Source organism: Pogona vitticeps, chromosome 2 (genome assembly GCF_051106095.1).
Source record: "Pogona vitticeps strain Pit_001003342236 chromosome 2, PviZW2.1, whole genome shotgun sequence".
Classification (NCBI taxonomy): domain Eukaryota; kingdom Metazoa; phylum Chordata; class Lepidosauria; order Squamata; family Agamidae; genus Pogona; species Pogona vitticeps.
This window is the reverse complement of record NC_135784.1, coordinates 200,059,473-200,278,198: the sequence shown is the minus strand read 5'-3', so window position 1 is coordinate 200,278,198 and position 218,726 is coordinate 200,059,473. Positions and strand designations below refer to the sequence as shown.

Genomic DNA, 218,726 nt, shown 5'->3' with positions numbered 1-218,726 from the left:
ACTTTGTTTGGGAATTCCTCCAAGTCTGCACAGATTTACATATATATATATATATATTTCAGTTTAGCAATTTAGGCATATATATATATATATACCTAAATTGCTAAACTGAAATATATACATATATGTAATCCTGTGCAGACTTGGAGGAATTCCCAAACAAAGTGCACTTTAATTTTGCATAAGGTTGTTGTTATACATAATTCACCTTAGACTGTGTCACTAAACATGCCTTGAGGGCAATCCTTTAAAGTTTAACTCATCAGAAGTAAGAGTTTAGTGAAACTAACTTTTGGTTGAGCATTTGTTTGTTTACAGCCCAAGGGCTTGTTTTAAATAAACATGTACAGGGTTTCACTGTTAAAACTAAATCTTAAATGTGTTTACTTGAAAGTAAATCTGAGTTATGTGCTGACTATCACAGCATGCCATGTTTTTCATGACTAGCGCAGACCTCTTGAAACAGTTGTGCTACATTTGGTTTAATTTGAAGAGGATCAGATCATCATTATATAAAGTATATAAGGCATATGCTGAGGATCTTTATGCAGTCTTATTCTGGCATGTTTATTCATTCAGAATGAAGTCTTTCTGAGTTGAGTGGTTGTCATTAAACATAATAATACTGTATATAAGATTACATTATTTATAGCCCAGTCCTACATATATATAATAATCATGTGCCGTCAAGTCAATTCTGACCTATGGCGACTCTTTTCAGGGTTTTCTAGGTAGAAAATACTCAGAAATATATAATCAGCAGAAAATTATACTTCATTTAGTGATGAGCACACATTTTCCCAGTCCCTCCAGTTCCACACACATACTCTTTGAAATTTAGCTTTATATGTTTGCTGGAGGTAAAACTCTATGGCTCCAACACAGATTCTTGGAATTGCAAAGGTTTATTGGGCAGTGGTATTGCTGTGGTGTTTACATTTACTTGATCTGTAGGTATCCAACAGAGAAAGCATATTCTGTCATGGAATAACAGTTTCTCACTAAATGGCAGTTTAAGAGAGTTTTCCTAAAAATGCTTTGGGTATCCCCCCCCCAAGTGTTTAATACTGTTTGTTTTAATATTGTAAGCTGCCTTGATCCTCTGGAGGAGAAAGGTGGGGTATACATATTTTAAATAAACACATAAATAATGGAAGTGAGCACTGTAAAAGATTCACTCATGACATTTCTGCTTAGTAGGGCTGCTGTGAAAAGCACAGGAGCCGAACTAGAGGAAGATGGCTACCCTTCATTTGCTAGAGCATTTTCCTATACGAGATTTGCACAGAGCTTGTCAGAGGCCAGAAGAATGACTCCTTAGCCACTTCCCCTCTATTCTGAAAAGGTGCTGGCTCAGCTATCTGCTATATTTCTCTGGAAAGGACTGACTAGTCACAAGATCTTTAGCAGCTGGATTTCCTAAGTCTTGCTAGGCTGCTACCATCATCTTCGTTAGCATTTGGCTTTCCTAGGAAGCCACTGTGAGAAGGAAGAACTAGTTAGCCAAGGCTACAAAGCTCATCCCCACCCTTGTGGCTTGCCTAAAATCCCACTCCACCAAAGGGCTTGGAGCTTGAGGGCAAGGAGGAGATTGTCTCCATTTGGTTTAGGAGCCTCCAGTTTGTTCTTTACATGTGTCTATGCCACTGCTTCTAGATAGCACAGAACAAACCCATTAGGCTCCCTTTCTTAAAATTTTCCTTGGAGCAAGTTCTTAGGAGTTTACAAGTTGCTTCTCTCTTCACAGAAACATGCAGCACAACTTATAAAATATTAGTAAACCACTGAAGGCAGCTATTTATTTATTTATTTATTTATTTATTTATTTATTTATTTATTTATTTGATTAGACAGTGTCTACTTGGGGCGGCTTACAAATATCATAAAAACATAGTGAACATTAAACAATTGAATCAGTAATATAGTGTATTCAAGATGGGGAATGATAGGAAATAATGATAGAATTCAAGAATTGACAGAAGGGAAGGCCTGCCTAAAGAGCCAAGTCTTTAAATGGCTCTTAAAAACACCCGGTGAGGGTGCCAGGCGGATCTCTGTTGGAAGGCTGTTGCATAGTCGAGGGGCCACTGCCGAGAAGACCCGGTTTCTTGTTCTTTCTTTCCGGACCTCTCTCGGCGTTAGGATCCTCAAACGTCCCTCCTGGCTGCGCCAAGTAGATCTAGGTGGGAGAAGGCAATCTGCCAAATATCGAGGTCCCAAACCCTTTAGGGCTTTATACGTTGTCATTAACACTTTGAAGTCAATGCGGAAATGAATGGGCAGCCAAAGCAAGGCAGCCAGAGTGGGAGAGATATGCTGGTATTTTCTCACCCCACTAAGGAGTCTGGCCACCGCATTCTGCACCATTTGGAGCTTCTGCATCAATCTCAAAGGTAGCCCCACGTAGAGCGCATTACAGTAGTCTAATCTTGAGATTACGAGGATGTGAGTGGTGAGGGGCCCCCCATCAAGGTAGGGTCGCAGCTGGGCGATCCACCACAGATGGAAATAGGCAGAGCGGGCCACGGATGCCACCTGGGTTTCCATGGTAAGCGCCACGTCCAGATGTATCCCCAAGCTGCAGACCCCACTCCATGCGGTGAGAGTCACCCCCCCAAAAGAGAGGAAGTTTCACAAACCACCAATGGAGGGGCCACCCACCCTCAAGATCTCCGTCTTGTCCGAGTTCAGCCTCAACCCATTCAGCTGCATCCATTGCATTATGGCCTCCAAACATCGCTGAACGGACAGAACGGCATCCACTGAAGTAGGTAAAAAGGAGATGTAGAGCTGGGTGTCATCAGCGTACTGATGGCAGGAAGCCCCACACCCCCTGATGACCCCACCCAGCAGCCTCATATAGATATTAAACAGCACTGGGGAGATGACTGACCCCTGTGGAACCCCACAATTGAGACTCTATGGGACCAAAACATTCTCCCCAAGCTGTACTCTCTGGGGATGGTCCTCCAAGAAGGATCGGAGCCAGGCAAGCGCAAGGCCACCGATTCCCAGCTCGGAGAGCCTCCCCAGGAGGATACTATGGTCGATGGTATCGAAGGTGGCTGAGATATCGAGGAGGACCAATGAGGACGTGTTGCCCCTGTCAGCCTCCCTCAACAGGTCGTCCAACAGTGTGACCAGTGCCATTTCTGTGCCGTGGCACGTCCTGAAGCCCGACTGAAACGGATCCATGGCATTGGTTTCATCCAAAAGAGCTTGAAGCTGATCAGCCACCACCCTCTCCACCACTTTGCTGGGGAAGGAAACATTGGCGACAGGCCTAAAATTGCCAGTATTGCCCACTGCCAAATTTAGTTTCTTCCTAATGGGCCTAATGAGTGTCTCCTTGAGGGCAAGAGGCACCTTGCTGTCCTGGAGAGACCCATTAATTATCGATGTGGCCCATTCCGTTATTGTGGGCCTGGCTGCTTTGATTAGCCAGGCTGGGGAAGGTTCAAGAGAGGAAGTGGTGGCCCGGCAGTGATCAAGCACTTTGTCCACCAAGTCTGGCGTCACAGGCTGAAAGAAGTCAAGCGTCACTGGGCAAGGCGGAGCGCTGGACATCTCTGCTCGATCCACTGTATTTAAAAAAGGAGAGAGATTCTGGCAGATGGTCTCCACTTTTGATTTTTAAAATGCTGTAAATTGGTCAGGTGAGGTATTAGTGAGATATTACCTAAAACTCCTTGTGGAGAAACGGAAACCAGAACTCAAATTAAGATATAATAAATAGGAGAGGAGGAGCAGCATTAGTGAGGAGAATACTAGTACTCTAGGTAAAAGCCTTCACCTGTTGATGAAATTGCGAAAGCTGCAAGAAGCTTCATGGATGCCCTTCTGCCTGGCTTGCAAAAGCCCCACATCAGGGCTTTGAGCAAGCTGATATGATGAAGGGAAAGAGAACTTTTCCATTCTAAAAGACAAAATGATATTGTCTATAATGCTGATACTTGTCAGTCTATTTATTACATGACTTCTGGTGCCAGTTTAGCACTCATGCATGTCCAGGTTGCAACTGAGACAGAATTTCCTGTTCTAATTATACTTTTGTAGCCCTTCTGCACCCTCTGCCATGCAAGATTTACTTCTCCCTGGAGCTGTCCCCTGAAATCACAAAGTATGAGGTTTCCCAGCAGCAATATATTCTTGTGAAGTATTTCTCTTATAATGTCAAGTAGTGGGGAAGTGTCTTTATGTTGAATGTGTAGTTATGATCCGTTAGCTTTACAGAAGACTGGCTCCTTGGAGAAATGTAAATTGCTAGATTTTTTTCTTTGTAAAGGCTGGAACGTTCACTTTTTCAGATTAAAACTCCTAAAATCCTAATCCGATTTTAGGAATCTGGGGGATTCTGCTGAGTAGTCTCCTAGGTAGCAGAACTTTTTCTGAGATCTGATTTGTTGATGTGGATGAATACATCTACCTCTATTATTAGATCCTCTTTGATGATATGTATATCAGAACACTCTTTTAAAATCCCATGTGAATAGACTGTCAGAGGGGAAGCATTTGGAATTAAATAGCAACTTGGTTCAAACATTTCCACTTGAAATAAACCAATCAAGAGGAGAAACAAGTGCAAATTATGCCTTAAACATTGCAGCAATTGGCAGAATGTGTTTCCAGCAGGGGTGTTATTTTAAATATAACCTGCTCTCATTTCTTTTAACGGTAGTATGATGTCAAATAAAGTGTGATCTCTTATGCCATGCCTTGTAAAGCAGTAACAATAAATCAGCAGCAAAATTTCACCAATGAGACTGGCAGCATATTTTCAACCTACATGACTGTCTGGATGAGAACTGTGCACACGTCTTTTCTCAAACTTGCCATTTGCCTTGGAAACAAAAACTGCTGCTAGCACTGGTAAAAGTTTGCTTCTCAGTGCAAATACTATCATGGTCCAAGTCCTGAACCAGCTTAAGGCTGTGATTTGATGCAGCTTCCCCCCCCCCCTCTAATTCCAGAGGCAATATGTACAGCAGGGGTTGGGTACCAGTGACCTTTCTGATATTGCCAGATGGCTGTTCCCAGTCAGCAGAGCCAATGGGGGATGAAGGGGGCTGGAAATTGCAACCTGACAACATCTGGAGGACCACATGCAGACTGTAAAAGAGGCTGCAAGAAAGGAGGACTGCCATAGGCCTTTGATATGTATTATTTTTTTTATTGATCCCTCTGGGAACAAAGATGGAATTTGAAGCAAGGTTTATTCTTTCCCCAATAAACATAACATGGGAATTTCAGGTCCAAATTCATCACAGATCAGAGAACCAAACACTACATGAGTAAAAGATTTTTCCCCTGCTGAATCCTACACCTTGTCAACATCTTCAGGAAGCCCACTCTGGCCTAAATCGAATGGTTAGTTCCAGACTGAGTAGGGCCAATAAATGAATGGAGTTGCTTAGGTCAACACTTATATAGGTCCAAAGCGGTGTCTTGCCCCCCACCCCACCCTGAGTACCAGCACCACAGTATTCAGGACTGCCTGTGGACTTCACAAGTGGTTGCTACAATACCGAAGTGTCCAGGGCTTGAAAAATTTTAGAATGCCTCACCAGTCAGTCAAAAATTTCACCAGTCAGCATGGCCGGACTATAGCCTTGCAATTTATGTTTAAACTTAAAATTAAACTAGGCACTTTCTACATAACAATGTGTACAAACCCAAAATAAATATACCCTCAGACTTGGGTTGCATTATTACCTGCATGCATGTGGGGTCATGAAGCTTGTATTTTGAATGCCTTTCTTTTGAATGTCTCCAGCAAAAATAAAACTGAAAGCAAAAGTGCCTGGCCTCTTAAGGAGCCAGGTGGTTCGGTTGAAATTGGGAGCAGAGAATCTCCATATTCTCCAGCATGGGACTACTCTACATTCTTCTGCAGATATCTATGTGCCGCTCAAACTCTCTCTTGCAAGAAGAGGGCTGTTTTTCCTTTTGCAATGGGAAGGGGGAAGGGAGGACTGCAGGATTAGAGAGAGAGATGGACTGAGGGTAAGGAGCCAAGGAGGGAGGGACGGAGGGAATTGTGGCTTGTCAAGCAGCATTTTTTCATTCATCACAGATGAGTGGACGAGTGGATTTTTCAAGCCCTGGAAGTGTCACTGCTTAGAAAAACATTTCTTCTAAGAACTCGTTGTGCAAACCCATTGTTGGTTGCTGCTATTCAACATCACAGATCTCTGATTCTTCCCCCTACCCCCATCGTTGTGCCTCAGTGGCTTGATGTACTGTACTTGGACAGGCCTCAACCTCAGGACCAAATAAGAAGCTACACCCATGATCTTCTGTCGGGTTTACTGTACCCTGAGCAGTAATGAAGCTTGCTGCTCTTACCACTTAGAGGCAGGCAGCTGCGTTGGAGCCCCCCAACCCATTGATGGTGGTCACGGGGTTTTTGGAGCCATGGCAATGCAGTTGCCACCAAAAACTACCAGCAATTGTGGCAGGTGTCCACTGGACAGGACAGTGCCACAACATGTGCACCCAAAATACACACACACACACAAGCACACAAGCAGAAAATAGAAGTTAGTGCAGTGATGCTGAATTTTAGTGGCACCATTCTTTGGTGCCATCAGTATCAGTGACAGGAAATGGTGGCAGCAATTGCTGCAAAAAACAGCTGGGCAAGTATATGTTTCCCTCCCCGATGTTCCATTTCAAAAACATACATAAGTATTCTATACTAAAAAGGAAACATTACATAATCACTAATTCAATTGTCAATATATTGTATGGTCTATTGATACCATGATCCATGGTAAAGAGACAAAGGGAAGCCACCTTGTCTTCACCTGCGATCTGCAATCCAGTCATCCTTTATTGTTATGTATTGTTAGAAATTCTGTCTGGCTTAATCTACAGATTTTTGGAGAACCCTGCAGGGCAACTGAGCCATACAACAAGCAGGACAATCCAGAGCTTCTGGAGGCTTGGCTAACAGCCTCCATTCCCCTGTGTACTGATCTAACATATATGCTTGCCGATTGATAGAATACTCCTCAGGATGTCTGTCCCCTGGGCACATGAGGCCACCACACACAAATACTTTGTTATTCCCAACTGAGCAAACCGCATGTGAGAGATCCAAGCTACAGTTATTTGGTAGGAGAGGCACAAGTTTGGTAGATGTGTTAATTTTAATCTTCCGCAGGTTTATTTCCAGGCTCTCTTTGTGGCTCTGTACACTCAAAATGTTTTCCCGAGGAAAAGACAGCAGGGGTTTGTGGTTGAACTGGATGGGAAGTGTGGTTAATTTCACCATGTTCCGGCTCTGAGTGTCAAAACAATCCAGGACACTGACCCGGGAGAAGCGCCCATTCACCAGGCATCTCCCAGTCACAATATAAATAATTTTGTCCCCCTTGGTGATCACGGCACTGGCATCCATAGGAATACTCATCTTCCCAGCAAGAACCCAGTTCTCTTTCCCTTCATCATACTTGAAGATACTTGAGACGTATTTCCTTGGAGCTGTGCTTCCTCCAACAGAATATACCGCTCCACCACAAGTCACCATGGTGTGGAATACCAGACCTACGGGTAGATCTGGAAGTTTGAGCCAGGAATTTGTGTCTATATCATACTTCCAGGCTGTCTTCAGGCCAGAGATCTGCTCTGTTATTCCTCCAGAGACGTAAATGTATTTTCCTAATGAAGTTGCACTGAGAGCAGCAGCTTTGTAAGGCATGTCGGTCAACTTCAGCCAGATGTTCTCTTCTAGGATATAAGCAAAGACCCCACTGTTGAACCTACCCTGTTCTTTCTGCCCTCCTAAAATAATCACAGAATCCACATATGCCCCTTTCCTTTGGTATGGCATCAGACTTTGAGGGTTCTCCTGCTTTCGGTCAATCAAAATACTTTCTATCTGGGACAGGAGAAATGCGTGGTCAGCAAAGAGCGACACTTCGCAGGAGGCGGCCAGCAATGCCTTGGTGGAGACGGCGCGCAAATTTATGTACGCAAAGTACTTCTTGAAGAACTTATCTCTTTCGGCCTTCTTGTATTTCACCCACTGAAGTAGAGCCAGGAGAACCTGGTCCTCGTTTTCAATGTGAAGATCTTCATCCTTAAGGAGCCTGGAGAAGATGTTAGAAGGGCAATTCATTAAGTCTGCTGTGCCCTTCGGGCCTACCCAGTAACTGAAGTTGTCCCGTATTCCATTATAGGCAGAATCTGTCACCTCTTTCAATTCATAGGGAGTGGCCAAGCATAAGTAGGAGAGGCAGTTGTCTCTCTTGAGGGACCTGAGGAGGAAGTCAGAGCAGTGCCTTCTGAGGGTCTGAGAATTGAAGTACTTTGCTCCCTTGAGCAGGTCCTCCACGTTCTCCTCTGAAATCAGAATCTTCCCCGTGTAGAAGTAGTTGAGCATCTCCTTCACCAAGGCAGCGCTGAGGAACTTGCCATCGATGCTGATGTAGAGCTCATCCTCCACTTTCATGTCATTGCTGGATATCAAGGTCCTTATATGGGAGGACACAGCTGCTAGGACATTGAGGTGGGCATAGAAGACATTCTGATCCACACTGAAGGTCACGTCACAAAACTCCCTGTTCTTCCTCTGCTTGTTGAGGGCCTGCATCATAAAGCTGTTGTGATGATTTTCTGTGAATTGCATCCTCATTTTTGGAACCAAACTGGTCTGGAATGACAGGAGATGGTATAAACCTAGAGAAGGTTTTGGCCAGGTGTGGAAAAGCCCACTCTGAGTAAAGGGAGGTGATGTCATCCAACGTAGTTGTTAGGTCACAATTACTTGTGACGTATCTTGAAAAGAATTCTTTCACATTATCATTCTTGTACCGAGGAAGAAAAACTATAGTAGCTACAGTACAAAAAGAAAGAAGTACTGTACCTTCAGCCAGAGGTAAGATAATGTATACTATCTAGAGGATGTTTGTACAGAAACAGTGTATGCTATTAAGGTAATGCTAGGATTTGGGAAGACTGTGGTTGTAGCAGTGTGTGCTTGTGATGATAATGCAGAAATATGTTCCAACTCTATTTTTAGGGTCTCCTAAGACTGCCAGGCAAACAGCATCCATCCCATTCTCTGATTTTGTGGCCAAAAGCTGAGTCTTAAGGGCATGCCCTTTGATGCCCTAGAGCAGCAATGGAGAACCTATGACACATGTGCCACAGTTGGCACGCAGAGCCCTCTCTGAGGGCACACAAGCCATAAGTCGCCAGATCGCTACTCCCCTCCCCCCTGCAGCCAAACCTGAGAAGGCGGCTGCAGCCGCTATGCTGGCACCCCGACACACGGATGCTGACGGCAGATCCGGAGTGGGGCCTCGAGGCACCTCTATGCCTGGGATTCCCCCTTCTGCCACCGCTGCCACTGCCGTCACTTCTGCTTCCGCCACCGCCCACTGGGTCTTTTGTCTTTTTGTTTTTCAATTTGGGCACTTGGGCCCAAAAAGTTTCACCGTCACTGCCCTGGAGTGTGCGCCCTTCAGATGCCATAAGGGCTAGATCCCTCAATAACAATTACAGAAATCTCTGTGTCACAGAGACACACTGATGAATATAAATGCCAGCAGTAGTGCTGCCATGGATCTGCTCCTCAGAGTTTGTTGGGAGGGATCTGGAGAAGGCTACGGTGGGAAGGAAAGGCATCACTAAACAGAAAAGGAATGCAGTTCCCCAAATGAAAGGTGGGGCAAAAGTACAGTACTTGGATATGTGGGAGAACTCTGTGTGAGCTGATGTATGACGTGATGAATGCTGATTACAGTTGACAGGTCACCAGTAACCCACTCTCAGAGATTTCATGTCCAAATCCTGTTCTTATGCTTTTACGTGCTGTCTAGTCTTCTCCATTTTATGGCAACCATATGAATTAGCGATCTCCAGAATGTCCTGTCTTCAACAGCCCTGCTCTGTTTTTGCAGTCTCAATCCTGGGGCTTCTTTCTTGTATTTAGTCTTCCTCTTTCTTTTTCTGTTGCCATCAACCTTTCCTGGCATTCCTGTCTTTTCTAGAGAATCCTGTCTTCTCATGATGGGCCTTCTTGATGGTCGCTCCTCCACTCTGGAACCAACTTCCCTGAGCTATCTGCCTGGCTCCTTCATGAGCAGTTTAAAAGCTTTTAAAGACATTTTTTCCTGACAGCTTTCTTCACTGTCCAGCTTTCACACCTGGACATAGAAATCAGGAATATAGGAGTGTGGGTGATCTTGGTTGTGGTCTCCAATCACACATCCTTACACTTGATTATCTTTCCTAATTCCTTCATTGCTGCCCTTCCAAGTCTCAGCCTTCTGATTTCTTGATTGGAGTCTTCATTTGGTTTGATAATTAAAACAAGGTATACAAAATCTTTAACAAATTCAGTTTCTTCACTATGAACATTAAAGTTGTGTAGTTCTTCTGTAGTTATGATTTTTTTTTTTGTCTTCTTCATGTTCAACCCCAGTTCTGCTTTGGCACTCTCTTTTTTCACTTCCAACAGAAGTGAAAGAAGACATCTGAGAGTGCTGATCCAGAGAGAGGCCTGGAGAGAGAAAATGAGGAACTGGGCCTTCTTGGTGGTCCTTCCTTCAATCTGGAACCAACTTCCCTGAGTGATCCTTCCCTAAGCTATCTTAAAAGCAGCTTGGCTGTTTCGACAGGCTTTTAATTCTGATCCACCAATGGAACCTAATGAAATTATTAGCCAGTAAGACTATAATATTGCCATTTTAAATGTTTAATTGTTTAAATGCTGTTGTATTTTGTTATGTTTCCATTCTGTTGCATTTGTTTTATATTAGTATCAATGTTTTGGTTATTGGGTAGGATTGATGTTTTGTTTACTGTGTTGTCTTGGTTGTAAACTGCCCTGAATGGCCTTTGATTTTGTGTGTGTGTGTGTGTGTAAACAAACAAACAGTTTCAAGTCATTGTTGCTTTCTGTCAGTAAAATGACATCATCTGTATATCTTTGGTTATTGATCTCTCCCTCCTCCTTCATCTGAATCTAATCCAGATTTCCATATAATATGTTCTGCATGTAGACTGAACAGGTAAAGGGAGAAAATGCACCATTGTCTGACTGCTTTGCTTATAGGAGACCATTCTACCTCTCCATATTCTGTCCTAACACTAGCTTCTTGATCAGAATACAGGTTAGGCATCAAGCAAATGCTGAGGCACATCCATTCCTTTCAGAACAGTTTCTCATGATCTACACAGCCAAAGCTTTTGCTGTAGTCTGTAAAGCACAGACTGGTCTCCTGAAAGTCTTTCATGTACCCCAGTAGCCAGTGGGTATTTGAAATACAGTGGAACCTCTACTTACGAACTTAATCCGTCCCAGAAGATGTTCGTTAGTTGAAACGTTCGTAAGTAGAAGCAACATTTTCCATAGGAATGCACTGAAAACCATTTAATCTGTTCCAGCTGTTTTTCATTCTTATCTAGAGGCACCATTCTTAAGTCAAAGCATTAGTTCTCATAGGAACTAATGCAAAGAAGGTTAATCCGTACTCTACCACTAGGGGGAGAATTTTTCTTCTTTTGTCCTAAGATGAACTTAGGTCAAAAAAAGGGCAGGAAAGGAGGAGGGGAGGGGACACCTTCTAAACAGAACACCTTTAAAAACTAGCACCTTGTTAAAGAAAACCAAGCACCTTTTAGCTTAAAAAAAGCTGAATTAAAAAGAACACCTTTAAAAAAGCCACAGAATCCAGCAAGCATTATTCCAGCATAGAACTCCTCATCACAAAAAGAGAGTCTAAACTGCATTTTACAGCCTACCTGCATCAACAGCCAGCACAGCCACTCACAGAATATTTTCTGATTTTAAGTGGGGGGGAAAGACTGTGGAGTCTAAACTGCATTTTACAGCCTGCCTGCATCAACAACCAGCAACCATAGCAAACAGATCCCCCCCCCAAAAAAAAGACTTTGAAGCCACACATTTTAAAACAACAGAGAGGTCACAGTACACTAACCCTTGGAGCCACAGAATGCAAAAATAAATAAATGTTACATTTTTAAATTACAGTCTAATTTCACATTTCATTTTAATTTAATATTACAGTCTACTTTTCACATTTTAAATTCATGCTGCAAGACCCATCAGGGCACAAAAACATAACCCCCCACAGCCCTAGCCCTCCACCAAGCTGCAAAAAGACCCTGTATAGTACAGTAAATACAGTGTACTCACCCAGAAAGTCAAAAATCCAAAAATCCAAAAAATTTTTTAAAGCCAAAAAATACAGTCCATACAGTACAGCACGATGCAGTACCAGGCAATACCAGGCAGTCTGAAGACTCTCTCCCTATTCACTCTCTAACCGCTTGGACGAGTGATGCTGCAGACAAATAGCCTCTTCGCTGGCCAACGGTCAACTGAAAGTTCAAATTTTGCACTTTCCCTGCCTCCTCCGTGGTTTTTTCATTCATATCTTGAAGATCCGTTCACAGGTAGAAGCAAAATGTTGCGAATGAAGCTGTTCGTAAGTTGGCTTGTTTGTAGGTAGGGATGTTTGTAAGTAGAGGTTCCACTGTATAATCTTGAGTGCTGTGAGACCGGGAACACCCTCAGAGGTGCTCAGAAGGGTGTACCGTCTGTGTCTTTAAGAGGAAACAACTAAGGATAACTGACAGACCTAATGAAAGATCATTTACAGGAACTGAATTTAGACACAGAAATGAGCGAGGGCGTTATTTTGGAGAGAGAAAAGGAGCAAGAGGAAACAGGAAAGGAGGAGGGGGGCAGTTGGTAGATTTAGGGGAAGAAGCATGTTGGATGGAGAAGGTGGAAGAAAAAGATCTAATGGATTTGATAGAGGAAGACCCCTGGACATGAGAATGAGTGGAATTTAAGGTGCTGAGAGACTATGCCGAGAGAGTAGAAAAGGCAGATATATAGAAAACCACCATATATGGGCAAGACAAAAGAGAGAGAGGGAAGAAATATAAAACTTGGATACAGAGAGAGATCCAATGGAGGGAATGCAACTGAGGTATGGAGAGAGCTGGGAAACCTGTGGGGTCAGTCCATTTCGCCCCAACCCAAGACCTACACCAGGCAGAAGAGTTTGGGAGCCACAGATGGGCTGGATATTTCATACACACACCCCTCAGTGAGGCCGAGAGTAATAGCACCAGATGATCTGGGCTGTGAATCTAGATGGTATGATCATGTTTAGAATTCTTCACCGCTCACTTTGAAGGGGAATCTGTTACTGTTTGAGGATGAGAAATTTGTCTCTGCAAAGGAAGAGGCTGATGTTGTTGTTGATAGAGACCATAAAAGTGTGTTACTAAATAAAGAAGTTTTATTGGAAAAAAACTGAAGCGTCAGAGTCATCTTCGCACCACGATGTTGCACAAGGAGGAAAGGGGGGGCTGACTGGGATCACAACTGCCTTTTCCTTTTCAGAATCCAGTTTGAATCCCAGGCATTTCTAATTCCATAAGGTAAAAGCCTTTGTTGAAATACCATCAGCATCACATCTACAAGTCATTCTCCTTCGTTTCTGGCCCCAGACCAAATTTTCCAAAAACATTTCATTCTGCTGTGTTTCCTGGTTTTACATTCTTCTCCCCATACAGTAATTAAAAGTATGTCCTGTTTTGGTGTCTAATTAATTTCCTCCTGGATGCTTGCATCAAAGCTTTCAATTTCATCTCCTTTAGCATCTGAAGTTGGACCATGGACTTAAACAATAGTTATGTTGACAGGCTTTCCATAGAATCTGGTTGATATTGTTTAAATCAGTGGTTCTTAACCTTGGGTTACTCAGGAGTTTTGGACTGCAACTCCCAGAAGCCTTCCCCACCAGCTGTCCTGACTGGGGTTTCTGGGAGTTGCAGTTCAAAAGCATCCGAGTAACAAAGGTTAAGAACCACTGGTTTAAATCATCAGATGTTGCATTATAGCACCTAACACCCTTGTGCTACATCTTGCCTCAGTATTAGAACCACTCCATTTTTTCTGAATTTGTCATTTCCAGAGTAAGACACTTTGTAGTTGTCCGATTGAAAATGTCCATTCTAGTCCACTTTAGCTCATTGCAGTGCAACGCTATGTTTCATTTCTTGCTTCTTAGTTTTAAGTTTGCCTTGATTCATATTTTTAATGTTCTGTGTTCTAGTTGTATCTGTTGAGCAGCATCGGATTTTCCTTTCAGTTCCTTTCTGTTCATATCAGCAACTAGACATCCTTTCGGCGTTAATCTATTACTGACAGCACTATTCATATTTTTCCTTTGCTTTTTCCCAGTAGTTGATTGAGTGCTTTCTGATCTTGATGTCCCTCCTTCCAGCACTATTTGTTTTATTTTGGACCATCTCATCATTGGGTTTTCAACATAAAGAAAGTTCAGCAGTGGTTTACCACTGCCACCTTCTGGGGAAGAGGAAAGGAGCCTAGGAGGAAGAAGAAAAAAACATTATTGCTGATGCTGTAATTTACCTCTTTTAATGACACACCAGAGATTGGAAAATTTAAATTTCTAGAGGGGAGGGGGAACTATAGATTCCAGAAGTTCCCAACCAGCCTTGTCAGTGACCATGCATATTAGGGGATTCTAGCCTCCAAAGATAACTTCTTACAGCTTTGTGATGTATTACTGGAACATTCTCATAGGAAGAGCATATTGTTGAATCTGTTGCTGTTGTTCTGTGCCCTCAGTCACTTCAGGTGTATGGTAACCATATAATGGTTTTTGAAGTCTGTGCTCAAAGAATGGCTTATCATAAAAACCTTTAGTACACATCCACGGCTAAGTGGGGATCTGAACTCAGGTCTCCTGAGTCCTAGTCTAAGCCTCTGTCCACTACACATCATATCGACTCTCTGAAAAGCAAGTTAAAAATGCTTAAACCATTCTAAATTGTTTTTATTAGTTATTATTTAAATACAAGTCTCTTTAAGAATACATGGCTGTCTTTCCTGCTGTATCCACAAAACAACTTTCTGAATTAGGTCATTTTTAGACAGTGGTTGAGCTCAAGGCCAGCTAGTGAGTTTTCATTATTAAGTGGATCTTAATCTTGTAGGTCAATGATGGTGGTAATTATGATGATTCTTAACTACGGTTGTTATCTTCCCAAACCGTAGTGATAAGTTTCAGACTGATCCTATGGATCAAGTAGAAAAAATGACCTCTACCTCTCTTTTTCTATACCATGCATAATAAACACATACCGGCCCAAATCCTGTTATGTAGCTATATCTGCATAGCTTGAAGTTGTGCAGGAACCTGCAAAATTCATACCAAGGCAGAAGTCATGTCCAGGAAGAACTTCTGCACCTAGCTGCACAAGTGAGTATTCAATGCAGACTCTCTTGGTGCAATTCCCTGCAAACCTCTGGAGGTATAAGTTTAAATTATGCAAAGTACAATGGGATTTCACCCTTAACATCCTCCTCCTGCTCTCTTTTGCTAAACTGACTGATTTGCGATGCTTTCACTGGAAGGACAGATCCTGAAGCTGAGGCTCCAATACTTTGGCCATCTCATGAGAAGAGAAGACTCCTTGGAAAAGACCTTGATGTTGGGAATGTGTGAAGGCAAGAGGAGAAGGGGAAGACAGAGGTCAAGATGGTTGGACAGTGTCATCGAAGCTACCAACATGAATTTGACCATACTCTGGGAGGCAACGGAAGACAGGAGGGCCTGGCGTGCTCTGGTCCATGGGGTCACAAAGAGTCAGACACGACTAAAAGACTAAACGACGACGAGACTTTTCTGGTGCAGAACTCTCCCAAGTCCCTAGTCTCTTTGGTTACATTTTCACATATGGAATATTATACGTAACTCAATCTGATCCACAATTTCTTAGAACATGCATGTTTTCCTATTCAGAATGGAACTGGGTCCTGGGAAAGTGTACATCGCATTGTAGCCCTAGTGCTTTCCTTCTTTCTCAATCAACTTGATTTCATTCTCCACATGCTGCATTAATTCATTGAGCTTCAGCTTTGATCTCTCTGGATTAAACTAAGGCCCCTTTGAGAATTAAATTGCAATTTATCATTTGGTCAACTTCTGTTACCTTTCTGCAACTCAGTCAGGTTATCCGGCACATAATATTTAATCTGAGTTGACAGAGCTGTTTGTTCATTGTTGTTCTTGATTCTGAAACCTGTTTTTACCCAGTATTTGCTCACCCCCCCAACTGGCAACACTACGTTTGTGCTGTTGACAGCTAAGGTTAATCAAATGTTTCACTTGAATGTATAAGGCAGTAAGTAGTTCAACAAAGTTGACTCATAAAAGACAGGTTGGAATTTCATATAATGACTAAAATCCTGTTGCTTAGCATATTAAATCACACTGGGCTAGGTTGACTAAATCATTGGGGATTTGGTGAGTCATCTCCTGCATACATTTCATTGATACAAGTAAGTGTACATACTCTACACTAAGCAACAGAATTACAGCCAATATAAATTACTTTCCTCGAATTCTGGGATAATTTTGAATTCAGGAATGAGGATCTTATGCTCTCAGTTGTTACTAGACAGCAACTCTTAGATAACTATGACAGGGATCATCCAGCTGGGGTATTTGTTCAGTCATGACTGGAAGCCTGTTGGGGTTTATGTAGGTTTTGTATAACATGCTGTGTCCAACTGGTGCTAGCTGGGGGTGCATCTCAGTTATGCAGCTAGGTGCATGACTAGGAATCTCATTAAATAGCTAGTTAGTGGTAGCAAGTTACACATACCTTATACAAACACCAATATAATTCTAGCAAAAATGTACCTCTTTACTCACTAGTTATCAGTATTTTTCTCACCATCCAGATGACACAAGATTTGTTACATTATAACCAGCTACAAAACTTGGGCCTTTTAATGTTCTATACCCTCTTTTCAGACTGATAAATTTTTTTGTTTGCAATTTTGGGGGATGGAGCTTAGTATTTAGTTTGGCACTTCTCTTCATAATTAGGTCCCTTTGCAATTAATTCCTTCCTTCCAAGTCCAGGGTGAGTGGTTCTTTTCACAGCAATACAGCCACATCATGTTTACCTCAAATGCAATTGTGGATGCAAGTGTCGCAACACACTGGCAATCCCATGTTCTTCAGGAACAAATGGGCTTGGCACATAAGCCCTGTCTGGGTGAGCCCATAGATAATAGAGAGAGCTGTAGTCCAAGAAAATTGTACAGTGATGATACTTTTTGATATTTCTGCTTTATACCATCTTTTAGGAACCTGTGCATTATGCTTTAGACAAGAGGCAAATCTTTTGAGCTGCAGCCAGGCACGTGTTGTTAGAGACAGAGACCCTCCATTTACTTGTCCAACATTGCTAGGTGTAACCTGATGCCTCTACACCTAAGAAATAGTGGGGTGGCAGACAAAGTCAGGGCAAAAATTCATCTGCAGGCAAGCAAACATTCACATACTGTATGCTCATAGACAAGCAGCATTCACTTGGACCCTGCTTCATTCACACTCATTCAGTCAACAATTCAGCTGCAGAGCACAAAAGCATATCCTGGTCTCAGAAAAGAAATTTTCCATGTGCTGCAACTTTCCTCTGTGCTGGATGGTCGGCTTCTTCATTCCCATTCATTCTTTCCTACACTTCCCTTTCTGCTCGCTGTCTCTCACACAAGCAATGAGGCTGCACGTTCAGGAGGGAAACAACAGGCTGGCTGGAGTGGGCTGGTAATATATGGGAGCCTGAGTCCCCCAGAGTGGGAACAGTGCCTTATTTGCTCTACTAGACCGGCCACTACTATGTGGCACCTTCAAGACAAATGACTCATATTTAGTGTAAGATTTAATGGACTTGCACTTAATGCACTTGGTCAGGTGCATCTCTGAAGAAACAGGCTGTTGTCCACTTGGTCTGTCAAAAATATACTAATAGGAACAATTAACAACGAGGAAATCCAGATGTAATAAAGTGAAGCAAAACAGTCGTAAAGTGGTTAAAATAATGGAGGGGTGAAAATCACAGAGGAAGCAAAGTAAAAGAAAAAGCACAAATAGAGAGATCTGGGGAATTCAGTAAAACTTAAAAACTTCAAGCTTGCAGTTATATTAGCTTACCTGAGGACCATGTAAGTTTGCCTTGGAAATTTAAATTGCACTATCTGCCTGTAATTCTCATAGACATCTTTTTAAATGACCATGAGGAATGGACTTTTTGGCCACTATCCTCAAAACACATTTTTATCAAAAAATAAAAGTTCACTGTCAATAGGAGTAAATGCGATTCGTGACTGAAGTGCACGTTATTATAAAGCAGAAGCCTATTTTGTAGTTTTGTTTGCCCTTCTTGAGTAAGCTGTCACTTCCTTTAAAAATAAAAAAATAATAAGGGGGGGGAAGAAACTCGACAGAAAAATGCCCGGCCACGCCATGCCACGTCGCTAAAAAAAATGAGGATATATATTTGGCAGCCGTACAGGAAGTCCTCTGCGAAAGTCCCCGTTGGGCGTCGGCCCAGACGATTTCACGAAAGCCGTGTCGCCGAGCAACCGGATTTTGCAAGGGCCTCAGGGCGCGAGGCCCGCCCCCTCCGTCCTTCCCTCCCTCTTTGGGCTTCTGCGCCAAGACTAGAGCACGAGCGTCACCCCTTGGCTTCTTCTGAAAGCGCGGGCAACCCCTCAATCGGGGGAAGGGCTCCGGACGGGTTCTCTGATTGGCTGAGGCGCGCCTGCCGCCCTGCTCGTCATCCCGGCAAACCTCGGCAGCGCGAGCGCGTGCGCGCGCACGAGAAAGGTTGGGATTTCGGTGCCCGGGAGGCGGCGGGTTTGGGGCCAGTCCGGGATCGCGGCTGTCGCTCGCGCCCACTTCCCCCCCACACACTTTTCTCCACCTGCGCCTTCCGGACGGTGTCCCCGCCATGCCGCTGCAGTTCGAGCTGTGCCCCGGCAGGCTCGTCGGCCGAGACCAGCCGTGCTTTATTATCGCCGAGATCGGGCAGAATCATCAGGGGGACCTCGAGATCGCCAAGCAGATGATCCGCGTGGCCAAGGTGGGGGACGGGGGGGGGACGGGGGAGGATGATGGGCGTATCTTGAAGGGCGCGGCCAGCGAGGTGTTTCCACAAATGGTCCGGGCGCTAGGGGAGGTGATCGCCTTCTGACGTTAGGTCGTCGTTTTCTTTCCGGTGGTGCAGTTCTGTGGATGGAGATTGCACGGTGGGAGGTGGGGGAAGGGAGTAAAAAAAAATGGAGACGAAAATGTGGGAAACTGAGGCTGCCCTGCTTTGGGCAGGTAATGAGAAGGCAGGATTCCCTGGAAAAGATTGGGAAAGGTGGCAGGCAGCAGGAAAAGAGGAAGACCAAACACGAGATGCATTGACTCCCCGGAGGAAGCCACAGGCTTGAGCCTGCAAGAGCTGAGCAGGGCAGCTAAGGACACGGAATTTTGTAGCGTTCTCTTTCATCGGGTCGCAGTGAGTCTGAGGTCTCCTGAGGGCACAGAACAACAAACAGGTGGGGTAATGTGTTACAGTGCAGCAGGCTATAGTTATTATTAATAAAGTATTAATATGTAGGGGGAGGATTTCTATGATATGTCATTTTTTTCTGCAACCAATGTTCAAGCTCATGGGTAGTTTTGAACATGTTTATGAGTGATCTGCTGAGAAGGGCCAGATTACCAATAAATTTGCTAATGGGTTTAAATGTCAGTTGCGGAGAAAATGTGAAATGCATAGAAATCCTCCCCCTATAATATTTAATGCTGGGGAACCAATGTGGTATAGTGCAGCAGTCCCCAACTGTTTAAACCCTGCGGACCGGTTGGGGAAGGCGAGGCACCTCCCTGCGCTCATGCGCATGCACGAAGGAGCAGGTGTTCTCTCTCACGGGGCGCACGCACTCGTGCGCATGCACAAAGTGGAGGGCGCTCATGCGGGCACGCTCATACGCAAAATGGGAGGGTGCTCATGTAGGTGAGCGTGCACTTGTGCGCATACACAAAGGTGCTCAGGGGCACTCGTGCTCATGCACTAAGGGGTGGGGAAGCGCTCGCATTGGCACAGGCACAAAGGGGCTGTGACGGGGGAGTGCGGGCAGGGGTGGGGGACCTCTGGTATAGTGGACCGGTTGGCAGGTAAGAATTCTGGGTTCAAATCTCCACTCAGCTGTGGAAACCCATTCTTTAAATATCTCACCATGAAAACCCTGTGAGAGTTGCCATAAGATGGGTGTAACCTGATGGCACAGAACAGCAACCCCCTTTTAGTGGTGATAATAATGATAAGCCTAAAATGTCAGTATATCGCATCCATGTACATCAGTAGTGTCATGCTGAATTCCAAGTTTGCCTGAATTTGGAAGCTGAGCAGTATTGGCCCTGATTAGTGGTTGGATAAAGGCCCACCAGGAAGAAAGGGACTGCAAAAAAGTTTTGCTTGAACACTTAAGAGTTGACAATCCATAGCCTGACTCAGTATAAGGTAACTTCCTACAGTTGACTCCAGTTGAATTAAGCGGTAGAATTTGGGTTTTAGCACTGGAATGATACTTCCGTGCTTTTTATATGGATCACATTTTCATCTTGTCCTATTCTAGGAAGCTCAGGAGAGACGGTGCGGTGCCCCTGTATTGTGATCAACAGCTCCGTGAGGCTGGTTTAGTGGGATAAATCAATCCTGTGCAACAATGGCGTGGAAATGTTGACAAATATGTCACTGGTCAACTTCCCCAGGGCTGTTCACTGCACCAGCTAGTCTTAAAAAGCAACTGACAGGAATGAGACCAGAACTCAAAATCTACTTGTTCTGAATTATTTGTTATTGTTATGTGCTATCAAGTTCCTCCCAAGTTCTGGTATTAAAAATTACCAGAATCATGGCCAATTCTTTTCTATAAAGTGGAGACTCTAATTCTAAGCTTACATTTTGGGGCATTATCTATTTATTTGTTGGATTTCTATACCGCCCAGTTAGTGAAAACCACTATTCTGGCTGGTGTACATAATAAAACAACAAATCCTCCCACCACCATTCCAATTACAGTTTATTAATAACAGTAAAAATAATCATCATCATAACAATAGAATGACCATATGGTGATGGCCAGTAGAAAAGAAAAGAATTGAAATGCAGAATGTTGCAGGTCGCTAAATCCCTACCTGTGGGATTATGCTCTTAAAAGCCATTTTAAAGAGTGTTGCCTTTACTGATATTCTAAAAACTCAAAGGGAGGAGGCCTGGTGCACCTCCAGTGGAAGTTTATTCCATAGGGATGGGGCCACCATCAAGAAGACCTGATTCCTTATTGACAGCCTTCTCACCACTCTTTTTGTGGCCACCCTCAGTAGTGAGACCTGTCCGGAGTGAGTGAAATGAGTAGTTGTTTTTTTGAGGAAACGTTCGGACAAGTATTGAAGTCCCAAACTGTTCAGGGCCATGTAGGTCAAAACCAGAACCTTTAATTGGGCATGGAAACTAGCAGGTGGTCCCACTAAGTCCCACTAAACTACAGTGGTGCATCGCTAGGCAGTCACCCCGCATGACCGTTTTTTCGCTAGACATTCGGTTTTTGCGATCGCTATAGCAATTCGCAAAATAGTGATTCCTATGGGGGAATTTGGCTGGACAATGTTTGGTCCCTGCTTCGTAAACCGATTTTCGCTAGATGACGATTTTGACAGCTCCCTCCGTGCTTGCAAACAGGTGTTTTCGGGACCTAAGCTTCGCAAGACAGCAATTTAAACAGCTGATCAGCTGTTCGCAAAGTGGCTTTCCTATGGCCTATCTTCTCTAGACAACGACGATTCTTCCCCATTGGAACGCATTAAACAGGTTTCAATGCATTCCAGTGGGGAAATGCTTTTCGCTAGACAATGATTTCGCTAAACAGTGATTTCAGTGGAACGGATTATCATCGTCTAGCGAGGCACCACTGTATTTGGGATTAATCTAGTGTGTGGCTGTAGGAGAGCTTTTCTATGCACAGTTTGACGCAAGTCAAACTATAATAAAATGCAGCTTGCTGTTTTTATGTGCTGTCCAGTTAGTGACCTCCCAGAAGTCCTGTCATTAAGGCAGGATCTTGCAAACTCTAGGCTTCAGTTCAGTTCAGTGTAATCCTTGCTAGGTTTGGGCTGCGAGTGCCACAGAACCAAACCACAGTGGATCCGGAGTAGTGTTTAGTTCTGTTTGAGTTGGAGGAAGGGAAGAAGGAGGGGACCTTCGTGGTTTCTCTGTCATCTGACAGCCCTCTGCCTTCTGAAAAGCTGCCCTAGAGTAGAATATGTGAAGATCACTCCTGTATACACTGCTTCTGGTGGGAGGCCTTTGTTGAGTCTCAGGGTCCTCTGTGAATAGAAGGAAAACCCTTCCATTCTGGAATGACCACTTTGGATCTTCTCTGCTATGTTTAGAATTTGGAGCAGCCCCTTCAGGTAGGGATGGTGTCCTTGTGGTGTTGGACTGCAATTCCCTTCCTCCTACTGGCTGTGTTGGCTAGGTGTGATGAAAGTACTGATGCAACAAAATTTGGAGTGGCCCCTGTTGCCCACTTTTGAACTGATGCATCATTTGGGCTGTTGGCCTACAAGAGCTATGAGTGTGCTCTCCTGTCCTTTCTTTCTTATACTGTGCTCCCTGCAATACTGATTATACATTCGACAATGCAGACATCAGTTCACAGAACTTAGGTAAAGGTAAAGGTTCCCCTTGACATTTTTAGTCCAGTCATGTCCGACTCTAGGAGGCAGTGCGCATCCCATTTTTCAAGCCATAGAGTCAGCGCTTCTGAAGACAGTTTCCGTTGTCACATGGCCAGCATGACTAGGGAGCACCGTTTTACCTTCCCACCGAGGTGGTACCTATTTATCTACTCGCATTTACATGCTTTCGAACTGCTAGGTTGGCGAGGAGCTGGGACAAAGCAATGGGAGCTCACTCCATCGCGAGGATTCTTACGACTGCTGGTCTTCTAACCAGCAGCACAGGCTTCTAGGGTTTAGCCCACAGCGCCACCACATCCCACCATGTTGCAGAACTTATTCTACAATAAATGGTTGGGTTGTGGGGTTTTTTGGGAGTATCGCTGGACTCTGTTATTTCTTCCCTGGTGTGGTAAACTTAAGCAGTGCATGCATGGACAAGAATCACTGTAATGTATTGGATAGATTATGGATTAGTACTCAGCAGAGCTGGATTCGAGTCCCTGCTTTGCCATGGAAATTCACGGGGAAGTGGGAGGGGGCTCAGTAAAACCTCTCAGGAAATACCTCACCCATCTTGAAAACACATAGAAAGATCACTCTAAGGCAAGTGTAACTGATGACGCATGAGGAGAAAACAGCATGCAGGGACAATGGGCCGTGTTACATAGACTTGTACAATTAATGTCTACGTTTGTCCTTCTAGGAATGTGGTGCAGATTGTGCCAAGTTCCAGAAAAGTGAACTAGAACACAAATTCAATAAGAAAGCTTTGGAGAGGCCCTACACGTCCAAGCACTCTTGGGGGAAAACCTATGGAGAGCACAAGCGCCACCTGGAGTTCAGTCATGACCAGTACCGAGAGCTGCAGCGATACGCAAAGGAGATTGGCATTTTCTTTACCGCCTCAGGCATGGATGAGGTTTGTTGAATGACCACTGTGGATCATCAGTGTTTGTTGCTTCTGCATGGCTATTTCTTGACACCCTCCCGCCCACCAACCTCAGGGTCTCTGCCCACTGAGGTAACACACCTCATGAATCTGATGGAGTTGACTGCGCTCCACAGGTGTTTATGGCAGATAAAATTGATATGTCTTTTAAGGTCCCAGCGATGAGATTCTCTTACTATGTCTGTATGGAGACTGAATAAAGGTAAATTAATTTTGATTGCTCCGAGGAGCTCGTAAACCAGATTAGCTGAAAAGTCCTGCATAGATAAAAAGGGCAGAACCCAATATTTTTTTCTGGTTTTATAATTGTTCAAGAGTTTGGTTAAAGACTTTGAAGGGTAGTGGGTTCATTGTAAGAATAAGGGAGCGGGGGCAGATGAAAAGCCGAGGGGAATGTAGATTAGTGTCAGGAACATAATTTGCTACTGTTTTTGAGTAAATTTGACTTCGTTTGTGGTAGGTGTAGGACATTTGGTGAGGTAAACAAATCCTGGAAAGGTTTTGGACAGCAGCAGTTCATTTCAGTTGTTAGAAACTATCACTGAGTAATTTGGAGGTAGGAGGGAAATTTAGTTAACATTTCCTTTTGGAAATCGGTATCCCTTCAAGCAGTCCTTGTAGTTAACATTTTTAAACTCATGGTTTCTAACATGAGGATCTGCATACATTGTTGGACTGGAACCTTCAGAATCCCTCAACAAAGGCTATGCTGGCTGGGGTACCTGGCAATTGAAGTCCAGTAACATCGAGGGAAAACATTTTGGAACCACTGGCTTAGACTGTTTCTGATGATACTGTTTTGTTTCTTTCAAAGCCAAGATGGCCACGTTTTCCAGAAAACGTAAAAAAAATTGGTGGGTGCAAGAATGAATCAGAGTAAACTTGAGGTCTGGTGGCAGGAACTTCTGTAAATTGAAGGTCAGAAGAGAGCTTATAAACTTTTATAAAAATGGGCTTGGTTTCTCTTTAGCTACCAAAACAGGACTCTTACAGCTGTGATTTGTATACTTCAAGGTTGGGCCACATGCAGGCAGCTTTCATGCTCCTGGGGCCTTAGTACACACCTCTGCCCCCCCCACCTCCAAAAAAACACATTTTTTTAAATCCAAGAAAAGGCAGATTGTGCCCCTCCGGCGTCTCTGGGCATGTGCAATTTGCCTTTTGATTTTCAGAAACAGGAGGTGAGTGGCTAGCCATGCTCTGAGGACAAAAATGGTTCCTAGACTTCAGACATGGCCCATCCCTGGGCTGCATTATTGGTGAAACCCTTGGAACGGAGGGTGTTGGTTCTGAACCAATTTGCTATTACCAGTTTGGCATTTGCTAATACTGGTAAACAGGCTCATGGAGGCTTGTCTCCATCTTGGTTGCTGTAGGTCACACTGTTCAGTGTGCTTCTGAAAGTACTGTGAACTTCACTTCCACCGGTATTTCTTGGGTATGATCATAGTTGCTCATTGTTCTACTGCTTATATGGAGGAACGGAGACCCTTTTATCCAGTTCAGGGTGGGAAGTTGTGGTTGGGTGGAATGTTCATTTGGGAGAAATTTTTTTTTTTTTGAAAAAAAACTCTCTCTTTTTATAGATGGCGGTAGAATTTCTGCATGAACTGGATGTTCCATTTTTTAAAGTAGGATCAGGAGACACTAACAATTTCCCATACTTGGAAAAAACAGCCAAAAAAGGTAACTTTCAGGAATAGTGGTAATAATTGTTGCGAGGCTTGCCTGCTTCTGCTTTTATAAGCACAGATACACCATTTAGTGACAGTGGGCAGATTTCACAAATGATTATGAAAGCAAGCCCCCCCCCACACACACACATCACAGGTTAGATCCAAAGTAGACGTGATGACATCAAGGCAGAGCTGCCACTGAAAATGGGGTTAGCTTCCTCCTCCTTCCAGAAGTTGAGTGCCTGCAACCTTGCTCCAGAATCTAACAGAAATATAGGGAGCTTATTGAAGGAGTTATGTGTGAGCCCATCTTGGTTGCTTATGTTGGATGCTCTCTACAGATTACTTTTAAGTAGCATCTGTGTCTTGCACTTGGGCATGTTTTGACACATTCATTTGGAAGAGGAAGGCACAGGCACTGATGATGATGATATCTTGGAGGTATTAAACTGGGTGACCTCTGGTGTCATGCAAGATTGAGGAACAGGACCTTGTCTCCTCTCTGTTAGCGTGGCATCTTAGCATTACTTTGCATGGGGTCCTGCCCCCCAAAAAACCTTCAAAGCGCGTTTGAGGGTATATAGGTGAGAATCTTGGCCTTTTTAATGAGTATTCTAAATTATTTAAAATGTAAGTTGCAACCAAACCAGATTACCACAGAATTTAAGGCTAGGGGGCAGCTGATTAATGATGGGTTTAGTTGTGAAAAGTAAAATACTTTTATTCACAGTAAAAAATCACAAAGACAGTAAGAGAAATTTCTAAATGGCATGGCTTTATTACAAGAGAACATTCTACAAATGCTAAACTGGGACTTAATTTGGTAGGAAATCCCAGCCCTTCCAGCGTGCGATCCCGAAACGTGCTCTGCACTTATCCTGTCTTTCTTTTCCTCTGTCAAAGGGGAATCTTAAAGGACTAAGAAGCAGAATATACAGATGTTTCCTAAATTATACATGACCTAGAGCAGAGCTGGGACATGTTGAGCCCACCCAGATGTTGTTGGTTTGCAACTTCCATCATACCTAGCCAACATGACTACTTATGAGAGATGGTGGGAATTTACATCTAGAGGATCCATCCCAGATGCAGACTTGTAAAACAGAATTTTTCCCGACATAGTGGATTGGATCATACAAAGGAAAAGCTGAAGAAATAATATGAGCTGGGTTGTTATGGTGCCGTAGGTGGAAAAAATTCTAGGAAGCAGCCCAGCAGTTAGTATAATACAGTTGTGTAAAACTGCAAATGTTAACAGAAATACTGTGAGTGCTGTTTCCTTGTAGGTCGCCCAATGGTGATTTCTAGCGGGATGCAGTCAATGAGCACAATGCGGCAAGTTTACCAACTGGTGAAGCCTCTCAACCCCAACTTCTGCTTTCTTCAGTGCACCAGCGCATACCCTCTTCAGCCTGAAGACGTCAACCTTCGTGTCATAACGGTCAGTCATCTGTGATGGGGGCTGGGTGAGGCCAAGGGAGTCCGGTGGTTATCCTGAAGGGGTTCTTTGCTTCTAATCTTGTACGGAAAATGACATATCATGGCTAGCTGGATCTCCTGTTCCACATGAGTCCTCAGTCCAGCCTGCCGAAGCCCATGGTTCCTGCCCCATTCACTCACCCCCACCCCTGGCTAGTTGGCTTTGGGGACCTTAACTCTGGAGGGGGTAGGAATCTGCCTTGTCTACCCAACAGAACCCTTTCTTGCCATGTTGTAACTGTGATGCAGGAGTCGGTGTCCTCCGAGTAAAGGGTGGCCATCTTTGTAATTCCTTTGATCTCTTCTGCCTTTCTAGGAATATCAGTCAGCTTTCCCAGATATTCCAATTGGCTATTCTGGTCATGAGACCGGAATAGCCATTTCTGTCGCAGCAGTTGCAATGGGAGCTAAAGTGCTGGAACGCCACATGACCCTGGACAAGACCTGGAAAGGAAGTGATCATCAGGCATCCCTGGAGCCCAAAGAGTTAGCAGAGCTGGTGAGAAGCATCCGGATGGTGGAGAAAGCCATGGGCTCCCCAGTCAAGCAGCTTTTGCCCTGTGAAGTGGCTTGCAATGAAAAGGTATCCTTGAGTACGGCAGGAACACTTAACTATGACATACATTATGTTTGTCTTTTAATTACCAGTGGCAGGAGCATCTGCAGCGTGCATCTTAGTAAGGTAGCTGGGTGACTGCCTTCTACCTTGTTTCTACCACTCTGAGTCATCTTCTTGTTCTCGGGGCTCCTAGTTTTAGTCAGTAATCATCCAAACTTTTTGGTAGCTTTTTCCAAGGAATGGTCTGGAGGGGAATAATACTGCTTGTTTGCTGAAGCTAAAGAGCTGTGAATCTAAGTGAGTGCCTGGGTGGGAGATCACGCGGGAATATCCTATGTGTAATATGCCATTGTGAGTTTTTTGGGAGAAGGGCAGGGTATGAATAAATTCAGGGCAATACAACACAAAGAGAAAAGACTTTGCTTTGGCCGTCCACCATTGCGACGACTTAACAATCCCACATAGCTCTCCGGACCCAGTTTGTCTATGGTCCGGTGGGAAAAGTAGATTTGTAATCTGATGACCCACAGTCCTGGTTTTCATTTGTGAACTTCAGTGTGGTTGTAACTGGAAAACCATCTGAAGCATCATTGGATCCCAAATCGCAACAGTGATATTTTTAATGCTGTTATCATTTGTCTTCTTGGAGGGTCACACGGGATGTCCCCACAACAACTTCTCCCCTCACCAGGCCTGCTAATGCAGAAAGATTAGTAAAAGATGCTCCGTAGTAATGTGACACCAGGGTAAACAGTGTTGCCAATACAAGGTAGGAGCAACCAAACATTGAGTGACTCAACATCCCCCCCAAATCCTATACATGAAACTTTTGTTTAAAATAAGGTCTTCTCCTCTGGAAAAATGAATGTTCTTCTGATGTTCAGAAGTGGTATTAGAATCAGAAGTATTCAGCGATGTTCAGCAGTAGTATGATTCCTAATAACTGTTCCTGGGATCAAATGCTGGAGGCAGGCTGTTGCCTTCAGGTCCTGCCAGTGGCCTTCTCAGGAGCATCTGGTTTGCCACTGCTGGAAACAGGATGCAAGACGACATTGTGATTTGGCCTTTCCAGCTCAGCTCTTCTGTCCTTGAAACACTTGCCATTGCTAAGGCTGTGCTACTCTGTGGGTTTGAGGCCCCGGGCCAGATAATCTAGCCCCGTTGCAGTTAATCCTGTGGCAGAACTTTTATAGAAGAGCTTCGTGGCGCAGTGGTTAAACTGCTGTACTGCAGCTAAAACTGTGCTTACAACCCGGGGTTCAGTCCCAGGTAGCCGCCGGCTCGAGGTTGACTCAGCCTTCCATCCTTCCGAGGTTGGTAAAATGAGTACGCAGCTTGCTGGGGGGGGGGGGGGGAGCAATGTGTAGCCTGCATAATTAACTTGTAAACTGCCCAGAGAGTGCTTGAAGCGCTATGGGGCGGTATATAAGCATGCTTTGCTTTTTGCTTTATAGCCCAAATACTAGAGGATACTCCACTGGTGCACACGGTAGGACCTCTGTGACACCTAGCCTTTTTTGCTTCTACATCTCCTGATCAGGGCAGGAAATGGCAGCACTGGAGAAGGGAGCTCAGAGTGCAACAGGCATGGGACTCCTCTGACGTTGTTGCACTGCATTTGCCATCAGACTAAGCCATCATGGCCAATAACAATGCATGGTGGATGTTGCCATGCAGAAGTATTGGGACAGGCACACCATTTTCTCACCTTTGGGCCTGGGAGCATTCCTGAGGCAGTGTCTCTCACGTTATGAGGTTGCTTGTGGCTTGCCTAGCACACAGTCACCATCCCCCATCCTTAACCTCTTTTGCTTTCTTGTCTTATAGCTGGGAAAGTCTGTAGTTGCCAAAGTCCGGATCCCTGAAGGCACGACTCTTACTCTGGACATGCTCGCAGTCAAGGTGGCAGAGCCCAAAGGATGCCATCCAGAAGACATCTTTGACCTGGTTGGCAAGAAGGTCAAGGTCAATATTGATGAAGATGAAACCATTGTTGAAGACGCCATTGAAAACCATGGGAAAAAAGTAAAATGCTGAAGGTGGCTCCTGTGGAAGGGATTCTCCCTGCAAAGCGTGGTGGCAATACTCTGAAATCCTAAAATGCTTTTACGTTCGATTTGGAGGAGGGAACCCAAGGAGATTTTTCTTTCTGGTAGGCAAATGGGCTAAGGCAGCGACTCTGGCTTTCTGAAGAAGGGGCTTTCATGGGAATAGGGCAGAGTAGAGTACTTCTAGAAGGTTCTTCAGATTTTTATTGCTGGAAATTTTAAGGCACAACACAATTAACCTTTCAGAGTGAGTATTTTTGAGAAGATAATGGGGGCTTTCAGAAAAGGGTAAGTGCTGTGAAGGCCTCCCAGTGGAGCGTTATGAGTTCCTGATGGTGCCACTCAGTTTGACTCCACTAACGTTGGCAATTCATGACAAGAGCGAGAGGCTGCTGTGTTAGCAAGGAACAGGTCAGGAGTGAGCTTTCATACCCTTATCGTCCTCTTTCGTCATCTTTATTACATTTTGGTGAGATGGGAAAGAGTAAAATGCATATGAGCTGTACCTCAAGCTATGAAGTGACCAGTTACCTGGTCACCTGTGGTGAATATGTAGTACCTCAGAGCCTGAACTTGAGACCTTGCTTTCAAAAAAGTGATTGAAATTATAGTTCTAAGACCTTGAAAAGTAGTTAGTTGCTTTTAATATTTGCAGTTTTTTTAGAAGGAACACTTCACTCCCATTTTGCTAGGAAGGAACTACGTCTAGTTACTTTTAAAGTACATTGAAGTGTTAAAAGCTGCTGACCTGCTGTACCAAATGCTTTCTCTACCTGTCCGTCCTATCATTTCTTCAGAAGCCACAACAAAAAATGAAACAGCAGCATGAGCTTGCATTCAAACCATGTGATTTTCTTCTGTCGTAATAGTGAGGCCATATTTTGGGAAATATGAAAAAAACATGAAAAGTCACTGTTACTCCCCCTCCCCAGAAGAGTGAAATTATTCCTTGTCAAGTTGCAATCAAAATGTAATGTAGTTATATTTTGTTGGGGAAAGGAATTAATTCTAGGCAATTGGTTACATCCCGACTGTGTTCTAACTACCTCCTATTTTTGCTGGCCAACATTTGAGATACAATTATAAAATGAAGGCGGTGTGAAATTTTGATCTGTACAAAGAGTAATGATAGCAAAGGAAGTGAATTTTGTAGGAGAAGGGTCTGTAGGAAAACACAAGTGAAAGCAAGTATCTGGTACTTGATAGGAGAGCCTTTGTAGTAGACACTGCCTTTCTTTCTACCTTAAGAGCTAGAAATCTGACTTTTAAGGCATCAGACAAGTTGCTGGCTCCAGCTAGAACAGACCTACTAAATCAGTAAGATTTACATATGTTTACTTATCATTCAGCATAACGGGCAGTGGTTCTGCGCTGGCTGTCACTAGAAATTGGATGTAGACCGAAGTCAACCAACATAACATCATTTATTTAGAAGGCAATCCTGCTATATTGAGCTTACGACTGGGTAAATATGCTTAAGGCTGGCATGTAGAAAGTCCAATTTCAGCCTACCTTTTTTAATCTATACAATTTGCTATGCAGCAAATCATGACCAACCAGATTTCCTGTGATGTACTGAGAAATGTTTCTGTGCTTTTCATGGTGCCTAGGTACTTCTGCCCCACCCTTGATGAGTTTGAGTGATTAATGCATTTACCTGTGCTTGAAACAGGGGTCAAGAGCTTGATTTCACTTGCGAGCCACTTCAGCACAGCGCTGTCACACAAATGGGGGTGCCAGAATCGTGCTCATTCAGCTCTCTCCTTCCTGGTCCTCTACAGAGTCTGTATACTGTGTTGTGTTTGCCTAAGTTTCTACCTGCGCTGCACATACAATGCACTCGTCCTGCGGTCCAGGAAGAGGTTTGGGTGGAGCCTTTGAGCCTTGGTCCCGGTGCCGGTAGTTTGCTTTGCAAATGTCCTCTCCCCGTGGTTTGAGTGTCGCAGGAGCTGAGAGGCAGTTCGCCCATATAGTCCTGATCCTTCTGTTGTGTGTTTTGGTAACTGACTTTGCAGGACTCCTTGAATCACAAATGTGCCATGCTGTTAATTGCTTGCCTTAAGAAAATTTCAGAAGAACGCTTAATGGATTTTTAAAAAAAAAAATAATAATTGAAAACACAATAAAAGTCTTGTCACAGTAACTTTTTCTTCTCCCTGTTCGTTTTAATGGGGATTGTTTCTGCTTCCAGATTTTCTTGAATTTGCAAGAGAGTGGAATAGACAGGCCTGACAAGGCGCCCTCTTGTCACCCCTTCAATTGGTGAAAAAGTATGCTGGTGTAGGAACTTGCCACTGTTGCCTGAAATAACATTGGTGACAAGGCTCTCTACTAAACAGGGCTTGCCGAGGACTGGCTCAGAAAGATGTCTACTCGGGACACAGCAACAGGAACCATTCCCTTAATGGCAATGGCTCCCAGCCTTGGCTAACCCAGGTGTTCTTGGATTGCAATTCCCAGAAGCCTTCACCACCAGCTTTGGGAACCACTGCCTTCTGGCTTGGTGGTCTCCCTTCATTTAGTTAAAGATGCAGGGCAGTGGGGTGAAGAAACAGCTGCCTTGCTCTAGAGACAGCAGAGAAGTACTAACAGGAATCTAAGGGTTGTATTTTGAGAGACTAGAACCCCTTCTGCTATTCATTAGTAAGATTAAAACAGCATGGCCGGGTACCGCATATAAAAGGAAGAAGGGAGAATAAGGGGAGGGGAAGGACCATGGCCCCTTTAGCTTGCTCCCTTTCTCCCCTACGTGTTCCTCAAACCATTTCAGACTCTTTACCTGCTTTGTTTTCCTGGGGAGGGACAGGCATTTCCCATGCTTTTTGTTTAGAAGTAGTTTAAATGGGTCTTTAATGTCTGTCCAGGTTTTGCAGTTGCTCCTGTGCTTCTCTCAGCTCATTGTGGATACACACACAAAAAAAGGCTGAATCGTTCTGAATCAATTGAAAGAGATTTTATTGCTTACGAAGCAAACTTTTTTTTCCAACACACACAGGGCAACTCGATCATGTTTGCCATTTATCTGTTATCGAGTTCCATTACAATCAGGTTTGGGACTCACAGAATCAGCATCGGCTAAACGTGCCCGCAGAGGGTCATCAAAGTTTTCTCCCTCTGTTTAGTACAAACAAGAAAAGAGATTAAGCAAGTGATACCAAAACATTTCAGCTTTTCTGGGCATCAAGTGCTGTTTCATTAATAATCACATGCCACTGAGTCGGTTCTGACTTAGGGTGACCCTTTGCAGGGTATTCAAGTAGAGAACATACAGAAGTAGCTTCTCATTCCCTCCTTCTGAGGGTGCCCTGGGACTGTGCCGCTTGCCCAAGACCACACAGACTGGCTTTGCTTATAGGAGCCACGGTGGAGAATTCAACTCCCAACCTCTGGTTCCACAGCCTGTTTCTCTCTAGAATAACCCTATCAGAGAGGTGGTCACTTGCACTGTAAAGGGGGGGGGGGAAGAGGTACAAACAGAGGAGAGACCTATGCCCTGAGGCCACGACAAGGTTTTGGAGATCTGAGCTGCTCCTGCTTCCTATCTCACAGGCCCATATCTAGAACCAGGACCCTGTGATGTTCCTTTGCAGCTGTAAGGAAAGCCAAAAGCTTTGGCCACATAATAAAAACATGTCAGAGCAGTAAAATTGCTTGGATTCTACATGTTATTTTTCAAAAATATATCTGCAGGTGTGCTGTGCTAAAAATGATCATTTTGCTCTAATTCTGCAAAAACAAAAAAGCCACCTGACAATACTGTAAATTAACCATCTAGCAAAGGAGGTCACGTTAGGACTGCTATCGTCATGAAAAATGATACAGGTACTGTAAGCATAAACAGCTGCATAGATTTTAATGCTGAACACAGGAAGGTCTGCATGACTTTATGGGGGTCAATGTTAGGGTTATGTGCACATCCCAGCCCCAATGCCCTTTCAGCCCTACATGCGTTCAGGCTGAATACCCAGTTAGGACCTATAGCCATTTATACCATGATATTCCTTGAGATCTTACCCGGCTTAGTGCAGAGAAGGATGGGAATTCTCCACTTGCAGCTATTATTTTTGGAGAACTCATTGTCTATAGCTAGAACCAGACCAAAGACTACATGTACGTTTTTAAAAAAATTGCACTAGCTCTTATTTTGCATGACATTTTTGCTTCTAATTGTTACAGAGGAAAGGGGGGAAGGCACTTTATAGAACAATCGGCGCCCCATCTCTTGATCCCAGAAATATCCCAATCTTAGGAATTTCATCTGACATAATGTGAATGTGTCAGCAACCTTTATGGCTATGAATGCTATAAACTTAATTGTTTAGAAAAATAAATAGGAAAGGTATGTTCCCCATAACAAAAATTTGTGCTTGTGTAAAACGGCAGCAAAGACAGTCACATACAAGTGTATTCCTGCATGATGAGTTGCCATTGAGGAAGTGATTAAGTACTACAAATCATCATCTCAAAAGTGATCATCATTTTTCTTGTCCAAATCTGAAGTGCCTCTTGGAATATCTGCGCAGCTTCAGCACCTTGATGACAATCAGAAGTCTGTTCTATCTTCTTGTGCAATCAGCCCTTATGTTATCCTATATATAGTTATTGTCCCTTCCCATAACCTCAGTGCTGGGTAAATTGGCTCAATGAAACTGGAGTGAAATGTGTGCAGGTGTGCCATCCCATCTGTGACGTTATAGAATGATAAGATCCCGGCTTCATAATCCAGGAAAACCCCTATGCGCTCGGGGTCTTCCTCTGTCTTAATCGGGATTCTCTCTCCGTTGTGAAAGGCCCAGTATTCAAACTCAAACCTTTTGATACACCACGACGCCTGGTTACATCCCAGCCGGCACAGCTCAGAGTCTCCTTTTCTCTTGAGAGAAGGGTAAGCAGCCCCGATCCACCATCCTTGCCCAGCCTGGAGCAAATCCACCTCCCAGTAATGGCTCCCAGCAAAGAAAGAATCTCGGCTCAAGACTTGCCAAAGCTTGTTGAATCTCTGTGGGTTGCAGGGGTAGAGCCTTCTCCTCCAGCAGCAACTTGCTGAAAGTTGATCCTCAGACAAGGTCAACCTAGGGTGCAAACTATCGATGTCCAGGGTGGGGGATCTTGCATCTGTAGGCAAACATTTGTAAACAAGGCATCACACGCAAAGCATTTCTGAAGCCCCACCAAGTAGCAGCAGCAACCGGGAGCTCGGAGAAATGAGACACAGGACTTCTGACAAAAAAACACCATACCCCAATATCTACTTCTCCACTTTCACCTACAGGGAAACTCTTTAAGTGGGATGTCACATCATCATGACACTGGGCTTTTTCTCCATCTATACCAGCAGCAGGCAGTGATCTGGAAGGAGGATGAGAAAGCTCATAGTGTGATGATGTCATTTCTAAAGACATTCACCATGAGGGGACAAAAGCAGGCAGATGAAGTCACATGGTGTCACATCCTCCTCTGTGCCATCTCAGGAGGCAGCAGGCTAGTGACAAAGCCCCCTGCAGTTTCACCTTTAGCAAGGTGTGTGCCTGGGAGAAAATAAGACGATGAATTGGTGTGAAAGAATCTGGGATGTAAATTCAGCTTTAGTGCTGGAAAAAAAAAATATGGGCTGAAGCATATGTGCTAAGCAGTACCTGATCTTCCTGAAATTCTGTGGTCCACCTTCTAGAGTGAGGGCAGATGGTCTCAGTGAGACCAAGGTCCACTTTCCAGATTTGCCAACAGCTGGAGGACCACCCATCCCATGAGTGTGTGTGTGTGTGTGTGTGTTGTGTTGTGTGTGTGTGTGTGTGTGTGTGTGTGTGTGTGTGTGTGTAAGAGGTAGAACCAAAACAGCTAATTTACACATTTTAACTTTTTTCCCCTCAAAGGAGTGTTTGTGTATTGCAAAGACTGCTACAATAGGCATGTGTTAACTATAAAATAGGTTCGCTTTAAAAAATGTCCCTTTTTAAAACAGAAAAAAGTCCCCTTGCACTCTCTAGTGCGTAATATGTTAAAAAGAATTACAATATTTTGGAGGGCTATGGTGCGCCCGAGAGGTGCTGGTAGACCTTCCAAACACCCCAAAATTATCCCCTTCCCTGCAGAAAGTACAAGGGATCTCTGCCTAAGCAACATGTTGTCCCAAATTTTAAATATTTTTCTTAAAGAGTGTAGTGGGGCTGGGGGGGCTCAGAACCACAAATACAGCTCTGGAGTGACTCTTCTGCAGCTGGCTGTGGTTTATCACATATTTTAGTGATAAAGTAGACTACGTGAATATTCGTTCTGGTCCATCCTTGTTCTAAAACATCAGATGCTGAGCCTTCAAAATTCTGGAACTTTTAACCATGTTCGAAAACTTAGAGAAAGGATAAAGCCATGTTGCATAGGGCATACATACACTTCAAGAAGAGTGACCGATCTCCATAGGAATTCACTTTCAACAAGGCACCTGGCTCCTTCTTCAAGGTGCTGTCAAGGCTACTGAAAATGTCTTGGCAAAAACAAAACAAAGAAGCTGCTTAGCCACTATTCTTTCTGCAAATGGAATTTTTAAAAGAAGAAAAAAAATTGTTGTTGTTGTTTTATACTTCTCTTATGTCCCGAAACCACAGCAGACCAAGTCTGAATTTTCTGTGGTGTGTTTTTTTTAACCCTCTTATATGCAAATTGCAGACATAATACAGAGAAAAATCCCTCCTCATTAGAGGCAGTGTTGGCAAGATTATTAGGAAGGCCCAGCCGCTGACAAGTTGTTTGACAGTTTTTTTAAAAAAGCCTTGGAAGTTGATAGGTTTGTTCTCTTTGGAGGTTTTAAACAGGGGTTGGAGGGTCACCTGGAAGGGATGATGCAAGAGCAAATTTCATGTTTGGGCAAGGAGCTGCGCTACATGGCCTTGGAGGAATCTCCCTGGGATGCTCCCTATGATTCATACCTGCAATCTGAACTTGCTCTCATTCACTAGGAAGCAAGATCAGCAGATAGACTCACTAAGGTGACTTCATATGAGACCAAAGAATACAAACTCGGTCCTTCCCCATTTATCACCTTCCTTGAGCCGAGCTTTCAGTGGCTTCTGCAGGATGGACTGAATCATCTCCGCGAAGCGCTTGAAGTGGTTTGTGATGTATTCAAATGACATGGGCACAGGAACCAATTTTTCTGCAGGGATCTTCTGCTGCATCATTTCCTTCTCTATTGCACCGTAGCCCTGGAGAGTGAGGAACAGATCTTTAGAGTTCTTGATGGTTAATGACTGCCATTTCCAAGCACCCAAGTGGGAGCACCCAAGTTAAAGCTACCTCATAGGAGTGGTTTACCCATGCACTTGTCCCATCATGTTTTTTGTTACACTAAGAGGTCTGCTTCAGACTCAAACTCAGAGGAGAGTCACCACCCCATTGATGGCAAGACCACAAAGCTCTATGTGACCAAATTACAGAAATTCATCCCCCGAATTTTTTTCCTGGTTGGGATGAGAGGCAATGTGTGATGCTGGGCCAAGAGAATGTGAAGAGTTACTGTAGACCCACTGGTCCATTTAGCTTAGCCTGGTCTACTCAACAACAAATGACAGCAGCTCTCTAGGGTTCAGATGTGGATCTTTCTTGTCCTACCTGGAGGAACTAGAGACTGAAGCCTGAAAGTATTCTGGAAGTCCCAGCCCACAAACCCATACTTGCAAAGACCTTCATTTCACACGTGTGGAGAAAGGCTGAGGGAAGGTCTTTACTAGGCCTTATTTCCTGCCTGAGTGCTTGCTAGGAGGACGCTGCTGCCACACTTCCAGGATGGTGGTGGTCTATGGAAATTGCCCTCTATAGAGCACAAAGATCAAGGAGGCTCCCATGCTCATTGGGTTGATAACCTTGATAAATCGCTTCCTGGGACATTCACTCCTCCTGCACTGCTATGAGATAGGAATTTTAAAAAAGGACACAGGCCTACCTTGAGCAAATGATGAGGGTCAGGCTGGAGTTGGATTTGTCTGACCTTTTCTGAGAAACTCTGAATGGCACTGATTTCTCCTTCACAGGCTTTGAGTTGCTCTTCAAAGGCCCTCAAGGTCTCTTCAGCCTTCTCATTGACATAGCTGTGGGTCAAGGTTTCCTCCTCCTCAAGCAGGAGCCGGAGCTCAGTGAACTTGCCCGTCATCCAGGCTTTACTTGCCAACGCATGCTCCTGTAGGTACAAAGAAGAAAAGACACCTTAGCATCATAGAAGGCCTGTAGAACCAGGCAAATGTTCCACATTTGGCTGGAAAATGCTGTTCTAGCAGTGCATGTGCCCCGTGGTCCCCTCTTTCAGGGAGGGGCCAAAGGCCTTTTTGGGGAGAGAACTGTAGCTACTGGAAGCCTCCCTGAATGGCAATTAATCTTTCAGTAACTTCCCACCACCATCTAATGCCCTCGGCGCTAAGAAGAAACCTGAAGCCACGTGACAGCAAGGGCATTCTGCCAAGATCTGTGCCGCAGATGGCAGGCTCTGGTTACTGAGCTGTTTACCTGCCGCTTTCTTGCCCTTTGGTCCCCAGAAAAAGGAGTGGCACACCTGGGCACTGACTGTTGTTTTCCAGCAACCTACTCTGCCAGAAGCAACAGCCATTTTTAGCAGCACCATTTACAGGGGATGGATTTTAAAACCAGGGTGGGGAGGGGAAGATTGAGTTGCCCCCCCAGAAATCCTCCCCAAATGTTTGAACACAAAACCACAGAGCATGTACTAGATGATGGGCAGCCCGCTTTTTACAAAGATGGGGGCGAAACCCACTATTTCAAACAGATTCAACAAAGTTGCTGTTTCCACCTTGGAAGGCTGCTTTAACTCAGTTTCTAACACTGCAACATCTGGTCACGATGATGTGTTCACTTTTCTGTTTTCTACCCCCAACCCCTCAGGCTCTGCAGTGGCCAGCTGAAGATGGGTCAACATCACTATCTTAGAACTGCAGAGCTAGAAGGGACCCTATAGATCATCAAGTCCAGCCCCTGCCAAGAAGGCATAGTGGGGAATTGAACTCTCAATCTCTGACTCTGTAGCCAGACGCCTAAACCATTGAGTTATCTAGCAGTTCCTGGAGGATTTGGATCACACCTAATGGCACATCACATCTCCAACTGACCTCAAACAACCTTATTTAGCCTGCACCAGCCTGCTCCAAAAGGGGCCATGTAGATAAGTCCTAACAGTAGAATTAGCCTAGTAGGCACTATACAGAACACATCACGTCTTGTCAGTTGTTCATTGTTTTGCAACGTATTTGGATATATATATTTTTATAAGGGATGCAGCACATTAGCGATGTCTGACAAAAAACATCTCAATTCCCCTGCCCCTCTGCCAAGGAGCAAAGGAAGTGTTAAATTTGCCAGTACCTTGAAGTGGCTTACTTATTAAACCCACTTCATTATGATATCAAAAATTCAAACCAGAAGGCAGAAGATTCACTTTTGGTCCATTCCCAGTGATCCCATGCTCTGGAAACAAACCAAACCAGAGCAACCTTACACACATCAAAAAAGCAGAAGCCCTGGCAGGGATTCAGAAAGGTGTGGGTAGGAACATTCTGGGAATGATTTGGTTCATTCCTGCACTTATGACATGTGCTCACTTGAAGAAGGAGCGAACCAATCCATCCCCAAAGTGGAACACACAGCGAGCTAAATGCTCATCTGATTGCGCTCTTAGTCCCAGCTAGAAAAGTATTGGACGAGACTTCTTTTTCACAAGTAACTGAATGAGTTCAATGGCCTATATCCCACCACTAGTCCCAAGTAGAATAGGCCCATTAAATCAATTGTTACACAATGACTGAATACCTATGTATTGAGTTAATGGGTCTATTTTACTTGAGACTACCATTCTGGCTAATTGATCTGCATAGTTCGGATTGATGCTGATTTAGCCCACAGAAATCAGAGAATTCAATGCATTTATTGAAGGCTGATAAACAAAAGATCTTAATTCATGCTGTCCATAAGATGAAAGGGCGGTTCATTAGTTCAACTGCTGCATTTCATGATTCACTGAAAAAACATGTACAAATCAAGCATCAGCTGAAGTGTTAACACTGGAGATGCTGACCAATGATAAGAGACATCCGTGCTACTATAACTTGTGAAGTCTACAAGACAGATAAACAGTAGTAAGTCCAAGACTGATCTTATCTGCCTCCTGGCTAATTTTACAAGAGGCTCCACATTCAGCTCTGGAAAGATGTATGAATACTGTATCACTATCACATACAAATCCAAGCAGGAAGGCGATGTTAGAAGTTAGAGTACTGTTTTCAAATCTGAATGTCTTGCAATCATTTTCCTTGCAGTTCATACTCCATTCATTCTGGCCAATAACGGTGGCCTCATCTGAGGCCATATAGCACTTTGCCTACCAAAGATAAACTTCTATAGCTCTCCTATGTTTGGTAACCCATCTCCCGAGCACCTGTTTGGTGCTGAGTATATCCAAACCTGTTCAGCACCAGGAGAGAGATCTCGAGTAACCAAACCATACTAAGAAGTTAGATCTAACCTTGAAAATGACCCCCAATCCATTTTTGAAGGCGGTCTCCATCCAAATTTATTTATTTAGGTCACCTACATACAACTGATCTGCCATGAGTGTCTGCTTTAATTGTTTTGGAATACGCTTTTTGGATGTGGGCTGCCCAACTACAATGATCCCCTTTGTCTTTTACCTTTAATGCAACCATTGCTTCTTCTATGTGCTGTGTGTTGTCCACCTCCTGTTGCATCCTTAATGCTAACTGTTTCAAGAATGTTGCCATCATTTCCTGTTCCAACAAAGAAAAGGACAGTGTTGATCTAGAAGACAAGCAAGATCCAAATTCTATAGTTTCCCAAGACTGGCTACATGGTTTTTAAAAAAGGCCATAGATAGAAAGAAAGAAAGAAAGAAAGAAAGAAAGAAAGAAAGAAAGAAAGAAAGAAAGAAAGAAAGAAAGAAAGAAAGAAAGAAAGAAAAATAAAAAATAAAAAATAAAAAATAAAAAATAAAAAATAAAAAAAATTCTCAGGTTGTATGCTGATCTGCACAACTCTGATATGATCTGAGATTTAAAACACCAAGTCATTTTCTTTTTTGGGGGAGGGGGATTTCTGAAGGAATTCTAGCCAAAAATTTAAACTGCCTCTTCTAGAAGGCTGATCCAAGAGAATGTACAAGCTTTCTACCTCCACAGAACCCTTCCATAGACTACTGCGAGCACATACCAATTTTATATTCTGCTATAGAATCGATTAGAGAGAGTAATTCTGATTGATGCTGGAAGCAGATTTAAAGATGTGTTCTGTATTTTCAAAGGAGGGATCTCATTTTGCTTTCCTGCTCCAGCATGTCTTTGTCATAAATTCCCTTATATTACTGTCATAATCTGAGGTTAATATTTATAGCTTTTATTTGCACAGGGCAGAGTTCTGTTGGAACCACTCCTGCGTAGACCTTCCTCCTTTACCACCTTAGGGTGTTGCGAGAACAGAGCAAATAATCCCTTTCCCTGATCCAGCTGTTATCTATTGGGAGTCCCATATGGGGACTGCATTGGGAAGCCACTGACCAACGGAAGAACAGGCAAGGAAGTGGGGTGGAGATGAGTTGGCAGATGTGGCATTTGCAAGGAGGGCGACTGATTGAAGTTGCCAAATGGCCAGGAAGAAGAGCATGCTCTTGTGTCCTTAAGGGCTACATCCTCACAGGGGAAAAGAAGAGAGAGAGAGATTATATCAGGAAGCATGCACGATTTGGGGGCAAAGACTGTGGATCTCGTGGCACGTCCTCAGATCCACAGGTTGACTGTGGTGGCATCGGCTTTCTTCAAAGTCCAACGCTTCCCAAACCGACGCCACATAGACGATCTGGGGATCTCTCCCGGCGCCAAAGGGCTCCCCCTGCCCTCCCTCTCTACCCCCCCCCCGCCCCCAGCCCCGGGGATGGACAGAGTGGCACGAAGGCGCCTCCCTCCCAGCCTACCCGTTTGCTGTGTGCCGCCGGGGCGACGAGGCTGACCGGGTGGCCCCGGTGGGCTCCCAGCACCGGGCAGAGGGCGCAGACGCAGAGGGCGCACGCCTCGCAGAAGAGCTCCGAAGGGCGCTCGGGGTGCTCCGCGCACCGGTGCTCCAGCTCCCGCAAGGCGCGCAGGTCCTCCGCCGCGTCTCCGGCGGGGCGCACGCAGTGGCCTCGGAAAGCGGCGCACCCGGCGCCCGGATCCCCCTCCTCCGCCCGGTGGGGCCTCGCGTGGACCTCGCAGAACGAGCTCAGGCAGGTGAAGCAGCTCCATCCCGCCGGCGCTCGGCACAGGTCGCAGGCGGCCCCGACGATGCCAACGGCCTCCAGCCCGCCGCCCTGCGCCATCAGCTCCGGGCACCAGGAGCAGCAGCGGGCACGGAGGGGCGGGAGTGGAGCCCGCCCTTCGCCTTCGCCTTCGCCGCCAGCCCGCTGAGAGCGACGCGGAACTGAAGGCGGGAGGGAGGCCGGCCGGCTGGTCGCACCGGGGCGCGGGGGGGAGGCAGAGGCTGCCAGGAGCTCCGGGGAGGCCACGAAAGGGCGAAGGCGCGGCTGGGCTGGGCTGCTCGGGCGGCAGCGGCGACCCAAACCTAGAACGCGTTGCAGAGCCTTACGGGAACCGGCCTGGGAAGTACTTTGAGGTCTGGTCTAAACTAGCACTCAACAAGAAGCAGAAGCACTGGTATCCAACCTTGGCCCTCCAGATGTTCTTGGACTACAATTCCCAGAAGCCTTCACCACCGCCTCTGCTGGCCAGGATTTCTGGGAGTTGAAGTCCAAGAACATCTGGAGGTCCAAGGTTGGGGACCACTGGAAAGTGGAGGATGGCCACACTTGGGCGCCCGTGAAAAGTCTCACTGGAAAAGACAACAGTGTCGAGAATGGCTGAAGGCAACAGGAAGAGAGGAAGACCAAGGAAGGGAGGGATTGTCTGAAGAAGTGGACTTGTCCACCAAAGCTCTCACGTTAAAATACAGCATTTAGTCTTTAAGGTGACACAACATTTTGTGTGTGTGTGTGTGTGTGTGTGTGTGTTTTTGTAAATTTATCTTTAGTTTTAGCCCCACATGAGAGAGGAAATGATGAAGCCACGTTTTAGGAGAGCCGGGCTGCTGACTGCTGTTCACTGTTAAGACGCTTTGGAGGTCTCTCATAGCATCTGCTTAGGTAGAATCCACAAGAGCATAGAAGGGCAGCAAAAAGTGCTTCTGAACAGAGGGCGAGGGCACCAAATGGTTTTTACAAGGCAAGGAATCCCAGTGCTTGGGAACATACAAACCATCAGCTGATGCCACTGTCTTTCTTCCAGGAGGGCCTCACAGTGGAGGCCAGCACTGATGGGATATCCCATTTGTGAGTGGTTTACTCCTCCACACAGCAGTGGATGCCTGCGTGAAGAAAACATGGCATGCCAGGATCAGAGGTAGTTTCTCTCCCCACGTTTGCTTCTTGTTTGGATGGAATGGAGGGAAGCAGTGGTTGGTTCTGGCCTTCTTGGTTCCAGGGAAACTTCCAGGATATACCATATGAGGGGGCTGCTCTTTGAATTGAGGGGAGAGAAAACACCACCCCCGACATCATAAGCAATACCATCTTGTTTATGACATGAGCTTTTCTGATACTTTCCACCAGATGCGTGGAAGAGTTAGCCAGAATTTCAGGCAAATATACAGTATTCCTGGATTGAGGTAAGGGGTGTAGAACTGTTGAGGTCAGAGGAAAATGGGATGTGTGAAGTAGTTATACAGTAGTTACTTTGTCCACACTGACCAGCCACCCAACTGCCCCCTGCGATATAAATATCTGTACACTTGGCAAGTTAATTAAAACATGCTGTGTGCTCTTTTAAAAGAAGTTAAAAAGATCCAATCTTCACTGGTGATAGAACATGAATTGTAATTCAGCAATCTCTTGCTGTAAACCCCTTTTGGCATTTCTTTGCTTCATTTACCATCACAGGCAGAAAGTCCTGGAAAGTTAAAGGGTTCACTTTTAAAAAAATTCTAACCTTTCTAGTATCAAATGTGTGCTCATTTATCTTTAGGTCTATCTGCCCTATGCAGAAAAGCACTGCTGAGATGACAGTAATAAACTCATGTCCCTCACATTAGGGGATCCATTTACTTGCTCTGTGCTGTTTATTCAATTTTCTTTCAGCAGAGCCCTTCTGCATTCTCTATAGGGCATTTTACAGATTCATTGGTTCAGATTCAGGAATGTATGTCTAATAAATTAAAGCCATTCCACAGGGCACAAGACTTGGGATGACAGCATTCTTAACAGCTACAGCAGCTTAATATGTTCTATCATATTAAAAAGTTCCTATGGGTAACAGATGCAATGTCGCGATGTATGGAAGAGAGCTGGACCATAAAGGCCACCTAGAGTGGTCTGGTAATCCAGATAGGTGGGGTATAAATCAAATAAATAAATAAATAAGGCGGCTGACCGCCGAAGAATTGATGCTTTTGAATTGTGGTGCTGGACGAGGCTCTTGAGAGTCCCCTGCAAAGAGAACAAACTTATCTATTTTGAAGGAAATCAGGATCTGTCCGTCCAGTGCTCACTGGACGGACAGATCCTGAAACTGAGGCTCCAATACTTTGGCCATCTCATGAGAAGAAAAGACTCCCTGGAAAAGATCCTGATGTTGGGAAAGTGTGAAGGCAAGAGGAGAAGGAGACGACAGAGGACGAGATGGTTGGACAGTGTCATCAAAGCTACCAACATGACTTTGACCAAACTCCGGGAGGCAGTGGAAGACAGGAGGGCCTGGCACGCTCTAGTCTATGGGGTCACGAAGAGTCGGACACGACTTAATGACTAAACAACAATGGGTAACAGAAGTGGCTGGATAGCTGAGAGAGTTAGGTATTTGGCTGGAATGGTTGGACTTTCAGTTCCCCATTGAGCTTCCTGTGAATAAAACCAGCCTGTGTGGCCTTTGGCAAGCTGTATGGTCCCAGGATGCCCCCAAAAGAAGGGAACGGTAAGCCACTTCTGAGTACTCGACCTAGAAACCCCTGAAAAGGTTAGCATAAGTCAGAAATGACTTGGCGACACACTGTTTTGTAATAAAATAGCACACCAGTGAGAACCATGTCAGATTGCGATTTTCTGGTTTACTATAGTTGAAGTACTTCTTTAAAAACGGACATACTCCATAACTCCCATTTAAAATTGTGTAATAAATGTTTTTCAGCATAAGAATGTTACAAAGAATACAAATATCAATATGCTATGGCAATAGAAGGCAATGGAGTGTTACAAATTAGAAAAGCAACTGGAAATAAAGCTGCCAAGTATCATAATGTCTTTATACAGTGCCACATTTGCACACAGGCAAAGTAAGCTCTAGTTTAGAACCCCAGGTTATGAAGGGCTCCCTAAATAAAGGGGAAAAAGTTAAATTTTTAAGTTTTATGATTGGTTAAAAAAAGAAAGTATTGAAACAGACAGTAGAACAATTTTCTTATTTTCTCCCCCTCTTTTTCGTGTACCCATGGAGCTTCTTTAACTTGACACAGCTTAGGACCAACCACAGCATGTCTTAACACAGCCCTACAGGAATCAAGGACCCCTCCATCACGTGTGGACTCAGCACCAGTTGACAGCTCCCATCCCTTCAGCTACCAATTGCCAAATGAAACCACTAGAGGAGATGGAGCAGCTGCCCTTCCATTTCCTTTTTATTGCCCATTCTTGCTCTTGCTCTGTTCACATCCTATCCTTAGAACAACTTTCACAGACTGAGACACTGAACCACTGAAGATGAGCAGATGAACTGGAAGGGTAGAAAGGCATAAGGGTTTGAAGTGATCTCAGTGAGTAGGCTACGCAGAGACTGCATCAAAAGTAAAGGATTAAAAAGGAAGATCGCAGGGGTCTGCAAGGATAGAAAATGTAGATGTTTCTGCATTTCAGATTTTTCTGCTGATTTGTTATTACAGTACTTTGTAATTTAAGTTTTCAGCCTGTGCACCAGAGAACTTGTTATTGTGTTGCTGAACTTTTCAATAAATAAACAATATAAATAATTATTGAAAAGTCAAGTTAATTGTCTCTTGTGAACTGTCTTAGAAGGCCTTTACTTTGAGCAGTGCTGTGTAAACAAAGCTAGAGCACTGCTGATTTTAATATACTATATAATTTGGCCTGCCCCATTTTAAAAAGAATGTTGTAAAGTTTGGGGGGGGGGGGGGAAGAGCAACAAAATGACAAAGGACCTTTTTTAGTGAGACTGGGACTTTCTATAGTTTAACCATGCTGCATTTCCAGTGAGGTATCAGATATAAATACCATTAGAATTTCAGCACTTACATATATCTGAAATATTTCCCCCTTCAATGACTAATAGCTGGAACAAAACAAAACATTATTTTTGGTATCTGAATTTTTTTTCCCCAATTGAGTAGGTAACAACTCCACATCAATACTGGTTCAAAGAATTTTTAAAAGAAAGAGAAGACAACATGAACTTTGGCTAATCCATTGAGAACTGTGAGAAAAAGCAACACATCGTTGTATAAGTGTACATCATACATTTATTACTGAACAACCCTCTCAACTCCAAAATCGGGCACAGGGATTAAAAATAAAAATTCATTGCACTACTTAGTAAAGCATTACTAGTAACTCTCATAAAAAATGTACAAATTTTGTTAAAAATTTATCAAGCCTTCAAATGATTTGGTTACAGATATTTATAATACATTTAAAACTACATGTTAAATGATAAAATGGAGTATGATTTTTAAAGAAAACACTTGACAAATAAGATTCTAACAAAACCCATAAGCTTTCAAAATCATCAGCAAGTTTGCAACACAAAATAGCAAATGAGGTAACTGAAGGTACCAAGGGGAGAGGGGGGTGCAGGGTGAGAGAGAACCACAGCTCCCTTACATAGGCTGACCAGTAACAGAGTTTATAATGAGTTTTCAGAAAGCAAAATAAACAGTTGATAAATGCAAAATATTACAAGAGATGGAAATGTTAACAATTGCAACAAATTATCACATTCTGGAGACTGTACAAAAACTTTATACAAAAGAAATTACTTTGCACAAAATAATCTGTAAAGAAAGCCACAAAGTGAGACCTTAAAGATATTCAAAAGGCCTTTATACCCATTTTTTTTAAAAAGCCAGGAGAAATTAAGTTGACAATTCATGCAAATAAAACCCCAACAGTGCCAACATGATAAAGCCAACTTTTTTTCTTCCTTTAGCGGGAGAGGTAGGGATCAGGGGGAGCAGGCTATCCAACAAAATCTGGTGCTGTGGAAATCGGACATACAAATGTGCATATAACACATGGCAATTAACAGCTGAGCACAAATCCCCTTTTGTTTAAACTGCCAACAGCAATGAGCTAAAAGCTCCACTGCAGCCAGACTGAGCTGGTGCAGAATGCATGCATGTGTGTCTCTTACACACTTAACACCACAGGAAACGGATCCGCACACATCTGTCCCATGCAAACAAAAGCTGTTCGTAGGAGAGATGAGCCACAGGAGTGCAACACTAAACTTTAGTACACCAAAGTGGTACCTACTGCAGCCACTACCCTTCTACCGACAGTCTTGGCTCAACTGAAGCTGGGAACCATGGGACAGATGCTGCCCTGCATGGCAGATCCAGAGTCAAGGCTGAGGTGCCACTTTTCAAAATTAAGTTATTATGTGCCTTGCCTCTCTGTTAGAGAAAGTGCCTCATACCAATGCTTTGACAGTAGACACTGAGTCGGGCGGTGTAAGGATTAGATTTCTACAGGTAAAAATCTCTTTGTCCAGCAATATAAAAAAGACCCAAAATACTGTAAAACATGTGTGGCTTCCCCCACCCCACTTCCCAACCCATGATTTTGTCTGCTTAAAAAAATAAAGTTTACTATGTGCAATTTAACCTTTCTGACATGTTGGAACAATTTGTTAGAGCCCACAGAGGGGAAAGTTGTAACAATCTGTCACACAAAAAGTATGTTAGAACTGTTCTATTAATGTTAAATTCTCAGCCCTATGGACAGACTAAGGCGTCTTAGCTACTAAACAGAGGCAAACAGTATCTGAAATGGCGGGGAGGGGAGTGTGAGGTGGTGGGTGGGAATTGTGCTTTTTAGTTTTTTGCAGAACCACAAGCTGCGACTGTTCAGCAGAACCTTCAGGAAGAAGGATGATGATTCACAACCAGCACTGCTCTGGAGGAATAAGCAAACTTAACATATAGCAGCATATAAAAAGCATTTAAAAAAGGACACAGAAGGAACTTAAAGCTGTCTGACAACAGGCTGCAGCAATACTTGCAGTGCTTGTGCTGTTGCAACCAAAGACTGAGTTGTTTTGGTGCTCAAAACACCGGATTGGTGGCGGTGGGGGAGGCGAGGCAAAATTCCACAAAGAAAATATGCATCTCTTAAAAACCATTAACTATGTGTAGACAGTTCTATACTGAAAAAAAATTAGAAAGGCCAAGTCTGAAATGTTAAGCAATGCCAATTTCCCCCCAATACATTATAATTCAGAAGGCAGTTGAAAGGAGGTCAACTCCAGATTCACAGCATTTATTATTATTTTTTTCCATGATTCTGTATACCAACCCATTCTTGTACATGAATATTATTCATACTACCCATACAACACTGAGGATGTCTCAACATTACCAAAACAAAAGAAGAAGAAAAGAGAAAAAAGCCAGCTATATTAAGTACAGCAAGTTGGAAACTATATCCTGTGACACTTTTGCCAGGCAGTGAAGTCTTAAGATGTTACCAAGGCTAGGGCAGGGTGGGGGGGGGGGTTTAGGGCACACGTTCTACCTCTAAGAAAGTGCTAAGAATTATTCACGAGGTTGAAGGCTTTTAAAAAAGAAGACCATCTCTTTCTTAAAAGCCATTTTAGTTGGACATGTGGACTTGCCATGAGGCAAGGAATGTGAGTTAGTCTCAGTGGTTATAAGCTAAATTAAGCAGATATATATTGCCAACAATACAAGAAGCACTTGCACAAGACTCTCCAAGGTCCTCTCCATTTTTATGGGGAAAAACAAAACAAAATCCAGAAACAAGCAAAACAACTTCTTGTGTTACTCAAATCAAAATCCAGCTTCAATGTTCAACAGGAAAAAAAATGAATATTGGCTGGAAGAATTTTAAAAGGAAGAGAGGACAACATAAAATGTCAGTGATCAGTTGAGAGTTTTTAATATTGCTACCTGACTGTGCAATGCTGCAGCTCCTCATAAAGTCAGCCATGAACTGAAATTTATCTTTAAAACCATGGAAATTTCAGTTGCCTCAAAACATGGCTAAGTACGTATTTGTGATAACTTAGAAATCAAGATGCTCTACAATGACAGACATCACATCTCCAATGAATGGGAAGTATAATAGTTGCCTGAATAAAAGCAAAGAGGCCTTTTTATACTATTAAATACATGGGGGGAGAGATGAACTATCAAATGTCTATAACTGCTGCACCCTTAGCATTCAGTGTGCAACTGCAAACTCAAAGAAAGAAACCAGTGTACAGTACTAGTACTGCTTAAATAACACACAAGATTATACATTGCAGCATAATTAATACTACACACATACATCCTCAATACATGCTGGTATATAAGTTCTCTCACACTCTACTGTCCAAACACTTGCTCACCCGCATACACACAGACACCCTGCGATCAACGCACCCACCCGCACCATTTACTCCCACTCACAGTATTTGAAGGCTCTATATAAGGTAGATTGCTATATTGTTTGGAGCTACCACTTTTTTAATATAAAAGCACATGCTAGAAGATCACGTTCCACTGTAATCTCGCAGCAACACTCGGAATGATCACACAAAAACCAGGGAATGTTAGTGCACACACGAAATTAAGCTAAAAGAAAAAAAATAATCTTTGGAGTTCCAATCACACAGTTAGTATAACAATCCCATAATTGTGAAGACTAATTATAAGCTTTATAGTTGATTAAATCACACAGTGCAAAGAAAGGTCCATTGACCCTTTTGTATAAGGGAAGGCTGGAAGCCACACGGTTTAAGTTCAATGGAGAGTTCATATACGTATATATATACACATGTGACTAGGAACACCCAAAGTAGAATTGTGCTCTTAGACTGGTCATTCTGAATCACGATGCACTTCTGAAGCATCAGCTCTGCAGATAGGGCAGGTACGATTTGCCTGGAAAATAAAAAAGGTTTTACAGAACTGGCATGTTACAAACACATCCAAAAATGGTACAGAAAAGAATAAAGTTTCAACAAGTGGTCGCTACAACTAACCCTCATGGTTTCCCAAGACTGCCAAGATTACTCCTGATTACTAAGAATAAGCCACACATAGTAAGGGAAATACACATTTTCCCCAACTCCAAAATTTACAACTTTAAAAACATGAGAAGTACCTCAGGTTCAGTTTAAAATGGCACAAAGCAGTCAAGATAATTCAAAATATCCCAGGAGATATATTTATAGCAAAACACACTTTAAAGTATACCAAGATCCTGAGATTCTTACACTGACACCCCATAGTTTTTGAAATTTCAACATTATGTATTGCTGTCATGTTTTAATCAGATCCTATATGGAGCTGCAAAACTGCATTCTAACACCAAGGCGAATGATTGAGTGAAATGATGTTACCATGTTAGGTATCAGTTTTAGGAATTCTCTTTGACCAGGTTACAGTGATACTTTCAATATGCAATAAACAAACAAACAAACAAACAAACAAATAAATAAAATACAATAAGATAAAATAAATGAACTATTGCGGCTGGCATTCTTGCCACTTAAGACATCAGTATGTGATGTTATATACAGGGAGATACAGCAAGAAGGAATAATTGCCATAAATAAATAAAAATTACAAGCAGCACACACACATCCAAATTACCTGGAGTGGTAGCACCTTTTTTGTCTGCATAGTGTACTTGGGCTTTCAATTAATGTACAAAACTGACGTGGAAACAATTCCACAACCCTGATCATTACATAGTTCTCAACTACTTGGAGTACTTTCCTAGGCTTTGTAGAAAGAAATGGTGGCATCTAGTGGTAATGTCTACAAACTGCAGCAAAACAACACAAGTATATGACTTCACGTGTAACCAAAGTTACAAATAATGTATGTAAACTGTCTACACTACACAAAGCAGCCAGAGTCCAGCAGAGTGATTCTGCTGATAGAAGACTATCCATCAGCAGGACTTGCATCCCTGAGAAAGCTGGGAATTTTTTTAGGCTTGTTTTTCAAAGGGCTGTGACAGAGATGGGGGCGAAGGGGTATGAAAATTCTATTTGTGCTAGTTGGGCACTATTTGCAATCACAGTTTTAAGGCCACTTAGCAGAAGACTCTTCAGTTCAAAAGTTTTAGGATCTGCCACTGTAGTGGCACAATAGCATTCAGTATATTCTCTAAAATTCAAAATTAATCTCCTACTCTACATACACTCCCACAATTTGTATCTTGTTTAAACTGTTGTTATGTCACCATATTGTTTGCTCCTGGTGGAATCTCCTTAACCTTAAAACAAAGGAGGGTTTTTTGTTTGTTTTTTAACTTTCAGTAATATTCTTAAACACACAAAAGTAGGGACGTTTTAATGTCAGATCCCATCAAGACTCCCTTCTCTGTTTCACAACAGATAATCTCCTCTAAAATAAGTGTACATTGTACAATTCACCATGCCCCTACATTCCCTTTAAAGCACTGCTAGTTACAAATATCACCAGAGAAATAAAACTTCCTCACTTGACATGCTTAAATATTATGATGCCAAGCAAGATGAAAGTAAGCATTGAGGATACGGTACTATCTTTCCAAAAACAGAATATTACCTTAAGCCATTTATCAACACACTTGGCATGAAACTCGTGGTTACACGGTAAAACTCTAAGTAGTTGTCTCGACTCAAAGTCACACATGCACACTACACACCTAGAAGAGAGATTGTGAAATACCTTATTTAACAAGAGCAACAACAACCTTTGAAAAAAAAAGCAAGGGTGAGCTGAAAAGTTTGGCCTGCTGACTAACAATTAAAAATAAAAAGCAAATAAAACAGAATTTCCTTTTTCAAGTGGTATCTTATTTTTGAGGAAAACCTTTTATTCATTGCTTCATTGCTGCCTCCTTCATAATGATTAACTTCCAAATTGTTTCATGTGTGTGAGATCAGGGCTTCAGACAGGATTAGGGCTGTGCAGCAATGCAGGTTTGGATCATGATCACTTTGAAATATGTAATTCAGAAGTGCTTCATCAACATACTTGCTGCCATGAACAGACTTCATTTTCCATTAAGGTTTAGCAGAAAGGATTTCTCCTGCAGTTAAGACTAACAGGACACTGATTCATGTGTGTTAATGCATCTTCCAAAATAGCACACACTATAATATTTATTAATTGAACCTGTGTGACAATATCAAGTCATGGTATTGTCCATGTGCAATAATGAAGCATTTATTGTTCAGTCATGTACTATACGAAACTTTTCCACTAACCCTGATGTATCTGTCTGAAAATGCAATTCTATTTCTAGGCAGATATTTCAATATGAAAGAAATGTTTAAACATATATATCCCTGCCAGAATTGCTGTAATTTTATAACACACTGTAGTTGTACTGTGTACTGCCAAATCTGTAAAACAAGTCATTTATTATATTAATCTACTGCAAAATATATTTTAAATGATTATACTTACTTATTAATGCTCTGAGTGTTCAAAGCTCAAATCATTTCAGTGTGTTACCTCAGCAATCCTTACTACCACCCTATAAAGTATGTGAATGAATCTGTGAAGATTCTCAGTCATCCAGGTGAGGTTATCTGGAAGTAGAGCCATGACAACTGGACTTCTTATTAGGTTGAAACATTTCGCTACTCATCCAATTAGCTTCTTGAAGAAGCTACTTGGATGAGTAACAAAATGTTTCAACTTAATAAGAATGAAGTCCAGTTGCCATGGCTCTACTTCCAGATACAGTGGACCCTTGACTTACAGACGGCTTGACTTACAGACTTTTTGAATTATAGACTTCTCTGGCCGCAAAATTTAGGTTTGACTTGCAGACTGAGATTTGACTTACAGACCAGAAAAAACCCAAAATGGAACAAAAACGGCCTGTTACGGGATTAATAGGTTTTCAATGCACTGTAGGTCAATGGAGACTTGACTTACAGACTTTTTGACTTGAGAACCGCCTTCCAATACAGATTAAGTTCTCAAGTCAAGACCCCACTGTATGTGAATGAAAAGTGAAAGAAAAGAGGTAATGATTTGCCAAAGATCACACAGTAAGTCTGTGGGCAAGATGAATTTTGTACTGCTGATAATTTATACTCATAGCATCTATACCTGTTTCACCAGCAAGGCAACTTCTTGTTGCTTCTCCACAAACCACAATTTACAAACCACTCAGGATTGCTTGTTGATGTATTATAAAAATCAAAACAAAAATGTATTTTACACAGAAAGGAAGCATCAGGAATCTTGCCATACAACTAACTGGCTTCAGACAGGAAGATGTGGTGATAGAGACCTTATAGCTACTGAGGAACAGGGGAGTGCTATGTTTTATTGTTCTTGTTGTTTTACTGAGGCTCCCTTCTCTTATTACAAATGGCAACATTAAAAGACAGAGAGGGAATGCATCAGTTCTATGAGTGAATGTTGTTTGAACATGCATTCAAGGTGATAAGAGGTGGCACTCACAACATCAGAGCCATGTACTGCAAACTGTGGCTTGGTGTAGGTGGTAAAAGTGAGCCACACCACAAATATCCACCAAGAAAAAAAAATAAGGTACGCATGTGATGATTACCTTTCAAATTCAGAATTCTAGATAGTGAGAGAGAAAACACTTCTATATATCACTTTCTATTGCTTATTACTGCCCCCCCAAAAGAAACAGGTGGGGCATTATTTTTGATAAAGATACAGTGACTACAATTCAAACAAAAAAGTTCCTTATTTCTGTATATCCTATTAGGACTTTTTTTTTTTTGCCTTTTAAAAAGACACCATCCTATGTCAACTCGTTTTGCAACTTCCGTATTTCAGAAGTACATAATCATCTGGCATGCAGATGGAATGGTTCCTGTTCTAAGGGACTGGCATGGCTCTTGCACCCAATTTACTGCTTTTCCAAGCAACTCCAATAACATTAAATAAAAGTAATAAATCTCAGCAACTATGCTATCTCTGTAACATCCAAAATGATCCTTAAGAGTGGAGCACCGTATATGGAAAATAGGGTTCATCTGGGTAAAAATACCAAACCCCTGGGAACTCTAGTGATTTCAGCTTGACTGTTATCTCAAACTCAGATTTTTTTTTTTTAATTTTAAAAAGCCCTTACTCTCCAGTTAACAAACATCTGAACTGCAAAACAATTTACAAAATCAATCAAAATACAGTTGCTTGCTATATTAGACTTCAGTCAATCAGGGTGAAGTGACAAGACTTCATACAAAAGCTTTTACAATAGAACTAAGTACTTACAAAGTTTGCTCCGACTGATGGTTATTTGGGTTAAACCTGTAAGAAGGCAGTTGCTCGATATCTGCTTTTGTTAGTCCTCTTGGTTTGGCCTCTCCTAATCTTTCTGCCAAGTTCAGCAACGCCTGCAAAAGACATCCGCATTAGTTTGTTTTCTGCAAGTGCTTTTTAAAAATATTACTTTATTATCAGGGATATCTAGCAAGCCAGAGTTATGCAAATTCAAATATCATGGAAATCTGCCTAATTTATGATACTACATTTCTTCTCTATTCAAATATGAATTGTCTGTGACTGTATGCAGGCCTAACAAACAAGGCCTTGCGCAGAGAAAAAACCCCAAAGAGCGATAAGGAAACGTTTAGCCCTCAGCACAAAAAATAATTATGTCCCATCAGGTTTCTTCAGACTTATGGTGATTCTCCTAACGTTTTCCAGATATGAAGAACTCAGGAGGAGTCTACCAGTCCTTCCTTCTGGTACTGCTCTGAGACCACCCAGCTTGCTTAAGGCCACACAGGTAGCAGGGCACATAATCCCATCGGAGATGTGATAATATCTGCCCTTTTTCTTGCCATGCACAGTGCTGATATGAACTCCTGACCCACAGCTCTGTAGCCAGGTGCTTCAACTCACTGAGCATATACATATAACCAATTTCAAATCTTTTGCACGACAGTCATACAACACAGTCCAGGAGCTACCAGTAACCTCATGGGAGGGGTTTATAAAAAGTGTAAGGGGCACACTGGAAAAAGAAAGATCAGCTACAAAAACTGACGTTTGCTCACATAGTCACTGGGTATCACTCAAAATATACAGAAAATAAACTTCAAGTTCCAAGAAACCTAATCAAAAGCTACTCTTTTTCATACATCTGTATAATATTAACCAACCTCATAGTTTTCCACTTCACCGTCTTCTACATCTAGCTCAAAACTGAAGGCTGGGCCCACTGCAGGTGGCACTGGAAGCATTGATCTAAGGAAAAGAGAGCCACAATCAGGATCTGATACCAGCAAAACAAGAAAATGAGAAGGATTGATTTTGGAGCTCTGCCTATAGATTTTTAAACCTGAAAAAAAAAACTATTCTAATTCAATAGTAAATCAAACAAATGTAAAATAAATGTAAAATAAATTATAAAATAAAACTAGATCTGCCATTTTACAAATGGTTATGTTTCCATTTCTCTATACAAAATAAACCCATTGTATTAAAACAGTATGTTCCTCTGTGGGTACCATTATCCCCATTTACTTTTGGTAAAATAATTTCATCTCTCATCAAGCTATGGATATCAAGTCACTGGTGACTTACAGCACGTATGGCAATAGGCTAGGATGGTACGGAGGTGGCGGTATTGGCTGTTGGGATCGGTATCGGCTGCGTCCTGTGAGTCTCCGAGGCATAAAGGGTGGATAAGGCTAAAAGAAGCAGGAAAAGAAATGTTTCAGTAGTCTAGCAGTTGCAAGCAAGTCTAGTCAGGTGTCCAGCATGTTAGATTTTTTTAAAACTTCTAACAGCTTCCAACACAAGGTATATTTCATTGACCCAATTTCTGACTTTTAAATGGTGATGACTTAGATTTGTGAAATAATCTTTCCCTTAGTCTATGAACAAACGTTTGCTAATTTTTTTTTCCATTTCTAACTATGACACATTTTAGCTTTCTAAATTTGAATGAGCTCAAAAGTTGGGTGGAATCTTATTATATAAATACACTAAGATGCTGGTGTTGTTTTTCTTGTCACATCTCAAGTCATATAGTTTTCTGGTGACAAGGAAGACCAGTGCTGACTTCTTAATTGGCAGCAGTTTACCTCTGAAAGTTACACTGGTGGAGTTATGCCAGTGTTTATAACTAACAGGATTCTAGCCATTGTTTAAAAAAGCAACAACAACCCAGAATGCATACTAGAAGCAGAATTTACAAAAACGAACTGTTTAATAAATCAAGGTAAAAGGCTGAACACTGCAACTTACTACTCCAAACGACACTTCTTGGTGTAAAGGATCATGTGCTAAGAACTGGAGAGGGGTTGAAGGTGCCAACGTTGGTGGATGGGCTGAAGGCGGATAGGTAAAGCCACCCACAGGAAGATGGTCTCCAAGCAATTCTACTTCATTTTCTATCCTTTGAAGAGGCTAAGAAAAAAACACAAAAAAGCCAGGCTACATTTAGTGTCTGAAAGCTATCATCTATTCTATTTGCTAAAAAAAATATGATGCAACTTTTAAAATATCATTGTTTATGCAGTATGTGCCCCTCTGGGAATGTTTATGTCTTCCACTTTCCATATCTTTAAGTGATGACACCCTGATATTTATCTATGTAAGACTGCAATGGCATTTCCTATCCCTCTTTTCAGGGAGGAATATTTTTACATGCATATGGCAGGGGGCCAAGAAGCCATTTCTCAGGGTATATTCAACCCACTTAAAAAGTTGTCTATTTCATTACTATTAGATTCATAATCTGTAACTGGAGATCAAATTGAGGATTATGGGAATCCCTTTTCTAAATTAAAGGTAGAAAGCTGTCCCTCAACCATAGTTGCTAGCTAGATAAATGGAATCATTAAAAAGATGACAACTATTTGATCCACTGCCAAATTTTGTACATTTTCTTTGAGTTGCCACTGTTGGAAAGATTCTGGAAAGATTTAAATCACAGTCTTGCCACAATAGATACCTTTCTATTAAGCCTTACAAGTGAAGATTCTAGTAATCAGAGACTGGGTGGGTATGACAGATTCCAAAATCTATACAAACTAGTTAAGTTCAGGGTACAGTTTCTTAAAATGTATTTGCTGTAACCTTTTCATTTTCCTTTATTTAAACTACACCCACAATTAAACCACACTGGATTAGCTTTTTGTTGCTGTTTAGACGTTAAGTCGCGTCCGACTCTTCGTCACCCCATGGACCAGAGCACGCCAGGCTGTCCTGTCTTCCACTGCCTCCCGGAGTTGGGTCAGATTCATGTTGGTAGCTTCGATGACACTGTCCAACCATCTCATCCTCTGTTGTCCTATCATCTCCTCTTGCCTTCACACTTTCCTAACATCAGGGTCTTTTTCAGGGAGTCTTCTCTTCTCATGAGATGGTCATAGTACTAAAGCCTCAGCTTCAGGATCTGTCATTCCTGTGATCACTCAGGGTTGATTTCCTTCAAAATGGATAGGTTTGTTCTCCTTGCAATCCAGGGGACTCTGAAGAGTCTCCTCCAGCACCACAGTTCAAAAGCATCAATTCTTCGGCAGTCAGCTTTCTTTATCGTCCAGCTCTCACTTCCATACATCACAAATGGAAAAACCATAGCTTTGACTATGTGGACCTTTGTCAGCAAGGTGATGTCTTTTCTTTTTAAGATACTGTCTAGGTTTCTCATTGCTTTCCTCCCAAGAAGCAGGCGTCTTTTAATTTTGTGGCTGCTGTCACCATCTGCAGTGATCATGGAGCCCAAGAAAGTAAAATCTGTCACTGCCTTCAGATCTTCCCCTTCTATTTGTCAGGGGGTGATGGGACCAGTGGCCATGATTTTAGGTTTTTTTTGATATTGAGCTTCAGACCATTTTTGTCACTCTCCTCTTTCACCCTCATTAAGAGGTTCTTTAATTCCTGGCTTGACTGGCAGATAATATATTTGTTATACAACTGCAAGGGGCTTCACCTGTAGTTGTATAATGAATAAATACCTCAAGAATTACAAAAAGGCCCATATGAGAAGACCTTATATAACCAGTTTAGCCACTGCACTTTAAACTGGGGTGTGTGTTAGGGTTCTGGTGCAAAGCTGTCCTAAAAAGAATCTGGAACAGATACCAAAGACTGGCTCAACTATATTTAAATTAAAAAAAACAACCCCAAAATGCTGTGGTTTTTATCTCTGATAAAAATTTTGCTGAAATGTGTTTGGCTGTGCTGCATTTATATTTTTATTGCACAGAACTCACTGTATATTTTTGTACAAGGATATACATCTTTATGTGTTTTGGATACCACTTCTTCCTGGCAGCTGGACAGGTACATGACAGCACACACGTTCTCGTTTGTATTACATTAGCTTATTGAAAGCCAAACTGGTCTCAGAAGAGATCAATGGGAAGCTATCCATCTAGAATAGGTGATTAAAAGCAAATTCTGATTTCAGGGATTTCCTAAAAACAAGTGTGTACTAACATTTAAAACATTTCACAACTAAGTAGTCCCTTTATGTGAGTTAAAGATTACTGTTCTACATACGTACAATAACTTTTTAAAAAAAGAAACACCAGACTTTCCAAAAGCAGGAATCAACTATTATTTAGTAAATAACTATTCCCTCACAAAAAGTATCGAAAAATGTCCACAATCTTTGATTTAGAAATGTTTAATCTCTATCCTGACTTGCATTTTAGCTTGAGTATTCTGGCAAAACACTTTTTTCTTTCAAAAAGCTTCCTTAGCCAGTGTTTTGAATAGCTATTAAACACAAAAGAAGCAGCTGCAGGGATCCATTTTACTAGTTCCAGGTTTTCGTTTTAAATATGTCACAGAGTCACAGTTAATCACAATGCTGTGATGGCAGCCATTTTATTCTGTAAAAAAATTATTTCTTGAAGCCAACTGGAAAAGCTGGGGCTGCAAGAAAATACTTATACTGGTCAAAATTCTGTTGCTTAGTACAGTAAACTGCTCTGGAATAAGCCTACTGGCTCAGTAGGAATTTGGCAAGTCAACTCCTCTCCATGCTCCATTGATTCAAATAGACCTACTCTAAGTGCTACTTACTATGGTAAAGTAAGTTGTTGTTTTGACTTGCATAATGCCACATAATGCTAGTGCACTCTGGGTGGTTGGTTCACAATGTAATTATGCAAGAAACACTTTGCCATCCAGTGAGCTGGGTACTAACTGTACCGACCTCAGAAGTGTGGAAAGTTGAGCCAGCTACCTGAATCCATTACAGTTAGAGCAGACCCATCTGAAATCAATGGGACTCATAGAGGAGTTGACTTAACAAATTCCCATTGTTTCAATGAACCTACTCCAGTGTAAGTTACTACAGAAAGAAACATAATTTAGGCCATTATCTCCTACCTCCTCTATCACTTTCCAGCTAACAATGACCTGCAAATATACAATATCACCTTTCAAAAAAAACTCTTTGTTCACAAATGCACTTAAGGCTCAAAACTGATTGAAAAATGGCCAATCAAGGATGTTGAGAATCAGTTTCTTTTTTTAAAATGGTGAAGACTAGATCAGATTCTACAAGCCATAGAAAAGTCCACTGTGAATTGAAAGGAAAAAACCCAACAACCCTCAAGACAGGTTCACATGCTCAATTCCTCTTCCTAACTGTCAACTGAAGTCAACTGTTCTTAAATGCCAGAATCAAGTAACAGGAGAAACTTAGTGTTTTTTTAATTTATTACTCAAGATACCTACCGACCGTGATTGCTGCGTTTGAAAGGGAACAAACTGGCCTGGAGGTGGCAGGTGTGGAGCATGATGTGGGGAGAGGTGCGGAGGATGCAAAAGAAATGGATCACTAGAAATAAGGGGTGGGAAAGCTGCATATGGAACGGGCAAGTGTTGAACAGAACACGCCTGAAGCATCTGCAGGGGAAAAAAAGAAAAAGAGATTTGTAACTTTGTGCGATATATATGATTTGGATGCTCTTAGCATTCATAAGAGGCAACTTAACATTCATAGGGAGCATCACCATAAAACAAAACATGATAAATTTACATTACAAGTACAATTATCACAAAAGAGACTGTTCCCACCATCCCCCGCCAACTAAAAGAGGCAGAATAAATTGTGCCAACGAAGAGACAAAATATTCAAGATTGAACTTGAAAGTCTGTAGAACTCATATGTTCTTGAAAGACAATTTGGGTTTCCTGAGATTACAATTTTGATTTTCTTTCCTGTTCAAAGTAGATATACAATCTTATCTTAGAAGTACAGTGTTGCACAGTTTCAGTTTGCAAGTTGTCTGTGCCAACTTCTCTGCACATATATGTTATGTGCAGGAAGTTTGGAGGAAGAATGGCTGACTGGCTGCTGGCTGCAAGGCAAAATAGTAAAATCACATTCTGTAAACCTCCTTATGCCGGGAATGTTAAATCTCCTTTGAGATCATACCAGCCGCTATACAATCATTTACATTTATTTTGTTTTGCGGTCCCTTACAAATACTATGATAATCTAAATGCTGTATTACCAAATTAAATTCAATGAAGACATACTAATAGATTTTATCCCACCGAATAGTTCATCTTATAATAATTCATACAGTGATAAAGGCTATCCCCATAGACAAGCTAACAGTATGAAATAGTCAGCTAAGTATATTAGATACAAAACAAAAGTACCTGGAAAGTCAGAGGGGAACAAGTCATACAGAAAGATGGGTTCAGGTCAGAGGCAGACAAATTCTGGAGCTAGGGAGACACCCCTAGAGCTCAATTTGCATCCTACCCTCAGGGATTAATTTACCATTGCTGCTGTAGCAGCAACATTTCTTTACATATGAACAAGGTACCAGCATAGGTGGGTCACACTTTCCTTAAATAAGAAACACACTCTAGGAAATGAACAGGAAATACAATTCTTACTTTAAAAAAAAACTAAGTGGGAGCCCCAATGTGTTGGGTAGATTTGCCAGTGCCAATTCTATGACGGCAAAAATCACTACTGTTAAACCATAAACAGAATATGAGCAGAGAATACACTCGCTTTCTAAGGGGAATCATGAAGCTTCTAGGACTGCAATTCTCCTTATTAAAAAAGCATGCAATATCCTCGCAGCAGTAGCTGTGGTAAAAGAGGTAACGGAAAAATCTGAAAAAACATAGTTTTATGTATGGCTCTCCCTAGATATTTCCAATTTAAAAAGAACATGTACTAAGGGGCTAGCCATACTTTTAAGAAATGGAACACTCATCACAAAGACAGACAAAAAAATCTGTTAACATTTGGTTCTTAATTAATTATATTCTGGAGCATACAACAAACATAATGTCTTCATGAAGTACTCTTACCTGAAGGCTAAAATCCTACTACTTTGGAGTAAGCCTATGTTGAATTCAGCTGTAAGTACACCCCTTTGAATTTATCCCATATCTAAGGTAATTTTAATTATTCACTGTTAAAATCAGTAAGAGTACTTACAGGGGGAGGCACACTGCAGACAGGAAGATGCTGTCCACTGAAAACCACAGAACACCCTGGGACTTGCTGTGTGTTGCAAGCTGGTATATGCTGACCTGTGCAAAGTGGAATCCCATGTGGTGCCACTGTGGTCACAGTGTACGAAACAGGGACGGTGCCCTGGTGGATCTGTAAAGAACAAGGTCAGGAGCTTTCAGCAGAACAAAACAGAAGGACAGACATTTCAAATTAAATATAAAAGCATTTTTTTAAATGCATAAATTCTAGTTTCCATAAAACCACCATTTATAGTTGGGACATTCATGTCATTTCCTGGACAAATACTGTCAACTGGTCACATATTTGCCTAATCAAATAATGTATTATTATGTATTAGGTGAAAGTCAAGAATATCTTTGTATAGAACTCTTTTTGTAATAAGTTGAATGAAATGGCAGAAGGCTTCCCAGCCATGCAGGCATTACACATAAATAGTCTTTCAATGACACTGTACCTCTTGCCACTTGCTCTGCGAGCTAAGTTTTATGACCTAGTTGCTCTTACTAACTGTATTTTGGAATTGTAGGCACCTCTGAATAAGAACACAAGATTCAAGAGGAAGCAGGAATTGTACACACAACACAGATTTTTGACCAACCAAATGCTCGCGTTCAATTGAATTATTCGTGGAACCAAATAACGTGACTTTAAAAAAAAACCTTAATCACAATAAGAAACATTTAGATATTTATATACCAAATAGGTTCTAGATGTCTACACTGTGACATTTTCAGTTGTTTATGGCTTAAGACTTCATGCAGTCATTTTACTGTATACATCTGGAGAGTAATGAAAGAATTTTCTGGAGGGTGAGAGATAAGCCGATCCTTTGGCTCGAAAAGTTACACCAGCATAAGTTCACTGGTATAAACTTTACTACTGAACTGCTACAAGAAGTCAGTGTATGCATTTACTGTCACATGCCAAGTCATGTGACTGGTTAATAACAGCAAATGTTTACATTGACATCTGAACTGGTGGCAATTCACTACTGAGCTTCACATAATGGACTTAGTACAGTAATAGCAGGCAAAAGATTATGAATTTTACATGAAACAGCTTTTAGCAGAAGCGTGTCCAAAGAAAGAGACTGTGAACAGCTCAATATTCAGAATTATATAATTAACAGCCCCGAAGTATGTTTTTACCACTTATTTCAGAAACCAAATCCACTCTACTTGTTGGCTCCACATGCAATACTTATACTTAAATATATATCTGCACATTTAAGAAAACCAAAGTTCTCATAAACTCCAGGAATTATTTTTATTAATGTGAGTTCTTCAACTTTTAAGAAGCTTCCACTGAGGGCAGATTACTCTGCCAGTTCTCTGCAACAAGGAGGAAAAGAATAGTTTGCATCAGCATTAGAACTAGCCAAAAAGAGTTCTAAAGACTCAGGAGCAGTACACCTGAAGCACTGACACAAACAGAACAGAATCACAAGGGAATGACCTGTTCTAATGAAGCTAGCCAAATTCTTATTTTTTAAATATTCACTAAACCTTCTGGGACGTAAAAATGAAGAGTGCTCTACAATTTTAAACCACAAAAGTGAAACCCTACTAAATGACTGGGCACTACGACTTCAAATTTTCTCATACCTGTTCATGAATGTCAACCATCACTGCATTCTGCTGTGGCGGATGAGCAGCTGGATGCAACATACGGGGAGATACATTCGGTGGATGGAAGGCTCGGGGTTCTTCTATTGCTTGTTGCTGTCCGTAAGGAAGATGGTAGTTTTCATCTTGACTAATGGAATTATGTCGAGACAATCGGTCTCTTCTTGCTCTCTGGCGTCTTACAGGAGGGCTGGAAATAACAGAATTGAAAAAAAGTTTTGTCAACGTAGACATGAGATTTCCCATATGAATTTTATACATGCATTCCTAAATCTATATAACTGGAAAGGTATGGACACTTACATAATTTCCTTACAATGCAAACAGCCGACTGGAAAACATGTTAAAGCTGTTTAGAAAAACTTGCCACCTGGCAGCTGTAATCAAGTCTAGGTTAGACAGCCATCTGCAATTGCCAGCCACAAGGAAATGCCAATATCCCCACACTATCCTTTCCTCTTGTGCTACTGAGGAGAAACGGTCAAGCTGACCTCAGCACACAGGCTGGAAGTCAGACAACTTTTTCCCTCTGTGTTGACCGCTGCCAGCTGGCAAGGTTTTAAGTGGCCATTGTGTAAAACTGGTTGTTTTCTTTCCCCACTGTATTCTGAATGTGTAATGTGAACTCTTATAAACAGTTTTTAACAGTGATTGGACTGATGGAAAAGCAAGGTATAAAAGGAATAGTACTGATTGGCAGACTTTTTTCAAATCACTAGGCTCAGTCCACACAACCTTTCAAGTTTGTAGTAGCCACAATTTTTGGTCATCCCAGGCCAATTTTAACTTCAGACCACCCTAGACTCAACTCATGTAGAACCTGATCAATGCTGCTGGACAACAGCTGTGCTCAAACCAGTGAGATGGAATATAACCTTTCAAGAACATCAAAACATGATGAAATGTTAGCTTTGGATGATCAAAAGCTGCTTCTACTACACTCTTAAGGTATCATGACAATAAATTCTCAGAACAGCTTCAAGGGAACAGGATGGTATAATAGGGAAAACAGCAGACTGATTAAGGAGAATGAGGCTCAGTTCCTTTCTCCTCCATAAGCTGAGTAACCTTGCAAAAGCCCTTGTATCTTAACCAAATATACCTCATTGTGATGATAAATTAAATAATCCACAGTTGTGCTATGTTGAGTTACTTGAAAAAAAGACATGATACAAATGTGAAGGTACAAAAAAAATCCAAAGAAGGGTACAAATGCCCCTGCTCTTGATTACCAAAAGTCCTACAAAGAAGATTAATTTTCTTTAGTCTTTATATAACACTAATTCTATCCTTGAGCCTGTCATGAAAGCTACAAATAATTTAAGATGTGGTGAGATGATCATGATTCTTAACAATGTGGACAGATCCTAATAAACAGCACAGAATTAGCTAAATAAAGTTGCAACTTCCCTCAATAACCACAGCAACCAATTTTACCAACGAGACTAGCCTTGACATAGGATATCTCCCTTCAGATTTTTGTTCTTTTCACTGCTAACGTCTCAGCTCTGAAGCTTGCTGGATGACTGCAGCATCATATTCTTTCACCTACACCTAGTCCATAGTAGCTATGAAAAAAAAGGCAATGCAATGCACCTCACTCTTTACAGAAAGGTGGAATAAAGCTACAGATGTAGTGGCATCTAAATCTAAGCAAGCAAAATAAATATAAGTTTATTGCACTTTAGAGGGGTCTCTGACACACCTGTAGAGAAATTTAATCAGAAATAAGGTAAAACTGTCTGCAATAAAAAAATCTTCCATTCCTGGCAATCACTTCATAACTTTTAGGAATCAGCAGTCTCAAACATGGGTACTGGAAAATACACATATCACTATCCCCAAATAACTTTAATTAACAGTCATAAATCCGAATCTCAGGTGTTTATTTTAAATTAACAGCTTGATATTGTTAAGAAGGCAAAAGATCACTGAATACTTGCCTCCTTCTATTGCGCGCCGGTGTGTTGCATCGTTCCCCTGAGAAATGATGTTGGCTTGGTCGTGCTGAAGGAGGCTGCCTATTTGATGTCATCTCCCATGGTCGCATTGGCGGTGATGGGGCTGGTGATGCTGCTGTATATTCAAAGACTGAATGAGAAAGGCGCTGTCTCTTGGGACTTGGACTGTCTTCACTCTGTGTGCCAGTGTAATAAAACAAATAAATCTACAAGAAGTGGGTATCCCAGAACAGCTTTTATGAAACTATCACTTAAACAAAATCGAGACTAAACATTTCCAAAGAATGAATCAGAAACTAAATAGCAAATTATTTCATTACTTCAGTAACAGATTATAGGTTACTATTATCACTGTTCATAAAGCTTCTCTTCTGATAACCTATTGCGAAAACCTTCCCTCCAATTCTGCAGAAAATTCAGCAAAGGGATCAGGGTATTAATTTAGAAACAGCAATACATTTACTCATTTTTCGAAACGTACTTGCAGAAGCACACTTTTCATGTCAATCTGTATTTCTAAGGATCTAAGTTTGTGAATTATTAAAGAAGCTGAAGCCGGATAGTTTCAGACCAACACATATACAGTATTTGCTACCCACTAGATAGATTTATACTACTGCCAGGTTTTGGCCTAAGTTAGCACAGATATACACCTTATATTTTATTCCTTTGTTAATGTAATTTTTATACGTTTTGAAAAGTAGCCAACCAAACACAAGTTTTCATTCAGTAGTAAGAGGTGGCTTATAATACAGCTTTTAAAACAAGTGATTGTTACCCACATGTTTATCAATATTTCAAGTTGTTTACATATACAAAAACCAAATCAAAATAATTATCTGGCTTGCTGTGACCATGAGCCTTATTTTATTCATCTTCCTTGAGTCTGACCCACAGGTGCATTTCATCCTAATCTATGATAAGTTATATTATTAGCACTAGCCTTTTCTTTCAGACTCTGCTGTATGAAAATAGAGAAAAAGGAATATAGGCGGAAGCAAGACAACAGTGCTCTATTCTGGCTTCATAGTTTACATTGCAACCATGAGGATCAATGGATGACATCATCCTTGGCTAGAAAAGCTGGATGGCAAGCAACTTTGGTTCATTTATCAAAGCATGGGAAAAATACAAACATTTCATATGCAACCTCTCCTTTAACAGAAAGTAAAATCTATTTATGGAGCTCCTACACATGCAAGGATTTTCCAGTCTCCAAATTATTCTTCATATTTGTCAAACCTAAGCTATATTTCAAATGTTATTTCAGCTGATATGTAAATATGTAAAGGTCTTTATACACTTAATGTAATTTCATATCAGACCTCCGTGGGTGCCTGGACCCCCAAACCCACTGGAGAGCACAGCCTACCGATAGATTCTACTTTCTTTGAAAACAAGATATTTGGAAAACAGCTGTCTTGTTTTAAAGCAGAACTTCACTTCAGGAACATGATTCTGCACTGAAGCCAAGCTCCCCACATGCCTTGTTTTCAAAGAAAACTTGTGGTTTTAAAAATCCACATGCGTGTCCTTTATCCCTTCTTTACACAAAAGATAGTAACTTCAAAACACCCCAAGCACTAATTATGTAATATAAAACTGGAAATTTGGGTGAGGTGCATTTTGTCTTCCAATCCAGCTTGAGGTTTTCAGTTGGGCAGAACACAAGATTTTCTTCTATGTCAACATTCACTGCAGCAAACCAACTGACAAAGAGACCCAATGGGCTTTGAAAATGTTTACTTTGGCACAGAAAAATTTCCAATATTCAGAGGTTCTCTAAATTTTAAGTTCAAATATCCATACAGCTCAATAATACTCTAAAAAGAAACTGTTTAAGTTTTGCTCCAAATTTTCCCTGAACTCCTCTCTCACCAAAATGTTTTTGAACTCCCAAGGATTTAATGTTGTGCTCTTTTCTACTTGAAGCAGTATCCCATTTGTAGCCAAAATACAATCTAAGGTTTGAGTCAGAACCTTGGCTAACCTGATTTATGCTTACTAATCCTTTACACTTAACTTTCACCTTATTCCTAATATATCTCCAATGTGCTCCCCTAAAAATGGTTGCCAGTAAAGCTTAAAAATGGCACCTCCATGGTACTGGGTTTGTTCTCTGCCAGGCCACAGACCTAAGCATGGCCACTGGCTATGTCTTCCTTTCAATGTCAACAAGTGGCAAGAGGAAAGGATGGTAGCAAAAAGACCAACTCTAGATGACAACTGTCCAAATCCTGGTGCTGATTCTATTAAGACACAAGAGACCTATTGTAAAAAGATCTACTGTAAAGAGCAATGACCAGAATAATATGTATGGAAAATTAGTCAGAAAGCACACTTTAATACACAGTGAGCAGTGGCACTATAATGAAGGAATACTAAGGACAAGTTAATGGTTGTGAGCCAGTAGCAAAGAAAGCCATTTCATGGTGCTGGCCCAGTCATGGAATAAATATGCAGAACACCACAAATAATCAGGTGAGGCAGCATTCTAGTTTTCAGTAACTGAACTTCAAATAAAGCACTATCCAGTTGAGACATGTATGCATATATGTATGCATGCACTGTTTCCCCAAAAATAAGACCTAACCTGAAAATAAGCCCTGGTATGATTTTTTCAGGATGCTCATAATATAAGCCCTACCCCCAAAATAAGCCCCAGTTAAGTGAAACCCCGCCCTCCACCACTGTGCAGCAACCAGAAGATGACATGACTGTATTTGAATAAATGTAGATTTTTGTATATGAAAAAAAAACATCCTCTGAAAATAAGCCCTAATGCATTTTTTGGAGTAAAAATTAATATAAGACCCTATCTTACTTTCAGGGAAACATGGTATGAGCAGAGTATTTCAATAACAGGAGACAAAAAACATAGTTAATAAGATCCCTCAGAAGTCCTGCTGTATAGAATAATAATAATAATAATAATAATAATAATAATAATAATAATAATAATAATAATAATAATAATAATAATAATTTATTGTCATTGTAAGTATATACACAGTATACCATACAACGAAATTCACAGACACCCAGAGACCAGACACATGCACACACATAACATTCCCCAAACACTCCCCACACACTAGAAGTCCCCCACTAAAAATACAAACATCTACACCTCAGGCCAAGTAACACAGTTCAACTAATTATTCACTACTGGTGGTCTTTAAGCTCATTATTAATTGCAATTATAGCTCTGGGATAAAAACTATTTAGAAAGCGTGTGGTCCGAGTCTTAATTGTTCTATATCTTCTGCCAGACGGTAACAGTTCAAAAAAGTTATAAGCAGGATGGGAAGAGTCTCTCAGGATGCTGTGTGACTTCCTCAGACAGCGGGATGTGAAGATGTCATCCAGGGTTGGTAGCTGGAGCCCGATGATATTCTGGGCAATTTTAATGGTTCTCTGTAGAGCTTTTTTGTCCGGTACAGAGCTACTCCCAAACCATGCCAGAATGCCATAAGTTAGGACACTCTCAATGGTGCTACGGTAGTAGGACAGAAGTAAATGCTGTGATAAATTTAACTTCCCGAGCATTCTCAGGAAATACAGCCTCTTCTGTGCCTTCTTTATTAGCATGTTGGCATTTATAGTCCATGAGAGGTCCTCTGAGATGTAAGTACCCAGAAATTTAAAACTACCAACTCTCTCCACTTCCTCACCGTTTATGTACAGTGGTGTGTGTGTTTAGTCGTTTAGTCGTGTCCGACTCTTCGTGACCCCATGGACCAGAGCACGCCAGGCCCTCCTGTCTTCTACTGCCTCCCGGAGTTGGGTCAGGTTCATGTTGGTTGCTTCGCAGACACTGTCCAGCCATCTCATCCTCGGTCGTCCCCTTCTCCTCTTGCCATCACACTTTCCCAACATCAGGGTCTTTTCCAGGGAGTCTTTTCTTCTCATTAGATGGCCAAAGTACTGGAGCCTCAGCTTCAGGATCTGTCCTTCCAGTGAGCACTCAGGGTTGATTTCCTTTAGAACTGATAGGTTTGTTCTCCTTGCAGTCCAGGGGATTCTCAAGAGCCTCCTCCAGCACCACAATTCAAAGGCATCAATTCTTCGGCGGTCTGCTTTCTTTATGGTCCAGCTCTCACTTCCATACATCACGACAGGAAAAACCATAGCTTTGACTATTCGGACTTTTGTTGGCAAGGTGATGTCTCTGCTTTTCAAGATGCTGTCCAGATTTGTCATCGCTTTCCTCCCAAGAAGAAGGCGCCTTTTAATTTCAGGGCTGCTGTCTCCATCTGCAGTGATCATGGAGCCCAAGAAGATAAAATTTGACACTGCCTCCATGTACAGTGGTAAATGTACATTTCTCTTCCTCCTAAAGTCAATTATGAGTTCTTTAGTTTTTTTTGATGTTAAGTGTGAGATGATTTTCTTTACACCATAGTATCAATCTTTGTACTTCCTTTCTATAAGCAGACTCATTGTTCTTATTTATGAGTCCCACCACTGTCGTATCATCCGCAAATTTAATAATTGCATTGGTGTTATATAGTGGGGTGCAATCATGTGTGTACAGGGAATAGAGGAAGGGACTTAGCACGCAGCCCTGGGGAGCTCCTGTACTTAGTACCAGGGTAGAAGAATGGTGGGATCCCATCCTTACTGACTGAGACCAGAATCCTATAGGGAGAAACCACGCCTAAAGGGCTAATTGTGCAAGCCACTTGTTGTGTAATGATATCCTGCTTGTGCAATTACCCTCCTTTGCGCAGGTTTTCCCAACAAGATTCTAGCCTTTGTGTTTTCACTCTTTACAAGATTGTTTCTGAGAAGCAAGACCCAGGACTTTACTCCAGAATCAACTATGCTTCAGATTGCTTTTTTTAATTGAGCAGCAGCAACGGCACCCACATATCCTGCATGGTAAAATTTCTGAAACTGAAGATTGTGAGATGGCATCAGGCTCAATTAGTCACAAGAGAAATGTATGCAGAAGCTTAGAGTTGATAAAAAGGTAAAGGTTCCCCTTGACATTTAGTCAGTCGTGTCCAACTCTAGGGGGCGGTGCTCATCCCCATTTCCAAGCCTTTAGAGCCAGCGTTTGTCCGAAGACAGTTTCCGTTGTCACGTGGCCAGCGCGGCTATACACGGAACACTGTTTACCTTCCCACTGAGGTGGTCCCTATTTATCTACTCGCGTTTGCATGCCTTTGAACTGCTAGGATGGTGAGGAGCTGGGACAAAGCGATGGGAGCTCACTCCATCGTGTGGATTCGATCTTATGACTGCTGGTCTTCTGACCCTGCAGCACACAAAGGCTTCTGCGGTTTAGCTCGCAGCGCCACATCATCCTACTAGAGTTGATAAACCAAGCCAATATTTTCAAACATCAATTTTCACTGAACTTGAAGGTTTAATGAGTGAGCTTCTTCCTCTCCCAAGGTTTTCATATCACTCAAGAGAGGCCAATAATTAAAACCACTCATAAGAATATTATAACAAATAATCATGTGCCATCAAGTCAATTTTGACTTATAGCAAACACTATGCAATTACATCAAATATATTTAATAGTAATTACATAATTTTAAAAAAGCAAAATACACTACTATCTGTTAAACTCATGCAGCAAATACCAGCATACTTAAGTAACTTTGGGTCGTGTGGGTTGCATATTAATTGAGGGACGTGGTGGCGCTGCGGGCTAAACCGCAGAAGCCTTTGTGTGCTGCAGGGTCAGAAGACCAGCAGTCGTAAGATCGAATACACGCGACGGAGTGAGCTCCCGGCTCCTCGCCAACATAGCAGTTCGAAAGCATGTAAATGCGAGTAAATAGGTACCATTTCGGTGGGAAGGTAAACAGCATTCCGGGTCCGTCACGCTGGCCACGTGACAACGGAAACTGTCTTCGGACAAGTGCTGGCTCTACGGCTTGGAAACGGGGATGAGCACCGCCCCCTAGAGTCGAACACGACTAACTAAAAAATGTCAAGGGGAACCTTTACCTACATAATTAAAAAAAAGAAAAATACACTACTATCTGTTAAACTCATGCAGCAAATACCAGCATAGTTAAGTACATTTGGGTAGTGTGGGTGGCATATTAATTAATTAATTAATTAATTAATTGTGCTGCTAACTTCCAAATAACTTGCACATAAAACTACAGTATCAGACACCTGCTGTATAAATAGTGATTGGTACTAACACAGTTAGCCATTCAGAAAACATTAATATGGGGAACTCTTTGTGAGAAGAGATCTCTTTATAATAACTTAGAAATCATCATGTAACAGAGAAGAAGAAGAAACTGTTTCCACTGGAAATGGAATTCTCAAGTCACTTTGTGTGGATGTTCTTAAGTATACCTTGTTAGTACAATAAAGTATCATACTAATAATACTACTGACATCAAATAAAGCAAAATATAGACTGCAAATAGTGTTCTAATTTTTTTTCAATGGGTTTCCCACTTCTAAAAATAATCAAGCTACTGCTCCTGACCAGATTTTAAACAAACATGGAGATAAAATCAAGCCTGAACTATCTCTGAAGGCAAAAATGTTGAAGCAGAGACTGTTCCATTACGGGCCGATCATAAGATTCTCTGGAAAAGACAATAAAGCAGGAGTCCCCAACCCCCAGTCCGCGGCCCATTGCCGGTCTGTGGCCTGGGCCGAACCGCGGAGAGATCTCCCACCCATCCCGCATGCACTCCCGACCCCACACAGCCCCCTTGCATGTGCGCAAGTGCCCCCACCACTTTGCAAGTGTGTGTGAGTGCCCCCGAGCACCCCGTCCTTCGACTGGCGTGAGTGCGCATCCGCTCCTTCGTGCATGTGTGTGTGCACGCGCCCACACATTCGCTCCTTAGCACACGTGCACGGGAAGGGTTCCCCGCCTTCCCCAACAGGTCAGTGGCATTAAAAAGGTTGGGGACCCCTGCTCCAAAGGAACCCACAGGCTTGAGTTTGCAAGAGCTGAGGAGGGTTGTTAAGGACAGGACATTTTGGAGACCACTCACTCATAGGGTCACCCATCACAGGTAACGCGACATCACAGAACAACAGAACACAAACCAAATGTAAGTATAAACTTCAAATTCATGAATTTCAAAGTGTGTGTATTGAGGGAGGGTATATACATTTAATTTTTCTCCAGAACAATCAATGAACTCAAACATGCCTCAGTTCTGATGAACTGTACCAGTTCTTAACAGGGGAAGAGAACAAAGCAGTATCAGCATAGCAAAAACATTAATAATTAAGGAACCAAAATTGTGCCCGCCTTGCTTTTCTGATAACTTCTCTTTTGTAGTAACAAAGAAAAGATGCAGGCACACTGAGCAGAGGGCTGGACTGGATACCTTACAAGCGTTTTCCAATTCAATTATTCTATGATCCGGATGAACTAACCCTAAGTTCATCTACAGAAGCTTCCAGAAACAGGAAATGGCAATTTCACCATTCTTTTATTAGAACTGCAATGATATTTGCATATAAAGGAAGTGAAAACTGAATAAACTGAATAAACAAATTGCTGTATGAACATAACCATGATATACAACAGCATTTTTCATTTTTCTAAAAAAATAAACCCATTCTCTCAGCAGAGATAAGTTAACAGTATTAGTGTACAGTTTTCCATTTTTTTCTCATTACAGGAAAAAAGTACCATTTGGTGCAGAGTTAAAATGGATAAATCCTGAAAATTAATTAAGATGAAAAGTTAAGATGCACCTCTGTTTGAAAGCACACAAATTCTCAACTGAAGACCTCCATTCAGGGTGATTTTTTTTCATCGTGCTATTAATAAATTTTCCAATGGAGTAAAAAAAGAGAGAGAGAGATTGACACTTGTTTCCAGGATTAACACTTTCCATGTGAATAAAGCATATTTCAAAACCTTAACTGCTAATAAGTCTATTCCAAAGCACACATCTTACTGATTTTGCCCTGCTATCAGAAAAGCCATGTATATTTTAAAGAGCAAAAACTACTGTACACCAACATTGCTAGTTTGCCACTTATATTCACAGCTTTTTCTTAGTACAAACTGCTGCTGTCTTCTTGGTCACTTGAGCCACCACAACAGCCATGGAGGTGGGGGATGAACAATGTGTACAGTGACTTCACCAATGGCCAGTTAAGCTTCTTCCATCCCAGTAAAGTCAAAAATTCAACTCACTTTTGCAAGAGTAACCTCTATTAAAGATCTTCAACAGCATTTTATGCCTCAGAAACAAGTACTGTATTTTTCCGTGTATAAGACGCCCCCCCACTTTTCTAACCCAAAATCAAGAAATCCAAGTGGGGCTTAGCAAGTGTAGGGGGAAAGGGATCAAAACACTGCAGGTTCACTTTGATCCCTGCTTTCTCCCTTCGTGCTAAGCCCCACGGGGCTTAGCAAAAGGAGGGGGAAAGGGACCAAAGCAATCCCGCAACTGCACAATCATTTCGATTCCTTTCCCCCTTCTACAGCCATGGGATTGCTTTGATTCTTTCCCCCCTCCTTTTGTTAAGCCCCATGGGACTTAGCAGGCAGAGGGGAAAGCAGGGATCAAAGTGATCCTGCAGCACTTTGATCCCTGCTTTCCTTTTGCTAAGGATTAGCAAGTGGACGGCAAAGCAGGGATCAAAGCCCTGCAGGAACAATTTGATCCCTGCTTTGCCCTCCACTTATTTTTGTACTCTCAGCTTACTTCTGTGTATAAGACGACCCTCAATTTTAGTCTAAAATTTTAGACAAAAGTAGTCTTATACATGGAAAAATATGGTAATACCCCTATTCAACCACTATTGCTCTTCAAGTGCAAATTTCAACCAACACTGCACAAACCTTATAGTGGATTTCTAAACTACTCTACCCATTCTAAAACATTTCTGACCACCAGTGGGAATGCACTACTCATTCAAGTTAATCTTCAATGGCAGTAACACTGTAAATATTGCAACTCAACTGCTTTATCAAAGGCTTAATATACATGAGAGTTGCATCCACAAAGCTACATTATACCTAAAATATACCTGTCATTCCTACTCTCAAACAATCATCCCTGATGTTATTCACCCTATTTGCCATCTGAAAGTAACATTAAACCATTACTATGGCCAACAGCAGTTGGGAAAGCTAAGTATTGTTACTGTTGCAGCAACAGTTATTAACTATGACTGGATGTACCAGTATTATGCAAACAGCGGTACTCAGCTACAGAAACCAGATTGCATCTGTAGCCAACACTTTATATTTTCTTATTTTAGTTTAGCTTGATTAGTTTTGATTAGAGATGGGGGCATTCGTATACAAATATCCCAGCAAAAGTGAACATAACAAGGGTCCAGCCCCCTGCCATGGTCTCCCTTCCTATCGCTCCAGAGCTTGCGGTCTGTAAGCCACTCCTGGCAGGAGGTGGGAGGACGAGCCTCGCTGCTGGGTTGAAAAGTGGCTCACAGATCACGAGCTCTGGAGCAATAGGAAGGGAGCGCAGAGCCCACAGCAACAGCGTAAGGTGAGTGGACAGTCCGACCCCTGGGGGCTGGACCCTCGTTATGTCCACCTGTGGGGGGTATTCGTATATGAAAACCCCCATCTCTAGTTTTGGCTATCAGAATTTGGTGTACTTAATTTGGCCTATATTAAATGCTTAGTTTTAACATTTATGTTATGCAAGGGACACTGCATTGCATTCTATGCACTAAATAAAGCCTATGAATAAACCTCAAGACCACCCACATCAGTTATGTCAGATATCCTCTTTATTTACTTGAAATATAATTAGACCTTATTCAGATGATGGTTCTAAAGGCTGGAAAGGTTCTCTCTATCGCCTTTTCTCTTTAACATGCCTCCAAAATGTCTCACAACCCAAATTAGATCTGATGAAAAGGTAAAGAACGTACTAGGAAGAGCTATACATAAATCGTGTGTTTTTTCAGATTTTTATTCTCAGCTTATTACAAAACTTTAGAATGGCTTTTAATTTCTACAATCTGCAAAAACTGACCTACACATAAAATTATATTTTTGCTGGATGTCTTTACAGACTCATTCATGATTTACCTTCTTCTATCGATTCTACACCATATGCCTGAACTAAATATTTCAGAATCTGTTTTTACAGTTGACTTTTCTAAGTGAATTAGTTCAAACTATGAATCACTTAAATAATTATAGAAGTAGGCTTAAATAACGTGCATATTCTCTGTCTTTCTTTCTGGACCTTTATTAAATTTATATCAAGCCTCAAAATAAATCTAGAACTGCATAGGCAGTTGTAGTTTATTTTAAACTACAACTGCCTATGCATATGGACACCCTTAATTGTTCTAATAATATATTTAACTCATATCCAATAAAAGAAACAACTGTTTTTTCCTTCTTCTAGAATAATAATCTCTCCAAAGTGGCTCTCAAAAGTGAGAATAATATTTCAAAAATAAATATAAAATTTAAAGCACAACATTAAAATGTATATAATCAACATAAATTATCCACAAATACCTTGCACAATCTAAATATATTTTATAGTGGAAACTCTCAGGAATGAGAATTTGTCCAACTGCAGACCTACATCTGACAAGGCCTCGGCCCTGCTAACTGTAAATTCAGGGACCAAGCAAGGGAAAAACAAAATGGTACCTTCTACAAGGTCAATAAGATTCAAGACAGAAAGCAATCCCACCAAAAAAAGGGGGGAAAACTGAGACAAAACCGTACAGGATGTAAGAATATTTATTGAAATATATTTTCATGTATCCTTGTATTCTTGTTCCCCAGATTTTGTGTAACTGGCTACGGCCAGCCAAGCAAAACAGGCAAAGTTCTTAATATTGAGTTTCTGGTCCAAATTCTTATCTAGAAAAGAGTAGGTGTGTTCAGTTGTACTAAGACTTTAAAACTGGGAGGAAAAGAGAAAGTGAAGAGAGGCGTGCAAGTGTTAGTTCTCTTAATAGCTATACCTCAGTAACTACCAGACCCACAGTTCTTTGTACTTATAGTCAGAATTCCAACAGGTAGGAAAAACAAAGGATTAAAATAATAAAAGACAAGGGCTGAAGGACGGGTGGAGCTTTTACAGTCTACACCCACAAAACATGTGGGTGAAATATCTAGTTTACACACAGACCTCATATTGGCATGTTTGGCTACAAATACAAATCAAGATGTTATTTCTAAGAAATGTCCTTACAAAATAGTGCATGGAGGAGATCTTCACAGCAATTTTTGGAAAAAAAAATATAACTGATCCCACTTTCCTTATTAAAACAAATTTACCAAAATAAATAACCCACAATTAATGTTCAGTGAACTGTACACATACTTCAATTCTTTTCTTTTTTTATATACAATGGCTGGTGATTGCAGAAGAAACTGAAAGATGTGTCAGCATGCCTAAATTCATTAAAAACCTCAGGCATTCCACTGCCAAGAAGCCTCCTAGCTTCTTGGGTCCATAAGAGTGTAAACCTACAAGAATAACTTTGGCATGCACAAAAATTCACATTTTCAACAAAAAGTGTCAGAGGAATAAAATTTTCAAGTCAACTACGTACCCTGTTTCCCCTGTATGCTGAGGTGTGGTGGACATACCCTTGCAAGGGCTTTGGTGTAATTTTAAAAATGGAGAAAATGCAAATTTAGAATGTAAAAAGAAACCTGACTTCTTGGTTTGTATGACTGTGCGCATGAACAGGAATGTAGCATTTAACAGTATTTTTGATCCAGACACTTGGGCCATATCAGCTCTTTCATAGTTGGCCGTCATATCTGAAATTTTAGTGTTCAAAAAGAAACTGAAGCAACATAAAAAGCTATCTTAAAATCATCAAGCTTTTTTTTAACTGCTTAGAAACACAGAGATGCTTGGAAAGTTATATGCATGCACATTCCTTCATAAATTTAATTAGCAATAAAGCATTCGTGATTATACATCAACTTCCTAGGTAATGTACTTTTTAAAAGAGTTCAATGACACCCTAAACACAGTTTAAAATATAATCCAATTTAAAATCTAACTTTCATAAAAAATAAACATATTGACCTAAATGTTGGACCTGCAGTGGTAACAGAACAATTGGGTTAATAAGGGGAACAAGGCAGTCTGAAAAACTGGCAGAATTATTTGTGTGACTCTCCTTATGTGGTTATGCAAAGCACTAGGATACTGGCCTTTCAAATGAACATATAACAGTTTAAAAATGAGTATACGTGGAATGAAAATCAGTTTTTCACAAAAATAATAAAACATGGGGAAAGCCCCTGATTTTGAGTTCAATTGTTATAAGTTTCCTATGTATTACTGAAGCAAACAAAAATGTCCAGCTACCAAACAAACTATGGACATATGAGGAATTCAGCAATTCTGAATTCACCTACAGTTGTGTTCAAAATTATTCAACCCCCAATGCTGTAAAGGGGTTTAGGGACTATAGTGTACATTTGGAGTTGTATTCAGAATGAAATCCTACAAGGACGTTTTAAAGAACCAAATGCAACTAAAATAACATCAATTGTTTATGTAATACAGTAGTAAATGTTTCTTTTTTGGTTTCTTCATTGCCACAATTATTCAACCCCTTAAAGACTACCACTCTGAAGAAGAGAGGTTCATTCAGGTGTTTTCGATCAGGTATTGAAAACACCTGTGGATGTCACCGAGCACCAATCAAGCATAATAAGCACCAATTAGGCAGCTTTAAAATGACTGTGATACTCAGCTCCTTCTAGACATTTACTGGTGTGGTTACAAACATGGTGAAGTCAAGAGAATGGTCCAGGAAGACAAGAGAAGAGGTGATTTGTCTTCACAGGAAGGGCAATGGCTATAAGAAGATTGCAAAGAAGTTAAACATACCAAGAGACACCATAGGAAGCATCATTCACAAATTCCAGGCAAAGGGCACTGTTGAAATGCTACCTGGTCGTGGAAGAAAGAAGATGCTGACTTCGACTGCCGTGCGCTACCTAAAGCGTAGAGTGGTGAAAAGTCCCCGTGTGACTGCTGAGGAACTGAAAAAAGATTTGTCAGATGTGGGTATAGAAGTTTCAGCTCAGACAATAAGGCGCACACTGCGTAATGAAGGTCTCCATGCCAGAACCCCCAGGCGCACCCCCTTGCTGTCTCCCAAGAATAAGAAGAGTCGACTGCAGTATGCCAAAAGTCATGTGGGCAAACCACAAAAGTTGTGGAATAGTGTTCTGTGGACTGATGAAACAAAATTAGAACTGTTTGGGCCCATGGATCAACGCTATGTTTGGAGAAGGAAGAACAAGGCATATGACGAAAAGAACACCTTGCCTACTGTGAAGCATGGCGGAGGGTCAATAATGCTTTGGGGTTGTTTTGCTTCTGCAGGTACAAGGAAGCTTCAGCGTGTACAAGGTACCATGAATTCTCTTCAGTACCAGGAGATATTGGATGAAAATGTGATGCAGTCCGTCACACACCTGAGGCTTGGGAGACATTGGACCTTTCAACAGGACAATGATCCCAAGCATACCTCCAAGTCCACTAGAGCATGGTTGCAGAGGAAAGGCTGGAACATTTTGGAGTGGCCATCGCAGTCACCAGACTTAAATCCGATTGAGAACCTCTGGTGGGACTTAAAGAAAGCAGTTGCAGTGCGCAAGCCTAAGAATTTGACTGAACTGGAGGCTTTTGCCCATGAAGAATGGGCGAAGATACCCGTAGATTGCTGCAAGACACTTGTGTCAAGCTATGCTTCACGTTTAAAAGCTGTTATAACTGTAAAAGGATGTTGTACTAAGTACTAAGATTGAATGTCACTTGGGGGTTGAATAAAAACTAATAATGATGTGAGCACAGAAAAGACATTTGTGGTTATTTCATTATAAACTTAAGGTTATATTTCTCTGACCTACAAGTGCCTCTTTCATGTAAATGTAAGCAAGATGACTGAATGATCAAAATCAATGTCAAAATGGCCAAAACATTCAATTTCAGTGGGGTTGAATAATTTTGAACACAACTGTAAGTTCACATGGGAGAGAATTAGGTTTGCAGTTTATTCTTCAGTAGAGTTCAGTGAGAATTACATACTGTATGCTTAACTTTCAAAATACTGTATTGTCTTTATTTTTAATTTTGTGTAGAAAACTTGTACTACCCCAAAAATTATCACCTCTTGCTTCTAGAAAATCCTGAGAATTTAGTCCAGTATCCTATGCACTGTGGGTCAAAATCCCATAATCTCTTAACTACCATTTCACAAACTAGAGACTGTCCCTGCTAATTCAATGGGCTTACGCTTGTGCAACAATGTACTGAACAGTACCTTGCATGAGCTCCAGAAAAGGGCCTTCACATAAGAAACAAGGCAAGATGGTTCTGCTCTCTGCCATCAACTAAAGGATCTCACTTGGATGACTTCACAGTTTTCTATCCTCTCTTTGAGTAGGTTTGTTTCGATTTCCACCCTGGCTGTAGATTCAAATATCTGGCTGCAGAGCCCGAGGTTGGGAGTTCAATTCCCCATTGTGCAGAAGAGCCATTCTGCATAGACCTGGCAAACTACCATATACAGTCCAAGGGCGTACTGAGAGGTAGGAGATTGTAAACAACATCTGAGCAGTCTATCTAGAAACCCTGGAAAGGGTCACTGTAATTTGGAACTTGACAGGAGATAATTACTATTATAGACTCAAAGGTCTGGGATAAGGCTTGCAGATTGTGAGAAGTCTTCATTTAACTGGAAGTGATGTATATTTTAATTGTTGTAAAAAGTACTATTACATGTTTGCCATTTAAGAAATGCACAGACACAAAGTCTATCAGAACCCCCATTAATGGTAAATCCAAATGTTAATCCCAACTAGACTAGATCCATTGATCAATGGGATTTATACAATGGCTCTCATACTGTTGCATAGTTTCACCAGCACAACAGCAGTGACTTTGCCAGCAATGACCAAATGCCACTAATCAAAGAGTTCCTTTTTTATTTAAAGGAGCACTGATTTGCATCAATGATACAGAACCACATGCCACCTGAATCTGGAACTCTTGAATTAGTCTAGCACTACAGCAGTACAACAGGCAATGACAGCACTCTTGTTGTACAACTGGAGCTACGCAGAACTTACCAGCCTACCATTGACTAACAAATCCCATTCATTCAGTGAATCTTACTGTCACCAGAAGAAACAACTGTATTTACCCCCAGCAAATTAAAATCACCCTGAATTGTGTTTTTTCAAAGCCAATCTGGTCAATTTTTAATATCTGTTCAAGGTTCACTTAAATCATAACTGAAATCAGACAGGATTCTATCTAGATTGATTTCAGCTCCTTGGGAATATGGGAAATCTGACACAAATAACATTTTTCCACCTTCCATAACAATACACGTCTGGTTTTGGTCACTGGCAGTATTTTTTTTGCAAGGCATCTTGTCAATGACATCATAGATCTTGCTTACACCTGCTACTCTAGATCTTCAACTTTAGTTAGGACCTGTCTAAACTTGCTGGCAGCATATGAGTTTTGTCACAGCTAAGATTTTTGTATTCCTTCACTGAAAACTCAAGTATTCTCTACATATGCTGAACTGTATGCAACAATTAAATTTCTGAGATCAATAATCCTTGTTCTGAATTGTTTTCACACTTATCTGCATAAAACAAGTTGTTTGAAGAATGTCAAAATATCACATAATTTGGGCTGAGGTATATTTTCCTAGCCATTTGGCAAAGTAATGCATTGCATGAACTCATACCAGTAATACTCTTCCATCCTGGCCTACTTCACAATAAAGTGACAATAAAGTGGAAAAGAGGAAAATCAGCACACTACCTTAAGCTCATTCAAGAGAGAGTGAAATAATAAAGAAGTATCAATTGTCAGAGCTAACTAAAAAATACAGAACAGGCAGTTTACACAACGAATATGAACAGTTTCATTTGTCAGTTGTTCTGGATGACACTTGTCAATTATGATGCAACTCCCAATCTGGCAAGAGTTGTTAAAAGACAGCTGGAGTAAAATTTGTTTTTACATATAAAACCCCGAAAAACTTTATATGGTCCCCAACCAATCCTTTATTATTCAAGACTGTAAGCAATGATTATGCTTGGGGAAAATTACTTATATAGTCTACTTTCCCCTCCTTCTACCGCAACCTTTTCCCTCTAGAAATTTGGGGCCTCTTCTAAACAGCAGAGGTTTTTAGATGCAGTGTGGTGCCACAGCAAGAGGCCCAATACAGAGCAGAGAAATGTTCAATTAGACCCCAAAGAAGCCAGGGTGATGGCTGTAGGGTTGGAGGTAGGAACTGGAGACAGTACCAATGAATACAACCTTTCACAAGCTCAGAAATCTACTGACTTCTTAAAAGGACTGCATGTAGAATTTTGAGTTGCACTGTCTCAGGATGCCCCAGAAGAAGGGAACGGTAAACCACTTTTGTATTCTTCCCCTGGAAAACCCTGAAAAGGTTCGCCATAAGCAAAAAATGACTTGATGGTACATTATTATGATGTGAGACACACCCTATCACCTAAATAAAATATATATTTATGGTTATAAGATTAATATATCCCATTGCAAAAAAATCATGAGCACTGTACTAATTCAGATGTATTCCTGGAATGCAGATATTTATGCATCTGCATTTTTTATCAGAAGATGTTCTATAGAACAAAAAGGAATGACTAAACAAATTTAATCACCATCTCCCATAATAAATTTTATTGGTATCAGATATCCAGTCTAAAGTTAAGTTCAGATGTTGAGAGGTATATGGGAAACTGGATCCCAGAAAAATGCAGTACAACTTCTTTTCCCAGAACAATACTCTGGACCCATTGTTAGTTCTAATGAAAAAAAAAACACTAATTAAAACAATGGAAATTTGGGTATTCAACACTTGCATAAATTCAGTTACTTCAATGAATCTACTGTCCAGCACAAGATTTATACCCTGGAAATAATACAGTACAAATACTACAAAATATAAAGAATGATTCAGAAAGCATACATTATGGAGTGGGAAGTTATGATGTGTAAGAAATTATAAAAGCCAAATAACTGATATACAAAGGTTCTTAAAACACTGACAAACACAAGAATACACAGATAAACTATTAGGTTCCCCCTTGTAAAACACAGATCCCTCTATCTGACCTCCATAAAGTACTGCCTAACCTAGGCACAACTAACTTTTCCAGGAATCTAAGATTTATACAAGTATGCAGTGTGTCTTCAGGAAAACTGGTTAAGTATGCAATTAAAGAAATTGTATAGCCTTTCCATAATCCATGTAGACACTGTCATACATTTCCTTAACACTCCTGTCACACCAACCTTTCTTTTCATTCTTCACTGAATACTTTTTCCTCTCCCTTCCAATGTTTTTTCTCTGTCCACTCCACCTATTTCAGAAGAACAACACATAAATGTTTTTTGCGCCTGGACTAAAACTGCTGCTTAAAAGGTACAAGAACAAATTAATAGATTTAAGTGCTGTATTAAATCCTAACTGAAATATGACATAACTTTCTACAAATGATATTTCTGCAGCATGGATAAAATTCTATAGAGAATATTAGAAAAACTGTTTTGCAATCACCTTTTAAGTACCTATTGGAAACAGTGCAAAATATGTTCTTACAACTGAGGTGTGATGTTTTAAGGTACATCATACCAATTCACCATAAGTAGCTAGTATGTGTTCATTTTTGTTGCTTTCTTCCTTCTTTTACACAAAAATCTCTTTAGCAACTCCACAAGCTATGTTATTAAATTTGGACATCTCGAAGGAAATTTCAAGAAAAAAAGAAGGATGGTGACTGATTAACTTCTAAGTCAAAAAGCTTCCGACTTTTACTGTTACACATAACCCCCTTGCCTCTTCCACTCCATGCCCCCCCCTGCAGACATTTAGGCAGCTTATAAAAATAAATGAAAATAAGGCAAGTTGATAGGGATGCTTCCTTGCTCTACAATGTCATATCTGCAAAGACATAAAACAATACACAGTACAGTAATCAAAGGGTGCTGGGGGTGGGTAGGAGACAAAAGAACGGTGCTCCAACACATTCCTATGGGTGCTCAGAAATAGGAGGAGAAATACTGGGGGGATGCATGGGCGTGTATGTCAATGCACACCCACTCCTCACCCCACCCTACGGCCGTTTGGAGTCCTTCCTTTTAAGAGACCCTGGCCCTCCTTCCCCATCGTGGAACTGAGGAGGCTGCACCTTCCCTTTCTTTTGTTAGGGTCTCTCCTGTTTTGAAATCGCTGATAACGGCCTCCCCATTGGAGCCCCCCCACCCCGCCCTTCTGTGTCCCAAAATCGAGCGGGAAAAGCGCTCCTGGGGGGTGTGAGGTCTTCCCCCCCCCCCGTCCTTTTCTTTCTTTCTTTCTTTCAGGCGGCCACCTAGCCTCGGCAAGCCCGGAGGGCAAAAAGCCGAGGGAGGGGAAAGGAGGAAGAGGCCGTGGAGGGGGGACGAAAGGGCGGCGGGAGTAAGTGAACCCCCCCCCCCCCGAGACAGGCACAGGTACCTGAGGGGAGCTGAGGAGGAGCTCCTCCTGCCTGGGGGCGGCGGCGGCGGCGGCCACCGCTTCTACCAGCAGGCCCGGGTTTTCGACACCACCTCCGCCACCCCTTGCAATGGCTTCCGGGATTATCAGTGCGACTCCATCCGCCCATCACACAAGGAGGAGAAAAGACCCGACCGCGCCGCTCGCCCCCCCACCCCACTCAGTGGGCGCCCGACCGCGCCGCCTCCAGCGTCCTCCGAGCCCTTCCCTCGCGCGGCAGCAGCGGCCGCCACCATCCGCCAAGCCCCCGGCCGCCACCTCCGCCGCTCTCCATGATGCCCCGGCTCCGCCCCCTCCCTCCCTGAGGAAGCCCCTCCACCTACCATTCAGCCAGCAGGGAAACAGTGACGTCACCCCAATTGACTTCCTGGCGTACCAATCGCGGTTACCAAGCAAGCCAGACCGCCCGCGAGCCCCGTGGCTCCGCCCCTTTTCTCCCTTCCAGGCACTCGCTCTCCAACTCCTCCAACTGTTAAAACCCCCCGCCCGGCCCCACCCCCCACCCGGGCATCCGGAGGACTCTTCCTTTGTTTTAGCAGTTACGAGACCACCAAAAGGGTCGGTCCCTTTTACGTCAACGCGATGACGTATGTGCCATAACACGCACGCGCTCAAGGAACTTGCTTTTTTTAAAAAAAGAAAATCCCTGGCGGCGCCTGCGCACGTGGTCGGAGACTGCCCCCCCCCTCCTTCAGCGTCCGTCTCCTTTAAGAGGGCGGAGCTCCGCTTAGTTTTTAGTTTCAATTTGCAATGGCGGTTTCCTCCGTTTCTTATTCTCCTGCACCATAAAGAAGAGGAGACGCTTCGTAGCGCCCCTCACTTCTAGGTGAGATCCAGAGGCTATCAGCCATTTGCAGTTTTACGAGTAAGAACAGAGGAACAAGGTGGGTTTCCTCCGCCGCCCCCCCCAGCCGCCTAGAGTGGTCCAGATAGGCGGAGTATAAATCAAATAAATAAATAAATATCGCAACATGCACAAAAATCGCCGGCTGCAAGCAGGAGGACACCAGTAGAATTAAAAGCTCTTGGGGCTGAGAAAGTTTTCCCTGCTGGAACTGAGCAGCGCCTATATTCCTTTCCTGCTCACGCCACGCGAAGGGAAAAAGTAGAAGCTGGACCCCGCTTTCTTTGACTAGTTTATTTGAACAGTAACATGTTTTAAAAAGTCATCCGCAGCACACAAGCTGTCAGCAAATTTCCTACTCAATATCAATTTTTGTTCTGTTAAATAATACAAAGGGCTCTGGATGTACAGTGAAGGCTAAGATAAAAGGGTTTCGGTTTAATATAGATCAGGAAAAAAGTAATCACTTTTTTTGGTCAAAAAATCACCAACAAACTATCTCACTTCCTGAGAAGGGGACCATTAGCTATTTTCCGAGTTGGAGGCCACACTTAATTGTGGGGAAATTTTTGCTTCTAAGTACTGTAATATACTGTATTTGAATTTTCTAAAGACATTCTTTTCTTACAGCCTGACTATATTTTTAAGAACAAAAGGTCAGACTCAATTTTACCAAATATTCACGTGGCAATTTAGTCCAAGTTATCCCCAGCTGCATTTGTGGCAACCTCCCTGCATGGATAAAGTTCTGTCCTTTCCCTCACAAAAGCAGTACCAACTGATTAATGCTTGGAAATAAGGCTGTCAGTGCACAGGTACATGACTGTAGTCCCTGATGGTAGGAAAAGGCTGTTGTGTTGGCTTAATATCCTCCTTGGGTATTGTTATTGCTCAGCAGGATGAGGAACTTCAAGGCAATCCTTTTGAAGAATCACTGTTTTATTTCCCACTCCAAATCACATAATAGGTTTCTAAAACTGCACTTTGGAATAACTAGAATATTCAAGCTTTGAGGGGGGAAATCATGAAGATTACAGGTTGCACTACAATTGCCATCTGACTACAATTTAAAATAGTTAAACCTTAAGCAGGGTGGTAATGAAACCCGAATTACATGCTAAGTTTTCCAAAAAGAAAAACCCATTCTTTATATGTTGGAACACAGACGTTTTCCATCTTAGAAAACTGACTGTTGGAGGAGAATGAGATGCTATTTTTACATCAACCACTAAGCCATTTAAACTGGTCCGACATACAGTGCCTTAAAGCACCCTGAATGACCGTTTAAGTGAGTGACTGATAAATATACAGCTAACATAGGACAATCTATTGCCTGAGTGGAACAGAAAAGAGACTAACCTCCAGCTACCTTCAATAACCAAAATCCAGCCCTGGAGAAGACCAGCTAAAAAAACAGCTTTTCCATTTGATAGGCCCAAATTATCACCTGACATTATGCATGCATGACACTGTGCTTTTTAGAGCTGTGTTTGCCAAAGCTATGTTCCATCCTTTCACACCCACAAAAAAAGACAATTAGAAACAACAACAGATTTCCATTAATGGGAGGCACATTAAAAAAATTATGCATGGAAGATATTACAGCTCATAAGGCTAATCACTGGAAGTACACAAGCCACTATTTCACACTAGTCTTATGCCTGGCTGCAACACTGTCACCAATCCAAGAATCAAAATAGTGAGGTCAGAAATTTTTATTTACAGCACCTTTAGTTGATGTCTTTCCTTGTTACAGCCATTAAAATACTTGGGGCAGGAGAGATGATTTAAGTGACATAGGACACTTCACAAATCAAAAGATAACCCCCAAATACCTAGAAAACATTATCGACTTGCAGGGAACTAGGCCCTGAACACAGCCAGAACAATCACTGATATTAACATATGGAAAGGCATGCCTTCCCTAGTGATCTTTCTATCGAAAATCTTATTACTTGGGGAAAAAAAGCAATTTAGGCAGGATGGGCAAAACTCGAGGACATGTGGTTTGCTCCGTCAACTACACAGCCAGCCCAAAGCAGAAACCAATCTCTCCATTTAGCACACACTGGGCCTCAACCAGATCTGCAATAATGGTATCAATATGATTGTGAAGATGAATAATGTTGCCATTTTATCACAACTGGGCTCCATGTTATCAAGCACCGCACTAACAGATATGAACAAAAACTGAATTAAAGAATTATATGTTAATGCTGGCTGACAGCTTTAAGATCCAATGGAGACAGCAAAGAAAGCCATTGTTGCTACTTGCCAGCCTTAACCGTGTGTTCAATCATCCTTAGAATTTTCCACCATTTGCACTATATCTGTCATCCAAACAGTGTTGCTGTCTCGAGCTCTCCAAAATGGCAAGAAGCAATGCAAATTCCTCCTAACCAGGAAAATCACTCAGGAACAATTGTATAAATTGGTTGTTGTGGGTTTTTCAGGCTCTTTAGCCGTGTTCTGAAGGTTGTTCTTCCTAACATTTCGCCAGTCTCTGTGGCCGGCATCTTCAGAGGACAGCACTCTGTGCTCTGGTGTAGTTGGCTTGGGAGTGCAGTATTTGTGGCAGTGAGATAGGCTTTTGTCTTTTTCTGTAGATGGGTGATTAGTGTATCTTGCTGTGGGTGTACTGTGATAAGAGATTATCTGTCACTGTGGTTGATGGGTGTCACCTTTAGAACAAATATTCTTTCTGATACAGGTACTGCTGTCCATGTATACCATCAAAATTAGCTTGATCTGAAAGCTTGTGGGCCAAGCCCAAGACATACAGAGAGAGATGCTTGTTTCTACTTGCTTTCCCCTGATGCTTTCATCCACTGAGCCAGAACCAAATATTTGCATGCTCAGTAAATGTCACTGGAGAACTACATGCCAGTTTTTTTTTCTAAGTACTGTTTTCTTTAAAAAAAGAAATCTCTGCAGACCACATGTTTGAAGCTCGTCTCAAGGTTCATCAGCAGTTTTCATTGTGAAAAGATTATACCCAAATGGTTGGTTAATGGAGGATCCCCTCCAGGAATGGTAGCAATAACAAACTCACCCAGTGCACAAAAAGCACTAAAAGGTGGTGGTGAAACTATGAGGAAATGCAAGGGAATGGATGGAGAAAAATAAATTGCCTAATCTGATGTACATGGTTGAGACTTCCCTTCAAGTGGTTGTTTTTCTCTCCTGATTGTAATAGAATGAGATTCTATGGGCTGGTGTAGGCTAGACTAAGCATTCAAAGATTGTCAAGATCAGCTGCATTCATAGAACTGCTGGATCTTACACAAAAACAATGTAATGCCCACATATCTTGCGTCAGCCCTTCCTAACCAAAAACCCTGCAGATATGCAAGACTACAGCTCCCTTCTTACCCAGTAAGCCAAAGACTGTGCCAGCTTGTAATGGTGGGAATTGTAGTTCCACACAATTGAAGGGTAAGAGGTTGGGAAAGTCTGTCACACACACACACACACACACACACACACACACACAGAAGCACATTCATTCGGTGCGCTCTGCTATCATAGTGCATTGCCATAAAAGATAGCTGGAATTTCATGCACAAATAATCCAAGACTACATTTGTACTTACTGAAAGTCTGGAAAAAAATACTGGACATTTTATGTAACTGCTTAACCATGCAACACAAAGCATACCTCATTAACAGCAACCAGCACTAGAGCAGGGAGCAAGCCAAAAATACCAGGGTAGCAGCCTGGCTTTTGCTGGCAGCACTAACAGAACAGGGCATTATCTAATGCTGCCACCAGTCACCATGGGAACCACAAGTAGCTATATTAGTTCAGGTGGAAAGAAGTTATACTGGATAACATGTACTGTACTGGGAAAAACCAGAAGCCGATCTGATTAAAGCAGATGTCGCTGAATTATGACACTGGTATGAAAAATGAAAGGACAATATGGTAAGAGAACAACAATATGATGCTTTTCTGCATTGTTTCTCCTCACAACTTCTAAAAAAGCAGTCCATGCAGAAATACTTAACACAATGGAAGGTCTATGAGAGAGAGAGAGAGAAGGTAACCGCTTTGGGTCCCTTGTTGGGAGAAATGCAGCATATAAATAAAACTACTACTACTAACAATAATACAAACACACACTGTAACTTCTCCCCAGCGATTTATGCTTATTGTGGGGGAACTGCAGTTTGCTAACCCCATGACTATTCCCAATTCTTGCACCACCAATAAAAATTATGAGATAAAAATATTTTTGGTACCAACAGCGTAAGAGGCACCTACTGATTGGAGCTTGTGATAGCCACATGGGGGGATATGAAGCTCCCCCTTGTTTTTACATTTCCAGTACTCCACAATTATAAAGAACAGCTATCTTGCTCCCCCCCCCACTCAACTAGTGTAATAAAAACCAGCACACAGCACAAAAGGCTTAATTTTGAAAAGCCCTTACGAAATAACAACTTGATAAAAAAAACTCTTCACTTGCTGTCTATGAAATGTGAATCATAAAAACATTCAGATAGCAAGAAACAGAAACCAACAATAAATACTGTTGCCACTCCCCCCCCCCTCCTACTGACTATACCCTGAGGCAGACCTGGGCAAAGTGTGGCCCTCCAGATGTTGCTGAACTGCAAATCCCAACACTCCTCACTATTGGCTGTGTGGGCTAGGACTGCTGGGAGTTGCAGTTCAGCAACATCTGGAGGCCCACATTTTATTACCTCATACAAAGATTTTTCTGGGGCATGTACTAAGTTAGGTACTCAAGCAGCAAATGTCCCTCAGGGAGTGCTGACATCTGTTTCTGGTCATCTTGCTGAAAGAACTCAGTACCACAGGTCTTGCTGAATTTTAGTTTGGGACCTGTTGCTTGAGGATGAGACATGATTTTTTTTCCTCCTCTATAGTCTGTGTATAGTTTATGAGTTGAAGCATCTGGCCGCAAAGGCTGGGGGTTAGGAGTTCATTTCCATGCTATGGCTTCTGGGAGAGGAACCAGTCTGTGTGATCTTGAATAAACTACACGGTCCCAGAGCACCCCCAGAAAGGTCTCTTAAACCAGTGGTTCTTAACCTTTGTTACTCAGGTGTTTTTGAACTGCAACTCCCAGAAACCCCAGCCAGCAGAGCTGATGGTGAAGGCTTCTGGGAGTGGGAGCTGCAGTCCAAAAACATCTGAGTAGCAAAGGTTAAGAACCAGTGTCTTAAACCACCTCTGTATACCTTATGCCCTAAAAAAAAAAAAAAAAGTCCTGGAGTCACCATAAGTCTGAATCAACTTGACAGCCTGTGACTATATTAATTACAGTGGCCCTCCATGCTAGTTTTATTTGTTCAACCAGGCCCTCCCTTGGTGAGCAATTTCACATTAAGTCCAGTGGCCAAGTTTCTGCCCCTTGAGTCCTTCAAGGGCTGCACAAATCATTCAAATATCCTTTAAATAACGACAAAAATAGCTAATGCCCATTTCTAGTTTGGAAAAAGCAGTATTTGGAGAGTGTTACACATTGCAGAGAAGTTGCCACCTATTCAAAAGGCGAACCCACCATTCCTGAAGTGGCCTCTCTTTTTTTACAGGGAGATAAATGTCTAGTGGTTGAGGTGATATAAAACTGCTGGGCATCATCTTGCCCAGAAGCAAGAACTATCTTAGGTAGAAATAGGACTGTCCTATCAGTTGCCCCAGTGCTATTTTGGGGGGGGGGGGGGAGAGAAAGAATTTGCTTTCCATAAGGAACGTAGAATTCCCCTGCTTCACTGGCTTTCAAGAAGGGCTGCAAGACTTTGGCAATCACACAATACGTACACAGGTTTGGGACTACCAGTTCTTTGGATCTTTTTTCAGCTGCTGACTTGCTCTGTATCATTATTTACCATTATATTTTAATTTGAGGAGAAAGGTGGACGTCTGATCCCACTAGAAAGGGAGGCTTTGCAGGGAGCGATTTACCTTAAAAGAACCCTTCTGTCTATCAGGGAATTGTTCCAGCTCAGCTGCAAAAAGTAGTAATCCTACAACAGGGCCAAAAATGTCCAGCTTGGGCATGGATTGGGGTCAGACTGGGGCATAAATCCCTGTATGTCCTGCAATTGCCAGGAAATACATCACACTGGACACAAGCAGTCCAAAATGAGATCTATTTTCCCATGTGATCACACTCAGTTTTTTAAATTACATCTTATTGTCAAAACAACCAATCAGTGACTCTGTATCCATTTTATATGGGACGTATGTGCATGTGCCCATTCACACACAGTGTTTTAACTGTATTTTAGCCTTATGTTAGAAAACCAGTTTCACTAGCATTATCTAATTATTTCAGATTTGATCTCTCCCCGGGGATGACCACTAAATAGTACTTTTGCAGAATATTTATCTTCTGTAAAACAATGAGATCTGCTTCTTTCTTATAGAGAAGACATTTAATAGGGAAAAAAGTACATACAACAATATTTTCATTTACACAGATCAAGCTATTTTATTGGACAATAACAGTTAAGTTCTATTCTACACTGTAAACCCAGACAACTTAAGTCAAGTGTAGATACAAAATGCCTAAAACTACTGTTAGAAGAGGAAAAACTAATTTTCCAAGCTCTGTATCACTAACACTCTTGCATTCTCCTCCACACACCCTGTGAAATCTGAATGGTTCCACATTGTAACAAACTACTGTACTCCAAACCATCAGCATTTGTGTCATGAAAACTGTGGTCTTGCTTGTATGGTAAGGAATTATGTCTTCCTTATCGCAATCTATAGTTCTATGAAATTATACAACAGCAGAAAAATGCAAAAATTAATTCTGTCTGATTATGTGAAGGGCAATTGTAATATTTCCTGTATCACACAAGCTCCTCTTTACTATCTAATCCAAATGAATCAAATCCATATGTTTCAAATACTTGACATATTTAAAGCAGGCTTCCTAACTTAGCACCTTCCAGATGTTTGCAAATATTCTCATCAACTCCAAACATGGCAATGTTGAGAGATGATGGAAATTGTAGTTGAAAACATCTGGAGGATATCATATTGAAGATGGATGCTTTAAGAGTATTTATTTATTTTTATTTATTTATTGTATTTATACCCCACCTATCTAGTCATTTCGACCACTCTAGGCGGCTTAAGAAAAATTTATAATTTGTTATTTCAGTTTTTAATCACTACTCTACTTCTGAATATTGGAGGGAAACCCTATACACTTACCTAAGAAGTTATATATACCTGGATGGTCCAAGTGCTTGTTTGAAACATGCATTGTTGTCCAGAGTGAAATAAAGGCAGTTGTTATTATGTTGCTATTAAAGGGCTTACTTTAAATTAATTTTAAGCCAGGATGTGCAAAAGTTTGGGGTTTCTTTTTTCATTTTGGGTTATTTTGTGAGTATCTCCTCCATTTGTCTTTCATTTTCATATGTTTTCATGTACCAGATCTTCTATTTAACACAAAAAGGAAAATCCTCTTTCGAGTTATTTTAATTTGGGTTTCCTATTCATGCATTCTAGCACTCCAAAAGCCTTTGGAGCTCTTAAAAGCCATTCCAAAACAACAACAACAAAAACCCACAGAGAATCAATCTACTCCTAAAACAGGTAATAGTACATGAGAAAGAAAAATCGTCATTAGAAAGACTCTGGTAGTGCCCACCTCACATTGCCCATCACCAGAGGCAACACAATATGCGCTTTCAGCCAGGATAACTCAGAACCACCACTCCTACAAATAAATACAGAAAAATATACCTCACACACCACTGAATTTAAAAAACAGTAATCAAAAATTTGAAAAGAGAAAACAGACAAACAAAAAGTAAAGAAAACAAAGAAAACAAAAATGATTTGTCAACACATTCATTCATGTTTAAGAAGCTGTCTTTTGCAAATTGAAGAAAGAACATGAAAATGAAAAAGAAAGCCTCCTTCGTTTCTTTTTCTTTGGGGTAAACACAAAAGGCCATTTCCAATTACAAATCTCAATCCCTTAATAAGAAAAAGATAATCAATGGTCCCTGCCCATCTGCCCCAATCCAAATGAAAGCGCATTGGGTAAATCCACATGGGACAACACATCCCTCATAGGCCAGACTGGGACCATTAGTGGTTGATGTCAGATGTTCCAATGAAGGCACCAGACAGTTATTTTTCAAAACTGTCTTAGAAATGGAAAGCAGAGTGGTGAAGCAGGAGCCTTGAAATCAAAAATTAAATCAAGTGCTACAGCAAATAGGAAAAGCACGTTACTGCTAGATGCCATACAATAATGCACTCCACAGTAAGAAAGCGTAGTTTGCAGATCACACAGGATAAATCGTACAATTTCAATATTTTTTTAACTAGCGTGTTTCTCTAGAGTTTGAACCATGGTACTGTATCATCCAGAGGAAATGCTGCACAGCTAACACAAATGTTGACATATATTAATTTTTTTAAAAGCACCTAATATTATAGATCCTCTTCTCTAAAAACCATAGGTTACCCATTATCTTCTTCAATGAATCAACTCCAGTTTCTCTGTAAGCAGCATTATAATAACCAACCTCTGAATCAGATTAGCAAGGCTCCTAATGAGCAAAATGGCAAGATTCTAAAATATCATAAATTCTCATTGAGAGTTTTGATAACCACTTCTTTACCAAGGAACTAATTTTAGGAAGTGACACATACACCAAAGACAAGTGACAGAACATGAGATATATGAGGACACACTTCATCTACTCCTCATTTATATTCTTAAAGAAGAAGTTTGTTACCAACAAACAGAGAGTAACTAATGCCTTAATGTACAACAAAGTTAATAAAAAATAAATGAGCTGAGAGTAGACATGGGCAATTTGTATTCATATACAAGGGATATGAATACGAAGTGTGGCAAGCCACAGCGGTCCATTCCCTGCCCCCCCCAACCAGCCCGGTCCACTCATTGGGCTCCGTGTAGTGTGTGTGTCAATCAGCATCATCTTTGCGCCAGAGTTAAAGTAGAAATCTATGGAATCCTGGCTCACTATGAATGACCTGCATGGTGATGCTCACACAAACCATTCACTCTCAGTTGGTTCCTCCTGCAGATGAGAGTACCTGTATTTTTCGCTCCATAAGACGCACCTTTCCATAAGATGCACCATTTTTAGGAGAAGAAAACAGGAAAATATAATCTGTTTTCTTCGCTCCATAAAACGCACAGACTTTCCACCCCCGTTTTGTGGGGAAAAAGTGCGTCTTATGGTGTGAAAAATACGGTAACTCAACAAACCAGTATCTGGAGATTCTGGCTTCTTCTTCTTCTAGCCAAGAGTACAGACCAACAATTCTTCTCTTTTTTATATATCTTGGCTTTGTAAAAGACACAACAAACCAGGCTCTCTGGTTCAGATGACATGCAAGATAAAATACTTCTACTTTGCTTAGCCACTTGAGCTTGTGAGAATAGCCAAGCAGAAGCTCAGAAGCAAGAAGCTCCTCACCTTTCAGTACATGCCACACTAATAATAATCCAAAAAAGAGGACTGAAAGCAAGTCACTAAAGCCAACAGTAAGAATAGGAGCAAGATGTATCTTGTCCCAGGCCCTAAGGTGATGGGGAGGAATCAAAAACCATGCACACATAATCCTTCCTTCTCTTTCCCAACTATAATAAGAGACAGAGAGGCTTCGTATTTTCTTCTGCAATGGACCTACTAAGCAGTTTATGAAGATTTTTCTTCTTCATTCATGTGAAGAATCAGGAAGTCGTGGACATTATTTCTACCATCTGACTAGCATATGTATTTGGGGATATATTTAATATATATGCTATGTGGGTGGCAGCTTGTGATCTGTGTATGAAAAAGACATTCCACATCACTTTAAGCTAACCACTTCCCAGATAGTCTGGGTGCACATTTACTTCATCAAAGGTGTTGCTCTGGCATAGTTAAAACCCACACATACCATGTGGGAAGGGAATTTTATGCACATGTCTGCACTGTAACCACTCACGTGTGTGATTTATATGTTTAAGTGGGACAGCAGTAAGCTAAGGGGAAGAAAATTCACTGGCAGTGCCAGTGAAAGATAATGGGAGGTAGATAGGCTATGAGTTGTTACTGCTATGTTATGTGTCATTGAGTCATTTCTGACTTATGGCAATCCTAACCGTGTTTCCAAGGTTATGTGAGATGTTCAAGGAGTGGTTTACCATTTCCTCCATTCAGAGAGTTTCCATGTCCAACAGGGATCTGAACCCAGGTCTCTCTCCGAAATCCTAGCCCAATGCTCTACCCACCAAACTGCAGTGGCTTTCTAGCACGGTTTCCCATCGCTAAATCCAATTATGCTAGCATGGGAAGAGGCAAAGAATTGTGTCAGGCACCAAAGGCACATTTCCAAATTCTGGAAACATTATTCAGTAATAATATCAGCTTCTCAGGTCTCAGCAAGCATCAAATGCATACTTCCAGATATATTTTTCTCAGTCATGAGAGCTGGAAATGTCTATTTAAAAGAAAAGAAAAAGAAAATAACAGTCCTCATGAATCAAAATTATGGCCTCAATACCACATCCTGCACTTTTTCCAACTACCCCAATAAATGTCAGTATATGCATAGCTTGCAGTGAATTACCAACGAAAACATATTCTACTGAAAACACTGAAACACCTTAATATATACAAAACCTGGGAAAATAATTTGCATGCATATAAATTAGATATTTCCCCCTTATCCTGGCATAAATGTGACCAAGATGCTGAAGTTCTAAACGCATTCACTGATGATAAAGTCTTGTTATATGAACATACATGAACATTTAGATCCAAAACTGAACCACAAGGAAGAGCTATGAGAGAAACTGAGGGATTTTCTTTTTTTGTAAATCAAATGTAACCAAAGTGCACCACTGCACACTGGGGGAAGGAAGAAAATAAAACCTTTGTACGCAAGTGATGGGCCTGGGTCCGCCTGCGCCAATGTAGGAAATCAAATCCGCCACTTTAAAAACAACAAGAACAAGAACAGAAACAAGCTTTGAACAGTGACATCATTGTGAAATAAATATCTGGGTTTGCTACAAAAATTAAGTTAAACAGGTATTTTCAGGGCAAAAAGACTGACAAATAAAAGTATTGCCTTCAAGTATTAATTTCAGTTACCTTGTCACTGTCATCAGTACAGATGTGGTCTTGATGGATCAACTGGCACTGAAAGGAAGCACCAACACTACCTGCAAGGAAAGTGAAGAGAAAATTAATGTGTTTATATATTCAAACAATTATAACCGACCCTCCATATCCGTGGCTCTTCTCTGTAATTATCATTCTGGGACAGGTGGCAGACATCTCTTCATGAAGTGCCAAAACACCTTCTCCATTTTTAACAATCTGCACTTATTCCTCAGCTGAATATTAGCAGTTCCAACAAGACGTGCAAATACTGCAGTGATGGAATAATTGTCATTGTCAGGACTTTCTGCATTTGATTCCCTAAGACCTTTCTGTCTGTAAGCCCACCCCAATCTATGAGTACTGCAGAGATACCTAAATATTTAGATAATACTGCATACATCTGATGAAGTTGGATACAACCAATAAAACCTCATGCTACAACATATGTGCTAGCCTTTGACTTGTTTATCTTCCGAAATGCCAAAGCAGAGATGACAGTACAGTAGGACCTCCATATCTGCACGAGGTTGGTTCCAAGCCCCCATGCCATGGATTCTGAAAATGCAATTACAGTAAAAAGTGTGTGCGTGTAGGAGTGCACGTGCACATGCACACATTCCTTCGGCCCTCAAAAATCTGTCTCAGCAGCCCAGTCCTTCCAAGGCCACAGACCGGGACTGGTCCACAGCCCAGGGGCTGGGGACTCCTGCTATACATAGCATGGTCTCTGGCTCCTTCTAGTGGCTAGTTTTGTTAACACCATTTCTGTATGTATTTCTAGGATTTTTCTCTTAATTTTAAAATGTTTTTACATCATGGATAAGTGAATCAGTAGATACTGATCTTGCAGATAATGGGGTCCTACAGCACGAAACTATGGGAAAACTAGTTTCATAATGTTACTCAGCTATGAAGGTTCACCGGATATTTCAGACAAGAGGCTGCCTTCTCCTTCTCTTCTCGTCCAACACAAACCCACTGTTGGTCTGTTGCCAAATTAAAGCAGATGTTTATTGAAAGGGGGAACATGACACAAATAAGGAAAAGAGAACGGGTTGCTTCCTGTGAGTTTCTCCAACTGCTCTAAATATAAATATATTTAGATTATAAATATAATTTATAATCTATAATTTATATTATAAATATAAATGTAACTACTTAGTATACACAGCCAAAAAACAAGAGTGATTTTGCCATTTCCCCCTCCCAAGTTTTTGATAAAAGTTTATTCTCATATTTCCTACTTGTTACTTCCTAAGAGGTTGCTGTAACAAAACACTCCCTCCCTCCCAATGTGTTTGCATCTCCCTTGCAGAAAACCCTGGACCTCTTAAAGTACAATCTATACAAAGATGTGCATCCAGTGTACATTGTAAGGAGAGATAAACTAAAGCTACTGGGCTGGCAGAACAACACACCCATATATAGATATTGAATATATAAGTGCTCATTATGGAGAAAACTTTAAAAAAAACCATGTGCATTTTCTGAAAGGACTAAACTGGTAAGATACAATGTGACTTTGACACAAAATCCACCCCAAACAAATGGCACTAAGATCCAACCTGAAAACACGTCATGTAAGAGAAGAATAAGTAGCGAACTCTGGCTTTTTCAAAAAAATTTGACTGATTTACTGACTGACTGACTGATTGATTGACTGAACGTATACACCGCCCATCTAGTGGTGAGCCACTACTCTGGGTGGTTTACAACAATTAAAAAACACCACTCATCCACCATATGCAAATTAACAAATAAACTAACAAAACCCCACCCAATCTCGACAAATAAAGTTCAAACATGACGGGTCTATCGTAGGGGGACGAAATCCTCCTTGAAGAGCACAGTTTTAAAGGCCTCCCTGAAGAGCACAGTTTTAAATCCACCCAAACTGTGAAAGAAGAAATTCAATGCAGCTCTTAAAGGGAGCGCTTTATCCTTCTGCCCATACATATAATTAAATGGCTACTGTGGATGGTTCCACTACAGCTGCTGCCAGTCTTCCCCTGCCACAGGAATTCTTTTGGTTTGGAGATCCACATATTTCTCTTCTCAGTTCTTGCCTCCCTCCGGCTCCACTGCCTTGGTCTTTTTCCTCTCTGATCAGCATGAAGTATGGAAAACACAATGTTCTGCTAAGAAGCCACCACTCCTCATTCAGTAAAAACATGTTCAGCCCTACCCAGTACTTGGCCTCTGGAGGCAGTCTGTTCTTGGACTGTAGCCAGTTCACATCATCAGAAGTCTGAGTCACCTCACTAGCAAAAACCCACTGGCCTCACTGCTGCTACTGGGACACAGATCCTATCATGGCTGCAGAAATTGTACCGGCTGGGACACAATGAGCTACTTCATGACAGCGTGAGCTCCAGAGCTTGTGTATGTCTGGCATGGAGGACTGCCTTGTTTTTATTCCATTCAGCTTACTCCCATGACAGATCACAAGCTGCTTTTCAATGTCTTCTCTCCCTGTGCTCCTCTTTGAACTTCGGTTTCTTAAATTGCAACCCTCCATGTTGGTATTTTGAATACTGGGGCACAGGAAAAGCCTTTCCTCGTGGATTAACACCCTTGAGTTAAACAGATAACCATCCCTCAAGCTGGGTGAGAACAGTGGGTGAAAAAAATGTTGCTCTATGGGTTATCTATCCCCATCAGCTCTGCTACATCTGGGATTTCTAAAACCTAAAGAGACTATTAGGAAGCGGATCTGGGATATGGCCCTCAACCTGACAGAACATGGGTTCTACAGTACTTTGTGGCTGGGAGGTACAGTAAGATTATGTTTATAATTCAGAACTCAATAGACATCAGAGAGCTTTTACTCTGCCCACTTCAATTCATGTCTAAAAATACCATCAGTCTTTTTAGACGGAATATATGTACCCCCTTTACAACCAAAATTTTTCCACTTGCCAATTTGGCATGGTAGAAACTGTTGAACATGTCCTGTTTTACTGCACTTTTTACAGTATAAGGATTCCCGCAGTTTGTTCACTTCCCCAATTTTAAAACATCACCCAGGTAAACTTGACAAATGTTATACTTCTCTCCTCTCCGACTCCTCAAGTGAAATTTCAGCCAAGGTCGCAGTATTTTGTGTAGCAGCACGCACAACAAGACAACAGATGACCGAACGGATTGCTGCATTAACTAAATTAGGAATTAACACTTAGTTGTAACCTGAATTCCAGTTTGCTTTGATCTGACTGTAAATATCATGTGTTCTGTTGTGTTTTAATCCTGTATATCTAACTAAAATGGCTGGCTTATGGTGAAAATAATACAGTTAAACTTAAAAGTGATGTCTAGGTGGTCTACATTTTAGCCACCACAAAGAGCGTGGTGTTCAATGTTTTATACAAATTAATGTATAAAACATTATAACTAATTTGTATAAAACACTGAACACCTTCCCATTCAGAGTATGGAACATTTTTCTTTTTTCTTTTTAAATATGCACTGTCCTCCAAGATTTTGCACACTTCCTCTTCAGTCCTTCTCTGAATACTTACAGAACTAGTTCTTACACTCTATGGAACTAATTCTAGAACTAGTTAATTTCTCCTTTGGGTTCCCAAATATTAATTCATATAGCAAAACCACTAAGAAAGGAAAATATTCATTAGCAGTGTAAGAGAATATAGATACATGCTGTAACTTTGTTTCCCAGGCTTGTGTCTATCTTTCAAACAGATTTGAGTGCATGGGGGTTTCTGTGAATACATAATTAACAGTATTCCAGTGATTCAACAGTAGACCCTGTGATTTCATTCACTCCCCAAATTTAGAAACATCTTAAAATGTTCTTACTGGGTAGGTAAGCAAGCAAAACTGGTGGTTTGTTTCATTTGTAAAATCACGTGAAAGAGTCCAACGTTTTCTCTCCATTGTGCACACGTCCACCGAACAGGACCAAGGGCATTTTCAAACAAAGTGGTCTATACACACAAGGTCACAAAAGCAGCAAGAAAAGCTCTCCAAATTATCCTAAATAGTCTACGTGTGTTTCTAAATGCAAAAGGGATGGGGCAAAGGGACAGAGGAGGAGTAAAGGTATTACCCTGGGTTCAGATGTCAGTAGGTATGCATCTGGGCTGCTTTCATATGGACAGCGCTCAGCACTACCAATCAAAAGGGGCCGAGCTTTTATTCTGTACTTTCATTCTTGACAGGTTTTTCATGTTTTGTTTTTTTAAGGGACAGAAGCAGGCGTGAGAAGACACAAGGGACGGCAACTAGAAGCCAATGTCATTTGATCTTGGATGGCTCCCCTTTAAAATGTTGTGAAGCTGAAGCTTTCCTGACTGCCTGATAAAAGTATATTTTGGGAGCACCCAGGAATCTCAGGAATCTCAACATTCCCTGATGTTGCTGAAAAGGTTGCTTCTTTTCCATTTTGATAACAGCAAGTATCCAATGAAAAATGTATTTGCTCCGTACAGTTAATAGTTATCATGGTAACCAATTACCTCTTTGCTTTTATGCACTATTTATGTAACAAATCCCCTTACTTTGTAATGATCTCAGTTCTAAATACATGGAGTTGATTCTGATCTCTGGATTAACGTTCATGTTGCACATCTATACCGAGCAAGCATTCCCTCTCCCTCTTCACCTCATTCCAGTTCCTAGTAGCAGAAAGGCAGAGACTATCAACTGGATTAATGTATTCAGAAAAAGGATAAAATGGAGAATTAAGTTTATTTTCATTTTTTTCCTTCTCCTTCAAAAAGAGCACTCACTTTTTTTTTGCCATTGTTTACAGCATAAATGTCTCAAGAGCACAGGCAGGGTGCATTTGAAAGCGAAGCAAAGCCCCAGGATACGGTAGCCCTGATGCTCTCCAATTCAGAATGAACCAGTCCAAATCATTGCATGGTGCCTGAGGAATGCTTAAGCAAGATAGTTCACACTAGAGGGGCACCTTCTTCTATCCAGGACCTCATTTGTGGCTACCTTGCCCAGACAGCTGGTCACCAGTGGTTTAAGGAATTTGTCTAAAGCTAACCAATAGTTATATTATAATAATAATCTTTAAACTACAGAGCTGGGAGGGACCCTATGGATAATCAAGCTTAGCCCTTGTCAAGAAAGCACAGTGGAGAATCCAGCTCACAACCTCTGGCTCCACAGCCAGAGACCTAAATCATTGAGCTGACCAGCAGTTCCCTATAGTTTGGGAAGGACATACGAGCCTTACGAAGGCTGTAGTCACACTGGCAATAAGAACTGCATTTAAGTCTGATTTAAATCAATTTAGATTTTATCATTCACACGACATAAGGGTGAAATGGATTTATATGGGCTGCAAAGTGAGTTTTTTTTCCAAACTGGCTGACAGGGGCTTTTTAAAATACTTTGCTTCTAAAATCAATTCAATGCAACACAATTTTGTGGATGTGAACACTTCTGTCATCTTAATTTATACCTATGCAGATTCTGGGTAGCAAGAGCACTGCCGTTTAAAAAAAAAAAATTTCTTAAAATGTTTATCGCTGCATGACTTCATCAATACATTCAGCATTACAACCATCTACCCTGTTCTCTGCATTCGGGCCAACGAAGAAGCCGGCGGAGCAGCAGAAGATGAGAGGGTGCAGATCAGGCATGCCTGGACACAGAGGACACTCTGTGCACCAGGAGCATTGCCCCGCAACACAGCTGGAAGCCTTACTCCCCTCCCCAGTCTCCTTTTTTTCATCATTAATCAGCTGGAGTCACCTTTCCTGTGTTTCCCCCGTGGTTTCTGGCAACTATGATGACCCCAGGGAGCACCTCATAGGCACTCAACTTATTGGTGCATCACTTACTTTTCTTTGGGAGGGGGAAATCAAAATATTTAAGAACAGTGCGATTCTAAAACAGGAAGGAATTGAGTCTGCTTTAGAATCACATGCCCAAACCAGTTTAAATCACTAGAAATAAATTGATTTCCATTCAGCGTATGTGAATGTGCCACCAGCTTAAACACCATGACTTGAAACTGATTTTTTAAGTTTGAAAAGAAATCAGTTCAAATTGCCAGTGTAACTACAGCCTAAATATTCTCAAAATATCCCTTGAGATCTGGTGCACCTGTCTGCTTTTCAGTTAAAATCCTGCATATGGGTTGAAAATAATATTGTGGCAAAAAGGGCTTGCATTTTTGAGGGTGAGGTTTTGGCTTACTCACCAGAGATACTTAATGATGCCTTATTATCAGTGTGAAAAGAAGGATGAAGTACATACATTGTACAAAGTCCATTCATTGTCACATTGGGCAAATGAAAATACAAATGATGTACATCTGGAAGTGGGGGGGGAGAAGAATGCTCTGCCTCATGTTGATAAACTACTGGACCAAAAATGTCATCAATCCAAGCATTCACTAAACCAAGCTCTGTTCCATCAAAACTACATCACAATAAACCTGGTCTGTCTATTAGACACCACAAAAGTCTTTTAGGGGGAAAAATCATTCTGTTGTTTCAAAAGTCAAATTTTCTTTCATCATCTGTTCAAACTTATCCCAACGTTTTTCAAAAGTGACAACTACATTGACTATAACAACCAAGACAACTCTATACAGGAACAAAACAGCAAAAAGAAGTTCACATAACAATTCAAAAACGTCAACCTTCAGCTTGCTACTTCCAAAGCTTGCCGTGTTCTTCTGGGAGAGAACACTATTTGTCATTTACCAGACTTTGAGATAGGGCTGCAACGCCACATCTGGAATAAAGAGCAATAAGCAAATGACATAAAGGGAGAGTCAAACTTCCTCTCTTGCCAGTTTGCGATGCTGGATTCCCAAACACGAGTCCATTATAGTTACAAAAGTAAAAACAGTTAGGGCAGAGTATTAAGGTTTAGAGAACAAAGTGATCACTTTTTCTCTACCTTGGACAAGTAAGATGTCTCCAAATGCAAGCCAACTTGTGTGGTTTAAAGCAGTATTGCATTTAATTTTCCTGACATATCATGATCACAGCATACTTCACACTCAATGCTCTTAAATGACAGACAAAAAATAGGCACCAAACAGCCAAGCTTAATAGATTTTTTTTCAGGGTATATTCTGTCTCATGCTCTTTTAATTTTTTTAGAAAGTAAACTCTTCATGGGCCTTTATTATTTATTTATTTATTTATTTATTTATTGGACTTATATACCGCCCCATAGCGCTACAAGCACTCTCCGGGCGGTTTACAATTTAATTATACAGGCTACGCATTGCCCCCCCCCCAAGCAAGCTGGGTACTCATTTTATCGACCTCGGAAGGATGGAAGGCTGAGTCAACCTTGAGCCGGCTACCTGGGATTTGAACCCCAGGTCGTGAGCACAGTTTTAGCTGCCGTACAGCGTTTTAACCACTGCGCCACGAGGCTCTTTAGATCTGTTTCCATAGATTCTACTGAAATAACAAAATGCTTCAACACTTTACACTGGCTAAGACAATACATTACGTTCAGAAAGCAAAAGTATATAAATAAGGGAAGTGTATAGGCATATATTTAAATATCCCCAAGCCATGGTTTCAGCTGGTTTTGAAAGGAACTTTTTTTTTTGTCCCAGGTATCTGTAACAAGTGACTGAAATTTGAGAATACTTACTGTGTTATCAAGTAGGTGACAATTCTCAATAATGACGGTACTGTAAGACTACTTCTGTATCAATTCTACAGTGGAAAGTGCAATTGTGCTAATTTCACTCCACTTTGTTACAGGTGAAACAGATGTGTGTGCACGTATGTGTGTGTGTGTAATGATTATCCATATTTTATAATGAAATTAGTTTTTAAGAGTTAATCATTATGTATGATTATTTATCTTGTATCTAATAATTCTCACTGTTGCATAGTTCTGTTACTGGTTTTTGCCTGATCTGTTGATTGTAATACAGGAATTGAATTGATGAAACAGACCACCTTTTCCCTCTATCGACAGAAAAGGGGCACTGAGGGCTGTTTTTTATATAACTAAATAGAATGCATAGTTTGGTTCCAAATGTATTGTATTCAGTCAATTTAAAAAGATACATGTAGGTCCTATGGTCTGTTCCCTCCCACCCTCAAAAAAAGAGAGAGAGCTCAACATCTTAGTTACATCCTGGCTGAATTACTGTAACGTGCTCTACATGGGAATGGCGCTGGATAGTGTCAGGACATTTCAGCAGGTCAAGAGCACTGCAGACAGATTGCGGGCTGGGGCTGATTATACAGATTACACAGCCCCCTGTTACAGCAGGTCCACTGGCTGCTGATCCATTCCTGGGCAAAATTCGAAGTTCTAACCGATAAAGCCCTAAACATCCTGGGCCAAAGCTATCCTAAGAACTTCCTTTATGAACCTCCTCAGATGTTAAGAGGCTTTTCTCTCATTTCCACCACCCTCACAGGTGCGCTTGGTGGGGACACAGGAGAAGGCCTTCTCTGATGCTGCTTCCAAACTCTGCAACCTCTTCCCACAGGAGACCAAACTGGCACCATCTTTGCTGTCCTTCTACAAGTCGGCAAAGACCTTTCTCTGCTGACAAGCTTTCTCTCAGTGACCGGCTGCCTGAAAGGGGTTTTTTAAAAAGGATCGTGTGCCTTACTGCTTTGCTTTCGCTTACTGTTTCTTAAAATAGTATTTGTTTGATTCTTTTTAGTATTTGAGTGATTACTGTTTTAGCTTCAAGTACTGTCTTGTAATGATGTAAACTGCCTTAGTTTCTTTTTAAGGAAGTCAGGAATATTTTAAATAAATTTTTAAATAATAAATAAGTGTCTTAAAAGAGCAAATGGAAAATGTTATGTATTAAGGGAAGGGAGGAATCAAAAACAGAAAGCTACATTATACTTAGTCAAATATTTACATATGACAAGAAATATTCCAATTAGAGAAACCACACATATGCATAGTTCAGTTCCGTGCATACAAAAATATTTATATGAATGCCCTGGCTTTTGTTCATATATGCAAGTGTTTGTTCATACGTGAGTGTACGTAGGGACACACACCCCACACAGATTTGTCCTGTTTGCCACATGCATGCACAATTATTGTCACAGACCACTTGTGCAATCCACTCCTATGTGTACTATAACTGATCTGTGTTCTGTGTAATAAATCAAAAATTTGTCCTGCTACTATAATACAGTTTACCATCTTTTTCTGTCTGCCCATTCTTATGTAATTTTTTTCTCCAACTGACATTTCAAACTTTTATGATCTACAGCTTTTGGTAATGGCAAATAGACAGCTGCCAGAAAACCTTCCTTCGCCCCCATGAATCCTCTCCTCTCCCCAAGTGCTGTCATAAAGCCCACAGAGGAGCCTGTTCTCATAAAGGAGCAGTCTCATCCTGGCCTACACAAATATATGCCCCAGCAACATAAGGCACCACTCAGAACAGGAACATTTTGCTATTCTTATCAGGACACCTAGGCCTCCATTTTAAAAAGCAAAGCGTGCTACTTCTATACCACCCCATGGTGCTTAAAGCTCTCTCTGGCTGGCTTACAATTCAATTATGCAGGCTACATATTGCCCCCTGCCCCACCCCAAAGAGCTGGGCACTCAGTTTACTGACTTTAGAAGGATGGAAGGCTGTGTCAACATCGAGCTGGCTACCTGAGCCTGTTAGGACTGAACTCAGGTCATGAGCAAAGTCTTCGCTGCAGTACTGCAGTTTAACCACTATGCCATGAGCCTCTTGACTGCGCCAAGGCTCATGGCAGTGTGTGTGTGTACTTTTGTCATATCCATTGAAGCTTGTTTGGAAAAAAATTTTTACAAACCTCTCAAAATTTAGGAAAAACTGTAATAACTCCACTGGCAGTTCCCCTCGCCACCCACAATAGGGGTGTTCTTTTGACCAAATTCCGGGAGGCAGTGGAAGACAGCAGGGCCTGGCATGCTCTGGTCAATGGGGCCACGAAGAGTCGGACATGACTAAACGACTAAGGAACAAGAATAAGTTTTTGGTGTACACTTCCCCATCAGCCCCTATGGGCACCTACAGTGCTGAAGGATCATAAGATCCACAGGCCAGAAAACATCTGGAAGGCTTGTCCACAACTGCATTACCAATATGGGATCTGAGAGAAGCACAGTAAAGTGCTTGTAATGGCAGTGCCATGTAAAGAGAACCAGGTGAACTCTATTGTGGCAGAAGGCAAGAATCAGGAAAATGCTAGAGCAGGAAATCACTGGGTATAATGGGAGGTGAGGGTAAGTCCAGCTGCAGAAATGCCTTGTTTCAAAAAGTTGATGCCCTCTTGTTCCTATTTTCCCATCCCCTCAAAAACCACTTTAAAAACCATTTATAGTATAACCTTAGGAGTGAGGTCAGGGCTACTGAAGTAAAACAGAACACCACATCTCCTTTTAGCACATTATGGTACAAAATTGCTAAGGCCAACCAAGTTATTTTGACACCTAAGGCACAGAAGCCCACAAACCCTGTCGGCTCCCAGGCAGTAAAACTACAATAATAAATAATCTGTTGTCCCTTCATGATGTCCCAAATCTGCTACCAAAGCAGCTGCCTCCTTAATGGTAGGGCTGGACACGAGACATACGACATGCCGGCCTGAATGATAGACGTACAACATGCTGAAGTGCTTTGCAACCCTTTAATTTGAGACAATCTCATTACACACAGAATTAATATGCAGGAGCAGTATAACCCCATTCCCAATGCACGTAAGCCCTTCATGCAAAGCTGGGAGGATGGGTAGCGAGAGAAGGAGAAAAATTATATTTCACTTAAAGAATTGTTTTTAAATAGTGGATGTGTCAATAGTGAAAAAACTAAATCTTTAAAACCCATTTGTCTGCCAAAAAAATCTCTAACAAAAGCCATTAGGAAATGACATTAAATAGGTTCTAGTTGACATTTCAAAACATGTTATTGTTTGAGAAAACCAATGCACAAAACAAAATGATACTGTATCACCTCTGCACATGCCAAGCATGGCCTTTGAATAAAATCTATCCCCATGTTTTAAAACCGCAGGATAAGCATTGAACAGTTGGTTTCAAGTACGCTTGTTACTGCACATATAAAACACTGCCACATTTTTCTTCCCGCTAGCATTCTTCTTGCTTTAACTAAACCCACAAAAAACAGAAGAAATGGCATGCATGCTAGATCAGGCCAAACAAACGGCTATATAGTTTAGCACTGTGCCTCAACCTATGCAAGCCTGGCACAGCCTGTCAAAAAAACTGCTGACTTTTGGAAATTTCTCACCTTCAGCTTGAAAAGCCAAGAAGCTTTGTTTTTCATTGAGGCTTCCAAAAACTGTGCAAAGAGCTTCTGTACAAAATTGGCATCTCTTCCCTCTGGGAAGCAAACCTCACATATACATGCCATAAAAGATTGGCCGGCGAATCGACAGGAAGAATGCAATCCATCCACTGCTTCTGATTTTAAAAAAATCCACGCAACAAGCCAGAAGTTACAATACGTCTGTACAACTTGTGCAAAAACCATTCTTGCAGAAGAGAGAACTCACCAAAAAAAACTTGCAGGCAGTAAGAAAAAGTGAGACGATACAAAGACAGATTAGAATTTATGCCCTCTTTCTACACAGTCCTCATGAATAGTAACCTCTTTCCACAGACGTTTTTCAGAGTTTTAAACTTACATCCACACAGCACACAGATTGTTCATATACTTCGTAAAGAAGTGCCGTCAGGGAGCCTCATCTGATGATCCTGAGTTCTAGCATCTTGAAAGACATTTTGCCACAACATTCTGTTGGAGACAGAATTATAAGCCATGCAATCGACACAGTTTTGTCTGGGATAGGATTACAGTCCTTTGAAAAAATGACCACTCAGGGAAAAAAAGCCTCAGCCATTACCAATATATATCCTCTTTATAACATTTATACGTGACTCTTCCTTCAAGGAGCTCAGGAAAGTATACATGAAGTGTGACCAGATGAGCATTTAGCCCACTGGACTGCTGCAGGACAGGCTGGTGCATTCTTAAAGACAGCAATCAGGCAACATCTTTGAAAAGCAAAGTTACAGCCAGAGAAACAGCAACATGCCCTCCCTACCCATGCGCATGGGTATAACCATTTCATTCTGCTGATAGAGAAGAATTTCAATCCTTGAGACAGGGGTGATTCAACCTCCATACACATCCCAGAGCCCCCCACGTATCTCCAGAGAACTGGGAAAGCCCTAGAAGGAGGCGCTGGACAGAGAGGAAGGCTGCTGGAGGAGCAGAGAGGAAGCAAACCCCTTTAAGTGAGCAGACATGAAACTTCCTTAAAAGTCTTAGAAACCATTTAGCTGGACGTGGAAGGGACTCTCTGGATCCAGTCCAGCCCCTGTCAAGGAGGCACAGTAAACTCCCAACCTCTGCCTCCGCAGCCAGATGCCTAAATCGCACTTCACTAGCACAACATTAGGTTTAAATTCCTGATCTATGGCAGAAGTGGCTCACATTGGCTGCATATGCTCCTATGCTTCTACAAACTGAAAACTGATGCCCCAGCAGCACTGAGAAGGACAACTTTCTACTAAAATATATGTCATTCCCTTCCCTGGCCCTGACTGAAGCAGTAAAGGGCATTTAAAAACAAACAGGAAGCGATCACTGTCATTTTGTGGCAAAAATTTGTATGGTGGGGTGCACTGCGGCAAAGTTCTCAGGATGTGCAAAAATGACCCCTCCACTCTCAGAACCTGCCCACTTCTGCCATCAGAATGAGAACATGGGGGGGGGGGGGAGAGAGGCTATTCTCCAAAGTAAAACATGCAACTTTCTTTGTGCTGTTGTTTTCTTCCAAGTTAATCACTCTTTTTGCTGTTTCTCCCCCCTCACGTGACACCAGCTGCCTCTCTGCCAGCCCTGCTTTGATAATTCCAGACTGTTGTTGTCCATTTACTCCAATTACTGCCAAGTGAAATAAAACCTATAAGGCTGTTGAAAGTTGTTCTTTCCAGTAAATGGAGCAACTAATTGGAAACTGCCAACTATTTGAATGTTGTTTTCATTATAAGACAGTTGGCATCATTATTGCCATATTGGTCTCAGAATAAAAAAATACCAGGCAACCAGCTGTTCTTCTTGTCCATAGTAATTTTTCTGGGAGTTCACTTGAGATCTTAAAGGATGCACAGTTTCACCTTCTGAGTTAATGTAATATTGCAGCTGTTCCACAGGATTAAAGCCACTACTTGCCAGTTTTGAAGTCCAAACTTTCCTTACTTACAGTCAAGGGTGTTGTTGCTGTTCTTTTAAGCAAGGGAGATGCATTTCTAATTCATTTTTTTCTTCTTCTTCGCAAGTTCTAAAACTTGTAGTTTTGTCTTCTATTATCCATGCCCAGAACACTAACAGAGCACATCAAGAAACTACACATGTCAGCTACAGTACACAAGACACATTAGACCCATTTACCAAACACTGCAGTTGCATTAATTATGTACAAGGATAATAAGCCCATTAGTTGCAACACACCGACTCATGTCAATTTTGCACAGCTCAGCCCACACCACTGAATAAGCTGCCCACAAATCTTTCCTTCTCCTATCATTATATACATTACATGAATTCCCAAAACAACTGACTTGTCTATAGCATTTTCTCAAACACCTTGAGTTACGACAACGTTCCCTCCCAAATTAAGTTTCCATGTGCCTGCCATTTTATTCAGCATTGGTTCTGTTAATGATGAATTCAACAGAGAAAAACCCGTCCAGCTTATTTTTTTGGGTGGATGTGCTACATGGGGTTTTGCTTCCTTTTTTATTCCTAGCACGTTAAGTGCAAAGGCCTGCAGTAAGAATTCGTCTGCCACCTTCAGGGCCAACCTGCACATTCCGTGCTGCAAAGTTTACATTTATATATATATAGTCATGTGACATATGCTTGTTCCTTTGGATGACATTTAAACTCAAATTAAAATTCATCACTATAAACATCATTTGGATTAAACTCATAAAGTAGCCTCCATTGTGAAACAGAACTATGTCATCAGATGCTGAACAAAAACTAGCAGCCTTCCGTTGGCCCATCTTGAAGACGTTATGGTCAATGCAAGTGCTTAGTGCAGCAGTTCCCATTAATAGTCAGTCTAACTGACACGCTAGAGCCAAAATGAAAAAGTTATTTCATGGCCCGTCAAACATAAATTAACTTTCACTCTCCTTGTCTGTCTTGGTCCCGCTTCAATTAGTGAGCATCTGTCCCAGTCTTATTTTCATGAAGAGCAATATTCAAGTTTAGCATTTGCTACTGATGATATTATATAGACAGTATACTGCTAGAAACTTGGGCCACCTTGGGCTTAAGTACCTGCACATACTGTGCTCATCTGGAGGTGTGGTGTTTTTTTTTTTTTTTTTTAACATTCTATTAGCTCCACTCTCAAATGTCCAGAGACAGTTTAATATTACATCTTACATGGTCTGAACATTTCTTTCTAGGAAAAAGCTTTAATTTAATCTAACATCTAATAAATCAACTGCTTCTTCCAACTCATTCTGCATGTTCTTCCCTTCCAAGTCTACAGTTTTGTATAAGAAAAAAAAAGAGGGGTCATGCAGAGTGACGTGGAGTAGTTTAGTCCTACTGGGCAGGGGAGTCTCATTTCAAGACACCCATTTCAGTGTTCTACTGAATGAAATGTTCCCAAAGTGTCTCTCTAATTCCATTTCAATATGCAGCAATGAAGTGCAACCCAAGACATTAGAACTGATGTGTCAAAAAGCCCCCAAGGGTCAAACCCTACAAAGGTTTTAAATTTTCACCATCTGGGTGCTCCCTTTTTTCTCTGTTTATATACTAAAACTGAAGTCAAATCAATCATCTCTTTGTTCACAAGAGTCAAGCTATTTTTTTAATCAATTACTGTATACAGATAAAATTTTAAACAGATTCTTTTTATTAATTATCTAAGCAAACTTAATGCACAGTTTCACTGTTAACATTTATGCTTTTGTATATCATTTTTATTTGAATCAATTTTGGGGTTTTGTGATTTTTTTGGTTGTTAAAATGTCTGTTGGAACTTCAATTCCAGAGGGTACCATAGGCTTATTCAGAGTAATCTTTGTATCATCTGAAATACTCAGTTTAGAGCGCAGTGTAGAAGATATCATTGCAGAATTCTGCAGTTCACAAACTGGATTTGTTTCTCCAGTTATATTCTCCAATTATATTTGTTAACACAATATATGGAAATAAAAAACAACAGATCTGATCAACCTTACTATCCAATGCTGACTAAAGTTGTTTCTACACCTCTTTTCTCTTTTCTTCCCACCATTATATATAATGTTGGAAATTCTTGGAAGCCATATTTAAATCTCTAGGATTGCTTGTCTTCAAAGAGAAATAATTTGTCTTTAAAATGTACAGCATGGCCAATCGAAAAATACAATCTATACCTCTCAACTGTGAAAAATATGCATTAAAGTTATAACAAACAAGAATGCAGGTATTGGTGGGGGGACAGGGATGGAACCACACATGATGAACTGAAATATTTCTGAGTACAGTAGTTATTTAAATTATCATTTAATTTCATTTGATTTTAATCAAATCTACTCTGGATAGCTGTTTCTTCTAATTTACAATATGGAGTATCTTGTTCCTTCTTCCATCACCAACAGATTGTATTTATTAAAGCTTGTAATTATTACTACAAGACAACAAGAGAGCCAATAAAACTGAGTGACAAGTGTTTTGCAACCTCCTAGAATGGTCATCCCAGGACAATGCAAGAGGCCAAAGCCAGGACAGTAGAAAAGAAAGGGAATGGGTTTGGGAGGAGTGAATACAAAGGTATTCAAAGGATATAAAGGCAAAATATATATATATATATATATATATATCAGAAGCCCAGCAGTCTTTAAATGCTTATTTTGTGTTTCAACAAACCTCCAAATTCATGTACAAATTTAGGTTTGCATTTTATTACTCAATCAAAAGATTATTTTAGCAGCAAATACAGAATTCTTCCCATGACCTACCCAAGCGTGAGAAAATGAGAGCTCATGGGTGTCTGTCTGTGCTTTCCCCAGTGATCAGCTTTCCTAACTCTGTGTCACCTGCTCAAGATTGGAGGGAGGGGGTGGAAAAGATGAGTTTGGAGTGTAGCATGGCTGGCCACAATCTTCAGCTGTGCTTTTCTGGGGAGTCTACGTGCGGTGTCAGGAATCACCACACAGTCATGCACAAATATAACATTCTTCTGGCCAGAAAGTTAGTACAGAATTGGTCAGCCCCACTTTGCTACCATATATCTGGATTTATCAGAGGCAGCCAAGAAAAAGCGGGACAGAGCAGTGTGTAAAGCTACAACAAGGATCTCTGATACAGCTAAGAGCAAGGTGGATGATGCAGGAAAGGTAGGCCTGAAAAGCCAAGCAGTGTCTTCCAGAAGTGTAGGAGAAGGAAGTGTGTTAAGCGACATGGTGCAGAAGGGAGGAAAGGAGCAGAGAGAGGATTCAACAGCAGTAAAACACACACACCCAAGATACCCCAATAACACATGGAGATGAACTTCCTCCTTCTCTGTGCAGAACAGAGAGCATGGGAAGATCATGTTTTCTTCCTCTTCCTCCTCATCTTCAGAAAAGTTCTACGATACAAAACTACCAGTTGCTGGGTCATTTTAAAAAGCCAGGGAAAGGAGGGTAGAGAAAGAAGCCTTGGGCTGAGAAGGGAAGTAGGATCAAGTGACATATAATAAACCAAGGACTGGATAGGGGGAAAAGATGTGTGAACTTCTTTGAATTTCCCAGCCATTGGCGATGCTGGCCAGGGAATACCGGGAGCTGTTTGTCCAAAGAGCAACATTTACAAGTTCTGATTATTACACAGTATTGAACATTGGTCATGGCAGTATTTTATATAAAATTGTTCTATCATGAAGTAGATACTTCAACTACCCAATAACTTGGAACACAGAAGTAAAGGGTACCGGACATAAAAATAATTTAATGCCAAGGTAAGGCTAAGGTGAAGGTAAATCTGAACAGAATGCTCCTTTTCAAACCCGTTTAACTGCTCACCAGATTCTCCAGAACAACTGCTGTGTTTGATACTTAGCATATCTCAGTTTGACACTAAACCATTTTTGCACACTGTATCTATTTACATGTCATTCTTCACACTGTACAGAGATAGAGGCCTTAATCTAACTTCATGCTAAAGATTATGCACCAGGACAGAAAGGCTTTCTTCTCTCTGTGCAGCCTTCCGTATTGAACGAAAACCTGCTAAGACTGTTTCCTAGATCTCCCAAACAGGGGTTGGGAGTGTGCGCACAGGGCTGGAGCATGAAGGGGATCACACTCCCATTCCCAGTTCAGCCAACACAAACAGTTCCAGCTGCAGAATTTGATCCTGGCGACACGAAAAAATCAGTTACGTGACTGAAGGTCTTGCAACAGCAGCCACTGCTAGGTCAATTAAGTGCATCATTAGGACCACTTGAAGATGGATCGAATAATTTGTCCGGAATGTACCACCCAACCCAATGGGGCTGCTATGGTTTCCCAAGCCTTACAGCTGACATACCCTATTACGGTCCAGGTAGTGCATCCACCACCATTAAGACTCATGACCATTAAGACTCTTTCCCTCTTAATTTTCAGCCCTGCTGGGTGTGGCTCCACCCTCCTGCACAGGGTTCCAGCTGCGACCAGAACCAAAGGGGCTGGAAACATTGTACACGATGTACAGCTTGCCACAAGTATTTCTGGTCTTGTATCGTGGTCATTCATTATGTTCTCCTATAACATTTCTGCAGCAATTCTGTGCACAGAGCATTGTTTTGATTTCCAGTACGTGTGAGTGCCTATATAGGTCCAAAGGAAAAATGGCAGGTGTGTCCTAGGTGACACTGATAGGGATGTCTTCCGTGGGGTGTGTGGTGGTAGTACAATAGGGGAAAAAAAACCCTCTAGTGAACACCTCTCATTTCTTCTCAGAAGAAATTTTTACAATTTTTGAAAAGATTCTGTCAAATGTGCTCATACTAACACCAGATAAGCAGGTGCCTTAATAACTGCCTTACAAAATTCTCCCATGGAGAGGGGTTGCTTCTGCCATCTTTTTAAGTCAGCATGAGGAGATGCTTCTAATTTGCTTTGCTGGAGAGAGGGCAGGAAAGATCAGTACAGGGGCCCTCTTTGATTCCCCCCCCCTCCTATTAGGTCTTTATCTTACATTTCTAATCATCATCAAATCACCATATAAAGGAAATAATATTTAGGGAGGGGAAAAACAAATTCTTATTTTCTTTTTACACATCAACACAATGTGCAAATCAAAGTGTTGGCTTCGCTTCCAGATTTCCTTCCCACGATGCCACTGGGAAAGCAAAGACATCCTTGCAGGCCTGGACAAACCAACCATCTCCCCACAATCCAAAATTCCCATTTAAAGAGAAAAGAGCAGTTTTTATATATATATATATATATATATATATATATATATATATATATATATATATATATATATATATATATATATATATATATATATATATATATATATATATATATATATATATATATATATATATATATATATATATATATATATATATATACACACACACACACACACACACACACACACACACACACACACACACACAGAGACAGAGACAGAGAGAGAGAGAGAGAGAGAGAGACAGACAGACAGACAGACAGACAGACAGACAGACAGACAGACAGACAGACAGAACTTCAGAGCTCATTCTGATTCTTATTTATATAATATTTTAAGCACTGTCATCCTCATCATAAACCAGTCTGTCCCCCATCAGGCAAACCAGAGTTTTAAGTGAGTGTTTTGTGCTAGACTGATAAGCTGTCATATCAAATCAGTGCAGCAAAACTTTTTCAAAAAGGGAAGAAATCAAGAGGGAAGAAAGGTGAAGGGGAGGAATGAAATGAAGGGGTGGGGAAGATGGTGGTGTTAATAGGAGAGAAGACTGTGATGCTGGTGAAAATTGTAGCTGATGGAAGTGGCAAAGTAGAGTCTTACAACAGGATAATTAAACATTTCTTTGTGAATTACAACAATTTCAGGACTGAAAACACAGGGGCACTGTATAGAAACTTTAAATCAAACGAAATAAAGCTGGGACAATCTTCTTGTGTATTCAAGCTGTATATGAGATATTTTTAAGCTACTAACTGTTACTGGGGATTGAACCAGAGACATTTTGAGGCACAGCATGAAACTCTACCAGTGAGCTACCAAGCCTTATGATTTTCTGTGCCACGTTCATTTATTCTGCAACAATTTCAGGAGACAGGGAGTGGATGACAAAAGATTTTTATCAAGAGGCTTAGAGGTTTTATTGTTGCTTATGAAACACTGAAACAATTGAATACTTTTGTACATACAGGTAGGCAAATATATGAATTGCAATGTTTTCTCCAGTTTTATATTAGAAATCCTCATGGCAGGAAACTATTTATGATATTAACAGCTTAGTTCCCAAGCGCCTGTTCCCAACACTAGCGACAGGAGATGAAGACATACTCACAATAGTAATGGAATTGCAAAGTGCTATCATTGCAAATTTAAAATTAAATTACCAGTTTTCAGAAAGGCAGCCATGTTAAGTCTCTTTCGGCAACAACAAAACCAAAACCAAACCAAAAGTATCCACTTCTTCGTACAGATGTATAATATCTGCTCCACAGGTTTTATACACAGTATACTGTATTACCAATACCAATTAGCAATAATAATCACATTAAAGTACTGTTACCAGAAACTTAGATTATTAGAACACAAATGTTGGGAAAGAGGTTTATTCCTGTGACTAAAGCCACATTTTAACTATTACAGTGGCTACGCCTGCAAGATTATAAAAGAATACTGGAATTAAAAATATAGGGTAGCAATTGAGATATACTGCACCTCCACATGTAACATGAATAACAGCAGCTGCTAACCAGAGGTACAGACAAGAGCAAATTATTCAGGATGATGAAAACACAGATTGAGGTGTTCTCCAAAAGGATCATTTCGAACTGGCAGAAAATGGCAAACATGCCCAAATCAAGACAATGTATGCAAATACACTCTTGGACTAAAGTCTGTATTTCACATATACCTTGAGAGGGGTTGACACTAGAAATGACAATAAGGAAAAAGAGTGTCTCAAGTTGCAAAGTGAGTATTTCAGTGACAACTCAATGGTGGTGACACTTAAAATCAGCAAAATTCTATCTGCAACTTATTTTAAGGATAGAGTCTTCTTCTTTTTTACAATACTCTTATTATTTTCTTTGAAAAGAATATTCTCAAGATAACCACCAATTTCCTGCAATTCCAGCCTTGTCCATATTAGAATATTAGCCTGAGAAATTGTATCTCAATGTATGTCTCATTTGACTAGCTATATAATATAATGTGATATTAGGAAGATTTAACCCTCCTAACATTCGATGTTTGTACAACCTCTTTCCAGTAATTGTTATTCTTTTATTCCCATTAGAAAAATTTGTTAATCATATTTTGCCAGTCTTTCAACTCCTCTTCTGAAATCTTTAGCAGCAACAACATAAACAAAATATTAACTTAGGTAAAAACTGTAATTTTACATACTGCTAGCCTACCGAACCACAATAGTCCAATCTTTCTAAATTCATCTAAATTATTTTTAATTTTTTGCTTCCATTTATCAAAGCTTTCCTTTTTCACATGTCACACTGTACTCTTTTGAGAATATTTATATTCAAGTACTTATTATACAGTTTATCACAGAAGTTAAGAAATGACACTTTTGTTGCCAGCTGTTTAGACATTAATGGCTGTGTGTTATTTTGAGTGGACAGCACATTTACACTGTTATACAAGCTGTATACTCGCTGCTTTACATTGTAGCCAAGTGTTATTTCTTCAGTGTTGTCACATGAAAATATATACTAAAATATTTATGAAATGTGAGGGGCTGTACTCACTTCTGTGATATACCATATATTACATTATCTCCTTCTCCTCTTTATCATAATCAAACAATATCACCGCTGATTTTTGCCAATTTATCTATAGTCCTGTTATCTCTTCATATTCTTCCAAATGTAATTTAACCCAATCCATGATCTTGAGTGGGTTCTCTATCGTTAATAAAGTATCACCAGCAAAAAGACTAATCTTAACTCAATCCTTAAACTATACCCCGTATTAATGAGATCTTGGCATTTAGGTGGAAAACATTTAAGTAAGTTGAAGAAATACAATTAAATGAAATTCTACTGTTCAATGTGGGAATGTTTACAATAGAACAGAAAACCAAACATAGGCCATAAACTGCCACACACTCAAGACTCTTAAAGTCAATGAATGTTTTAATTGTGAATTTCATATTTCATCCTGTATTTCATTTTTATTTCATATGTCTGAATAAGTGGACAGAGATCCACAAAAACTTACATTAAAATATAATAAATAGTCATTAAGGTGCGATATATTTTTGTCTTTTCCCCCCTTTTTTGTTTTGTTTTTCCTTTGGATTTTGCCTGATATTCAACGGGTCTACTCTAGCCAGGATTAATGTTAGACTAAGCTCATTGTTCACAGTGTATGGTTGCTGGAATCAAGGCAAATCACACAATCAGAAGAGGAATAAAAAGACTGTCAATGTCATAATGCCTTTATACTCTTCTATACTGTCTATTCCTATTCTCAACAGTTGCTTCAATTCTGGTCACCACATGAACAGAGTTCCGACTCCTGTCCTCTGAAGATGCCGGCCACAGAGACTGGCGAAACGTTAGGAAGAAAAACACGGCCAAAGAGCCTGGAAAAACCACAACAGCCATCGGATCCTGGCCATGAAAGCCTTCAAAAATACAAACTAACAATAGAGTTATACGATGTGGAGAAAGTGAACAGGGAGAATTTTATTCTTATTTTTCCCCTTAATATGAGAACTCAGAGTTACACCTGAAGGGGAATGGCAAGAAATTCTGAATTCTTTGTTCTTTTATTTTTCTTTCTTTTGTTTTTGCATGTAATGCTTGCACACAAGGCTACCTCTTCTAAAACTACACATTTTTAAAAAAGTATGTCTTCACATAGTGCACAACTGAACTGTGAAATCTGGCACTAAAAGTGAATTAGAGAAATTCATGGTGAATAGGCTACGGATGGCTACTAGTCTTGGGGGTTACATGTTACCTTCAGTGTTAGCAGCAATACCACGTCACTGAATGTCAGATTCCAGGGACACACACAGACCACAGATAATCTGGCTAGCCATCTTGAGAACAGAATGCTTGGATAGACAAACATTTGTCCCATTCCAATATGTCTATTTCTTGTGGGCTTAAAGAGGTAGCTATATCTGTCCACTTTAGCATAATAAAAACAAAACAAGAACGAATAGATAAAAACCACGGTATTGAGCTAAATAAATAATAAATAAATAATTCATGAAAACTCACACTGAATATAATCTGTTAGTCTTTAAGGGGCTACAATACTTTTTTGTTTGGTTGGTTTTGTCCTGTTATTGTTATACTGACATTCTTGGGACCCTATTAGCGCAATACAGAGACTATGCATCATGCAGCAGGTTGCAATTATACTGTGGATACGTCTGACACTAACTAGATGAACCTATCTAAAAATGTGAGGTCTGTGATGGGGGCAGGATCCTGAAAACCTAGGCTATAAATCTAAACAACAATGATAATACCCAATTTTGTCTACATTTATCCACAATCTTGAAACTGATTCAGTGGTAATACTTCAGCAAAAACACAGTTGAACTTAAGGTCAGGAACGTTTTAAAAACAAAACAAATGTCCAGAAATTAACTACAGTATTATAATAGTCACCATAGCAGCCTTAAAAATGGTAACTAGTTTGATTAAGGAAACAAGTACTAGCATGTGGAGAAAGATAATTTTAAAATAAATATCTGTTAAAATAAATATATAAATAAATTCATATGGAGATGGTGTTTGACTCAGGTGAAATCAAATATTACAGATTCTAAAAATTCTTAAATGTCTTGGAGATGTACACAAAATGTAGATATTTATTTCCTTATGTGGTGAGAGTGTGAAGTAGTACTGAAATTTTGGAGTGTAATATTTAAAGAAATGGAAGAAATGTTACAATTAACAACAGTAGTTTTCCGGGACATTGCATTACAGTATTGCTTAGTTTTGAAGAAGAACAGTATGACTGGGCAAAAAAGAGAGTTAATTATGAGCATGGTAACAGCAGCTAAATTAGTGATTCCAAGAAACCAGAAACTGGAGTACAGGTTTCAATTAACTGAATGGTATAATGAAGTTAGGGAATGAGATATTAATGACAAGTTGACGAGATATAAAATTCAAAAAGGAGTTATTAAAAGACAACATGTTTTACGAAATATGGCAAGAATTTTTCTGAACTATGTGCTAATGAAAGGTGAAGGTTGTTTATTCATACAAGAGATAATGGTTTTTTTAAAAAAGTTATGGGGCTTTGTAGCATATGATAGATATATCTTTGTCTCTACTGATCTCAGCGGTGGATGCACCAATTTTAAATATGTATTTGAGTTGTTTAGAATGGTTTTAAGTGTCAAGGTAAGTGTATGTATAATTTCTTTTTCTTTTCCTCCCTTATGGTTCTTATGTTGTATATACTGTGTTGTATATTGCAGTTATATTAATTTAAAAATAGGGGGAAAGCATGGTAACTAGTACTAGTAATGTCAGGTACTGTATAACATTATTTCCTATTCTGCCTTATATGTTGCATCCTTAAGAAAACGGCTTTTAAGAATGAAAGGAAGGGGGAGAGAGTCTTCAAACCCAACAATCCACTTTCTAGGTACCATCTGTTGGCACTGCAAACTGAAGCTACAGAAGGAGGAAAGACTAGACTTGGCATACTTCCATCCTTCATGCCTTATGATCTTCTCTCTCTTGGCCCTCCCTCCCCTCTCACTCACATATACACTCTGTGCCAAAGAGCTCTAATTCCAGATATTTCCACATTGCACTTTAGGAGTGAGTGGGGTTAATGCCTTATTTTCCTAACCCCCTAGAACAATAAAGAAGACGAAATGGAAAAAGGGAACATTAACCCCACTCCCAAAGTGGAGAGGGTAGCGGGAGAGTCAGGAAAGGGCAAAACGGAATCAGCTTGAAAAGAATAAGTACTGTAAGTGAGGGGTGAAGCCAAAAGGAATGCAAAAGGGAACAGCTTGTTTGTTTATTTTTTATATATATCTAGAAACTGGTCATGATATACTGCAGGGATAAATAAGAGAGAGGAAATATTAGGTGCTGTTTAAGCTGCCCTGACTTTTTCTGACAGGGAACTAGTAAGTGAAAAGAAATAGAATACGCTGAGGCTACAGCAGCAGCAGGGAGTAATATAATGTAGGCCACTTTTGAATAGTTTGGCATGAATAAAGGGACCTAATCAAGCCTAACAGTTTACATAGAAATCACTCCTGCCTATAACATGAAGTGGCTTAATAAGCAAACCACTTTGGGGTACTTTCTCTGTTTCTCAGCAGAGCAGCAGCGAAAGTGACTCTTTTTTAAAAAAAACTGTATGGACTATCACTGATGCGCTGTGTCAGTTATGAAAAAAAATAAAATCTTTTCTTTGCCTTCTCTTAAAGGACTGGTTGATAAACTGCCTGCAGCTAAAGCCACCACTGCAGCGCATCAGTGATAGTTCATTATAGAGTTAAAAAACAAACAGACAAAAAATCAAAACCCCTGCTCCTCTGTCAAGAAGCAGAGGAAGTGATTAATCTGCCAATATTCTGAAGCAGCTCACTTATTAAGCCACTTCACAATATCGGCAAATTTAAATTGAAAAGCTTGCTTTGGATCAGTTCCAACTATCCTACATGCTGGAACCAATTCAAACCAAAGTGGTGCTACTAACACACACACACACACACACACACACACACACACAGAGAGAGAGAGAGAGAGAGAGAGAGAGAGAGAGAGAGAGAGAAGAAACCTCTGACAGGGACTCCAAAAGATACAATAGGACTGCTCTGGGGGCAGTCTGGTTTGCGTCAAATATGTCACTTCATCACCATCTTTAAGAGTGAATTAGCCCATTATTTCAGCAGACCAAACAGTGGACTTAACACCAAAACAATCAGCCTCTAAATCAAAATTGGTTAAAAAGTAGAAAGAATTCCGAGCATTTTAACTTCACCAAAACCAGGGGTGAGCAAATGTGACTAGGCCTTGAGGGGGTGTACTCTCTACATATAAAAATTGATTCAATGGGCCTACCCCTGTTGCAACTTACTACAGTGGTGCCTCGCATTACGACGTTAATTCGTTCCAGCAAAATCGCTATAGAACTAAAATGTCGTAAAGCAAAATTAAAAAGCCCTTTGAAACGCACTGAAACCCCTTCACTGCGTTCCAATGGGTTGGAAACTCACTGTCCAGTGAAGATCCTCCATAGAGTGGCCAATTTCGGTGCCTGTCTTGCGAGGAATCCGTCCCAGAAAATAGCAGGGAGCCATTTTAATTACCCGGTGGCAATTTTGAAACCGTCGATCAACTGTGCGAAAATCATCGTTTTGCGAAGAATCAGTTGCCGAAGCAGGGAACCGATCATCGCAAAGCGAAAGAAGCCCATTTAGATCGTTTTGCGATCGCAAAAATGTCATCGTGAAGCGGATTCATCGTAATGTGGGACAATCGTAAAGCGGGGCACGACTGTATATTAATTTCAGTCAATATTACCTTGGAAAAAACCATGCTCTGGTTAACCACTAAAGAAGTTTTTAAAAGGTGATAGAAGTTTAAAATCACCATAGGGAAGATGTCAAAATGGCTGGAAACCACACTGCCACTGGGATGGCGTGGTATGGTATTTTGCAGTAGATTGCATTATGGGCTTTGGGTCTGGTTTTAGAAACCAGTATTTTGGAAGATCTTGGGAGGGCATGAATTTATTTGGCAATGCCTTCTCAATGGACCAGCTGCCACTGCACAGCCAACAAAAATCAAGTATTAGACTTGAGTCCTGCTAACAGCAAACTGAAGGGCCCCATTCCAGGCAATGAAATGGACAACCATAAAAGAAGGAAACCCTTCTGCACACTCAAGAACCACACAAGCATGAAGACTACTTTGTTTATAGAAACAAGAACTCCAATCAAAGCTTCACCTACACAGAACCAACCTAAAGAAAAGGCTGTCACAGAAACGTTTCAAGCATATGAAACCACAAAACATGGGGAAAAGGGATTTTTATAAATTGCCCCTCTTTCAATGGAAGGGAACATTCTCCTTGAGAGCACAAGAAGAAAATGAAATAATCTTGAACCTATCCCAGTGCACAACTCCAGTAGGGACCACTCCCAATCCACTGTGCTCTGGGTATGTGCTGGCTGCAGAACGTCCTACACATCAACAGCAGAATTCTGAAAGGACTTTGGGTAAGAGGACTGAATGCCAGTCTTTCACACTGTACTGCTCAAATACCACCCAATGAACAGCTGACAGCTCCCCAACTGTTTCTCCACAGCCCTACAACAGTCTAATGCAGTGTCTCCCAAACTATGTGGTGTGGCACCATGGGGTGCTGGGAAACCCACCCAGGGGCACCATGAAATCCTCTCATCTTTTCTCCCTCTTTTCGCCCCCCCCTCCCAAAATAAGTAAAGGGAGCCACAAGTCAAAAAAAGTTTGGGAACCGCTGGTCTAATGCTCAGCTGCAAGATCAGTACACAGAGAAAGAATTTAGCATCCTTCCATAACCCTAAGGTTGAGGTCCATCTTCTCCATCCTTTCTACCAAGTACTCTTTCCCTCCCCCCACACATGGAGAAGGAAGACTCAGTCACATAGTGATTCCTGGTAACACCCACCTCTCAGCTTGTCAAAACATTAACACTGAAACAGTAACATCTACCAGCCTCATGGCATCAGGTCTTTGGTTTAACTCACCAAGTTGTCATTCTAATCATAAATGTTAATGTTTAAATAAACAGATAACGTTTGAAGGCCAAATACCAGCTTGTTCGCAGTATCCAATAATAAGCAAATGAAAGAAAATGAAATAGAGGACCTAGGGTAGCCCCATTCATATCTTCTGGAGTCTATTAGAGTCTTGAAACACATTGTTTAAACTAGAGTACTGTCATGAAAACTATCTCAGATAGCTGGCTTGAGGTTCACTTAGCCCTTCATCCTTCCAAGATCGGTAAATTGAGTACCCAGCTCATTGGGAGGGGGCGCCCAATGTGCAGTCTGCATAATTGAATTGTAAACCGCCCAGGTTATGTGCTATTGAGACAGTATATAAGCAGCATGCTTTGCTTTGCGCTACTGGATGCTCTTAGCTGTGCCAGCAGATCTAGCTGTAATTCAGATCTGAGACCAGCAAGCACAAGGGGACTGTCCTAACACAAGAGCTGTTGTGCTTGCACAAGAACCTTTTGCCCATTCCAAAACCAATACACCCAGTGTATCTTTGAGTTTAGAATGCACTGTAGTAAGCTTATTAAGCCACAAACCTGAAGTTACTTTTATCATTATCACTGGGTCCATTTGGGGGAGAAAGGTGAGATGAAAATATTTTAAACAAACGAATTTATTTGGAAATTCCTCTAGTTTTCAGTTTTAACAAACTAATTTCTTCATTTCTAATGTATAACAGTAACAAGTTAATTTTCAAGTCCACTGTTTGAAGCTTTATACATTTTGGAAAATATTGTGCACTTCAAATAAAACAGCAACAATGCATATATGAAGATCCATTCTGAAGGAGCCATGGAACAATCAAATGTCTTCTGCTGCATGGCACATAACAATCAGCCAGAAGGATATCTACAGGCCATGAATAATTTTAAATTATCTGCAAAGTTTACAAATCAGTTTTGATTGGTACTGCAGAACTTAAGGAAATATTATTCATAGTACTCACTATGTTATATCCAGGATATCCACCATCCCCTTATAATTCTTAGTTACTTAGCCTTACTCTGATCATTATATTTTGTAATCTTTTTGTACATTGCTGCCATCTTGATTTTCAGACTCACCATCTTTTAAATATTATATTTCTTCATCTATATTAGGATTTGATTTTTCCATATGTTCATTTTATTGCTGGAAACCACTCAGAGTAGTCTCCAGGCCACTATATGTTGCAGTATTATTAAAAGAAAAGAAAAGGAACTATCTAGTTTGGCCCCAAGTAACATGTCCAGGAAATTATAAGCTCAAGGACATGACTACTACTATGATATACTCTCAAAATATTTGGGGGTATATACAATTTAAGGGAACCAAAAGCATGCAGACATTCCTCTGTGCTGAAAGACATTTGTTCCTAGCAGCCAATGAATCAATGGAAACAGATGCAAGGAAAGGAGATCCCGGATCCCTGAGAAGCTGGAATTTATCATCAATTGCTCATGTTCTGAACTCTTAACCCTTCTTTCAGAACACCAGGATGCTAGCAGCACATGCATAATAGAAGAAGAAAATGCTTACTGAATATTCAACAGAAATGTAAATGCACACTTAAAGATGCCTTTGAGCAAAACAATGGCCCCATGACCTATTGATATCAATCTTTCATTCAGTGCGCCACCCTTTGCTTTTCTTCTCCCATGATACTTTCTCTTTGCTAAGCCCAAGGGTCATGTCCCAAGACCAAAGAGATCTACGCTAAGTGAATTCTGCAGTTCAATTCCAGGAGAACTGCTAAAGTGTAATATGATCTCTCTCTCTCTCCCCCCAATCCTGATTTTTGCCATTGCTTCTCTCCTGAAAAATATATGGTGCACACACTCTCTGATAACTGTATAAAGCAAAGTAAGACCAGACTAACCAATAAGTCCATATAGCTGCAGAAAAATTCAAGTGAGTTGTATTCCTTTTTAAAATACTACATGCCTTATTGGCCTCACATAAAATAGGCATTGCAAGATATTCTTTCAAAAACCTGTCTGAGCAAAAGTAAAAGATCAACCAAGTGTGTATGCATCATTGAAAAAGACACTCATCTCCAACCACTTTAAGAGTCAAAAATGAGGCACGGCTACATAGTGTTAAATGCTCTGCTTTTTTGTGTCAGAGTTTGCAAGCTTGAAATTGATGTAACATACTCTGTCTACAGTATGTAAGGATAAGTATGAGGAAGCCTGCACTTTTTCTGGAGCCATTCATTTCTTTTTGAATAACTGGTGGGGGGGTATTTATTTTAAACCAATTCAGCTAGCACCCTTCCCCCCCCATGTGACATGTGTGATTGCCTATAGCAGTCTAAATGCACATACACTAGTATTTTCAGTGATGTCTTCAGTGGAATGCCTGCAGTCTCTCCCCCAAAATAATAATAATATTTTCCTTTTAATCTGTCTGTCCAGTCTAGTGCTGTGTCAGATTAATGCCAATGTTTCCCTGCTTTTTTGGCTAGCCTGTTTTCTTTCCATCCCTAGTTTTCCACTAGGACAACTGTTTATATTTCCTTCTACACATTTTTATTTGTCTGCTTTCAACTGCATAGCTCCTCCCGTAGTTCTGCAGGAAGTTAAAGCTTTCAATATGCTGCCATGTCAGTTTGAAAAGAAAGAGCCCAAACTGACAGGAATTGAATGTTACACTTCCACATAAAGAGGAAAGACAAAGGGAAGAGGTGTGGAAGTGGGCAACTGGGAAGTCGGCGGCAGACTCTTGCAACAGGGTAATTTATCTTATTGGATTGTGGATGGCTACAGCAATTTCAAGAGCAGAAATTTCCAGGGACCTGCCTTAAAAATTCTCGAAAGCTTTCAAGGCTGGGATCTGATGGTTGTTGTAGGTCTTTCAGACTGTCTGGCCATGTTCTTGAGGTTTTTCTTCCTTAGAAGAAAGAAAAACCTCAATAACACAGCCAGACAACCCAAAAAAACTACAACAACCATCTGCCTTAAAAACTATGAATAAACTCAATTTAACCCAGCATTTCTCCTCTGTGTAGTCAACACTTAGATTGCAAAATACAAAAATTAATTTCATCTATACTTTCAAATATCAGATGACCAGTAAGCTATTAAGATTCTGCTCAGCATAAATGCAGAAATCATCAGAATAACACGGGATTGTGCCAATCGTGCAAACATTGTTATGGCACAACCGGTGCTCTCAGCGAACAAACCCTGCCCACCACAGAGAGTACCAACAGTGCGACAGCAGAGCTTACAATGAGCAGCATAATTCTGCACCACTATGCGTTAGTAGTTGTAATGGAAGCTCAAGAGGTTACTGGCCAACATTTTTTTTAAAGTGTATTTAATGTGTCAGTAAAATATTGTATAACATAAAATGCTCACTTTCCAATCCATGTCATCCAGGGCTCTGTGCAGATTTATGGGTTTCTGCTCTAAGCTACTAACTGCTATGCTTTCTCAAAAGCTTTTAGAGATTTCAATAGAGGAAAGGAGGTGGCAGAAAAGAGACAGCCATAATCAGGGTCACGATTATTTCTGATTAAACCTGGCCCAGTCATCCTATTTCAACACGAATAACCTCAATGAGTATTGTACTTGATAACTGAAGAGTCCACAGGCTTAGATGACCCTTCTCGAAAAGGGCAGAACAGCTGTTCTCAGGCATTGAACTGAGATTTGTTGGATCAAGAAGAGCTATCTTACATACACACATTAAATATTTCAGTCACTTTATTAGTGGGAGGAAGTAAAATTCGATGTATAGTTCATTTCACAAAATCTTCTTCAACTAAAAGCTTCTTTCTGGATATGGGTGGCCCAGATTCCTCCCCTTTCAAGTCATTCCCTCTTCATTTAAAATGAAGGAAAGGGGGGGGAGAGAAGGCAGCTAAATATAGCTGTGAATGATACTACAGTTCGTGTCGTTCTGCCAACTCCTGCGACGTTGCTGGAACCAGTTGTATCGGCTCTTGCCTTTCCATTGGACCATTTCAGCAACGTGGAGAGGGGGGATCTGCTGCTTGGGTAACAGCCTATCCTCCATTATACAGTACTTTACCCAGGCTTCATGCTCTGGAGAGGACACTTCTCGATACAGAGCATGTTACCATGGTCTCTCCAGACTGAAGGATGCCTATGAATGATACTACAGTACTCTGCCCCCAAGTTTGTATAAGCTGTTACTTCACATGTCCTACTCCCTCTACTGGCTGCAACTGACTACTCCATCTACTGCTAATGGGGTCCAGTCACCTGCTGGCATCCAATAAATAGGTTTTATCATCTGTGCCCTTTTTTTACAGTAAGTACAAATAACAACAACTTGGGGTAGCACACAAAAGCAAAACCTAGCCAATGCTGACCGTTAAGAAAAATCCCATCATGCAAGTTAAGCCAATACAGTAATTAGGCTTCATTTATTGGGAACGTTCCATGTTGTCAGATCTCCGAGGGACAGCAGGGGAGGAATTCTGCATGACCAGAGCCTTAAAATGGAATGCGAAAGTGATGGCAGACATGTACGTTAGGAAAAATAAGGAAAACAAGACACTGGGGTGACTTCAGGTCACACAGAGAACTTCTTAGCTTTGCTGACACCCGTGATCAAGAAAAACAACTCCACTGATCTCCTCTAACAAATACTATTAAAACAAAGTTTAAATCAAGCGTTTTGATTCAAATCCTGCATCTGGGGCGTGTTTGGTGTGTTTTGCTTTGTTTCATTTTCACTAATTATAATGGGGAAAAAGACTACAGGTATATTTTAATCAATCAAACAAAAAACAAATCCCCTTATCAGGCATCCACCACTAGCTATTTCAGCATCATCACCATCAAATGCTGGAATCAATGTGCCGGAAGTACTGGCATGTTGCTGACAGTATTCAGGACTCCATTACTGACAGGTCTTAGAGCAATATTTTCTCCTGAATGCAAATGAGCCGCATGAAGTTGAACCACACCAACGCAGTCCATTAGCACATCCCCCTCCACGACAGGTAATCGGTAATTCACAAGAGAAGGTAGGCAACGGATGGTGCGTACAAACAACAAGGGACAGGGGAGAGAGCAAGAGTGCTGCTGCAGCAGAAAATTTATCATTAAAATATTCCCTAGATTGTAAAGCCTACGAGGAGATGGGAGAAAGTTTACTGAAGAAAAGAGACCATGAATGTGAACATGATAATGCTGAGACGACAACCACTAAACATGTTAAATTTACTGCAAGAACACAAATATCAGTACTTATTTTAACAAGAAGATGCCTGGTGAAGTGTAGTTGATACAGTAATGGACTAGATCTCAGGGAATGTGGGTTCAAATTCCTGCTTAGTCATGGAAGATCACTGCAGGGGGCAGGGGGCACTGGTAAAAACAATTCTTTTTTAATCTCAGCTTGAATGCACTATTAGGGTTGCCATTAAGTTAGTTTCAACTCAATAAATAATGAAGTTTAATACATAGAAAGTTTTATCTACAGTACTTGCTAATCTTTACAGTGCCACAAGACTCTGTTTTTTTGTGTGTGTGTTGCTGTAACAAACTAACACTGCTGTCCCAATGGAAATGAACGTTTCTGTGTTTTTAAAGCTAAATATATCAGTTATTTATTTTCCTGGTATTGGTGTGCAACTTATGCTCATGTTTAGGCAGAAGAAAATTAAATGCTTACAGCAATAATTTGATCTCTTTAGTGATGTAAATAAAAGAAGCTCTCAATTTTACAGATTCCAAGTTTTCCGAATGCCACAGTGAAGGCACTTTGAACAACCCAGCAATTTAGTAAGTCATATATTCTAGCTTTGTCTATCCCTATGAGAGCTGAACATCTCCCATTTAGAAGCTATAGCCCAAGGCAGAAGCTTCCCCAGAGTTCTGTACAATAGTGTAATGATTTTCTAATGTCTTTCTGATAATACTGCTTTTGATGCATTCTAGAATCCTATTAACCTTCTTTGATCCAATAGAAGCTTTGTTAACACTCATCTCCTTCATGTTGCTACTAAATCTGAATTCTCCTAAGTAATTTACATTGTAAGGAAAACAGAAACTGCGCAGAAGCAGAAGTAGAACATATCAGGAAATGCTCTAATCCACTTTCTGCATAGGAACATGCGACAACCATCTTTAGAATCTTAGGATACAGTATTTATTATTTATCTCCAGGCAAAAATACTACAAATAAGGAGAAATACTAATACCTGTAAATAATTAGCTCAAAATTCAGAGCACTATAGAATTCCTTCTCACTTTGATTGTTGAGTTCTCTTTCCACATATTTTCTAAACAGTTAGTAATACCTTCATAAATTTATAAAGATATACAGTGGACCCTCGACTTACAGACGGCTCGACTTACAGACTTTTTGAGTTACAGACTTCTCTGGCTGCAAAATTTAGATTCGACTTGCAGCCAGAGAATCGACTTACAGACCAGAAAAAACCCAAAATGGAATAAAAATAGAATAAAAACCACTGGTTATGGGATTAATCGGTTTTCAGTGCATTGTAGGTCAATGGAGATTCGACTTACAGACTTTTCGACTTGCAGCCACCATTCCAATACGGATTAATTCCTTAAGTAGAGGGTCCACTGTACTGTACTGTACAAAGATGTTGAGAATCCCAATCCAAGGGTCCTTTCACAAATGAATTTAAACCATAGATTACTGTGAAATCACAACAGTGCTGAAGAGACTGGACTGCAGCAGTCTTTCATGTCTAAAGCATGTGACTTCAAAGGAATCCAGTGCTTAACTCTTGAAGACCAATCACAAAACAAAGCAAGCAAATCTGCAAACTCTGGGACATGAGAGAACCTCCTGCTGTGACATGTACACACAATCAGCCCCTATGAAGTTTTCTCTTCTAATCATGGGCTATTTGTAACACCTGTTTGTGCTTTGAATTATCAGTAATGGCAAATAAAGTCCTAACTGGTATATCAAAGTGTATACAGCAAAACCAGTGAAGAATCCTATAACACCTTAAAAATGAAACAATTTTTTTTTTTTTGGCATAAGTATGTTTGTGAGAGACAGAGAGAGGCGAAAGAGAGAGGAGGGGAAACACACAGAGAGAGTTCAGTAATTCTTTCACCATAAAGATCTTGACTGCCATATTTGTCATCTGAGACAAAAACTATACTATCAATTCTGAATTTGAAGGCAGGAAGTACTTTTTATGGAGTTACTGTATACCATCAATATGTTGGTGCACATTTTATCAACACTTCCAATTCATTCTCCTTGTACTGCTTCTCAAAATACGTCACCAAAATGGAATTACATGAGTAAGTTCAGAACAATTTATACAGGACTTCTGAGCAGAGGCAGCATAATGAGATTACAGTATTTGAGAACTGGACGAATCACAGAAATTCATGAACTTCACATCCTGACTACTTTTTCTCGAACATCAAAAGCTATCTGGCAACTATATTTTTTTTCTTGAGAGTATGTAATGTGCCATCCTGTCTTCTAGTTCCTTCCCATGGTTGCTTAAGACTTGATGAAACACAAACATTTAGGCCATTTTCATCATTACAAAGGGAGAAGAAGTACATCATCTATGGTTCTGCCAGAATTGATTTGCACGCGTTGAATAGCCACTCAATCATACACTTAAACTTCTTCCATACTTCCTCTCACCAAATTAGTCCCACAGTTTAATGAAGTTCTAAACTTTATTAAAACATAGTGCAGCAGGAAAGATGTACCAGTCACAGCCTCCAAGTCTAGGACTGCAGAAATGTTCACTGAAAGGTCCTTGCAGGTGAACCGACTGTGTGCATAAAGCAGCTGGCCAAAAAAAAAAGTGGGCTTATTCCCAGCCTCTCTCTCATGAGAGGCTGCATCCCAGATAGGGCAGTCTCACTATTCTTTCTCTCACATGCACCTTGGAATAGGTGAAAAACTGCCTTCAAAGCTGGCTTAGCTCAACCAGGCTGGCTTAGGGCTATTCAGGAGCAAGTCCTGGACGTCTTCCACCTCAGCCCAGCCACTGGCACAGGATGAGCTACCTGGGCTAGTCTGCTCCACCGCTCTATACAGCCCATCAGAAGGGCTGGATGTTTCAAAAGGCATGTTCTGATGCTTCCACCCTCTGCCCCCAGAGACATTTAAAAAAAAAACTGTCTTTGAGTAGAAAAACCAACAATCAGTCAGAAAGCTAGGCTAGAATTTCCCTCTGACTCAGCTGACACCTGCGACAGCTCCTCCACAAACAGCTGCCGGGTGCTCAAAATGAGGTGCAATATGTGGGAACTGATGCCTCCACGTAGTTACTATGACTGAGTGAATCACAGAGCAGTCATTTTCAGCATGTCCTGCTGCATATCAGCTGCAGCCACCGACAAGAGCACCAACGTTCCCAGTAGGTCCTTCCCACGGAGGTTGGGTCCTATGAGTTCCCAAATGCCATGAGCACACTCCTGCTTTTGCATACCCCTTCCTATCAACAGCAGAGGACCCTATCCAAAGAACAAATACCAGGGGAGAAGCTCAGCAGATAAGTCTAGTTGCTCCATTCCCCTCAACCCCCCCCCCAAAAAAAAGAATAACAAACATGTACCATCAAGACGATTTTAACTTATGGCGACCCTTTTCTGGGCTTTCTAGGTTGAGAGAACTCAGAAGTGGTTCACCAGCCCCTTCTTCTGGGGACATCCTGGGACTGTGCAGTGTTGCCACAGTCACACAGGCTGGCTCTTTTTTGTTGTGAAGCACAGTGCAGAATTCAACTTCTAACCTCTGGCTCTGTAGCCAGATTCCTAACTCATGGAGGCTATCCATCCAGCTAAAGAAAAGGAAGAGAAAAATAAAAGGATAAAACTCCATTTGATAAGACACATCTGTGGGCGAGGAGATAAACCCTAAGACTTAAATCCCACTAAAGCAGATCCACTGAATCACCTGGAGAATGATGTACGAACACATAAGCACCATTAATTCAACCCATCTACTCTAGTTAGGACTACTAATTTAATTCAGAGCCAAAGGAATAATGAAATAAATTAAGGCAACCACAAATGAGGCAGAAGAGGATCAATCATCCGACCTTCTTCTTTGAATTCTAAGGGATAGAAATCACAGGTTTATTTATGTAAGTTACAATTCTTGACTTTCTCAAGAAGTTTATTTATTTATTTTTATTTACATTCATACCCCGCCTATCTGGTCAATTGTGACCACTCTAGGCGGCTAGAGGACTGGCAAAATGAATGCCTGTGAAATCTATTACTATCGTACAGTGTACTGATCTGTTTCCTATTCCTATTTATTATGTTTTCTTTTGAATCTTTTATTAAAAGCCAATCAAAAATACATTAATTCACCTCTAACACCACAAGTAGTACTATATGATACAGCATCCAATGTGGCTTTGCTATTTATTTTTATCCCTCTGAAAGGCAACGATCATTGAAAATTTCAAGATGCCACAAGTTTCAAAAAGGAATCACTAGATCACAGGCTACTCCAGCCAAAATATGCTATGTTAGAGTCTATAAATTCAAAATCTTTCTAGTGCCTATCTTATACTACCTAGAAAACATAGTAAATCTCAAGACAGAACATATGCTCCAACAATAATTTTCAAAACCCTTAAAAATTCCGATTTCACACAGATCAGCACTCACAATTTTGCTTTAGTTCAGCTCCCATTCAGACCAGAAAACCACAGTGAGCTTATATTATTTATGAAGGGACACATTAAGACATCTCAGATCTATGCACGCAGAAAATTAAGAACACAGTTTTTATCTGAAAGTTTTCTTTTCCTCCCCATCGCTGGCCTGACAAGGGGAAAACATAGATATTTTTTGATATACTTAAATAAAAAGTTAAGTGTAATCCATGAACAATGGTCAATGATCTGGAGACTTTTCTACAACATACTGCTCACTTCCTACAGATCTGGAGCACAATTCTCCTGCACTATTCCCATTTAACTACAAGAATTTCTTCAACTCTGTTTATTTTATCTTCCAATCAGTTCTACTATAGATGGATAATTTCCATTCAGTCCAACCTTTAGTCAAAATGGTCATAATGCAATGCCGGCTCTCTTGTTCTTTCCTTTACAGTTCATGTGATCTTTCATGTGTCTACTCATGAGTATTTATTTTATTTATCTCTTTAATTTATACACTGCTCCATTAGTGCAAAGCAGTATTCTGGACGGTTTACAACATCAAAATAAAATACAGTGATACTGTAACACACAACCAAGACAATAATCAATAAAAAGGTAAGTTCTACCAAAGTTCAATAGCATTTCCTCCCACATAAGCATGTACAGTAGGGCATGAAATACTGTATATGGCCTTCTACATGTTGAACTACAATGTGGGTCTTTCCTAGAGATGACAGGAGGAGGTATCCATCATACACTTCCACAAACATACCTCCGGTTTGAATCAAGAGGGGCAATATGCAGTCTGCGCCATGGTAAGCTAAAGGTTATGTAAGGCCTGCAGAGTACTAGCCATTATTTTTTTAAAACAGAAATTCTAGTTAAATTCTTCAAGATATGTAACCATCTCCACACCCCACCTCATGTATCTGAATGATACAGCAGGTAATATTTATCTATCATTTAAGCTTTCCTGTTTAGAGTGTACATTTGTATTGCATTACAGCAGTATACATGTGCATTAAAGCAGAGCACTTCACAACAAATTGTCTTAAATTATGGCAATATGCTTCCTGATATGGTATTTTTTAATACTGTAAGTGCCATTCTGTCATGTTGTTTGATGCCAGACTTTACAAACGCTTAGGCTTTCACAACACAGAGAGCTGATTAAGGTATTTCCAGAACGGCGCATGTGGAAGCTGGTTTGGTCCTCTGTGAAAGAAATGGAGTACAACTGTTTTGAATCTATTAGGCAGAAACTCTGGAAATGATGCAACTTAACATCCCCATGTCTGACTTGAGAGTGGATACCTAAGTAAACCCTCCCACGCTATAGACACTTTAGTGTTCAGTGAGAGGAAGGCCAGACCCAAAGAATAAGAAAAGTTCCCTCTTTGTATATTATGTGAGAATGAGAACAGATGTAAAATGACAAACCTTGTCTTACTAAATAGAAGAGTTACGTTGGCTTAAAAAAACCCCACCATCCTATTCACAAAAAACCACCCCTATTTTAAATTGCTAAATGACACACTGGACCTTAAGTGAGTCATTAGCACAACAGCCGTGGTTAAACTGAAATGGTCAAAACAGAAATATTTGGCTGAAAAGGCTATGAGGAAAATGATGGATGAAACAGATATATCCATGCTTTACTAAAATGACTCAAAATTCAATACTTTTTATTTGCCTCCCAACCAACTAAAGATGATGTACAGTGGTGTCTCGCTAGATGATGATAATCCGTTCCACTGAAATCGCTGTCTAGCGAAATCATTGTTTAGCAAAAAGCAAATTGTCATCTAGTGAAAATCGGTTTGCGAAGCAGGGACCAAACATTGTGCAACGAAATTCCCCCATAGGAATCACTGTTTTGCGAATCGCTATAGCGATCACAAAAAGTCAATGTCTAGCGAAAAAACTGTCATGCGGGGTAACTGTCTAGCGAGGCACCACTGTAGTGAATTTTGCTGTGGAACAAACTAAGAGACCTGCAATTACAACAGGTAAGCAGTCCATCCCAAATAGTGAGCAAGGGTTCTGCATCTCCTTACCAGGTCCCGTCTTTATGAATGTACTTCATAAGTAAGAAGCACAGGAGTGACTGGATGAGGGCCACAGGACAAGAAGAGATAAGGAGGGGAGATGTTTGATCAACTACCCTGAGACCCTGCTTAGGGAGAGCCACAACTAACACAGCCGCGCCACCCACCATTTTCCCATGCTACTTCACCACTACTGCTACTTCGTGGAAGGAGGAGCTGTAGATATTGGAACATGGGAAACAAAAACCACAAACATGAATCTTCAAGGTTTGGGAATCAGTTAATCCCATAGCATTGCCTGCTATATGGTTCCAAAGATGTCACAAGCAAATAACACACTCGTGTGGGGAGATTTTGGTGAAACCAAAGGGGTAGGAAAGAGGAAGAATGAAAAAAAAAACCACTGCATAAACATTACGCTCCTGCAAAACCATATTAAACAAAACAAAATATACTCCTCCCTTGGATTACATGGGTCTGGTTATGCTTGGATTTTTAAAAAATAAATGAATAAATGATTCAAATATTTCGTAAACTCTGTGCTGCCATTTGTCTCCAGGAAGTGGCCTGAGAAATGGGGGTCTCGGACTTACCAAGGCTCCTGTGGTTGGCAGTGCACAGCCCACCTGGCTCCCTCTTCTGATTCTGCGGCTCCAAACGGTGGCCAGGGTGCTAGGGTGATGCTGGGAGCCTGATGCGGGTCAGAGGAGGTCTGTCTGTGAATCAGCTGCCTATGCTCTGTAGTTACGTTTTGGGAGCATAAGAGTTATACATGGATTTTGAACTAAATGGGGTCCAGTACCCATAACCCCAGTACTGTTGAAGGTAAAAAGAACATATAAATGCATCATTGCATTTAATCAATGTAGCCTCCACAGTCTGAAATCGCTTCATGTTCAGGGAAGCTACCACACATCCCTCTGCACTACTAAACATTTCTCTTGCTGCCTCCTCCCCCTGGCTTCACTCCAGGTACGAGTCCTTGTCACCTCCTTCAAGCCAAGAATGAAGGGCTGGGCTGCAACAGCACTCAGGACCTACGACAAGTACAAAATTATTTTTATAACCCTCAAAACTGGAGTCCATGGTAAAACATCACCCATCGTTTGGAAAACAAGCAAGATCAACCCCAGCCAAATATGCCTTCAGAAGACGACAAAAGGGACAAGAGAGACAGTACAGAATGCAAATGAAATTTCAGTAAACACAGGAGCGAGGGATAGGTGCAGAAAGGAAAGGAGTTAATTTGTAATTAAAATGATGCTTTCGAAGGTTTTGTACAAATGAAACCTTAAACAAGGGGGCACAGCAGGATTTTTTTTCTCCCTGCAGGGCAAGCCTGGCATCCTTTGCCACCTTCACAAGCTATCTGACAGACATACCAGCAATTCAAATGCTAATTCCCGTATTAGTCTTACTCTTCTCTATGCACTTAAGGCATGTTGTCCACATTTTTTAAAAAATAAATTAAAATAAACACACCATGCATATTATGTTCAATTAAATGCACATTCATTGTTTGTAAAGGACATTTTTTAAAAAAGGGAGAGATGGGATTGTGGCATCACAAGAGCCTCAGCTGATGAGCACGGCATTTCCCCTAAGCTGCAAGACAGAGAAGGAGGAAGAAAGCACTCGTTTAAAGAGAAGGATGCAAGAACAGAGTGGCTTCATCGTTAACGTTCTTCTGTCTGTAGCACAGGCCTGCCACTCACAAAAAATACTTGTTCCAACACGGTGACTTCCTTTGCTCTCTAGCTACATCACTGCAAAAAGTGGTGGATGGCATTAAGCTTGGGTAGCTCAGTCTTTTGTTCTCAACCAGAGTAAGCTGTGGCCAATTTGGCAAATTTGAGCTGTTCCTATTGAGGTGGGGCAATGGCAAATTGTTTGCCTTTAAAAAAAATTACTTCCAATATTATGCATCCAAGAAAACTAAATTTCAAAGAATGTGAGACAGAACAAAGCTTGTAGGTGCAAGGCCGTTGTTTTATTATTTTAGAAAGTTATTTATTTATTTATTTATTTATTTATTTATTTATTTATTTATTTATTTATTTATTTATTTATTTATTTATTTATCTATCTATCTATTTATCTATTTATTTATTTATCTATCTATTAATTTATCTATTTATTTATTTATTTATTTATTTGGCCCCACTAACACAAAAACACATCTTTAAAAACAATACATTTTAGGGGACAGATTCTAGACATCTGCTTAAGGGAACAGCTCTTATCGCACACTATTTCATGGACCTTTTGATCTTAAATGGACACCCTAACACTTTGAAAGCCAGTGCAGGGTAGTAGACAGTGACAGACTAGGACTCCAGTGACTTGAACCCATCCATGGAAACACACTGAGGGTGGTAATGGTAAAACCACATCCTAACTATCACACACTTAACCTTGGTAAGGTCACTCACTATAAATCAGGTATGACACACAACACAACTACAATTCATAAACAGGCAAACAGAGGCTGTTCTATCAGGATCCTGACAGCTTGCTGTACCCTTCAAACGTCACCCGGGGGCACCCATTCCATCATGCTAGGTGAAGTGTGGAAGCAGGGGAGGAAAAGGTAAGCCACAATCACCTCTTTAGACAAGCGAATCTCTAGGGCTCCTCACTGCATCAACCACCACATGCTGGGAACTATTCTAGCATCTTACATAAAGACAAACAAAAATTAACGACATTCACTCCTATGGCCCAGCTCAAAAAGCAACAACAGCAGCTTATTTTTACCCTGAGCTGTTTCTACTCCGACTTGTTATGGGAACTTTACATGGTTGCTCACATCCCATGCTTCATTTTGACCTTCCCTCCCTCCCTCCCAATTCCTTCTCCTGTCCTGCCTTATACTTGTTTAGATTGTTACTGTTAGGTCATTGACAGTCTTTATTGTTGATCCTCATAAGCTGTTCCATAATTTTTTTGGTTGAAGAAGGGAGCAAGAATTTCTCAATTAAACAGAGAAGTTTACATAAGAATTGCTAGATAACATCTTCTTAAGTATTAACTATTTGCATTTTAGAATGGCAATGGTTCAGCCGAAGAGACAATATAGAGATACAAAGAACTGAAGCAACTCAACTTTTACTTATTATGTTCATACAAAGATATTTGGAAGACATTAAATGTACAAAGTCACTCAGAAAAAACAAATACTGTACACGAATTTATATGTACAAAACAAGCTGAAAAATGAAAACCTAGCAATACCTAGCAGCACAGTAATTAAGGGCCAGAAAAGCTCTGGTTCCAACCAGGGCTGTCACACTCTCCACTGCATCTATTTTAATCGATTAAATCTGCACAGATCTATATATGAGTAAGATATCAATGGGGGGAGGGCGGAAAGAAACCCTTTAAAAAACACGATGCTAACACTTTATGCAGGAAACACTCAAAAGATCCAAACACTTTTAACACCCGGATAAAAGGATTGATCTAGTAAGGCAAACTCAACTGTTATTTTCTGTGTCTCTATGACCAAACAAAAGTTCTGAAGTCAATAAAACATTCTAAATGATACGGTTGAAATCACAACAATAATTTACAAATTAAACACTCCCATTCTTATTCTTTATGGTAAAACTCAATAGTGCTTATTAAAATCAGATTTCTGAAACCTGCATTGAAGACTGATTGTGACAATTTATCAAAAGGTTTTATTTAGTATCAACTGAACATTCTATATGGATATTACACTAAAGCTAATGTATTAGACCAGGGTAGCCATGTTAGGGCTCATTCAGACGGGCATTTGTTTTGCTGTTTGGTGTGTGACAGGGGCAGACTGGTTTCCTCTTTTCTCTGGTGACCACACAATATAATCACTACAGTGGACCAACCTGCACCCAGAGAACCCCAACCCACATCTTTTTGAGCCCCTGTCAGGGGCTTCTACTTTGAAGCAGGTTGGTACACTCTAGTTTAGTCCATTCCCAGCATGTATGATTGTGGGGAACAGACTGAAATCAAGCCTTGCAGCTGTCAAAACTGCCAAAGCTCCTTCCAGTATCAGTTCTGAGTATTCTGAAGTGTTCAGTTTGCCAATATCCTGAAGTGGCTTAATTATTAAAGTAAGCCACTTCAGGATATTGGCAAACTGAACACTTCCTCTGTGTAGGATCAGGGGGAGTGAAATTATTATTTTTTTAAGACTGCATCACTTACCAAAAAAATTTACTTTTTTTTTTTGCCTCTGTGTAAAATGTCAATAAAAACTGCAACTGCGAGCAATTTCTCAATAGGCACAACACACAAGGCAAGAAAAATAAATAACCTTATGCTAAGTCATTCAGTGCATCAGTAATGGTCTAACACACGCAAAAATAATAATTTCACTTCCTGCCCCTACACAGAGGAGCAGGGAAAATATTCAACTGATAGTGGCAAGAGCCAGAGAGTTGCTTGAGGTCAATATAATATTTGGATATGAGGACTGTCCAAGTGGCATACCAATCCTCCTCCCCATCACCTCAAGTGACTCTATTTAGACTGTACCAGCCCACACCAAAAGGTTAAAAAATGTGGCTAAAAAGCAAAGTGTGTTGTTTATATACTGCCCCATAGCACTTAAAGCACTCTCTGGGTGATTTACAAGTTAATTATGCAGGCTACACATTACAACAGCGCCCCCACACACACACACCCCAGCAAGCTGGGTATTCATTTTACCAACCTTGGAAAGATGGAAGGCTGAGTGAACCTTGAGCCGGTTACCCAGGATTGAACCCCAGGTCGAGAGTACAGTTTTGGCTGCAGTACTGCAGCTTAACCACCGTGCCACGAGGCTCCTATACTTTTATACTGGTTATACTTTTCATCTATTTCAGAGTGAATAATAAGCATTAAAAAGGAGCTGAGCCACCTAAACACAAACAGATTTACAGTATTTCTGTGTGAACTTTCATGGTTTATAGCTTCCTATGTCAGAGGAAGTGGTTCATGATCGATAAAAGTTCACATTTAAATACATCTGCTAGTCTTTTAGATGCCACAACACTCTTTTACTTTTGTTATGCTTAGTTAGAATACACAATTTGATCAACATTCATGTCTCTTTCCATCTCAAGAGAGGCATTCCTTCCTACGACAGAAGAAATAATGTCCTTTTAAGATGACCGACATCATTGGCCTTATGTAACGTAAATTACGCTGCTGGATTCCAGTCACTAAATGCTTCTTAAGCAATTCATCTACTGTATTAAATACTGTATCCCACTTCAGATCTTATCTTGGCCTTGAAATCACTGGACAGCTTTAGGCAAGCTCATCAGTCCCCAGCCTCTATCGACAATTCATCAACAATATTGCTAGTCTCTCTTATGAGGTGCTGTGAGGTTTATTGCAATTATTCATGAAGCTACCTTGAACACACAGCAGGTGCCTAAATGACTATGAAAGCAGTGATTCCAAAGATAACAGCTAGGCAGGAAGTTTTCACTGAATCTGCTGAAACATACATTCAAGAATCATGCTGCAAGTATTATTATAACTAAATAACCGGACATTAATTACCAAAGAAGCAGCTCTGTTAGTATGTCTCGGCATGTGGTCAAAAGAAAAAGGGTAAACTACTGTAATACTTTATAGAGACTTACAGATTTCAGTAAGAGCTTCTGCGTCAGATACAGAAGACACCTGTGTCTGAAGAAGTGGATTTTTGATCCACAAAAGGTCATACTGAAATAAACCTTTAAGTTTCTAAAGTGTTACAATAGTTTGTCTTTTTAAAAATTATTCCATGTATCCAGTATTCCATGACTGCACTCTCTTTATTTCAGGCATCCTGCCACTTCATACATTGATATTATAGTTTTAATTTGTCTTTTCTATTTTGCTCAATATACAGTTTTTGTATATATAGGAACATTTTTATTTCTTTACATCACTAAGCTTCTTAATGGTCTCAAGCCTTCTTAGTCCACCAAACGATTACCTGATGCAACTTCTTATGCCTAGAATGTTTCCCGATCCATACTCCATGCACAATTCACAAACAATACTGTACACCCTACTTTTCTTCTTGTATCCATTTTCAGCATGTCAGAGAAGAACACTACCTTAAACCAACTAAAATGTCATAAAATACTGAGTAAACATTGATATCCTGAAGAATTCTTATTGAAGCTAAACGTCAAACAAAAGTTTGTACAAGATGTGATGAATACATGACAAAGCTTGAACATGGCAATTTCAAATAACTACCGGTAGTTACTTGCAAACAATTCATTCTCCTAGTAACTACCTTACATTATGATTTATAACGAAAGACAGTGCCACTTCTTTCTTTATGTAACGGTTACTTTTTTAGTTACTTTTTTGGTCACAGAAATCTGGCCCCACTAAATGATGTAGGAAGAATACCATGTGGTTCACGGCAGGCTCGTGTTGCTACATCCCACTTTGTTATAGGTGTTCAGAAGACAATGGGGGGGGGGATAAGAGGACCACATCTTGTACCCACATTCAAACAGCCTGCGGCATTCCATTTGTTTTTTTAAAAGAACTTAAAATACAGCAACACTACTTACTGTTCAGGACTCATAGATTTTAATTAAAAATGTAACTCTAGTGGTAATTAACTACTTTTCTTGGCCCTATAATTACAACCTCAAAATGAGATTTAAAAAAATAATAATCATCATCAAATAAATCAAAGGCAGGGAATTACAAAAAGCTGGAGATGCTTATGACCAAGTCTAGCAAACCCACAGATTAATGTTAGGTGGAAAGCTAGGCTGAAACATGGAAACAGAAGCAAAACGAGTATTATTATGGCATAGGGCTGGGAAGACTACTGAAATTTAAGTGCCACCTTTAAGCTGTATAAGGTCATCTCTTTCTAATTTTAAGACCTTTCTCCCAGATAGCAAAATTCCATATACAGAAAAATGTGTAAAGCTCATGGGCTGGCTTCCTAAACAAACCTCAAAGTGACAGTAAGTTAATACTTTTATTAGGAGCAATTGGATTATCACAAATTTGGAAGAAAGCTTTTGAATTCTCTAAATCTACATAACTCTTCTTTAGGTTGAGTGATCATGAAAAGCAGGAAGAGAGAGCAAGAAAAAGAGAGGGGGGAATAAAGGCTAGGTAGGAGGTTTCATTCTGAAAGCTTGTTTCTCAATGGTAGCATCCAAACCTCTTATTTTATTCTCTATTTTAGCTCCTCTCTTTGGAATTAAGACACACTTCTATCACCTTGATTACAAGAAATAGCCTGCATTACATATGGTTTATTCTATACTTAGCGATTTTATATCTAGACAGTATGAATGTACCATTTCCCCAAAAATAAGCCGTAATGTAAAAATAAGCCCTAGTGTGAATTTTCAGGATGCTCGTAATATAAGCAGTACCCCAAAAATAAGCCCCAGTTAAGTGAAACCCCGCCCTCCACTATTGTGCAGCAACCAGAAGATGATGACATGACTGTATTTGAATAAATGTAGATTGTTGTACATGAAAAAAAAATCCCCTGAAAATAAGCCCTAATGCGTTTTTTGGAGCAAAAATTAATATAAGACCCTGTCTTATTTTCGGGGAAACACAGTACCTACTTATATTGCTGCCACTTCTTCTACCATTAATTAATTTTTAAAATTGCCTCTGTGAGTAATTGTAAGACAACAGTGCTGCCCCACAAAAATCACCAATACACAGTTACACAAGAATTACAAGCAGGGACAAAGCACTCTGCTTCTTTTGGCTCATGTGGGGAGGACAGCAATACTCACAGGGAAAACAGCAACATTAATATATTAACCCACAGTAAAGAATACAGTACTATATCCTGCTTCCAGTTGCAATGGTTACATCTGAATCGCCAACTCCGGCCCTGTGGCTTTTGCTATGGCTCAAGAAGCAACACAAGGGCAGTGGCCAACTAAGCCTTTGACTGCAAAGTCAGCAGTGTATAAAAGTTATCATTAGCTTGCCTGTTCACCTATATCTGCTTCAGTGATTTGTACAGCGCAGACAACTTAAAAGCAACTTCCATTCTCATTGAGGAAGGCTTCCTAGCCTGGTCATTTAATCTTACCACAGTGATGCAGCTGCTTAAAAGCCTGGAGACAAATGAATGGCTGCTAATATACTATCTGGGCAACTTGTAATTAGGCCTTTATACCTCATACCTCAGTGAAATCTATTTCCAGATATTTCTCAGGTCTCTATGTATCAATGTGGCTATTGATACACACAGTTTTTATAAACATATACACATTTGAAATAAATAAAACAGTGCCCTGGCTCTTACTGTACTCTTACTTACATTGCAGCAGTATTTTCCTAAAGAATAAAATAACTCCTTTGAACTGCTATCAGCCTTCATATGAAACACAGATGATCTGGCCAACAGAAGCACCACTAAAACATTTCTGCCCCATATCTAGCTCAGGCACCTGCTGATTTTGTCCTGTATCCAAATGTGGTCCTGCTACACAGATTCCTGTTTCGATCCCCCAGAACACAGCATCACATGAAGGGACTGTAGTACTTCAACAGCCTAAGGGACAACAAACTAATGGACACTAAAATCCCATTAAAAATCAATAGGGGCTTCAGACTCACAGGGCCCTTACTTGGTTAAATTCCTCCCATTATTCCAGCTGATATTTCAAGGGGAGAAATTCAAATACATACAGTGCACGATGAACAATCCCTTCATCCTCCCTCAAAAATATTTCAAATTAATATACCATACAGAAATAGATCTCCCCTCAATTATGAAATACTCCTCTGTCTGCAGATTTTATTATTCATAGACACAGCTAGTTTAACAGTGCAATTTATGTTGCATCTGTCAAATGACTAAAGTCCCGTACGTAGCTTTCATTTGCATAAGTGTGCTCCCTAAACTGGTAATATGATTAGCAATACATGAGGTGAACGTATAAATTATTTGAACCATTTCCCATCTTTCAACCTTGAGCACTTTATTTGTATTTAAGAAGGCAACATCACAAACCAGAAGTATAGAATTAACCCACATTTTAACTGCCAGGCTTGGTGGATGTAACAATTAAACTCACTAAGGCTCTCCTATACTACAATTATTTAGTCAAACCAGGAAGGACGTTCTAATAAATAAGAAGCTGCCAACCAAGTTAACTGGGCTAGTTCACACATGCAGACACTTAATTCAATTACAGTACTCAGCCCTTGACTCACAGGAAAATGAGTAAACCAACTCCACCAAAATCCACTATGCTTGAAGCCACATGAGCTCACACCATAGTACTATCTACAATGACTCGTTCACACATGTAAGTAAGAATCCTGCTTGATCAGATCAAGTATCACTCTAATTTAGTGACTCCCAACACCCAGAAAACTCAGCCAGCACAGCTAATGATAATGGCTTCTGGGAGTTGCAGTCCAAGAACACTTGGGTTACAGATGGGGATCACTACTCCAGATCAAGATCCTGCCAACTGGGAAGCCCAAAGGCAGTGAGCCACTGTAAAAAGACACTGGACCACCACTCCTCAAATGATCTTTGTCAGGAATTAGTATTCAACGGTACAATCAAGTTTTTTGTTCTGCACTAAGAATACAGAAAGTGGGGAACTTTGAAAAAAACACACCCTTTACCCCAATTTCATTCTCCACTTCCACTTCATTTCCCAGCTTAAAATCTCCCTAGGAACAAATCGTCTCTATCTAACTCTGGCAGTTGCTAACACCAACACAAATGGACTGAATCCACAGAGCTTAGGAAGAAGCACTTAGGCCTCTTCTCTGGGCAACCGGCCTTCCAGACTGTACCACACTTCCCTGGAGAGAGACAGAGAGAATGTCTACATTCACCAGGTGTCAAATTCTGCTGTAAATTACAGTGGTGCCTCGCATTACAACGTTAATTCATTCCAGCATAATTGTTGTAGAATGAAAACGTCGTAATGTGGAAAAAAAGCCCCATTGAAATGCATTAAAACCCGTTTAATGCGTTCCAATGGGCTGGAAACTCACTGTCCAGCAAAGATCCTCCATAGGGCGGCCATTTTCGCTGCCTGTGCAGCGAGGAATCCGTCCCAGAAAACAGCGCGGAGCCATTTTGTTTACCCGGTGGCCATTTTGAAACCGCCGATCAGCTCTTTTAAAATCGTCATTTTGTGAAAAATCAGTTCCCAAAGCAGGGAACCAATCATCACAAAGTGTAAAAAACCCATTCAGACCATTGTCGTAATGCGGTTTCGTCGTAAAGCGAGGCAACTGCAAAGCGAGGCACCACTGTATCCTGAACTTTGGTTTCTTCAGCAGTGGACTCTGAAGTCTCTCAACCCTGAAACACAAACTTTTCCTCGCAGAAGCCATCCCATCCTGAAGCTCTTCAATTACTGACTGTCGTCAACATCTATAGAGTTTAATAACAGAATAAATAATTTCCTTTGACACAATTGTGGATTTAACAGAAAATAAATATCTAATGTTAACCAAAAAGGACTCCTGATATGATGAAAAAATATATATACCCTGATCCTATCAGGGCTAAACCTACTAGATACATCTGTATGTCTCATCTCTTAGCCCTTTCTGAAACAGACAGTTGTACATTCCTGCCGCTGGCTCCATGCTTAGGGGTTTCAGCTTGGCAATCACAAGTCAGTTTTCCTCATCCGCAGTGATAGACAAGAGAGGAAAAGGAACTTTCTCCATCGTTCTACCTCCTCTGAATCCCGCCACCCCATTTCCTCTGCCTTCTCTATAAAGATAATCTATGAGTATTCCCTCCCTAGACAAATCTTAAACTTTTACACCCATGGATCAAAGACTACCATGATTAAACAGAGTGTGTAGCTAGCAGCAACTTTGAGTGAAGGGATCACCTTCAAATTTGGAGGGGGGAGAGGGAGCACCTCCTGGCCCAAGCCACAAACACACTAGTAACTTTACTCCCCCTTATTTCATTGAAGGGCACTGCTTCTGAATATGGTCTTCCTCACACTGTTGGACTTGACTTCCTATGATTCCTTAGCACACTGGCTACGCTGTCTAGTGCTGATGGGAGCTGTTGGAATGTATTGTAATGTTCATTATCCCTAGATAACATAGACAATGACAAGGGCACAATCCAACCATACTTAGAAGGTTACACATGGCTTCATCTCCGGCTTAAGCCAAGCCAAGACACATTTATTCTTTTGTAAGCTTGTTCTAACTCTGTGGTTCTCAATCTTTGACTTTCCATAGGCTAAGGATCCTGAAAATTGAATATCAAAACATCTGGAAGACCATAGGTTGAGAACTATTAATCTGAAGATCCACACTTGAAGATATTTGTTGTATCTTTATCCTACATCTTAAAAAACCTCAAGGTAAACAGAGCTACCCCAATCAATTCTCAGCAATAGTTTAAGAAAGATTAGGCATCACTGAACAGACCACTGCCTGGCCCAAGATCAGCCAGTGAAATTCATGGGCTAGGTTTTTCACAACCCAAAGCTTACCACACTGGCTATCCTTAGCTAGATACAATGGAAAAATATATGCAGACTGAGGCATGCTTCTCTGGAAGTTAAATCTTGCTATATGCATACACATTTCTTAATATACTTAACTTCTTTATCAAATGCACTTTACAATTTTTTAAAAATTAAAAGTTAATTAATCCAGAACCACACAGAGAAATGTTACTGAGCACAAATACCAAGTCAGTATCTGCTCATTTCTGCTCTGTGGAATACCATGAGCTTCCTATTCTATCAATGCTCACTAATGATTTGTTATACAGAGCAGACTAACCCATTAAAGCCAGGCATGCTACAGATACTAGAGCAGTTTTCCTACACCAAAAAGCATTCACAGTTCTTTAAAGCTATCCAAGTACTGATTGTATTTAGTTGCTACATATTAAATAAGGTGAGTTTTAAGGGAGTTGCATTGCAAGCCAAAACTCCAGAGACCTACATTATTTGAAATGTCATATGAAATACAGTGGTGCCCCGCTTGACGATTACCTCGTTAGACGAGGAAATCGCTTTACGAAGGGCACCTCTAAAAATTGCTTTGCTTATTAAAAACTTCATTTTATTAAGGTCTGTCAACACCCAGCCTTTTAGAAAAGAATGATTAATTAATATGAAAAAAACTAACCAACTAAACTATTACTATTATATCCCAGTTATCTAATGGGAATCTGCATAAATTACAAGCAGTGTGTCATTAGACAAGGGTATTCCTCAAGTACTAATTGTGTGCAATTGTTACAGCAGGAGCTTTCCCCATGTCCCCATCTGGAAATCAGGTCACTTTGTTTTGTTACTGGTTTTCATACGATAAAGAACACTATTCCTCTGCTAAATCTAATTTTGCAGACACAAAAGTCTGTTTTGGTAACATCTCTTAAACACTAGTAGATTGAGGTAGATTCCAAACACAATTCCAAAAACAGGTTATCTGTAATGAATAATAAGGGGAGAGCCAGGATTGTCCAAGGAATAAAATGTCATACTACCACTTGGGAGACCAGGGTTCAAATCCCTGCTCAGCCATGGATAACTTAGGGATAACAACAGTAAATGACTTTGTGAAAATGTGACGTACCTTAAAAACCCTAATATTACCGTTGGAAGAGATTTAATTGCACGCAACAGCAGCAATAATTAGAGATGGGGGTATTCCTATTTGTATACGAATACCCCCTGCACGGGCGGATATAACAAGGGTCCAGACTCCTGGGGCTAGACTGTCCACTCACCTTCCGCTGTTGCTATGGTCTCCATGCTCCCTTCCTATCGCTCCAGAGCTCACGGTCGGCCAGCCACTCCTGGCAAGAGGCGGGAGGATGAGCCTCACTGCAGGGCTGAAGAGTGGCTCGCAGGTTGTGAGTTCCAGAGTGTTAGGAAGGGAGCGTGGAGCCCACAGCAACAGGGGAAGGTGAATGGACAGTCTGGTCCTAGGGGGCTGGACCCTCGTTATGTCCACCTGTGGGGGGGTGTACTCATATTCGTGTGTGTATTATTGCTAGAGATGAGGATATTCATATACTGTACGAATAATACATCGTTTGGCCCCAAAGTCTCCAACTCAAGCATGCATTACTTGTGACTCACCAATCAACCACTAGACATGCAAAATACCACACCATAGGTTTGATAATAAACCATCTGTATGCTCAAAATTGCAATCAAAGTACAGGTACTATAACCAAATTGGCAACCTATTATATATGCCTGGCTGGCTATGCTTCTCCTTGTAGGACACACAAATATGTAAACCTGCTCCATCAGCTTTCTGCATGCTCTCTTAAAAGGCATAGATATACTTGGGGGGGGGGGGGTTAAGAATGCTTTCATCCTTTTTTCTTTACAAATCCTCTTAAGATCTTCCTTTATGGGGGAATAGTGTCATCTGTTCAAATATATTTCACATCTCAACACCTCTTTGTTAATCCAGTGAAGAGACCTGCAATTCTAGGCACATTTACTTGGGAGAAGCGCTTCCCCCAGTCCTTAAACTCATCTGCTTGCAGTGTTTTTAAAATGAAATCACCCTATTAAACCATCAGTCTGGTAAAACAGGTACTTAGCAGATGATTTCATGTCCTTTATCAAAGGTTAATTGAATGACTCGCTAAAGACCACCCACAAGATTCATGACTAGTTTCTAATCCAAAGTTTCCCTCAGCAACCTGTGAGACTACTTGCTAAACAATAATCCTCTCACTTATTAAGAGAAATATTCTCGTTTGATCTCAGCCTATCTTTTAAATGGAAGAAATCAAGAAGTCTGAATAATGAATGTTATTAGGGCACACTTATTCTGTTTCATCAAGACCACTGATACATAAAAATGGACCAAGGGCAGCAAATTGACCTAAGTTTCTCAAGCAGCCATTAGGTGTAAACATTTACTGTATTGATCAGTCTGCAGATGCAGGCAAACAACAAAAACAAGCATACAGGACTCTTAGACTATACAGTGGTGCCTTGCATTATGAGCACTCCGTTTTACAACAAAATTGCTTTCCGTTGAAGGTTTTGCGATTGCAAAAGCGATTGCAAAATGATGTTTCCTATGGAGGAATTTCGCTTTGCGATGATCGGTTCCCTGCTTCGGGAACCGATTCTCGCAAAGCGATGGTTTTCGGCCAACTGATCGGCGGTTTCAAAATGGCCGCTGGGTATAAAACATGGCTCTCCGCTCTTTTCTGGGACAGATTCCTCGCTGCACAGGCAGCGAAAATGGCCGTGCTATGGAGGATCTTTGCTGGACTGTGAGTTTCAAGCCCCTAGGAACGCATTAATCGGGTTTTAATGCGTTTCTATGGGCTTTTTAATTTCGAATTACGATGTTTTCGTTCTACAGCGATTTTGCTGGAACGAATTAACGTTGTGATGTGAGGCACCGCTGTACTGCTAATGCCCCAGTTGCTATTCTGTTGATTGACAGATCCCCCTGTCCCAAACACAGCAGACTGAATGCATTCATTCCTTCCCCCCCCCCAAACTGTTTGTGGAAACACTCACAGAAACACTCACAGATTCCAAACCCATTAAGGATGCCAGTGTCCCACCTTCTACTAGCCAACACCAAGTCCTGAATCAGTTAAATGGAGTTCACAACCTCATGATTCTCCAACATCAGCAGCAACCTGTAAAATCTCTCTCTAGCTGGTTCTCCAGTCCAGCTTCCCTCATATGGCTGAGAGAGAAGTACCTTAGCTATTCCACCTCCCTCACTGCTTTCTTCTAGGAACAAGCCTGTCACACACATGTTCTATACACAAGCGACAATGCAACATCTCCTCTTCAAACCTGCCCTTCGTTGCAAAACTACCCTGTTTCCCTGAAGATAAGACCTAACCTGAAAATAAGCTCTAGTATGATTTTCCAGGATGTTTGTAATATAAGCCCTACCCCAAAAATAAGCCCCAGTTAAGCGAAACCCCTCCCTCCACCATTATGTGGCAACTAGAAGAAGATGACATGACTATTTGAATAAATGTAGATTGTTGTCCCTGAAAAAAATAAAATATCCCCTGAAAATAAGCCCTAATGCATTTTTGTGGCAAAAATTAATCTAATATCCTGTCTTATTTTCAGGAAAACACGGTAACAAGGGGGAGGGGATAACTGTGCTGAAGAAGCTACAGCGGTGCCTCGACTTACGAACTTAATCTGTTCCAGAAGATGGTTGTAACTCGAAATAGTCGTAAATTGAAGCACCATTTCCCATAGGAATGCATTGGAATGTGATTAATCCGTTCGGGGGGAGGGATTACAAAAACAAACAAACAAACAAACACAAAAACAAAAACAAAAAACCCAAAACAACCCATTGCAAGCTCCATTGGAACACATCAGGGCTGGAAAAAAATCAACAAAAACCAAAGAAAAAACAATGCAAGCTCCATTGGAATGGGCTGGGGCCGGGGGGAAAAATCACCAAAAAACCACGCAACACAGCAAGCCCACCAGAATGTGTTGGGGCTGGGGAAAAAATCACCAAAAAAAGAACAAACAGAGCAAGCACTATTGGAACACGCTGGGGCTGAAAAAAAACCCCACCAGAACACCCAAAAAAAAAAAAAAACCACACACACACACACAGAGCACAGAAACATAATCCCCTCAGCCCAAACCCACCCTGCAAAACCCTGTATGTACTCATACAGAGGCAGAAAGCAGCACCAGGCAGTCCGAAGCCTCCTCTGACACACACTCTCTAACCATTGGGACAAAAGAGCTACAAAGAAGCAGCCTCTTCCCTGACCAACGGTTAGTACAGTAATTTAAATTACGGTACTTTTTTTTCCGGTCGTAACTCAAAGCTCCAGTTGCCAGTAGAAGCAAAATTTTGCGACCAGAGCTGGTCGTAACCTAAAATGGTCTTAAGTCGGGACATTTGTAAATCGAGGCACCACTGTAATTTAGAGAACAGCAGAACATTGCTACAGCGCAGACATGTCGCAAATGTCCTGCAGGCAACTAAAAAATAATTTTAATTATAATTTTCCATTTCCACCCTCTGTGGGACTCTGCAGCATGCCCAAGTCTACACAGGCTGGCTCTGTGGAATACACATTATGGAGCAGAACTCCCAACCTCTGGCTCCACAGCCAGGTACTTAACTCACTGAGCTACCCAGCCAGTCAATGCATCTTACAGAGAACCGTCCCTTCCATGCAGTACTATATTCTTTGTTTGTGGCTGGAAACAGATCCTGCTGTCTCTACTCCCCATGACCTAACGTGAAGTAAAGCCACTGTGGTACTGTAAACTGTCTAACAGAGATGAGATCAGGTAAACCAACTCAAACACTTTAAAAGGCACCTATGAGACAACAAACAAACAAAGAAACCTGTACCTATTGGCCCAATATTAGACAGACTTCATTTCCTTAAAAAAAAAAAAAAAAAAAGGTCTACCGTGCCAAAAAATTCACTGGGAAATTAACAGGTAATAGGAGACTGCTGATGATCCTGTCATAGCCAAAAGGGAAAAATATCTGAGCTTTTAGAAAACAAGGTGAGGCCTAGTCTTGTTTCTGAAGCAACTACAACATCAGTGAAGCCTCTGAGTTGAAACCGCCCTCTATTTAAGTGAATGAGGTAGATTCGAAACTGGTGTTTTTTTTAGTACATCCTTAATAAATTCCCCTCTGGAATTCTTCCCAGTCTGTAATCTATAATTTCTTGAACAAGTACATCTACCAACTAGTTACTGCAACTATTAAAACAGATCGTTTAGTTTTGAGCCAGAACATTTACTTTTATGATAAAACCTACAAACATAATCAAAGACTTTTGATCATGTAGCCCCACTTACAGAATTACTTCAGTTTACATCAGGAATGGTGAATGTGTGGCCCTCCAGATGTTACTGGACTGCAATTCCCATCAGTCTTAGTCAGCATAAGTAACGGTGAAGAATCCTGGGACCTACAGTCCAACATGATCTAGAAGGCCACATGTTCTGCAGTCTACAGTTCTAATGAATTTCTCTTTGACCATCTCAAGTCATAAAGAACAACACAAAATGAGGTCATTTAAAGCCCAGCATGCCCCTGTTGCCCATGGCTTATTTTTACAAAAAAAAAAAAAAAGTTTCTCCATGAGATAAAAAGTAAATAATTTGCTTGTTTGGTTAGTCAAGTTATAAATATTCAGAAATGAAAACACATCAGAACTAAAGTTGTACAGGTACAAAAAACTCTCCGTAAGACAGAAATACGTACAAGATCACAGAGGAAGAGTGGATGATCTAAGAGATTCTAGGACCTAGAAACATGGCCCTTTCCAAGATCAAAGATTAAACCTGCAGCAGGTAAATGCAGCCTATGTTGTCATTTATTATTATATTCTGAATTGGAAGCCAATTCCCCCAGTTTCCTAAAAAAAAACCAATTTTTTTAAAAACAAAAATCAGACTTGTATTCAGTTTCTCTAATGAAAGGTTATAGGTTCAGACAAAGATGCACAGCTGGTGAGTGGTGGGGCTGCTAGGGAACACATCAGGCCTATTCTGTTCAAATAACACTGGCTATCAGTCGCTGCCCGGGCCCAATTCAAAGTGCTTGTTTTGATGTACAGTATAAAGCCCTAAATAGCTTGGGCCCTGGATACCTGAAGGACCACCTCCTTCCATATGAACCTACCCAGCAGTTAAGATCTAGCCAGGGGGCCCTCTTGAAAGAGCCATCCCTCAAGGAGGTAAGAGGGATGGCTTGTAGAGAAAAGGCCTTTTTGGCAGCTGCCCCCAGACTATGGAACGTCCTCCTGAGGGAGATTTGTCTGGCGCCAATGTTGATGACGTTTTGGCACCTCGTCAATACCTTCCTGTTCCAGAAGGGTTTTAACTGAAATAATATCAACTGTGGGTCCTGGTGGCAATTTTTAGAGCATTGTATTTTTAATTGTATTTTAATTGTTTTTATCTTTTTTTTTTTTAATTCAAATTGTTGTAAGCCACCCAGAGACCTTTGGGTAGTGTGGGCGGCATAAGCTTTATAAAAGGTGTAAGCTTTAGGGCTTTTTGTATTGAATTTCACCTTAAAAAATAATCTGGTTAGTAAAACAAGGAATCTTGTGACATTTGAAAAACTAACAAATTATATCACAGCATAAATCTTGATGAATTACAGTCTCATTGGACACATCTGTTGAAAAGCACTCCAGTGCATGAAAGCTTCTATCAAGGTAGGTTTGTTAGACTTTAAGGTAGTGCAAAACTCTATTATTTTAGCCACCACAGAAGAACATGACTACACTTCTGGATGTTTTTAAATATTTCTCAAAGTATAAATATTATAAATATGCTTTTTAAAAAACCGCACATACAGTACATGCATATCAAATTGTCATTTTTAAAATGCAACCTACATTGGTATGCTAAAGCTGGCATGTTTCTTCTAGTTCATTGCCTGCTCACACAACTGCAGTCTCTACTTGAACAGCAGTAGTTTACTATTGTGTCCTCTAGGTTGCTTAAAATAGGTAGCAGAAGTTATTTGGAAGGAGAGTGCAAGTACATTTGTCTTTGGCAGAGACAATTTGATAAAAGTACTGTATTTGGTAAAGAGGAATCACCAGTGGCCAATGCCTCCAAACACTTTGCTTATTTAAGGAAAGGAAAAAAAGAAAAGCAAGAAAAATCTGGAAACTTTATTAGATGCAAAGTGGAGCAGTGCTCTGGTAGTTTTGAAAGCTGTGTCCAAAAGATGCATGAGAAGCTGAATCCTCCAGAATGTGACTTGCAAACAATTGGGGCAGGTACAGAAGTACTTTCTCAATTCTTGATGTACCACAGAAATCTAAGGAGGAAGGTAATGGCCCATTTTCTGTTGGGCAGAATAGTCAAACCACACTCCTTTCCCCCAACTTATCCAATCCATGCAGAAGCTACAAAGATTATTACTACTTCCAGGTATCTCCAGTATGGAATGAAAGATATCTTCCTCCTCTCTCTGGAACTCTCTGCACATGCCAGAAGAGTCAGGGGAGGGATTGGATCAACAGTGACTGTTAATAATGCCTGGCTACTCAGGGCAGCCAAAATGCACAGGCTCCTAACTGACTTTCCCCCCAATCATTTGATTGTGCAAACATAAATAATGTAGGAATAAGCAACTGTATGAATAAAAATAAGGCAGTATAAGGTAATGATCTCGTACAGACAATCTACCACACAACCTTTCTTGGCCTGAAGAGAGAAAGAAGAATATTCAGCTTATTTACAGAAATTAAAATATAGTTAAGATGGAAGATACTTTTCTTCTACAGTTCCAGAGGACATGACCTGAACCAACAGATTCAAATTACAAGAAAGGAAATACCAAACATCAGGAAGGACTTTCTGACAGTAAGTTCATTCCATTGCTGTAAAGCTCTATCGTGGAAGGTGGTGAACCTTCCGTCATCTGGATGGCTATCTGTCAAAGACGCATTGGCTGGGAGACTTTCCTGGAGATCAGTAGGAGGTTGGTCTAGAGATAACCCACAGAGATCTTTTTCACTCTCTAATTTTGTTGCAGTATCATACTTATCCTTCAGATGTACAGAAGTTAAAAAAGTTGTATGGTAGTAGTAATATTATGCACGCTTATTCGGGAACAAAATGTGCATGTGTTATTACATCTGTGTCTGGGTTCTTTAAAACCAAGCCAAAGAAACTGCCATGAAGAATTAATCATAATTAAAAAGAGAAACGAAGAATAGTGACGCCTCATTATAAGGCACTAAATACATTTATTTGGGAGTACTATCTGTATCAGTATTACTAGCCACACAAAATTCTGGCAGTGACTTTAACTCTGTATTAAAATAATCCGGTTTTGTATGCTGCGACATTAAAATGGCATGCTTGCTACATATTCCACATTATGGTTGCTATTTATTTAATTATTTCATGTAAATGAAACAGAATATTTTAAAGCATATGCTAGAATGATTAGAATGCAGATTCTTAACAAGTATCTGCAGTTACATGAATCTTCCTTTTTCAAAAAATGAAAGCTGAACACAGAATACAGTGTATCTTATACAATATAGTGTGAATAACCCAATATACCATGAAAACAAGCTTAATTGGGTATCAGATATCATCTGCTCAGCACAAAACCCACACAAGGAAAGAAGCTGTATCAACTTTTTTCTGATTATCTGAAATTCAGCTACACACACACACAATAGCTAGCAACACTGAAAGAAACAAATGTACAAACTGGAAAATACTCTATATTCAAGATTTGTAATGATTTGAGTGTTCATGACAGGTTTATACTGCGAACTATACATGATCCCACTGGAAAACTGGATTAGTTAACATCCAGGTTCATTCTAGGTCCCAGATTTTTTTTTGTACATTTCTGTGTGCACATGTGGCTTTTATAGAAAGCAACAGTTCATTAGAATGAAGAGGCAGACCCATATTTACAAAACAATTTTTATCACAAGTTGTCATTTTTACTTCAGGCAGAATTTAAGTGCACTAGCAATATCTCCATTATTTTAAAGGTACAGAAAAATACTGTTACTACAATTGAAAACAAATAATTTTAGACAGCAAAATGTGAATCCATCACAGTATCATGCAGGGGGTTGATCTAACACCGGACTCAGTTCTTCCAATTGATTTTGGAATTGTAATGAGATAACACTTATTTGGGGGAACATACAGAGGGCTCTTATTTCCCTACTGAGTAACCACAACCAGCAACATACATGTCTGGAATAAAGATGCAGATCTTCCAGGTATGTGACTTCCAGGAAGGTTAGAAGTCATGGCACTTCACACTGCTTCCAAGCAACAAAAAAGCACATTGCTACCTTAACACCAGTTTAACCATAAAAACTCTGAAAATGTTAAAATTACTGCATGAGTTACTCTTCTTAAAAACCTGCAACTGTTTAACTCTCCCAAAAGAAATCTATAACCTTCACACAATAAGCAGAACCAAAGTTAGCTATTTTAAAGAGACAAGCCCCAGCAAGTAAGCAATTACAACCACAGACTATAGGTTAAATCCTAGGCAATTACTCCTGAGTAAATACACAGAAGATGTCACTGCAAGACAGAGAGCTACTTCAAACTCTTTTAAGTACAGAAGGTCTCTCAGAACCATGTTTTCCCATTAATACCACAATACATCATTCTCTCTACAGTATAAGGTAAACCCAGCATAGTACCTGAAAAAAAACAATTCTTGTATATATGTTGTAAATATTATCTTAAGATATCTGCTATGCAAGAGTACTTAAAAATGGGCCAGATGAGTCAGTAACAAACTTTAGATTTTTCTCTGACAGGCACTTCCAATATCATGAATTCTGATATCCAAATAAATCTCCATCCCTCCTTACCCTCTCAGGTTCAATGCTGCTCTGATCTTGACCACATCGTCCTGGTTCACCTAAGTTTTTGCTGTTCTGAAAACAAACCACCTGCAACTTCTTTAACGGGAGAGCTTCCTTACTTACATTTATGTAAACCCTCAGCTTTATTATGGTAGAGCCTTCTCTCTTTCTCCCGCCCCAAAGAGATGGGCCCTTTTCTCACTCCATAGGCCTCACTCCAATGTACTCCCATTTCATCGCAGGTTCAATGCTAGGGCCGACCCTTTTCAACCAGCTGACACATGAAAATGTGCAAAGCCACACAAGTTCCATAACAGAAGAATCAGAAGCCCCTTTCTCAGTACATATGGAAGACGCTCAAGGACTACCCTCTACACACGCATACTGTATACAGTGAGGCAGAACCAAAGCACTGAAAACAAACCCCACATACAATATGTAGGGTCTTCCCCCTCCCAGAAAAACAGCCTGAATTGTTGATGTTTGTCATATTAGGCGACAACACACACATACCAAACTTATCTGGACTTGCAGGAAAGGAGCACAGCACTCCTTGGAAACAGAACGGATCTTATGGCAGCAAAGGACTGCTGAGCGTGTCCCGAAGTATTAGGAGAAACGAGAAAACTGCTTTTTTTGCTGGAGTTTTTCCTGTTTCCCCCTGCTCTAAATTAAAATCAGCATCTAACGCTCAACTCTTGGACGGGTGGGTGGGTCGGTGGGTGGATGCGGCCCCCCCCCACCGCCCAATTTATGCAACACCAACAACCCATCATTTGGGTTTTCTTTGTCTCACGTTTGTCATCCTTTTTTTCGAACTCCGACCAAAATTAATTCATTGATATTCGTGAAAGGTTCAAGCTTCTACCGATCGCCGTTGTTAGAAGGGCTAGAAAATTTATCTCGAGGTGCTCCAGCGAGGGGTCAACGCGCGTTCGCGAAAGGAAGGCGAGCCTCACTCACTTGCCAAGGCAAGCCAACGCCTTCCCTTCGGCTGGAATCCTAAAAACATCCCCCGCCAGGAAGTTACGTTCCCATTGAACTCAGTGGGACTTCACTGCCAAAGTGAACCGAGCCTGCCCAAGACGTCCCCCCCACTCCTCGCCCTCCTCCTCCTCCACCACCCACCCCCTTGGCTAGGCTTCCGCGGATCCTCACGTGCGCAATTCCACCCAAGCAGCCCCATATTAGTCACCCCACAGACATCCTGTCACCCCTCCCAGTCCCACAAAGGTCGCCTCCGTCTCTGGGCGACTAGTCTTCTGGCGACCCGTACGCGTCCTCGCTCACCCCGTGTTCCCCTCAGCTTTTTGTTTACAAGACACTACTGCCGCCGCCGCCCCCCCCCAGCACTCCCCAGCCCTCCTTTCCCCCCCCCAACCCCGCCTGGGCCCCATTACCTGGCGCGGGCGCCCGGGCTCCCGGCGGCGCTCGGGGGTGCCCATGCCCAGCGGGGCTCCCTCTGCCTTGGCTGCGGGCGCCCAACTCGGGCAGGCTCGGCCCATGGAGATGCGGTGGGGCAGGCGGCGGCGGCGGGGACTGGAAGTGCGCAGCGGCGGCCGCCGCCGCCGTGGCGGTGGCGCCGGCGTTCATGGCGAGCAGGCTGAAGAATCCGGAGCGAGAACGGGAGCGAGTCCGGGGGGGCTCCAGCGGCGGCGGCGGGGAGGAGGAGGAGGAGGGACCCCCGCCGGGACGCAGCGGCGGGGAAGACGGCGAGAGCGCCAGCCAAAGGGGCGGCGTAGGGGCGCCGGAAGGAGCCGCCGTTCGGCCGCTTGCCCTGCCCGCTGCTGCCGCCTCCCCGCCGGCCTGGCCGTGGCGGTGGGGCTCCTGGCGCTCCTCGGCGCCGCCGCCTCCTCCTCCGGCCCCTTGGTGGTGGAGGGGCTTGGCGGGGTCCCGGTCCCGGAGGCGGGTGGAGGCAGGGAAGAGGCGGGAGTCGGGCTGCTGCACCGCGCGGGGGTGCGAATTGGCGGCCACCGGCATTCAGCCTCGCTCTCAGGGGGAGCCCCCGGGGGGGTGGCCTCTCTCTCTCTCTCCCCAACCCAGCCCCCACGGGGTGACGGCAGAAGCCCTCCTCCTCCCCGCGAGGAATTGGGGGGGGCGGTCGGCCAGGCAGGCAGGCAGGCAGCGAAATATGGGGAAGTGAGGCGGCGGCGGCGTAGAGAAGAAGAGAGGGGGAGGAAACTTCCTTAAGAGGAGGAGCGCCAGAGCAAAGTACACGGGCGGGCGGGTGGAAGGAACCGAGCGGAGCGGGGCGGCGAGCGGGGGGGGGGGGAAGACAGGAAGAAACGGCCGCCGAATCCCCGTACGTTCAGCCGTTGCTTCTTTCTTGCCGAGGAGGGGGGGGGGGAAGATGACCGGCCGGTTTAATTCGGTGTAACGGAAAACATGGGGAAGGAGAAAGCACACAAAGCTCGTCTTCCTCAGGAAACGCGGCGGCGGCAGCAGCAGCTGCTCCTACCCGCACCGCCTCCCTCGACAAGCTGCAGCAACACGCCGCGGTGGACGGGGGCGGGGAAGGGAAGGAGAAGGGCTCCAGAGAGAGAAAGAGAGAGGCAGCAGAAAGTCGGGATCCCAACTCTCCGATTCGGATCCCGAGCCAATGAATGGTTCGGACCAAGTGGAAAGAGAGCCTTTTGCAGGCAGGCGCGCACGCACACACACACACACACGTGTGCGTGCGTTGGGTTGCGAGTAATTATAGTCGTCCGGATCTGCCTTTGTGCCTGCCTTTCGGGTGCGCTCGCTGGCCGCGCTGGGTTGCCTCTTTCCCCCCCCCTTTTTTTTTCTGGATGTGGCGCGAGCCGAGTCCAAGCGCTTGCTCCCCACGTCGTCGTCGGCTTTTCCTTGGCGAAAGAAGTTTCTTGCGCCTCTCCTCATCGCGTTTCCTCCTCTTAATCACTCACCCCTCCAAGCAGCTGCCTGCGCGGGGCGGGCATCGTTGTTGTTGTTGTCGCCTCCCTCCTCCCATCTCCTCTCCTCCCCCCCCCCCCAAAGCGGCTCCAGCTTACGCTTGGGAAGCGCAGCCTAAATGGCACCGGGGAGGAAAAAAAGGAAACGTGGGCAGAGCAGCTAAAGCGCGGGGTGCTGGGATCCCAAAATGGAGAAGGTGTGTGTGCGGGAGGAGAAGAAGGCGAAGCTTTCTCGGAACGGAAACTCATACAGAGATGACGAAGCAGTCACCCCCCCCCCCCCGCGAAAGTTCCCCTTTTCGCCAGCCTTAGGAACGGCCTCTCTCTTCTTCCCCCCCCCCTCCCCAAGTGCCTCTTGGCTCTGCAGCTGCGCCAGCGTTGCTTTCCAAGCAAACCAGCCGTTCCGGGCAGGCGGGCTTTGTAGCTTCCAGAAAAGGATGGATTGCTTACTGTTCAGCCGAGACCTCGAGTCGTAAAGCTCGCCCCTGAACAGCCACCATCCCCCCCCCCGCCTTCTACCTCCGGATGCTTTCGCGATGACTGAGTGGGACTGCCTGGCCAAGGGCGCTCTTTCGGCGCTGCTCACTCTGGTCCGCGGAAGGCGCGCCCTCGACCCCCCCCCCCACCTGTCCTGCCGCCGCTCCTCCGGGTTTGCGCCGAGTTTAGCGCCCTTTCCCCTCATCCTGGTACCACTCCACCGGCTACTCCTCGCTTATTTTTAAGGGGTAGGTGGAGACGGAGGGGGAAAAAATCGAGGTTCTTCGCCGCGCTGTGTCAACGGAACTCTGCAAGGGTTGTTATTCCGGATTAAGGGATGCGGGGGGGGGGTGTTTGAAAACCCGAGTTTGGGTTTTATTTTTAAAAAGTAATCTTAAACCAGTGGACGTGTTTGCTGTGCTCGTACTGCGAGGCTGGGAGTGGAATGGATGGGGTGGACAGGGATAGAGGCCAGAAGGGCAAACAATAAACAAAAGCTTTTATTATTAGTACAGTATTTGTGTTTCCATTCGGTTGACACCTCACTTCTTTTTTTTTTAACCAGTTAGCGCAAGACACCGTTATGGGGCTTTCTTCCTCTTCGCTTTATCAACGATGTCCAACAGAGGTCCAAGGCCATCCTGTGAGTTTTCATGAGTAAATATCCGGTGTCTTGATGGGACGGAATACAGCGGATTTTTTTTTCCTCCCAGAACAAGCGTCGCGTAAATCTTCCCATATACTGTACAGCGAACGGAGCGGGTGGGCGAGCGTCCCTCGCGTGACTTTGAGTGGCCCCACATTCTGTCTCCCACCGTGCGTGCATTGGGTATGTATTGCCTTCCCCTGCAAGCCGGGCAGGAGTTCCTGAAAGGGAGGATCGAGAGCCGTGGCGTGGGCTATTCCTGATCCCCAGGCATCCTTGGGGAAAGAAAACGCTTTCCCAGCTCGACTCCGCCACCTGGGATCCCGAAGACAAGAGTTTCTGCAGAGGCAGGAGAAAAAACCTCGCTGGACTCCGGCGGCGACCACGGGGTGAAACGTGCAGAGATCAATAACCCTGGAAAGCGCCGCTTTGGGCAGACCCGATAAGCCAAACCCGGAATCATCATCCTCCCATTTCTTCCCCCCCCTCCTTCTTTGTTCCAGGCGATCCAGGAACAGTAGAAAGAAAGCGGGGTGCCCGGGTTGGGGGGGGGGAAAGCGGTGGTGGTAGAAAGGACCCATTTTACCAAAGTTGGAGGGAAGCCTCTGGTCGCGATCGGCTCGCTGGGCCACATCTTGCGCCGCCCCTTGACCTGGCTCTCCCCTGGCCTCCTCTCTTTCGGTGGCAGTAAATCGAAGGCAAAGTGAGGATTTTCTGTTTTAAAGGTTTTTTTTTTTTTTTTGGAAAAAAAATTAAAATGAGGGTCATCCCATCTATTCTTCAAAAAAAAAAAAAGCGTGAAATATAGCTGGGGGTACCCTGTGTTTCTAAAGGTTCATCATCATGGAAATTTCAATAAACTTACATCACTCCCAATGGCTAAAGGACTTTCTTTTGTAGATCTGGCTATTTGGTGACCCTTTGCACCAAATAGTAAAAAAAAAGTGTGTCGAGTGTGTGTATATGCGCCTTAGCAGGCAAAAGGATGCTCTCGCTGTCTCTGCCCCCCCCAGTTTTCCATCCACCCCCCCATCCCACCCTCTCCCGAGGGCGCCGCGATCGATTGGACGAGGCTCGCCGCCGAGCCCTCCCGGGCTGCCTCTTTCCATCCATCACGCCTTCAGGACAGCGGAGGTTGGGGGCCAGGGAGCCGCCCCGACGGGCTGGAGGATGGGAGGGAGGCGAGAAAGGGAGCCGGGCGTGGGGGGGGGGAAGAAGGCATCAATTATTTACCCCGCGCAGAGCAGCTCCGGCGGCGGCGGCAAGACTTTCGCGGCCACAACTCACTCGCTCGGCCTTGGCTGCTGGCATCAGCCTGGCCTGACAACGTACGCGAGCCCTAACAGGAGCTGCGGCGGCTCCCGTGGGTTGTCTGAAGGCGAGCGAACAGAAGGGCTTTCCTTCCTGCTCTCAGGCCTCGGCGGATCGCGTGTCTCCTCTGTGGGCATGTGTGTGTGTGTGTCCCTGCGCGCTCAACTCCCAGCCCGGGCACGATCGTTACCCGGCTGTGCCTCTTCGGACCAAATCCGACTTACTTACCGTCCTTACTTAAGAAGGCATCATCTTCTGGGAGGAAGGGGGAGCTCAGGGAGGAAGAAATCAACGTTCTGGCGTGAGGTTGTCATGGTTTGGACAAGCCTTTAAAAAAAAAAGTGAGGAACATCTGGCAACCATGTGCAAGATTCACAGAAACTGTCAAGGACAGCAAGCTCTGCAGAGAGGAGTGTGTGTGTGTGTGTGTGTGTGTGTGTGTGTGTGTGTGTGTGTGTGTGTGTGTGTGTGTGTGTGTGTTTGAACAGATCTTGTCTGTGCCTCCATTCATTTATACAACCGTGTGCCTTTAACTGCATTTACTGTAGGCTGGAAGCATGGCTGGGTCTATAGGCAGATGGTCTTGGCTGGAAATTAATGTGGGAGACAGGGGCACATACTGTATTTTGAAGCCCTTTAACACTGAAATAATCCAGATTTAAGATGCAGGAGAGAAGTAGAAAAAATAGAAAAAAACTGCAGCTGTGTGTGTATATTTGCTTGTCACTATGGCCCTGTGGGTCTGTGGAAATGTGGATCACATTTGGTACTATAAATCTGTGTGTATCAGCATCCCATCTCTTTGCAGCCATGATGCCTAGTGGTCCTGAGATCCTATGTGTGTCTGCTTAGATGTAATCCCCCAATAAGATCAGTAGAGCTTAATTCCCAGTAACTACATAGGATCTAAGAATGCCATTTACTTGGAAGTAAAGCTCACAGAAATGGTGGGGGAATTGTGCACCCAACCCTAAAAGTGCTTATTTGGAAGTTTCTTGATTATTGTGGAAAAAAAAATTTAAACAACAGATTTTTTTTTAATAGACGGATCTCTCCTAAGGTGATGTTAATGTAGAGGTTTCATTTTAGGGATGAGCATGGGAACCAAGGAAGAGAGCGCATGAAAACTGATCTATTTTTATTTTCCAAATAAATTAGATAGTTTAATTAGTTAGTTAAACAGTCGTTTAAAGACATTGTTATGACTCTCATGGAAATTAGTTGCTTTCAGAGTTTGGGATTGCTAAACCTTGGAATGTCTATGGGGATGTTTGGAGTGTCTCTTGAGGACAGGCATTCGACCAATACAAAGTCTCAAGTGTGAAGATTTATTTTCAGTTCACTTGATAATCCCAGATGTTTAATTAGTGGAGCAGTGCCCTGTTCCGCTGTCAAGATCAATCAGAAAAGGTGTCTTGAAAAATAAACAGTTAATTTTGCTTAAGAATATAAAATTGAAATGCTTGGTAGGTCTGAGACAGTCTGTTAAATTACCCTGAAATGCTGCCAAAATACCGTGGTGATACTGGGAGAAGTAAAATACCCTCACATCAAAGTTTCTTTTTTTTCTTGGGGGTGAACATTCGATGAAATTGGTGAATTTATAAACACATATGTAATTTTTTTTAAAGGAAGATTTAACTAGACTGTAATTAATTGACTCTCTACGTTTCAACCAGTTTAGCAATATAATCAATCTCAGTAAGGAAATTTTCTGAAGACTCTGAAGGGAGAAGACATTGTAGTAAATGTGATATGTAAGGTAATAAGCAAGAATTGGCTTTGCCTATTTGAAAAAAAAGGTAACATCTATTTGAAAGGAGAGCTATCTTTTGTTTGTCCCTTTTCATTAAGTTTGATAATATGGAATATTTCTAGTTACAATAAAACTCCCCAAACTAAAATTATCTTAAAAAATGAGCAAAGTTATTTAAATAGTAGACCTAGCTAGATAACTACACAGTGCAATAATGAGGGTTCTGAACAGATCCCCTGATTTCATTCAGAGGTCAGTTCAAGGCTTCACAATGAATCCCAATTCATTGTGAATTGGACCTTCGAGAATACATCAAATCCCAATTCAGTTGAGAGAGATCAAGCCTCCATCTATTTGCCCTTTACTGTGAATCTATAGTGATTTCTTCTTTCAGATCACTGTCTTCCTACTAACTTGCACTGGAAAACCAAAATGGCTCCAACCTTTCTTTTCCTTCCCCCCCACCCTTTGCACTGATGTCCATGAAGTTTGGAGGCATCATAAACCCCAAAGAGGGGAGTACACCTGTCAGAACGCAAGACAGTTAAATGCAGGATTTGCACCAGCATCTCTAATTCACATAATCGTTTTCGCATTGTCTGAATTTTCCCTGTTCATTTTGAATGTCCAAATTGTTGAATCAGTCAGAATCACTCTGAATGTTTTTGTTTCACCCTAAAATTGCATTTACCATTCCATTTTGAACCCAACCTCAAATCAGGGTGTAGGATTCGCTTGGAGGAGTGTATAACCATTATGCAAATACTGTAGTACTTTCCTGGATCTTTCATAACATGTACTCCATTCACAATTCATGAGCGAATCACATATTGTGAAAGACTGAAATAAGAGATGAATTATTTTGACCAAGCAGTGTAACAAAACTAGGCTCACACTATTTTTTAAAAAACATTTTAAAGTCATTTCAATTCTTTGTAAGCTATTTTGAGAACTTGTTTTATGTGTGTATGTTCTGTTGGAATGGACTTGGAATGGTATGTGAGTGGTTTTAGTGGCTTTAACAGTTCCGCTCCCTATGGCTGAACAGGGATTCAAACCCCATTCCCCAGAGCCCTAGCCCATCACTGTATGCACTATACCATACTGGGAATTGAGAACTTGTTGGCAAGGGGTATACATACCTTAAATTAAACAATGTTATACTTTATCACCTCCAGCCTTGGCTATTTCTGAGTGCTACGTGATGTCAGGCTTCATATTTAGTATCCAGGATTCTGTTCACAGAGGGTGATGTCACTGGAAGTGGCAGATTGCCAGTAATTAAAGTGTTCCTACTTTGATTTCAGCTTGTGTGCAACTCGTGCTTTATGAGATGAAGTTGCAAGCAACCTGAAATCGAAGGAGGAACTCTTCAATTAGTGGCAATCTGCAGCTGCCAGTGACATCACTCCCACTACATTGGCAATGCCACAGAATAAGATCCTGGCCAGGATCTCACATGTTCCTGGGTAGGCCCCATTGAAATGAATGGAAACTACACAAGAAAATTATGGTGTTTGTCCCACTGTTCTCAGTAGACTACAGTGGTGCCTCGCATTACGATGTTAATTCCTTCCAGTGAAATTGCTGTAGAACGAAAACATTGTAAAGCGAAATTAAAAAGCCCATAGAAATGCTTTAAAACCTGTTTAATGCGTTCCAATGGGCTTAAAACTCACCATCCAGCAAAGATCCTCCATAGGGCGGCCATTTTCGCTGCCTGTCTTGCGAGGAATCCATCCAAGAAAACAGCAGGAGGCCATTTTGTTTACCCGGTGGCCATTTTGAAACTGCTGATCAGCTGTTGGAAAATCATTGTTTTGCAAAGAATTGGTTCCTGAAGCAGGGAACCGATCATTGCAAAGCGAATTTCCCCCATAGGAAACATCATTTTGCGATCCCAAAAAGTTCATCGTTATGCGATTTCGTCGTTTTACGAAGCAATCGTAAAGTGAGGCACCACTGTACTGGGGATCCTTGGGATTCCCTTACTGGAAATTATAGTGTGTTCAGATCCACAAAGCTCATCTCCTGACCCTATCTGGGAAAGACTGCAATATTTATTTAAAGGTTACTATCAGTAAAGACCAGTGTTGACTGTCACTACAGTTGTCTACTTAGGTCTTGTATTCTTTGGCCATCTCATGAGAAGACTCCCTGGAAAAGATGCTGATGTTGGGAAAGTGTGAAGGCAAGAGAAGAAGGGGATGACAGAGGATGAGATGGCGGGACAGTGTCATCGAAGCGACCAACATTAATTTGACCCAACTCCAGGAGGCAGTGGAAGACAGGAGGGCCTGGCATGCTTTAGTCCATGGGGTCACGAAGAGTCGGACACGACTTAACGACTAAACAACAACAACAATTATGAAATTGTAATTAATAACCCCAAATAGGGATCTTGAATATTGTGGCTCTTGTGGTCAGCTTCCTTCTTGGATCTCAGTTTGCACATTTTCTAATCTCTCATATCTATCCATCCTTCCTTAGCCTTTTCTGCCTCTTCTGCTGCATTCTAGGATCTGAGTAGCTCAGCTAGCATCATCTGTTTGTCTGGCCTGCATCCTTCTAACAGTGGTAATGCTTAGACAGCCATACAGGTAGCAGCTCACTCCCACCACAGAAGCTTGGAAGCCACATTCCAAAAGGAAGGATGCAGCCAGACCAGGAAGCTGCCCCAGGTTGGATCAGGCTCAATTGAGGCAATGAGGCTATTTCTTGAATTGATGTGTCCTTTCCCAGGGAAACGTTCACTTATCCCATGCAGTTTTGAGGCAAGAGACCACACACACCTTGAATTTAGTTAGGCATCCTTCAGTCTCGAAAGACTATGGTAACATGTTCTGTATGGAGGACTTGGAACAGCGTCTAGTGTGGTTGAGAAGGCCAATTCGAGCGTGGCAATCCCTTCCACACTGAGGACAAATCCAATCTGTCCCCTGTCCAGCTCCCAGATTTTGCTGCTTTTGTGACTTCCTCTTTGCCTCGGCCTGCTGGATAAGGGTCTCTTCAAATTGGGAGAGGCTGTGTTGCAACGCCTGCATCCAGGCTGAATGCTCAGATGTCAAGGTTTCCAATCTGTTGAGGTCCATTCCTAAGGCCTTCAGATCCCGCTTGCAGATGACTTGTATCACAGCTGTGGTCTCCCTCTGAAATGCACTAATTCTCCATACAGGAGATCCTTTGGAATCAGCCATTCTCACAACATGCCCAAGCCAATGTAGACGTTGCTGTTCCAGTAATGTATACATGCTAAAAATTCCAGCTCATTCTAGGACTACTCCATTTGGAACTTTGTCCTGCCAGGTGATACCAAAAACCATGGTAGCTGCTTTGCCAATGCATTTATCCAGCTCAACATCTAGAGAGAGTGTGTCAGAGATCGTTGAGCCAAGGTACACAAAGTCATGAACAACTTCTAATTCTTGTGTGGAGATGGTAATAGAGGGAGGTGAGTCCATGCCATGGCCCATGACTTGTGTTTTCTTCAGGCTGATTGTTAATCCAAAGTCTTGGCATGTCTTGCTGAAACAATTCATGCGTTGATGGAGGTCTTCAGTAGAGTGGGCAACAATGGCTTCATCATCTGCGAAGAGGGAGTCCCGTAGGCATTTCTGATGGACTTTGGTCCTTGCTCTCAGTCTAAAGAGATTAAAGAGCTTTCCGTCTGATCTAGTCCGGAGATAGACACCTTCTGTTGCAGTTCCAAAAGCGTGCTTCAGCATGACAGCGAAAAAGATCCCAAAAAGGGTTGGTGCGAGGACACAGTCCTGTTTCACACCGCTTTGGATGTCAAAGGAATCTGATGTTGAGCTATCAAAAACTACAGTGCCTTTCATTCCCTCATGAAAGGATCTGATGATGTTAAGGAGACGAGGTGGACATCCAATCTTCGGAACTATTTTAAAAAGGCCATCCCTGCTAACCAAATCAAAGGCCTTTGTGAGATCTATGAAGGCCACAAAGAGTGGCTGCTGTTGTTCCCTGGATTTCTCCTGCAACTGTCTGAGGAAGAATACCATGTCAGTGGTGGATCTATTAGCTCGAAATCCACACTGTGACTCTGGATAGACTCTGTCTGCAAGCACCTGGAGCCTCTTCAGCACAACATGGGCAAGCAGCTTCCCTACAACGCTAAGAAGAGAGATGCCACAGTAGTTATTGCAGTCACCCTTGTCTCCTTTGTTCTTCTACAATGTGATGATGTTTGCATCCTTCATGTCCTGTGGTACTCCACCTTCCCTCCAGCAGAGACAAAAGACTCCATACAGTTCGGTGGTGATGATCTCCTTACAGCATTTCAGCACTTAAACAGGGATGTTATCCCTTCCAGGTGCCTTGCCGGAGGCAAGGGAATCCAAGGCCGCTTTTATTTCTGCTAAGGTTGGTTCGCTGTCCAGCTCTTCCAAGACAGGCAGGCACTCAATGTTATTTAATGCTTCTTCGGTTACTACGTTCTCTCTGGAGTATAGCTCAGAGTAGTGCTGCACCCAGAGTTCCATCTGCTGTGCTCCGTCCTGGAGAATCACACCTGTAGCAGGCTTCAAGGGAGCAGATTTCTTCTGTATTAGACCTAAAGCCTGCTTGATACCGTCATACATTCCTTTGATGTTACCTGTGTCCGCTGCTATCTGTATCTGAGAGCAGAGCTGAAGCCAATATTCGTTGGAGCATCTCCTGGCAACCTGTTGGACTTGGCTACGAGCAGCTCGAAGAGCTTGCAACTTGTACTCACTAGGACAGGCTTTGTATGCTGCTAGAGCTCTTCTCTTATCCTCGATGGCTGGCATCCACTCCTCCGAATGGGCTTCGAACCAGTCAGCCATCTTTTTGGTCTTCTTGCCAAAGGTGGACAAGGCGGTGTTATACACAGCATTCTTGAAATGTTCCCATCGTTCAGGTGCATTTGCATTAGCCGGACCTGGAAGGACTTCCTCAAGTGCTTGGGCAAATTCCTTCACTTTTCTTTGATCGCGAGTCTTGCTGATGTCAAAACGTGGTCTTCCTTCCTTTTTCGTGTGATACACCTTGAATATCTGCAATTGAATATCTGCAAATGAATCTGCAATTCATGCCCTCCTCTCTCATTTGTTCTGCCTTCTTCACTGCCTCTCCCCTCCTTCCTTTACCCCCTTAACAGAGACTGCAGCAAGATGGGGAGGCTGTTGGAGGTTATCTGACACAGCTGCATGTGATAAAGGATTTTTTAAAAAAAAGATAATAATCAGAGCACAGGCCACAGAAGAGGAGGGGGTGTTCCCCTTGTACACTGCCGGGGGCATTAGACAACTGGTGATCCTCAGTTGTGAATGATACGGAACAGCAGTTAATCTGCCTGGAATCATAGAAAGAACGTGGAAACAGTGGAAGATGTTCTGGGCTTCCAGTAGAACACTTCTTAATAAGCATCCCCAGCTCTGCACAGCCATCATTTGTGAAGGAATGAGCTGTACACTGCCATGTCACCATCACCCAAGGATATACCCACCGCTGCTGACTTGGAACGAAAAAGGTGATCACACATGCTTGAAACTGGAATGAGACCATGAATTCCCAGCTACTCCCAAAAAAACAGTAAGCCCCTGCCACTGAACACAAAAAAGGTACAAATGGCCATGAGAGATGGCTGAGCTGGTTCGCAATTAGCTATATGTCAGGTAGTTGCTAGAAATATCTTGAGCTCGACTGTCCCAACAGTGGGACAAAATGCAGTAAAGGTACACCCAAAGCAAACTTAATTGAACACAACAGAACTTTTGTCATAGCACACATAGGTAGGATTGTAAGCTAGAAGACTGATTTGCAATAGTTTTGTGCACATTCTTAGAGCGGGGGCATCTTATTCTGTGAAAACAAAAACAACAGCCTTATAGTGCTTTAAAAAGACTTGGGGACCTTATTAGGCATTGTGGACTGCAAGTCAGGTTTTCAACTGCATGAGGTATATTGCCCAAGCAAGCAAGACACATACTGTATACATGCTCGCAAAGAGAAGGAGAAAGTGAAATGTCATAGAAATGCAAAGAGTTCTGCTATAATGGCAGTAATAACAAAGATCATTACAGACAGTTTACTAATTGTCATTCCTTTCCTATCTCCTTCCTGCTAAGTCATCTGTACTGTTATAACCTACTATTTCAAGCATGAACAGGTGTTGTGAGGTAGGACATTGGAGATGACTCTAGAGTACGTACTCCTCCCCATGCAGTATGTGCGTCATTGTCACAGAGAATTGTAGAGCATCTTATTGTTGCATTTTTGAATGGTCAGGGCTTTAAGCGCTAATGACTCATGAATCAGTTGGCTGTATAAATCAATGTATATACTGTATACGGAATCATTTTTAAGGCTAGAAAAAATTAGAATAAAGCCCTCTTGCACCCTTCTTTCATTAGTATTGTGCCTCGATAATAGATAGCTGAAAGATTTTTCTGATGAATTTTATATGCACCCAGAATATGGATTTGCAAAAAATTATCTAAATCTACAGAGATAACACATCCTCAAGGTATAATACAAATACTAAATGTTAAAAATAACAAATTGGATCTAGACTCAGTCATGCTTAAAGTAATCCCAGTTAAATCAGTGGGACATAAGTTAGTCGTGACTAACTGAAGTGTTATTAGTCTACCTTATGCATGACTAAGTCTGGATCCAATCCACTGGCAATATAAATCCGATCTTAGTCCTAAACAAAGCAGACCCATCAAAACCAAGAGAGCCTATGTTACTTTTGACTAAGAAGTTGTGTTCATTTCAGTGGGTCTACTCTAGCTATGATCCATATTGAATTTAAAATTAAATTGGTTTCTAATATTGATGTTAGGATTAGGACTATGAGCCAGTCAAATAGTTTTACTTCAGTAATAATTTCTTTGACCAATTTATTAATAATAGAATCAAATAAATTTTGCACATTCTAAAGACTTCAAGTTTGGGTTCTTTTCTAAGTTGTTGAAAGCAATGTGAAATTTGAAATTACAGAAAAAGTTCCAACTACTGATGGAAAGGCCATCTTTATGCTACTTCATCACCACAATACAAAAGAATCACACTAACGCCAAGAAAAGGATGTAATTAACTTTCAGCGATACAACTTAAAATCTACTGATTAAATTTGCTCTTATACCAATTATATATTTTTAAAAGAACCTTTGATGTAGCAAGGCCATTTTTATATTCTAAATGCTCTGAATACACTTAGCTATTTACATGGGTTTATTCAGGTTAATACATGTATAACCCAACCTTCCAATTCATTGCCTAAGGTGGCTCACAAATAAAAATACTGAAAGAAAAACCGATAAAAACAGGGCTTGTAATTGATTTTGCCCAACTAAGAGGTTGACTGTAACTGCTAAGACTTTTTCCAAAACATGGAGAATTTCTGGTCAAAATACTTTAAAAAAATTGTCTCTCCATGTTGGTCCAGTTTTTGGCATAGATGGAGGAAGCCACATTTCACAACCTCTGAGTTGACTTGTCACATGCACACATGTGCCCATTTGAGACCTGTAAGTTATGGGAAGACATAGAAGGGCTATTATATAGTACCACTCTATTAGTATTACTGTTTATGCTGTCTTGAGGATTATTCCTCTACAGTCAATAAATGCATCTTTTTGCTACCAGTATTAAATACTGCTTGTAGTGAAGTCATCAACTTCACTCTGAATTTTGGAGAAGTGGAAGACAGTACCACTCACTAGCTGCCAATAGCATTCTTCTTTCTGTCACACCTTCTGTCTGGTATGTTTCTAGTTCTAAGCATACTATTGAAGGCACAGAGTCCTTGCGGAAAACTAGTTCATTTCTGTCCTTAAATAAAACCATCAAATGCAATGACTTTATTCCTGTTGGTTAATATAGGAATAGCTTAACGAAATGATCGGTCGTTGAGAAAATCCAGGAGTCTGTTACTGCACTGATTAATGTGCTTTTAATGCCTCGGTTAATGAGCTCTGAACTGCACAAACACAGTTTCAGCACTGGACAGGTCAAAGTTGCCATTTTCAGTCAGACTGCTAAATGTCTATTTCATATTTAGTACCTCTTAATGTAAAGAGAAAGCATTATGGAAAACACCTATTGTAATAACAGAGCAAATGCAAGGAAATGAGCACGGTTCAATGATATCCATCAAAGTGCAGGTTGAATAATATACAGTTTATATGTTATATATTATTTATTCATTTCAGGTGGTGTTTGTTTTAGGTATCCATCAATGTTTAGCTCCTGAAATGTTTGGATTGAAAAATGTTATCACATACATACATACATACATACATACACACACACACACACACACACACACACACACACACACACACACACACACACACACACACACACACACACATACATACATACATTTGGGATAACTATGGTGAGGTATGAAGGCAGCTTGTCACTTGAAGTGGTGACAAGCTGCCTTCATGCCTTATCACAGTCAAGATTTTGGGGACACTGTCATTCACATAAAATGGAAACCAAGGGCATGCATACATCTGAAGACTTGTACCTGCGAGAGAACACTTAACACAAAAGTGGCCCAACATTTCCCCCAAAATGTTCTAAAAGCAACATTTAAGGTTTAATGAGTAAATGGTATTTGATCAATATAACCAATTTTTTTTAAAAAACTCATTTTTAAAATGTAATGTTTTAAGTCCTCACTACTCATAGGAAGTGTAATTATGAGTATCATGCTAACTCAATGGTTCCGAACCTCAGGTAACTCAGGGGCTCTTGGACTGCAACTCCCAGAAACCACTGGGCAGCACATCTGGTGGTGAAGACGTCTGGGAATTGAAGTCCAAAAATACCTGCGTTGCCCAAGGTTGGGAACCAGTGTTTTTAACTTCCAAGCTGTGCCATCACCTAGTATCCTCTGACAGCTGATGGAGGCACAGCCACTGATTCCTGTCCTTCGTTGCCACTCCAGATAGCTAAGTAGCTGTGCAACCCATTCGCCATTTTAATTTCTTTCAATGCCCCAGCTGTAGCAATGGTCCAGATCATTATGGAAAGTCTAAAGGGTAACCCTGCCCAAGGGTAGTTGCTCAATAAAATCGCAGTGTTGCTCTTACTCATTGCTGTGATTGCTACTACTCATTTAAGTCCGGGAGGGGGGCATAATCTTTGCTAAAGTCTCCTTCAAACCTGAAGCTGGCCCTGAACAAATTTCTTTAAAGTAGTATATGGCTTTGTAGTTTTTCCTACAGTGGGTGAATACAGCTGTTCTGGATACATCAGTGTATACAGAATTTTATCTCTGCAAATAAGTTTTGTACATTTTTTGTAGCAAGGCTTATTGACGCCTTTTTTCAAATTTCAAATGTTTTTCAGATTCAATAGTTCTGCCTTAAATTTTACATGCATCTATTGATAGACCACAGAAGCAGGCCTAGTAAAAGTTATGGTGATAGGCAGGACTTACCATGTTAGACAGCCACCAGTCAGACATACTTTTGATCTGAATTCCTACATTGAGCATGGAGTTGGACTCAATGGCCTTATAGCCTCCTTCCAACTCCGTTATTCTATGGTTCCCTGTGTGTTTCAAATGCAGAAAGTTCTTTAGCTCAATCATTGCACATGAGATCATGTGCATTTTGAATACCACAGGTCAATGGCTTTGTTCTTGACATCTCTAACATTAAACAAAGGATCTCAGACAGAGCTTTGCAAAGTAAGCCAGTGATCATGCTGGGCAAGGGCAACTGGGATTTGTCATCCTTTTCCAAGCTCCTTTTCCAAATGCTCTCCTCTCATGTAGCTGAGAAAGCTCCCTGTCCAGATCTTGGTAAACTGCTACCGTACTTATCAGAACAGACAATACTAGACTAGATGAAACAATTGTCTGCCCTGGTGCTAGGTAGTTTGAAATGTGCCTTTGCATTCATGCATGCTGTGTGTGCATGCACACACACACACACACACACACACATCCACACGCATACATCCACACAGACACTTATTGACCTTCTTGCTGGAAAAATAAATGATTAACCAGAAACAGTCTATAGACTAATCAATACAATGGATATTTTTAGCCAAATTCTCCTGTAGCCAGGAATAGCAAGGGGAACATGTACAAACGCACCATTTTGGGGGCCTCTTTTGAAATAAGACACGAGGGATGATACTGAGTTGAAATCCTTGTCCAAGAAACTAAAACTTCTCAGTAAGTAACGACTAACTATGAAGAAGCTGTAGGGGTTTCCAAAGTCCGGATTGAAACTTTTCGAAAAGATAACAGTAAGGATGATTTATGCCATACAGGCAGACCTAATGTAAAGTCCTCACCTGCACTCATGCAAATGATGATGGCCATGTTCATGATGGGGCTGTCAGCCACCACCGGGTCTGTTCTTTTGGCTGCAAGGTCAACGGCAAATCTATTGGCTTCAGTAATGCAAGGTCATGGCTTAAGGCCACAAGTTAATGAGGTACAGGTCACTGCGCCTCTGCTGGATAGCAATTCTACCAATCAAGATTGTGCTCCAGGCGGCGACCCAGAGGTGAAAGGCTCCTTACCTCATTATCAACTTCCTAAACTCCCCCCCCCCCCGCCAATCCCCAGGCCCTTTGCTTGAACTATTTTATGCATAGTTAGTCTCTCCAGCAGTTACTACGTATTTTCTCCTCCATGCCTCTATACCCATTATAACCAACATGTGAACAAACCCTGCTTTGTTTAGAGGCACAGTTTATATTCTTCTTCTTATTTCACTGTCCAGATCTCTACTTAGTGCCCATTTTAAATAGCATGTCAAATGCTCCTAATAACTCCATTGCCATCCCCAGCTGAAACGAGACCTCTAGGCCTGATCTGTGTTTGTTCCTGTTCATCTGTTCTTACTGTCTCCTTCGCCTTTTTTCCTTTCTTTCCTCTGTATTTAAACTGTAAGCCCCTTTGAGGCCAGGACTTCACTTTCGCTTATGTTTCTGTGCATTTTTCAGTTAATACAGATAACAATCCAACCCACTCAGCAAGCTGTAGTCTAAGGCCAGTGCTGCCTGCTAGGTGTGCTGAGGCCTGGCAAGAGCTTGCTAACTATCCTTTCTTATGCTCCCGGCTTCACACGACACCAAAACAGGAAAGTTTATCAGGTCCCTCTTGGGACATCATGTATGGCTGGGGACCAGTGTTTGATCTGTTACTTCCCCAATTGCACAGGCTTCATGTGCATCAATAATTTAAAATGAGTCCTACTTGTATGTGGCTTCTTCACCACGTTGGAGTCGATTGCAGCGCCCAATAGAAGGTGAGTCTTGGAGCACCATGTTCCCACCAATACAAGGGCAGGAATGATGGCAAAACGTACATCACAAGGTACATTGTGCCACCTAAATGGAACAAAGATTCTAAGGCTGCAATTCTGTTCATACCTGCCCCTTTGATAACTGAGATAGCAAACATACAAAAGAAGTGTCATAATTAGGTACATTATTGAAAGTTCTAAAGGCATTTATAGAAGTTAGATTGAGAATCCAAGCTGGCAACACTGGACATCTACTCTGGCTGTTACAGACCAGAGCCTCTGCATTTACTGCTTTATTTTCCTGCCTCACCTTGAATTGGCATCCCAAGTGAATGGCAGAATTGGACTGGTGCTGGACCATGGGGCGCCTCCAGGCTTGAAGTAGGCTTGTTTCTTTGAATGCAACTTTTTCTAGTGTCTTTCTCCTCATTTCACTTCCCAAATAGACACTCTCCACTCATCTTCTTGTTGTGTCAGATGTTCTTGATTCTGCAGTTCCTATGCCTGACCATTCATCGGCATCAGCCAGATGTGTCTCAACAAGGCCAACCAAGAAGGACAATGGGAAAAAGAAAGGGGATGGGAAGAGGAGCACGTGTGTATTTTGCTCTCTGTAGGTGTCTCTGTTGTTTATTGAGTCTCTTACATGTACTGATCTTGGTTCGTTGTGTCATGTGACCGGCTGATGAGAAAGGGACTTATATGGGAGGTACTGTTTTCTTTTCCCTTCCCTGATGGGCTTTTGAATTGTTTTTAATCAAGTTATTGTTTTAATATGATAATTTGTTAAATTTTCTTTTGATAATATAACTTAGTGGCTGGGATCGTGTTACGTATTGTGCAGGTGTAAATTTCACCCCATGGCCCTATAAAGGAACATGTGGTTCCTTTTTTGGCTGGGAACAGAAGCAGTCGAAACCATGGCAAACTATCAGAGACGCTGAGATAAAATTTAGTCTGTACACTAAATAAACCAGCTGCAGCTAGATTTAAAACATTACCTAGTGGTTGTTTGTAACATTTTAGTGATGTAATAATGGTATCACCCACGTTTACCTTAGGATGGTAATGTGTGTTTTTCACATCTTTTTTGTTACACTCATTTGCTACCACAGATTCGTTCTTAGATTTTAACTGACAAGACTTAATCTCTGCCATGAGAACAACATTACAAGAGGCCAGTTCCAGCATCTTATTTTCATCTGGTGTTTGGTCTGAATGCAGAACTGTGTATGATTGTCAAAAAAGAAATCTTTAAGGAAAGTGCCTGGAGTTTATCTCACAGTTCTCAGTCCTTCTCCACAAAATCTGTGCAGACATTAGACATTCTGCCTTGTTTCTCTCATATACCCATGGCATTCTGTCAGAGAAGAAAAGAAGTATATATCCTGCTATCTTTGCAAGGCATCACATCTTCAAAGGATTGCTGGGTGGGGGAGAGAAGTGTATTTTTTAAAAAAATTAGAAAAAAATCTATTCTTGAGAGGCATCACCAACTCTTAGTTCAAAGCCTGATACATACCATTTTCAATACACTGAGTTCCTTAAAGCCTTCCCTCAGTAATTGAAAGTCACTACGTAATACATTAATGTTGCTACTTAACATTTATATAGCACTTTGAGCATTCAGAAACCCTTTACATATCTCATTTCAGTAACCCCTTTGACTATGATGTAAGAGTGGGTATTATTATTTCACCCATAGTGCAGATGGAGGGCTGAGGGGATCAAAGCAAGCTAAGCTAGAGCTACGCAGTAAGGTTGTGGCCAAGATGACATTGGAATCCATGATTAGTTAGGCCTCTTTATATGAAGTGTGCATTGCTTTGCTTAATACAATTATAACATTGATATTATTGGTTTTAGTTGTTGTTGAATGACTTATTCACATGTATTATGTTCATTTAAAGAATGTGCCCTTCAGTGGGCACCAACTCGGCAGCAGTACCTGTTATTCCTTATTTTTTTCAGGGCATTAGAATTCTCTGCCATACTTCAGGGAGAGGGTGTTGGCACTCTGTGTGGCAGAAAATTCTGAGCACCTTGCCAAACTCCAGATCCCAGGATTTCAAAGGATGGAGTCGTGACAGTTTACAGTGATTTTACACTGCTGTGACTCTGTGGTATAGATATATTCTTCAATGTCTTCTTACGGGAGCCATGAATAGTCTTCACACCAAGCCCCATCAACTCATTTTGATCACCATCACACATTTCTTCATTGCATGCACTTCCTTCACTGTCAGGCAGGCAGCAAGGAATGCCTCCCATCTTTGTTCAAGCTAACAGAGCGTCCATGACTAGCCAAGAGATTTTAGCACCTGAGGTAGAAAATGCTACGAGTATCTCCTCCTGTCTCTGGCAATGAAAATTACCTCATAATACATTATGTAACTAGCAACCTTCATGATACCCCCCAACCTGCTGTTTGCAGGGTGGGGGTGGGATAATTTAATACTGCAGTGGGCTCTGTCGAAAGTGAGGTTTTTTAAAATATAGTTTCTCTTATTAAAGTTGCATGCAGGGACTTCAGCTTTTTCCATTCTTGGCTTGGAATATCTTCTTGTTTGCCCTTTGCTTTCTAATTGTCATTCCTTCCCCATACAACCCCCTACTCCTTGTAATTTTTAAAAATCTCTCTCTCTCTCTCTCTCTCTCTGTGTGTGTGTGTGTGTGTGTGTGTGTGTGTGTGTGTGTGTGTGTGAGAGAGAGAGAGAGAGAGAGAGAGAGAGAGAGAGAGAGAGAGAGAGAGAGAGAGAGAGAGAGAGAGAGAGATAACTTACTGCCTTTAACAACTATTTCTTATTCAGGTACATTCAGAATGGTCCTGATCCGACCAGATAGGTGGGATATTAAATAAATAAATAAATAAATAAATAAATAAATAGGGTGTCACACCTCCCCAAGGAGGAAAGGAGGGACAGCTTTCAATTACTCAGTGGGCCTCCCGGTAGCAAATTACTTTATATGTGCTCATACAAATAGAGAAGGAGTCACTTGTGCTTTTCAATATCTGTACTGTCTTTTGTAACAGATATGGACCATTCCACACATTGTGCAGGAAACAAGGCCAGTGTTATGTAGTAATAAATGTGCATCCCACCTTTCTCCAGGGAGTTCTAAGTGGTATATATAATTCTTTCCTTCTCCACTTATCTGTTCCTCACAATTCCCCTGTGAGGCAGTGAGGATGATAGGTAAGGAATCTTAAGGACTAACCTAAGGTTTGTGGGTGAGCCAGGATTCACCGTATTACTCTGACTCCCTAAACAATATACCACTCTTGCTTGCCTGAGAAATTATGTACAAATCAAATCAAACAGTTGTTTTTTCTAAATCTAGTCCTCTGTCCACTTGGTCAGTTGGTACACATTCCTACCAGCAAGTGCCAACATTTAAATACCTTGGGCTCACTTTTCATCACAAACTAAACTGGATTCCACATAAAAAAATTGGTTATTTCTACATCAACTACCCAACTCAATGCAATTTCAAAATTTCATTATCTTTCGGGCAACCAATTTGTTCCGGCAGCCATGCATATTTTTCAGTGCAAACTCCTATCCCACCTTTTTTATGGTGTGCCCATCTGGATAGAGGCCGTAAACCATGACATTGATTCTATTGTTGCTGTTTTTTTCAGGAAAATCTTAGGTGTTCCCAATATGATCCGTCTCTCCACCATGGTACTCGAATTGGGAACCCACCTTCCGTCTACTCTTGCCTGGGTTACCACCTTCAAATTCTGGCTCCGTATCCATCTCCATTCTAACTCTAACTCCCTCCTTTTTGATCTTCTTAGTGATTCTTACACATTGAAATGGTTCCAACTGATCGATTCTAAACTTCTTTCCTTAGGACTGAATCTAGAATCCCTTTTCGATGTTGGATTACAACAGGCCCATTCCTTGATCAAACACAAACTCTGGCAGCTTGAGTATGAGACACTCTCAGCCAATTTGAACCCCACCTGTTCTCCCCTTTTTTTCAGTCTTCCTCCTTCCCTAGGACGTCCTTCCAACTACTTCTCTTCACTGACTAATCCTGATCAGAGAAGAGCATTCATGCTAGCTCGCCTGAATATTTTCCCTTCGGTGGTCCATGCAGGCCGTTTCTCCAAGATTCCCCGTGCAAATAGGCTCTGTTTTTTTTTTTGGTCACACTCTACCAGATTCCCTGGATCATATTTTACTTCACTGCCCGGCTCATTCTTCTCTGAGAAAGCTTTGCCTTGAACCGTGGCTTTCTTTCTTTCCCAACTCCCTAGCTTTTTTCCTGAGTGATTTTTGTCCTTTGATTACATCTGCCGTTGCAGGATATCTATCGGAAATTTCTATTTTAACCCATAACCTATGATATTACTCGTTGCTTTGAGTGTATTTTTCACCTTACTTTTTCCTTTGATCATTGTTTGGTTTGTATCTATGTTCTCCTGCTGTCTGTTCATAGGCCAATAAAGGTACCGAAACCGAAACCGAAACCGAACCAAATCAACGATACACCCCATATTACAGTTACACTTTTAGGTATGTGTGTATGTACACAGTGGGGGGGGGGGGGCTACACACTGAGATCCAAACAACCATAAAAATAAAACTTCCTTTGTCAATTCCCATGTGACGGCAAAATATAGTAGAGATAGGAGAAGTTAGTTTGCTTAGGTAAAGGTAAAGGTTCCCCTTGACAATTTTTTGTCCAGTCGTGTTCGACTCTAGGGGGCGGTGCTCATCCCCGTTTCCAAGCCATAGAGCCAGCGTTTTGTCCGAAGACAATCTTCCGTGGTCACATGGCCCGTGCGACTTAGACACGGAACGCTGTTACCTTCCCACCGAGGTGGTCCCTATTGATCTACTTGCATTTGCATGCTTTTGAATCGCTAGGTTGGCGGGAGCTGGGACAAGCGACGGGAGCTCACTCCGTTGCGTGGATTCGATCTTATGACTGCTGGTCTTCTGACCCTGCAGCACAGAGGCTTCTGCGGTTTAGCCCGCAGCGCCACCACGTCCCCTACTTTGCTTACAACTCTCCAAATTATCCAGTCAGCATAGCCAAAGGCCATATTGGAAGGGTTATTCTAGGAGCTGCAATTTAAATAGTAACTCCCCCGCTCCCATTTCTCATTTTCATAAAGAACGACTTACTTTACTAACTGTCTCTCTCTTTCTGATTGGTTTGCTGGTTGGTTTGCAGAGCCTGGCAAAGTTATGGTGTACACAGGTCTCCTGATTAACGGACATAGAAACCTAATGACTCTTCCATGGTCTTGCCTGCTTTGGGAGAAGCCCCGCCTGTCGCTGCTTGCACATAACCTCTTCAACCTGTACAGGCATCAGAAAACGACATAGCATCAGTGTCCAGGCCTGTCTCCTTGGCTGCCATTCACACTGGTCTAGAGATTTTCTAAGGATAAGACAAATGTGGGAAGCGTCCCTGAAATATGTAAATAACTGATATGTGAAGATGAGGAGGACATTTAAGATTTCTGTCACAACACCATGCAGCCAAGAGATGACATCAGCGAGGGTGATGTAAGGAAGGGCAGTGAAGGGCCACTTACCAGAACATGCAAACATTTTCAAGGAGAGCACTGAATATAAATAGCACTGGACAACATTCTCTCTCTCTCTTTTTTTTCTTGTAGGACTTGTGTTTTCACTAGTGTTTGCAATGAAAAATGAAAATCTGTGAGAATCTGTAGCTCACGCCAAGCACAGGCCAAAGAACTAAGACCAAGTCATCAGCTCAGCGAGACTCCATCTAGAAAACACACAAGCAGCCTCGGGTCCTTTCAAGGAGAAAGGCAGGGGATAGACAGACAGACTGACTGACTGATTGATTGATTGTAAAAAGGCCTCTTCGTTCTCTTGGGTCATGGGAATCCTATTAAAACAGAACTCCACCCCCTGGAAGCATTTTCTCAGTTACAGCCAACTGCTGAAATCAAGCATGAACCACCCACCTAAGCCTTTCAGGCAAAAGTCTAGCGCATCAGCTACTACATTTTTTAGGTGCTTCCAGATGACGTTTTTTAAATTATGCCTTGCTGAGTCACAGAATATTACGTGGGATCCAGACATTATGGTCTTCTGTTAGGAACACTGCCATGCTTTCCCATTGTTATTTCCTGTTTATTAGTTAGTTAGTTTGTTTTTCATAGAAAATTTGTTAAGGAGGAAAAGATTGTGTAGTTGCCAAATGTGTTCTGGCTGGTAGTATTAGCAGTAGACCTCAGAAATTAATGTTGCTCTTTGCTCCTTTTTAGGAAAAATAGTTGAGATGGGCAAACTTTGGGCCATTTTCATTTCCATAGTATTGGGAATGCCATTTATAATCTCATAATCATATCCACAGAGGTCATTTGGGGCCTTTTTAAAACCCATCTCTTATGTTTCAAAATGAATTATTTAAAAAATTAAATTCAAACTAATACAGAATGAATTAAATACATAACCTGTTAGTGGCAAGTCATGCAACACATCACTTTTTGCTAGTGAATAACAGGTCACGATAAAATAAGACTAACATTAACACATTAAATTTTATAGTAAAGTTTCTAAGCATCTCCCTGTGAGCACCCTCGTGCTCCCAATGAGCACATGTTAACTTTAGGAGCCAGGTTTACTTTGTCAGTTGTCTTATAGCTCACAGATACAGAGAAGTGTAGAGGTCTTACTTTTAGGGGACCAGACTGTTAATTGTTTTGTCTTTATTTGACAAGTAAGCAGGTACACAGTTGGAGAAACACTAGGATAATGTGTTGTGCTTGTTCTTTTTCTTTTTTTTCAGTACTTGAACAATACTGTGGCTCACCATGGCAAAAAAAATTCCTTGGCCATGATCCTGGGTTGTATCACTTGCCTTCTGTAGGACTGGGGGTTGGATTCCATCTTTTCCAGTCCCTCCTTTTCATGAGTTTGCTCAGTCCCCCATTTGCCTATTCCCTACAAACTGCCCACCTTCTATTGTGTTCACTCATTCAGCTCCTGGAACCACGTGCCTTCCCAAAATTTATTAAATACTAATTAGGCACCAAAGCAAGCTGCCAAGTTGGAACCTTTGCGTATGCAAATCCCCTCAATTTTTTCTTACTTCAGAGGCTGATTTCCCATCCTAAACTTTGAGTGTAAATGTAGGTGCAAAAATACTTCCCACCCCATTCCTCAGATCCTGTGGGGTAAGATTAATGTTCTCCCCAAGAAACAGACTCACTCTGCTCTGTGGACTAACTGCTACTATAAACCCAAATGGATAGAGATGGGCATGATCTTCAGTTTGGAGGTTCATGGCAGTTTCTACGTGCAGCAACATGAGTGCTGTGTCTTCCCTTCCCCGACCTCCCCAGCCAATGACCTACTCACCAGCCAAAGTATGCTCATCTCCTCCTCCTCTTTGGTTGTTCAACCACTCCCTGGCAAGAGCACGGGGTTGCCTGTCCCACCTCCTTGTCTGAATGGATGATCAACCAAGGAGACAGGGCAGGGAAGCCCGTACTCCTGCTGGAGACTGGTCGAACAGCCAAAGAGGGAGAGGAGAGGAGCGAACGCTGGCTGGTGAGTGGGGGATCCAGCCAGGGAGGCAGGGGAAGGGAATGTGGTGCTGTGTGTATGAACTGATAGGAACCTTTGACTCAAGGTTCGTGCCCATGGGTAACCCAGGTGTTCTTGGACTGCAGTTACCAAAAAACATGGCTAGGATAGCTGGTGGGGACTGCTTCCCACAATTGTAGAGGACAGCTGGGTTACCCAAGGTTGGGAACCACTGCTCTAGAATAAAGAGAGATGTTATAGGCCCCTTCTCTCTGCAGCATGCTTTTGGAATTTATACCCAACCTACCCACCCACCTAAATACCAGTGACAAAAAATTCCCAGTTCCTGAATTCAGCTGCAAAACTTCCCCCTCTCCACATAAAATGTACGTTTCTTTGTAGCTGATTTTGTAGACTAAAGGCATGCACAGAGATCTTCCATGTTAAACACACAGGAGAGAGAGAGACAGACAAGCCTTTAAAACATTTTTTAAAAAGAAAACATTGGTGTGATGTTCACCTCCTTGAAACACCTATGTTTTGTGCCCTCACAAAGGTTCCAGTCATGTTTTCCTTTCACTGCCACCAATGGATTACCTCAATCTACAAAATAAATGATTTTTGATCAGACACTTGTATTGTGAATGCAAACAAAACTTATTTATTAAAGTGAAACCAATTTATTAATCACAGAAGTTCTTCAGATGTACATACTATTCTCTGGCCATATAATTTCAATCTTCTCTATTTATTTTAATCAGTCTCTAACTTATATCTATCCTGACTCTCTGACTCTGACTAACTCACTCTGACTTTGACTCTTTGATTCTTCTCCTCTCTGATTCAGACTCCGCTTTTTAACCTCTCTTTCAGCTCCGCCTCTCAAACATATTAGCATAGTACATGGATAATACATGACTTATTTTGCATAATAAGGGGTGAACACTACATACATTTGGGAGGGGAAACATATTTTACATCACAAACAAACATGCAACATTGCATAAAACTCTACTTACCCTCTGGCAACATTCTGCAAGCAATAACAATATCATATATATATATAACACAATTTCTTCTCACTTTAAACATTCCAGTACAATTCAATAATATACTTTACCTTTTGATGTGTACTTACAACATTTAATTTTACAATCCTACAGAAGTATAACATTTTCATGAAAATTTTACATAGATAATTAAACAGTTAATAGTACATTCAGGTTGATTTTAAAAGTTCTTGAATCATTCTCCACGTTTCTGTCCATCAACATTCAATTTTTCATCACTATTTACAAACAGAACATTTATTATACATTACAAATTTTGTTTATCCCCCCCATCAGTCATTTGGCTTTCGAGGCAAGGTACCAGCATCCACACTCTGAGTCCTTCTGACACCATGGATTACAAAGTCCAAGTCTTGCATGCTCCCGCTGTCATCGGCTTGGACCTCTCCAAGTCCACCATTTGATGCATCTGTGAAGATGATGAACTCCTGGCTGTAGTCAGATGCACAGTTGTTAACACTTCCTTTAGGTGGTCAAATGACTGCTGACACTCAGGGGTCCATCTGATGATCTCTGGCTCCTTCTTCCATGTTCTCTTCAGTCGGCTAGCAGTCATCGGGCCTTCTGATGTCCACTGGACATCCTCTGCTTGCCATTTCTTAGTGAAGCCTGCTTTCTTTCTGGTTCGGGGCTTCACCACCTCAGCTGGGGAAAGGGTAGGCAGTTCCCTCTCCTCATCCCAGATATCTTTGGATGCATTCTTCCTTGAAATGTCAGGACTTACGCCTTCCTCCTCACTCAAAAATTCACCCACAGGTACTTTTTTTGCAAAGTTTTCCCTATGTGGGGACCACTATCACGGGTCTCTTTAAGATTCTCAGGTGTTTCCTTTAAGTGCAATCTCAAACGATTAGTTCGTTTTAGATGCACTGAACGTGTTATCTGATTCTATTTCTTCATCCATAGATAAGCTAGGTAGGGGTTTGCCTTGCAAGGTTTTAAGGCGGCCTTTTCCAGCTGCAGAGCTAATAAACTCACGAGCGCTCCAGTGCTGCTGCAACAATTCTACAGGTTCTGACCCTGCCACAAGCAGTTTACTCCCCTCTATAGATTTCAGTCCCACTACTTGGTCCTCAGGACAGAATGCTCTTTCCTGGGTCTCATTCAAGCCTTTCTCCTTTCCAGGAGTACCTCCCAAGCTTGGCTCTGCCACTTCTAAGGAGTCCTCCCTATTATTTCCAGGGACAAATATGTTTGTGGGGTCTTCAATGAGGTGCCTTTAAACCCTCTCTTTAGGTCAGGTCTTTATCAGTTAGAGACCCCTCTGGGTGTTCAGGGGTCAGTAGAATAGGACTGTCATGAGATGTTGTAATAGAATCATTTGAAGTACTATTTTCCCTCTGCTCATCAATATAGAAAGTAGTATTAGGATTTTCCAATTTGACCATCTCAGCCATCTCTGCTATCTCAAGGCCTTTCAAAAGAATAAGATCAACTTCAACATGACTATTAAGCTGGCGATCCAAGGAACTTTCACCCTCCAGGCTTCCTTCTGCTACAGTATCCATTTCTACTGCAGTGGGTGATTCCTGCCCCCCTGGTGAGTGTGTTAGTGCAAAAGCACTCTGAACATGCTCTATCAAGTCCCAACTGATTAGAAAAGCAGCCAGTATTTTCTCTGAAATGGCCACCTGCCACTTTCTAGACCAATTCCCATAAGTTAATCGAACCTCTGCCACTTTCGACACCACAGTGTCCTTCCCAATTCCTTTTAGGGTCATAGTTCTGCTTGGAACTATGTTGTCCTGCGCTATCAGATCTGGATGTGTGATGGAAATCTGAGAACCTGTATCCCTCAGAGCAAGGTACTTCTTTTCCCCCACTACTATCTCTTCACCAGCGTTTTAAAGAAAAGTATTGTCATTTTTGATATAAAAACAATGGATTATAGGGGCTTCAGGTATCTCTTCAAGATCAGTAGCCTTGGTTGCCATGGAGATAGAACTACCATTGTTACAGCCTCCCTCAGTGACCTCAACTGGTTTTAAACAGTACACTTTCTTGGTCTGATTATCATCCCTCCCATTTTTAGTTTTGTTCTTCATACAATTGAATTGTAAGTGTCTGAACTCTTCGCAGTTATAACACTGTTTATAAGTCCTTCTCTCATTCTGTGGAGATCTGTTAAACTTTTCCTCAGGGTTCATTTGGTTCTGAGAACTAGGCAAATTTAGGTGAAGTACTACCCTGGCCTTCTTTCCCTGATGCTTTGCTGGGGTAATTTTTATTAAAGGGTTTCTTATGGTTGTCCCAGTTCTGCTTGTTAAATTTTACCTCAGAGAACTTGTAGTCTCGAATCTCCCCAGTGTATTCCGCTGTTTCACCTGCTTCTAATAGACTTTTAAGATTTTTGTCTTTAACTAAATAACGCAATTCCCCAGGCAAAATAGAATAAAATTGTTCTAACCCAATCACATTTTTCATCTGCTCTAGAGAAGTGACATTCTCACATTCCATACATTTGTCCAAACATTTAGCCCCTATCTGGGAATAAGATTCCTCAGGCCTTTTTGGTCAGGGAACAAAATTTTCTATGCTGGTGTTCTGCATTGATGCCAAATCTAGAATATATAACAATTTTTTATATGCTTCAAAATCTCTAGCCTGATCCAGAGGCACCTGAGAACACAGCGCAGCTAAATCTCCACTTATTTGGGATCTCAAAACCATCATCCTTTCATCATCCTTAACATTAAAGACCCAGCATGCCCGTTCAAATGATATGAGTAAAGATTCAGGACAGTCTCCTTTTCTATACTGGGGAAATTTCTTTGATTTTTGAGGGATTTCCCTCATTAGAGTAGTTATTATTATTATTACTATTATTGTTTTGAGCAACCAATTCTAATCTTTTCATTTCCATTTGAAATTCCATTTGTTTTAACTCCATTAGTCTGTTTTCTTGCTCAGCTTTTTCTCTTATCTCTAGTTGTCTTTTTTCCTGCTCAAATGCCATTTCTCTCTCTCTTAATTGTATTTGTCTGGCCTTAGCTCTTTCCTTTTCCCTGGCTTTTTCTTTCTCCAATTTTAATTGATTTCTCATAGCTAGCTCCTCAGCTCTGGCTTTGATTTCTAGTTCCTTCAATTTAAATTCCTGTTCCAGCTTCCAGTTCTCTAAATCCGGGGAGCTTAGAACACCTTCTCTCCTTGAGGCACCCTCATAAGTCTCCCCCTGTTCCACAACTAGAGGGTCTCCATTTCCCTCCATTTCCTGAGGTAAACTCTTGAGGATCAATTACCTCCATTACTAGCTTTCTAATTCTTTTGGGTGGCATAAGTATGTGTTCTTTTATAAGAGCTGGTTTCTCATGCAGAGTTAGTCAGGCTTTTTAAAAAACACATTTTATTGTTGTTTTCTTTTCCCAGTGTTTTTCTGGGGTACTATGTAGCTCTCACTTGGCAGCTAAAGATAGCCATACTTTTTCTGGCACTACGCCAGACACGACATTTCTTGGTCTGAGACAACCTTCTTGCCTCCAGACAAAACAAATTCTGTTTTCAAGCCTCTGTTCCTCTCACCTCAGATCTGTTCAGACCCTGGCTTCTGCTTTTTATCCACAAGTGCTCCCTTAATACTCAGAGCCTTGGATTTTAAGCTAGCCCACTGGGTCTGCTCAAATCCTGAGGTAACCTCAAAAGAAATTTTCCCTTCAGAATCGTTCCCTATCGTAGTCCCCCTGGATCTGGGATCAGAAGCCCCACCACTAAACTTTACCACTAAAGCTGTAGCAGGTAACCCACTTCTTTACCACATACCTTTGACTAAAAGGTACCCTTGACTCAAAGAAAATTCACTTTTAACTCTGGCTTGACTGGATTTTTTTAGTTTCCCACCGCTGGACATCAATTGTAACGTTCACCTCCTTGAAGCACCTACATGTTGTGCCCTCACAAAGGATCCAGTCATGTTTTCCTTTCACTGCCACCAGTGGATTACCTCAATCCACAAAATAAATGACGTCTGATCAGACACTTGTATTGTGAATGCAAACAAAACTTATTTATTAAAGTGAAACTGATTTATTAATCACAGAAGTTCTTCAGATGTACATACTATTCTCTTGCTATATAATTTCCACCTTCTCTATCTATTTATCTTAACCAGTCTCTAACTCTGTCTCTATCTCTTCTGACTTTCTGACTCTGGCTAACTCACTCTCACTGTGACTCTTTGATTCTTCTCCTCTCTGATTCAGGCTCCGCCTTTTAACCTCTCTTTCAGCTTCACCTCTCAAACACATTAGCATAATACATGAATAATACATGACTTATTTTGCATAACAAAATAAGGGGTGAACGCTACAATCGGTCTTAAGCTATAAACACTTTATACAATATAATGTTTCAAGAAATCAAGTGGTCTGCTTCTACTTGACCAGAGCAAAGTTCTTCCTGCAGTTGGCTGGTATTTTAGCTATAATTGAATTTAGGGATTTATCTCATTCTTGCAGGTAAAAACAAAAATATCAACATTTTTCCCTCCACTGAGCAAGATTACAAGAGATTCTGTGCAATTTTCACTTTTTGGTACTTTTTTAAATAACAATTACACAAAAACAATTTTTAAAATATAAACACTGCATTTAGTGCAAAACCACATTTTCCACCATAAACATTATATAATCATTAGGTTACACACGTAAAGCGAAAGTGTCCCCCCCCCTTTACATAAAATACAAGGTATGGACAGCAAAATATAGCATTGCTGGTGCAAAATACAATAGTTGTTAACATTGGTGCTGAGAGAGAAAGACACGGGTATTTTCCCTTTTGTGCAGGACAAAGAATTGCATAGCATTTGACAGTTTTTCAAAAGGGTGTCTTAACGTGTCAAGACACCTTCTGTTGTTGTTGTTGTTGAGGTTGAGAAACTTTGGAAATATTCATTCCATCCTTAGTTTAATGCCTGCCCTCATTTAAGCTAGCAGATACAGGAATAGGATGAAAGGTGCATGTTCTTGTAACTGTGCAAGTGTGGAGACAGTACCTCTGATCTCAGATAGCATCAGGGATCTCCTGACAATTGCAATGATCAAAACATTCCCTATGTTGTGAAAACTTCCATAAATAATGAGAAAAAAAGTGATTGCAAGTATTGTTATTATTATTTAAAGTACATGTTTCCCTTGTTGTTGAGGAACTACAATTAAATCTTCAAATGGAAATGAAGGTGAGGGAGGAAAATACGGAAAAATGCAAAGAACAAATAAGAAGAAACAATGGTGTTTCATCAGTTTATAAATGATGTGGCCTTGTTCAGCACAAGGAGTGACAGGCCCACCAGGTGACTTGCCCGATGGAAGCGAGCCTGTGAGGGGGATGAGATATCATTATTGCAGGAGATGTGGAAGGGTTTGTTGAAAAAGTTGGAAGAGAGCCAATTGTGAGGGATGTCAGAAATAACAAACAGTTGTGCTGAAATGAGGAAGAACACAAGAATCACAACACCATGCTGCCATTTGCTTACTAACACACAGTGCTGGGGCGGGGAAGGATGGGGATAGGAATTTGAGACAAGCAAATGGTTAACGAAGGAAGCAAATCCTGCTCTGGTAAAAATTTATCAGAAATAATCCCTGAAACACAACCATTGCTAGGATAGGACTTAATACTAGACAGATTGTTTTGATTCCAGCAATAAGGGGGGGGGGAGGGCAAATCAGGGAAGAACTCACAAGGCTTTCCTTCTCTATCATTTCCTCAATCTAAATAATCTCTTCTGGAGTTATTCTTAGCCCCATGTGGAAAAAAAATATAGGCACAACCCAAGGAAGTGTAGCCTTCTCTAGCCTTCTTCATAATTGCTTCATCGCTTTTAACTCTCCTGTAAACCATGGTGATGGTTGGGCTCTGTAACAAAGAGCATTTAAGAGCAATTGTGTCTGCTCCTCAGGTCACCTGGGAATACCAATGGAAGACATGGGCTTCAGCAGGAGAGTCAACCAGATCAGCTGGATGACCCCCCAAAGACATTCTGGAAACCAACTGGGATCCATCGGTCTTTGGAACTGGACCATTCTAATAATTCTAACAGTACCATGGAGGGGTACTGTTGTACAAAATTCAAATATCAACAGGTGATGCTCTGACCACGACAAGTGTGATTGGGTTCTTTCAAAACCGGTAACAGTTCCTCAGTTTTGGCAGGAAGAAGAGACTGAGACTGGGTTAATGGGTTAACATTCTCTGTTTTATTTTCACACGGAGATTCAACAGTAAGACCAAGAGGGACAAAACATGTTAAAGTGGGCAACTGTCTGTAACTGGTCAAGACAGACCTCTCTCCCAACATCAGTTCATTCACTGAGGAGCTGGACCAAACCGCTCTCGATCGGTGATCCTATGCATGGAAGCACTCCTCATAGGGCACACTGTTCCACAGCAGGGGTGACACGCCCAATTTCCCTCCTTCGGTGGAGTATTGTACACCGGATCGGGGTGTATCACCCTCTTCCCACGTCCTTGCCTGCGTGGAAGCACTATTACCATCCATTCCTGTGTCTCATCAACAGCTTCTCCTCCTTTCAGAATCTCTGGATCAGGGAGCAGACCTCCCACCTTTAAGTTGGGGGAGCCCTTCAGTAAGTCCCGTGCCTTTCGTACTTCTCCTCTGCTTTATCTGGTTCTTTCCTTTCCTTGTCCTCTGTGCTTCCCTTCTCCACTACTCTGCTGCTGAAACGTCGTTCTCCCGCTTCTTTTATATCCTCCTCCTACATACAGAGCTTCAACCCCTCCCCTTTACTTCCTTCTCCTTCTTCTATCACACAAACCTCTATCTCTTTCTTCCCTTCTCTTAACACTCCTGTCACTTCTCCTACATTACCCTCCTTCAGCTCTTTCTCCTCCTTTTCGGGTTCTGCAGATGAGGACGGCACACTTGCCTCCTGCTCTCCTTCACAACAAGGCAAAAGATTCAAGGTTTACCTCCTTCAGATCATCTTCCCTCTACCCAGACACGAACACCAGGTTCAAGGTGTGATCTGCTACATGTGTGAGACCTGTAACATGTTGAAACAGCCCCATGGTTGCCATTGAATCCATGAACTCCAAGGCTGCCCTGGCATGGATGTTAAAGTTTTCCAGAGTAAGAGTCTGGGGGATCTCAGCAGTGCATCTAAAACAAAGTCCATCATTCCTGATAGGGAGAGCATTGGGTTGCGGTGTGTGTGTGTGTACTACATTAGGCAAAGTAAGGCTTCTCCCACAGACAACAGATTGTGATGCCAAAAAAAGTCAGTGGAGTGTTCAGTTATTTGCTTTGTAGTAGTGATAGTAGTAGTAGCAGCTGCTGCTGCTATATAGGCATCGTTTGGGATAAACCCTAATAAGATTTTCAGGCTCATGTAATAAATGACCTGGCTGACTCTGAATACTCTGTACCATTACATGGTTAGGTAGAGGACACCAGTTGTTGCTTGCATTTAGAAGTGGTGGTCTCTCGGGAGGTGAAAAATCTGTTTGTTATAGCCACACACATTTTCTAAAAGCCGTACCTTGCATTTGGCACAGGATTGTTCTGTGATTGATCACTGGAATGTAGTGCATCTCTGAGGAAATGCTGTCACTAGAAGGAAAATACATCCGTGTTGTGCTATGAAAATAAAACAATACAGTTGGAAGAGTCACTGGCTCAAGTCTGGTTGGGCCCTCGGTAGCAAAAGAAATCTGAAGTAAATTTATGATAGTGCCTGAAGTAACATTGTAATGTCATGATCATTAATGCACTGAAAACTTAATCAGTATTTATGATGTACAGCATATTTTATTAGTACTTGTCCTTTCTCATTACTACAGATGATGACCCAAACATTGAAATAGTGTATTGCCAATCATAAAGCCAATTTATTTTAAGAGCAGCATGTGCTTATCCATAAGCTACAAGATGCCTCAGCAGCATTCTAAGACACTATATCTTAACCCAGGCAAATCTCTCTATTTTTCCTCAGAATTCTTATCACAACACAAAATCATGCTGCAGAGTGATTGGGGATGTGGGGGAAGGAAGCTAAAGGATACAAAGACCTTTGTCAGTGGGCCAGCTCAGATCCCCCTGACATCCCCGACTTCAGAGGGGTATCCTGCTAACAGCTCCCCTATAGAGAAAGGGAAAACTATCATGGAACAGGGATAGCCAGGGAGTCCTAACAAAACATCAGTCCAAAAGGGAAAAGGGAAAAGGGAAGGAAGAACAGGAAGGAGTCCCAGTGGGGGAAGGGGACAAAAGACTCCCCCCCCAAGGGAGAAAGAACTCTGGGGCAATTAGTGATTGGAAAAGGAAGAAGGATAACAAAGGCGAGTGGGAAATCTGAGGAGGAAGAGAGAAAAGGACATGAGGAGGAAGAGTGGGAAGATGCCCTTGAGGAACAGGGGGCTGAAGCTTTTATTTTTGAAATGGAAAAGAATAAGCACCCAGAACTCCTGGACGGATAGAACTACATGTATAAGCAGGATCCATGATGTGATAGTCTAACTCCAAGGAGGAGACTGAAAGACACCAAACCTCTAAACCCATGCCTGAACCTTCATCTTAGGATGAACAAGAACAAAGGGACCGACATCAGATGATCCCACAGAAGCTTCCTACCTCGCAAAAAGATCATCGTAATGCGGGGTAATCGTAAAGCGAGGCACCACTGTATACAATTTCTGGGCAATCCAGAGGCTTCCCTCCAGGCACTACTTACTTTTCTTCTTCCCATCTTGAACTTTTATTTTCATTATATATTGCTGTAAAACTGTTACTATATATTAACTGTTTTTATCTTGTCTGTTGTGAGCCGCCCAGAGTAGACAATGTCTAGATGGGCGGCATATAAGTGCAATAAATAAATAAATAAATAAATTCCCACCACCAGACAATTACAAGAGCAGATGATTCACAACCTTTTGGCCTTTTTGCAAACAAGAAAGACTCTGAGATCTATTTTCACTACTCATGTAGGAAGTAACTTATTATTGGGTCATGATGAACCTCATGGGAGAATTCTCCAGCCCTCAATGCTTCTGTGCTACATAAAGTATTATTTGTATACATAAAGAGAAGTTCAAATGTGCCATTCACATTATTTTGGACTACTAATCCCAGAATTCTCCACTTTGGGAGCTCCATCTGACAGACCAACACCTACAAACACTTCACTTTGCTCACCTGGAGAAAAGGCCTGACTGAAGGGCTTCATGGTCTACACTTAGGCATATCTCCACCAAAGCTTTGGGCCACTTTCTTTTCTCTAGCAGCCAGTTCTGGTAAATACACCGTTTATTTAATATCTTAAGGCAGAGGATAAGTGAATCTGTGGATATTGATCCTACAGGCAGGGGTGGGTGGGGGTTCTACTGTATTTGCTGCAACAAAAATGAAAACAGCCTGTCACATTCCCGCCTGCCCCTTGGTTGTTTCACCGAGCAAAAGGACACAAGCTACGTGTTCTGTCACTACCACCAGTTGATTACATCAAAATTTATTACAGTTGTGCCCCGCTTTACGATTACCCCATTTAACGACGAATCCGCTTGACGGTGAGGTTTTTGCTATCGCTTTTGCGATCGCAAAACGATGGCTTGAATGGGTTTTTTCCACTTTGTGATGATCAGTTCCCTGCTTCGGGAACCAATTTTCACTTTACCACGATCAAAAACAGCTGATTATCGGGTTTCAAAATGGCCTCCAGCTGAAGAAAATGCCCCCCCCCCGCTGTGCTTAGGGATGGATTCTTTGCTGCACAGGCACCGAAAATGACCCCCCCTATGAAGGATCTTCGCTGGACGGTGAGTTTTCAGCCCACTGGAACACATTGAACGGGTTTCAATGCATTTCAGTGGACTTTTTTACTTCACTTTACGACGTTTTCACTCTACAGCGATTTCACTGGAATGAATTAACGTCGTCACGCGAGGCACCACTGTATTATAAACAGAGGTCCGGGCAATCTGTCATTTTAAATACAACCAAATAGAAGTTGATTAGTACAGGTGATGAAGGTACAATCAATGTCTTTAACTCTTAACCAAACCTCCACTTCATCCACCCTCAACCGCCAACCCTCTCTCTATCCACCCTGAACTCCAAAACTACAATCTCTCCAACTCTAAAACCCTAAAATTCCAATCTCCACTCCTCCTCCTGCTGCAGAGAATCTTTTATCTCGTGACTCTGCCTCTCCAGCAATCTCATTGGTCCATGCAGATAGCATATCAATATTCATGACCTGGGCAGACCCCGCACAGCCATACAGGAAAAGAAAGTGCATGCTATGGTTCACTGGCTTGAACTGCTGAATTTTGTGCCAACACTATGTAAATATCAATGAATCAGTAGGTCTGCTCTGCTTGAGGGTAGCAATGGGTCCCAACTCTGTAGGCTTTCAAAGTCTTCAGTATATTAACATTTCTAATATTTTAGTTCACTTGATCTTACTGAAGTTTTGACTTTCAAAAATTTGGCCATTGTTGGTGTTCTAGCCCTTTGTAATTGTTACATGCTTATTGTGTCAGATAAATGAAACAGGATATTTGTTTGTGCTGAATTTTAGTGTTTGATTAGAATCTGTTTATGTCAGTTTACATCTTAATTTTTTCCAGTTTTCTGTTTGTTCCTCTGAAAAGACACTTCTTATGAATGATAAATAATGTCATGGTACAGTTTTAAAACATATATATTAACATTCATATGTTACAAAAAATTAGTCATTCTTTTTCTGTTCCTTAAATGATTAATTTCCTTGACATCTCTTGCTTTTTAACCTTTGTGTTTTCAGTTCACCTCCCTGCATTATATTTTACACATGCTCCATTACTTTTGATGAACCTGCTTAGAACTTCCCACTGTCTGTGGAAGAGGTTTTCTCTCTCTCTCTCTCTCTCTCTCTCTCTTTTTTTTTTACAGCAAGGAACTTTGCTTCTTAATGAATATGGAACTAGTAAAATTATTTTTAATTGTCAGAAGCCCTCACAAATTGGGACAATGATCTGAAACACAAGCAGAATTTACAAGTTGACAGTAAAGGAAGCAAAGTCAACGTTTATCGTATTCATAAAATAAATTCTAATCCCTTTACCACAATCCTATTTGATACTGTTGAAACAGTAATGCGTAGTCACCCTGAGCAACCCAAGTACTGTAGGCCAGTGGTCCTCAACCTTGGGCCCCCAGATGTTCTTGGACTTCAACTCCCAGAAATCCTGGCCAGCAGAGGTGGTGGTGAAGGATTCTGGGAGTTGTAGTCCAAGAACATCTGGAGGCCCAAGGTTGGGGACCACTGCTGTAGGCTGTCTGGCCTTACCCACAAGCCCAGGGGAGTCTGGGAAAGAGTGAGGCTCCCAGGCCCCTGGCCAGCAGGGATGTGCCGCCACAGGTGGAGGAAGGACCTTGTGGCGCAGTGTTTAAACCGCTGTACTGCAGCTAAAAACTGTGCTCACAACCTGGGGTTCGATCCCAGGTAGCCAGCTCAAGGTTGACTCACCCTTCTATCCTTCCGAGGTCGGTAAAATTAGTACCCAGCTCGCTGGGGGGGGGGGGGAACACTGTGTAGCCTGCATAATTAACTTGTAAACCGCCCAAAGAGTGCTTGAAGCGCTATGGGGCGGTATATAAAGCAGCACACTTTTTGCTAATTGTGGATCAACCATTAAATGAACAGTATTGGACATGGTGGGCATTTTAGAAAAGTCTGTGGCTGGGTATTTCCATATCCCAGTAATCATATGCTATGCTACCCACTATCCAAAAGCCCTGTTCTTCTGTTCTTCCTCTGCCAAAACACTGGCCAATGAATCAGTGATCCTTTTTCCTCATGTGGGGTTCCCCCATGGGGTACTGACAGACCCAGGACACAAACTTCATGTCTCCTGGTCTATCCTGAGGATGTCAGTCTACCACTGCCAAGCCAATGGTCTGGTGGAAGAATTGATTTGGACCTTGAAGGGCATGCTTGATAGCTTCGAAAGGAGATGCCCCATTACTGGCATCTCCTCCTGACCCCATTCATGTTTGCCATCCGGGAAGTCTAACAGAGGTCCACAGGCTTCTCTCCATTTGAGCCGCTGTGTTGGTTGACAGTCCTGGGGGATTTTGGACCTAATTAAAGAGCATTGGGAGGAGGGGCCCAACCACTATTGGTCCCTGATGTGGGTAGGACAGCTGAAATGGGGGTGGGTGGGCTGAGAGTGGGAATAAGAGGGCAGGAGTTGCAAGCTTCAGAGTTGTTGTCATCAACTAGGTCCAATGAAGAGGAGGCAGTGGAGCACTGAGGCCTCCGTAGAGGTACAAGCAAGGATAGGGAACAAGAGGGAGCCATCTCCTCCCACCCAGCCCATTTGCCTGTGGGAGAATCCAGAGACCTTAGGCTCTAGCAGCGCAGCCTCCAGCCGACTCAGCATCACTCCAGCCTTGGCATCCTTGCTGCCTGATGGGAGCCACGGAACCTACCCCAACACAGCTTTGGTGCTGGAGACGTAAGCAGCAACTGGAGCGGCAAAGTAGGTTCTGGGGGGAGCAGTTGGCACAGAGCCTGGTCTTCATCACCTGACTTTACCAGCTCTCCCTAAAAGGACTGCACCCCAAATTAGGACTTATACTTCCCACCTGATTCCCCGGCATCCCAGCTATACTCACTGGGCCCAGGGGGTTAGTGTTTGAAATTCAACCCCCTGGGAAGATAGGGAAAGGGACAACAGAGGTTGACTCTGTGCCTTTAACAAAAGTTGCTGAAGTGATCAAACCAGGCTGGAACCAATGGAATTTTTTTTTTTCTGGGGGACTCCTCAGCCACCAGGCCCCAAGGAGGGAAGGCAGAGAGACTCACACAGTACAAAAAGTTAATTCAAGTAAAGATGCATAGGTGTGTCATGTGGTAGTGGGCTGAATTGGCACATGCACTTGAAAGCAACTATAGGTCACATTTTTGGCATCTTATTGGAGCCACAAGGCACACCATTGAACCCTATGAGAGGCCTTAGGCACTTATTGTGCCAAGGAACACCTCCAGGTTAATGCCACCAAAGCCAAAATTTAAGTTTTCAAAAAAAGGAGGAAGAAATACAGATAGCAGTGGAACAGACAATTCCTCAAACAAGTCTGTTTTGGCTCCCTGTCTGCTTGCATGTCAACTTCAAAGTGCTAATTTTAACTTATAAGGCTCTAAATGGCTTGGCATCTTGATACTTGTTGGAGCATCTTTCTCTAAGATCTTCTACCTGGACCACTCAATCATCTCTGGTTTTATTGTTGCTGGTGGCTACCCCAAAAGAGGCCCAGAAAACGGCTACCAAAAACTAGGCTTTCTCAGTAGCGGATGCAACAAAGTGGAACTCACTGTCTGTTGATGTGTGCCAAGCTCCCTCTCTTCTGTCCTTCAGGAAGCAGGTTAAAATTGAGTAATTCCAAGAGGTGTTCAGGAACACATGAGAGATCTCCCAACCCATCATGTGTAACTTTATTTGATGTAGCTATTGCTACAAGAGGGTTATGTTGTGCTATATTATAGTTATGTTTGGTTTCACTATTATTATTTACATGTTTGGATTTGATATCGCAAGTATGTGTCTAACTTGTGTAAACCAGAACAGTGGTTTGGCACCAGATGGATAGTGTATAAATACAACAAATAAATAAAAAATATATCTTGGAGTAACATTTAAGAGTTCATGAACATGGTCAGATCACTCAGAATCTGTAGTTCTATCAGTTGAGGTATCTGCCAAAGCTATCTATTGCTTCTCTTCTTAACCAGGCGGAAACACAGCTGTAATACAGCTGTATAAAGATACACTATGAAGCCCCCAGATGGTCCCCGTCAAGTACCACACTACTGGAATCTGTCCAACACAAATTTGTAACCAGAGCACTAGGGCTACTCTGATCAGCCTCCAAGGTCATAGACCCATTAGAGAAATCTTGCTATTCTGTTGGTATTCTCACCAAGAAATCAGCCATTTTGTTTTTGCTCAAGATGGAATTTCAGATGGATTTATCCCTGGTGTCACTGGCTTAAGAAATAGGAGTGGACTCCTGGACAGCTAAGATGTGTGCATTTATATCTAAACTTGGTTATTCTTCAACGTATCTCCACAGAAGGGGATAAGAGACTCCCCGAGAAGATGTTAGTAAAATACTATATGAAATCAATATCCACATTACCATGGCATCTGTAGCTAGCTGCTGCTCCAATATGATATATAAAGGTTTTTCTTTCCTTTTTGGAAAGGTTTCCCTTTATTTGTCTTTTATTAACTCGAATTAACAGAGACAGATTCTGACAAAATTCACATTGAGCTCCCTGCAATTGAAAGATGTTTAGGGACATTATACAAACCAATATGTAAGAAGTATATAATGCCAAGCAGGATGTTCTAAAATGGAGGACACGGCATACTTTCTAACCGAATGCCCCCTGGACACTGATTTGAGGGATCAACCTCTTAATCCCCTAACAATTGTGATTAGGAACAATTCTCCTCTAAGTACAGTTTTATTTTTGCTAGCTGCACAGACTATTATAAGCCCTGTAGGACTGCCGAATTTGTTAAAATGGGCTATGGAAAGATGGAATTCATTGCCCACTTAACAATCTCTGTATGTTAACCTTACTATTTAATCTTGTTTGAGAAGGATTATTTTATTATTTCATTCTTTTGCTGATTGTTCATAATAGCTTAGATTTTAACTATCGCCTTTCTAGACTGGTTTCAGTTTCTATTTACGTGTATGGCCGGACTGGCTATGGAGCAATCATAAAATAAGTACTGTATGATTTTTTTTCCCACATAGAAGGCACCTAAATGGGTGCACGATTTCTCTCCCCCTAATTGTTCCATTTGACACGTATCGTTTGGGTGGCTTGGCCAATTTAGTTAAGTGGGAACGGAATCATCCATTCAACCAGAGGGGGAAATAGCTTAAAAAAGCCAAAATTCAAGACACTCACTGAGGCATCATCTCAACAGTGACACTTGTCTCCCTGCTTGACTGCTTGTGAAATTTCATGGAAGAGCAGATGCTCTCCCCTCTGTCCCGTACCCCCCGCACAAAGGGGCTGTTTGGTGAGAGCAGTCACAGAAAGTGAATTCTGTCATCCAGACAACGAGAGACTGGCGGAGTACCAGTGAGAGAGGCTGTGTTGCTTTGCTTTTACTGTGCTGTGACACCGGTTAAATGTCTGCAGGTGATGTTAAAGGCAAAAGCAAAACTTGCAAAAGGACGTGTCCTGAAAGTAAGGAGATAGGTTGGGTATAAAACAGCAATAGTTTGTGGACACCACTGAAGATTTCAGGGGGAGTGGGAAGGAGGTTTGGACAGAATGCTCCAGGCCAGAGGTGGGAAGTAATGAAGTGGGAGACATATGCATTACAGCAATATTATTACATAAGACAGGCCAAAATCCCTTAATTTAAATATATATTTTGCTAGGAATTCCCAGCCAGAACTCTTGAAGCTGCTTCCTATATATATATATAGGAAGCAGCTTCAAGAGTTCTGGCTGGGAATTCCTAGCAAAATATGCAGATGTCCATAAACATGCTGGCTCAAGTCCATGAAATCTAGATGTCCCAAGTGTACCACAAATCTAGCCCTCATGAGCATTCAGTGTGCTGCTGAATATTTTTACCCCAAGAGGCATATTCCAGAATCAAACATGTTCCATCAAAAGCTGGGAGCTTCTTGGCACAGTAATTAAACTGCAGTACTTCCATCAAGACTCTGCTCATGACTTGAGTTTGATCCTGACAAGCTAAAGTAGTTGGCTCAAGGTTGACTCAGCCTTCTATCTGTCCAGGCAAGGATGGATCTACTATGAAACCAATGAGGCTTAAGCTTCAGGGCCCCTAATCCAGGAGGAGCCCCAGAAGTAACTTAATCCACATTTTGTGTGTGTGTGTGTGGGGGGTGATCTGTTGTAGAACAAACCCACTGAAGAAAATAACAGTGGTTACCCAGATCTCATTGATGGTTGCAAAGGGGGCCCCCATAGCACTTCAAGCTTCAGATCACTAAAAAAATGTAAGTCTGTCTCTGCTTCCAAGGTCAGTAAAATAAGTACCCAACTCGTGGGGGGGGGCAATGTGTAGTCTGCATGATTAAACTGTAAACTGCCGCGAGAGTGCTCTAAGTAGTATGGGGTGGTATATAAGCAGCATGCTTTGCTTTACCCAAGGGCAGAAAGAAAAATCACACATTTTCTTCTGCAAATGCCACTCTATTTAGTAAATGGCACAGATAGTTCAATCAGGACTGAGAAGCAGAATTGCCACACCACTGAGGAATACTTATGATGATTTTTTTTAAGATTGCCAAAAAAGAAAGTGGAAAGAAAAGAGCCGTCTCTGCCATTAGTCTTTACAGGGTAAGACAACATGGAAACCTCCACCAGCCATAACTATACAGTGGCTAGCGTCACAGTATAATTAATAACAATGGTGGCGGTTGTGGGTTTTCCAGGCTGTTAGGCCGTATTCTTAAGGTTGTTCTTCCTAACGTTTCGCCAGTCTTTGTGGCCGGCGTCTTCAGAGGACAGGAGTCAGAACTCTGTCTGTGCTCTGTCAGAACAAAGTTCTGACTCTTGTCGTCAGATCCCAGCCGTGAAAGCCTTCAAGAATACAATAACAATGGTCTTGATATTTGGTTCACTCCTTTTCCCGTCTCTACCTCGTATTGAACTGATACATATTCATGGCAGCTTAGCAGCTCCTTGACCTGTTGAACTAAAATTCCCATCATCCCTGGTCAAATTTTCAGTCAGTGTCTGGAAAACTGCACCATGATAGGGAATGCTGTTCATTCAAACATTGGATTCAGCAGTGATGATGAATTAAAAACTAAATAAAAATAAAAATGAAATCTGCTAAATCCATGAGTAACCTTGCCCCATCCTTAACCTTAGGTGTAATGTTTACAAGCCTTAAGAGGCTGAGGTAAGCTCTCGTTCTTGGCCTGACTTTCTGCCATTCCTGGAAACTGTCTATAAATTTCCCAGTCTGTTGGAAAAGCAGTGAGTCTGAATTGCTGTCTGATATCACCGTTTTCACACATCGACCACACATCTAAACTGTGATTTTATAATACAGAAACTCACACAGACGTCTGTGCAGGAAGAGCCATGAAATTTCATGTTGAAGAGGCAGCCGTGTTAGTGTAAGTAAACATTATAGGTTAAAAACAAACTAAAATTTATATATTATAACTAATTATCCGTTGTACACTTTTTAAATTGCATTTTGTATATTTTAGCCATATAATATGTTTTATGAGCTGGCCACCCGATATAATAAATAAATTCATTCATTCAAAAAAAAAATTATTTTATTTTAGGTTCTTTTATAAGTACTGTATATATGAAATAATTATACTTTTATTTTGTTTTTACTTGTAATGAAATTTCATGTACAGCGTGACAGGACTGCCCTCCTCTTTTATCACCTTCCTCCTCTCTGTGTCAATAAGAAACACAAAAGCAAAGGCAAAGCAAAAACAACAACCACAACAACAAAACCACATTGTGGCATCATAAAGACTAATTGATATATTTTAATATACAGTATTTTTATTAAAAATATAACAGTTAGTCTTTAAGGTGCCAAAACATCTCTTTTGCTTTGTTTTGTTTTGTGTTTCTGGTTGATAAGCTTGCATAGACTAACATGACAACAACACAGAAATTTCCTCCCCATGAGGTACCATCAGTCATTCCACTGTTCCCCTACTGACTTATTATTTGTTTATAACAAAGAATGTAGCATCACATATAGCCCTGGAAAACACCCATGCAGTCCAGCTTTCAATCCTCAGGATGCCCATCAAAATAACTCTGGAGGCATTTTGTACCCATCATTGCAAACTTGGTTAAGAGATTTCCCCCCACTTACCTCCCTCCCTCAAACTGGAAGTCAATATTCTACTATTCACTGATTATACCAATCAAATAATTAATACAGATAACAGAGACATGTATTAATCCATATTGATATTGGTCCAGCAGAAGATATACACCACCATTTCCAAAGAGGCAGCAATGGAAGTTAAATGGATTAATATGATTATGATTATGATTAACAATATCAATATCAATATCAATATCAATATCAATATCATCATAATCATCATCATCATCATCATCATCATCATCAATAATAATAATAATAATAATAATAATAATAATAATAATAATAATAATAATAATAATAATAATAATAATAATAATAATAATAATAATAATAGCACATTTCTAAAACCAATGGCAGTATGTGCTGAATCCTAAACAAAGGCATGCTTAAACTGAAAGGAATTTAGAAAATTTCTACAAAGCCAGGGCCAAATTTTTTCATTGCATCATAGTTGGACCCAAATAACAAAACACATTGGATTGCCTGTATAAAGTGCCCTCAAGTGGCTAAGTGTTGCGCAGAAATTAAAAACCATGACAATCCCTATATGCTGGGTCATCTGATACAGAGAAGACACAATTAAAAAGGGATGGAAAAAGAACAGGGAAAAAAACAAGTTGGGTGGCATACACCCCAAGGGGGGAAAGCATTTAAAATCTTCCCAGTGTCACGGGTCATTTCACAAAATGGAGGCTCACAGTCACAACACCGCAGTATCTTCCCCTCCTTCCTCACACAGTGTCTGGAATGGGAGGTATGAAAATATACCCCATTATTTCTCATTTCAAGAAATGTAAATGTTCCATCTATTTAATGAGACTTGGAGGGAAAAATGAAGGGTGTGAGAACAAAAGGATATACGGCCATAGGACTGACTATAAGAGATTCATAAGCAAAAGAAAGACCCTAGAAACAAATGATACAGTAACATCAACAACTGTAGAAAGTTACGATCTTACAAAATGTCTCGTTCCCTAATGTTATTTTTCAGTTGGTTTTATGTCTTCCTCATGCTTCGTAAGTTACAGCAACATTATAGTAAAAGATGATGGTGTCAGTAAAAATGTTAATAAAGATTCTTGTGCAGAGCTCAGCGCTGTGAAGCATCAACAAGGCCCAGGGGCTTTGCGCTTCCACAATTCATGTTACACACATTTATCTTTCCTTACCCTTCAAGACAGTTCATAAGACCCTTTTTGCTTGAGATGACACTGTTGGTTTTCAGGGTCAAAATATATACCCAGGCAAAGCAGTTGGAAATGAACACATGGCACAATTTTTTATTTGCCATGGCAATTGGATATACCCATTGGATATAATTGGATGGTGAATGTGTGGCCTTCTGGAATTGGGTGGACTGCAATCCCACATATGCCTAGGCCAGAACAGTCCCTGGGAATGACTGGAGTTGTAGTCCACTAACTTCTGGAGTCTATCAAAACATTCTCCAATGCAGGAAACACTGAAATTACATATCTGATTCTTTGGAGATTAAGACTCATTAAGATTAACAACTCTGTATAGGTTGTTGTGTGTTTTTTAAATGAGAAACTATGCCAGTGGCAATGGCTCCAAGTTTAACTGATTTAAGCTTCATAAGATGTTTAATCTAAGAAAAATTTATCTGCCTTATCCAGGTGGAAAATAGTCTCAATCAGAACTGAGAAACACTTTTTAAAAAAATTAACTCCCAGACCTTCCCAGCTACTGTGGCTACAGGAAATGTTGGCTTAAGAATTGTGAAAGTGGTCACACAAAAATTTAACTTTCCCAAGTTCTGTGCCAGATTCTGATTTACCAATGAGCAGTTAGAAGTTATTGAACAGTGTTGTTTATATGATTTATTAATGAGGTTGCCAAGCGATGTAAGCAGTGAGTCTGCAACGGAGCTGCTGAAACATTTAAGAAGGCAAAGAAGTGTGGGTGATCATGGAACAAAGGAAGGCTAATTGCCTTAGAGAAAGAACAAAGGAGTCATCAATGGATGTCCGAGCCAGCGGAGCCTACAAGCAACGCCCTGAGAGCTCTTTTAGTTACTTAGCATAATTACACAGTATGTTGTTAGAATTCAGATAGGATACTAGTCACCTTATCATAACCAGGATTGGCTGAAATAATCCTTTGATCTTATGCTCTACCTCTAAGCGAAAGGGCAGAATAAGGGGTTACCCCGCCTGCTGGCAGCTGCCGCTTCCTGCCAGGAGTATATGCATGTTGCTGGAACAGAATGCAGCTACAACCTTCAAGCAGAAGTTTCCCACAAAGAAGTGCAAAGATTGTGGGGGAAGCTTCACTGATCCTTTGAAATGAAAAGCAGGTCTTAGGGTTCAAAAGATGGCCATTCTCTTTTGTTTTGCTTTTTGGCCTCTGCTGTTTTTCTTTTCCATTTTAAAGAAGCAACTCTATCCCACATTTTAAAAAACCTTTTTTATTTACTTATATGCTTAATAAATAAGTATTTATTTAGTAAGTAAATACTTTTACTTTAGTTAAAAAAAATAACACTAGCTCATACGTGCATTAACCCTTGTCCTTTGAAGTATGCCAACAGTCTGATGAAAAGTTTGAACTCTCCTGTCATTTGCTAGAGGAGAATTATATTAGTAATCAGTAGCCTGTGATGGACTAAAAAAAACTGAAAATCTCGCTCACTATAGTAAGAGGAAAATTACATTTACAAACAAGCATGTTTTCAAGAGCTCATAAAATTATTTAGGGGAACTGAAGGTATGCTGTTTCGAGTAAGATCCTAATTTTTCATTTCAAGCTCTTCTAGGATGTAAAAATGTAAATTATATCAACAGCATCCTGTCAGATTGTAGCAACAAGACCCAAGGATTAGTTAGGGGACACAGCCTAAATGAAAATCCATATTCTGTAGAAGTGACGAAAAAGAAGTAAAAAAAAGTTTGCCTAGTCTCTCAAGGCATATACAGCCTTTAAAAAGGATAACCGTCCCATCATTTTGAATCATGCCTTGAAATGGATGGGGGAACAGTATAAATGGTGTAAAGGAGTAACATGCTAAAATCAAACCAAACCAAACCAAACAAAAAATAACACATCCCATGGCCTCGGTCAGCAGTCTCATGCCTGCTGAGACTTCTCGTAGTTGTAATGTGCCAATACAAGTTGCCTCTAATTTATAGTGCCTCTATGAATGAGTGGCCTCCAACAGCAGCAGTGATTTTGGGCCACATTTAAAAGGCAGACAGACTGAGAGCTAGTCTACACATTCTATTTGACCTGTTTAAGAGGTGGTTCGGTAGTTCATTGAATTCACATTTGTTTTATGGATTCACATGATGTCACTACAGACCAATCCCTACTTGTTCCTGTCTGCTTCCTGATTTTAATTTAATTTTTTGCCTTGCCTGGAAATGAAATTGTTTGACTTCCCAGTTTGTCAGCTGTGTCTAGTCCTATGGGGGAAGTATACAATTAAACTCCCCTGAGATCAGCTATGATGTTAGCTATGTTAGCATTCTATCCATCAGGGAGCAAAGGTGAGAAACCCACCTCCTTCCAGCTTCTTGTCCTGACTTGAAAAGCTAGTTAATGTCAGCAGAAGGCGACAAGTTGCTAAATGGGAAACCTTTCCAGCACAGTTGCCTCTTGCCCTCTTCCTCCTGTACATCATTTACAGATCTTCTTGGAGGCTTTGTTTCCTGCATCTCTCTTTTCTTCCCTTTGAATTCTGAGATCCCTCACTTCCCCTGTAGATAAAAAAGCCAAGGTTTTTGCATATCTCTTTCAGGGGGTGGAGAGAGGGTGGATAATGGGGAGGGGAAAGAGATGGAGAGTTGGAGGAGAAAGGGAGGGCACATGTTAATGTGGGAAACTCAACTCAAATTCAAGGAAAAATTAGAACAGATTTGGATACTTAGAGTGAGTCATTCCAGATCTGTGGGGGAAAGGAAGTTCTGACCCATATCAGTCTGAGAAACACATCTCATTTGGATGAGCCTTGAGTTATTACAGTCCAGTCTTACAGTAACCAAACAATATGTGATCAACCACAACCAGGAAAAAACACCACCACCAAGGCACTTGCTAGTCTAGACGGAAATGAGAATTAAAGTGCAGGTAATAGATGCTGTTCAACAGAAAACAATACAAGACAAACTCCCATGCATGACAATCTTCCTCTTTTGTCCGCAGTACACTTACCTTCATGCTCTTGTCTTACACACAGTTTTTAGATTCAAATCAATCTTTTTCAAGCTGAGATAGTAAAAGAAAGAGTACAATTTAATTATGGGCAAACAATTGGGAACGATCGATAAATGCTGTGAATGAAAAGAACACAGATGCAGACAAATATCTGAGAGTTAAAACAGAGCCTGTTAAAGGAAGGATTTTTTTAACCCCTAACTCTCCAGTTTATAAATCCAGAAAGAGTCCAGATAATGCTTGACAGTTGATATATACATGCAGAGATGATATGTAAGATGGGGTTTGGAGAATCCCAGAGGTTGTACTGCTTTGGACTGGGGACGAGGGAATTGCATATGTCCCTGTGATGCAGAAGACATTAGATAGAAGACCATCCAAATGTGCTGGCTTTCCATAGGCCGAGATTTCTGCAAGACAGAGGTAGAGGATCGTTTTGACAGGTCATATCTCATGTGCAGTATGAAATGGCAGAGTTTTGCAAGCTCCCCACCCTGTGATTAATCTGAATGAAGACATCTCCTCTCATCTATGCAAAAGTGTTGGGCAAACCAATCCATTCACTATTAGGGTCGGTGGGTGGGTGGAAAGTGTCATGATTCACACTAGATACTTCACATCTAGTTCTTCATCGGATGGGGCATGGCATGATAGTAACACAGAGCTTTTAACATCTGGGAAACTGAATGCATAATTCATAGCCAAGGGTCTCCATCTAAGAAAGCAGTGGTGGGTGGGTCCTTTCATTCTGTTGTGACTGGATTTCCTCCTCCAATTGCCATTTTTCTTGCTGGTGCTCATTGGAGCTCAGAGAGGAAAAAAGAGGGGAGTGCTAATGTTTTTTTAAAAAAATCAAAATTCCAGAAAATACAGCAGAAAACGTGCTCATAAGGAAAAGACTGACCAGGAAATTCATCAGGCTAAAGTGAAATGGAGAGCACTGTCTGAATTACCTCACTGTCCAATCTAAAAAAGAGAGGACTGCCAAGGTAGTTGTTTTCTCTGCTGATCAAATATGATGCCCAGAGAAGAGTCATCCTCTTCTCTGGCTTTATCCTTTCTTTCTCTTTGAGCATTTTTACTGAGTACTTCATACCGGAATACTTGTGACAACTCCAAGTCACTTCAAAGACTAAATATAGACTTAGTTTTGTGGCTGGTCCCATATCTAGTCCAAACTTTGCTTTTGCCAGTTGAACTTGGGCTACTGATTTTCTGGAGGCTTGCCTGGCTGTTGCAAGTAGCTAGAATAAGCTTATGTAACCACATGCGTTGTTCCTTCTGCAAATGTAACTCAATCCTGCAGAGTGAAAGCTCTTATGAGAGGTCAGGTTCGCATTATACCCTCAAATGTTTACACTCCAAAAGTGATAGTGCCCGTACCTGATCTCAGCTGTGCAAGGGAAGAAGCAGATACAGGTTCTGCAAATGTTGGACTACAACCTGTATCCACCCTAGCCAACATTACCAATGATGAAGAAGGATTGGAGATGTAGTTGAACAGCTGGTTGCTCAGGGTGAGAGTAGAATTTTCCAGCAACCTCTCCTTGTATTTTTTTATCAGTTATGCAAAGGATAATTTTATTACGTACATACAAACATTGTGATATACAGGCCGAAATCCTGTTGCTTAGAGCATGGTCACACATGGAAAAACTACATTTATTTGGGTTTAGCTCATTTGAAATCAATTTTTTACAAGTTGACTACACAGCACACATGGAAGTGCGGATTTCTTTTGCCCATGGAGTGTGCTTTTGGGTTGGAAAGCAAGGTATTTTACTCAGCTGTGAGATGGTTGCTTACTTTAAATTGCTTGTGAAACTGATTTATTTTGAATTGTTTTAGCATAGGTGAACACCTCTGTTGTGTAAATTGTATCTGTGGGGTTTGTCAGTCACTTGTGTACCTTCTGGGCTTCCTCTCCTTCTCCATCCCCTGTGTGTCTGCCTCCCTCCTTCACAAGCCTGTAAGTGCCAATCTAGTGAAAATGTCTCTGGTCAGCTTCAGTCCCAGCTGCTGTGCTGGGCTACAGGAAAACCTCTGTTTTAACTTTTTTTTTCTACCCATCATTTTGTACTAGTGCTATGCCAGATTTCAAGAATTTTTTAAAAATAACATTATTAAAAATAACACCACAGCAGCAGTGGCTAGTGGCTGTAAGAGGCAACCAGAGTAAGGGCAGGTGGGCATAGAAGAAAGCCTCAAATGCAATGATTCTAAAAACCCAGGTAGCCCTCTCAAGCAATATACAACAGAGGTTAAAATGGATTAAAAGTTTCCCCAAGAGGATGCACAAACTGACCCAAAAACACATGACCGTCATGTGACTTCAAACCAAATTCAAAAACCTTGATTCATCACCCATTTTATTTCAATAGTGTAACCACCCCCTTAGTGTAGTAAGCCACAACTAGATTAGGCCCATTGAATCAGTGGGAACTTGGGGAGTCAACTTTGCTGTGATTTCCATTGATTTAAATTGACCTACTCTGATTGCAACTTACTATGCTAAGCAACAGGATTCCAGTTGTAACATTTTGTTCCCCTCTTTTTGCACAAAAAGCTCTACGAATATCAGAAGCAAACGACAGCAGCGGTGCCACCAAATGATGTAATCATGAATCACAGTTAACCTTACATTTTTAGTCTTTCTTCCCTGATCCTGCAAAACACACCTGTTTCCCTCCCTTCTTATCTCCCTCTTATTTTTCCTTCCTTCTTACACTTAAAACCTAAACCAGCCAGAAGCATCCTTGAGAAGCCAAATCCAGAACAAGGCAAACCATGAGTGTCTTTCACAGCTGCACAGGAGAAGGTATTTCAGCTTTCATTGCAAGATGAAAACTCACTCTTCTGTATAGTTATTTAAGGGTGGAGCCCTGCCCATTTCTGTCTTTAGCCACCAGTAATGTCACTCATTTTTGCTTAGGTGCAGCTCATGATTTTATTATAACATTAACCTATCCAGCAACATGGGACTTTCCCCAGCACAAATGTTTTTTTAAGGTTTACCTTTCTCTCTATCCACATTTTCCCTCTGTTTTTATTATCTCTTCTTTAACCTTTCCTATGGGGGTGGGGCAGAAATCCCAGTAATGGTTGTGTTCCTTGAAGGACCAGTCACTTCAGAGATGTGACTGCACATGCAGTGGTCCATGCTCACCAGCAGAAGACAAAGGCCTCAACTGCATAAGACCCTGGAGTCCATCCTACTGAATGCAGTGGGGCTTACATGTGGATAAACACCCCGTCAACACAACCACATTTGTTAAGAAGAGTGAATGTGTTTTATATTTGCTACCAGAGACCCATAGCAAAAAAACATTGTGGGGATGGTTCTTCATCTCTGGCCATATATGCAATATTTTCTCTTAGTCAGGAAATGGGGGTGGTTGATTTTTTTTGCCAGGACTTGACTTTTCCTCTGAGAAGCAGAGTCAGCCCTTCTCTGCAGGGTTTCCCCTCCCCACTTTCCTGCTGCTTTTTCAAGCCTTTCCTTTTTCTCTGGCTGATTCCTTTTGATCTCCTCTGGGTCCTTGGAGCAATCTCTGCTGAAAGTTCTCCCTTTTATAGTCCCTCGCCGGGGCTTCTGTCTCATTGCCCCCCCCCCCTTTGTAGCTGTGTAACTGAATACCTTTGGGGCCTGTGGTAACTGTCTGGCTTTATAGTCTTCGTCAGCTGCCTTTCCGACCGGTTGCCAAGTCATTTGCCCGTAACTAGGGCCAGGACTATGAAGGGAATGGATTACTGCTGTCATGGTCTTTGGCCGCTCTGGAGGAATCTGTCACCAGTCCTTTAATGCTCTGTTCAGGGAATACCAAACAAGAAGGAAAGGAAGAATTGTTGTTGGTTTTTAAACAACTTCGCTTCCCTCAGAAGGTACAGAAAGAAGGAAAATCAGAAAGGGAGAGGCACAGAATGGACACACGGAGTGATCCCAAGAGGTCTTCCCATGGTAATCAGAATAGATACCATGGATAATGGATCTAATTCAGTTACCTCTTACAGCTGGAGGGTTGTTGATCCCTCTAGCCTCCTCCCATCTCTTCCCCCCCCCCAGCTGTGGCCAGTAACTCATAACAGAGGAACGCAAATCAATCTACTAATCAAAGGACTTAAGAAAAGTGATCAACCATGGTGCCCAAGGACTGCAAAGTACAGCCCTGATCATTAGATTTTGTTCTCCCTCAACCAAGAGAGATGCAAACTTTGTGGATCATCAAGATAGCAAGTCTGAATTTAAAAAATCTGCTACAATTGGGCGTACACTACAATTGAAATTCACACGACCTGCCAATCTTTGGGGGTAAAGTCCTTGCCCACAAAGCCAGAAGGGGAGGCTGGTGTGCTTCTTCAGGGTAGAGCGGATACTCTTGGACATCATAGTGTGGCATTCTGCCCAATGAATTGGTTTGTTGTAGCACAGAGGGATGAGGCTAGGCTAGCAGGGTCACAACCCTGGCAACAGTAGACTCCAGCAGCTTAGATTCTGCAGTCCCCATGAAAATTTGAAGGAGCTAGGGAGAAAAAAAGATAAAATGTAATGGCACTATAGGGCCAACTAAACTAGCAGAGTGCAAAGAACAGTAGTTCTGATTGAGCGTTTCTATAATGTGAGGTGTTCCAGACTAGAACTACACCTGTGTTTCTATAGGCTGACTGGACCCCTGTAACCACTGGTTGCTCCATTTACTTCAATGGAGGCACAACAGGTCAAGATTATTAATATATCTCATTAATTTAGGAGTGAGCAATTGTCACGTACTAGGGGCTATGCTGCGAAAAATCATCAATGTGCCCCCCAAATTGAAAAAATTAAAAAGAAAGGAAAAGGAAAACCCAGTTTTTACCTTTGAAAAGGTCACTTCTGCATTCTGTCAAGGCATGTGGGCAGTGGATTCACAGGACTCTGGGGAAAGGAACCACCTCCTTCAAAAAGTGTGTGGCAATGGCTGGATCCTGAGGGGGTTGTTCACACTCTCTCTCTCTCTCTCTGTAGGCTTGCTGGCTGGCCGGCCTACCCTGTACAGTGGAACCTCTACTTAAGAACTTAATCCGTATTGGAATGGTGTTCTTAAGTTGAAATGTTCTTAAGTTGAAGCAAAATTCCTCATAGGAATGCATTGAAAACCGATTAATCGGTTCCGGCGGTTTGTTGTTCTTATGTAGAGCCGCGTTCATACGTTGAAGCATTAGTTCCCATAGGAACTAATGCAAAGCTGGTTAATCTGTCCTCTACCACTAGGGGGTGAATATTTTTTAACCTAAGGTGACCTAAAGTTTAAAAAAGGGCAGGAAAGTCCCCCCCCCCATTCTTATCTTGGAGCTCCGTTCTCAAGTAGAAGCAAAATTTAGCGAACTGAGCTGTTCTTAAGTTGGATCATTCTTAAGTAGGGACATTCTTAAGTAGAGGTTCCACTGTACTATTAAGTGAGCAATGGTACAACTACACTGGGAAGCCGATTTAGTGCAATTCAGCTTTACTGTGGTTTGATCCTCAGCTTGTATTCCAGCTGAATTCTCAGTCAGTGATTACACAAGGGCTGTGAATTCATCCAGAGGTTCACTGTTCAGATATGATGTTATTCCCATTTCAGCCCACAATTCCCCCCTTCTTTCCTTCTTTTCTCTGGTCCCACCTCTGCCGATCCTATTATGGGAAATAAATACAGGAAATAACAATAACAAACACCCAGTTGTTATTATTAGTTCCTATCTTTACTTCCCATAATAGGGATCTAGCGTTAATCTCATACATGTAAGATATTTTTTTAAATAAAGAAAATTTGGAAGGTGATTGCAGGGGAGGAAAGGATGCAGTGATGGGTTCTCCTGGTTCTGAGCATCATGTCCCCAACTGCCTGCATCACCAAAACACCACCTACACCCCAGTATTTACAAGAACATATCACAGCTAACCACATGGGAAAAAGTTTGTTGGAATTGTACTGGCTTGATGAAGTAGAAGCCCCCCCCAGTGGAAGAGCAAAAAAACTGCTCTGACAGCAAAAAGGGCTGGACTGATTTGAATCACCTTTGCACCATGTGATCTGGGGAAGGTACTTTGCATTCATCTGTTTTATAAGCAGAGCAAATCCCACAGTATTTGACCATGTTGTTTCAGCCTAACTGAAGCTTAATCTTTGCTGATTGTGTTGTCAAAAATAAAAAAGATGCAATCTTTTTATTTTAATTTTTTTTAAAAAAACTTATTTTTATTTAAAAATAAAAAGAAGATAACGATATGTTACAATTATGAATGTTTTGTGTGTTTTCTTTTAAAAACAAAAACACTTTTTGTGCTTGTAATTTCCAAAAAAAAATCAAACCAAAACCCAGCATATAAATTGCCATGCAATATCAGAGAAAGAGGAAAAAGAAACAGAGCTTGTAACATGTAGAGTTAGCATCATCAACAACAAGACTATAAAATTAGGGAACCCCAGGCTGGACTCCAGGGTTAGCATTAAGGCTCCTTAGCACAGGCACCCTCCCCTCCCCGAGATTACCTGGGTTGGCAGGGGATGGGGACAGCAGTTGCCAGGCCCAGCAGAAGCAGCTGGGCTGGAATAACCACACATAGAATCCTTGGGGCAAACCGTCATCTCCCCACACCATTCCTTTCTTCCTCTTTAAAAAAATATTGCATAGTCAGGAGGATAGCAGAAATGTTACAGAGGCTCATCTAATTATTTTGACTTTCAAAAAAAATGCTCTCCTTTTCTATGACAAATTGGAGCCACATGTGTTGATCATTAATGCAGGGGAAGCAAAAATCATTGATTCCTGCCCATCATTGGGTCATGAGTGAAGTCAAAGAGGGGAAACTGCACATGCTCAAAGTATTCATTTATTAAAAAAAAAAAAACAGCAGAGGTTAGCCAACTGTTTTGCTTTGTGGGTTTTTTGCCCTAATATATTGAGTGTGTTGAAGCAGCTGTGAAACGTAGAATGTGGGGCTCAAAGTTATGTTACTCATAATTGAAATAATACCAAATGGTTGGCTAAAGTCACACACACCCCCACTGAGACCAGTTCAGTTTCCCATTAAGTCTGGGAACTAAAAAACTACCTAGCTGCTTCACTGGTGAATAATTATGGGTAAGCATGTATTATTATTATTATTATTATTATTATTATTATTATTATTATTATTATTATTATTATTATTATTATTATTATTATTATTATTATTATTATTATTACAAGAAATAATTTAAGCCCTCTTCATACCTCCTCCTTGTCTACAGAAAACATGTACACTCTGTATAATAAGACCAAAAACTTGTTCACTTATGCAAACATGCAAGGGCAGTTTCCCCTCCCTAGTAGGCTCTCCTTCCATTGACTGGTAATGCACGGGTTGCAAAATTGGATGTGCAACAACTTGTGTGACTAGTTAGACAAAAGACAGCCCATCAGAAGGGTAAAGTCTTTGTATAGGATTCTCTTGCTAGTATGGTTTTTGCTAGTAGGATTTTGGCCTAAGTAGCCAGAATCCTGTGGGTGTTTTTGTGTAAGGATTGTGCAACTTGTGAAAGCTACCGTAATTGTAGCTAATTGATGAGATACCAGGGTGCATCTTGCCTGTGAAATCAGGTGCATGACCAGGTACGCAGCTGAGATTAGCCACAACAAGTTACCCAAACCTTAAAGAATTGTCAACAGGATTTTGGCCAGTGTATAAATGGGGTGAAATAATGGGCCCACTATGCTAGCCCTTTCCCAGTGTCACATGTGCCATCAGCTTCATACATCATGTCTGCATGTTTAGTGCAAAGTAAATGTCCGGTATGCCCAGGCAGCACTTTCTTTTGGGGGGGGGGGGCTGAATGCACACATACTATGGTTGAACATGGCCTCTATGGGTCTGGGACCAGCAATGGGGTTGTGTTTCTCTTCCCATAGGTATTTAGTGTATACATGGAAAAGGACCAGGTGTTTGAAATGGAACACCAGGGGCTACCTCCCTCATTTCTCCCATGGAAACAGGACAGATTGCCCGTTGAATTTGACTTTAAAAAATGTGGGAGTGGGACAAGATTCTTCACCTTAGCTTGAAGGTTGCAGGTATGCTGAGGGGGTTGTAGGATAAGTGTCCATGTGCTCATAGTCTCAAGATTAGATTACTGTAATACGCTCTACGTGGGGCTGCCTTTTGAGATTGACGCGGAAACTTCAGATGGTGCAAAATGCCGTGAGCAGACTTCTAACTGGGGTGAAGAGGCACCAACATATTTCCCCCACGCTGGCTGCCTTGCATTGGTTGCCCATTCGTTTCTGCGCTGATTTCAAAGTTCTTACGATTACTTATAAAGCCCTAAATGGTTTAGGACTCGATATCTGGCAGAACGCCTTCTCCCACCCAGTTCTACCAGAGACACCTGTTCTAGCCAGCCCGGGTGACTGAGGAGCCTAACGCTGAGGGAGGGCCAAAAGGAAAGAACGAGGAACTGGGCCTTCTCAGCAGTGGCCCCTCGCCTCTGGAACAACGTGCCCGTGGAGATCCGCCTGGCTCCCTCTCTCTGTGTCTTTAGAAGTAAACTAAAGACATGGCTATTTAGGCAGGCTTTCCCTCCTGCTGTATTTTAATATCTATATTTTTATATCTTGGATTTTTGTATGTTATTGGTTTTATTGTTTTTAAACTTTGTTATGCCGCCCAGACTAGACTATCTGTCTAGATGGGCGGGGTATAAATCTAATAAAATAAAATAAATAAATAAATAAAATAAGTCATGTGAACCACACAACTCTGTTCTCCAGTAGAGGAAAACAGACAGAAGCCTGCCATTGCTTCCCTCTCCCCATTACCCAACGTATGTTGGCCTCATTATTCTGCCTCGTGATAGGGCCAGCCCTGTCTGGCTTTATTCAATGGGAAGAACATTTCTGTGCCTTTGATTGTTGAAAATGAAAGTATCTCAGTCATTGCTGTATAAAATATTTTTAAAAAAGCAAAGCCAGCCTTGACGTTTTGGATGGGCTTTATTTTTTCTTCTTCTTCCAGAATCAGGTTAGAAAATAAATGTTTTGGTAGATGTCAGAAATCTGGTGAAGGCTGACATTTCAAGATTTGAACTGGCTCAAGAGAAATGCCTGCAAACTGTGGCATTTACCTCTATGTGTCATAGCCAAAATAATTTTTCAGTAAATGTCCAAATTTTATTCATCACCATTTCCACAGAGGTAAAGGACATCTAGCTTGCCATGGGGTAAATGTCAAAAAGCAGCTCAATAGCATAAAGGGTTTTTGTATCTGCCTTGTAAATATTCAGACCTACTGAATGTCAACATTCAGTAAAGGGCTGGTCACACCGCCAAAAAACATGGAATTTGACTTGAGTTAAAATCTGTGCTGAGTTTCATGTTCACACAATGAATTCCAAAGTGCATATTTATTTTCCTCTCACTCAGATTATTTTCTTAGCAAGTGAGTTCAAATAAACAGCCACCAGAGGGTGGCTTTCTTAACCAACTTAAGCTCATGTGAATGTTACAGCCAGTTTTAAAATAGAGCATTTCAGTTACTTGGTAGGAACACAGGAAATGACTAAAACAAACCACATGATTTGAGTCAATTAAAATTAAAACTCTATATATTGTAGGTTTTTTGAGAAATCTAGACAGGCTCTAAGTTTAATGTTTAGCATATGTATACACAGGTATCAGAACCTTTGTTCAACATCTTTCCAAACCTTGTTTGCCTACAGTTGCCATCTCCTCTAACAAGCAGGATCAGTGGTGATGGGAGTTGGAGGGCCAATACCTAGAGTGACTCAATTCGTCATCATATCATCATCATTATCTTAGAACTGCAGAGATGGAAGGGATCCTCTGGATCATCAAGACCAGCCTCTGTCAAGGAGGCACAGTGGGGAATCAAACTCCCAACCTCTGGCTCTGCAGCCAGTTGCCTAAACCACTAAGCTATCCAGCAGACTCATATTGGGCAAGGCTCATCTAGAATATATAACCTCTCTTCCAGTATTTTTCTTATATATAACACAACCATTAGAGAGCTGTCTAAGCCCTATTCTGTCTTTACAAATGCATGTCCGGGGAGCATGCTTAGAGTGCCTAGCTTCACCTCAGCCTCATTGCTTCATTCTTCATGGTTTCACCACTGGGTTTGGAGAGAAGTTTCTGTTCACAGGTAGGCTCTACCTACAAGCAAGAACCCCTAAAAATATAGGGTTTTTCTCATGTCCAGGGCCCATAGAAGAGCAGAACTCTTCTCCTTAGACACAGCAGTGCAAATAGAAAGGACCATGATGACCAAAGGGAGCAGAGCTGGCCACTCCCTTCTGTTTGGTCACAGTGCCAGCATTTGTGACAGGATGGTGTTATCCAATATACTGTTCCCTTCCCCCCAACTTTTGTTGTAAAAGTCATTTGATCAGGAGATAATTTTAATAATACAATGCCTGAAATCCAGTTGTCAGTTGCAACTAGAAAGGGGCGACTGAATCAATGGAACTGACAGAGGAGTTGCCTCACCAAATCTCCACTGATTCAGTTGCCACACTACTGGCAACTTACTACTGGATTTCAGTCAATGTTATGAATCAGCTGTCAGTGGCTATTATGGATTGTAAAGTATGTTTCGTCATGGCTTGGCAGTTAAATCCACATATAGTAAAAACTGTCCAAATTTCTCTTGCAGATGGGCTCTAAAGCTTCTTGTAGACACTGCATGCACTGTTACTCCAGCAGAGATATGATTACTGATGGAGACCACCCTCCATCAGTAAAGGTCAAGCTGTATGTTACTCAGAAGCTGAAATCCATGAGTGTTCCACAAATGTAATTCTGAGAGACCTTCAGGTCTGAGCAACCACGGTTGCTAATCTGCTGATCACCAATGTCAAAATGAAGCAACCTTATTTGCAAACCTATGAAAGATGTGCAAAATACCTGAGGGGCATCAGCCATCTTTTGGGATTTAAGTTATTCTTACTTCTTGTGATGGACAGTGTGCAATATATGTTGTTTTTGTTGCTGTTAAGTCATGTCCGATTCTTCGTGACCCCATGGACCAGAGCACACCAGGCCCTCCTGTCTTCCACTGCCTCCTGGAGTTGGGTCAAATTCATGTTGGTCACTTTGATGACACTGTCCAACAATCTCATCCTCGTGGCGCAGTGGTTAAAACGCTGTACTGCAGCTAAAACTGTGCTCACGATCTGGGGTTCAAATCCCAGGTAGCCGGCTCAAGGTTGACTCAGCCTTCTATCCTTCCAAGGTCGGTAAAATGAGTACCCAGCTTGCTGGGGGCGGGGGGGGGGGCAATGCGTAGCCTGTATAATTAAATTGTAAACCGCCCGGAGAGTGCTTGTAGCGCTATGGGGCGGTATATAAGTCCAAAAATAAAAATAAATAAATAAAATCCTCTGTAATTCTCTTCTCCTCCTGCCTTCACACTTTACCAACATCATGGTCTTTTCCAGGGAGTCTTCTCTTCTCATGAGATGGCCAAAGTATTGGAGCCTCAGCTTCAGGATCTGTCCTTCCAGTGAGCACTCAGGGTTGATTTCCTTCAGAACAGATAGATTTGACCTCCTTGCAGTCCAGGGGGCTCTCAAGAGTCTCCTCCAGCACCACAATTCAAAAGCATCAATTCTTTGCCAGTCAGCCTTCTTTATGGTCCAGCTTGTCAGGATTTTGTTCTTTTGGTGAACAGAGAGTTAAATTTTAATATTGTAATGAAGTGCAGAGTCACAAATGTAAGGTAAAAGCCAATGTAATGACTTATAGCATACAGGTGAAACAAGCTGATGTAATGCTTGATTGTTAAGTAAGACCAGATGTAATGGTGAAATGTGATTGGTTGTTCTGAGTATAAATGTAACAGAGACAGAACAGACCTTACCACTCAGCAGTAAGTCTGGTGGTCATTTACTTCTGTTATTGCTCTGAATGTTACTATGCCAAATGTGTCTTGCTTTATATATATGTACAGTGGTGCCTCGCAGAACGGTCGCTCCGTAGAGCGACGAATCCGCGCAACGGTGCCGTTTTTGCGATTGCAAAACGGCACCTAGATAGGGCACAATTCACAGAGCGAAGGTCGGTAAGCGGTTCGCTTACTGCCCTTCGCTTTGCGACCCGCTGGTCGGTGGGTCCAAAATGGCCACCGCGCGCCCCCAAAATGGCCGCGCGCAGCGTTTTCGCGCCCTTGGTAAGCAAGGGGAGGGCGCGAAAACGCTGCCGGAACAGCCGAAATGGCTGTGCGCAGCGTTTTCGCGCCCTCCCCTCGCTTACCAAGGGCGCGAAAACGCTGCGGCCGGCCATTTCGTCTGTTCCGGTGGCCATTTTGGACCCGCCGGACAGCTGATCGCAGCCATTTTCGCGCCCTCGTTCAGCGAGGGGAGGGCGCGAAAATGGCTGCCAGCTGCCCGGAAGCATCGTTGAACGGTGAATATTCAGCCCAATTGGAACGCATTAAACACTGTTTAATGCGTTCCAGTTGGTTTTCTTGCCCCGTTCAGCGATGCTTTCACACAGCGAGGGTTAATCCAGAACGGATTAACCTTGCTGTGCGAGGCACCACTGTATATATGTGTAGCCATAACCAATATACTTTATTATAATCACCAAGAACTCTCTCATGTTGTTTTCTCCCCACGTCTAAGTCTCTTACTTTGCTAAAGTTAAGTGGGAAGAATGGAAGCAGTCTGATAGGAGGCTCTGTATAGCTAGCATCCTTAAGTTTCAAGGCTTGTCTTTTAAACAGAGTGCTCTTGCCAAGCTTCACATTCAACCAGACTCTAAGAAGTTTTCTTGAGGCCAGAGCCTCATTAAGCCTCTGGAGTTTTGGCCCCACGCCAACACAGGTCTCACCTCCATACATCACTACTTGAAAAACCATAGCTTTGACTATGCGGACCTTTGTCAGCAAGGTGATGTCTCTGCTTTTTAAGATGCTGTCAAGGTTTGTCATTGCCTTCCTCCCAAGAAGCAGGTGTCTTTAAATTTTGTGGCTGCTGCCACCATCTGCAGTGACCATGGAGCCCAAGAAAGTCAAATCTGTCACTGCCTCCATATCTTCCCCTTCTATTTGCCAGGAGGTGATGGGACCAGTGGCCATGATCTTATTTTTTTTTTCATGTTGAGCTTCAGACAGTTGTTTGCGCTCTCCTCTTTCACCCTCATTAAGAGGTTCTTTAATTCTTCCTCCTCACTTTCTGCCATCAGAGTGATATCATCTGCATATCTGAGGTTGTTGGTATTACTTCCGGCAATCTTAATTCCAGTTTGGGATTCATCCAGTCCTGCCTTTAGCATGATGTATTCAGCATATAATTTAAATAAGCCGTGGGACAATATACAGCCTTCTCATACTCCTTTCCCAATTTTGAACCAAGCAGTTGTTCCATATCCAGTTCTAACTGTTGCTTCCTGTCCCACATATAGGTTTCTCAGGAGATGGATAAGGTGGTCAGGCGTTCCCATTTCTTTAAGGACTTGCCATAGTTTGCTGTGATCTACACAATCAAAGGCTTTTGCATAGTCAATGAAGCAGAAGTAGATTTTTTTTCTGGAACTCTCTGGCTTTCTTCCTAATCCAGCGCATGTTAGCAATTTGGTCTCTAGTTCCTCTGCCCCTTCGAAATCCAGCTTGTACTTCTGGGAGTTCTCAGTCCACATACTGCTGAAGCCTACCTTGTAGGATTTTGAGCATAACCTTGCTAGCGTATTTAAAGATTTTAAATAGTTCAACTGGAATGCCATAACCTCCACTGGCCTTGTTGTTAGCCTTGCTTTCTGAGGCCCAACGTTTATTTTCCTTTCAGTTCCAGGCGCATCCGCAGGTGAGCATCCTTCCGGCTTTGGCCCAACCACTTCATTAGCTCTGGAGCTACTTGTACTTCCCTGTTCCTCAGTAGCATGTTGGATGCCTTCCGACCTGAGGGGTTCATCTTCCAGCATCATATCTTTTAGCCTTTTCTGTTCGTTGAGTTTTTTTGGCAAAGATACTGGAGTGGCTTGCCAATTCCTGCTCCAGGTGGACTGTTTTTAGTTAGAACTCTCCACTATGACTGGTCTGTCTTGGGTGTCCCTGCACGGCATAACCCATAGCTTCTCTGACTTACTCAAGCCCCTTCGCCACGACAAGGCAGCAATCCATGAAGGGGGTGTAATGTATACTTTGACCCCAAGTTTATCTGATACAGTGATCTCTCAGGGACCAATATCTGCTGGGCAGGCCTTCTGGGCAACTCTATAGCTTTGAATCTAATGATGGGTCAACATACTACTTCTTCAGTATCTCACTGCTATTTTCTGTAGCTGAAGCTGATCCAGCTGAAAGACAATAAAGTGTGCAGTGTGTAGTTCTGTCCCAGTATATTTGCTGCCTGAGGTGGAGAAGCAACCTCCTGCAATCCTCCAGATCCAAAGTTTGTATGTTTATAAAATTTCTACCTGACCCATCTAGTGGGAAGTCACTACTCTGGGCAGCTGGCATTAAAGTGTGCTGCTTATATATTACCTCGTAGCTCTTAAAGCACTTTATAGGCGGTTTACAATGTAAACATGCAGGCTACACATTCCCCAACCCCCAAGTGCCCAATTTACTGGCTTCTGAAGAATAGAAGGCTGAGTCAGCCTCAAGCCAGATATCTGATCCCAAGAGGATTGAACTCAGACCATGAGCAGAGTCTTGA

General features: G+C 41.5%; 4 protein-coding genes and 2 long non-coding RNA genes across 14 annotated transcripts; 3 read left to right on the top strand and 3 right to left on the bottom strand.

Annotated features, from left to right (window-relative positions):
• Positions 1 to 5,607: 5,607 nt before the first annotated feature.
• On the bottom strand, positions 5,608 to 9,143 carry CCIN (calicin). The gene has a single exon (XM_020791327.3). It carries the CDS (start codon positions 8,741 to 8,743, stop codon positions 6,866 to 6,868), a length of 1,878 nt encoding a protein of 625 aa, XP_020646986.3. The 5' UTR covers positions 8,744 to 9,143; the 3' UTR covers positions 5,608 to 6,865.
• A 9,526-nt stretch (positions 9,144 to 18,669) lies between these two features.
• On the top strand, positions 18,670 to 31,464 carry NANS (N-acetylneuraminate synthase). Its single transcript, XM_020791328.3, has 6 exons — positions 18,670 to 18,957; positions 23,314 to 23,529; positions 25,146 to 25,245; positions 26,522 to 26,676; positions 27,031 to 27,297; positions 29,101 to 31,464. Exons 1-6 carry the CDS (start codon positions 18,826 to 18,828, stop codon positions 29,308 to 29,310), a joined length of 1,080 nt encoding a protein of 359 aa, XP_020646987.2. The 5' UTR covers positions 18,670 to 18,825; the 3' UTR covers positions 29,311 to 31,464.
• Positions 31,465 to 32,259: 795 nt separating this feature from the next.
• Positions 32,260 to 41,787, bottom strand: TRIM14 (tripartite motif containing 14). The gene is made up of 6 exons (XM_020791321.3): positions 41,299 to 41,787; positions 40,007 to 40,102; positions 37,258 to 37,491; positions 36,358 to 36,520; positions 35,710 to 35,802; positions 32,260 to 34,436 (listed from the first exon to the last, which is right to left on the bottom strand). Exons 1-6 carry the CDS (start codon positions 41,677 to 41,679, stop codon positions 33,901 to 33,903), a joined length of 1,503 nt encoding a protein of 500 aa, XP_020646980.3. The 5' UTR covers positions 41,680 to 41,787; the 3' UTR covers positions 32,260 to 33,900.
• A 4,065-nt stretch (positions 41,788 to 45,852) lies between these two features.
• RNF38 (ring finger protein 38) lies at positions 45,853 to 158,526 on the bottom strand. 9 transcript variants are annotated; one of them, XM_078384815.1, is made up of 12 exons: positions 158,468 to 158,526; positions 95,121 to 95,191; positions 64,619 to 64,812; positions 62,655 to 62,865; positions 61,012 to 61,179; positions 59,280 to 59,450; positions 55,830 to 55,991; positions 55,164 to 55,270; positions 54,740 to 54,824; positions 53,847 to 53,968; positions 51,180 to 51,279; positions 45,853 to 49,520 (listed from the first exon to the last, which is right to left on the bottom strand). In XM_078384815.1, exons 3-12 carry the CDS (start codon positions 64,723 to 64,725, stop codon positions 49,458 to 49,460), a joined length of 1,296 nt encoding a protein of 431 aa, XP_078240941.1. In that variant the 5' UTR covers positions 64,726 to 64,812; positions 95,121 to 95,191; positions 158,468 to 158,526; the 3' UTR covers positions 45,853 to 49,457. The 9 variants fall into 9 exon arrangements, with proteins under 9 accessions (XP_078240941.1, XP_078240940.1, XP_072848019.2 ...); XM_078384814.1 differs by lacking the exon at positions 158,468 to 158,526 and adding an exon at positions 156,440 to 157,158 and having other exon boundaries at positions 64,619 to 64,842; XM_072991918.2 differs by lacking the exon at positions 158,468 to 158,526 and adding an exon at positions 156,440 to 157,158.
• Positions 83,912 to 101,859, top strand: LOC144586503 (uncharacterized). Its single transcript, XR_013541360.1, has 2 exons — positions 83,912 to 84,042; positions 99,336 to 101,859. It is a non-coding gene; the product is annotated as an uncharacterized LOC144586503 (long non-coding RNA).
• On the top strand, positions 157,384 to 159,955 carry LOC140704792 (uncharacterized). The gene is made up of 2 exons (XR_012084222.2): positions 157,384 to 158,673; positions 158,991 to 159,955. It is a non-coding gene; the product is annotated as an uncharacterized LOC140704792 (long non-coding RNA).
• The last annotated feature ends 58,771 nt before the right edge of the window (positions 159,956 to 218,726 follow it).

Excerpts from the sequence above, each read along its gene's own strand:
- TRIM14 (XM_020791321.3), bottom strand. The coding sequence starts at position 41,679 with ATGGCGCAGGGCGGCGGGCTGGAGGCCGTTGGCATCGTCGGGGCCGCC. Across the intron at positions 40,103-41,298 it reads CGGCGGCACACAGCAAACGG|GAAATGATGGCAACATTCTT; the intron begins GTAGGCTGGGAG and ends TTGTTGGAACAG. Across the intron at positions 37,492-40,006 it reads AAGCAATGGTTGCATTAAAG|GAGCATGCGTTGGCAAGTAA; the intron begins GTAAAAGACAAA and ends TTGTACCTACAG.
- CCIN (XM_020791327.3), bottom strand. The coding sequence starts at position 8,743 with ATGACATCACCTCCCTTTACTCAGAGTGGGCTTTTCCACACCTGGCCA.
- NANS (XM_020791328.3), top strand. The coding sequence starts at position 18,826 with ATGCCGCTGCAGTTCGAGCTGTGCCCCGGCAGGCTCGTCGGCCGAGAC. Across the intron at positions 26,677-27,030 it reads TCAACCTTCGTGTCATAACG|GAATATCAGTCAGCTTTCCC; the intron begins GTCAGTCATCTG and ends CTGCCTTTCTAG. Across the intron at positions 27,298-29,100 it reads AAGTGGCTTGCAATGAAAAG|CTGGGAAAGTCTGTAGTTGC; the intron begins GTATCCTTGAGT and ends CTTGTCTTATAG.
- RNF38 (XM_078384814.1), bottom strand. The coding sequence starts at position 157,019 with ATGCCGGTGGCCGCCAATTCGCACCCCCGCGCGGTGCAGCAGCCCGAC. Across the intron at positions 55,992-59,279 it reads AAACGCAGCAATCACGGTCG|CCTCTTCAAAGGATAGAAAA; the intron begins GTAGGTATCTTG and ends TTTTTTTCTTAG. Across the intron at positions 54,825-55,163 it reads AGCCTATTGCCATACGTGCT|ATCAATGCTTCCAGTGCCAC; the intron begins GTAAGTCACCAG and ends TCTTTTCCTTAG.